Source organism: Pelophylax lessonae (assembly GCF_965119305.1).
Source record: "Pelophylax lessonae genome assembly, chromosome: 2".
NCBI classification, from domain to species: domain Eukaryota; kingdom Metazoa; phylum Chordata; class Amphibia; order Anura; family Ranidae; genus Pelophylax; species Pelophylax lessonae.
Window position 1 is genome coordinate 345,905,425 of NC_138769.1, and position 288,358 is coordinate 346,193,782.

Genomic DNA, 288,358 nt, shown 5'->3' on the forward strand with positions numbered 1-288,358 from the left:
GTCAACAGAGTACCCGTCATCAGAGTACCTGAGTACCTGTCACCTACCCATCAGAGTACCCGAGTACCTTCCACCTGCTCATCAGAGTACCTGACGCCTGAAGTACCCGAGTACTTGCTGCCTGCTCATCAGTACCCATCACTACTCATCAGTACTCATCAGTACCTATCACGTATCAGTACTGATCATCAGTACCCATCAGTACAGTATCACCTATCAGTATCAGTACTACTCATCAGTACTTATCACCTGCCTGTCACCTGCCCATCAGAGTATCCGAGTACCTGTCACCTGCCTATCGGAGTACTCGAGTACCTGCCACTTGCTCATCAGTACCAGAGTACCTGTCACCTGCCCAACAAAGTACCCGAGTACCTATCACCCTTCATACAGCCACCATGTCCAAGTCCAAAAAGGTTTATATACGTCCTCCGTTTAAACCTAAATACCGGTGTTATGGCAGCAGATAGCTGCCATAACCCTGGTATTTTTTTAAACGGTGGACGGTTGGCTTTCCGATAAGGGTGGTCCCAGCAGCGGATTCGCCGTGGGATCACCCTTCCGGGATGGCGGAAGAGGCGCCCCCCCCCCCCTCCCGCCACGTTCCGGTCCTTTTCCCCGCTTACCGGACCCGCTGGCAGCGGGGAAAACGATCCGGTCCCAGATCCTCACAGACAGGATGTCGAGTGAGGGCAAGCTTGCCCTCACTTGACTCTATGGTCTTGGAGGACCGGAGCTACGGAAAATGTTGTTGCCTAGCAACCGGTTTAAAGGTCCTTTTTTTTTTTTTTCATTTTATATAATAATTTTTTTTTTTTTTCTATCTTTTAGTGTACTTGTGAGATCTGAGGACTTTTTGACCCCAGATCTCACAAAAAAGAGGTCCTGTCGTGCCTATTTCTATTACGAGGAATGTTTACATTCCTTTTAATAGAAATAAAAATGATCAATTTTTTTTTTTTTTTAAACGGTGTAAAAATAAAAAATAATAAATAAAATAAATAGTAAAAAAAAAAAAATTAAAGCGCCCTGTCCCCGTGAGCTCGCGCGCAGAAGCGAATGCATACAGAAACCCCGCCCACATATGTAAACGGTGTTCAAACCACACATGTGAGGTATCGCCGCGATCGTTAGAGCAAGGGGAATAATTTGAGCTCTAGACCTCCTCTGTAACTCAAAGATGGCAACCTGTAGAAATTTTTAAATTGTCGCCTACGGGGATTTTTAAGTACTAAAGTTTGTCGCCATTCCGTGAGCGTGCGCAATTTTGAAACATGACATGTTGGGTATCTATTTACTCGGCGTAACATTATCTTTCACATTATGGAAAAAAATTGGGCTAACTTTACTGGTTTCTTATTTTTTAATTAAAAAAAGTGAATTTTTTCCAAAAAAATTGCGTTTGGAAGACCGCTGCGCAAATACGGTGTGATAAAAAATATTGCAATAATCTCCATTTTATTCTCTAGGGTCTCTGCTAAAAAAAATATATAATGTTTGGGGGTTCTAAGCAGTTTTCTAGCAAAACAACTGATTTTAGCTTGTAAACACCAAATGTCAAAAATAGGCCTAGGCAAGTGGCTAGGATGCATGATGGTGCGCCTTGGATGTTGGGCCCCTCTATATGGCTAGGCTGTGAAAAAGTCTCACACATGTGGTATTGCCATACTCAGGAGGAGTGGCAGAATGTATTTTGGGGTGTCATTTTTGCTGTGTACATGCTATGTGTTAGGAATATCCTATAAATTGACAACTTTGTGTAAAAAAAAAAAGTTTTCATTTTTTTCCCACATTTTCCAAAAACCTGTGGAAAAAAATGATATGTTCAAACGACCCATAATGCCTCATAGAATATACGTTGGAGTGTTTGCTTTCCAAAATGGGGTCATTTTGTGGACTTTTCCATTGTATTGGTGCTCTAGGGCCTTGAAAAGTGTGATAGGTAGTAAGAAAGTTTTATGTGTATTTATGCTCCTAGAACGCCTGAAGGTGCTTCTTGGACGTGGAGTCTCTTTTTGTGGCCAGGCTGTGTAAAAGTCTCACACATGTGGTATCGCCATACTCGGAAGGAGTAGCAGAATGTATTTTTGGGTGTAATTTTTGCTGTGTACATGCTATGTGTTAGAAATAGCTTATAAATTGACAACTTTGTGGGAAAAAAAAGAAAAAAAATTTTTTTCTTCATTTTCCCAAGAATTGTGGGAAAAAATTACAACTTCAAAAAACCCACCATGCCTCTTACTAAATACCTTGGACTGTCTACTTTACAAAAAGGGGTCATTTGGGCGGTATTTGTACTGTCCTGACATTTCAGGGCCTCAAGAAAGGAGATAGGCCGTCAGTACATCTGGTGTGATCAATTTTCAGTAATTGGTACCATAGCTTCTAGACTCAATAACTTTCACACAGACTAAATAATATACACTAATTTGGGTTAATTTTACCAGAGACATGTAGCAGTATATATTTTGGCCCAAATGTATGAAGAAAAATAATTTTTTTGCAAAATTTTATAATTGAAACTAAAAAAAAGTGTTTTTTTTTCAAAACTTTTGCTCTTTTTTTGCATATATCACGAAAAATAAAACCCCAGTTGTGATTAAATACCACCAAAAGAAAGCTCTATTTGTGTGAAAAAAATGATAAAAATTTTGTTTGGTTACAGTGTAGCATGACTGAGCAATTGTCATTCAAAGTGTGAGAGTGCTGAAAGCTGAAAATTGGTCTGGGCAGGAAGGGTGTCTAACTGCTGTGTATGGAAGTGGTTAAGGTGACCTTGGGTGTTCTGAAAGACGCCTAAAAATAAAATATATTTTTATTAAAATTATTATTACAAACAGGGAGATAGGGTTTAGGGTAGGCACCAGTTCACAAAAATTATTTTTTATGGAAGCAGACTATACATAATAATATGTAGAGTTCATATTCCCATACACACCTTCCTGGTATATAGGCACATATATACTGGGTGCTGAAGCGATCACCAGCTGGACACAGGATCTGTTACAAGTAGATACATATTCGCCAGCACACCATGGATCTTGCAAAAGCAGTCCAAAAGCTTTATTGCAAAGAGGACCACATCAAAAAACAGTGTAACGTTTTGGAGCCACGCAGGACCCCTTCGTCACATGCCTGTGATCCTCTTTGCAATAAAGCTTTTGGACTGCTTTTGCAAGATCCATTGTGTGCTGGCAAATATGTATATATATATATATATATATATATATATATATATATATATATATATATATATATATAATATGTAACTCACATATAAACATTATAAAATCATCTGAATCATACGATTCCATCCACCGGAAAACAGGTTAAAATTATAACTGAGATGTTGTATTATAACTCCCAAATAACTTTATTTTGAGGGGGTAAACTTCACACAAAGGACATGTTACAGTAGTCTCAGTAACTTGTGTTTAATTTAAACTGGCAAGGATGCATGAATAAAAAAAAAAAAAAAGGAAGAGGGGTTTACACAAGTCTACAGATGTGCTGCAAAATGAACCCCCATTTGTCATCTATTTCATTCCCTTATTCTGTAACCTTGCAGCTAAAGAAAGGAGAATGGTAAGAGTTAATAAAAAAAAAATCTTTGTTACCCTTGGAGGAGGTGGCACTTGCAGATATCTGGCTTAACTTGATGCTTTGGTCATTAAAAAAAAAAAAAAAACAATGAGAGGGAAAGTGAGAGTCAGTCTCTGCATGAAAGTGGTTGGAGCCAGAGGAGCTAACACGCTGGTTTTTTACACTGCCTGAACACTTGGTTTTGCTGATGGACTACAATGCAGACACAGCCAGACCTCTCTCTCTCTCTTTCTCTCTCTCTGAAAGCCAGTTGGAGTTATCACTAGCACAGTTATAAGAGCTGAAGTTTTACTTTTTGCTCTTTAACTACTTTGTGTCAATAAGAAGAAACAAACCCACAGTTCTGGAACCTTTTATTCTAATTATTTTATTTCCTTGCGCCGGTTGATGCTTTTTTTTTGGGAGTGATTCTCTGGAAAGGATTGCAATCGTACAGATATACATTCATTCAAATTGGAAACTCTACAGAAGGTAAGGTTAACAGTTTCTGAGTTTTCAGATTTTTTGCTGTTTACTACCTTTTCGTGTTTAAGTGAGTATTGATTTACATGTTTTGCTTTGAAAGAAAAAGTCTTGCAGTGGATGATTATAGATCAAGTCATCCAAGCTCTACAATGAAAATCATTTGTGTGCTTTCGTTTGTATATTCATAATGTATATATACAGTGATATATTATAACCTGATGGCAAAAGGAAAACAGTTTAGTTTAGCAAGAGAAACAGAAATGGTTGCATGACAGGAGATGCTGATTTACTGACAGCCAGTTTTGAAAACTCTCAGCTTAATCTCAAGCCATTTGCACAGTGCACATATACACGCATGGTGTCTGATGGGGTTTTTATAGAGCTTGTTGTAAGTGGTCAAACTAAGCAAGGAAAACATTTCTCCCAGTGTTTCATTTTTTGCTGTTCATCTTTGGATCGTTGCAAGGATTTAGTGCCAAGAAGATGCTCCGGTTATCAGATTTGGAAACAAACATTTGTGGGCGTGATTGGAATTTAAAAAAAAATAAAATAAAATATTATTTGGATTGCAGAAAAGAGTGAGAGGTCTGTTCTGTAATGAACGCATGTGTTTAGCAAAAGTAGCTTCTGAAAGGTCAAATTTACAATTTTTTTTTTTTAATTTGAAACAGACAAATTTAGATCATGGTTAGTTATGTAGAACAGAGAAATGGAAAGTTTTTTTTTTTTTTTTTTTTCAGAGAAATAATATTTCCTTGCTGGTTTTGGGGTCATGAAAGACAAACCACATGGATGTTGAAGGTTTATATGTATTTTGTGAGTTTATAGTCTTCATTGATGCCGCAGATTTTTATAACACATTGCACCATCTTTTATGCACATCTGCTGTACTTTCTTACTTCGTCAGAATCTTAAATTACTTAAAGAAGACAGTCACCCAAGAATTTTTTTTTTTTTTTGTCATCCTTTTGTTTTTTGTACAGTTATATTGATTTATGTTACTCTGATGTGAACATCCAGTACAGTTGGTGTTTCTCCATCACTCTTATGCCTCTGCAGTTGCCTGTCACTGTAATGTTCCGCATGTACTGAGTTCAATAAAGAGGCATCTGCTAAGAAGGCAGGCGGCTCCAGGATATGTAGAAAGGCGATTATCAGCAAGGGAGTTTCATTACATTGGATCTCTACTTCAGGTGTACTAGTTTAAGTACAGTGTTATACACATATTGTCCCTCTTTCTGTTATTTTCAGAATCTAGGGTTTCCATACAATGGATATTGGCCAGTAAATCAATGTGATGGCAAATATGCAATTCTGAGAATTTTTTTTGATGCATCTGTGGTAAAGGCATCCCTTCCTGACACGCCCACAGAAAAGGATTTAATATATGGTCTAACGAGTATACTAACATCTGAGCACCTTTAGCCCCTCCATAAGTCTGCAACGAGGTCCAAATTACGATTACAGTGCAATTATCACATTTCATTTCTTTGTGTACAATACAGTTTGTGAAGCAGCGGCACCTGTAACCCTAGGGGTAGTCCTGAAAGGCTCAGTGAATATTATTATCTTTTCATCTAAGACTAAGCATACCCATATAAAATGATTAACAAAAATAATACACCTGATGCAAAACACACAACAAGAAGAATATAGAGGGTATGTACTACAAAATGTACAGACTTGCTTTACATACATTGACAGGCACCAGGGGGCACTTAGCATACATCTGACATTATAAAGGAGCACATGATAAAAGGATTCTGGTGAAACACTGGTTCACAAAGCAGTGATGACTGATGCACTTTTGCTAGCTGCTATCATATGGTGATCATTTGCTAGATAACAGAGATGACAATAGAGAAACAAATTACATTGTGTCATATGTTTTGGACCTGATGCAGGACAGAGATCTAAATAATACCACAGAAAGGCTTGCTTAATGATACCTGGCAGAACTGGGCGCAGAAGAGTACTGTTCATCTATGTAAACTTTTAGTGAATTGCCTTTCTTTGTTACATATTTCCCTGATTGAGCAGCTTATCCATTTTTTCTCTTTTCTGTTGCATTGTTTAATCCAAAACCCATGTCAAAATAAACACTTTAAATTGGCAGTTGGGCTAATCGGTGTATGTATGAAATAAGGACCACTGTTCTTGTATTATGCCATTCTTATCTTCCCATTGGCCAGTAAGGCTGCATTTCATACTCTGCAGCCAACACGAAGACAAAAAGAGCAGGTAGGGTGGATCCTAGTGTAACCATGAGAGCTAAGGGTTCTTTCCTCTTATGAAGCATTTTTTGGGGTACCAGTGCAATATCTGACTTAAAGTATAACTAAATGGAACATTTTTTCTTTCGTTTTGGATAGGTTGGGGAAGGACTAGAACACATGTCCGGTTTTTTACTGCAGTCTGTGCCCCCGTTAGGGAAATGTACCCTCTTTGTTAGTCCTGTTTACCATTATCACCAAGAGTGAACATAAAATATAATCTCTTTTTTTTTAATTTCTTAAATTTTAGGTTGTCACCAGTATGGTAATGGAGGGATTTTTGTTATGTATAGAGTGTAGACGAATTAAAAGACCTCTTAAGTTTTTTTTGCTGTCTGTGCTCCCTGTTTGTCTTGATTACTGTTTTCACCCAGAGTTACCATGAAAGAAAATCCCAAACAGAGGGATTTCCTGTTTGGGCTAGGGGGCAGGATGTGAAGACAAATCTACCCAATGGGGACAGGCTTGGAAAAAAAAACCTAACAGGGGTTGTAAACCCCCCTTAGTCTATTTAAAATTAACAAAATACTTTTGCCTTTAGTTCTACTTTAAGAAAGGTGCGTGCAGGTGCCAGAATATATTTGTATTTGAGTCCTGCTGCTGCATTTAGTATAATTTTTGGGATTATTGGTATGGTTACCTAAAGGAAGTTAATGGTCAGCTCCAGCATTAACCTATACGTTAGTGTTTATATGCACACAAGATGACTTATTTTACTTTCTGGGTGAAATATCCACATTAAAATGCCAAGTTCTGCCTAGTTACCAAGACTAATAAAAAGCCACATGAGTCATACTCTTTTCAATAATGTACAATATTCATATTGTTGTGGAATCCAACAGCAAAACAGTGGAACCTGCTATACTGTCTTGCATAGGGTAATCTCACCACTGATATATTTTAGTCTTGTAAGCAATAGGATATGGTACTCAGGGTTCAAAGTTTCTATATTCCTTTTGTGTATAGCAAAGAGAAGGCAAATTTATTAAATACCTTCTTCAGCTCTATGTATACAAAGGAGCACGGGGGAGCTCATGTCCATAATGGGGATGAAATTGACACAGCCCCAAATGATTCACTATGACTCAAAACTGATATGGTCCAAAAATATTTAGACAGAATAAAGGTCAATAGGGCACCTGGACCAGATAGCATACACACATGGGTCCTAAAATAATTGAGCTCTGTCAATTTAAAGCAATTGTTTTTTAATTTGTAGGGACTCTAATGACTGGAATAGTACCGATGGATTGGGGTAAGGCCAATGTGGTGCCTATATTTAAAAAGGGGTCAAAGTCTTTACCAAGTAACTATACACCTGTTAGTTTAACTTTTAGTAGTTTTTTTAAAAGACAGCATAGATTCGTTTTTGGTAGAAATAAGCATTTTAACCGGTTGCCGACCGCAGCAAGTACATATACTGCAAGGGTCAGCCCCGGCCAGGCAAAGTGACGTATGGGTACGTCACTAGCCTGTAAGCCAATAGGGGGCGAGCGCGCGCCGCCGGAGGCGCGCTCCCGCCCCGGCTCGTTCACGGACACCTCCGTGCGTGTGACCAGCCGGTCACTCGCGATCATCCGCTGTGAAGGGAGAAAGGCAGTCAGCTAATGTAAACAAAGCCGCCTGTCATTCTTCCCTGTGTAACAGCACAGATCATACGGTCCTGCTATGTAGGACCGTTGATCTGTGCTGTTACATGTAAAGCCACATTCCTGCACAGTTAGAAACACGCCCCTAGGGACACACTTAACCCCTCCTTCCCCAATAAAGTTAACCCCTTCCCTGCCAGTGTCATTTTTACAGTAACAGTGCATATTTATAGCACTGATTACTGTAGTAATGTCACTGGTACCCCCAAAAGTGTCAAAAATGTCAGTCAAGGGTCCGATCTGTCCACCGCAATGTCGCAGTCCCGAAAAAAAAATCGCAGATCGCCGCCATTACTCGTTAAAAAAAAACAACAAAAATGACAAAAATCTTTCCCTTAGTTAGTAAACGCAATAACTTTTGTGCAAACGAATCAAAATACGCTAATTGTGATTTTTTTTACCAAACATATGTAGCAGAATACAAATTGGGCAAAAATGTTAAAAAATTTTGATTTTTACATTTTTTTTTTGGGAATTTCATAGAAAAAAATGTGAAACATATTGTTATTTTTGCAAAATTCTCGCTCTTTTTTTTTGTTTATAGCGCATGATTAAAAAATATCACAGGTGATCAAATACCACCAAAAGAAAGCTCTGGTTGTGGGAAGAAAAGGACGTCAAATTTGTTTAGGTACAGCATCGCACAACCGCGCAATTGTGCCGAATCGCAAAATAGGGCCTGGTCAGGAAGGGGGTAAAATCTTCCGGGGCTTAAGTGGTTAAGTAAAAGTCAGCATTGATTCATGAAAGAATGAAGTTGTCAGGCAAATCCGATTTCTTTTTATGAGGAGGTGAGCAAAACTTTGGACAGAGGAGTGACTGTGGATGTGGTATACTTGGATTTTGCAAAAGCATTTGACATAGTTCCCCACACATAGCTAATGTGTAAGGTAAAGTCTACAGGCTTAGAAAAATCCGTTTGTAAATGAATAGAAAACTGGCTAAAATACCATATTCAGAAAGTAGTGGTTAATTATTCATTCTCTGAATGGTTTAAGGTTATTAGTGGTGTTGTACCCCAAGGTTCAGTGTTGGGACCCTTATTTTTTAATATGTTTACAAATAATATGGGGTCTGGGATTAAAAGTACCATTTCAGTCTTTGCAGATAACACAAGGTTATGCAGTGGAATAATGTCCTTACAGGTTGTCTCCAACTTACAAGCCGACCTCAATGCACTGTTTAATTGGGCAACTACTGTAGGTACATACCGGGGGGGGGGGGGGGGGTACAACTAGGGAAATCAATGGTGGAGAAGGATCTGGACATTCTGGTAGATCATAAGCTTAATAATAGCATTTAATAACAAGCTGTGATTTCCAAAGTGAGCAAAATCACTGTTTGTATTGAAATAGGTATGGTCTGCAGAGAGAGAGAGATATTATTTTACCCCTGTGCAAATCATTAGTAAGACTTTATCTGGAATATGCAGTTCAGTTTTGGGCACCAGATCACAAAAAGGATATTGGAGAACTGGAGAAAGAGGTGAGCTTTGAGGAAAGATTAGAGGAACTTATTTGAGCAACATTTATAAATACATTAGTAGTTCATATAGTGAACTCAGTGTAAAGCTATTCACCTTAAGGTCATCAAAGAGGACAAGGGGGCGCTCTTTACGTCTGGAGGAAAATAGATTAAATCTACAAATGGCTTCTTCACAGTAAGAGCTGTGAAAATATAGAATAGAGTCCCTCAAGAGCTACTTCTGGTCAGCTAACTAGATTGTTTTTAAAAAGTCCTAAATGCACATATTATACTTGGATACAGATAATTATACAGTAAGTAAAGTTGATCTAGGGAATATCAGATTGCCTAATGGGGGATCAGGAAGGGATTTTTTTTCCCCCACTGGAGAAAATTGGATCATGCTTTATTGGGTTTTTATTGCCTTCCTCTGGATCCACTGTGTGTATATGATTGTATTTATGGAGGTTTTCTATTTATGTGTGTGTGTGTGTGTGTGTGTGTGTGTGTGTGTGTGTGTGTGTGTGTGTGTTTTTTCTATGTTGGTTGAACTGGATGGACTTGTAACTTTTTTCAACCAGATTAACTATGCAACTATCTAACCTTTTTGGATTACAGTTGATATTCACATCTTCCAGTTCTAAGTGGCATAGGTTTGCTTGAGTAAGTTCCGATATATTGTCCTCTCCTGAACACACAAATATCTAATGCCCTAATGCCCATTTAGCATGCATGAAAGTGACAAAAAGAGCACTTAAAGTGGACCTAACATCAAATACATTTTTTCATAATAATGATATGGATGCTAAGTAGCTTGTGAGCGTAACACTAAGGCCCCTTTCACACATACGGTCTGTTCAGTTCATCAGTTCAGTCACGTCAAAATGTATCAGTTTTTCGTCCGTTTTTCATCTGTTTTTTCATCCGTTTTTCATCCATTTTTCATCTGTTTTTTTCATCCGTTTTTTCCATCTGTTTTTTTTTTTTTAAGGGAAATTTCGTCCGACGACCGATCTGTCGATTTTCGGATTGTTAGTATGGTGCTTTGGACAGCCGAATCTGACTTTTCGGCTGACAAAATCCTGATGTGCAGGCTATAAAATTTTTGTCGTCCGTAATACAACGTCCGATTTTCATCTCATTAGTACAGATTTCGACTAGGCATGCTCAGAGACAAAAGAACACATACAAATCAATCCAACACATGACATCACTTCTGAAGTAGAATTCTGTCGTACGGGAAAATTCGTATGAAAAAAACCTCTTCACTTTCCACATCAGACTAGCATGCCACAAAAAACGGACGACAGATCTTTCGATAATCTGATCGTGTGTACGGGGCTTTAGACATTTGTCACCAGAACCCCCACTGGATGATTTATCCTTACCTCCTGTTCTAGAGACCACTATAAAATTTTGGTTTTCCCATCCCAATTTGTCTCCTAGCAAGGGCACAAAAGGTTTTAATCCTCCTCTATTCAACAGGCAATAATTTTCTGTTTTGACTGTCTTCAGCTGTCTATGACTTTTATTTACTTAGTTCTTCAAGGTATGACCCTTTGTAAGATTATCTCAAGTTATGGTGGGCCTCTGTCAGTATACTATAATCATATACTAAACTGTACAAGTTCTGAATGATTTATAAATAAATTGTGTAAAACAAGAATTTAAAGCCACCAATGAACTGTAATCAAGAGCAGTTAACACTAACAATGCATTTCAAAACATAAAGTTTGCTACAGTAAAAGGATACCATAAGAAAAAACTTCAAAGGCTGAAGAGTGAAAAAGAGGACAATGAATATAAAGTCCCAGGAGAGATCCTTCTGAATTTAGTACTTGGGTTTCATTTATATAGAGTTGTGTAAATCCAAAGTAATATGGGACCAATACTCACATTTGTAGGGTTGCAGGAAAGCTAAATTGGAGGGGGTCAATCAACTAGTCAGTCAGGCCTACAAGGAATATTTCTCTTTAAATGCAGATAAAATTCTCATGCTCATCGGGGTGGTTTTTCAGATAGTCCTGTACTGGGAAAGCGGTTGGTCATACAACAGAATGCACTGTCTTACACACTACTAAACCAATTTTTCTATTATGCTGCTTAGTTTTAAAATGCTATAGAGGATATGTTACTTTTTATTTTTGATTTGTTTAAAGCAGAGTAGCGTTCAGTGCAAATATTTAGAGGCAATTCAAAATGTTCACATCATGCATTTAGCCTACAGACGAGGTAGTGAAGGTTCGCTGCAGGCAATACATGGGTATATTTAAGGAAAACATCGGGGATGAAGAAAGTTTTCCAACCCATCCAGTCACTTCTCGTTCTGGCAAAGTTTGGCTGGCAGTATCTGCTGCTGACCTACAGACTTAAGCTGGATACACACTATCCAACTTTTGTGGTTAGATTTCCTTCAGATTTACCTTTTCTATGTAGTGCAAGGGCCTGCCAGATTGCATACAAATTGAAAGTGTTTAGGTTTGACCTCATATTATCTGGTTTTGGTAAATCTAAAGGGAAAAGTCTTCAGAAAATCTTATAGTGTGTATGGCCCATTAGAATCAGTCATTGAATGTCTATGGGCATCCTAATGCTGGACTTAAACAGTCACATCTGTTTTTAACCTCCCTGGCGGTATGATTATGTCAGGAATTACATACCGAAAGCGGTACAATTCTTTTCATGGAAATTTGGCGTTATGTATTATAGGCCTACAATTCTTAGTAATTACTGACTTAAACCTGACCAAAACAAGACTCTAGTAGACATCCCAGATGTGATAAATTTGAAACACAAATGCATGAATTATAATCGAATCAATAATATAATTTAATTATTTAATATATAATATATATAATAAAATTATATTATTGATTAGATTATAATTCATGCATTATATATTATATATAGATATATGTGTGTGTGCATATATATATATATATATATATATATATATATATATATATGCATATATATATATATATGCATATATATATATATATATATATATACCGGTGTATATATATATATATATATATATATATATATATATATATGCGCATATATATATGCATATATATGCATATATATATATATATATATATATATATATATATATATATATATATATATGCGCATATATATATATACATATAAAATGTGTTTTGTGTTTTGTGCAACGTTTTTTTTTTTTTTTTTTTTAATTTCCCTCCCTAGTTCCGCTCCCATGCAGCATTGCTGCTGCAGGGAACGGAACTAGGAAGTTATCACACCGACGGAGGGACGGAGGAGCGGCGGGACTCTCGGCTGGCGGTCGCAGCAATGAGAGATCATCGCTGGATCGCCAGGATAAGGTAAGAGAACACTGCTGCGCGCTCTGCACATCCACCCCGAGCGTGACTCGGGGTTACCGCTCCTGATATGAAAAATCCACCCCGAGTCACGCTCGGGATTACCGCCAAGGAGGTTAATAACTTTAGGAAATGAACTTTGCCACAAAAAAACTGTAGTTTGTTTTATATTTACCTGCCCTTTAAAGCAGAAAAATAAGAAAGAAAGAAAGAAAGAAAAAAAAAAAAAAAAAGATTCCAATCTAAACAATATATTTATTTGAGGAAAAAAAAACAACATATATGTATTTTTATTTTTTTTTAAATGGTACATCAGCCTATCATGCTCCTAACTGATTTTGGCTGTTTTTAGATTACATCTAGTGAAATGCACATTCCCTATTTAGGAGGGAAAATAAAATGATAATTTGCTGCTGGAAAGGTTTTCAAATATCTTTGAACAAGCACCTTCAGGAATTTTGAGCACTCCTTATGTCCTACTTGCTATCTACTGCTCCACCAAGATCATAGATAAGAGCTGTTTAGACCGGAAGGATCTCTTATTAAATTGGATGTACACTCAACCTTTTTTTGACTCTATGATTATAAGAGTATAGGGCTGCCATTGCTGGGCTCCCTCTGAAATGCTCGATGCCTAGCTGTATCTGACTTCATATGTTTCAGTTAGAGGTCTGGGACAAGCATTCTGTAAATGTGTGTCAGAACTACCTATCTCTACCCTGCAAGTATAGAAAAATAATTGATGTGCAATTAATGCCTTCAGTTCCTAGGCCCTGTTAGGCTTTGTCGTAGGATGACAACACTCAACATTTTTGTGGACTTAGTAGTGTCAGCCCTGCCTGGTGTCCGCTGTTAAGTTCATACACATAGGTGTTCGGTTATGTGTCCTTAATCAGATAGCAAGGAAAACTTACCACAAATGTGTGGCAGTGTTGGGTTTTAAGTCTTGGTAACTTGCTGCACATTTTCAATGGCAAGTTGTACACTTGAAGAGCACTTGAAGCAGAAGTTCTAGTTGATGCTTTTCCAATTTGTAGAAAAGTTGTGTGGCAAGTCTCTACCAAGAGCAAAGTTGCAGTGGTCAGTCTACAGCAGGAGCTCTGCAAGTCACAGTTACCCCTGTGGTGGGAGGACTATTGCACAACATAACTGAACCAGAACTTGTAGCAGACTTGCAGAATGTTTGCAAAGAAAGTTGATCTGGAGTCATGCAATGTGGCTTTGCTGCAATTGCGCAACAAACTTGTAAAGCCTGGCAAGTCTCGCAATAGCTCAGCAAGTCACTTTCAAACCTCAAGCTCAATTGCTTGCTATCTGGGTACTCATGTCTAATGAATATACACAGATTGTTACAAGTGTTAACATGCATTTTTATGTCAGAGTCAGGGCTTTAAAGTGGTAAACCCAAAACCAAAAAAGTAATATTTCGCAGCTTACCAATCGTTAGATGTGGTGGCTGCATTTATTTAACTGTTTTATGTTTTGTTTTTCTCTGTCTTCACCTGGTGATCTGACCAGTAACGCACCTCCTGTATTTTATTTTTAATATTCAAACTCTTTTTATTAGTGTAAAAGAGTACAATGAAATGAAAAAATACATTTTAGGATACATCATAGTAAACAATCAGCACTTATAGTGGAAATCAGTATTGTAAAGTATCATATTGTATATTGTCCTAGACTGCAGTGCGAGTTTATGTACAAACCAAACATAGGGCAGACATTCAAATACATAACAGCGAACAACCAGCGTGGTGTATAGCACAGTTCCTTAGCATACATGAGATGATAACAGAGGAGTTTATGTACTCAATGAGCTTCTTGTACACATTATGTTTGTAACAGCCTGTCCATGATGAGCTGTGGTGGAGCCAGTCCCTGGACATCCAGCCATCTCTGGCATACCAGAGTATATTTACTGTAGGTATTTCAGTGTCAGTAAATAAGTTGTTCAACACACCTCCTGTATTAGAGTATCAACACTCTGGAAGAAGAAGCAACAGAGACACCTTTGGACAGCAGCATTGTCAGTCTGGGGGGGGGGGGGTGTTAGATTTACTAGCAAATTTAGATACATTAACAAATAGAAGCTAAACTCCAGTTCATACTTTATAAGCAAATTAAAGCAATTGTTTTCAGTTTTTTTTTTCTTCATTTTGGGATAAATGTTTTACATAAATAAGTAACCATTGATCATTGTAAGCACCCCTGTCAGTAGAAAATGGTTTGCATCAGCCGTCCAACTGCTACATCTGCAGGACAGCTTGTTATTTTGAAGAACGACAGAATTACTGTCTGGATTATCTGGTAAACAAAATTAAAGAAAGAAAGTTTAAAAAAAGAAAACTAGTGCAGCCACCACATCTAAAAATTGGCAAGCTGAAATATAATAAATGATTGATTTTAGGTTTAATACATCTTTAAGTTCATCTGAATTTCATTCCCATGTGCAGGTACTGTTTTTTTTTTTTACAAAGACAAAGTTAAAGTGGACCTCCACCCCCTGATCTGCATACGATTTAACTAGAATTTTCAAAAGGCAGTTATCAACATCATTCTATATATACCTTTACAGGACAGGTTTCCTTTACTGTATATAAGACAAACTGTTACATCAGTTTTTGAAGAGCACCAGGTAGACGTGCCTTCATTACGATTTTTTAAGAATTTGGCTGGCTGCATTTAATTTCCCCATCACTAAAAAGTGAAAGGCATGGTCTAGTTGGAGCCTGGGCTTATGCTGTCATACACTTTTCTACAGGGTTTTGCAGAAATGTGCGACTTTCAGGATTTTTCCATTAGGTGTCTAGAGTTCAAATGAGCTTTGTCCTTATCTGCATCCCAAGTGGTTGCTACATAAGAGGACCCGGTGGAGCCTTGATGACACCTGTCAATTTACTGTAGTTTGGGTCCCATTGGAGATAATATCTGGTTTATGTACACTGTTGCTTTTAGAGTTTTGAGGACATTAATAATAGGCAACATATAACATTTTTGTTTTGGGATTTAATAACACTTTAAGGATATCTAATTCTTCCCTCATTGTAAGAGGTTAATAAGGGGTGTCCAATGTTTATGGGAATATGTTCAAAACCAAAAAACATGTAGGTTAGCTCTGATATAAACAATCATTCATTAACTCATCAGTCATACACCAGATCTAAGAAGCACTTGAATCCAAGTATTTTTATGGGCAATGAATATTTTTTAAACACATTCAATCATGGGGTCTTGTGTGATTAGAATAAGAGGTGAGCTCTTTGCGAAATGCACTCACCACATTCACTAAGCTCCAAGGCTTATTCCCTTGAAAAATATTATTTAATTTGCAAAGTTAATAACTTATTTGCTTTCAGTAAATGAATCCCAATTAATTTAAATTTTGATTTTGAACGAGAGATAAACAAATAAAACAGAGGTATAAATACAAATTGTATCACCCTGATTTAGTTGTTCTGAGTAAAGTTAATATAAACGTATGAAGTTCAAGCAGAGTATATGATAAAAAAAAATAAATGACTTCTGCAGCCAATACATGAGTTAGTTTTTTTGTTCAACCAACAGGTTGAACATACAAAACTGACTCGCTTCCCCCATCTGTAGATGACAGATGAGAGCATCCTTCCCATTGAGCTTTTGTATTCTGACAGCAGGGAGACTTCCCTGTCATCAGAATACTCTGATCAGCTGCTGGCTATACAACCGATGACAGGATGATTGTACAGAAGTCGATCTGCTCAACCGCTCTTCCCATACATAGATTAAAATTCAGCCAGTCCCAGTTGAACTGGTCGAATTTCAATTCATGTATGGTCAGCTTAAAAGTTCCCTTCAGGAAAAGTTGAATATCAGTAGAGCCACTAGATATTTATGACATTTTATGCAACAGATTACTTTTTCTGTAAAATTTTACTTGTCCCTAACTTTTCCCTCAAGAGTATTACTATTGGTCCTCTAAAAGGATCCAACCAATAGTTACATTTGGAAAGCAGATCAGGTAAATGTATTCATATTAGTCTTTATCTCTGTTTATTTTGATGCATGGTTTTCACCGAAAATAATCTCATATAGGCAAACAATTTTTTTGCAAGAATCCTTTTCTGAAAACTTCTATTGGCTCGAGATTTGTGACAACATATCAACCAAGGTAGCATATGCACTGACCTGTCAAATTGGTCCGGGGGATCCAGTTCAGACTCTAATTTAGGAATGGTCTTTCTCTTTTGCTGCACTTATGAAAACATCATTATGGCATGCTTATTTGCTATACGTGGCTTTACTGCTCACATGTCATTAATAATTAGGAGACTAATTAAAGCCCTTTTTAGTATCAAAGACCTTAAGGGTTTGGCTAACTTTCAAAATTCACTTCCTCAATAAACTGATTGGATCTAGGATGGAATGGGTCATTGGTAAGTCACTGGGTCAATGGGTCGTTGGTATGTGTTATTGGTATATCGGATATTTTCTTAGGTTCACCAGACAAAGTGCCTTCCAGGAGATTTGTTGTTAACAAAGTCTGACAGCTGATAACTAGTTGAAAGCGGATACAAATTAGCTATCATTTCAGACCCAAAGAGATCTAGGAATACAATAACAGAAAAATGATTTTTCCCATTTGCAAGCATAAAATGTAGACAACGGGGTTGATTTATTGAACGCAAACAAACTGTTCACTTTGCAAGGGAAGTTGCACATGGCAAGGGAATGTTCCCCAGAGCTTAGTAAAATTGGTGTCATTTTACTTTGCAAAATACCCAATCACATGCAAGGAATATGTTTAAAAAAAACTATTTTTGCAGAACTTTATCTCATTTACGAAGCTCTGGGCAAAAATCCCTTGCAATGTGCAACTTCCCTTGCAAAATTAATTCTGTTGGTTTTTAGTGATTCGATCCCAATGTTTTAAAGTGTAAAGACAAATCTTTTAGATTTGGGTGGATTGGAGAAGGGTTAAGGGCCATACACACTAAAAGGTTTTCTGAAGACTTTTTCCTTCAGATTTACCTTTTCTATGTAGTACAAGGGCCTGCCAGATTGCATACAAATTGAAAGAGTTTAGGTCTGACCTCATATTATCTGGTTTTGGTAAATCTAAAGGAAAAAGTCTTCAGAAAATCTTATAGTGTGTATGGCCCATTAGATTAAATTTGAGATATGTACCCCTCTAATTCTCCTGGTGACCACTATCACCAAAAAAAGAAAGTGAGAGGAAAAGCATGATTTAGGAGTTGTCAGCAGAGCAACAGGTGAAGGTAAATCATACAACAGGTACAAATGTTTTGATGACAACCACAGGTATTTCCCGAAATTTGGTGAGATTTACTCTCATTTTTGGTTACGTGTCCAAGACAGGAAGAAGTGAAAGGAAGTCTCCCCAGCAGGACAAAGGTAAAAAGTAAAATGACATAAGTTTTAACCATTAGAAATTGAGAAAAACTTTTTGGCTATACACGCACTTTAAAACTTTTTAGGACACAAATGGGCCATGAATTTTCCTCTTGAAAATCGAGAAAAGAAGCAAAGATATTTTATTTTCTACACAGATAAATAGCATTTGTGTTCTTCTTTTGCTAAATTTTACAAACCTCTAGGATTGTAATGTCCCATGCATTTATAAAACACGGATAACCAACTCTGACTGAAATACTTGTTTTATTAGTCTGGCTTAGAATGGACTGATAGAAATCCCACTCTTGTCTAAAGAAATATCTTCCACCACCACTACAGTCTGTTAAGCAGCACAGCAAATAAAGCATCTGCTAAACATAAACTGGATACATTAATCCGCACTGCAACCATTTTACTGTGTCATCCTGTTTTTCTTTCGAAATTTGAATCTGGCAAGGAGATGCATTCCTTGCACTGTTTTAAAGCGGCATTTCATGGTTGGGAATTTAAATTCTGACAGTCCTGCACTGTGTACACAGTGTTTTTGAATTTATCTCTGTGTTAAAAAAACAAGGTATAGAAAGAAGACTAAGGGCTCTTTCACACGGGCGCTCCGTATGTCCGCAAATCATCCTTTTTTTTTTGTGGATGATTTGCAGACATAATGTAAGTGAATGGCACTGCGGATGTCAGCGGAATACCATCCGCTGACATCCGATTTCCTTCCTTTCAGTTCTGTTCCATTTTTTGAAACGGAACAGAACCCTATTTTTCCTCCGTTCAAAAAACGGAAAGGAAGGAAAATCGGATGTCAGCGGTGTCATCCGCTGACATCCGCAATCCCCATAGACTTACATTAGGTCCGCATATCATCCACAAACGGATGGGATGATATGCGGACATACGGAGCGGATGACAGAAATGTCATCAGCTCCGTGAAAAAAAAAAAAAAAAGGACCGCTGCGGAGCTCTCACACGGACCGCCCGTGTGAAAGAGCCCTAAAAATATTCAATATATAGAATAAAAAGTGTTGGGATCCATATTATCAAAACAGAGCTAGGTCTTTGGTTGTTACATCGCACACAATCCCTGCTCCTTTATTTGTTTATTAAATAATAAAAAAATAATATATATAATGAATATATATTTACAGTGTATATATATATATATATATATATATATATATATATTGCATGACTCTTTATGTAGGTGATATATCACAAAAGTGAGTACACCCCTCACATTTTTTAAAATATTTTATTATATCTTTTCATGTAACAACACTGAAGAAATGACACTTTGCTACAATGTTAAGTAGTGAGTGTACAGCTTGTATAACAGTGTAAATTTGCTGTCCCCTCAAAATAACTCAACACACAGCCATTAATGTCTAAACCGCTGGCAACAAAAGTGAGTACACCCCTAAGTGAAAATGTCCAAACTGGGCCCAAAGTTAGAGCTTACAATCTAGCACTGCCTTAACCCTCTTGGGCATTGAGTTCACCAGAGCTTCACAGGTTGCCACTGGAGTCCTCTTCCTCTCCTCCATGACGACATCACTGAGCTGGTGGATGTTAGAGACTTTGCGCTTCTCCAACTTCCATTTGAGGATGCTCAATAGGGTTTAGGTCTGGAGACATGCTTGGCCAGACCATCACCTTTACCCTCAGCTTCTTTAGCAAGGCAGTAGTCGTCTTAGAGGTGTGTTTTTGGGTCGTTACCATGATAGAATACTGGATCATGCTCTGCTTCAGTATGTCACAGTACATGTTGGCATTCATGGTTCCCTCAATGAGATCAAGATAAACTTATTTTATTCGGATGGTGTCAAGCATGTGTGGTGGCAGCAACCAGGTGAGGAGTACAAAAACAAGTGTGTCTTGCCTACAGCCAAGCATGGTGGTGGGGTGTCATGGTCTGGAGCAGCATGAGTGCTTCCAGCACTGGGGAGCTACAGTTCATTAAAGTAACCATGAATGCCAACATGTACTGTGACATGAAGCAGAGCATGATCCCCTCCCTTCAGTGACTGGGCAGCAGGGCAGTATTCAAACTTGATAACGACCCCAAACACACCTCCAAGATGACCACTGCCTTGCTAAAGAAGCTGAGGGTAAAGGTGATGGACTGGCCAAGCATGTCTCCAGACCTAAACCCTATTGAGCATCTGTGGGGCATCCTCAAATGGAAGGTGGAGGAGTGCAAGGTCTCTAACATCCACCAGTTCCATGATGTCATCATGGAGGAATGGAAGAGGACTCCAGTGGCAACCTGTGAACTTCTGGTGAACTCCATGCCCAAGAGGGTTAAGGCAGTGCTGGAAAATTATAGTGGCCACGCAAAATATTGTCACTTTGGGCCCAATTTTGACATTTTTACTTAGGTGTGTACTCACTTTTGTTGCCAGCGGTTTAGACATTAATGGCTGTGTGTTGAGTTATTTTGAGAGGACAGCAAATTTACACTGTTATATAAGCTGTACAATCACTACTTTACATTGTAGCAAAGTGTCATTTCTTCAGTGTTGTCACATGAAAAGTTATAGTAAAATATTTACAACAATGTAATGGGTGTACTCACTTTTGTGAGATACTGTATGCATCTATATGGATATATATATATATATATATATATATATATATATATATATATATATATATATATATATATATATATATAATAAAATACAAGGGGAGCAGTGAGCATAAACTTATAGCTTCATATAGCTTCAAGGCCTGAACACTCATATCTCCATTTCTACTTCATGTTGAAGGTTAGTAATTAAAAAGGACAGGGGATGCCTGAATTTGCTATATTATTTTTTGATGAAACTATAAAGTGATGCTTACTGTGCTCTAACCTGTTTGTATTTTACTATTGATCATTTTGATGTTTTTTGGGTGTGGGGAAACAGGCTTGATTATATGCATAGATGACTATTTTAACTGCTGATGCTGTTCACCCTCTTAAGTTTCAAATATTTATAAGTATATACTGTATATAAAAAATCTATTTTCCTCCAAATACATGCTGTCTATGTCCTGTTGGGTTGATTTCTCTTCACATCCTGTCCCAGAGATGCAATATAAATGAATAGAGTTTTTTACAAAGTGAGAGAAAAGAGGAATTCTCCACTTAGACAACAGGTGTCCCCATTGGAAGATTTTGAATTTGCTATCATTTGTTGTATCAGTGACAGCGGACACACACGGCAATTCAAACTTTGCAGACATTCTAACACTTCCCTAATCTATCCAAAACTAAAAAATGACTATTCATACATTTTAAAGTTAACAATGTTTAGTGTATGTTAACACCAAGTTTACTATTTATAGACCATGAATTAATAAACTGAATACCAAATTCAGTTTATTAATAAAGAACATGGCCCTCATTTTCTTAGTTGTCCATCTTTTTTTTTTTTTTTTTTTGTGTCAATCTTAGCACTGTATATTTCCTTGTAGTTTAAGTCCAGGTAAAAATATGGATTTTCTGTTGGAGGTCTGGTGCATTTTACTAGAAGAAAGTTAAACAACTGTATATGGTGCTTTGGAATATAGTTTATGTTTTGTGAGTGTCTCATTTTTTTTTTCTATCTGTACACTGGTGGATATTTGCAGTATAAAAACTAGAACATATAAAGCTGCATTGTATCTAGTCTGGCTGACAGTATATCTGTCTGTCTGACTATATTCCTTACCAAATGCACATGCCTCAGCTGTTCACTAGTATTCAAAATGTTGTTGTTGACCTTGAATACCTATGTCCAGTGCACCACTAGTGCCATTAGCATTGTAGACAGGGCTGGGACAAGGGGTGTGCAGAAGGAGTGGCTGCCCTGGGCGCAATGTGTAATGTATGGATATAGGAATGGGTGCGCCGTAAGGTCCTTTTACTATAAGGCTGACAGGAGTGGTGATAGTGGCATCCCTGCTTCTGTTAGCCCAGTGCTAGAAGCTGCAAGGAGAGGAGGAGAGAGCCGGGAGGTGGTGCAGGCTGTGCTTTCTCTCTCCCTCTCACTCTCCTCCACATAAGCTCACACATAATGAAGGGGGGTGGGGCACAATTTGGCATCTTTTTCCTGGGCAATGGATGATCTTGTCCCAGCACTAAATGCGGATATCTATGTATCTGTATTTTAAATTCACACCAGTTATGTAGTGCCAAAACAATAGGGTAGAAAGCCAGGTGGAAAAAGGGTGGAAAAAGCCAGTAGAATCTGCCTTAGACGTGTTCTTTACAATTTTGCAGTATTAAATGGGGACTCTGGCAAACTTGTATCATTGATTGTATGCATCACCAATACGTTGCTTTGCACAAGCTTTCATAAATGATTCCCATCTCTCCTGGGGTGGTAGACCCATGAAGATACTGTTTTAGTTCAGCAAGTAGTCTAGAGTACATAAACCAGTCTGTGTTAATATAGATATTTTTCTAGTACTAATGTGTCAGAAACTCTGCTAAAAAACAGCATGACAGGTAATTATTTCCATGTGCCAACCGGAACACATAGCTTTACAGCGAAACTGAAAAGTCAACAAGGTATTATCATATTTTCCGGCATTATTTTGTTTCTCTATACAAGACATTTTCGTGAATATTTAATCTAAGAAAGTCTTCTCCTGTAATTTTATTAGTTATGCTACATCATTTAGTTCTGTCCATTTTGTGGTTATGAAATCTATGAAGCTACACCACATGATGACTTTAGGAATACCTTATGTAAAGTACAACTTCCTCACATCTCCCCTGAGCCATTCACTCAGATCATGACCTCTTGTTCAAACACATTTCTGGAGTCTAATTCCTCTGTCTTCTGTATGCTTTATGGGTCTCTCTTGGTATATAAATTCTAATTCTAATGTGTCTGAAATGCTGAGTCCCCAACCATTAACTAACCGCTCTCAGTACAAGCATGTCTTCTCAGTTATTCATGTGTATGAATGACTCCCTAGCTATAAATCTAACATCATATGTAACTCTTCAGCATATTTCATTTTGTGTTTCTGAATAACGTTAGAATTAGTTCTTGGCCATGCTGTTACCACTATGAAGAACAATTTAGAATAATAAAATCCAATCATTGAGACTCATTTATAAAAATTCCTTTCTATGTCACAGTGTGAGCTTCCACATAAATTCACAAATCAGCATTTGGCAGTTTATTGCAGAAACTCCAATGAAAGATGGTTTTTGGTTGGCTGCATCATATTTTCTTAATAAAGACCTTTGCGTGTTGTGAATAACTGGAACAAATAGTGAATACATCAACTAAAAGAATAAAGAGAACAAAGGTTGTGATGATTAAATGAATAAGGTGCAGATATAGGGAACACTTCAGCGTTCAATTCTTCTGACAAGTTTAAAGGAGATTTTTATTAACATGGAAAATCCCTTCAGCTTTTGAGCACTGCTGCTGGAACAGCGTTAAGATGGCATAAGTCCAGTGGGTGATGGCCCCAGCTGCAGAATATTACTTAACAGCTGAAGGGGATTTCAACTTTTTAACAATACCGGTAAATCTCTTTATCAAAGTACTACCCAGAAAGCTTACTACATGAGGACCAGAGCAACTAACTTGGAAGGAACTCTCTATAGAATACTTTGAAATGGCTCAATGTACTTATAGGTTCTTATTCATGTACATTAAAATGGTACTAAACCCAAAAACATACAATTTATATATTGATATTGCACCTTACCAGCAGATTTACACCTACTGATTTAACTATTTCCCACAACAGTTACATACAAGGAATGCTGTGAATTATAACTGTCACAGATACTAGTGTGCTTACGTTAGCTCTCAAATTAACTTTCAAGCCATCAAATGGCTGATGTCATAGCTGATCACATGTGCAGCATCATGGCAACTGCAGATTAAACAGAGGCTAAGATAGCAGCTTCCTTGGCTGTAAAGGGATAGGATGATTTAATTCCACAAATGTGATGGCTCCATTTGTTTTCATTATGAGGCTTTTTTTCTGTATTTCCACCTGGAGATCCTGCCAACAGTACACTTCCTGTCTTAGGTTGGCCTAAAATCCATGGAGGAGCAATGGAGTTAGTCATGGACAGCAGCATTGTCTGGAGAGGGTAGGGTTGGGTGGACTAGTAGATTTAGATTGACTTTACATAAGTGACTAACAAATGAATTCTTAGTTTTTAAGCAGTTCCAGAAAGGGCTCTTTCACACAGATGGCCAGGGGGTGGTAAAAACATGTGGCTGACAAACAGTTTTGCTGCCTTCCAGTCACCCACCCAAATGCTAACATTACAGCCTAACAAGGCAAAAGCAACAACCGCAGCATTTTTAACCACTTCAGCCCCGGAAGGTTTTACCCCCTTAATGACCAGGCCATTTTTTGCAATTCGGCACTGCAGTACTTTAACGGAAAAGCTGATGCTGTACTCAGATACAATTGATGTCCTTTTTTCCCACATTTAGAGCTTTCTTTTGGTGGTATTTGATCACCTCTGCGGTTTTTTGTTTTTTGTGCGCTATAAACAAAAAAAACAGTGACACTAATACAGTAATCAGTGCTAAATAATATGCACTGTTACTGTATAAATTACACTGGTAGGGAAGTGGTTAATACTGGGGGTGATCAAATGGGTAAATGTATGCCTGTATGCTTACTGACTGTGTGTGTGTGTGTGGGGGGGGGGGGGGGGGTATCTGTGACAGGCACAGAGAGATTGCAGTTTCAGATCTGTCCCGGCCTGTCTGACAGAAAATCCACCTGCTTTGTTTACATAAGCAGGCGGGTCTTCTCTAGGTTTTTTGGGACGATCGTGGGAGGCATAGGCATGCGCACAGGGTGCGCACGCCTAGCATTATCGCTCTGTTTGCCAGTGAGGAGATGGGAAAGATCTCCCTCTGACCTGCTCTGCCATAAGAGAAGTGCCACACACTTCTATTTCACTTTGCCAGCAGGGAGAGTAATGTACCGGGGCCATATACATGTAGGCAAACACATGCATGTGTATTTAAACTTTGGGGTGCACACCCTAATGCAATAGGCTGCGCACACCTATGGTGGGAGGGCAGCGCAAATCGCCACTGCTCCTCCCGCGACCTGCCTCACGCTGTGTCTAAACACTGCGAGAGCACGGTTCCGGCGGTGCGCGCGCGCCACCAAAACCACATGCACTCCAGTCACGTAGTACTACGTGACTGGATGCTGCCGAGCCGCCCTGCCACAGTAATATTACGGCCGGCGGTCGGCAAGTGGTTAACTAGGGCTGCAGAATTTGACAGTTGGAGCAAAAACGCTCAGCTTATGGTTGCAGTGTGATTTCTTACTACAAAATCTCCCTTGGGATTGAAAAAAAGTCATATGTTTTGAAGGCCTCAAAATTCCCTCCAGAATGCCAGCAAACTGTTGCTATAACGCTCTCTGAATGATAAAAGCTGACCATTTTAAGCAGAAACAAAACAAATCTGAAGATACACGTGAACTACAACCATACAACCAAAATGCCTAACTAAGTAACAAGAAACCTAACAAATTAACTGTAACCACCTCAATACCAGATGCTTTCACCCCCTTCCTGCCCAGGCCAATTTCAAGTTTTCAGAGCTGTCGCACTTTGAACGACAATTACTTAGTCATGCAACACTCTAGACAAATTACATTTTTATTTATATTTTTTATACATTTTTAAAAGATAGATAGAGCTTTCTTAGGGTTGTATTTCATCACCACTTTTTTTTTTCTTGATAAATAAACAAAAAAAGGCTGAACATTTTGAAAAAAAAAACACTTTCTTAGTTTATGATATAACATTTTTAAAATATGTAATTTTTTTTCATAAATTTTGGCAAAAATATATACTGCTACATTACTTTGGCAAAAATAACCCAATTCAGAATATAATTTAGTCTGTGTGAAAGTTATAGAGCCTACAAGCTATGGCTATTAGAGATGTCGCGAACATAAAATTTTATGTTCGCGAACGGCGAAGGCGAACTTCCGCAAATGTTCGCAAACCGGGCGAACCGCTATAGACTTCAATAGGCAGGCGAATTTTAAAACCCACAGGGACTCATTTAGGGTGATGTTCCACCCTAAATGAGTGGTGGGCAGTGGGCACAGTACAATCTGTGGACCTGACACTCGTTGCCAGGCAACTGCAATTATATTACAGAGGAAAAATTTGATGAATTTTTTATCTGCAAGGTGCTGTGCCACCCTATATATGTGGTGGGCACTGGCAGTGGGCACAGTTCAGTTAGTGGACCTGACACACACTGGCAGGCAACTGAAATTATATTAAAGGGTAAAAATTAAATGACTTTTTTATCTGCAAGGTACTGTGCCACCCGATATGAGTGGTTTGCACACAGTACAGTCTGTATATATATAGAAAAAAATAAATAAAAGCAGACTGTTGTACCAGCCCTAAAAAGGGCTCTTTTGGAATGCTGTCAGGATGCTGTCCTTACAGCAGGAGTGGACACAGAACACTGGCCTAGCTAATGATTTTCCTATTAATTCAGCAGCAGCAGCAGCACTCTCCCTGCTCTAACTAACTCTGCAGCTTCAGAATGAATCTAAGATGGATGCTGGCCTTGCTTTTTTATAGGAGGTGGGAGGGTGTGGGAGGGAGGGTATGCTGATTGGCTGGAATGTGTCTGCTGACTGTGAGGGACAGGGTCAAAGTTTGCTCAATGATGATGTATAAGGGGAGGACCGAAAGTCGCATATGTTCGCCCGCCGAGGAGAACGCGAACAAGCAATGTTCGCCAGGAACTTTTCGCCGGCGAATAGTTCGGGACATCTCTAATGGCTATGTGCTGACTGCCTATCACATTTCTTGAGGCCTGAACAGCACAAATACCACTCAAATGACCGCTTTTTGGAAATTAGACAATCCGAGGCATGGTGACTTTTTTGTAATTTGTTTATACACAATTTTATGGATTTTGAAGAAATTAAGTATTTTAGTACGATTTTTTCCCCACAAAGTTGTCATTTTAACAAGTTATGTCTCGCACACAGCATAGGCATACTTAAGAATTACACCCTAAGACACATTCTGCTATGCCTCCAGAGTATGGGGATACCACATGAGTGAGACTTTTTAACAGCCTAGCCACATAGAGGGGACCAAAATCCAAGGAGCATCTTTGGGCTTTTAAGAAGCATACATTACACATAAATTAGGCATCTAGTTTCCAGCTATCATATTTTAGGAGGACCTGGAGCACCAGGAAAGTGAAAAAACCTGCAAAATTACCCCTTTTTGGAAATCAAACACTCCAAGGTATTTTCTAAGCGGCATAACAAAGTTGTCATTTTAAAAAGTTATGTCGCACACACAGCATAGGCATACTTAAGAATTACACCACTAAAACACATTCTTTTATGCCTCCAGAGTATGGGGATACCACACGAGTGAAACTTTTTCACATCCTAGCCAAAAGGAGGGAACCAAAATCCAAGGAGCATCTTATGGCTTTTAAGAAGCATACATTACACATAAATGATATATCTAATTTCCAACTATTATATTTTAAGAGGCTCTGGAGCACCAGGACAGTGGAAAAACCTGCCAAATTACCCCTTTTTGGAAATCAAACACTCCAAGGTATTTTCTAAGTGACATAACAAGTCTTTTGAAAATATCAATTTTTTGCCACAAGTTTTTGGAAAATACAGGAAATATAATTATAATTTATTATTTTATACATTTATAACACGTCATAGGCATACTTAGAATTACACCCCAAAACACATTCTTCTACTCCTCCTGAGTATGGGGATACCACATGTGTGAGACTTTTTCACAGCCTAGCAACAGAGAGGGACCCAGGATCCAAAGAGCACCTTCAGGTTTTCTAAGGGCTTTCATTTATGCATCTAATCTCCTTCACATTTTGGAGGCCCTGGAGCACCAGGACAGTGGTAACACCCACAATATAACCAGTTTTTGAAAAGCAAACACCCCAAGGTATTTTGTAAGAGGCATGGGGATTCTTTTGAAGGCTTCTTTTTTTGCCACAAGATTTTGAAAAATGCAGAATGAAAATGAAATTACATTTTTTTTTTTTATACAAAGTTGTCAATTTATCAGGATATTTCTTACATACAGGATGGACATACTTAGAAATACAACCCAAAACACATTCTACAACTCCTTCTGAGTATGGCAATACCTCATGTGTGAGACTTTTTCAATGTCTGGACTAATTATGTACCATACTTTCTTATGTATCCTCAAAGTCAACCAATTGTATCAAAACCAATGTTCTGTAATGGTCACCTCTATATGAGTGGTCAGGGAATATAGCTATAGTGTAGCATCACCTAGCAGTTTCAGTTCCTATAAGCCAAGCAAGCCTAGTACATGGCTGCCCCCAGGAAAGCCATGTTCACTGGCCAGGAAGTAAAGGAGGCTAAAAAAAAAAGAATAAGAAAAAAGTTGCTTTGGTTCTAGGAGTGCAGTTGTCCTCAGGGGGTGGCTGGGACTTGTGTCTCGCAAGAACATAGTCAGTCAGATGTGCAGATGGTTCAGTTCAGGCGCAGGCAGAGCCATGGTCAGCATATGGGCAAAGGATAGCTCCAGGCAACAGGTAGAAATGTTGTCAATAAACAAGCAAATCAGGAACACTGATTCTATCTACGCTTGTATGGCGACAATGTGGATGGTATGGTGGTGATTAGAGTACTGTGACTGACTGCACTATTGGGGCTTGTTCACACGTGAGGTTAGGAAACGGTGGAACCTCATGGTCAAAACACAGTTTTACCACCCCTCAACTGCTACCCCCTTTAGCTGCAGAGAAAGCAGCTGGGGGTGTGCCCCTGCTTTGGCTGCAATGTTTAGCTTTGCAGCTGTGGCAGGAATTATACCCCTAAACACCCATCGATCGTGACCTATTTAACGGAATAGGTTTGCTTCTGTGGGACCCAATGAGTTAAAGCAGGTGGTGAGGAGGCGATACAATGCCCCTCGCTGCCTGTCAAATGTTCTCTGAAGAGCGATCCAAACATGTGAAAACTGTGATTGCTTGTTACAGCCCAATCACTGTACCAACAATCATTTACCTATCATGAATGGCTTTCATTCATGACAGTTAGCTTACTATTATGATGTCTTTGATTTGCTATAGCAATCACATGGTACAAGGCTTTGAATGGCCATGTACTATGTGATTACTGTGATTGATTACACAGACATCACAATAGTAAGCAAGCTGTCATGAATGAAAGTCATTCATGACAGTTTTTTTACATGTTATCATGTGATTGCTGTGATTGGTCACAGCAATCACATGACACCTACCGCTCGTAGCAGCTGGGTACCAAGCACTGTGATCACATGATTGCACCCTGCATGCGCAGGGGGGGCACATATGATGCGCGTAACTGGGAGGATCTCCCTGAATTCCCTCTAAGAACTGAAGAATCTGACAATACAGGAGGTGGGAAGTAGATATACAGTATGTACAATATACATATACAAGATAAGGAACACAGGTAAAAGGAAATATCAGAAATGCAAAGAAGGGGGGGATCAGCATCAGATTAAAGGCACAGGGTACAGGATGCAGGGCTAGAGCAAGATCAAAATTAGGAGCACGAACAGGATAAATGGCAACAACATAAGACTTACTGTAGATCAGCAAGCAAAATTAAAATAATAACACAAGGTGACCTAGCTACGGGAGCGCGCATGCATGTTTGCTCCCTATAGCACAAAGCTTGAAAATGGGGCACTTGAAGAAAGAAGGAGCAGGCAGCACTGGCAGGGGACCCCCAAAGGGGAGGAAAGGAACCGCTATATTGCTGCACAGAGTAGGTAAGTATAACATCCTTTTTTATTTTAAGACAAAAAATGATACCTTAAGAATCACTTTAACAGTCTTCATCTTTAATATAATATTTTAATTTGCTTGAACAGTTTATTGTCGAGCATCTATAATTTAGTAGCAACCACAGTGCTGTAGGTTGATGCTGTAGTTCATTTATTTATGATGCAGGTTTTAATTTGGAACCATAATGTCTAAAACAAAAATGTCAAATAGTTACAGGTTGAAAGCTGACATTACTCCTTCAAAGCCTGCAATATTTTTTGTAATCTTTTGATTCAATTTTGTTAAATCTTATAATAGGTAACCTGTTTAGTGAGTTTCTGACCCAAAGCAAGCATGTGCATAGGAGCTGTTCTGACACCAAGTATTTACATGCTTGTTTCAGATGTGTGACTCGCCAAGTAATCAAAGACAGATAAGGATGATGCTCTTGGAGGATGCATCTACAAAAACAAACCAGTGATGTCAGTTCCAAGCAAAAAAGCTAAATACACATATTGAAATAAATATAAGGGTTGATTTACCGGTCAAGAAGTACCACTACTTTTTATAGTACACACCGATACCAGGTACCGATAGACACTGTAACAGTTTTGTTTACACTGCGGCTGTCAGCGATGGTACAAAGCATTGAAAAGTTACTTATGAATTAAATACATTTTCAATGTGAATTGTGTAAATATATGTTAAAGATGTAAATATTTTAACAAACAAAGCTTTTAATCACTAATAGTTTTTAAAATAGAAGTGGCCGAAAAAAAAATCTGCAGGAAAATAATAATTAAATTAAGGAGAATAAGGAGTTAATTAAGGATGATTAGAGTAAATTAGGGGTTAATAAGGGGTTAAATAGGGTAACATTTAATAAAAAAATAATAATCAACATTGGCTTTTTAATTGACAGGTTGCTTAAAACTGAAATGGAAGTTTATAATTTTGATCTGTAGATGAATAATCAAAAAGATACAAAAAGAAACAATGTTTCTTTTTATCTTTCTGCTTCAGCAACTTTTTTTTTTTTTGACTGCTCCAATTTCCGGGACTTAGCGTACACTTTAACCACTTTAGCCCCTGAGGATTTGGCTGCTCAAAGACCAGGCCCTATTTTGAGATTCGGCACTGTGTTATTTTAACGGACAATTGCGCGTTCGTGCAACACTGTACCCAAACAAAATTGATGTACTTTTTTCCCACAAATAGAGCTTTCTTTTGGTGGTATTTGATCACCTGTGTTATTTTTATTTTTTGCGCTATAAACAAAAAAAGAGCGACAATTTTGAAAAAATAACAATATTTTTCACATTCTTTTATATGAAATCTTAAAAAAAATGTAAATATCAAATTTTTTTAACATTTTAGGCCAATTTGTTTTCTGCTACATATTTTTGGTAAAAAAAATCGCAATAAGCGTATTTTGATTTGTTTGCGCAAAAGGTATTGCGTTTACTAACTACGGGAAAGATTTATGTCATTTTTATTGTTTTTTTTAAACTAGTAATGGCGGCGATCTGCGTTTTTTTTTTGTGGGACTGTGACATTGCGGCGGACGGATCGGACATTTTTTACACTTTTGGGGGTACCAGTGACATTACTACAGTAATTAGTGTTGAGCGAACACGGACTGTATTATTCGTGTTCGTACCGAATAATTGGATTTTTTGTACCCGAACACGGACACGGACACTTTACTGTATGTTCGGGTAAAAATCCGTGTTCGGTCGTTTTATTTCCGGGTTTTGCATGCTTTGGCGCTCTTTTCATGGCGGGCTTTCAACAGCCAATCAACAATCGTTTAACTGGTGTGCCTTAAGCCATCCCAGCCATGCCTGCAAATGTCTCAGTAGCTGTGATTGGCCGTCTGAAGCATGTGACCAAGTCTTTATAAGTTCGAGGCAGCCGCAGCGGCGTCATTATGCTGCTTAGATTCAGGGACAGAGCACACATCAACGTGCTGGCTGCTGATTAGGGAAAGATAGGCAGGAAAAAACCATTTGTGTCCGGATAGAATTGAGGGACAGGTCGGAGTGTTTAGGCAGGGCGAGTTGTAGGCATTTTAGGGATAGAGTCTGCTGAATTATAGGGTCAGTGTCTTCTACAAACTACAATCGATATTGCTGTGTGGGGGGTGGGGTGAATCTGCACTCAATCCTGATCTACGATCCCTTCTCAATCCTGTTAGGGACAGAGTCTGCTGAATTTTAGGGAAACTGTGTTCTACAAACTACAATCGATATTGCTGTGTGGTGTGGGATTGGAGATAGGCAGGTGTCAGTGATCCACATCCATTTTTCTGTGTGTGAGCTGCAGTGAACACAATCTTTTTGGGCTGCAGTGAACACAATCTTTTTGGGCTGCAGTGAACACAATCTTTTTGGGCTGCAGTGAACACAATCTTTTTGGGCTGCAGTGAACACAATCTTTTTGGGCTGCAGTGAACACAATCTTTTTGGGGTGCAGTGAACAAAATCTTTTTGGGGTGCAGTGAACACAATCCTTTTTGGTGTGCAGTGAACACAATCTTTGTGGGGTGCAGTGAACAAAATCCTTTGTGGGGTGCAGTGAACACAATCTTTTTGGGGTGCAGTGAACAAAATCCTTTTTGGGGTGCAGTGAACAACATCCTTTTTGGGGTGCAGTGAACACAATCTTTTTGGGGTGCAGTGAACAAAATCCTTTGTGGGGTGCAGTGAACACAATCTTTTTGGGGTGGAGTGAACAACATCCTTTTTGGGGTGCAGTGAACAAAATCCTTTTTGGGGTGCAGTGAACAAAATCATTTTTGGGGTGCAGTGAACACAATCTTTTTGGGGTGCAGTGAACACAATCTTTGTGGGGTGCAGTGAACACAATCTTTTTGGGGTGGAGTGAACAACATCCTTTTTGGGGTGCAGTGAACAACATCCTTTTTGGGGTGCAGTGAACACAATCTTTTTGGGGTGCAGTGAACACAATCTTTGTGGGGTACAGTGAACAGAATCTTTGTGGGGTGCAGTGAACACAATCTTTGGGGGGTACAGTGAACACAATCTTTGTGAGGTGCAGTGAACACAATCTTTGTGGGGTGCAGTGAACACAATCATTGTGGGGTGCAGTGAACTCAATCTTTGTGGGGTACAGTGAACACAATCTCATACTTCTGAAGGTTTGAGGGTGCTGCCTGTTCCATACTCCCCCTACTCCTCATCTAGCCTTTTAGGGGTACAAACAATAGTAATTGGGGCCTAGTGTGGTTGTGTACGTGTGATATACATACACTTTTTTGGGATCATATTTTCTATTCCGCTATTTAATCAAAAACCTTTGGGGATCAGTTAAATTGGGGGATAGTCTGTGTTGGTACGTGTGAGAGAGATCCACCTTTCCAAGTTGTTGGGGTTCATCTCATACTTCTGAAGGTTTGAGGGTGCTGCCTGTTCCATACTCCCCCTACTCCTAGCCTTTTAGGGGTACAAACAATAGTAATTGGGGCCTAGTGTGGTTGTGTACGTGTGATATACATACACTTTTTTGGGATCATATTTTCTATTCCGCTATTTAATCAAAAACCTTTGGGGATCAGTTAAATTGGGGGATAGTCTGTGTTGGTACGTGTGAGAGAGATCCACCTTTCCAAGTTGTTGGGGTTCATCTCATACTTCTGAAGGTTTGAGGGTGCTGCCTGTTCCATACTCCCCCTACTCCTAGCCTTTTAGGGGTACAAACAATAGTAATTGGGGCCTAGTGTGGTTGTGTACGTGTGATATACATACACTTTTTTGGGATCATATTTTCTATTCCGCTATTTAATCAAAAACCTTTGGGGATCAGTTAAATTGGGGGATAGTCTGTGTCGGTACGTGTGAGAGAGATCCACCTTTCCAAGTTGTTGGGGTTCATCTCATACTTCTGAAGGTTTGAGGGTGCTGCCTGTTCCATACCCCCCCTACTCCTCATCTAGCCTTTTAGGGGTACAAACAATAGTAATTGGGGCCTAGTGTGGTTGTGTACGTGTGATATACATACACTTTTTTTGGATCATATTTTCTATTCCGCTATTTAATCAAAAACCTTTGGGGATCAGTTAAATTGGGGGATAGTCTGTGTCGGTACGTGTGAGAGAGATCCACCTTTCCAAGTTGTTGGGGTTCATCTCATACTTCTGAAGGTTTGAGGGTGCTGCCTGTTCCATACCCCCCCTACTCCTCATCTAGCCTTTTAGGGGTACAAACAATAGTAATTGGGGCCTAGTGTGGTTGTGTACGTGCGAGATACATACACTTTTTTTGATCATATTTCCTATTCCGCTATTCAATAAAAACCTTTGAGGATCAATTGAATTGCGGGATAGTCTGTGTCGGTACGTGTGAGAGAGATCCACCTTTCCAAGTTGTTGGGGTTCATCTCATACTTCTGAAGGTTTGAGGGTGCTGCCTGTTCCATACTCCCCCTACTCCTCATCTAGCCTTTTAGGGGTACAAACAATAGTAATTGGGGCCCAGTGTGGTTGTGTACGTGTGATATACATACACTTTTTTTGGATCATATTTTCTATTCCGCTATTTAATTTAACTGGGCCTCCATGCGAGACCTGTGTGCCTTGTTGCGCTGTTTTGAGTACTCCACCAACATGGCCAGTGGCAATGACGCCGTTCTCAGCTTAACTATCCCACTTCTATGCCTCCTTGAAAAAACAATTCGGGCGATGATGGAAGAGGATGTGGCACAGGATGAGGAGGAGGAGGAGGATGAAGAGGTAACATTTCCAAGGCTTTCAGGGCAGTCATTCGCAAGGGGCTCCGAGGGTGGGTTCCTGCACACGCAAACGCCAGGGACGCAATTGTCCAGCAGGGGCACAGTTCTGGAGGATGAGGAGGATGAGGAGGAGGAGGAGCTGGAGGAGGAGATGGAACCATGTTCACAGCAGGGTGGCACCCAGGCCAGCTCATGGCCATCACTGGTGCGTGGCTGGGGGGATACAGAGGACACGGACGATACACCTCCCACAGAGGACAGCCTTTCGTTGCCTCTGGGCAGCCTGGCACACATGAGCGATTACATGCTGCAGTGTCTCCACAACGACCGCCGAGTTGCCCACATTCTAACTTGTGCTGATTACTGGGTGGCCACGCTGCTGGATCCCCGTTACAAGGACAACGTACCGTCCTTAATTCACTCACTGGAGCGCGATCGCAAGATGCGCGAGTACAAGCGCACGCTGGTAGACGCCATGCTGCTGGCATTCCCATCTGACAGCGGGGCCACAGTGGAAGCACAAGGCAGAGGAGGAGGAGGAGGAGGTCGCCAACGCAACCAGGGCACCGCCAGCACCTCAGAAGGCAGGGTTAGCATGGCCGAAATGTGGAAAAGCTTTGTCAGCACGCCACAACAAACAGCAGCACCAGCAGCTCAGATGGAACGTCTTAGCAGGAGGCAGCATTTTACCAACATGGTGGAGCAGTATGTGTGCACACGCCTACATGTAGTGAATGACGGGTCTGCCCCCTTCAACTTCTGGGTCTCCAAATTGGGCACATGGCTTGAGCTTGCCCTTTACGCCTTGGAGGTGCTGGCGTGCCCTGCAGCCAGTGTATTATCTGAACGGGTATTTAGCACGGCTGGGGGCGTTATAACAGACAAGCGCAGCCGCCTGTCCAGAGACAATGTGGACAAGCTCACGTTCATTAAAATGAACCAGGCATGGATCCCACGGGACTTTTCCGTACCTTATGCAGAATAGCAATGGATACCGACCTTACCCACCCATTGTTCCATTTTTGCTCTTTCTCACTCTTTTGGGGTGTACCCTCATTTAAAATTTTTGAAAAGAAGCAGTGTTGGCTACCTCGTCCTCCTCCTCAGGGCCAGATTAATGTAGGGGCTATTGGAGCTGCAGCTCCAGGCCCCTACCTTTTATATAGGCCCCGGGTTGGCCATATTCACTGTTACCACTCTTCTGTCACTTGTAAACACAGAAGTCTGGCTTCTATGCTCGCTTCCCCAGGCAGCACCCTCAGAACCTCCCCACACAGCGTGAAGGCCGGACAAGGAGGGACAGTTGGCGATGCATGGATGTGTTTATGGGCTTCAGAGACAGCATCCCATGTTGAATTAGGCATGCATGGCTGCACCCTTCCTCCTCTGGGTGCATGGCAAGGCACGGCCCTTAAGGCCCTTCAAAATCCTCAGCACCAAGCCCATGATGCTGTTAATCCGGCCCTGGTCCTCCTCCACCGCCGCTTCCACCTACACCGCCCATAGGTGTGCGCAGCCTATTGCATTAAGGTGTGCACCCCAAAGTTGAAATACACATGCATGTGTTTGCCAGCAGGGAGAGTAATGTATCGGGGCCATGTACCTGTAGGCAAGGAGAAATAGAGCAGAGCAGGTCCCAGGGAGATCTTTCCCATCTCCTCACTGGCAATGCTATGTGCCCTAGGTGATTAGGGTGTGCCCAGGCACACCCAGCACACCCTGTGCGCACGCCTATGTCACCGCCACATCCACCACCACCTCAACCTCCCTCCTACTCCATATGGGCCTCGTCCTTCAGAGATGAAGAAGAACATTGTTTTATTTTTCTGGTTTTTTTTTGTTGTTTTAAGTTATTTCCCTATCCACATTTGTTTGCAGAGCACTTGCCATGCTCTTAATTACGTTTTGCTGCCATTTGCAGCACTCTAGCCCTTTCCTTTGGTGTTTTAGAGCCATTTTAGTGCCTTAAAGTTCGGGTCCCCATTGACTTCAATGGGGTTCGGTGTCCGGGAAAAGTTCGGTAAAAGTCCGGGACACGGACCCGGACTTTTTTTTAAAGTTCGGCCGAACCCGTCGAACACGGACATCTAGGTGTTCGCTCAACCCTAACAGTAATCAGTGCTATAAATATGCACTGTTACTGTAAAAATTACACTGGCAGGGAAGGGGTTAACTGTATTGGTGATCAAGGGGTTAAATGTTACCCTAGGGGCGTGATTCTAACTTTCAAGGGGCGTGGCTTCTTAGATCATCACAGAACCATGCGATCCTATATAGAAGGTCACATAGCCTCTGTGATCATCTAAGGGAGAATAACAGACGGCTGTGTTTACATCAGCCGTCTGTCTTTCTCTCTCAGCTGCGGGAGATCGCGAGTGGCCGGCGGCCATCAGAGCCACCGGTCACACGCACTGGCTCCCCAGCTGACGAGCAGGGGCTGGAGCGTGCCGCCGGTGGTGCACGCTCGCCCCCTAGAGTCTCATGAGCGAGCGATGTTATAATACGTCGATTTGCCCAGGAGCGGCTGCCTGCCCCAGTAAAACTGCGGTGGGCGGTCGTTATGTGGTTAACCGTCAACAGGGGAACCCCACTGACAGCTGAATGAGTAATCGGTCAGTAAGACGGCCCTGCTTCTTAATAACTGATAATTGCAGGATTTTTTATTTTGAATTTTTTTTACGCTTCAGCTGTCAGTGGGGGAATCCAACTGGCAGCTGAAAGAACAGAGCCTGAAAGTATTAGTTTCAGATATTGGAGCAGTTGTGCAAATTCTTAGTATCGGGACAGACACCGATACTACGAAATCGGTGCAACCGTACTGCCAAGTATTCCTGTCCAAACATTTCTGAGATTTACACAGCACTGGACAGTATGAAAGCAACGACAGACTAATGAGCTCCCGCTCCCTACACAGCTCAGCGCACCAGTGAGCCAGTGGAAGACAGATGCAGCATCGGACCGATGCTGCATTCACCTAGGTAAGTATGATTTTGAAAAAAAAGCTAAAACCCCATACAGTGAAACCTTGGTTTGAGAGTAACTTGGTTTGAGAGCGCTTTGCAAGACAAGCAAATTTTTAAAATAAATTTTGACTTGATATACAAGCGATGTCTTGATATACAAGTAGCGTCATGTCACAACTGGGTATAAAAGAGAAGAGAGGCGCATCTAAGTGTAGCAATATGGTTACATTTAATGAAGGTTCAATATTTAGCAACTCACATGGTTGATGATTAAAACAGGCACATCTAAGTATGCAGGCATCCAGGGTAAAGCTGTCCACATAGACCATCCTCCGCACTGCCATCTTCATCACACGTTTCCACACTGCGCTCCACGAGCGATTCAAAGTCTCGCTTTCAGATCACTCTACTGCAGGGTAGTCTTCCCAATCACAATTGCAGACTGACATCGGTGAGAGCCAGTGGTTCAGAAGATGGTCTATCTGGACAGCTTTACCCCAGATGCCTGCATACTTAGATGTGCCTCTTTAATCATCAACCATGTGAGTTGCTAAATGTTGTACCTTCATTAAATGTCCCCATACTGCTACACTTAGAGGCGACTCTCTTCTCTTTTATACTCTGTAGCTCCTGCTGGATTTTGCTTCTAATCCCCTTGTGGAGGCGCCATTTGTGGATGGACATTTTATGATGACACAACCTATCACATTGCTATAATCTTTGTATATAGACTATAAACTGAAGGACTTATGAATAAATGGTTGTGGAACGAATCATCTGAGTTTCCATTATTTCTTATGGGAAAATTTGCTTTGATATAAGAGTGCTTCGGATTACAAGCATGCTTCCGGAACGAATTATGCTCGCAATCCAAGGTTTTACTGTACTTCTCTTTAATACACATTATAGGTCCACTTTCACTGTACCTAAATTGGTGCTTTGTGTTACAGGTAAGGAAATTGTAACCTAATAAATTAAAAAAATGTGTTTTTTTAGAAATCAGTAAATCTAGTTTGGAACAATGTGTGATGTCATTCGCAGTTAAGATTATTGCTTTAAAGGTGAATACACAAATTAAAGACATCTGTGCATTCAGATGTCTTTCATCATTCCCTGTCACAGAATGAGACAGCTTTCTCATAGCTGACAACATTTTAAAATGGTTTCCAGTGACTATTACTGTATCTCCTGAAGAACTGTACCTAAGTCGGTCACTCATATACCATAGGTCTGTACAGTGCACAGAACCATCAGTACATATTGGAAACATTGAATTATATAATACATAGATATTTTACTTTAGATATGTAATGTTCCTCAAAAAATAATTTATCTTCAAAATATTAAACAAGGGCAACCCTCTGCATGGACTAGTCTCAGAACCTAATATGACTATTGTCCCAGGTAATCAAGAACAGTTGGCAGGTACAGTATGTGTATTTTAACAAGGTATGTGTATTTACCAGTAAGGCACAATAGGCTTGCCACACATGATCAATGTGCTTTATTACACATAAAGAATATTCAAAGATAGTTTAGAATCAGTAATACAATGCACAAGATAATGTTCTGTGTAAAAGATGTGAGCCAAAGATTATGTATCTAGAGGCTCCAGTGATAGAAATCCAGCACTGATTATGTGGCCCAATATTTACTGACAATCACTCTCAGCAAAGTTATTTAAGCAAAGGGGTCATAGAAATCCCTGGTGCTCATTCTGATCAGTACAAAGTGCACATGGCATGGGGTTATTAGGAAACAGATAATCCTTCTTAAAAACATTAGTACTTTCATCACCATTAAATGCTGCTCATGCTTACTACTTTTAATCTAGTTTCTGTACACTGTACACTTGTAATTTTAATATGAAACATGGTATACTATATTGAACATTCATTTATTCATACAAAACAAAACATTATTCATTCCTGTGAAAGTTCTGTCCACCACTATTCTAAATGTAAATGTATTAATTTACTACCAAAGCATTTCTTATTCTTATTTGTAGCTCAAGTGATCTACACACCCTTTCCAGATCATATGGCATTTACACTTCTTTGGTTTTAGTTTTCACAAATGCAGTTAGTAGTACTTTTACAAAAAGGAAAAAAATGGTAGTGACTCCCCTTCACTACTCTTGTAAAAATACCTACTACTATAGACCTCAGATACATTAATGTAGCGCTGACCCCTTAAATGACCCACTGTTTTGGTCCCAAGGTTATTTCCCCAATAAATGCTCGAGTCTAGCAGCTATGCACACAGACACACAGTCACACTTCCATCTCAATAATCAGACAAGGGGTATTCTTTTTGATGCTTTATTGAAAAACTTGAACTTGGATGGGTGCAGAAAATAGGGAAAAGTAGCCAAACCCACAGCCCGTGAAACTCAGAGTAGACCAAAGTAATCACAAGCAGCTCCACTGATTACAGAAGAGCTAAGAACTGAATCTACCTAGCCTTGCACCTATCAAGGAGGGTGCTACATTAACTTTATTGTTAACTTTATAATGCTACTTAGCAGACCACTCCCCCGTTAATCCCCATATTAACGAGTAATGCCGGTGCTACAGGCAGAGGTTATGCCTGGTAAATGTAGATTTTCTAAAACTGGTGCACACTGTGCATAGTAACCAATCAGGTTCTAGGTTTTATTGCCAAAGCTTAATTGCACAAGCCTAAAGCAGATGTTTTGGAACTACATTTCCCATGATGCTCAACTACACTGCAGACTGCATGAGCATCATGAGAAATGTAGTTCAGAAACATCTGGGGTGCCAAGGTTCGCCATCACTGGCCTAGGCTAATGACATCCTGCACAGTTCTCTCACTCTCGTGAGAGTTTGCCAGCAAGGGAGGGAGGGATGAGTCAAAGGAAAGCCAATGAGAGCTGAAGAGCTGGAGAGGACTGGATGAGGGCAGAGATAACAGGAGACTACAGAGATCCATGAGTATTCATTAAGAAAGAAGAAATGTTCAGGTAAGCAGTGGTGTGAGTGTGTCTGTCTGTATATATGTGTGTGTGTGTGTGTGTCTGTATGTATATATATATATATATATATATATATATATATATATATATATATATACATACAGACACCAGACACACACACACACTCATATATACTGTGAGTGTGTCTGTCTGTATATATGTGTGTGTGTTTGTCTATATGTGTGTATATATATATATATATATATATATATATATATACATATAAAATAATATGCAAAGTGGTTTTAGGGAAGCTTCAGAATGGCAAAGATGTTTTTATTACCAATTATGTGAGGAGACTGCAGTTCCTCTTTAAGTTAGAAGCTGATTGATTATTATGCATAGCTGCACCAGGATCTGTGTGCACCAGTTTTAGTAAATCCCCTCCCACAGTATGGCAATGCTTTAGTGCAGACTTTCTCAACCCTTTTAACCCAGAGGAACCCTTGAAATGATTTTCTGGTTTAATGGAACCCCTGCTAAAATGAATTTTTAAGAGTCAAGAGGAGGAATGGTCCTAAGACCAGTGCCTGGTACAACATAGTAGTGCTATACTGCCAAGTGGTCTTGGACCTGGAACTATGTTGAGCACATCAGATGAGAGGTCATACAGCCAAAGTTCAAATAATCTCTAGCACCCTATGGAGAAATCTTAGGATTCCATGGAACCCTGGTTGAGAATGGCTGCTGTAAATCTTGATTGGCTCAGAAGACTGCCTCCTCCACTCTAAGGGTTGTTCTGATGAGCAGGAGGTTACAGGAGTTTTACGTACTTTTTCTAGCCTTTAGCTGGACTAAATAGTGCTTTTTTGGTTTACATGTCTGGTGTTCAGCTTTAGCTGGTCCACTCTTTGCAATTTCATAGACTGCATTGGCTTACATAATTTCTGCTTTAAGAGAGCAGTGCAAAAAAGCTAAATGAACCTTCCCGTATTCCGTTTAATTGTCACCATAGGGCCTGTTAGCTCCAGTATTTTATCTGTAGCTTTAGCATCATGTACAGGAAACCACTCTAAGTCAGCCATGAACTGTGGGATACAGCAGTGTTGATTTTGTAGTGGTCCGATTAGCCGTGTAAGACATTTAAGTCTCATTTTACACACTATAGCTTTCCAATTGGCCAGACTAAAAGGCACAGTCAACTAATGCATTCCTGCCAGTCCATAGAGAACACTACAAACTGAATCTGTTCAGTCATAAAACGACTCTGTTTATATCTAATTTATCACTGCCAGTGCCTCATAGGAGTGATTAGGTTCATCTGGCTTTAACCCATACATCTAAAGTGTCTTTATTTTGGAAGGATTGAACCTTTTTTTTCATTCAAAACGTCCTTTCTTTGCTTGCCAAATCGACTGTCTTCAGAATGAAACAGCCATGGTCTGCATGGTTATGATAGCTGGTTTATAAACTCAATTACAATGGCTCTTTTCCTAAGCAAAGGGCCGGCTGGTTTTGCCCTGGGAACAGATTGTATGGTCCAAATTGCTACAGCTATATTTTAACAGTATAAAAGAAAACATTAAAAGGATCATATGGGCCCAGTTTATAAAAGGGAAACCATTTTACACCGGATGCCACAGTATTGTACCACATCTTAGCCAGCATTTTATATCCCATTAATAGAAAACAGGCCACAGTGTAGAGCCAGCCTTCAGTATCCCAAGCTTAACGCTGCAGAGAGAGGACTGTGATTGAAGAAGACTGCCACATGCCTTTTACAGGTTTCCCCTTCTTGGCTTTTTCTTTTTTTTTTTTTTAATTGGAATGGTGCTGGGTTGTAATTTTATTCATTTGTTTAGGACTTTTTTTTCATTTCCATTTTTTTTTTAGAGCAAATCAACATTTCATATTTACTATTTTCAACATGGAGGTAGAGCTTTGTGTTTCTTTGTGTATGTTTACTTACACAAAATGTTACTGGAAATAGCCTGTTGTATAGCTGAAGCTCAGATTACACACAAAGCTGCATGATTCAAAGGAGATTTTCATTCCACACACACGCACACCAATTCAACTCTGGCCTCATTCACACAGGCACACCTCTGCATACACCTTTGTAAAGGGCTGTCTTTGTCCACACTGGATGAACAGGTGTTTCCTGCCTCTGGTGTGCATGCGGTACAATTCATGTTTATTGGGTTGCAGCAGCTGCATGGACACAGTTGCTGGTCCCAATTGGCAGCCATGCGGGCGTGTCTGCCACTGTGTCTAAATGAGGGTGTCTGTCTACATGAACACTGTCTGCCCGTGTGCAGAGAGGGAGGGGGTAAGGAGGACAGGAGAGGAGGACACACACACAGGCTTATATAGAAACATAGTTGTACACAGCTGAGGCTCTCAATCACTTGCTGTGTGCTGGAGGGGGGGCAGGGCAATCAGCTGTGATTCTGTCTTACCTATTAGTAGTGAGTCATGCAGATAGAAGAGCAAAAAGGTACCAGAGAGAAATTACACTTAGTGCTTTGGATTAAGGCAAGTACACTCTATAGAGGGATATGCATTGTTCATCTTTCATTTCAGAGGTTTACAAACACGTTAAAGTTTTGTGTATTGAGCCCATTCTCAGCTAACCATCCAATTAAGTGAAAATGTTAAATTTTGAATAAAAACTGTTTGTACTTAACCTTAAGCTCTCTAAAGCTTTAAATATAAAAAAAAATAATAATACATTGTTAAATTACATGCTTTGCACCAGAAACTTAGATAAAATGTTATTAATGGTCTCATTAAAACAGTTGCACTTTGTATCCACAGTAAAGCTAAATAACGAACACTGGTCATACTAGAGAATGGTTTAAATATGTATTTTTGTGTTTAGAACACAAAGAAAACAAAATCATTTTTGCAAGACATTTAAAAAAAAAAAATAGGCAAAAGAAGTCTTTCTTGTCCCGAGAACAACATGAAAAAAAAAAAAAAAGAACAAAAAATGATATGTGTTACTTCAGAATCACAAGTAATGACACAATTTTGCTAAATCAGTGAGGTGCTAGCTGAAAAAGTGGTCTGGTCTGTAAGAGATATGCAGGTGTGGGAGCTGAATGAGTATATTGCATAGTGGGCATTAGTGGCTCCTTAAAACTCAATGCAATGTCTAGGTTAACAACCCATTAAACCGTATGTTTTGATATATTTTACTATTAACATAGGCTTATATTTTTGGAACTGACAAATATTACATTACAGGGAGTAGAAAGATTTTTTTTTTTGCTGAACCATGCCATTACATTAATTGAAATACTAATGTACAAAGAGCCATCTTACATAATTAAACTTTGCTAATAGAGAATTCTATTCTAGAAAGATATACAGAATTTTCTATTTGTCACATCATACCTTTACATTGGTAAAGACAATGCTGTAAAAAAAACAAAAAAACAAAAACATTTTATATAACTAAACTTTTCTAACAGAAAAGAAAATGTTCTATCAAATCCAATCAGTTTGCAGCAAATGTATTTGGATACAACAGATTTTAGCAGAACAAGAAAACTCAGGCCTCAGTTCATAGCCTTGGGTTATTGTGAAGAAGAAAAAAAATGAAAGATCTTCAAAACAGTGAGACAGATTTGGGTTGAAGTCAAACATCTGTAAAGTTGGGAAGGTATCTTGAGCTTGCAATGAAGCCAGGTATGTAAACATTGGTACGGTTAGAATCACGCATTGCTACAGCCATGCAAATCTAATTATACACGAAATTGCTTTCCAATAGATTGTACGAATCAGGAGGTAATGTAAGTTAATGTAAGAAAGTTAATGTTTTAGGGAGAATGATGCAGTCATAACGTAGTACTTTGGAAGAAATAAAGCATGCATTACAACATATAACCTAGGTCAGTGACGGCGAACCTTGGCACCCCAGATGTTTTGGAACTACATTTCACATGATGCTCAACTACACTGCAGAGTGCATGAGCATCGTAGGAAATGTAGCTTCCAAACATCTGGGGTGCCAAGGTTCACTATTACTGACCTAGGTACTAATTTGCATTCCTTTACCCAATGATTCTGTGCCCACCTTTCCCACTATATCATGCTAATTAAAAGCAAAGTTTATGCATTACATATTACCTTGAATTGGAAAAGCTGACTTGGTTCAGGCCTGCTTAGCTATGACAGCTACAAAGGAGGTGGTCTTACACAGGAGCCAAGATTAAAATATGTACATGGAAAATAGAGATTCAGATGGGAAAAAAAACGTGCATTTTTTAGACAGAAAGAGTTTAAAATATTTCACAACTACAACAAAAGAAATATTATGTGTACAGTCTAGATAACAGTGAATATTAGAGTAATTTTTAATAGTACAACGCATAAGGTATTGCCACAACCAATTATGCCCCTAAAATCTACATACATATTTTTACAATTTCCAGATTCACTCATTGACACTTTCTTGAACATTTCATTTTCATGAGAAATAGCAGGACCCAATTGCTGAAGGACTGCTACCACACTGTAAATGATGAGGTCTGATACTTGAAGTGAGTTAATCTCAAGTGTATTGACTTTCGTCATCTGCTGGAAGAACATAGCACAAGATCAGACTCAGACTTCTATGTATCCAACAGATCTAGATTCTAACGCTAACACAGAACTAAGCCAGATGTTTCTGTGCTAGCAACGGCTGGGATAATTGATTAATGAAGTGTTAATTACACTGATCCTAAAACTTTGAGTTGCTCTCATTAAAATATATGTAAACAAAGCTTATGATGTTTAAAGAGAAACTATAATATATTTGAGCGACTACAAATTTTGACTTATTACCGAAGCAATAACCTGAAAGCCATTTTTGTGGTGATTTTTACAATTTGCATTCTTTCTGTTCCATATTTCTTGATTGTAATTGATACAAAGAACAATGGAATCACCGTGTAATGACTATCGGCAAAAATTACTTTCAAACAACTGCTAAAATGATGTTATAGCTATACTGCTTATTAGCATAAATGGTTATCATTCTTAATATGCTATGCCTAGCATTGCATAGAAAAACAGTAGCTGCAATTATAAATCAGACTTTCTGCAGCATCAGAATAGAGCTTTTCCTCCTGTTTGTTTTTCTTGCCTGCCATCCAGCTAGAGGCAACCATTCTGAATATGTGTGGTAGAATTAGATCAACTTCTGTTGGTTACTACACTGAAACGAGGCAACAATATTACACTCCATTGACATAAATTAGGAGACTTTCAAAGGATTACTGATTTGGCACTATGTCCATGAATATATCCACTGCAATAATAAATATATAAATTTCCCATTTACCATGGCAGACTGGTAAAAGGTCAAACAGGATATGTTCTTTGGTAGAAAAGATGGTAATTGCCTGGTAGGCATAGATTGCACTTAAAGCAGAACTAAACCCTCCTATCCTTTACAACCAAGTAGGTGCCCATCTTAGCCTCTGTTGGATCTACAGTTGCTTTGGTGCTGCATGTAATCAGCACTGACACCAGCAATTCGATGGCTTAACAGTTCAGTTGAGAGCACAAGCAATTATACTGAACAAAATTATAGACGCAACACTTGTTTTTGTCCCCATTTTTCATGAGCTGAACTCAAAGATATAAGAAAACCGGGATTCATCCATGAAGAGAACACCTCTCCAAAGTGCCAGATGCCATCAAATGTGAGCATTTGCCCACTCAATTTGGTTGCGACGATGAACTGTAGTCAGGTCGAGTCCCCGATGAGGACAACAAGCATGCAGATGAGCTTCCCTGAGATGGTTGCTGATAGTTTGTGCAGAAATTATTTTTATGCAAACTGATTGTTGCAGCATCTGTCCTGGTGGCTGGTCTCAGACGATCTTGGAGGTGAAGATGCTGAATGTGGAGGTTCTGGGCTGGTGTGGTTACACGTGGTCTGCGGTTGTGAGGCCGGTTGGATGTACTGCCAAATTTTCTGAAATGCCTTTGGAGACAGCTTATGATAGAGAAATGAAAATTCAATTCACGTGCAACAGCTCTGGTGGACATTCCTGCAGTCAGCATGCCAATTGCATTCTTCCTCAAAACTTGCGACATCTGTGGCATTGATAGTGCTGTGTGATAAAACTGCACATTTTAGAGTGGCCTTTTATTGTGGCCAGCCTAAGGCACACCTGTGCAATAATCATGCTGTCTAATCAGCATCTTGATATGCCACACCTGTGAGGTGGATGGATTATCTTTGCAAAGGAGAAGTGCTCACTAACACAGATTTCTACAGATCTGTGAACAAAATTTGAGAGAATTAGGCCTTTTGTGTACATAGAAAAAGTCCTAGATCTTTGAGTTCAGCTCATGAAAAATGGGGGCAAAAACATAAGTGTTGTGTTTATAATTTTGTACAGTATGACTGTTGCGTATCATTCATGAAATGTCTTGACTGTAACTTTTTGGGGGGGGAAATAGTTAAATAGATGTATTCATTCCACTTTAAGTTTTACTTATGAAACCTCACTAAACATAGGAAATGTTTCTTGACTTTCCACTATTTAATTTTGCAAGTGGTATGTGATTCCCACCTGTGCACCATTATTGTAAATGTGGCCTTTCTTGGAAGTTTCCATATCTCCTTCATCCTGCTCCAGTCATCCCAGCATTTCAAGTTCCAGATGGGGCAGATACTCAAGGGCTGGCTTGTAGTTAAGTAAAGCTAACCTATTTTTGGCTTAGTATAAAGAAAACAGAAACGGAGCGCCTCTAAGTGCAGCATTTATTGAACATTGTATATTTTCTTGTATATTTTTGGCTTAGGACTGATTTGGTTATCTTTTCCTTAAATATTTTTTCTGCATGTTTTGTGTTTATAGAGAAATAAGATATGGGAATCAAGAAAGTCAGAAACTGCGTATGGCAACTACTTGAGGTTGCAAATGATATCACCTGGGATGTATTTCAGTTATCTTGAAAACCTGGCCTGTTAGTGGGCCCTGTAGGCCAGGGTTGAGGACCACTGCCTTAATCTGTACCAGACCCTTATCCTAGATGAGGGTCTGGCATTGATGTAAATAGGCAAAGTATTCAACAGGGGTCTGGTATGCATTTTAAGGGGAAATTCCATGCAAAACTAAGAAAAAAGTGTGAGTCCCCCAAAAACTTCATACCAGACTCTTATCGGAGCATGCAGCCTGAGGGGCCAGGCGTACCACCATACCAAGCCACATGCCCTCAACATGGGAGTTACTTTGCCAGGGGTCATCTCCTGGTAGAACACATTGTCCATATATTGATGAGGACAAGTGCCTATTCCCCAGCCTGGCCCAGTGGTTGTGAGGGTCTGTGGGAAGGGGGCTTATCAAAATCTGAAGCCCCTGTTAACAATAATGGGGTCCCCAAAAAACGCCCTTTCATGTGAATGAGTAATCATTTACACAAAAAAGTAAACAGTAAATAGACACTTACACAGTTTGTGACAAGTTGACAAGTTCTCCTTTTTTCTTGTTAACTCTCATAGTGTACATATTTTGTCAACCACGTTGTCCAGCCATGTAGATCCACGTCAATCACAATGAACAATACCCAATGTCCAGTGAAAGAAAAAAAGCCTGCTGACCTACCTGCTGATCCTGTCACTCACATCTCCTGGGGACCCACTGCTAAAAGTAAGCCAAAGGACAGGGTCTCCTGGCCACGATTGACATTTGCCGCTTCCTTAGCAACCACAGACAGATAGAAAGTTGTCATATTTAGTAAAAATGCCCAAATAGCCAAAGTTTAGTTCGAACCTTCAGCTCATCCCTATAAGTGAGGAACCATCTGCAGCATTTATTAAGAAGGAAACATAAATCACAAATAAGATGTCACTAATGATTAATATTTCTTTAGGAAATTCTTTTGCAAGAATATATGTTTCTATATGTCCAAAATTTAGGCGTTATAGATACATACAAAATAAATCACCACTATGAATAAAGTGTCCAGTGCATCCTATGTGTCTTCCTATTGAATGTGCAATACTAAAAGATAATACAAATAAATAATAAATAATTGTGCTGAAAAGTGGATATAGAATAAGTGAAATTTGGTATGATGAGAAAATTAGATGAAATGTATGAATTAAAAAATAGATAAAGGGGTGGATTTGTACAGAATAAAAATAAATATATAAAAAATATAAAAATGGATCCACTTAAAGTATGACTTAAATAAAGTGCACAATAGGTAGATAAATATTATAGCAGCAATGATACAAGAATAAATAAGTCCGTTACACCTAAGAAAGAACAAATAGTCCCACAATGCAAGAAAATTCCTAAAAAACTTGGCAAAAAAAAAAACTTGGCAAAAAAAGGTGACTTGAGTGCAGGTGTTCTGATGAAATATTAAAGGTGCTCAGGTATATGGTGACCGTTCAGTGCTCCCCGCACCCCTTGGACCGCACTCACCAGAACTATGTACCCCTGCAGGGGTATCAGGCCTTGTCTATAATCCTGGATCTTCTCCACTGACCATCAAAGTGGTTGGGTGGTCCGATTATCTACCCGAATCTTGTGAACCAGGTTCCTTGATGTTAGGGTCCGAAGGTGTATCGATATATGGGGGAAGAAGGCTCACATAGAGTAGTACTGCTAAGTTTTAAAATACTTTATTGTATATAAAAATTAGGTACTCACAAAGGGAATAGAGGGTAATGGCATAGAAAGCAATAATAGCGCACTTCCGGGACGCCGTGCGTTCCACAGGGCGGATGTGCGTTCCACTTAGGCGGATGTGACGCGATGACGCTCTACGTACGTTTCGTCGTGATGACGTCTTCAGGAGTCGTGAAGCACTCCTGAAGACGTCATCACGACGAAACGTACGTAGAGCGTCATCGCGTCACATCCGCCTAAGTGGAACGCACATCCGCCCTGTGGAACGCACGGCGTCCCGGAAGTGCGCTATTATTGCTTTCTATGCCATTACCCTCTATTCCCTTTGTGAGTACCTAATTTTTATATACAATAAAGTATTTTAAAACTTAGCAGTACTACTCTATGTGAGCCTTCTTCCCCCATATATCGATACACCTTCGGACCCTAACATCAAGGAACCTGGTTCACAAGATTCGGGTAGATAATCGGACCACCCAACCACTTTGATGGTCAGTGGAGAAGATCCAGGATTATAGACAAGGCCTGATACCCCTGCAGGGGTACATAGTTCTGGTGAGTGCGGTCCAAGGGGTGCGGGGAGCACTGAACGGTCACCATATACCTGAGCACCTTTAATATTTCATCAGAACACCTGCACTCAAGTCACCTTTTTTTGCCAAGTTTTTTTTTTTTGCCAAGTTTTTTAGGAATTTTCTTGCATTGTGGGACTATTTGTTCTTTCTTAGGTGTAACGGACTTATTTATTCTTGTATCATTGCTGCTATAATATTTATCTACCTATTGTGCACTTTATTTAAGTCATACTTTAAGTGGATCCATTTTTATATTTTTTATATATTTATTTTTATTCTGTACAAATCCACCCCTTTATCTATTTTTTAATTCATACATTTCATCTAATTTTCTCATCATACCAAATTTCACTTATTCTATATCCACTTTTCAGCACAATTATTTATTATTTATTTGTATTATCTTTTAGTATTGCACATTCAATAGGAAGACACATAGGATGCACTGGACACTTTATTCATAGTGGTGATTTATTTTGTATGTATCTATAACGCCTAAATTTTGGACATATAGAAACATCAGCAGTTTTTGGCAGCGCCATACACCTTCCCCCTCCTTTCTCTTCATTCTCACTATATTCTTAGTAATATAGTATAAAGGTGGGCTGCAGCCAATACTAAATACCAGGAATCTAGAATTATCCTAAGCGCGGATTTGTTTACATTTCAAGAATATATGTTTCTCTTCCTCCATTCCAGAGAAAAATATTGCATGGTAATAATAAAATTGTAATTTATTAACTCACTTTTTGTTATTCTATTCCACTTAGCAGTCGTACCAGATATTGTACATTACCTGACCTATCCTTATCCAGAAAGAATTTCTTTAGTCTATGCATAGTCTTTTGGCCCATCTGTGCATCTATGTCCTGCTCACAGAGTGATGGGAAGATTTGTCCTCCACTAAGTTTGGCAACAGCTCCACTTTCTTCAGCTTTGCTGGGGAATAGACTAAGACCTTGTGCCAGTCCCTGTCCCTGCATTTCTGGTCTTTCCATGACTTCTTATGTGCTCTCTCCCACTAAATCTGCCTTTTCCAAGAGGGATCACTTGCATATAGGCAGGTTAAAAATGAATTTAGTTTCCAGCAGTAAACCCAGGCTGAGGAAAGGGTTAAACACTTTCAGCTTAGTTCCCGGGCTTTTTGATTATGACGGGCCCGCCTGTGTTATATAAAGAGGAGGACCACTAAGATCAGACAGTTCCTTTAGAGAGCAATTGTAGTAGGAGTCGTCTTTAGAAAGCCTCGCCGCCAGGGAGAAGATGTGAAGATACCATGGGTCGCGGACAGCATCCAATTCATGGACAATGCCTATATGGATTCTCACCTCATGGAGGTATGCCTAGGCCATCACACCATGTTAGCTAGGATTAGGGAAAATACATTGTTCATTCTGTATTATCATGCAGCATTTCAACAGTAACGTTTTGTTAACAGTTCTAAGCCTGGTCTGAAGTTATTCAAAGGAGTGCATGTTGGTTCTGGTGTATTCCAAAGAACCTGGGTCTGGAATAGCACTATAGGGAATTAAGTAACGCTGCTACAAAATGTTAACTTGGCAAACAAAGGAAAAGGAGTGTAGTTGCTATGGGTAACCATGTGAAGGAACAATCTACAGAAACCAGTCATTAAGTATGGCACTAGTAAGGTGACAGGCCCTCCAGGAGCGTGGGTGTCGGTGTTCTGGCTTCCTCCCTAGCAGTCCATCTCCCATGGTAACTGAGAGCAGACTAGCATTACAGAGATCTATGGCCTTGTCACAAGGTACGGGAAGGACAGAGTTAAGTGAGAGCATGCATGAGGTCCGTGCTAGGTGCTCGGAGTTCCGTTACTGGGAGTGGGATAACAGAGGTACGCTCAATTGATGGAGTAGGCACAGGCTCAGCACCTCCCTCTTAATGCACATACAAGTTACAGTGTGTAGTGACATGGGACAAGTCGCTTTTCAGAGAAACTCTGCACTTTATTACTACACACAGTGAAGGGTCATTTCTAAGTCGGCGAACTGCCTTAATGTTTGACTCTTCACAAGATTTCAGTCTCTGCCTGGTCCCGGGAATTAATGAGCATGCTTCACGAGAGTGTTATCCCATGTGCATGTGCGTGGTAGACCTCACACACATGTATGATCACTTGAAGCTAAGTAGATCCAGTATTACTGCCACAGAACATATGTATAGCCCATGAATCACAAAGGGGTGAATTTACTAAAACCGGTGCTTACAAAGTCTGATGCAACTTTGCATAGAAACCAATCAGCTTCCGTGTTTTATTGTCAAAGTTTAAATTAACTAGCTGAAGTTAGAAGCTGATTGGCTACCATACACAGCTGCACTAGATTCCAATGGCTCCAGTTTTAGTAAATTAGCCCCACAGCAACAGCTTTATCTGCAGTTTTACCCAGTGGTAATTTGCTTTGTAACAGTTTTTTTTTTTTTAGAACGCTACCATATGAGAACAATTTAATTTACCCCTGGTGCCTGAGGCAGAGGTCCATAGTTTGCAGAAGAATGAAATTAAGCCTCGTATCTGGGACACTGGTTCTGTTGGCAGATTACTACTCCCGGATTTTCTTATCATGTTCTATCTCTAAGAGGGAAAGTAAAATAAATGTTTTCCAAAAGTAACAGGCAAGACCATACTAAGGTTCTAACCCTCGCTACTCCCTTATGTTTTAGTTGGAATGTTATTTTACACTAATACAGCAATCATGGAAACAAGCCTCAGATCCCATGTTTGTCATTTGTCTATGAAAAAACACATGACTTGCTGGACCCAAACAGCATGGCTTTACTAATCATGTTAGGCTAATCAAACTGATTTTTTTTTCTTATATTACAAATGTTTTGGGCCAGGATGGTGCTGTGGACATAGCCTATATCAATAATGATCTAAAATAAAAGTTGAACAAGCTAGGGCTTAACCTTTGGGTGGTTCAGTGGATATGCAGTTGGTGGTTGTAAATTAAGTTAATTCGGAACAGAGACCAGCTCCTAGTGTTGCACCACAAGGCTCTGTAACAGGTCCTGTTCTATTTAATACATTTGTAAGTGCTATAACTATAGGTTTGGTGGGTAAGGTATGTCTTTTTGCTGATGAGACAAAGGCGTGCAACAGGGTTGATATTTCTGAATGTGTGTGTAACATGTTACAGGATTCGGCATTGTCAGAAGATTGATCAATGCAATGAAAATTGCCGATCAATGTTTATAAATGTAAAATAATACACTTAGGGAAAAAATCCCCTGCTAGAGTACAAAATTGTATGTACAGTGATGGCTGGAACTACAGAAGAAAGAGATTGGGGGTTCTTATCTCAGATGATTGCAAAATGAGCAAAGAGTGTGACCAAGGTGTGGAAAATGTCAGATTACTGTGGTATTGAGTCCTTGTAGAACGCCAACTCCGAGTTCCCTAGGGAGCAGAGTCTAAGCCCCAGCCTGTTTCTTCACCAAGGCCCCCGATGGTGGGGATGGACTTGCAACAAGCTGGAACCAGGTCACAACCCGTAGGTATCCCCAGATGATGATGTTGAGACCACTCATGTATGCAGAGTCCAGATGGTCGGAGACAGAAAAAGGAATTGAGCTGAGATCAAGGCAAGCGGCATTCAAGCAAAAATGGTAGACAAATCTGGGGTCAGTACAATGATTACAAGTAATACTAGGCAAACAGGAGCTCAGAGAACTAAGAAGGTGCCCAGGCAACACGGGCTACACTGAGCATGTCTTATATAGGGAAGCAAACTGGGAGCATATGCTATAAATATGGCTATGAATATGGCCAAAATGCATAAGCTGTTTTATCCTGTAGCCAAAAGGTTGGACACCCAAGGTTTAAAACATAAATCTATACTCTTGTTTATATGTAAATAGCCTTTTTATGTTGATTTCTGCAACCTGATATGGGCTAAAATGTCTACACCACCCACATTCCAATGCTTACTGGAAATTAAATAAATATGCCACAGTAAGTAAATTCTGGTTTACTGCTAGTGAACCAGATTATGATATCACTACTGGCTAAATATAGCTAAGAGTGCAATGTCTCATAGACTGGCCCTAGCAGATCTACCTATCATATTCCTAATCATACTAATTTATACTTGGGAATACATGAAAACTTACATGCTGAAGTTCCCTAAGCCTTTATCCCAGAACATGCTGGAAAAAATGTAAGGAAATCTTTACAATTAGTCTGACCCCCTCTGGCAACATTGATCTCCATACATCCCTGTAATCTAGCAAGTGATTTAAACCAGACTGGACTGGGTAATGTTACTAAAAAGGAAGTCTTTATTTGAAACTTCTAGGCAATCAAGTTATTTCTTGTTGACTTTGCTGTTACATTAAACTCTTTACTGTTCGTGCTGTACTTTAACTTTGGTAAAAACGGCTGATAGCTGTCGCTACCATAATATCATTGTAATTTTGTTCATCGAACTCTTTGAATGCTAAGTGAAAGAACCAATAAGAAAATCAATTTCATGCAACACTATGTTTAAATGAAGAAGTCCATTTGGAACCACTAGTTTCCATTATTGCTTTTTGCCCTAGTAGTCTTCTTGTTTGAGCATATTCTTCCTATTCTTCCAGTAGCACTGTGTCTGCTTTGACTGCCTTGGTTGTATGAGAATGCCGCTGCATTGCAATACAGTGGCTGGTGTGCGGTGCAGCCCGGCCAAACCAGCGCAGAGTTGATGTGATACCAGCGCATCAAACTGTTCCTTTTTTTTTTTTAAACAAACTTTTTTGAAATGTCACAGTGACATTTCATTGAGTTCTATCAACTGGCGTACGGTGACTTGCGTTGCACTGGAAATAAGTACTGCTCGCAGTACTTTTTCAGTCCACACCACCACAACGCAGTGGTGTGAATCAGTTACTCCAATGAGAAGACATTATGCCTTGCCTAGCTGAGTCAGAAACAGATCTTTCCAATCAACATGGAACATAACCTTTGCTGATTGCACATTTCTAGGTCTGGCTACAGAGGGGGCATGTCTGACTCCTGCAATTAGACCGCTGCTTCCATACAGACACCAAGGGCCCCACTACGCAGGTGCTGCCAGAAGATAGGCTTTTCTACTCAGGCCAGTGCTGCTTTAGAAAGAAAAAAAAAAGACTGGTGGAAGGCAGTAGGAAATGTAGGAAATGTGACAGAATCTGGACATACCTGACTTTATGTTGTGGTCCTCCAACTTTCCCCTACATCACTTCTGTGTCTTGGAGTGATAATGAGCCAGCAGATGGAACCAATTAAAATAATTAGCTAAAAAAGAACTATCTTTTAGGCTAGGTTCACACTGAAGGCGGTTTTGAAATTTCAAACTGGCATTTCAGTGTGGGTTCAGGGGTGATTTGAAAGACATTATGTGAGGGTTCATGCACAGATGTCTATTGAAATGTCTATTGAGATGACATGTCAAAATGGCCCAATGTAAATAAGGGCTTAAGCAACTGTTAATGTCCCACTAGCATCTTAACCACCTCCCGCCTGCGCTATAGCCGAAAGACTGCTACAGCGCGGGCTCTAATTTACGGGAGGCCGTCTTTATACGGCCTCCCAGTAACAGGCTCCTTGCGCGCTCCCTTGGACACAGCCAATCACAGATCGTGGTGAATGGCCAATCATAGCGGCCATTTGCCACGTGATCGGAACATCCAATGAGAGATGATCTCAAATGTAAACATATGAGATCATCTCTCATTGCCAGCTCTCCTTCCTCACACAGAGACTGCGTGTGAGGAAGAGGTGAGCAGATCAGCGGTTAGGGAACACAGAGAAATTTAATCAGGGCACTGATTACCAGTGCCCTGATTACACAAGAGGAAATAAAATGCCATAACTGCCCACCATCAGTGCATACAGTGCCCGCCATCAGTGCCCCCATCAGTGCCCACAATCAGTGCCCATAGTGCTGCCAGTCAGTGCCCATCAGTGCCTGCTCATCTAGGCACTGATGGGCACTGACTAGCAGCACTATGGGCACTGAGTGTGGGCACTGATGGTGCTGCCCATCAGTGCTCATCAGTGCCACCCATCAGTGTCCATCAGTGCCACCCATCAGTGTCCATCAGTGCCGCCTCTCAGTGCCCATCAGTGCCGCCCGTCAGTGCCGCCCGTCAGTGCCACCTCTCAGTGCCCAGCAGTGCCACCTCTCAGTGCCCATCAGTGCCGCCTCTCAGTGCCCATCAGTGCCGCCTATCAGTGCTCATCAGTGCCGCCTATCAGTGCCACCTATCAGTGCTTATCAGTGCGGCATATTAGTACCTCCTCATCAGTGCCACCTCATCAGTGCCCATAAGTGCCACCTCATCAGTGCCCATAAGTGCCACCTCATCAGTGCCCATCAGTGTAGCCTATCAGTTCCCATCAGTGCCGCCTCATCAGCGCACATCAGTGAGGGAGAAAAATGTATTTATTTTCAAAATTTATTCACAGAAAATAAGAAAAACTTTTTTTTTTGAAATTTTCTGTCTTTTTTCTTTTTTTTTTTTGTAAGAAATAAAAAACCCAGAGGTGATTAAATACCACCAAAAGAAAGCTCTATTTGTGTGAAAAAAATGATAAAAATTTCATATGGGTGCAGTGTAGCATGACGGCGCAATTGTCATTCAAAGCGTGACAGCGCTGAAAGCTGAAAATTGGCCTGGGCAGGAAGGGGGTGAAAGTGCCCTGTAGGCAAGTGGTTAAATAAAAACTGGAATTTCCCACCATCTGCACCAGCAGTAGCTGGCTGGATTTAGTATATAAAAGCTGCATCTAACATCAGATTACTTTGTTAGCAATGGTAAATATGCTAAAGCCTCGTACACACTACTTGTTTTGGTTTTTCATAAGCAGCGCTCAATTGAACCCTCAAAGGATCAAGATCTCATAAATAAAAATGCTTTGTATAAAAAGACAATTCATATAAATAGTTCATGAAGTTCATAAAAATTATGATTTTTATCAAAATAATGTCCATGAATCCCAGATGTGCCAGATGATTAATCAACCAAATTACTCATCGACCAAAGCCGATTCGTCCATTCACCACACCAGTGTGATTAACCATTGGAAAATAACTCACCAGAGGTATGATACACAAAGGCCTCAATAAATATCTAGCAGCCCAGCTCTTAAAAGATGAAATACATCCGGACCCACTTTAAAACTCCATAGGAGATCATTTTCAGTCATGACCCTTTAAAAGAAGCCTGCCGAATGGCTGGCTTCTGTTGAACTGGCTGCTGTACACACGGGCCGAAATTTCTATTGAACCGGCCAATGCTGTTATTGAATTCAACCCATTTGTACTAGGCCTAAAGCGTAACTCCCCTTTTGTTGCAAAAAAACATTCCCCTCTGGGTGATCTAATCTATGTACATTGCAAGGATTATAACAAACATTGTTGCAGATTCCTACCTTTTGTTATTCTGAAGAAATCATTGTTTGTTCTTCTGTGCCTCTGTGCTGATTGGGTCTAATGGGAGTGTTTTTTTTTATAATTATCCATGAACTGTGCCGCTGCAGAGCACTAATGAGGAAATCTGCTGGACCTGCATCCCTTTAGATGTGTTCCTATTGGGAGTAGCTCACCAAAAATGACATTTTTGTTGCATGGGATTCCTAAAATCTGAACAGACTTCTGGGAAAATCAGTCACACAAGCAGGAAATGATGTCTCTGGGGTGTGGTCAGTATACATTCTGTGTACAGAACAGCTCCAGGTAGCCATATTGTATTGCATTTTCAGAAAATGACAGCGGCTGCAGATTGAAAAATAAAGGTCATTTTTAATACCATTCAAATGCAATATGTCGCAATTGTATACGCTATCTAGTTTTTTTCTTTATTTGCTATTTTTTTCCCCATGAAAGTAGAGTTACCCTTTATCTATGCAGTCATGTATGCCTAAGCAACATCAATACAGAACCAGACTTTTAATATAATTTTTTTGTGTAGTTGTACCTCTTTTAGAATATGCAGAAGCTCCTCTATCCCTCAGTGTTGCTTTCAATACTCCACTATGGTGCTAGTTGATACATGCTAGGTACCTCTGTATTAGTTGAAAAAAAAAAACCTGACCCAGATTTGGACTGGATGCAGAAATGTGAATGCACCCTTATAAACATTTAGCATACAATCTGTAGCACGCATTACATCCTTCACTGAATAGTTATTTCACTCATTTAGGCAAAGAAGTTGGCTTATCAACAGCACCTAACAATATGTCTGTTATACACCCCATTCATCACTACCCTTATGGGTGCCACATGACTGCATTTTGCCGTACAAACATTTGGCCAAAAGTGAACATTCCAGTTGTGTGACAGCTCAGCAGACTGCCATAACAAGTTAGAACAAATACAAAATCACATAATGGCCACATACATGTGCAGATGTCGTCATCCATTGCTCTCTTTTATATGAGGAAATACATAAACAGTCTTGCAATGATTGATTTCTGATTCACTATGATTCTTTTTCACTGTGCTCGGACGGATCACCCCGACTTTAAATATCAGAGGGTGTGCGGTAACCCTTTTGACAGCCAAATGCTGCTGAAATTTAACTGGTAATGGTTTTGCTCCATCTATGCTTATAATTTTGTTGAGAAATACACTCCGGGAAATCTGGCCTGCAGACTTTAAAATCATATTTTAAATGTCAGCTGCAATCTATTCTGTGGTATCTCCTCCACTAAGCTCTGCAGATCTGTTAATGCTTGCAGATATGTTAATAGTGATCCACAGACATCCTAACATACTGCTACTACCCTGTGCAGATTACGTTAAGTCCTCTAGAATAATGTCATCCAGATCACTTCGTTTTGCAGGAGTTTCCTTCTTATACACTATATTACCAAAGGTATTGGGATGCCTGCCTTCACACGCACATGAACTTTAATTATTCTTGTTTTAGTCCGTAGGGTTCAATATTGAGTTGGCCCACCCTTTGTAGATATAACAGTTTCAACTCATCTGGAAAGGCTGCCCACAAGGTTTAGGAGTGTGTCTATGGGAATGTTTGACCATTCTTCCAGAAGCACATTTGTGAGGTCAGGCACTGATGTCGGACGAGAAGGCCTGACTCACAGTCTTCGTTATAATTCATCCTAAAGGTGTTCTATCGGGTTGAGGTCAGGACTCTATGCAGGCCAGTCAAGTTCCTCCATCCCAAACTTGTTCATTCATGTCTTCATGGACCTTGCTTTGTGTACTGGTGCACAGTCATTGTTGGAAAAGGAAGGTGCCATCCCCAAACTGTTCCCACAAAGTTGGGAGCATGAAATTGTCCAAAATGTGTTGGTATGCTGATGCCTTAACAGTTCCCTTCACTGGAACTAAGGGGCCAGGCCCAACCCCTGAAAAACAACCCTACACCATAATTCTCCCTCCACCAAATAATGTGGACCTGTGCACAAAGCAAGGTCCAAAGACCTTGAGGTGGTGGAACTTGACCGGCCTGCACAGAATCCAGACCTCAACCCAATAGAACACCTTTGGGATGAATTAGAGCAGGGACTGCGAGCCAAGCCTTTTCGTTCACATCAGTGCCTAACCTCACAAATGCACTTCTGTAAGAATGGTCAAACATTCCCATAGACACACTCCTAAACCTTGTCGGCAGCCTTCCCAGAAGAGTTGAAGCTGTTATAGCTGCAAAGGGTGGGCCAACTCAAAATTGAACCCTATGAACTAAGACTGGGATACCATTAAAGTTCATGTGTATGTAAAGGCAGGCATTCCAATGCTTTTGGTAATATAGTATCTTCATAGTATAAAGCATCACAAGCACATGTAAGCCATATTGATGCCATTTGCATGCTGAAAATTTTTTTGACACAATCTAATTTTTTGTTGCTCATCACAGTGTTATTGGTTTTAATGTTTGCACAAAATGAACTCAACCCTCTTCTGGTTTCTTAGTAAGAGACAGAAAGTTTCATGTTTAACACATTAACCTCAGGAAACATCAGGACTTGTCTTGACATTATGTCAAGACATTATGTATGTGTCAAGCAGTCTCTTCTTCCTTCTCATTCTTCTTCCATCACCCACATCTGGATCTTGTCTTCCCCTGCTCACTAATCTTGAATAACCCCGTTTACATTACAGAATACCTTTATATGTTCTCAGCTCTGCAGCACCAGCATATCAGTGTTGAATGTAAAAACATCTCGAATGCCAGAACTGTGTATTTCACAAGCTTGTAACAGAATGTGGGGCAATAATATCTGTTTTGTATTATTTCAGCTCAGTACTCTTGTACGTCTGACATTTCTAAAGGCAAAAGAGCACGTGGCTTTAAATCCAGATGGGTTATGAATGCCACTCATACTAAAAGTGTCCATGCATCTAAAAAAAAGAAAAAGGGTTAGTAGCATATTTGTGCCGGAATCTATGGAATAGTTTATGTCTGAAAATCAATAATACACATCAAGATATATTTTATCATGTTAATAGCTTTTATGCTTAAGCATTTCTAAGTTGTTTATATGTTGCTTTATTTGGAACTGAATTAGGATTTACTTGGCACCACCATCGGCAGTGCGGGACAGGATGTTTAATGTTAGTTACCTTGGTTGTGGCTGTCACCAGCTCCCCCAAATATTCAATGCACCTTGTTTTAAAAAGATATTTATTTATTGCTGAAACTAACTTGTCTTTAGCTATCTTTTGTATTGAAACATGGGGCATTTGGCTTGTGGTTGTGGTGCAGCCTATTTGACTTCAATGACTTCAGTCAGTGCAGCCTGTCAAACTCAGAGTTACATTTTCTATGGCAGGAAAGCAAAGCATTGCAGGCGTGGCATGTGTACAATCCCCTCCAGATGCAAAACCGCTAGTAGGTGGCTGGTTGGGGGGGGGGGGCATTAGTAAAAATGCAGATCAAAAACCTGTTTTTACTGTCTCCTGCCCAACCCTATGAAAGAGCCCTTAAAGTGATATTAAAGTCTTGTTTTTTTAATATATATATATATATATATATATATATATATATATATATATATATATATATATATGTATATATATATATATATATATATATATATATATATATATATATATATAAAAATAACAAACATGTCATACTTACCTCCTCTGTGCAGTTGGATTTGCTCAGAGCTCAGATCCTCCTTTTCTCGGGTCCCTCGTCGGCACTCCTGGCCCCTCACTCCTGCCCAGTGCTCCCACAGCAAGCAGCTTGCTATGGGGGCACCCAAGCTGGGCCTCTGCTCTGTGTGTCTATTCAGACATGGACCCACAGCTTGGCCCCACCCTCTCTCTCTCCTCATGGGCTCGCTGACTTTAATTGACAGCAGCGGGAGCCAATGTCTTAGCCAATCAGGAGGGAGATTCCCGGACAGCCGAGGCTCTCAGGCAACATCACTGGATCAAGATGGGGCTCAGGTAGGTATTAGGGGGGACTGAGGGGGGCTGCTGCATGCAGAAGGTTTTTTTATTGTTTTATCTTTTTTATCTAATGCATTAAGATAAAAAAAATGTTCTGCCTGTAGAACCAATTTAAGGAGGATTTGGTTACTTCCAGACATACCTGGTATAAATATATTTATTGCTATGTACTGTATATCTCAGGATGGGAGCTCTGTTAGAGTAAGGGACCACAGCTTACATTAAAAACCCTGAAGCAATAGTGTGACATATTTATGTAAAAGTATGCAACTAAAACCTATGTTTTTGAAACAACTTGTTGAAGGAGTGCTGACTATTTTTTTTTTAATTTTGAATCAACCAGCACCACCCCTGGCTGTGAACCCTTCTATACTAACTGTGGGCAATAGTGCAGGTCAGGATGTTGAATGTTGAAGGTTTTGATGCTGCTTGTATAGCCACTGGAAAGAATTCACCTCTTTGGTGATCACTGAGACAGGAAAGTTTGAAAAAATCACAATTGTCAAATTGTCATGGCAATAGGGGGTGAGGGTAAATCCAATGGAGAAAACTGTAGAATGGACATTTGTCTAACAGCGTTTTTTTCCTACCTTTGGGGTAACGTCTACCCACTTCCTGTATTATTTTCATTCGGAAGCTAACCCTAGGGGGGCAAAGAAGGGAAACAAAAAAAAACTCTATCCGTTTCTCCACTTTATGACCAAAAAGGACATTTGCCTGGAAATACATTTTTATATGTTCAATGGAAATACAACTACAATCAGCAGTCCCTCAAATCTTTATTAAGAAAACAGAAGCAGAAGAAGTGGGCTCATCTGTATAGGTGTAGAAATAAACATGACAACAGCTAGAAGGGATTTTTTGGACTAATATATTACTGTAAGAGTTAGCGATTTCATGTGTCAACATCAGTCTGCTAGAAATTCACCAGATAAGGGTTGGTGTAATACTTGCATGAAACCAAGTTTTCGGAAACATGGTTTGGTTACTATGGAAACATCAAATGATTTGTTTGTATGTTTAATTCTTTCACTTAGTTTATCTTTAGAAAAATGTGTTTGATTTATCCAACTGAAAATATGAAAAATATTGTAAAAGCTGCATAGTAATCAGAGTGCAGCGCATGGAATGAAGAAAATCCAAATCTGCAAATGGATAGAAAGCTAGATGATAAAAAAAGTCTGTCAAGTATGCTGCTGCTTTAAAAGAAAAGTTTATACATTAGTGTAAACTCAAAACAAACTCAATGGTACATTTTTGTTTTAGCTATATATTCTATCATTCTTCATCTTCAGCAGTCTGAAACCTCTTTCTGTAAGCTTGGCCCCCTATGTCATTCATCCAGACTGAACCTGCTAGTGACAAGCTGTACTTACTAGTCATTTAAAACCATGGATATGGACCATGGCACTGGAGTTATATGTAGACATCAGAAAACTAGTGTATAATACAGCCAATGTCACCCCCATGACTAAGCTCTGAAAAGTGGAGCGAAACGTGTTGGGGGCGGGACCTGGCTGAGGTTGCCACTTACCATTGTACGTTGGGATGATATGGATGTGTGGTCACAGGGATACCTTCCTTCACACTGAGCGGGGATTGGCTCCATCTCAATCAGCACTCTTAGTTGTGGACATCAAGGATTAGTACCCCCTCCATAGAGCGGCACACGGTACAAAGCTGTACTTACTAGTAGTTTCAAACCATGGATATGGGCCATGGCACTAAGGTTATATGTAGACATTAGAAAGCTAGTGTATATTACAGCTAATCAGAGCTGCATAATTTGCAGTCCTAAGCAAAAAATGAGTACCACAGGTTTTATCGGCTTGCTTTCAAGGCTGTAGCGACCCAGGCACATTCAAACACTTTTGGGGACACAAAGCCATTTGCTTCTGGATACAAGTTTATTAATATACTACATACGGTCCTAAAGAAAAACATCATTCATAACCCCTGAGAAGGCTTTTACATAGGCCTGATACCAGCCAAGTTTGAAAGAAAACGAATGGAGTTTGTTTTTTTTGCAGCCAGGCAGACTTTGGTTAAGGCATGGAAACAATCCTCTATTAACCCTATTAAGATTATAATATATTATTATACCATATAAAACGACACTTACACTAAGTGTTTCAAAATCTGGACCCCCTGGTTGGATTATAACAGTCAACTGAACTTGGATCGTTCTCCTTTATCCCAGAAAAATCTTACCTATACTTCCTTACTCGGGCATGGAAATTTGCCCAATACTCGCAGAACCTCTTTCCCCGTCTTCCTTACCTCTACCATCACTTCCTTTCTTGATTGATACCTTATGTATTGACGCTCTCCTCCTCTCTCTCTCTCTCTCTCTCTCTCTCTCTTTCTCTCTCATTTTCTGCTTCTTATTCCTTTCACTTTCTTTTTATCACCTTCTCTGGCCATACCTTTACACATAACCTACGATAGCCTACTGACCAACTCTTCTTCCCCTAGCCATTAACAAGCTAATAGATTGCTTCAAGAGAGTTCCCCACTTCAGGGTATGCTTGCCCCTTTTAGTCAGTTTTCCAATAGTCCACAGTTAATTGTGGGAACCTGTCCCTCATTCCTAGGTGTGTGCCCTGAGTTCTGAAGCCACAAATCACCCGCTTACAGTTTCTGGCTCGGCCACTTTTCAAAGCTCAGATTTGGTGTCAGTAAGAGCCCAAATGTGGAAGTCAGCCTTAAAAGTCAGCAGCAGAAGGGGCCCCTTGCTTTTCTCTGAAACTCCAGTGTCTCTCATTGGCTCTTCAACCAATGGTGCCCAGCAGCAGCAGTCATTGAAGCAAAGCAGCAACCTTCAAACTATAGTAGCATCAGCAGCAGAGGGAGCTACCAAGCAGACTCCAGCAGAAAAAAAAACATTATATGTCAGTTATTAAGGCTCGGTTCACACTGATGCGATGCGGGAAGGCTGCGAATTCGCAGCCTGTTCCCGCATCGCACACGCACCCCCGGCAGTTCACACTGCCATATGCGATCTGCTGGGGGTGTCAATGTAATCTTAACGACACCCCCAGTTTGATCGCATATCGCAGTGCGATCGTGCAGTTCACACAGGATCGGATCGCACAAGTGTGAACCGCTGTGCGATCCGATCCTGATGCGGCAGCAAAAATGCCTCCTGTGCGTGTTTGCTGCGGGTGCGATGCGAATTTAGCCATACAAACTGTATGGCTAAACTCGCACCGCACAGCTGATCGCATGTCATGTCGGAGCAGTGCGCTCCGACATGACATGCGAACCCCGCACACGCAGTAGTGTGAACCGGGGCTTAGTCCCCTACTGGGCACCAGTGGCCCATCATGCACCCTGCTGAGCACTAATCCCACCATTAAGCACCAGTGCCCTCCTTGACCCCCATTATTCACCAATGATGTCCCCAACAAATTACCAATGCTATCCCCCCACTGATTACCAATGTCCCTTTGCCCCCCACTGAGCACCACTTATCCCTTGCTCCCCACTGAACACCAGTGTTCTCCCTTTATCCCTATTATGCACTAATGTCCTGCCTTTACCGAACAAACACCATATTTTTCCCCACATTGTAACCACAGATGGTAAGGCACTTTTTACTCCCAATAACCACAGATGACGAACATTTTTTTCTTCTGATGAAAACAGACTCATGTTTTATTTTTGAAACATGTTACATGTTTCCATAATCAACAGCATATCTTCATGCTTATAGAAAAGTCTGTTGAAGTGTTTTTTGGGGTCTTGACTATGTTGGAACTATTAATGCTATTTAATGAGAATGCTGGAGCATTATTCACATGGAGAGCTTTGCCTTACTATCAAAAAAGTTTAAAAGAAGAATTCCAGGCATGGTATATTGTTACATAGTTACATTGGTCCAGCTTGGAACTATGTACAGTTGGTATAGAAAAGAACCACCCCCTTTAATATAATCACATTTTGTTGCTTTGCAGACTAAAATGTATTTTTGGCCTCAACACCAAACAATATGTCTGGTGGAAATCCAATACAGCTCACCATCCAAATAACATCGTTCCTACAGTAAAACATGGAGGAAGCAATATCCAGGTATGGGGGTGTTTCTCTGCAGCAGGGACTGGAGCACTTATCAGGATAGGAGAAAAAATAGATGGGGCAAAATACCATCAAATTCTTGAGGAAAATCTGCTGTCCTCTGCCAGAAAGTTGTCAATGAGAAGAAGGTTTACCTTCCGACATGACAATGACCCAAAGCACACAGCAAAAATGACCACACAGTGGTTGAAGGAGAAAAAGGTGAATGTCCTTGCATGGCCTGGTTAGAACCCAGACCTAAACCACATTGAAAATCTGTGGAATGACTTGAAGACTACAGTCCACAAACAGTCACCATCAAATTTAACTGAACTTGGACAGTTCTGCAAAGATTGAGCAAATATTTCAAAGTCTACATGTACAAAGTTAGTAGAGACATATTCCAACAGACTAATGGCTGTAATTAATGCAAAAGGTGGTTCAACAAAATACTGACACAAGGGGGTTGATCCTTTTTCCAACTCAGTAATTCTGTTCTTGATTTTTTTTTTTCTGACATGTTGGCGTTATACCTTTCACTTGGATGTTATAAGTGGCACTAGTAAATACAGCCGGATAAAACAAAAACTGTATCTGTCTTGATTTCAAGCTGCAATGCAACAAAATTTGATTATTTTAAAGAGAGGGATTCTTTTCTATACCCACTGTATATACCATAGTTACATTGGTCAATTGGTACCAGGGCAGCCAGCCTGATGTATTATGAACACATTTGGATTTCCTGAATGAATGCAAAGCATTCTCTGTTTGGATGAGGTGGTGTGGTGATGTCACACTCTCCAACTCATCCAATCAAAGAATGCTTTGCATTGATTCTGAAAATGCAAAGCATTCTCTGATTAGCACCCCTGCCATGCAACCGACCGCCTATATTTGCAATACATCATGCTGGCTGCTCATAGGACCCGGAGCAAATGGAGATTACTGACGTAATGGTGTCTGCTTCATTGATTTCCTGTTTCAAGGGTCATCGGCCAGATATGGTATATACATAGTTACAGTGGTCCAAGCTGGACCAAAGTAACTATGTAAAATGTACCATGCCTGGAATTCTTCTTCAAAATACTGATAAGGTCAGTGCTGAAGTTTAAATTGTTACTGTCCACTTGCACACACTGCTCCAATCAACAGCAATCTAGCTCCTGAGCTGGCTGTTGATTGAGGCAATGTGAACGGGGGCATGTCAGACCTCTGAAGACCCAAACAACGGCTTGTGTGTGACTCTCCAAGGGCAGCGGTATGACTCTCCAAGGAGCTGCCAGCACAGGATATAAAACCCTAGATGCAACATTTAGAAACAAAAAAATCAAAAGGAGCAGTGTATTTACATAGTTACATAGTAGGTAAGGTTGAATAAAGACAAAAGTCCATCCAGTTCAACCTGTGTTAGTGTACGAGTGTTAGAGTCGATAATAATTTCCCATATCCCTGTATATTGTGTATTAGTACTGTATATACAGCCTGCTTGCATTACAGTAATAAAGAGAATTAAACTAGGCTTTAGTGTTAATGCTATACAAGTATTAATAAGCTTATGACAAGTATGAATCATAACCTAACTCAAGCCAAATTTCTTTAAGATTTGGGTGGATTTTTTATTGGTGTTTAAGCACGTATTAGGGAGATTTCCCTTTTACTCCCTTGGCTTGTGACTGTTTACTATAGGTCTAGGAAATTATATTAAATCGCCCAACTGAGACCAGATCCAGCACTGAAACACAAAAAACACATTTTATTAGCACAGATGATAACAGTTAGAACTTCTCTGAGGTTTTTATTGCTGTCTGTATCTTTCTGTACCAGTGACCCCTTTCCCCTTTGTTTCATTGTGTCACAGGTATAAAAATTGAGATGAAATCCCTTATGGAGTCATAAACAGGAATAGCAACCTAACAGAACAGATAACCCCCTCCCCGCACTATTCAGAACTACAAAAACAGTTTTGGCTTGAGTTGGGCATTAAGTATTCTGTCATTCATAACAAATGCTTCCTATAAAGAACCAAACTACATTAGATGAGTTTGCATTAACTTGTATGTTTGGTAATAACTGTCAGCTGTTTCTTTTTTGTCTTTTTTTGGCTGTTTATTTGTGTTTGTCTATTGAAATTAATGTCTGATGAAAATCAACAAAAAGACAGAATAAAGAAAATTATGCAATCAGAAAACATCAGCAAAAATGTGTTTTATGTGTTTTACGATAAAAGCAGTAGAAAAGATTATGTAGATGAAAATTCATAGTTTCTGGTTTATTGTACATGTATGATTATGTATATATAATACACTTACGTAAAAGTAGGCGGGCAACAGCAGTTCTAGTAAGCATGTAACCTACTGACCCTATGTAAACTAGAGTTTGCTCACATACAATGTAAACATAAATAATATAGTGGCAAAAAGTCCCTGTGTAGTACCCCAAGTGTCCAAGGCTGAACAAAAAAAAAAAATTGGCCAGTTTTCAGTTGTCTCTACACTATGGGAGGAGCAACAGAGGCACCTTTGGACAGCAACATTGATGTCAATCTGGGAAGAGTGTAGTGTAATGGAGAATCTGACATCTGATATTGAGCAAGACAAGAATGCCATGTCTGAGCAATATGTAACAGTGAAAGTTTCCATTGACCCAAGTCAATTAAATTTGGTGGAACAAAATTGATGTACATGGTCGATAGATGGTGTAACGGATCAACTGGCACCCCGACCTGGTACCTCCGTTGACTGATGCTCCTAGTGCTTCCTGAGGGCTTCAAGCACTCTACCAGACACCATAACCCCCTCAGACGCCACAAACCGCTGCAGCTTGGTTGGGGTCTCACCGTGTCTTACCCACCCTGGACCTACGACAAGGCTCCAGGTTCCCGTGGGTGACCCTCTCTTTCCCCAGAGAGTGAAGCAGGAACAAGCTCTTACGCAAGCTCTTACAAGAGCTTAGTGATTATCCAAGGGAGTATGAAGAGCATAGCAATCCCTTGTAGCAGCTTCCCCCAATGAGAGACAGGACTCTAGATTGAGGGTGAAGTAAGACTCAAACTTTAATGGTACAGCTGCTCTTTTTTACAGTTTTCCCCCACAAGTTTACCCCCCAGGTAGACCTTGTTGGGGACAGGACATGACATTCACAATCCAATGAAAACAGAGTTTTACACTCCCATTGGTGTACACAATCCCTTCCCTCTGGCTGATTACAGTATCATATGCAGATGAAAGTGTATACAGGAACAGAATTAACCTAAACAAATTATCTAGCCATCTGGACAGAACAATGTGAGGTCATTAACATTTAACAATGGGACAGACACAATTCACATTCCATTTTAATATACATACAATAGGGAAGTCTGCCAATGACAGTCTGTGTGTCTTTCTCACAGACAAGCACACAGAATACACTTTATCTAGGAGTCAGACTTCATGGCAATGGTCTATAACAGTCTAAGCCTCCCTGTGTAAAGTAGAATTAAATCTTCATGTTTCTATATGAAGATATTGCTGACAAATATTATTGCCCCATCTAAAGCAATTCAAACCATTAAGTATATGTTTTTCACTTCCAGTGACGGTGAATACCGTCACAGATGGCATTTTCATATCTTGTGAATCAAACTACATGTACATAAACATGTCCCATAAAAAGTGAAAAAGACATAAATTAACTCTTTACAACTGTATTTTTTTCACCACAACTGATTAATTTAAGTTGATCCAAATTATCAGTTGCATATTGCTTGGCTGTGCTATTTTTGTCTATTGTTGATTCTGATTTAATCATGTTGTCGAAAAAAACATCAATCATTCAGTTTTTTTGCACCATGTAAAGCCACCATTAGATTTGATAGGACTTACATGGTAACAAACAAATAAAAGCCCAACTGTAGCAAACACATTATAAGCAGTTACAGAAACGGTTTTCTTTCTTTTTGGGATAAAGGTTTTACACAAATAAATAAAAACTAACTATTGAAAGCACCCCTGTCAATGTTGAGTGGTTTGTCCCAACCCTCTAACTGCCACTTTTGCTGGACAGCGTCATCTGTTAAAAGAAGGTTGGAAAATATCAAACTTACTGGCTGGATCAACAGGTGAAAATAAAAGGAGAGAAATCTAAAAAAGTAATGCAAAAAAAAAAAATGCATTTACATCCAAGAATTTAAAAGCTGCAATACAATACTTCTTTTTTTTTTTTTTTTGTGCAGATACACTTCAAATAAGCAAATCACTTCTACAAAATGTCTGCTTTATAGGGCTGCCACGGAAGTTCAAATATACTGTAGAAAAAAAAAGAAAAAAAAACGACAAGACATATATATGACTTTTATGCAGCCACCTTCTTAGCAAACACAAAATGTTTTATTACAAAATTAAAAAGACACAAAGCAAAACATATTAAAATCAAGGTATACCTTGAAATATCCTTTAAATATAGAAATATATGATTGCATCCTAAAGTATAAATACAGGTATGTATGTAAACTAAAGGCCCGTACACACGATACGAAAATCGAAAGGGAAACTTCATCCAACGAACGATCTGCCGATTTTCGGATTGTTAGTATAGTGCTTTCGACAGCCAATTACGGATTTTCGGATGACAAAAACTGGATGTGCAGGCTATAAAATTTTTATTGTACGTCAATACAACGTCCGATTTTCGTTTAATTAGTATAGTTTTCGTCTGAAAAAAAATCTTAAGAGCAAGACTAGGCATGCTCAGTGACGAAAGAACACATACAAAACAATCCAACACATGACATCACTTCTGAAGTTGAATTCTGTCGTACGGGAAAATTCGTATGAAAATAGCCTCTTCAGTTTCGACATGAGACTAGAATGCAACAAAAAACGGGCGACAGATCGTTCGATAATCTGATCGTGTGTACGGGGCATTACTTATAAAGGACATATAAAACATATTACACAGAGACAATAAGAATGTATTAGCCATATAGGAATAGTGGTAGTATACTCTCAAAATGACAAAAGTCCCCTAGTTGCTTCTGAAAGTGGAATGGTGAATACTTGAGTGAGTAAAACAGCTATAGAACATTCAAACATTGGTATACTAGGTAATCCTCTTCATTCAAAAGGACAATATAACTATGAATCTTCCAAAGCAAGTTAAGGTGGACCAAGATGACACATGTGCTCTTAACTGGCACAATCTTCTAAACATAACCCTTGCATTTATGTGCTCAAGTCAGCACACTAGGGTGATATAGCAGATCTTTAGATGCTGTATAGATGTTATCCAAGAAATGTAAACATTCCAAGTGTAAAAGAAGTCTTATGATGGATTTAGCCTGTATTCTGTGGAAAAAAGAAATGTGCACACATAGACTTCCACAGGGACCACTGAAACCACATATATGTAGTAGAGTGTTCAGGTGGATTTAGCCTTTGATAGAGAATGTGGATATTGCACTACCTCCGTAGTGCTGCTGGAAAGGAGGGGTCCTTTGTTCTTTGTTTCAACCTACTTAAGAACCTCTGGCCCTCTGACACACCAGGTTGAGTGTACAAATAAACAATATCACAGGAAATCACTGAAAGTCATACTTATTACCCAATAGTAGTGCTATAACAAAGAAAACAGGCCCCAAACCAGGTAGTAAAGGCAAACTTAATATACTGTATTTTCACTCAATATAGTTGATAACTAGACAAGCATAAAATGGATTAACAATAGTAACAACACAATTTAGCATACAACGTGATTAAAGTAAGGATTTGGCATAAGATGACATCTGGTATCCAGATCAGCATAACCAGTAACAAGGCCATCTTAAGTGCAGCAGTGAGCAGCAGTAAAGTTTAATCTACAGAGTGCTGGAACTATACTGCCAGAGTGCATTTATGGTGGAAATGCTAGTCCTAGCACAGTACAAAAGGAAAGGTGAATGATAGGGAAGGGGTAGGGGCTTGCAGAATAATTATTACAGAAGAACATACTCCTTTGAGATGTTCTTCTGTTGGCTATCATTGGGGCCCTTTTAAAGCATCTTTGCACTTAACGACAGTTCCAGTTAACCGGCATGCAGTATAGGTACAGTATAGATACCGTATAGTTTCAGTAAAGGTGCAAGGTAGATGTGATTCAGATGCGGTAAAGGTACAGTATAATGTGTTATAGTGCCTCACTTTAAAAATAATTCCTCTCATTACTTCCAGTTTTGGCTATGGAAATCTGGCCAATGGGACATAGATGTCAAAAAAACTGTCAAGCGTTTCTCAAAGTCCCCGATTCTCCCGATCGCCCTGCCTCCGAAGCTTAGCCTCGATTTGCAAACTCGGTACCCCTACACGTGGAAAACACATAGCATACCGTACTTGGGAATTCACCTAACTCCCAAATCCTCCCAATTGGCTGAAGCTAACTTTCCCCCCTTAGTCACCAGAATTTCTAATGAATGCCTCTGCATAACCAAAACTGAACTTACGTGGTCTGGCCACTTTGCATCGTTTAAGATGATCCTTTTTTATGTATTTAGGACTCTTACAGTTCCTATCCCCCGTAAATTCGTTCTACAACTCCAGTCTGCTCTTAAGGGTCTGGTGTGGAGAGGCAAATGACCAAGAAGTAAACATGCTCTTTTGGTCAGGCACTGGTCCGCGGGGGGAATGGGCATGGTAGATGTCAGAGATTATTTGCTTGCCTCGCAACTGGCTCAACTGCGCTCGTGGGTATCACTATCACACACGACCGCCTGGAGCGCCATGGAGGCGGAATTCTGCGCTCCCTTACCCCTACGGTCGGCGCTATTGGCAGATATCTGGCGTCCCTTCTCCTTGAAGGACCTACCACTACCAATTTCGGTACGGGCTTCTCTCCAAGCATGGAGAGAGTTTGCCTCTCTCGCACTGGCACCCTCAATGAAGGTTAAGGTTCCTATACCTCTCCATGTTCTGGAACTGGTGATTCCTCACATATCCACCAGAAGCTGGACCATGAAAGGTCTAGCTACTATTGACGACTTGCTGCTTAAGGATTCTCTTAAACCATTCCCCCGGTTGCAGATGGAATATGGGCTTCCCCCGAGTGATCTATTTCTCTATATGCGCATATCCCATTTCCTCCGATTCTTACCCTCCCCACATATACATCTTCCCTCCTCAGGTTGGATATTCCTCATAGGCTCCTCGCGGGCAACTAAAGGTACTTCCCTTTTTTACAATTGTCTTCAACAGAAAATGGTATTTGTTAAGACACCCCCGCTGATCAAGTGGGAAGCGGATCTGGAGGAGACGTATACAGAGGAACAATGGCGAAATGCTCTCAGATCCATCAGATCCGCTTCCTCGTGTGTGAACCATTGGGAACTATCCCAGAAAATCAACTTACGTTGGTATCTCACCCCTTATAGACTATCAAAATTTATGCCAGACTACTCGCCCTTATGCTGGAGGGGTTGTGGAGAAGTAGCCCACCTTACACATGTATTTTGGTCTTGTAAAAATTTGACCAGCTTCTGGAATAAGTTATTCTCTATCATCTCGGAAGTGACAGGCGTCCTCACCAGACCCTCCCCAGCATTGGCCATCCTCAATGTAGGTATTGAGCGCTTCCCAAAAGACTGTTGGAGCGCGGTGTCTCATATCCTCTTAGCTGCTAGTAACTCTATAGCCCGACAATGGAAAGAGGTTGGAACACCAGAGGTGTCTACGGTACTGGACCTGGTTAGGACTAACCAGGCATACGAATGCATTTTAGCATGAAGGGCAGGTAGAGGTAAAGAATTTGATACAAACTGGAAATTGTGGCATCAATGGGACTCTGCTGTTTAAGTTAAGGAATTGTGGCCCCCTCTGAGTTGACCTACCCCTAACCCCCCCCCCCCTTCCCCCTCCCGTACCAATGTTACCGTTCTACTTCTTACTGTTCATACCAACGGTAGTTCTGCAGATGAAGTGAGATTAATGATGTATTCTGCCTTGGAGTGTTGCACCCACCTCCCGAGTTGCTACTCTAGAATGTCGCCCTCTTGAATTCCTACTCCCTATGCTTATCCTCCCCCCTGCTCCCTTCTGCCCTCGTCTCCCCCCCCCCACCCCCCCCCCTTATCTAACCAACCCATTCCCTTCTCCTCTTGCTTCCCTCTTCTTCTCTTCTCTTCCTTCCTCTTATCTGCATCTGATTTTCCTCCCCCCTCCCTTCCCCCCTAGCTGTGCCCTCCCTCCCCCCCCCTCATTCATCCCCCTCTTCCCCCCCCCTACCCCTCATCCCTGCCTCTTCCTCTTCTACTTCTTCTGCCCCTCATCCTCTTCCTCCTCTCCTCCTCCCCCCCATATCTCCCCTCCTCCTCTCCTCCTTCCCTCTTTCCTTTCTTCTCCATCCCTTCATTCCCATAGATATATGCGGAGTGGGGCAAATATGGGTGAAACTTATACATCTGCTTATGACACACTCCTGAGTATCTATGCACTTTGTTCATGATAGTAATATATACTATGTCACCGTTGTTTTTGTCATTGCTATTTGTGCTCTTTACTATGTACTCTGTATTTGGATGTTACTGTTCTATGGTTCTTGCAAAACTTCAATAAAAACTTAATGAAAAAAAAAAAAAAAAAAAACTGTCAAGCGTTATAACATCCCTTACTGTATCTAAAATGAAAAAAAAAAGTTTTGACTATAGTCATACTTTAAAGTAGTTTTAAACCTCATACTTGAAAAATTAACAAAGCATATCCCTCTATAGTGTGTCTTAACCTGAATCCAAAGCACCACGTCGGGTTTCTCTCTTATCTCTCCTTTCTCTGCTACCTTCATGACTCATTTCCAATAGATTAAGCTGACACCACAGCCTCCTGGGAGACACTCCCTCACCAGCACACAGCAGATAACTCATACCCTCAGTTCTATGTTTCTCTGAGCCTGTGTAAGGGGGGGGGGGGGTGTCACTTTCCCCCAGTCAGGTCATAGATTGCTCTCAGTTCTGTGCTTTAGCTCTGCAACTGCAGTGTGTGATATCAGATCCCCACCCCCTGCTTTCTGCTGCTGTGAAAAATAATTTCATCTGTGTGCTGTAGAAGGCTGAACAAGACAGATGGCTGTAGATAAACATGTACAATTTACGTAGGAGGATTTGTTTAATCTCTGTGTATCACATAAGCCTAGTCACTTCACTGGGTATGCATAAAGGTTTACAACCACTTGAACATATTGATGACATAGAAAAAAATGCAAAAAAAAGTGGTTGTAAACCCTTATATATACCCAGTGAAGTGACTAGTCTAAGGTGATACACAGAGATACACAGCCATCTCTCCTGTACATTGGTTAAAATTCCAGGATTTATGCAGCTTGTCTGAGCTTCCAGAAAACAGGAGAGGGGAGCTAAAGTTACACTCTTTAGAGCTCAGTGAGAGCTGATTGGAGGGAAGGGCACGGCATACAGCACACTAGGCTGGGAATGACACCACTTGCCGACTGCCGTACAACTATTTACGTCGGCAGTCAGCCCCTCACAGGCAGAGTGACGTAGATCTACATCGCTAGCCTGTGAGGGTCTAGGGAGCGAGGGCGCGCTCCCGGAGGCGCGCTCCCGCGTGGTCACGGACCCCCCCGCGCGTGTGACCGGCGGACCCGATGTCCGCCGGTCACTCTGCGATCGTCGCTGCAGAGGGAGAAAGTCAGGCGGCTAGTGTAAACAAGCCGCCTGTCATTCTCCCCTGTGTAGAAACTGTGATCACACGGTTCTACTATGTAGGACCGTTGATCACTGTTTCTACAGCTCAAGCCACAGCCAATCACAGTTAGAATCACGCCCCTAGGGACACACACAGCCCCTCCCTCTCAAATAAAGTTAACCCCTTCACTACCAGTGTCATTTTGCAGTAACAGTGCATATGTATAGCACTGATTACTGCAGTAATGTCACTGGTAACCCCAAAAGTGTCAAAAATGGCAGTCCGCCGCAATGTCACAGTACCGCAAAAAAAATCGCAGATCGCCGTCATTACGCGTTAAAAAAAACAACAAAAATGACAAAAGTCTTTCCCTTTATTAGTAAACGCGATAACTTTTGTGCAAACCAATCAAAATACGCTCTTTGCTTTTTTTTTTTACCAAACATATGTAGCATAAAACAAATTGGCCAAAAATGTTAAAAATTTTTGATTTTTACATTTTTTTGGAGGGGAATTTCATATAAAAAAAATGTGAAAAATATTGCTATTTTTGCAAAGTTGACGCTCTTTTTTTGTTTATAGCGCATGATCAAAAAATCGCACATGTGATCAAATACCACCAAAAGAAAGCTCTGTTTGTGGGAAAAAAAGGACGTCAAATTCATTTAGGTACAGCGTTGCACGACCGCGCAATTGTCCGTTAAAGTCACGCAGTGCCGAATTGCAAAATAGGCCCTGGTCAGGAAGGGGGTAAAATCTTCCGGGGCTTAAGTGGTTAAAGGATATTTTGATGCAATCCAACTGACAAGAGGAGCTGGAAAGATCCCTACTCTCTAGGAGCTGGTTGTGGCTTGATTTCATTAGATTTCTGGTGAGTGTATATGTTGGTGGAGGCTCACTGAAGTTGATTTTGTCTACATGACATCGGGTGAAGTATACTGGTGGTGTAAGGCTGTTCATTTAAATATCTCTGGTGAGTACATGATTAAACTGAGTTAAGCAACTGAAAGATCATTTTTTGCACAAAGTGGAGACCCATTCTATGTTATGAACTGTGTTCACATCACATTTTTGGGACTGTATTATACATTTTTGATTTTTAAAATTACCTAATGGAAAAAATCCCTTATTTGTGCTTCACTAACTTGTGTTTGTTTTTTATAGAGGGAGTTGTATAGTCACTATTTTTGTGCTAGCAGCTGTATATCTTTTACCGTTAATTTTCTATATACGTATATTTTATATTTTTTTGAATGAGGCAGCAGGCAGAAATTACTCTAAGGGGTTAGTTTACTAAAAGAGTGCAAAATGTAGTGCAGCTGTGCATGGTATCCAATCAACTTCTAACTTCAGATTGTTCAATTAATGCCTGCCTTTCACACAGGCAGACCGTTCAGATCGACTGTCCGTTTTTCAGGCGGATCTAAACGGATGCCCCATGCATCTCTATGGGGCATCGGATGTCAGCGGAGACATGTCCGATCCAATCCGTCAAATCTGGACGGATGGAAACCCTATTTTCCATCCGTCCAATGGATCGGATTGGATGAGATCGGATGAGAACGGACAGACGATCCGTTCTCATCCGATTCCCCCATAGAGAACAGTGGGGAACTGACAGCTGTGTCTCCGCACATAGTGCGGAGACACAGCTGCCATCCGCCTGCTCAGCGGGGGATTGGTGGATCGATTGACGGACTCCTATGTGGGAGAGAGGCCTCAGGGATGAGCGAACGGTTTGGCCTGAGCATGAGTTTGGGCCGAAAATTGACTGTTTGCCTGTTCGACCAACACCTGAATTATCGGGGTGTTCGACCGTTAGTTCGGCCTTCCGAATGACCACAATGCACTGTGGCACCACACAGTGCATTGGAAGCCCTGATTGGCTGAAGCAATGAAAGCTTTGCCCATTCAGGGTACAGAGCACTGTCAGAGCCATGATTGGAGAAAGTAATGATGACTCTATCCAATAATGGCTCATTGCTCTTAGTCTCATCCCACACTATTAAATTTTTCTTTCAATAGCGGCCATTTGTAGTGTGATATCGGTGTGGAGAGAGATAGAACAGGGCTCTGTTCAGTGCTACTAGAGAGTTAGAGTGCTATAGTATTCTATTCTGATTCTATTGTAGAATATCAGTTTAGTGTGAATCTAGTGATAGTTCAGTCAGTGTGAGTGTAGTGACCTGACCATTCATTTTTTCTTTAGTGTCAATTTGTTTTGTCAAGGCAGGTTTACTGCCTTATAGTTCAGTGAGTTAGTGCATGTTTAACAAAGTATATTTATATGCGTTACTGCACGTTTAACACAGTATATTTCAGTGCGGCTACTGCACATTTAATGCAGCATATTTCTGTGCATTAGTGTACGTTTAACACAGTATATTTCAGTACGTTACTGCACATTTAACGCAGTATATTTCTGTGCGTTATTGCATGTTTAACACAGTATATTTCAGTGCGTTACTGCACATTTAACACAGTATATTTCTGTGCATTAGTGCACGTTTAATGCAGTATATTTCTGTGCGTTAGTGCACATTTAACACAGTATATTTCTGTGTGCGTTATTGCACATTGAACGCAGTATATTTCTGTGTGTTATTGCACATTTAATGCAATATATTTCTTTGCGTTATTGCACTTTGAACGCAGTATATTTCTGTGCGTTATTGCACGTTTAATGCAGTATATTTCAGTGCATTACGTGCCGTTTAACGCAGTATATTTCTATGCATCAGTGCACATTTAATGCAGCATATTTCTGAGCGTTACTGCACAATTAATGCAGTATAATTCAGTGCATTACATGCCGTTTAACACAGTATATTTCTGTGTGTTAGTGCATTATTAATGCAGTATATTTCAGTGCATTATGTGCCGTTTAGCGTAGTATATTTCTACGCGTTAGTGCACATTATATTTCTGTGTGTTAGTGCTGTTTTACTGCATTATATTGTAGTGTGTTGGTGAAGTCAGTCTGTGTAGTGAGTATTCAGGTTAAAGTGCACCAAACACCCCTTTCCATTGATTAATCAGTACCTTAACGTCTGCCGCAGTTTTACATCGGTACTTTGACATTTAATACCGGGGTTATTTTCCTACTCGGCCGGCGATCCTCTTTCACATAAAAGTAGTTCCAGTGGCAGATTCGCCGTGGGATAATTTTTATGGGTGGTGGGAGAGGTGCCCACCCCCCTCCCACCGCTTCCCAGTCATTTTCCCAGCATACTGGAGCCATCGGTAGCGGGGAAATTGACCAGATCCGTCCATGTCCCAGGCAGGAAGTCGAGTGAGGATAAGATAGCCCCCATTTGACTCTATGGCCCTGGAGGACCAAAGCGACGTCATACGTCACTTCCTCCCAACAGACTTAAAGGGCACATTTTTTTTCTTGCTGAAAAGAAATTACATTTTTTTTTTTTTTTTTTTTTGCTTTTAAGGGTAGATGTGAGATCTGAGGTCTTTTTGACCCCAGAACTCACATTAAAAAGGACCTACCCTGCTTATTTCTATTACAAGGGATGTTTACATTCCTTGTAATAGGAATAAAAGTGATCAAAAAAACATTTTTTTTAAAGGGACAGTGTAAAAATAAAAAATAAAAGGTAAACAAAATAGGAGAAAAGCGCGCGCGCAGAAGCGAACGTATACGCAAGTCACGTCCACATATGTAAACGGTGTTCAAACCACACATGTGAGGAATCGCTGCAATCGTTAGAGTGAGAGCAATAATTCTTGCCCTAGACCTCCTCTGTAACTCTAAACTGGTAACCTGTAGAAATGTTTAAAACATCGCCTATGGAGATTTTGAAGTACCGATATGTGTCGCCATTCCACGAGCGTGCACAATTTTGAAGCATGGCATGTTGGGTATCTATTTACTTGATGTAACATCATCTTTCAAGTTGTAGAAAAAAATGTGGCTTACTTTACTGTTTTCTTATTTTTTAATTTAAAAAAGTATATTTTTTTCCAAAAAAATTGTGTTTATAAGACTGCTGTACAAATACGGTGTGTGACATTAAGTATTGCAACGATCTCCATTTTATTCTCTAGGGCATCTACTAAAAAAAAAATTATGAAGTTTGGGGGTTCTAAGTAATTTTCTAGCAAAAAATACTGATTTTAACTTGTAAACAGCAAGTGTCAGAAATAGGCCTGGTCCTTAAGTGGTTAAAGTGCATCCACGTACATATATCAACATCTTTATTACAGTTTGATAATAAGCACCTTCTTATCAGGTCTGGGAGGCCAACAAGGAGAGCAGATGTTCCCAAGGTACTGTGAGGTAGCCAGCATCTTGTGTGTCCACAGGCAAAGGTGGACGTGGTCAGTCTTCAGGCAGGGCATCATTTCCTTTGTTTCTTGATGTTGCCCATGCTATCCAGCCACAGCATGCAGAGGAGGTAGTGGACTGGCTTACTAAACCATCCTCATCCTCCTTATCCTCCGTCACCCAAGCAGAGACTAGTGCGCAGTCCACTGCAGCTGCCAGAGTAGCGAAATCATCTGCCTCCTTGTCCACAGCTTTTCCTGCCATAGCCCCAGCATCAGGCATGGAGAAGTCAGCTGAGTTATTTGAACACAGCATCAGCCACTTGCTGCTTGATGATGCACAGCTATTATTTGATTCTAATGTTTGTTCTTACATTGAGCCTACAGAGAGGGGAGAACACTGGTACACAAATTGTCAGTCATGTTCCCCCAGCCACGACGTATTGCCAAGTTGACTCCAGTGATAATGAGGATGGGGGAGATGATGATTATGAGGTCACTGACGCAACTTTGGTGCCGGATAGAGCAAAGGAGGAAAGTAAGGGTGAAGCACAACCCCAATGAGGCAGCCATCATGGAAGAGTAGAGAGCAGCCACCCTATTCCATCACATTGTGGAGCTGTTATCTCCTGACACCCTTCCCACAGCTCAGCTGTCTGGGCCTTTTTTAGCATATGTGCAGCCAGTCGCACTTCTGCAGTTTGCAAACTTTGTCTCTATGCTCATGCTTGACACAGTATTTACCCTCCCACCACTCGGCCCATTGGCAAGAGCACCTGGAAGCCACACAAGAGGGATGCAATTCTGTTCCTCCCCCTTACTCACATCAGTCTACCTCCAGTATACCTCATGACCTCTCAGCAGCCACCACTGACAGGGATGATGGTATAGCGCAGGGTGTCCCAGGTCCTTGCATCACATCTGTAAGTAGCACACCACCACCTGTAGAATATAGCAAATTTATCGGCCCATCCACTGCATCGTAAAAAAAAATACATGCCCAGCATCTAAAGATAAGTTTGTCAAAGCTGCTGGCTTTACAACTTCTGCCTTTCCATCTGGTGGATTCTGCCCCCTTCCATGAATTTGCAGAATGTGCAACAATGGCAGGTTCCCAGTCGGTATTTCTTTTTATGTAAGGCTATTCCAGCTCTGTACCATCACGTGGAAGGCAATGTTGTGGCATCGTTGGGCAAGGCAGTCAGCTGCAAAGTCCACATGGTCCAGCATGCATGATCAGAGATGTTATAATTTATTCAAAGCACACTGGGTAACTCTGCTTGCAATTTGGAAGAATGCAGCACAGGGCTCCATGCTGCAGCTTGTTGTGCCGCCACATCTCCATACAGCTAGTGGTGATGATGCAAGATTTGTCAGCTCTACCCCTCCTCCTCCTCCTCCATGCCCTCCTCTGCTGAATTGTCCTACAAACCACAGGTACCCCCTAAGTGTTCTAGGGTCTAAAAGGTGCCATGCAGTGCTTCAGTCAGGCTAAAAGGTGCCATGCAGTGCTTCAGTTGGTGTGTCTAGGGGAAAGGAACATCACCACAGCAGAGATTCTGGCAGCTCTGAGGTGGCAGGCCCAGAGGTGGTTCACACCACACCAGCTGGAGCCAGGAATGGTGGTGTGCGATAATGGCACAAATCTCCTTTCCGCCCTTGGACAAGGAAAGTTGACGCATGTGCCATGCTGGGCACATGTCCCCAATTTGGTCATGCAGCATTTCCTAAATAGGTACCCAGGGTTGGAAGATCTGCTAAAGCAGACCAGAATAGTCTGTAGCCATTTTAGGCGGTCATACACAGCCAGTGCTCAGTTGACTGAAATTCAGCGGGAATTGCACCTGCCCGTAAACCGCCTGATTTGTGACATGCCCACCAGGTGGAACTCGACTTTGGCAATGCTGCATTAGCTGAACATGCAGCATTGGGCCATCAATGAGTACCTGTGTGAGGATGGCATGACAGCCTCAGGCCAGCTCGGCTTTTTTTCCCCACCCCAATGGCTGATGATAAAGGATGCATTTATACTGTCACCATTTGAGGATGCCACAAGAATGGTGAGTCGTGACAATGCATGCGCCAGTGACACAATCCCTGTTGTGTCTCTGCTGGAGCAGACTCTGCGTGGCATTATGGACAGGGCACTCGAGGCAGAGCAGCGAGAGCAAAAGGAGGACTTCCTTTCCTCTCAAGGCCCACTTTATGCAGACACCATTCTCCCTGCTCCACAGAATTCACTAGAGGAAAGGAAGGAGGAGGAGGATTCTGGCAGTTTTGAAGGCATTGAAGCAGAGGAAGACCTACGTCAATCCTCAACAGCTGGTATTCCATCCCCAGAACCCTTGGGAGTAGTATGTGGCTGGGAGGAGGCAGTTCCAGAAACTGTAATCCTCAGTGACCCCAAGGAGTCTGCTTTTCATGCCTCTGCAAACTTGCAGTGCATGGGCTCGCTCATGCTTCAAAGCATGTAAAAGGACCCAAGAATACGTGGCAGCAAGCACAAGGATTGGTTGGCAACCCTCCTTGACCACCATTGCAAGGGAAAAGTCTCAGAGCTCATCCCGTCCCCACAGAGGGTGCAGAAGATTAAATCTCTTGAGGACACCTTATAGAGGAGTTTATCTAATGATTTTACTTACTCTAGTAGATTACAGTGTCATGAAAAACATTGTTTTGAGTCTTCTGTTGGTCAAGAGAGGAACAGTGGAGAAGGGGGCCACCTAAGTGATGCATTTCACAATGTTTTTAGTGCTCTCCGCCCAAGGGCTCTCAGCTCCCACATCCCATCGGCAATGTCTGCATCATATGGTGGATAATTATCTAGGGGCGAAAACAGAGATGGAGAGCGTTCGGCCCATCCCTAGTTTCTATGCACAGCTGCACCAGATTTTTCACTCTCCAGTTTTAGTAAATCAACCCGTTAGGGGTCTGGATTGAGACAACTATGCTTTGTTTATATTTCATGCCTGAGGTTTACAACCACTTTAAGTTTAGGTGAGATTGCAAACTGCTGCAAATAGTGTTTGCCCATATATTTATTAATGATAAAGCTGGAATCTAATGCTGAACAGAGATGGGAGGCATTGTAACCCAAATGAGTGGGCACCATTACCAAGGTAGAAATACTATATGTAGGATATGTAGTTTGGGCACATCATTTATTCTGGGAAAGCATTACAGCCACTGACACTACTCTGACTCCGGATGTGTATGTAGAGATTTACCAATGCCAATTACAACTGATTCATTCATGGGAAGATTTCTTCAAGTAATTTATTCAGTGCTACAGTCTGTACTTTACCAGCACCTGACAGAGGCTGTTTTCAAGGTCTTACATCTTATCCTCAGATAAACTCAGCCAAAGTTCCAATCCAGAGTGTGAGTGTTTAAATATGTCTGCTGATAGTAAACAGTGTGAGAATACAGAGGGTTCCTTCTAGCTCCCAGAGAACAATGCTTTTAGCTAACAATGTTCAGAGCTTTGGAGCAACCAGAGATGAGCAGTGGGTAGAACTACAGGGAAATTCTAGGGGCTGGTGAACTCATTTGGTTGTAATTTTCCCTTCACAGACAAACTAACTTAAATTCTTTCCATGTGGTCTCTCACACTTTTAACACTGCTGTGTATATTTGGGATGCTGAAATGTGAGCACAATGAATTGCTTAAGCAGCCTTCTTAAACAGAATAAGCAAATGTGTACATGAAAGGAAATACTGATTATATAGAGGGTACAGTAGATTGATTGCACATTTAAATGTGTGTGCCATCTCAATATTTGTGATATTTCTAGGACAGGGTAACTTAAAGGCCAAGTCCATCTTATCAGTGGTGGCTTTTAGCGGGTGAAATAATCCACTATTCAAGTGATGAGATTGGTCTGTCATAGTTCTTGGTTCTGTAGCTTACTAAGGAGCTGCATTCTATGTGGCATAAAAATATACAGTGGAATGGATGAGCATGAATTCCTTGCTAAGGACCTAATTCACTATAGCACCTAGTCGGCAAATGGGTGAACAAATGGTCACAAGCGACTAAAATTTATAGAAAACTACTAAAACTAGTCAGAAACGGTATTCACTATAGCATGCAGTGAATATTTATTCACAAAATCAAATTCACTACAGGTCACATAAATCAGTGACCGTCTAAATCAGTAGTCAAGCTAGAAGCAGGTGAATTGCACATGGAAATAATGTTTAGAGCTTAATCTCATAGATTAAATGGTTTCTAAACATGTGGCATATTGTTTGGAGATGATCTGCTTTTACATTTCTTGAAATATTGTTGTGAAAGCAGGAATATGCTTGAAAGTCTCAGAAGAGATAAATTCACCCTGTTTTTAGAACTCTGTACTGACGCAACTGAGCATGCCCAAACTAGAAAACTAGTCACAAACCTACTCTCATTTAGTTTTAGCCCTGTGCTATAGTGAATTCTGAAATATGTGAATGCCTAACAAGTGTGAATTTGTGAGAGCTAGCAAACTATATACTATTTATTTATAAATGCAAGTGTCAACCATTGATTCTCATTGTATAACTGTTAATTCCACAAAAACATACATTTACATTTTGAGATTAATTCTTTAATTCCTAAAATAAATTTGTCATTGCTGGGTTTTTATGTTGCTTCCTATTCATTTTTTTTAAACAATGCTAGTAATGAGTAATGTTTTCCTGTTTTCGAAACAGATATTATTCTCTCTCTCTCTCTCTCTCTCTCTCTCTCTCTCTCTCTCTCTCTCTCTACATGAGACAACCGCCAAACCAGGAATGGTTCTACAGGTGGAGGCCATTGACATTTTTTCCCTACTAATCTTTTCTGACTGTTTTTCATTAGTTTTGCATTTGGCTAGGGTCAGTGTCACTACTGGTAGCATGCGGCGATACCTGGACCCTATAGAGGTTGCACAGGCAGTCCAACTCCTCCAGGATGGCACATCAATACATGCCATGTCCAGAAGGTTTGCTGTGTCTCCCAGCACAGTCTCAAGAGCATGGAGGTGATTCTAGGAGACAGGCAGTTACACTAGGAGAGCTGTAAAGAGCTGTAGAAGTTCCTTAACCCACCAGCAGGACCGGTATCTGCACCTTTGTGCAATGAGGAACAGGATGAGCACTACCAGAGCCCTACAAAATGACCTCCAGCAGGCCCCTGCTGTGAATGTCTCTGAGCAAACAATCAGAAACAGACTTCATGAGGGTGGCCTGAGGGCCTGACATCCTCTAGTGGGCCCTGTGCTCACTGCCCGACACCGTGGAGCTCGATTGGCATTTGCCATTGAACACCAGAAATGGCAGGTCAGCCACTGGTGCCCTGTGCTTTTCACAGATGAGAGCAGGTTCACCCTGAGCACATGTGACAGACGTGAAAGGGTCTAGAGAAGCCATGGAGAACATTATGCTGCCTGTAACAGGCATATCCATAGAGGGATGCACAGACCTCTACAGGTTAGACAATGGCACCCTGACTGCCATTAGGTATTAGGATGAAATCCTTGGACCCATTGTCAGACCCTACGCTGGTGCAGTGGGTCCTGGGTTCCTCCTGGTGTGCGACAATGCCCAGCCTCATGTGACGAGAGTATGCAGCCATTTAGTGGACGATGAAGGAATTTATATCATTGAAAACCCCCCCACACTCGCTTGGCCTAAATCCAATAGAACACCGCACATTATGTTTTGGTCCATCTGACACCGCCAGTTTGCACCTTAGTGTGTTCAGGAGCTCATTTATGCCTTGGTCCAGATCTGGGAGGAAATACCCCAGGACACCGTCCATTGTCTCATTAAGAGCATGTGCTGACATTGTCAGCCATGCACACAAGCACATGGGGGCCATACAAACTACTGGGTACCATTTTGAGTTTCTGCAATTTTAGCAAAATGGACTAGTCTGCCTCATAATTTTTTCACTTTGATTTTCAGGGTGTCTTTGAATTCAGCCCTCTGTAGATTGATCATTTTCATTTCCATCAAACGATGTGGCATCCTTTGATTTCTAACACCTTATCCAGTCCATATCAGTATAGATATCCAGCATGATATTTTCCCCCATTGAGATCTGATGTGTTTTCAAAGTGTTTCTTAATTTTTTTTTGGAGCAATGTACTGTGTATATATATATATATATATACATTGTTAACATATTTGAGATAGATAGATAGATAGATAGATAGATAGATAGATAGATAGATAGATAGATAGATAGATAGATAGATAGATAGATAGATAGATAGATAGATAGATAGATAGATAGATAGATAGATAGATAGATAGATAGATAGATAGATAGATAGATAGATAGATAGATAGATAGATAGATAGATAGATAGATAGATATTCTATATGCATTCACTGCAGTATATATATTTGTGTATATACTGCCATGTGCATTGTGTATGCCTAGGGACTTTGCAAATTGTGAAATATCTTTTTTTACACTGAGCATGCTCAGCCACTTTGCCATTTGAGCCATATCTCTGGTTAAACTGAGCATGCTCAGAGACTTAGCTGTTTGACATCTGATAAGTAAATGGTAGATAATGCACTTGTTGCTCTCCATCTCACATAAATCTAAACCAAAACCCCCACAGCTGTCTTCACAAACCAAACACATTATCATTTCTGATGAAAATTTAAAATGAGTAACAATTTTGTGTGTTGTTTAGTATTTCCAAATGATCATCTATTTCACCACAAAAATGTAATATGTGTACCAACATCATTAATCCAAATCAAAATGTCATTACCAATCAAAATATGCTTATCGCAATTTTTTTACCAAAAATATGTAGTAGAAAACAAATTGGCCTAAAATGTTAAAAAATGTTGATTTTTACATTTTTTTTTTTTGGGAATGTTATACAGCAGAATGTGCAAAATATAGTTTTTTTTTTTTTCTTTTCCAAATTGTCGCTCTTTTTTGTTTATAGCGCAAAAATTAAAAATTGCACAGGTGATCAAATACCACCAAAAGAAAGCTCAATTTGCTGGGACGTCAATTTTATTTGGGTACAGCTTTGCATGACCGCGCAATTGTCCGTTAAAATAACGCAGTCCCGAATCGCAAAATAGGGCTTGGTCAGGAAGGGGGTCAAATCTTCCGGTCTTAAAGGGGTTAAAATATTCCTTTAATTTTTTATTTTTTTGAGCAGTGTATATATATATTTTTTTTTTCTTAGATTAATCTGCTTTCTATTTTCTATATTCTGTCTTTGCTATATGCTGTAAGTCCCTTCATTTTCCTCTATTATCACTTTCCACTCAATTCTATCCTTACTTCACACCACCTATCCTCAAAAATATAAGTGCATAGTGATCTCCCCAGAAAATGCACTTACAGTGCAATGTGCTCAAAACATGTTTCACCAGCATGGTTTTATTAGTGGATAAAGAGCTTTGGTAAGTCTCAGTGTGACAAAGTGGCAGAAAATTTTCAAAACATGCTGGAAACACATTGCGCTGTAAAAAAAATTTCTGGGGAAAGCACTATGTAGGTACAGTTTTAGTGATGGGTGGCATAACATGGGAATAGGAGAGAGAGAGAGGAAAGTGAAAACAAAGGAAAAGGAGGGGACCCTGTAAAGAAAGGACAGAGAGTAGAGAATAATGTATCCTAAGAGATGGCAGATCAGTCAAAGAGACAAAAGGTACTAATTAAAGAGTCAGTAAGAAAGAGGAGAATATATAGGTCACCCTAGACACACATAATATAACTTTCCTGGAAAGAAAAAAGTGGTACTAGAGATAGCACTTAGATTTCTATGTTGCAATTGTCACATATTTTCACATCATTTTTGGAGTTATATCCAACAGAAAGCATAATTAATTTTAATTAATTCATTTTACCATTAAAGATTGATTTATACAACAATAAAGAAAGGTTTGAGTATGCGGGAGTTATATCCTACATCAAGTACATAACATGCATGAGAACATACAGCTGTGTTAAAAGTAATAGCAGTGTTTTAAAAAAGTGAGTAAAGCTCAAAATCCTTATACAGTAAAAGCTTTTATTTCCTTGCATTATATGCAAATACATTGGGAACACTGCACAGTCTATTCCAAATCAAAACATGAATAAAAATGTTTCCAATTGTTAATACTTTACAAAAAGTGAAGAAAAAGGAATATTAGACTTTTCCAAAAAAATAGCAGTGTCTGAATTTTTCTTTAAAAACTCAAACATGTACTGTATAAACTGAAAAATGCTTGAATATTTAGCTTTCCTATGAATCACTGAACTAATATTTAGTTGTATAACCACTGTTTCAAGGGCATTTCCTCTTTTACCTCTTCAAGTATTTTGATGTATTCAAACTGATCCATAACCCCTGGTATGCGATAAATAGGCCCAACACCATAGTAAAAGATACATATTCATATCATGATGCTTGCACCTTCATACTTTACTGTTTTCACATTGTACTGTGGCTTGCATTCAGTGTTTGAGGTAGTCTGACCAACTTTCTGCAGCCTCTAGACCCAAAAAGAACAATCTTGCTTTTATTAGTCCACAAAATGTGTTCTTTGGCAAACTGTAACCTCTTCAGCACGTGTCATTTTTTTCCAACAATGGGAGTTTGCGTGGGCTTCTTGCCGATAGCTTGGCTTCACCTAGGCGTCTTTTAAATGTTACAGTATTCACAGGTAACTTTAGACCTTCTTTGATCACCCTGGAGCTGATCATTGGCTGAATCTTTGACATTTTGGCTCTTCTGCAATCCATTCGAATGGTAGTTTTCTGTTTTCTTCCACATCTTTCTGGTTTGGTTGCCATTTTAGAGCATTTGAGATCATTTTAGCTTAGCATCAGTTTTGTTATATCTTTATATGTTTTCCCCTCTGCAATCAACTTTTTAATCTAAGTACAGTGTTCTTCTGAAAAATGTCTGGAACAACCCATTTTACTTAGATTTTCAGAGAGAAATGAAACTATACCCAGCATGTACAACATTTGCTGCCTTAATCCTTTAATAAGGGCCACCTTTTTGACACCTGTTTTTTCACAGACTGGATGATCTCACTATTGGAACTCCACACTTCTATTATTTTGAACTCGCCCCTTTCAATTAATGATTCATTTACACAGAATCAGCAGCATGCATGTCATGACTGTTGGGTCTGTTGGTTTTCTACTACTCTACTACACCTACTTCTAAATTATTTGCCATGTATAAATATAATTTATACCAAAAACAGTAATTGATCTGGTTTCTGATGTTGGACTGCTAATATTTTGAACAAAACTGTAAGTGCATCATTTTCCTCCTTCTTTTAATGAATTAATTTTTCCATGAAATATTGATTTATACAACACTAAAGACAGAATTGTGTGTGTAATAGATTGTTTTTATGATAAGTGAATACATGGGCTTGGGAAGAGTGTAATTTTATGGGTAAAGAAGTGGTTAAAGGCAGAAGGCCAAAGGTGGTTGTCTAGAGAAACATTTTCCAAATTTACCAGATCGGGAGGAGTGTTTCGGAAGCATTTTTATGAAGCAGTATCAGGCAGTGTTTTAGGTATAATAGTAATAATAGTTGGAGACCTCTGTTAAAATGCTCATATTTAGCATTTGACCATAGAGAATAATGAGTCGGTTCTACATCTGAGGTATGGAAGAAAAATGATTTTATTGGGCATTTTGCTCTAAAAAGTTAAATGGCAAAAAAAAAATGTTGATAAAGCTAAGGTTGTTTGTATAGGTCATGCTGGAATCAACCTATATAAAAAAACTTTTCAGAACAAGGGCTACACTGTGTATTTTACATATATTTGCTGTCTCAAAAAATCCCCATCAGAGTTCCCCTTCTTCAGGGTCCTACCAGAGTCCCCTTCAGAATCCCCCCATACATCAGGGTCCACGTCAGGGTGGTCCCTTAGATCAGGTTCCCCAATGAGAGTCCCTCTTTATATCAGGGTTCCCATCATCAGAGTCCCCCTTACACCAGAGTCCACTTCAGGTAGTCCCTTACATCAGGTTTTCCTTCAGAGTCCTCCCTAATATCAGTGTCCCCATCAAAGTCCCTCCTTACATCAAAAGTGGTGACCATAAGCAGCCTATGCTTACCTTAATTCTCAATCAGTGCACATTGAGGATAGGCCGCTGACCTTAGTTGGGGGCTGGATAAAATCTGGTATTGGACCAGAAGTGGCAAGCGGCTTGTAGTCTGGAGAACCCTGCCATATACTTTACATGGAATACAGCTGGGGAAAACAGACCTAGACAAGATCCTAGTAATACTGGCTTTTAGCTTAATTGAATGTCAAACATCAACTACAAAAGAAGTCTTGAAAATAATTTTCACCACTAAATCATACTACTGAAAAAAAACAAAATGAGTGTATATACAGTGGGTACGGAAAGTTTTCAGACCCCCTTACATTTTTCACTCTTTGTTATATTGCAGCCATTTGCTAAAATCATTTAAGTTCATTCTTCTTCCTCATGAATGTACACATAGCACCCCATACTGACAGAAAAACACAGAATTGTTGACATTGTTGCAGATTTATTAAAAAAGAAAAACTGAAATATCACATGGTCCTAAGTATTCAGACCCTTTGCTGTGACACTCATATATTTAACTCAGGTGCTTTCCATTTCTTCTGATCATCCTTGAGATGGTTCTACACCTTCATTTGAGTCCAGCTGTGTTTGATTATACTGATTGGACTTGATTAGGAAAGCCACACACCTGTCTATATAAGACCTTCCAGATCACAATGCATGTCAGAGCAAATGAGAATCATGAGGTCAAAGGAACTGCCTGAAGAGCTCAGAGACAGAATTGTGGCAAGGCACAGATCTGGCCAAGGTTACAAAAAGATTTCTGCTGCACTTAAGGTTCCTAAGAGCACAGTGGCCTCCATAATCCTCAAATGAAAGACGTTTGGGACGACCAGAACCCTTCCTAGAGCTGGCCGTCTGGCCAAACTGAGCTATCGGGGGAGAAGAGCCTTGGTGAGAGAGGTAAAGAAGAACCCAAAGATCACTGTGGCTGAGCTCCAGAGATGCAGTCAGGAGATGGGAGAAAGTTGTAGAAAGTCAACCATCACTGCAGCCCTCCACCAGTCGGGGCTTTATGGCAGAGTGGCCCGACGGAAGCCTCTCCTCAGTGTAAGACACATGAAAGCCCACATGGAGTTTGCTAAAAAACACCCGAAGGACTCCAAGATGGTGAGAAATAAGATTCTCTGGTCTGATGAGACCAAAATAGAACTTTTTGGCCTTAATTCTAAGCGGTATGTGTGGAGAAAACCAGGCACTGCTCATCACCTGTCCAATACAGTCCCAACAATGAAGCATGGTGGTGGCAGCATCATGCTGTGGGGGTGTTTTTCAGCTGCAGGGACAGGACGACTGGTTGCAATCGAGGGAAAGATGAATGCGGCCAAGTACAGGGATACCCTGGACAAAAACCTTCTCCAGAGTGCTCTGGACCTCAGACTGGGCCGAAGGTTTACCTTCCAACAAGACAATGACCCTAAGCACACAGCTAAAATAACGAAGGAGTGGCTTCACAACAACTCCGTGACTGTTCTTGAATGGCCCAGCCAGAGCCCTGACTTAAACCCAATTGAGCATCTCTGGAGAGACCTAAAAAAGGCTGTCCACCAACGTTTACCATCCAACCTGACAGAACTGGAGAGGATCTGCAAGGAGGAATGGCAGAGGATCCCCAAATCCAGGTGTGAAAGACTTGTTGCATCTTTCCCAAAAAGACTCCTGGCTGTATTAGATCAAAAGGGGGCTTCTACTAAATACTGAGCAAAGGGTCTGAATACTTAGGACCATGTGATATTTCAGTTTTTCTTTTTTAATAAATCTGCAACAATGTCAACAATTCTGTGTTTTTCTGTCAGTATGGGGTGCTATGTGTACATTCATGAGGAAGAAGAATGAACTTAAATGATTTTAGCAAATGGCTGCAATATAACAAAGAGTGAAAAATTTAAGGGGGTCTGAATACTTTCCGTACCCACTGTATAAATAAGGTTACAAAATACAAGAGTAATGCAGTATGAAATAATACCTTTTTCTTGTACTAACCTACCACTTAAAAAGACAAGCTTTCAAGAGTTTTCCTTTCTTCCTCTGTTATTGCTTCAGACCTGAGAAAGAGGAAAACTCTTAAAAGCTTTTCTTTATAGTTTAACCACTTTACCACCGGAGGATTTTGCTGTCTTCCGTCCAGACCACTTTTTGTGCTTCGGCACTGTGCGACTTTAACTGACAATTGTGCGGTCATGCAATGTGGTACCCAAACGAAATTTACGTCCTTTTTTTCCCACAAACAGAGCTTTCTTTTGGTGGTATTTGATCACCTCTGCGCTTTTTATTTTTTGCGATATTAATAAAAAAGAGCGAAAATTTTGCAAAAAAAATGACATTTTCAACTTTGTCTTTTAAAAAATATCCAATATACTCAATTTATGTCATTTTTTTTGGCCAAAATATATTTAGCTACATGTCTTTGACAAAAAAAAATTCAATGAGCGTATTTTTATTGGTTTGCGCAAAAGTTATAGCGTCTACAAACTATGGTGTAAATACTGAAATTTTACGCAGCTTTTATTTCTGACTGCCTATCTCAATTCATGAAGTGCTAAAATGGCAGGGCAGTACAAGACCCCCCCAAATTACCACTTTTTGGAAAGTAGACATCCTAAGGAATGTTCTGAGAGGCATGTTGAGCTCATTGAATATTTAATTTTTTTGTCACAGGTGTTTGAAAAATGAATAAAAAAAAAAATATTTTTTTTTTAACACAAAGTTGTCACTAAAAGATAAATTTCTCACACATGCCATGGGTATATGTGTAATTACACCCCAAAATATATTTTGCTGCTTCTCCTGAGTACAGGGATACCACATATGTGAGACTTTTTGGGAGCCTAGCTGTGTACGGGACCCCGAAAATCAATCTCCATCTTTAGGTTTTCTAATGGCGTAAATTTTTGATTTTACTCCTCACTACCCAACACTGTGACAGGGAAGTGAAGGGGTTAAACTGGGGGGGATCAAGGGGTTAAACCTTTATAGAGGATAGATGGCGGGTGGCCTAAACCTATTTGGGCCTAGCGCAAGCGCAAATTAGGGTCACCAGTGACACTAAATACAGTGATCAGTAGTTATCTGATATACTGTATATATTAGTGCACTGTTTTATATGGAGTGAAGGGGTTAACTGGGGAAGATCAAGTGGTTAAAAGTTTATTAGGGAATAGGTGGCGGGTGCCCTAACCCTATATGGGCTTAGCGCAAGCGCAAATTAGGGTCACTAGTGACACTAAATACAGTGATCAGTATTTACCTATATACTGTATTTAGTGCACAGAGTAATAGGTAGTGAAGGGGTTAACTGGGGCTGATCAAGGGGTAAAAACTTTATTAGGGGATAGGTGGCGGGTACCCTAACCCTATTTGGGCCTAACGCAGGCGCAAACTACGCTCACAAGTGACACTTATACAGTGATCAGTAAAATATCTGTATACCACTGTATATAGTGTTCACTGTGAGGGGTTTGGGGGTGATCAGGGGGTGATCAGAGGTGATGAAGGGGTTAAATGTGCCTATGTGAGGTGTGTCAGTGTAGTGTTGGTGGAAACTCACGTTTTTGGTGTGTCTCTGTCTCTCTCCTGGAACCGAAAGGACTTCAGGAGGGACAGTGACATCACTTTCCCTGTCTGTGTTTACATTACACAGACAGGGGACAGATTGCCATTGGTGGGGACCGATCTACAGACACTGACCAAAAATCACTGGTCAGTATCTGGTGATTGATCGGTTCCCTACCGAATGCCATCGGTATCGGGACCCGCGGCGCGCGGGAGCGCGCTCTGGAGCCGCGATCGCGCATGACGTTAATACTACGTGGCTGAGCGGTATCGTGCCGCACTGCCGCAGTAGTATTACCGCGCGCGGTCCTAAAGTGGTTAAAGCAATTTCAGAAAACAGATTACACAGTAATAACCCCTACTATTGGTTCCAGTTTATGCAGTAATAACATCTAGTATTGGTGCCAGTTTACACAGTAATAGTCCCTAGTATTTGGTGCCAGTTTATACAGCAATAGCCCCTAGTATTGGGGCCAGTTAATGCAGTAATAGCCCCTAGTATTAGTGCCTGTTTAGGCAGTAATAACCCCTAGTATTGGTGCCAGTTTACACAGTAATAGCCCCTAGCAATGGTGCCAGTTTATGCAGCAATAACACTTACTATTGGTGCAAGTTTATGCAGTAATAGCCCCTAGTAATGGTGCCAGTTTATGCAGTAAAAGCCCCTAGTATCTGTGCCATTTTATGCAGTAACAGCCCCTAGTATTGGTGCCAGTTTACACAGTAATAGTCCCTAGTATTTGGTGCCAGTTTATACAGCAATAGCCCCTAGTATTGGGGCCAGTTAATGCAGTAATAGCCCCTAGTATTAGTGTCTGTTTAGGCAGTAATAACCCCTAGTATTGGTGCCAGTTTACACAGTAATAGCCTCTAGCAATGGTGCCAGTTTATGCAGCAATAACACTTACTATTGGTGCAAGTTTATGCAGTAATAGCCCCTAGTAATGGTGCCAGTTTATGCAGTAAAAGCCCCTAGTATTGGTGCCAGTTTTTGCAGTAATAGCCCCTAATATTGGTGTCAGTTTAGGCAGTAAGAGCCCCTACTATTGGTGCAGGTTTACTCAGTAATAGCCCCTAGTAATGGTGGCAGTTTATGCAGTAAAAACTCCTAGTATTGGTGCCAGTTTATGCAGTACTAACCCCTAGTATTGGTGCCAGTTTATGCAGTAATAGCTCCTAGTATTGGTGCTAGTTTACACAGTAATAACCCCTAGTATTGGTGCCATTTCAAACAGTAATAAAGAATAGTATTGGTGCCAGTTTACACAGTAATAACCCCTAGCATTGGTGCCAGTTTATGCAGTAATAACCCCTAGTATTGGTGCCAGTTTACGCAGTAATAAAACCTAGTATTGGTGCCAGTTTACGCAGTAATAAAGCCTAGTATTGGTGCCAGCTTATGCAGTAATAAAGTTTAGTATCAATGCCAGTTTATGCAGTAATAGAGCCTAGTATTGGTGCCAGTTTATGCAGTAATATAGCCTAGTATTGGTGCCAGTTTACACAGTAATAAAGCCTAGTATTGATGCCAATTTATGCAGTAACAAAGCCCAATATTTGTGCCAGTTTACGCAGTAATAAAGCCTAATATTGGTGCAGTTTATGCAGTAATATAGCCTAGTATTGATGCCATGCTCTCAGCACAGAGAAGATAGGGAAGAATAGTGAGACCTGCCAACCACAGTGATGAAAGTGTTAAGGCCAGCCATGACAGTTGCGGTGGCCATATCACTTTTATCAACTTCATGGGAGATCTTTATGATTTGCCTGTGGGTCTCCTAATGTGCTAGCATACCTCTCCATCTGGGGCTTCTTCCATCCGCAGCACACCATGATGAAACTAAGGTGAAGGCTGCTACAGTACACCTCTCCATCCGGAACTAATGCCCCTACAGTAGGGGTGCCCAACTTTTGAGGAGAGAGGGTCACTTTAGCGACTTGGTAACCAGTTGCGGGCCACAATGAGCGGAGCGGGCAAATGTATCCACTCAGCATATGCAGAGCAGACACAGCCCGCACCACTCTATAGGCCCTCTGATTCAATCCGCCAAGGCAGAAGGAGACAGATCCCCTTCTGTTTTTTAAATGGATCAGATTGAAGATAGGCGGGTGTAAATGGACACAAGTCAGTTTACATCTGCCGCTTTATAAAGGTGAATGGATGGTTCATATGGGTCCACTTGAAAACAGACAGGTGGACCTGATCGGACTGATCGTGTGTTTTTCAACTGACCTCAATCTTCACTTCTTAGGAATCCTGCAGGTATCGCTGGCTGCTGCTGTCCCACAGGATATGACTGGTGGCTGCTGCTGGCTGTCCTCCAGGGCTAGTACTGCTGGTGGGTACTGCTGGCTGGTTGTCACTTACCTGGTCAGTGAGCCTGACATACAGCTCCGGCCCGAGGGCCACTGATAGGGAGACAGCAGCCACAGGAGCACAGTGCCGTAGGAGTGCCTGTAATCAGTCCAGTAGTCTGGGCAGCAGCAGTCAGCAAGTAGATCTGGCAGCAAACAGACTGGTAGTAGAAGAGCTGGCACAGACCTTGGCAGACTGTAGAAAGCAGCTGGAAGCAGGATTTTCTGAGCTGACAGTTGTAGCTGGCCGGATGAGCAGGATGCAGGGTGAGACAAGCCGGGTTGGTAATGGTCAGGCAGATTAGACATAGATGGCAAACAGCAGGATGGTCGGGTCACAAGCCAAGTCAGTACCAGGAGAACAGTTAAGGAGAATCAGGAGGCAGAATCAAAATCAAGTAGACAAGCCGGTCAGAATATGAAGCAGACAATCACAGGTTAGGGATATACGGGATCAAGATCAGAGGTCACATGGAATCAGGAACAACACACAGAAGCTGCAGACCAAAAAGCAATGAGTCCATACAGAAGGCCTGTTTAAATAGCCCGCCTGGTGCCAGCATTAGTGATGGGTGCGTGCTTTGATGTGCGAGTGCACATGCACCAATGTTCGAGTGCGCATGTGCACACCTGTGTTTGCTTCCTAACCCAAGAGCATGAACATCTGCCTGGCCAATTGCTGGTCAGCACATGCATATATGCACGCGCCGTGGAACTTCATCTACTCTATGGACCTGACTTCTCTGACACTGGTACTGCTGGCAGGTATTGCTGGCTGGTACTGCTGGCAGGTACTGCTGTTGGGTACTGCTGGCGGGTACTGCTGGCGGATACTGCTGGCAGGTACTGCTGACTGGTACTGCTGGTGGGTACTGTCTGCTGGTGGGTACTCCTGGCTGGTACTGCTGGTGGGTACTTCTGGCTGGTACTGCTGGTGGGTACTGTCTGCGGTGGGTACTCCTGGCTGGTACTGCTGGTGGGTACTGCTGTTGGGTACTGCTGGCTGGTACTGCTGGTGGGTACTCATATTTTAGGAGCCCCAAATTTTGACCAGTGCAGGGGTAGGACTTTGGCTACCTACCCCCCAACCCCCACCCCAAATTTGGGGTCTCTGTGACCCCCAGGTCGCCGAACTAGGACCCTTGAAGCTCAATCGTTTTTTTTTTATGTTCATGACACACCTGCCTCCCCTGACTGCATGTCCTTGTCCTGCTGGATCAAGTGAGAACTCAGGTAAGTATTTAGGAGGCGAGGGGGCGATGCTGCTACTGGCACATTTTCTATCGTAATGCAGGGAATACATTACTATAAAATATGTGATGCCTTTACAATCACTTTAGAAAAAAAAATGATCAGGAGCATACTGTTTTGTGAGTGGATTCAAGAGAGATGAGAGACACAAGGCAACTGTTTTGTTACACTGGAAATAAAAGTGTCACATAAGAAAGCATGACCAGCAGCAAGCTGATTGTTTAATGTATCCAAGTAGAATAACTGAAACTGTGCAGATAGAAAAAAGCAGGTTTTCTACAATACAAAATATAAATACACTATAGTATATGAGCTTTTCCATTCTGACATTCACCAAACATTCACTGCAGGTGAATTTTGTTTGTGCTTGTGTTTTAAATGAAAGTCACATTAAAAAGTAAGCTTAGTGTACCCGAGGGAGCTGTTCTGGAGCAAAATCCATCACTTACTGCCAGAAATGCTTATGATCATCAAGCAGCTCCTCAGAGCTCAAGTCTTGGACAAATTTACAGCTATGGCACCACATATTAAAAATAAACACAGGCCTAAATGTGGAGACACAAAACAGAATGAACAATGTCAAATGTTGACAGAAGGCACAAAGAGTTATCTTCCAAAATATCTAGAGCTTCATCCATTTTATGCATTTAAGAGGAAACACAGGGGGAGTCGGGACCTTAAATGAGGTTACAAAGGTTTTTGTATCTCCGTCCCTAATATAAACATGAAAAAAGGGGGAGTTTTTTGGGACTTTGAATGAGGCGTGTGATTAGAATGACCATAAACTATACAAAAGAGTATATGTGCATACACATCCAAACAAAAAACATGAATTGTACACATGTAAATTGATTTATTTGTATGCACGGTTGTAATATAATCAAGACATGCCATACAATGAATCCCAATGAACAGAGCATAACAAAGAGTATACGAGTACATGTCAAAATGAGTATAAAATCAATTATAAAAACATTGTGTAACAAGGTAGTACATAATCCATAGAAATTGCATCATATATGCTCTACGCGTTTCGTGTATGTAACACTTCCTCAGGAGCTGGTGCAAATGGTTAACTATAAAAAAAGGAAATAACATGAAATCACAATGCATATAACAGTATAAACGCCCATTAGAAAAAAGTATTTTTGGTGTATAGAGTTGCTTACAATTAAATTGCAGCTATTGCCTCAAGAGACTCGCCATGGAAGGTCCTCTATACTGTTCGCCCCGGGAGCTGAGGGAGCAATACCAGGCGCGCATGGGGGTGAACAATGGAAATGCAGTAAAGGAATCTTGGTAGTTGGAGAGATAATAAGCTTCTCAATAGTTCGTCCAATATGATATCTAAGATTGGGTTAAATGTGTATATTATAATAAAATATATATTATATTGTAAATAGTAATATAGTAACCAATTATTGAGTTGAGAAGATTGATAAGCTCCCAAAGCCAAGAAGAGAGGCAGAGTAGCGAAACCACCATAGAGTACCCCCAAAGTGTATACATATTGAGAGTGTCAGTAGAGGTGTAGGAAAAACAAGATTAAGATTGAATAATAGTGAACGTAGGGTGGATATAGAGCATCACCAGTATGGTATAAAGTGAAAGGTATGAAACCGGTTGAGTGAAATAAGATACAATAAGATGATAGTAAGAACAGCGTGGAGAAACAAACCACTATTCCAGAAAGTAAAAGGGCGTGAAAGAATAAAAATGTAAATGAGGTGACAAGGATACCAAAGTATTTACCAAGTGTAGATAGGTGCCTCACCAGTATGGCATAAAGTGAAAGGTATGAAACCGGGTGAGTGAAATAAGATACAATGAGATAATGGTAAGAACAGCGTGGAGAAACAAACCACTATTCCAGAAAGTAAAAGGGCGTGAAAGAATAAAAATGTGAATGAGGTGACAAGGATACCAAAGTATTTACCAAGTGTAGATAGGTGCCTTCAAAAGATGATCCAATAGAGAAATGAAAATGTTCCACCCAAACGCACATCGGGAGAGCTCCCAGCATCACGCAGCCACTCCAGAGGTGAAGCACCGGCGACTGCTAGCAACATGCCGGGCAGAAGTCGGCGCCTCGTGGAGAAACGTAGATGGTGAGTCTGCATGCCGGTCGGACGGCCAACAAATGGCGTCTTAACCCAACACAGAAGGAGCGTGACGCCGATGCGCCGTGGCCAGACCCGCCCCCACGTCTGCATCACAAGGATGAAGGAGGAAGGGGAGGGAGGCAGGAGCGCATTGCAGCTCCCGGAGCAGATAGGGAGGAGAGGAACAACAACCAATTGGCAAGTACCGAGGGAAAAAAGGATGTCAATATGCTCTAAACAGGACCTATGTCAAAACTGTCATGGTATATATAGTTGTATGGATTACAGTAGTAATATTGTGGTTGCCGACCCCTTAGTGGATAGGGCCAGCCTATATTACTATTTAATATATATAATATATATTAACTATATAATATAATATACAGTATATTTTATTATAATATACACATTTAACCCAATCTTAGATATCATATTGGACGAACTATTGAGATGCTTATTATCCCTCCAACTACCAAGATTCCTTTACTGCATTTCCATTTTTCACCCCCATGCGCTCCTGGTATTGCTCCCTCAGCTCCCGGGGCGGACGGTATAGAGGACCTTCCATGGCGAGTCCCTTGAGGCAATAGCTTCAATTTAATTATAAGCAACTCTATACACCAAAAATACTTTTTTCTAATGGGCGTTTATACTGTTATATGCATTGTGATTTCATGTTATTTCCTTTTTTATAGTTAACCATTTGCACCAGCTCCTGAGGAAGTGTTACATACACGAAACGCATAGAGAATATATTATGCAATTTCTATGGATTATGTACTACCTTGTTACACAATGTTTTTATAATTGATTTTATACTCATTTTGACATGTACTCGTATACTCTTCGATATGCTCTGTTCATTGGGATTCATTGTATAGCATGCACTGTCTTGATTATATTACAACCATGCATACAAATAAATCAATTTGCATGTGTACCATTCATGTTTTTTGTTTGGATGTGTATGCACATATACTCTTTTGTATAGTTTATGGTCATTCTAATCACACGCCTAATTCACAGTCCCAAAAAAAAACCCCTTTTTTTATGCATTTAAGGGGGTCATTTTTTTAATGAAGTGAAGGATGGAAAGAAGAAGAAGAAAGAGAGGTGCCAGGAGGTGGAAAAGTTGCTATCAGGGGTAATAGTTAAATGGATATAAAATATAAGAATTGATCCATGGTGGGTGTTTGATAATTCTCTGTGACCTAAGCCTTATTAATTTTAAAATAAGGGTTCTTCTCAGTCACAAATCCTCCAATTGCACTAAAAGCCCTCTCTGGCATGACATTTTCAGCAGGGCAGACCATTAAGTTCAGTACATATCAGCTCACCTCCAGCCAGTAGTACATCCCCAATACCAGTAGTCCATTTTTTTTTTTTGCAGCCTTGTCGTCCTAATCTGCGTTTTCTTGACCAGGGCAGGCTTGGCCCTACAGGCAAAAAATGATCCAAATTAAAAAATAGGCATTATTAGAATGTAAATTAGTAATAAAATAAAAAATTATGTTGGCAGGTGGAAATGTGTTAATGTGGACTACCCAGGATATAAACTTGAGAAAAAAGTGTTGTTTTTACCATCTTGTATGAAAAGAGTTAAAGGGCCAAGCAGCATTAATAGGCTTGTATTTAGATGCTGAGTGTTGGGATGGATTCGGGATATTTTTTGCTGTCACTCCAGGGACTGGACGATGGGAAACCTGCAGTGGAAAAGTTATTACTGGAGACAGTAGGGTGTGGGGTATGATGTTGAGTAGAACATGTATCAATACAAACTTTTGACTAAAAATTTGAGCGATTTTGATGATGCTTAAAGTGAAACAATAAAAAAGAAAAATGCCTTTAAATATAGTGCCTGGGGGGTCCCCTTAGTCTGTCTGTAAAGTGGTGCAGCAGTACCACGTATAGAACCTGTTGAAGCAAAACTTAAATATATAAAGAAAAAAAAATTACATTTAAATTGATTTTCCCGGCTGCAAACAATCTTGAAACAAAAAACATTGCCGGCAATACAAAAATGTAAAAAAAAAAACGGCATGGGGCCCCTCCTAATCCATACAAGGTCCTTAGATCTGGTATGGATTTTAAGGGGAACCCAACGCCAAATATTTAAATAAAAATGGCGTGGGTGTCCCCCCAAAGTCCATACCTTACCCTTATCCGAGCATGCAGCCTGGCAGGCCAGGAAAGGAGGGGGTGAGCAGGCGTCCCCCCCTTCTGAACCATACCAGGCCACATGCCCTCAACATGGGGGGATTGCTGTATTTTGATGGGGACAAGGGCCTCTTCCCCACAACCCTGGGCGGTGGTTGTGGGGGTTTTAAGGGCAGGGGCCTTATCAGAATCTGGAAACCCCCTTTAACAAGGGGCTCCCAGATCACGGGCTGCCCTATGTGAACACACAGTTTTTGACAATTAGTTTATTAAAAAACGAAAAAACCATGTCCCCCCCATGTAGATCTATCGTCAATCATGGTGCCCGCTGTACCGCCGGACTAATAAAAAAAAAAATAAGCTCAGTGCACAACAAAGGCTACCACCGTCTGCCTGTTCCACAGTGTGATAGCTTTTAAATAGGTAAGAGGCGGGACCACCAGGGGAGATCCCCCTGGTGGTTCCGCCCCCTTGTGACGTCACTGACCCAGCATGCACCAGTTGGTGGCATCACATGGGGCGGTGCCACCAGGTGATGTCGCCAGGTGGCCCCGCCCCCTACCTATTTAAGAACAGAGCAGGCAGATGGTGGTAGATGGGCGGAGCTTTTTTATATTCTTTTTCAGGTCCGCCAGTGTGGCGGGCATCATGATTGACGATGCATCTACATCGGGGGATATGTTTATTTTTTCATTTTTAATAAAGGAATTATCAAAAACTATGTTTGTGTTTTTATTTCTTTTTGACACTTTTTTTGTAGTATGTACCCCATACCAATTCACATAGACGGGGGGGGCAAGATCTAGGGGCCCCCTTGTTGAAGGGGGCTTCCAGATTCCAATACACCCCTTGCCCACATACCCCAACAACCACCGCCCATGGTTGTGGAAATGAGGCCCTTGGGGACAAGGTGCTTTGAGTTTGGGGGGCAGAGTCCCCTGCCTCAAAGCAACCACTCCATATTGAGGGCATGTGGCCTGGTATCATTCAGGAGGGGGGAACTCGTTCGCCCCCCCTTTCCTGGCCTGCCAGGCTGCATGCTCAGATAATGGCCTGGTATGGATTGGGGGGGACCCCCATGCCGTTTTCTTCACATTGTTGTATTGCCAGCAATGTTTTTGTTTACATTTCAACTCTCAAAGGGGGAAGCCCAATGACAGCTGATGACTCATCCATTTTTAAGGACGCTGTGGCCGGCTTCCTGGCCTGTTCCTTAACAAACAGCTATTCACTGTGCCCTGATGGTGCAAAACCTTGTACCTGGCCAGCGGTCAGGTGCATTCTTTCAGCCAATCAGGGCTTAGAATGGTTTGCGCAGACGTTATCGCGTCTACAAACTAGGGGAAAGATTTATGTCATTTTTTATTTTTATTTTTTTTTACTAGTAATGGCGACGTTGCGGCGGACAGATCGGACACCTAACTGACATTTTTGACACTTTTGTGGGGACCAGTGACATTGCTACAGTAATCAGTGCTAAAAATATGCACTGTTACTGTACTAATGACACTGGCAGGGAAGGGGTTAACACCAGGGGCAATCAAAGGGTTAAATGTGTCCCTAGGGGGTTTTCTAACTGTGTGGGGGATTGACTTGCTGGATGAACATAGAGACCTCTGCTCCTAAATAGGAGGAACACAGGATCCCTGTGCTCATCACTGAGAGAACAACAGTCTGTCATGTTTACATTGGCAGACCGCCATTCCGTCTCCATGGGGAGCGATCGCGGGTGCCCGACGGACATCAGGTCCATCGGACCCACTGATTGGCTCCCGCTGTTGCCAATCAACATACGCTCATCCCTACTAGCTGTCTTACGAACCGACGTACAGGTACGTCGTTTCGTGGGACAGAGCCGACCTGCTGCTGTATAAGTACGCGGCTGGTCGGCAAGTGATTAATTATAGTATTTTGGGGCAACTACTCTTGCCAGTCAAGTCATCTGGTTTTTTTTTTAACTGATATCAATCAAATACAATTAAATTGGCAGGCATTGTTATCTGTTATTCCTAATGGAAAAATAGGCTGCCAAAGTACACTGTTACCAAAAGTGTCCCATAAGACCATGCTTTTTCCAAGCTACAACATACAGCTTTAAGGCATTTCTCAAGCCTGGTATTTGAAGGATCTATGTATTTTCCTTGTCACCCTCTAAGGCATTTGGACAGGACCATGTCCCCACTGCAATAATTTTTTGTTTTTTAAAAGGGTAAGCATTCAAACAAGCCCCCATGGCAGTGCCCAACTTTTCATGCCTTTTTTTTTTCAATAGCAGTTTGCCTATTAGCCTTAGAATGGCCAGAATAATACAGTATGAACAGAATTTCTAATATACTTCACTGGGATTTGCTGCCAAGTTCAAGTGTCATGAATTTTATTAAACAGGATTTAATGAACCCTCTGCAAAATGTACCCAGGCATATTTCCCCATTCTTAGCTGGGAGTGACAAATTGAAAATCCTTGGGGTCTGTGTTCCACAGTAGCGTATTATTGAGAAAGTGTTTTACTTAAATGCAACTGGTTTTACTCAGCGCCTGGTTAGTGACAACAGAAAATCATTCTGCTCGGATAGCTGTTTAGTTGCATGTATAACTTTATATTACTTGGGCAGGCAGAGATAAATTGAATGTCTTAGTTTCTGGGCCTGCACGATAGGCAGCAGTAGAATAAACAAGGTCTTTGATTACACAATGTGTATATAGAAACTCTGCAATGAGGCTTTCAGTTCTATGAAAATAGCATTAGAGCGTTCCATGTAATAAGTTGATGAATTTTATTTTTAGAGTATAATCAAACAACGCATGCACAGATAATATCCTAAATAATTATGTGGCCGGAAAGGCAATATGCTATCCAAAAACATTCACTTTTTCTGCCACTAATAGGAATAACAATATTTATCTTTGAAATTGGACAGCACACATAGCAGAACACCAACATTGTAAAAGAAATCAGTTGCCTAAATGGGACATTTTTAGCTCCTTCAGCTCATAATTTGTAGCTCTGGATCCTGGGTTTATATCCCATCAAAAGCAATATCTGTGAGGAAATTATGTTTTTACTATGTCTGCATGCATTTCTTCGGGTTTCCTGCCACAGACCAACTGGTAGGTCACTAACCTCCCTCCAAAATTGTCACTATTGTCTGCATGATTTCTAGGGACATTGGATGGTAAGTTCTTTAGATAATAAGGAGTAGTGAGTGGTTCTAAGCATTCTGTAAAAGACTATATATTATGTTGGTGCTACATTAATAGAAAAAATAATTCAGAATTCACCACTGCTACCCACTGGTAATGTTGACCTCAGACAGAATAAATCTGACTATATTCTCAAGTCACTCAAATCATTACTTATACAATATGCAATAAATTACATACTGTGCATAAATTGCATTTTAAACAAAAAAATTCCCATGGCTATGAGTACCTTACAAGACTAAAGCTGGCCATAGATGGATTGATATATTGAGTAGTCCTTGCTGAACTGGCAAAATTTTTGATCCATCTATGGCTGTTCCTACTATAGAGAAGTCAATCCAATGATTGGCTTCTCTTGAACGGGAATGATGGAAATTATTCTTCAATCAGCACTTCCACCACCTCATATGTGTGGATGGAGAAATCTGTTTGATTTTTTTCATTAGACCACTGGCTGGTTAAAGATCCATCTATCTATCCATTTATGGCCAGCTTAACTTGGTTCTTTTTAGTACATTTCATATCACCTATAATAATAGTTATGCATAGGCCTAATCCAATTCTGCTGCATAGAGGCCTTTTTCTGTGTAGTTCTAATTAGAACTAAGATGTAGTGGTCACATTACTTGTATGTTTTTTTGCTGTATTTCCTTGCAATCCTATCAGTAATACACTTCCAGTCCTAGGGTGATAATGCTCAATAGTTGTACTGTATCTATGGATAAGCAGAGTTGTCACCTTAAGCTGGTCTTCTGATTTGGGCTACAAGCAGCTCCCCTTCTCCTCATTTTATAGTTCACAGCAGATAGCTTGAAAATCTGATATCCTTGTTTGAGATTTCAGTTCAGTGTACAGAAAGTTATGAAGACACTGGATTTCTGGAGAGATTAACATGAATTTCTCTGTACTAAAAAAATTATAGAGCTTGAAAAAAGAAAACAAATCAACTGCATCTATAAACTGTTAAGCTGATAAATATTACATATGTTCTTGGATTTAGATATCCTATACTAAACCCATCGTTTGAGGATATAAATTGGTTGAAAGTATGTGTAAAAGCAAGCACATTTTCCCACAATTCAGCTGAACTCCAAGCAAACTTGAAAAAATGCATTCACTGTATGTGCAAAAGATTAGTAATTCAGTGCTTCATGTACACTTGGCTTTTGTGTTTTTGCCTAAAACACTGTGGGATTAATTTACTCAGGACTTTTTTTCAGCGGGAACGTGGGGGACGCAGCTCCGGTACCTCCAGCACTGAATGTATGTAACGGCAAGGGGTGCTGGGGTGCGCTGAAGGATTTATTGATGCTGGCTGCTGGGGGATCTATTGTTGGTGGAGGGGATCTATTTTTGCATGGTGGTCTATTTTAATAGCAAAGTCTATTGTTGCTGGGGGATCTATTGTTGTTGGGGGTCAAATGTTTCTGGGAGGGATTTACTGTTGAGGGGGGTTTATTGTTGCTGGCTGCTTGGAGATCTGTTGTTGCTTCTGAGAGTATTTTGTTGCTTGGGGGGGGGGGGGTCTATTGTTGCTGGGGGGTCTATTGCTACTGGCTGCAGGGATCCTTAACAAATTCAATACAAATTACTTAGCACCATAAAAAAATACTTGACTCTGGGACGATACTGAGATGTGGGTAGGAGGTGGAACCAAGGGACAGTGCTCGAAGTTAGATAGGGGGAGTTCCTTCACCTATTCCCTGAGAAAAAAAGCCCTGAATTTACTAAAAATAAAGAGTTCACTTTGCAGTGAAATTTTCCCTTAGCTTAGTGAATGAGGTGAAGTTCTGCTGTCTTCCATCATCCAATCATGTGCAAGCAAAACTACTTTTTATTTTCATTGCACGTGATTGGGTAAATTTTCACCATATTCATTAAGCTAAAGGATAATTTCCTTGCAAAGTATACAGCCTATTTGCCTTTAGTAAATCAATCCATTTCACTTTAATGTTTGATATTTTAACCACATCACCACCACATATAATTGGATATATTTTTTGACACAATTAATATAATTGTATACAATTATTATTTAGATAGTTGATGCAATTTTTAACCACTTTACCGCTGCTCACTAGAGCTCTACTGCGGCAAAGAGGCTCGATAACGTCTGGCGACGTAGACCTACGTCGCCAGAAATTCCCCTCGCTCCCGCTGTATTCAGTCACAGCGGGAGTCGGGCCAGGGTAGGAGCAACGGCGATCGCTGCTGCTCTTCCCCGATCGTCGGGGAATCGAGTCTGGAGATCCGCCCGCTTGTGTAAACAAAGCGGGCGGAGCTCCTAAGTGACAGGCAGTGTCAGATTGCAGGGTTCAGCATAGCTGAACCTGCGATCTGTCCCTTTGTCACTCAGTCACCTCCCCCCACACATGTCAGTAAGCACCAGGCATACATTAACCCCTCCCTCTCCAATAAAATTAACCCCTTCCCTGCCAGTATCATTTTTACAGTAACAGTGCATATTTATAGCACTGATTACTGTAGTAATGTCACTGGTACCCCCAAAAGTGTCAAAAATGTCAGTCAAGGGTCCAATCTATCTGCCGCAAATGTCGCAGTCCCGCAAAAAAAATTGCAGATCGCCGCCATTACTCGTTAAAAAAAAAAACACCAAAAACGAAAGAAATCTTTCCCTTAGTTAGTAAATGCAATAACTTTTGCGCAAACCAATCAAAATACGCTTATTGTGTTTTTTTTTACCAAAAATATGTAGCAGAAAACAAATTGGCCTAAAATGATAAAAAATGTAGATTTTTACATTTTTTTTTGGGGGGGGGGGGGATTTCATATAAAAGAATGTGAAAAATATTGTTATTTTTTTAAAATTGTCGCTATTTTTTTGTTTACAGCGCAAAAAGTAAAAATCGCACAGGTGATCAAATACCACCAAAAGAAAGCTCTATTTGTGGGGAAAAAAAGGCGTAAAATTTTGTTTGGGTACGGCGTTGCATGACCGCGCAATTGTCAGTTAAATTCGCACGTGCCGAATCGCAAAAAGTGGCGCAGACGTAAGACAGCAAAATCCTCCGGTGGTAAAGTGGTTAAATATATTACAATTTTAAAGGGCTTGAAAAATTCAGCATGGAAATACTTCTAGGGGACACAGACTACTTGTATAGTTCGTTTATACAGTACCGTATTTGATATGATATCTAAGATCTATCTAACAGTCCTAGTTCTAGAAAAATACTTTTTTTCAAATTGTAAATGCACCTCTTTAAATTTAGGTTTACATAATTGTCTTGAGCTTGCCTATTCATTATTAAGCTTACAGCTATGCAGTAGAAAAGTTTATTTAATGTCCTAAATAGACTATTTTTGCCACCTCTGCGCTTATACCTTTGAAACCCACTAAAGGTTTTAAATCATCACTATTAATATTACAAAATTTTAGGATCCTATTAGCAGAGATATTTCAAATTTGCCCCTATCAGATTTTCTGCAGATACCATTTGCGTTTCCATCTGCTAAAGGTGAATCGATAAAGGGATTCTTTGGGTCCCTTAGTTACCAGTTCACTTTCAATTTCCTAATGCTGTCCTGAATCTCCTTTCCTCTGCCTACGAAGGCTAATCTCTACATGCCCAGCAAGTTAACCAAATAAGCCCAACTAAGGGGAATGACGTAAAGATAATTGGGTTAATTATTAAAGGCAAATAGGCTGTACACTTTGCAAGGAAAATTGTCCTAGAGCTTATTGAATGAGGTGAAGCTCTGCTGCCTTCCATCGTACAATAACGAGCAAGCAACAATGTTAATTTTTTAATTTCCTTGCAAATAATTTGTTATTTCTTGCAAAGTGCAGCTTCATAACATTGACTAAGCTCTGGGGTAATTTCACTTGCAAAGTGTAACTTTTCCTTCAAAGAGAACAGCTTGTTTGCTTTTAGTAAACCCAATGTGTTCCAAACAAGTGTGTGCTCCCAATTGAATTAGTTGTTCACCACAATGAAAGTGAACTGATAAGGGTTTCAAAATGAATACTGTATCACGGTTAACATTGGAGTCCACTTGCTTGAGTGCATCAATTCACCCGCAAGGTGTACAGAGAATATCTGCTATTCATGAAGGCCACTTACGCTCATTTCCAGTTCCAGCAAATCGGTCTGTTGATCACTAAATATAAAAATTAGCTGTTGGGCTGAAGAACAAATTTCAGATATCCAAAACCCCCCACAGTAAAATATTTTTGGAAAATGTGTACGAAAAAATGCTATATGGATTTGCTTTAAACAATTGTAACTTATAGAAAAAATACTAAAATAAAAGTTATTTACCAGGGGGGAAAGATTTCTTAATTTTTTTAGGGCACACTTATAAAAGACTGATGGTTTGTTTTTCCATGAATATTATACTAGTAGTGGAGATGCTATTCTGCTGGTTATTTTTATTCTCAATAAATATTATGATGATGATGGTTATATTTTCTTGATATGATAAATATCCTGGTGGTGAAGGAAGCTGGGTGGTTGATTATTTTCTTTTACTGTTTATGGTCTGGGAAAAGGGTGTACAAATGCTTTAATTAAAGTTCTTGGAACACTACTGGATTGTTTTTCTTTATACAGTATGTTCCTCACTTTCTGTTCTTACTGTCATTGCATTGATGCAGAAGTGAATATATTTGTAACAGTTTATTATGAAATAAATATTCTGGTGTGTGGTAACCAATGCCGGGACAAGATCATCCAGTGCCCAGGGAAAAGATGCCAAACTGAAACCCCCTCCCCTGTTCATGATGTGCAAGCTTAGGGGATCTTACACCCAGCAGGCACTCACTTGTTAAAATCACTGCCACTGTCACTTCTCTTGTCAGCCTTGTAAAAGAAGGAAGGTGCTCCTATCCTACAGTAAACCATTGTGCCCAGGGCAACCGCCCCTTCCCAGCCACCCCTTGTTCCAGCCCTGATAATAACCTGGTGTCCCGAAAGCACATAATATGGAACCTTTAATTATGCAGGACAAACATTATAACTTCTACACTATTGCATCACAGCATATACAGCTATTATGTGGACTCCCATGATTAACCCTATTGCAAACCTCTAAAAAAAATTGTCCATAATGTAGGATGCATTGTGCCAACCACCCACAGTACATTTATGTCATTAGCTTGATGTTTAATACTGGGGTTATGGCGGCAGCTAGCTGCCTTAACCCCAGTATCATTGTTTTCTGTGGGCAAATTGCATCTGCCAGAAGTGATCCCGGTAGCAGATTCGCCACGGGATCACTTTTAGAGGTGGCAGGAGAGGTGCCCTCCCTCCCGCTGCCTTCTGTTTATTTCCAGGCAGGAAGTTGAGTAAGGGCATGATAGCCCCCACTCGGCTCTATGCCCTCAGAGGACCGGAGCAACCTCCAACATCACTTCCGGTTCTCGGCTTGGGTTCAAAGAGATTTTTTTTTTAAGTTGAAGTGTCACAAACATTTTTTTCCTTTGCTTTCAAAGGTAAATGAGAGATCTGGGGTCTTTTTGGCCCCAGATCTCTCAAAAAAAAAAGAAGAGACCTATCATAATTATTTATATTACAAGGGATGATTGCATTCCTTTTAATAGGAATAAAAGTGATCAAAAATTAAAAAAAATAAAAAGTAAAATAAATAATAAAAAAAAAAATTAAAGCCCCCCTTCCCTTCATGCTCACGTGCAGAAGTGAACACATACGTAAGTTGTGCCCGCATATGTAAATGGTGTTCAAACCACACATGTGAGGTATCACCGTGATCGTTAGAGCAAAAGCATTATTTCTAGTGTGAAACCTTCACTGTAACTCTAAAAAGGTTACCTGTAAAAATGTTAAAAGCGTTGCCTAGGGAGATATTTCAGTACCATATTTTGTCGCCATTCCACGAGTGTGTGCAATTTTAAGGCATAACATGTTAGGTATGTATTTACTTGCCGTAACATCATCTTTCACAATATGCAAAAAAAAAAAAAAAGAGCTAACTTTACTGTTTTTTTTTTAATTCATTAAAGTGTATTTGTTTAAAAAAAAAAAGAACACTGCGCAAATACCGTGTGACATAAAATATTGCAACGATCGCCATTTTTTTTCCTCTAGGGTCTCTGCTAAAAATACATTTATACTGTGATGTTAGGGGGTTCTAAGTTATTTTGTAGCAAAAAATACAAATTTAAACTTGTAAACAAAAAGTTCCAGAAAAGGCCTGGCCAGCAAGTGGTTAAAATGACAGGCTGTTGTCTTACTAAGAGGTATACTATCCATTCAGGCTTCATAATATTTTATAAAATTCTAATTGAAGGATAACTTCATTTTAAAACAAGATAGCTATTTTATTATTTCCAGGTAAATTGACTGCTCTATAAATATAATCTCATGCATCTGTCTTTTTCCCATGGCCTGTGTCGTCACAGGTGAGTGCAAGCATAAGCAATGCTGTGGTTACATTCAGCATGTCTGCATTCTGTTCAATATAGTGTAAAGAGCTACAAGACACAGACTAGGATTTAGAACAATAAAATACATCAGGGATCCCTAGAAGGGCATGTGTATTTACATGGGATGTGCAGAGGAGAGCTTAGTCAACGTTATACAAGACTTGTGTCCCTCCGGCAGCTTGTGATCTCTTTCTTTGGGAATTACATGAGTGCAGCACATTACAGAGATACTCATTATTGACTAATGACACTACATGCATTCAATCAAGCTTAATGAGCAGATGCAGTCATGGTTGTTCTCAGTCTTGGTCTGTAGTGCAGATTAAAGATAAGATTAATGTAAAGAACACAATGTCCACACTGGTATGTGTATGTAATTTAAACTCTCAACGCACAGAAAAAAAGCCAGAGGTAAGATTTCTTAGCAAAAATGACTTTGCTTCACTGGATATATGAATAATAAAAATGGAGTTCTAATTTTTAGTAAAGTAAGCATACTAGAGGATTTTAATTTTGTAATATAGTTTCCTAAGTAACAATACAAGTCCACTTACTGATTTTATTTGGTACCTGGTATTGTTCTTTAACACAATCACCCATGGATGTAGCACTTTGCCCTCGTTCACATCGGAGCGATTTTTCATACGATTTGAGGTCAAATCGCATGACAAGTCGCAGCCTATTGCCAGTAATGGCACTGTTCTAATCAGTACAATGCCGACTTTGCGGCGCTGCACCAATTTCCAAAAGTAGTTCCTTCACTACATTTGACGAATTCGGGGGCGATTTCAATAGACATCTGTGCATGAACCCGCACAGATGTCTTTCAAATCGCCCCCGAACTCGTAATGAAATGCGAGTTTGAAATTGTGCGAGTTCAGCAGAACTTGCGCGATTTCAAACTCGCCTCCAATGTGAGCGAGAGACATCAACCACACAATGTACAAATCCCTGGTCAATGATTCTAGTTGGGCACATACTTTTACAAAGATTATACTCTTAGGAGCAAATGTCTACCATCTAAACCGAGTCTTCTCCAGTATCAGATTCCAAAACTGCAACAGATCTGGTATTGCAAAGTAAAGCCTCGTACACACGCGTCGAAAATCGGCAGGGAATTTTCGTCCGATGACCGATCTGCTGATTTTCGGCTTGTTAGTATGATGCTTCCGACAACCGACTTTTCAGCCGAAAAAAATCTGGTGTGCAGGCTATAAAATTTTTGTCTGCCGTCAAAACACGGCCGATTTTCGTGCAGTCAGTACAGATTTCAACAGGGAAAAATCTAATGAGCAAGACTGGGCATGCTCAGTGAAGAAAGAACACAAAGAAAGCAAACCAACACATGACATAACTTCTGAAGTAGAATTTTGTTGGGCGAGAAAATTCGTGGGCAGTCTAGGCACATTCCAACCAACAAAAGACCACTCTGGACAAAAGACGGGCGATCGGTCGGCCGATAATCGTTGCGTGTGTACTAGGCTTAAGAAAGAATCCCACAAGTTCCCCACTTCGTGTGTTATACAGGTGCATCTCATAAAATTATAATATCACCAAAAAGTTAATTTATTTCAGTAATTAAATTCTAAAAGTCAAACTCATATACAGTATCTCACAAAAGTGAGTACATCCCTCACATTTTTAAAAATATTTTATTATATCTTTTCATGTGACAACACTGAAGAAATTACACTTTGCTACAATTTAAAGTGGTGAGTGTACAGCTTGTATAACAATGTAAACTTGCTGTCCACTCAAAATAATTCAACACACAGCCATTCATGTCTAAACCACTGGCAACAAAAGGGAGTACACTCATAAGTTAAAATGTCCAAATTGGGCCCAAACTCAAAGTGTCAATATTTTGTGTGGCCACCATTATTTTTCAACACTGCCTTAACCCTCTTAGGCACAGAGTTCCCCGAGCTTCACAGGTTGCCACTGGAGTCCTCTTCCACTCCTCCATGATGACATCACGGTGCTGGTGGATGTTAGACACCTTGCGCTCCTCCACCTTCCGTTTGAGGATGTCTCACAGATGCTCAATAGGGTTTAGGTCTGGAGACATGCTTGGCCAGTCCATAACCTATACCCTCAGCTTCATTAGCAAGGCAGTGGTCGTCTTGGAGGTGTGTTTGGGTCATTGTCATGTTGGAATACTGCCCTGCAGCCCAGTCTCCGAAAGGAGGGGATCATGCTCTGCTTCAGTATGTCACAGTACATCTTAGCATTCATGGTTCCCCCAATGAACTGTAGCTGCCCAGTGCCGGCAGCACTCATGCAGCTCCAGACCATGACACTCCCACCACCATGCTTGACTGTAGGCAAGACACACTTGTCTTTGTACTCCTCACCTGGTTGCCGACACACATGCTTGACACCATCTGAACCAAATACGTTTATCTTGGTCTCATCAGACCACAGGACATGGTTCCAGTAATCCATGTCCTTAGTCTGCTTGTCTTCAGCAAACTGTTTGCAGGCTTTCTTGTGCATCATCCTTAGAAAAGGCTTCCTTCTGGTACGACGGTCATGCAGACCAATTTGATGCAGTGTGCGGCGTATGGTCTGAGCACTGACAGGCTGACCCCCCACCCCTTCAACCTCTGCAGCAATGCTGGCAGCACTCAAATGTCTATTTCCCAAAGACAACCTCTGGATATGATGCTGAGCATGTGCATTCAACTTTTTTGGTTGACCATGGCGTGGCCTCTTCTGAGTGGAACCAGTTCTGTTACGCCGCTGTTTGCTCTTAGCCTCCGTGCTGCAGCTCAATTTCAGAGTCTTGGCAATCTTCTTATAGTCTAGGCCATATTAATGTAGAGCAGCAATTCTTTTTTCACATCCTCAGAGAGTTCATTGCCTTGGGGTGACATGTTGAACTTCCAGTGGCCAGTATGAGAGCGTGAGAGCGATAACACCAAATTTAACACACCTGCTCCCCATTCACACCTGAGACCTTGTAACACAAATGAGTCACATGACACCGGGGAGGAAAAATGGCTGATTGGGCCCAATTTGGACATTTTCACTTAGGGGTGTACTCACTTTTGTTGCCAGCGGTTTAGACATTAGTGGCTGTATGTTGAGTTATTTTGAGGGGACAGCAATTTTACACTGTTATACAAGCTGTACACTGACTACTTTACATTGTAGCAAGGTGTAATTTCTTCAGTGTTGTCACATAAAGAGTTTTAGTAAAATATTTACAAAAATGTGAGGGGTGTACTCACTTTTGTGAGATTCTGTATTCTATATAGATGTGTTACAAAACGAGTGATATTTTTCATGCATTTCTTTCTTTTATTTTTGATGATTATGGCTTACAGCAAGTGACAACCCAGAATTCAGTATCTCAGAAAACTAGAAATTTTCATAAGACAAAAAAAAAAGGATTTTTAATACAGAAACGTTGGCTTACTAAAAGTATGTCCATGTACAGTATAGTATGCACTCAATTCTTAATCCACAGTCTGTGAGGATTTGGGGAGCCATGTCATCTTCTGGTTTTGGTCCACTGTTTTATCAAGTCCAAAGTCAGTGTAGCCCTCTACCAGGAAATTCTAGAGCACTTCATGCTTCCCTCTGCTGACCAACTTTATGGATATGCTGATTCCATTTTACAGCAGAACTTGGCAGTTGGCACCTGCCCACACTGCCAAAAGTACCAATACCTGGTTTAATGACAATGGTATCACTGTGCTTGTTTGGTCTGCAAACTTACCTGACCTAAGCCCCATAGAGAGTCTGTGGGGCATTGTTAGAGGGAAGATGAGACCAGACCAAAAAATGCAGATGAGCTGAAAGCCACTATCAAAGAAACCTGGGCTTCCATAACACCTCAGCAGCCTCCATGCCACGCTGTATTGATGCAGTAATTCTTGCAAAAAAAGCCCCAACCAAGTACCAAGTGCATACTATACTGTACATGGACATAGTTTTCTGTAAGCCAACATATCTGTATTAGAAATCCTTTTTTTATTGGTTTTATGTAATATTCTATATTTCTGAGATACTGAGTATTTGGGTTTTCACTAGTTGTAAACCATAATCCTCAAAATTAAAAGAAAGAAGTGCTTGATTATCACCCTGTGTGTAATGCATCAATGAAAAATATATATGTTTCACTTTTTGAATTGAATTACTGAAGTAAATTACCTTTTTGATGATACTCTAATTTTATGAGATGCACCTGTGTGCATTTTATAAGCAGCATAGTATGTGCTCTCCTACTGTGAGCTCTTGTTAGGCATTTGAGCTTTTATGAATCAGGGTTACTGAAGTCAAGACACTTGCTAGTCCATTTTTAACAAATCCTTTCCAAAACATTTAATTGTTCTTGCAGAACACCAGCATTGTTATGACATCTTAGTCAAACAAGTTAGGCTTCCCGTCTGCCAAGACGCTAAGATCATATTCCTATTCCTATATAATCACTCACTGGGCTTGGTTTAGCTCTTAGGATGGTACTTTAAATAAAACAAATGGACTAAGAATAGGTTTTAACTTTGGTGGATGAACTTACCACACACTAAAATCTATTTGAGGTCATATTTATGTAAAAATGGTTTAACTATTAATGTGTAAAAGTCTGTGGTGTGACCTCAGTGTGGAAAGTTCATTTTTTAGAAAAATGGAAATACTAACACTAATTAAAGGAAATTCCAATTTAAAAATACATAGTTTGCAAAATCTGCATATTTATTGCCTGTGTGTAAAGGGTATTTACTGTAAATGTAAATTTACATTACATATGAAGATTTAATATAAGATTAGCAACTTGGTAGTGAACTTGCTAGATGTAAAACATAACGGATATTATACAGTAAGCAAATATTCTACAAATTTCACAAATGTGTAATATTTATCATTTTAACCACTTCAATACCTGGCACTTTTACCACCTTCCTGACAATGCCAATATTCAGCTTTCAGCGCAGTCATAGTTACATAGTTACATAGTTACATAGTGAGGTTGAAAAAGACATCAGTCCATCCAGTTCAACCTATGATGTGTGTGTGTGTTTGCTTTTAACCGTACATTGTATACCCCTGTATGTTGTGGTCTTTAAGGTGTCCATCTAATAGTTTTTTGAAACTATCAATGCTCCCTGCTGATACGACTGCTTGTGGAAGAGAATTCCACATCCTTACCGCTCTTACAGTGAAGAACCCCTTACGCACTTTAAGGTTAAACAACCTTTCCTCTAGTTTTAGTGAGTGGCCACGTGTCTTATTGTATCTCCTTTCTCTGAATAGTTTGTTCCTTATGCTCGGGTCACCAGTACAGTATTTGTACATTGATATCATATCCCCCCTCAATCGTCTCTTCTCCAGAGAGAATAAGTTCAGTGCTTGTAGTCTTTCCTCATAGCTGATGTCCTCCATTCCCCTAATTATTTTTGTTGCCCTTCTCTGGACTTTCTCCAGTTCCAGCACATCCTTCCTGAGGACCGGTGCCCAGAACTGGACAGCATACTCCAGATGTGGCCGGACCAAAATCTTGTAGAGTGGGAGAATAATCTCTTTATTTTTGGAGGGATTCCCCTTTTTTATACATCCCAGTATTCTGTTGGCTTTGCTTGCGGCGGCTTGGCATTGCATGCCACTGCCAAGCTTGTTGTCTACCAGTACCCCCAGGTCCTTTTCCATCCTAGACTCACCCAGAGGTTCCCCCCCTAGTGAGTAGCTTGCTTTCTGGTTTCTGGCCCCCAAGTGCATTACTTTACATTTTTCAACATTAAATCTCATCTGCCATGTAGTTGCCCACCCTGTTATTTTGTTCAGGTCCGCTTGTAAGGTTTCCACATCCTGCATAGAAGATATTGGCAAGCCTAGTTTAGTATCATCTGCAAATACTGAGATTGTACTCGATATCCCCTCCTCTAAATCATTTATGAATAAATTAAACAGGATTGGTCCCAGGACAGAACCCTGGGGGGCCCCACTTTCCACACCCGCCCAATCCGAGTACTCCCCATTAATCACCACCCTCTGTACTCTCCCCTGGAGCCAGTTCTCTATCCAGGTACTCACCTTATGGTCCATACCTACCTTCCTTAGTTTGTACAGTAAGCGTTTGTGGGGAACGGTGTCAAAGGCCTTTGCAAAGTCCAGATACACCACATCCACAGGCTTTCCTTTATCTAGGTGGCAGCTCACTTCATCGTAGCAGGTTAATAGATTGGTTTGGCACGAACGATTTTTCATGAATCCATGCTGATTACTACTTATAATACCGTTTTCATTACTAAAGTCTTGTATGTGGTCCCTTAACATCCCCTCCAAAATTTTGCAGACTACTGATGTTAGGCTGACCGGCCTATAGTTACCCGGGATATATCTCGGCCCCTTTTTAAATATTGGTACCACGTTGGCTTTTTTCCAATCAGCTGGCACCATACCCGTCTGTAAACTATCCTTAAAGATCAAGAATAATGGTCTGGCAATCACCTGGCTGAGCTCATTAAGAACCCTCGGGTGCAAGCCATCCGGTCCCGGGGATTTATTTATGTTAAGTTTCTCTAGTTTAGCTCTAAGTCTATCTTCTGTTAGCCATGGCGGCACTTCGTGAGGTGTGTTGTTTAGTTCGGCCTTACAAGCTGGGTTCGTGTAGCCCCCCGATTCTTTTGTGAAGATAAGACTGAAGAGAAGAAATTATTTAACACTTCCGCCTTTTCTGTGTCCTCAGTGGCCATATTTCCTTTATCATCTTTTATGGGGCCAATGTGTTCTGGCCTCGCTTTCCTACTGTTTATATACTTAAAGAACTTCTTGGGGAACTTCTTTTTACTCTCCTCCGCTATATGTCTCTCGTTTTCTATTTTAGCCGCCCTGATTTCATCTTTACATTTCTTATTACACTCTTTGTAATGCTTAAATGCTGCCAATGACCGCCCAGTCTTTTATTTTTTGAAGGCATTTTCTTTAGCACTAATATACATTTTTATGTTGGAGTTTAGCCACCCAGGGTTTAGTTTTGCTCTTTTAAATTTATTTCCCTTTGGAATGCACTGGCCAATCCCCTTGTTAAGTCACACTTTGAATAACAATTGCACGGTTATGCAACACTACTCATATGATTTTTTTGTCATTTTTTCACACAAATAGGGCTTTATTTTGGTGGTATTTAATCACTGCTGGGTTTTTTTATTTTTTGCTAAATAAATAAAAAAAAGACAGAAAATTTTAAAAAAATGTCTCTGTTTCTGTTATAAAATTCTGCAAATAAATAATATTTCTTCATAAATTTAGGCCAAAATGTATTCTGCTACATTTTTTGGTGAAAATAACCCAAATCAGAGTCTATAAGCTATGGTATATGCAGTATCTAAAAATCGATCAATCCTGATTGCCATCTAATTTCTTGAGGCCTGAAAACACCAGGACAGTAAAAATATACCCCCAAATTACCCCTTTTTGGAAAGTAGACAGTCCAAGGTATTAAGTAAGGGGCATGGTGGGTTTTTTGAAGTTGGAAATGTTCATCACAATTTTTTGAAAAATTAAAAAATTAAAAAAAAAAAAGGTTTCACAATTTCATATTGTCACCAGTGCACTATAGAGTTATCATATAACAGATGTGGCGGTGATCCTGGACATTGACTGGTGACAGTATATGAAAGAAAATGTTTTAGTTTTTTTTCCTTTTTTATTACATTTTTTTATTAACTATTTTTTTAACACACTTTGATTAGAGAAATACAGAGTTATCATAGTAACACTGTACTACTCTGGGGAAGTGATCAGGATTTTTTCTTTTACACATTATGTTTGTTTATACCAGTGAATTAGTATTGGTATAAGCAACTATTTTTTACTGAATGGATCTGATTTATTCAGTGTGTTTTGTTGTGATTAGCTGTAATTAGCCACAGCTAATCACATGGTACAGATGGGCTGTAATTGGCCCTGTCTGCACCATGTGATCACTGTAACCAATCATAACTAGCAACACAATTGTACAAAATAGATGGCATGTGATCTGATGTGAGTGGTCACAACGGTCACATGGTACCAGCAGTGGGCCCGTACACTGATCAGTCATCAGCTGTGTCCAACTATGGCAACCACAAGCATCAACAAAAGTCCCACTCAACCATCATTTTGCTATAGGCCAGGCGGTAAGGTGTTAAAGCCTAACTAAGGCCAAAGAGGTTTATTTAATTTTGGATGAACTGAGGTATAGAAACCAATCAGCTTCCAGGTTTTATTGTCAAAGCCTAATTGAACAAGATGAAGTTAGAAGCTAAATGGCTACCACACACAGCTGCACTGGATTTTACACGTTCCAGTGTTAGTAAATCAACCCCTGTATGTATTTCTAAAAGAAAAAAAATGCTATATGGTGTGGAGGATGATAGAAAGCTAGGCATGTCCTATTTTTTTCAAAGGTTTATTAAATCTACAAAAAACAATATAGTAAAAAGAAAAAAGCAGGAAAAAAATGTAAAATACCTACTTGACACTATATCCACCTAAAGCATGCATCAGCATTATGGATTTGTGTCCAAAAGAGACTGTCTCTTTGCTCCTGGAGACAAATCATATATATACATATATATATATATATATATATATATATATATATATAGGGCTTTGTGGTCATTTTACATAATGTAAATGTCTCACTTTCAAGCATACTATTTTTTGGGGGATTTAATAAAAGTTTGCACAAACTAGAGACCTTAAAATGGAGTGATATCCTAAAGTTCCAGCCTTCATGTTATTATTACATTTTTTTTTTTTTTTTTTTTTCAACAAACCAGACTTTTCCAAATGTTACATATAATTGATTGAATCATTAAAAATACCCTGCAATTACCAAATATAAAGCAAAACATCTTCCCTAGCTTGCCACCTTTGCAGGATCCCACAAGACTTCCTTTCCCGGACTTTCTCCAACATCTGTATTTGCAGAAGCTTAACCATGCCTCCCTGTCCCTGTGTGAAAGTACTTGGACATGGTAGCTGAATGATCAGACACTGACCACAGTCATATTATTATTATTATACAGGATTTATATAACGCCAACAGTTTGGAAGGGTCTTCCTTCCTGTACTAAAGAAGTCATGGTTTATCAGAAGTCTCTTGAACAATGTGGGCACACTTGACACCTGCTGATGGGAACCTCTGACGTGACCTTCTTGTCGTTCTTTGCTTTCTCTTTTCCCCCATTGCCTCCTACTATTTTGGAGGTTCCTTTTACCCACCTTTCACCCCTTCTGTCCTATTTATCTTGTTCTACTTTCTAGACTCCCATTGATGTACCCCTATGCTTTAATAACATTTTGATACATGCTAAAGAGATGCTGGCTATGCTGTCATCCTCCCCGTGGCACAGTTTTCTCCCAGATGGGGTGCCTGGATAGGATGGGCATCGCTACTACGATCAAATTGTATTTCATTACGGATGCTTCATTTCTACTGTGTGACTGTTCGTTGATGTATGCGTACCTCAAACCTTATGCTGCTTATCATTCAGTTACATGGACTATGTTATTGTTCTTCTCCTTATCTCATTGTTTGTTCTTATGTAAACACAATAAAAATTATTGCAAGAACAATGTGGGCAATGTGGGACTTTAGGTGCGACACCAGAAGGTATGCCCAGCGTCTCCATCCCTGTATCAGAAAAAACGAATTGAAAGGGATTAAGAGAGGTGCATTGAAGCCAGCCAGCCCCCAGTCTGATGTATTCACCCTCCAGTCTGCCACCAACCAAGTAGACCTGTCTCATGATATAAATAAAGAACAGGGGTTTAGTTGAAAAACACATGTGTAAGCTGCAGGGCCACTACACGGCACCCTGTTTTACCTGCAGTCCTAACACTTTTAATTTGAGTGTCTCCACACTGGGAGCACATGGCTGCTAATGGAAGGATAGGAGGCAGGTGGGAGGGAGCAGCCCAAACCTCCCCCAACCCACCCCCATCCATGACTGGTCTAGTATCTCAAAACTCTAATAGCAATGTTCTTGCGATGGTACAAACTGAAAACGACCAGCTGAGAAGCATACACCTCCAACCCCTTGGCGGATGCAGTGTAAAACACAGATTGGGACTTTATATGAGGCAATTGGCCTGTATAGCACAGTGCCTCCATCCCTAATTTAATAAAATATTTGGGACTTTACATGAGACAAGCAGGTCATGCTATGGTCTCCATCCCTGTATATGAAAATACTGGGGTCAAATGCATGTCAACTAAACCCCTGTTCTTTATTTATATCATGAGACAGGTCTACTTGGTTGGTGGCAGACTGGAGGGTGAGTACATCAGACTGGGGGCTGGCTGGCTTCCATGCACCTCTCTTAATCCTTTTCAATTAGTTTTATCAGAAGTCTCTTGGAGCACTTAGAAGAACACACCTGAGAAATAAGGATACCCTCTGGCAGCTCTTGGTGATTAGTATTTAAGAAGGTACTTAACTAACCATATTTGTTAAAAACATAGATTTCCCTTAAAACTGTCCTTGCCCTAGAGTAAGGGTAGAAAAAGGAAGTTGCTGCACACCAAAATGATCACTATTATCTGCATTTTTTGTAAAGGAAAGCAACATGCATGACATATCTCTATGGTAAAACCTATTGGGTGAAACCTGGCTATAGAGAGGAAAAGCTTGGAGTGGAGAATTTTTGTGTTCTTTGCCCCAGAAGCGTTTGCAATTTACCCACTTGCCGATAAGCGACGTACCCGTATATTGATTAACTTTCGGTATTATCCCGGTATCATTTTTAGAGCGAGTGGTCAGCTCACTTGTAATAGCAATCAGAGCAGTTGACTAGCCACTCAATTGCTATTACAGGCAGCCTTCCACAGCTCTCTCAGTCTATCCAATCCCACCGTGAGAACTGAGCGACCAGCCAGCGCGTCAGCCGGCTGGCCAGACAGCCATGCAAAGTCGGGATCAGCTTTGATCAGCTGTTCGTAATAATAAACCTAAAGCATTGATATGACTTCACAACAATTGGGGCCATATTTTAAAAATCTAAGCATTCCAAAAACACAGCTCTTGGTACTTTGAATGCTTTTAAGTGCAGAGAATAGATTTGGGGTCTTATAGACCCCAGATCTCTCCATTAAGAGTACCTGTCACATGCATATTGCTGAAAGCGATCAAAAAAAAAAAAAATTTAAAGCAAGTGTAAAAAAAAAAATAATAATTAAAAAAAAATGTAAGCGCCCTCGTCCTCCCATGCTCTTTTGCAAAGGTGAACTTACACGTCAGTCACGCACGCACGCACGCATGCACGCAAACAGCGATCGCCCCATACATGTGAAGTATCATCTATTTACTTTGTGTAAAATCATATTTTATATTTTACAAAAAATATTGAGGTATGTATTGTGATTTTTTTGGATTAAATTTCAAAAATGTGTTTTTCTTCCCAAAAATTTGCATTTAAAAAAACCACAGCACAAATCCCATGTGACATAAAAAATTGCAAAGCCCACCATTTTATTTTCTAGGACCTCTGCTTTAAAAAGAAAAATAATAATAATAATATTTGGTGGTTCTAAGTAATATTCTTGCAAAAAATACTGATTGTTACATGTGAACAAAAAGTGCCAGAAAAGGCCTGGACTGGAGGTGGTTATCGCCCCATACCACAGTTATCACATATCACACATACAAGATGGTTAGTTCTGAAAGCAAGCTATTAAACTAGCTAGCTAATATGTTTTTAGATTAAGGAAAATAAAGCATGAGGAAAAACCTGTTGACCCAGAGAACTTACAAACCAGAGGAAGAAAAAACATTTTGACATTAGTTATTCTTTAATTGCATTCCTATTTATTTATTTATTTGATAAATAGTTTTCATAATCTTGATCAGTTCTTAGCAAAATCTTGAGCAGTGTTTTTTCACTGATTTTATGGTTGCGGTTTTTATGATTTATAGAGTGTGTTCTTCCTAAACACTATGGTTTTTTGAACAGATGTGTCTTTTCTGCAGTCCAAGTGAAATAAACGTTCATATTTTACACTTCCCTCGTAGTGACATAGAAACTTGTCCCTGAAAAGTCAGCAAAGCTTTCTGCGGGATTACATCATGGTTTAGATCATGTTAGTGAATGCTCTTTGCAGACCATTATATATTTTCATATTAATAATTATTTTTTTTTTGCCTATAAAAGATAATGATATGTTGTATTTGTATCTGCATTTCAGAACATTTAAAATACCTTATGAAATAAAAAGGAGAGCAGTTCATCAGTACACATTAATGCAAGATGAATGTTTACATAACTTAAAAAAAAATAAAATGTATGAAAAACAAATTAATCTATAGGGCATATTATTGTATTTTGAAAATATGTTATTATATTTAGCGAACCCTAATATATCGATGGTAAAAATAACATTGACAGAAGATTTCCAATCATTTCAAAAGCAAGATTTGATGCAATTCGTGAGGACATCTATTTTGTACCGATATCTTCCCCACTTAACATATCCTGTTTAACAGCACATTCAATAATTTCCTCTTTTTACCTAGCTACTACTGAAGAGGTTACCAAACTTTTTTCCCATGGCCACCTAACCAATTGTCCCCTGGATCCTGTTCCCTCGCAACTACTATGTTCCCCCTCTTCTTCTATCCTACTCTCTTACTCACACCTTCAATCTTCCCCTCTAAAGCATTCCATGCAACTCCCAAACTCCAACAGCCCTCAATGGACCCCACCAACCTAAACAACTTAAGACTCCTCTCCTTGCTCCCATTTACCTCAAAACTTTTAGAAAGCTTAGTCTTCAACCATTTGAGCTTCTATCTCACTGGGAACAACCTTCTTTACCCCTTACAATCTGGCTTTCACTCTCAGCACTCCACTAAAACTGCCCTACTAAAACTCACTAACAATTTACTAACTGCTAAAACCAACAGCCACTACTTCATGCTCTTACTATTAGACCTTTCTACAGCCTTAGATACTGTTGACCACCTGCTCATCCTCAATAAACTACACTCCCCTGGCTTACAAGATTCTGCTCTTTCCTGGTTCTCCTCCTACTTATATCAGTTCTCCTTCAGTGTTACCTATAACTCTGTCTCCTCCTCTCCACCTCATCTTTCTGTAGGGTTCCCCCTAGGCTCTGTTCTTGGAAACCAAAATGAAACAAATCACCGCTCTGTTCTTGGACTCCTTCTCTTCTCTATCTACCACTCCTCTCTTGATCACTTGATAATCTCCCACGGCTTCCACTACAATCTCTACGCTATTGACACTCAAATCTGTGTCTCTGCTCCTCACTTCACTCATCATCATCAAACCACTTCCTCACACAAAATCTTTCTAAAACCAGGCTTGTAATATTCCCACCTAATGACCTCCCCACTGACATTTCCATAAAGATCAAAAATACAACTATCAGTCTCTCCCCTCACGTCAGGGTGCTAGGGGTAATCCTAGACTCTCCTTTCAGCCCCAATTTCAATCGCTGTCAAAATCTTGTAGACTTCACCTTCATAACAGCTTTAAAATTTGCCCCTTTTTAACTAATGAAACCACCAAGCTACTCATTCACTCCCTTGTTATCTCTCACTTTAACTATTGCAACTACCTTCTCATAGGCCTACCTCTAAGCAGGCTATCCCCCCTTCAATCTGTCATAAATGCTGCTGTCAGACTCCTCTATCTTACCAACCACTGAGTGTCTGCCTCCTCTGGCTTCCGATTACCCAGTGTAATTCAAAATACTAACAACGACATACAAAGCCATTCATAACTCTGTCCCAAGCTACATCACCAATCATGTTTTAAACTATCATCCAAACTGCCCCCCCCCCCCCATCCTCCCAATACCTCCTTTTCCCTAGTTCTCTTGTCTCTTCCTCATATGCTCATCTCCAGTACTTCTCCAGAGCCTCTCCCATCCTCTGGAAGTCTCTACATCAATCTGTCCAGCTATCTCCTACTGTGGCTACCTTTAGGCCATCCCTGAAAACACATCTCTTCAAGGAAGCCTATTCCGTCTCTCCTAATTCTTTTGCATTTAAAAGTAATAATATTGCAATAATAATAATCATAAATTGTGTAGTTAGAAATAGAAATGCTAATATGAATTGTTTTCCTAATGATAATAATACGAATAATAATAATATGTTTTGTTTAATAATATATTTTTTATATAATTTTTGTCTTCAGTGAAGATTTCTCTGCCGAGTTTTCGTTGATGTCTTTGTCCCTGCTTTACAGAGACTTCCCCACACTTCCTGTGTGGTTACCAGGACAGAAATTGGCAGAAAATCCACCCCAATGGGGGCAAAACATTGAAAGGACCTTTTTATTTTTAAAAGATTTTTCAAGATTGTGTGACAAATAGATTTTAGTTGCTGTCAGTGTCCCTGTTTTGCACCAACTCCTGTGTGACTATTGGAATTTTCAGTAGGGACACAGACAGCAATACAAATCTGACATTCTTAATTCTATCCAACCAAAAAATAATTTTGTCTGAAGCTTCAATTGAACGTAGAAATTCAGGAAAATTGCTAAATACACACATATTTACAATACAGATATGCATAATGGTGCTTGTATATGACAGTTTTTCTTGTGATGCTTGTTCCCGGTGTTCCGTGAGAATTACCTACCCGTGAGAAAAACCTACCCTCGTCACTTCCGGTGCACGGCAGTGTGTGTAATGCGGCGGTTACATTAAAACAGCTGTGCTGCAATGTGAGTCATCTCCGCTCCTACCCCTGTCACTTCCCTGATCTGGGCTAGTAAATATAAAAGCGGCGGCGGGTGTATGAAAAGATAAATCACGGAGCCTAGAGCCGCTTTTATATTTACTAGCCAAGATCAGGGTAGTGACAGGGACAGGAGCGGAGATGACTTATATTGCAGCACAGCTGTTTTAATGTAACCGCCGCGTGGGTAGGTTTTTTTCACGGCCACCGTGATCATTTCATACTAGTGCGCATGCGCACTAGTCAGCTCCTCAGCTGTTCCATTAGGTATCCGGGGCTGTGAGCATGCTCACTGCTGCACTGCTCAGCTGTTCCTGGCAGGAAGTGACGAGGGTAGGTTTTTCTCAAGGGGTAGGTTATTCTCACGGAACACCGGTTAAGATGATACTGTTCTGCTAGTCTCTGGGTCACCTTATTTCTTCCTGGATCAGATGTCTGGTCAGTGGACAAAGTCAATGACACTATTTCAAAGTTTTATGTCAAAGGTGTGGCTATGTAGTGTGGAAATGTACATAAATCATTGTTAGTAAGTAAAAGTGTAAAAACCATTGATTTCCACTTACAGTGAATATATGATCATAATGGTGCAGATATAAACAACATTTTTTTTTAATCTGAGTTCTTCAAAGGAAGAGAACCTGTGGCCAAATCTGTATTAATTCAGCGTGCCTTTACTGATTCCTGTGTGCCTTCTTATGTAAGAGTTGTGTCCTGGCGCTCAAAAAGCAGGACTTCCTTCTGTTCTGTTCTTCTTTTATTCATGTTGGTAACAAGCTGTGAAAGACAGTTTTATTGGCGTACAGTTAGATGTGGAAAGTGAAGGAGCAGACTAACTATGAGGGACCCTGTTTCCTATAATAAAGTCCCACCTTATTCTACCAAGGAAATATTTGTATCAAAAAAACATGTCTGTCAACCTTGAGGAAAGGCAAAACCGAGATGGCTATAAGAGGGGAGGGGGGGCCAAGGGGATTTTTATGGTACCGTAAATAACGAAGGTAAATTTTAATAAAATAATTTGTCTTTTATTGAACACAATACATGATTAACAAAAAATACATATATATTTAAGTCATGATGACATTGACACAATAGTGCATAGATAATATGATCTATAAAGAACAAGAGGTAGATGATTACAACATGGTCCAGCCCAACATGTTTCGCAGTTTTAATACTGCTTCTTCAGGAGCATGGATCTTAAAGAGGACCACCTCCTCCTATGAACACAAATAATCATTATATACATTATAACAGTGACATTATATCATAACTGGTAAGGGGTATTTTGCTTGACAACAGAAAGGTCAACCCGAGAAGAACCGTTCCACTACATGAGGGGTGCACCACACCAAAGGCCTCCCGGGGATGAATGTGGGAACAGGACCAGTAGTGTATATGTACATGTATATTATAGATGTACAGGTGAAGGGCATAGATTAGAAGAAGGAGAGGGAGACATAACCACCAACCACCAAGGTATTCCAATTGTCACCAAGTGAAGGATAGAAAACTATACATACCAAGAGTTCTTAAATAGAAGCAATGAATTCTATGACATGTCACTGTTATACATGTCATATACATGTCATGTAATGTGTTCAATAAAAGACAAATTATTTTATTAAAATTTACCTTCATTCTTTACGGTACCATAAAAATCCCCTGAAATGTCAGCTTTTTAGAGGGCTGCAGAGGCACATTAGAGAGGCAAGCAGCAAAAAAAAAGGCAATACACTCATCTAAGTCCCCGTTCACACTGGGGCGACCTGTGAGGCGACCTGGTCGCCTCACAGGTCGCCATAGGTCGCCTTCCATAGAGAAGCTGTAGACCTGTTCTAATAGGAGCGACACAAGTCGCTCCGACTTAGAAAAAGGGTCCGGAGCTTCTTTGGGGCGACCCGGAGCGACCGTCATAGACTTCAATGTTATGAAGTCCGTGCCGGCCGCTCCGAGGTCGCGGCGCGCTGCTCGCACCGCGACCTCGGAGGTCGCCCCGGGAAGTCGGATCGCCCCAGTGTGAACGGGGCCTAAGGGTACTGCACAAGCATCAATGTCCACAACTTCCTACCACTGATCCCATTAGAGTTCCTTGGGCTTCTATTTATAATGAATTCCTCATCAGCTACACCAGCTGGCTAGCAACTATTAGTCATAAACATTTATACGTTTAAAATGATCAAACTCATAGGTGTGCGTAGCCCATTGCATTAGGGTGTACACCCTAAAGCTCAAACACACATGACTTTCTGTGCAGCCTCAGCTGCACTGGACAGTGAATGAATGGGAAGTGCTCTGTGCTAAGTGGCTTGCTGTTCATTCACACACTGAAGCATAGTAAACACAGTTTATTATGCTTTAGTTATGAATGAACACAGTGAGTGTGTTCACTGTGTTCATTTAGAAAAGGAGGGGGAGGTAAATGACATATTTACCAGCCCCTTCCCCCGCTCTCTGTTCTGAAACAACTCTCTCACCCCAGCAGCCCAGGGGGTTAGGAGAGGAGGGAAACCAGCAGCACTGGAAAAGGTGCAACATGGGGGAGGGGGGGGCCTGGGCAGTAGGGGGAATCCGCACATAGTGATTAGGGTGTGCCCAGGCACCCCTGGCACACCCCCTGCACATGCCTATGATCCACCTAAAAATTCTGGTCTCTGACTTGCCTGCAGCAATAATATATTCAGATCTAACATTGCTATTTAGCAAGTACCTTCCAAATAAAGTTTAACTATATCTGAAAACACGACTTTGTTTGGATTTGATGGCAAACAAATGCTGGTCAAAGCACCAGATGTTTTGCTGTAGTCCACGATGCTGCAGCTGTCATAGTCAATTGCGTGAACGTCTTTTAATATATTTATAGGAATGGAAGAAGGTCAGAGATTAGAACCAGCTAGGTGTCCAAATGTTAGCATAAAATTGTCGGTCGTTAAGTCATTTCTTGGAGTGCCGCATGTTAAGATGTTTCCTGGAATTGATTGTGCGGCTGTTCCAGACCTTGTGCTCTCCTGCTGAGAATGGTTTCCTTCTGATTACACTGGATGGAAATCAAGGCACAACAAGGAATACAATACAAAAGTGATGTTAGTTTATAGCAGCCAAAAACTTTGTTGCAGAGAGTAACTTTATATCGATGCATGCTACAAAGGAAGTGACAACTGAATATAATACAATATATAACATACAGTAGAAAGATTGGACATATGTCTAATACAAAATTATCGTGAATGTTAACCTACTGTTTGATCCACAAGCGCATGGTTAACATTTTGTTGACAACAGTAGTGACATTATTTTAGGTGCAGTTATTAAAAAAAACAACTGCAAGCTGATCTGCTGTATAAGGTTCAAAAAGTATTTGATAGCGCATATTAGCCAATGCTTAAATAAATAATGACGTTGAACAGTCAGTGAAAACACAAATTAGCTGAGTTAAGTTAGAAATCATGCCTGACTGGACCAAACTCTACTTTGGAAGGATTCCACCCATAATTATCACAATAAACAATCTGTTCAACAATTATAACCTAGCAAATCTGGTCATTTTATCTAGTATGTTCAAGGCACTTTTTCACAAGTGAGGCTATACAAATGAATGTTGCTTTATATTTATCAACATACAACTATTGTTTATGGCACACAGTGCAAGGACTTCAGATTGACCCAGTTTCAGTCTCTTGCAGTTCCCTTTACAGCAGAGCTCAGACTAGGATAAGTTTTGGAAGCACAAAGCACCAGTCAGACAGACCACACCATACCCCCGCCCAGACCACACCAGCCCGCACACCATACCCCCTCCCCTGGGTCGCCGGCTCACTCACCATTTGGAGGGCAGGCAGACAGCGGCGGCGGCAGCGGCTTCCCCTCAGTCTCCTGCGTTTTCTCCCTCCTCCTACTGCTCCTTGACCAATGGCATGGCTTCTCCTTTTGGCCAATCGGGAAACAGGTCTCAGGAAATCGGCCAGGAGGAGGATTCGTGTGAAATAGCGAGCCCACCCTTTTTTGAAAGCCTATTAGAGCCTCTGGCTCTAATCATGTGCTTCAAAAAAAAAAAAAAACCCTTTCGGAATCCATGCGTCCGGCGCCCTGCATGTAGATTAGGGGGCTGGGGCTGTATAAAAAGAGATATGCTGATAAAAAGAAAAAGCTGTGTGACAGATATATGAGCTTGTCAGCCTGCTCTTCTCCTTTCACTGACTATTCACAGGACAGGGGAGGAACAAAAGCTTTTACTTTACTGTAGGGAAGAAAAAATAGGTCTTCTGACCTAAAGTCAGGTCCATAAATATTGGGCCATCGACACAATTCTAATCATTATGGCTCTATACACCAGCACAATGGATTTGAAATGAAACAAACAAGATGTGATTTAACTGCAGACTTTAAGCTTTAATTTGAGGGTATTTACATCCAAATCAGGTGAACGGTGTAGGAATTACAACAGTTTGTATATGTGCCTCCCACTTTTTAAGGGACCAAAAGTAATGGGACAGATTAACAATCATAAATCAAACTTTCACTTTTTCATACTTGGTTGCAAGTCCTTTGCAGTCAATTACAGCCTGAAGTCTGGAACACATAGACATCACCAGACGCTGGGTTTCATCCTTGGTGATGCTCTGCCAGGCCTCTACTGCAACTGTCTTCAGTTCCTGCTTGTTCTTGGGGCATTTTCCCTTCAGTTTTGTCTTCAGCAAGTGAAATGCATGCTCAATCGGATTCAGGTCAGGTGATTGACTTGGCCCTTGCCAACATTCCACTTCTTTCCCTTAAAAAACTCTTTGGTTGCTTTCGCAGTATGCTTCGGACATTGTCCATCTGCACTGCGATGCGCCGTCAAATGAGTTATGAAGCATTTGGCTGAATATGAGCAGATAATATTGCCTGAAACTCTTCAGAATTCATCCTGCTACTTTTTGTCAGCAGTCACATCATCAATAAATACAAGAGAACCAGTTCCATTGGCAGCCATACATGCCCAAGCCATGACACTACCACCACCACAAATCTAACAGAAAATTGTACAAGATAATTAAACATGTATGACCAGCCTAACACTAAATATGCTCTCTGCCACATACAAAACCTAATCTATCTAACCCTGTAAAGCAAAAATTGCTGTACTTACTTATTCTGCAGCCGATCCGGTCCAGTCTCCAGCAGCAGAAGCTGTGTGCAGAAGAGGACCGACAATGGCTGTGAAATGGCTGGGAAGTTGTGTCATCCATAGACTTAGTATGGGGCTTCCGTTGTCAGATGCCTCTTCTGCACCTGCCTACACACTGAAGCCGCCGCTGACAGCTGATGCTAGGACCGGACCGGATCGGCTATAGAATAGGTAAGTACAGTGATTTTTGCTTTACAGGTTTAGATAGATTAGGTTTAGAATGTGGCACAGAGCAGGTTTAGCATTACTTAGCTTTTGCCTGGACTTCTACTTTAAATAATTATTAAAAATGTAGCTGCTACGTTATATGGCAAATAGGCTGTTAAATTTGCAAAGAGAATTTTCCCCAGAGCTTAGTGAATGTGTTGAAATTTCACATTGCAAAAAAGACCCAATCGCATGCAAGGAAAATAAGAGAACTGCATGTTTGCTTGCACATGATTGAATGATAAAAAGCAGCATAGCCTCGCCTCATTCACTAAACTCTGATGAAAATTCCATTTTAAAGTGCAACTTCCCTTGCAGAGTGAACGGTTTACTTGTTTTTAATAAATCAACCCCAATTAATCAAATCAATTCACCTAGGTAAGAATAAAGTAATAATTAAAGCAACATTAAATGTTTGTTTTGCACAGAGCAACCCCAATCCCACTTTTCTGGGGTCTCCCGCTAGTGCTTCAGGCCCCTCCTCTTCAGTGAGTGCCCCCTCGGCCCAGCCCTTAACTCCCTCATCACAGCGGGAGCCAATGGCTGCCGCTGCTATCAATTTTCCCAAAGAGGAGGGAGACAGCTCTTGTGCACATTGCTGGATTGTATCGGGCTCAGGTAAGAATAATGGAGGGATGGGGGGCTCCTGCAGAACAGGAGGTTTTTTACCTTAATGCATAGAATGCATTAAAGTATAAAACATTGAGGCTTTAGAACCACTTTAAAACATGACTAGTTGGTTACTTGAAGATGAGCACCGTGAACATGTGGTCTAACTTACAATTGGATGTATACTGGTGACAGGTACAAGTGTAAATAAAGCTTTAACATGGGGGCCAAAAAGGTGTGATTGTCCCAATATGTATGTTGCAACACACCCTACAAAAGAAAGGGGTCATAAAGAGAAATACTGTACTTAAAACACAAAGTGGTAAGCCTTTTTTAATTTACAATTGACACATATATATAGAATTCAATACAAATGGAAACTCAGCCAGCAAATATTTACTGAACAGGGTAAAAGTTTACTTTACATGCTCTCAAATTGGCCACATCCTACATCACTAACACTCAATAAAACAAACGCAAATGTGTGTTTCATCCACATTATTATTATAATTATTGTTATTATACTCGATTTATATAGCGCCAACAGTTTGCACAGCCCTTTAAAATATAAAGGGGGACAGACAATAGAGCAACAATTCAATACAAGAAAAAGTGTGTGTGTGTGTGTGTGTGTGTGTGTAAAGGTGTCTAAATTGTCCCAGCCTATTCTTCTATCAAGTACTTTGATAAATGAAATGATATACAGTCAAAAATAAATCTGCATGTGTGGTCATCATACAAAACTATGTACAGCAATCTGTTCCGTCACATCGTGGCTTAGTGGTGATCGCTAGATTCCTGTTTTCACTTTATTATCAAAAAATTCCTAGGAAAAGTAAGCTACATGATGTCACGCAATCAAGTTAGTGGTCTGTGGAAATCTCATATCTGGTTGACACCCATCAATGCCACCCACTTTACACAGAGAGGTGCCCATTGCCATAGGCTTGTTATTTACAACAACAGGACCCCCATCCTGGGACCCCTAAAATGAAGATTTTTTATATGGCAACTAGCCAAGATGCTGAAATTATTCTGCATATGCTTACGTCTGACTATTAACCTCCCTGGCGGTATGATTCTTTCGGATTTTAGGTGCTGAAAGCGGTACAATTATTTTGCATGTAATTCTTAAGAATGAGCAGCCCAAACCAACTATTTACATATGATTTTTTTTTACTGTGCATTCTTCTTTATAACATCTCGGGTATGGTAAAGTTTGAAACACAAAATCATAAATTATAATATAATAAATAGCTATAAATAAGTTAAAGTATGTAGGTATATATATATACATATACAGTATATATATATATATATATGTGTGTGTGTGTGTATATACAGTATATATATATATATATATATATATATATATATATATATATATATATACACATAAAAAGTACCGTAAAACTGCAAGAAAGGGCACTGGGGGGCAAACGAATGTGAATTAATTTTATTTTGTACTGCATCAGTGTGTTTGGTGTGTTTTACTTTTGAATTTGCCGCCGGTTCCACCCCCCTGCGAACGTCACGTCGCAGGAGACGGAAGCCGGGGCACACAGAGCTTCGGGAGGAAGATCCGCCGCCGCACACCACCGGGATACATCGCTGGATCACGGTGACAAAGGTAAGTAACCCCTCTACCAGGATCCAGCGATCTTCCAGAGTGTGGCTCGGGGTTACCACTTTTGGCCCTGAAATTTAACCCCAAGCCACACTCTGGAATACCGCTAGGAAGGTTAAACATTTGATTAATATAATATTTAATTGTTTAAAAAATCCTATTCTGGTATTGCAGTGAATAACTCCAGTTTCCTCCCACACTCCAAAGACATGCTTGTAGGTTAATTGGCTCCTGTCTAAAATGGCCCTACTATGTGTGAGTTAGGGATCTTAGATTGTAAGCTCCTTGAGGGTAGGGACTGATGTGAATGTAAAATGTAAATGTAAAGAGTTGCGTAAATTGACAGCGCTATATAAGTACCTGAAATTAATAAATATATGAAAATTGTGTAAACACATTAAATATGGTGCAGCCATGTTGTAGAGATTTTATAAAAGTAATTAATTAATTAATTTAGCAAGTGCAGTATTATTCTATAGATATCATGTAATTTATGGGGGTTTAAACTTATTTTTGGATGTGTTAAAATTTTGAAAAATAATTTATTCTTCACACATGGTTCCATATGCGGAAAGCCTCTTCAGATTAGGATAGAGGATGCCATTGTTTAAAATTTTGAAAAATAATTTATTCTTCACACATGGTTCCATATGTGGAAAGCCTCTTCAGATTAGGATAGAGGATGCCATTGTTTAAAATTTTGAAAAATAATTTATTCTTCACACATGGTTCCATATGTGGAAAGCCTCTTCAGATTAGGATAGAGGATGCCATTGTTGATCCCTCCCTTCTACAAATACAAATTGCCTGGCAGTCCTGGAAGCCACCACATTTATCTCAGTTCAGGCTCTCTTTAAGCTTAAAGTGTCATTAAACCCACATCATAAAAAACTATCAATAAATGCTGCATTACATGTTGTTCATACTCACTCAGTCACTATGGGATTTGTTTTCTGCAAAAAAAAAAAAAAATGGTTTATCCTGCTTTTCTCTATCTCCCCCTTCTTGCCATGATCCCATTGCAGTTGAGATTTTGCAGAGCAGTGTTGGCAGTTCTGCACATGTTCAGTTTTTAGTGAGTTTCTACACTGAACTTTTTCTCCCTATCACATCTGAGCAGCCCATGTGACTATAAAGTCACACATGTGGGCCTAAATACAGTGGTAAATGACAGTCCACTCCCTCCCTCCTCCTCCTCCATGTCCCACTAACCAACTAAAGACACTGGGGGTGGGATGTTACATCTTGATTGATGGAGGCTTCACCTCCCTGTTATTGTAAGACACAGGCTGGAGGGGCGTGACAGCCTGTGATGGGCTGAAATCCACCCGCACCATGGTATTGCCAAAAAATAATAAAGATTTGATTTCAAATATATATTTGTATGACTATTTAAAAAAAAAAAAAAGTTTGTTGATATTAAATATTTATTTTTAATCTGTATTCAAAAGGCTGCTGGTAGCAGAGGACTGGAAGCATCTCCTGCCACTGTTTTCCCTGAAGACAGGCTGGGAAAGATCTGCGTCATGTGACAGCTGTATATTGATTAGGAAAAAAGATACTTAGATTTTTTTTTTATTAAAATAATTACAGTGCCATCATCCACATACAGAAAAAGAAGGGACAATGTAAATTAAACAGTGCATGTTTAATATCACTTTAAGTATGAGAAATTATTTTACACATTGCTCGCTTTTCTAAATGACTTTTGAATTGCTACTAGCCAGTTAGGAATGCAGCGTTCCCCTCTCTGACAGAAGAGGATATTGGACATGATAGTCAACAGTCATGCTGTCATATTTTAACCATATGTAAAACATTAAAGAACTATAATTTGCAACTAGCCTAGCAGCCTAAGGAGGAGGTCAAAGGTAAGCACACAGTAGCATGTCTGACAATTAAAGTTAAATGTTCGTGAACACTTTGTCTACAGTTCAAGAGTAATTACCAACTCTGCTTTATATTCACTTGTAACAATTTCCCATTAAAGCTGAACTAGCAAATTTGAAAAAATACAGTGGCTTGGTTTTTATAATGGAGCCTGCTGTGACACAGGGTCTGCCTAGGAACTGAGCCGGGGGTCATAGAATGCAAGGCCTTGCTGTGTGAAGGACGGTGGTGGCTGCCCTGTGTCTTCAGGCAGATCATAGATGTGAAAAGTATTAATAGAACGTGAAGATGTGAGACAGGCTAGTGGAGTTAAGCAAATATTTGGTGTTGCTTTCTCAAGGTAGGTAGAAACAGACCAAACCATGGGCTGCAGGTGAAATAAAGCGGTCCTTTGTGAGTGTGTGTCCGGCCCGCCCTGGTGGTAAGTGGCCTTTCGGCTTGTAAAATATTAACACCTACATGATGTAAGTGATTGATATGTACAATTTAGATTGGCTTGCAGTGTCCCCAGGGGCGAAACACCTTAACCTCCCTACATGCATGTATGGGGTGCAGCCCTTTCTGCAGAATCTACTTCTGTGTGAACACTGAGACCAGCACTTATTTCATGCAGAGTTTGTATTGTTGGGTAAATGTAGACCTAACTGTGCAGAACTTTCCCCTATAAACACTGAGTCCAGGATAGAGGGGTTATCACTGTGCACACACTGACAGTAGACATCCACTGAGTGCATCACTTTCTGTACATTGACTTACAGGTCCCCTGCTTAACTACTTCTGGACCGGAAGGTTTTCCTCCTTAATGACCAGGCCATTTTTTGCGATATGGCACTTTATTACTTTAACTGACAATTGTGCAGTTGTGCAACGCTGTACCCAGATAAAATAATGTCCTTTTTTCTCACAAATAGAGCTTTCTTTTGGTGGTATTTGATCAACTCTATGATTTTTATTGTTTTCACTATAAACAAAAAAATAGCGCAAATTCTGGGAAAAAAAAACAATATTTTTTACCTTCTGCTAAAAAAAAAAAAATTAATTTTTTTTTTAATTTTTAGTAATTTTAGTCCAATATGTATCCTGCTACATATTTTTGGTAAAAAAAAATCCCAATAAGTATATATTGATTGGTTTGCACAAAAGTTATCGTGTCTACAAACTAGGGGAAAGAGTTATGTCATTTTTATTTATTTTTTATTTTTTTAATAGTAATGGTGGCGATCAGCGATTTTTAGCGGGACTGCGACATTGCGGTGGAAAGATCGGATACCTAACTGACACTTTTGACACTTTTGGGGGGACCAGTGACATTACTACAGTAATCAGTGCTAAAAATATGCACTGTTACTTTACTAATGACACTGGCAGGGAAGGGGTTAACACCAGGGACGATCAAAGTATTAAATGTGTGCCTAGGGGATGCTTTCTAACTGTGTGGGGGGTGAGCTCACTGGATGAATACAGAGACATGTGTTCATAAATAGGAGGAACATAGGATTCCTGTGTCCATCACTGACAGAACAGCGATCTGCCGTGTTTACATCGGCAGACTGTCGTTCTGTCTCCATGGGGAGCGATCGCGGGTGCCCAGCGGACATCATGGCCGCCGGACCCGCTGATTGACTCACCTCTAGCCAGTCGGTGCGTGCGTGCGCGCGCCCACACTAACTGCTACATGAAGCGACGTACATGTCACCCCCTTGAAGTATTAAAAGTTTGTAATCACGTCTCCCTTTTCCCTTGTTTCCTCCAGACTGTACATATTAACCACTTTAGCCCTGGAGGATTTTGCATTTTTTTTATATGAAATTCTTAAAAAAAAATGTAAAAATCAAAATTATTTAACATTTAAGGCCAATTTGTTTTCTGCTACATATTTTTGGTAAAAAAAATTGCGATAAGATACGGGAAAGATTTATGTCATTTTTATTGTTCTTTTTTTTAACTAGTAATGGCGGCGATCTGATAATTTTTTTGATGGACTGCGACATTGCAGCGGATAGATCGAACCCCTGACTGACATTTTGACACTTTTGGGGGTACCAGTGACATTACTACAGTAATCAGTGCTAAAAAATATGCACTATGGCCATCGGAGCCGCTGGTCACATGCGCTGGCTCCCCAGGAAACGAGCAGGGGCGGGAGCACGCCCCCTACAGGCTTGTGAGCGAGCGACGTAGGTCTACGTGGCTTTGCCTGTAAGTGGCAGAGTGCCGCAGTAAATCCTCGTGAGCCGCTCGTAAAGTGGTTAAGCTTGTGAAGTCTTTCCTGATATGTTTTATCCTTAGACCTTTCACAGTTTTTGTTGCTTGTCTCTGGACTCTTCTTATCAATATCTTTTTGCAAGTGAGTTCTCCAGAACTGGACACAGTAATTTAAATTAGGTCTCATTAAAGATATATATAGGGGTATCAGGACCTCCTTTCTCCTGCTGGTTATCCCTCTAGTGATGCATACTAGAATTCTATTTGCTTTTCCCACCGCATAGCCATACTGTGCAGGCAGCACAGTGCATATCTGGGCCTATGGTTTTCCACCATGGATGTACATCACTGTATGACTGTGTACAGACTACCTTTATGAGACCACAATGGAAGATATAGGGAACACTTTGTATTGGCTGATTTATTTGTGCAAAGGAGTCAAAGCTAGAGGCAGGGTTCTAGCATCCAGTGGGCAGCGGGACATAGCCTGGATCTGCAGGTTGCTGGGAATTTCCTAAAATCCTGGGACAGTCCAATGGAATCCAAGATGACTAGAAGGTATGCAAAAGATCCTACATCATTCAGGGTTGTCTTTACTCACCTAATGTGACAAGTGCGGCTTAGATATAATTATTATTATTATACAGGATTTATATAGCACTGACAGTTTACGCAGCGATTTACAATGGAGGGTAGACAGTACAAATACAATACACTTCAATAAAGTAGAAATCAGAGGGCCCTGCTCGTTAGAGCTTAATATAATATCATGATAAAAGTATATAATAAATAACATTCCCAAGGCTGTCATTTTAATGAATTTTTATGACATACTGTATACATTTTGACAATCTCTCCAGTATGATTTGTTGTAACGCTCTTTATATTTTGTGATGGAAAATCTTGTCTTTCGAATGTTTGTTAATTTTCTTCTTTTCCTTATCTGCAAATACAAACTCCGGTGTTGTTGAGATAAATTTATACCTGTTCAGCACATTTTTAAAAATTTAATGTTAAACAACAGGCAAGTCTTTGAAGCAAAAGCCTTTACACCTCGACTTACTCCTAAAAACTGTGATAAATATAATAGTCCCCAGATCACACTTGCCTCCACTTTGAGTCCCTGTTCACACTGGGGCGACCTGTGAGGCGACCTGGTCGCCTCACAGGTCGCCGTAGGTCGCCTTCCATAGGGAAGCTGCGGACCCGTTCTAATAGGAGCGACACAAGTCGCTCCGACTTAGAAAAAGGGTCCGGAGCTTCTTTGGGGCGACCCGGAGCGACCGTCATAGACTTCAATGTTATGAAGTCCGTGCCGGCCGCTCCGAGGTCGCGGGGCGTCGCGGAGGTCGCCCCGGGAAGTAGCGTCGCTGCTATGTGAACGGGGCCTAAATCTCTGTCACTGATACTGTTGTTGTGTTTTTTTTTGGAATTCAGAGGTTGAGGTTTCTGCTGTACTGCACATGTGCTGGCTCCGTACTCTGAAGCATGTCTACAGGACAGCACATGGATCTTTATGCATTACAGAGTGCACTTATCTTTCAATGCTATCAAAAACTGTTAAGTGCAGTTCCAGGCCATTTCTCTCTGTTTTGGATAGAATAAAAAAGAAAAGAGTTAGAAACTTTGTCAGGTTTAGTTCTGTCAGTTTACTGCTTTCATTTCCTGTCATGGTGACAAAACAAAAAGTTCAAGGAAATTATGAATAATATCATTATGCAGGATGTATATAGAGGCAAAAGTGCAGCACTTTACAAAATAAAGGGAGACAATACAGTTACAATGCAATTTTAAAGGGGGTTAGGAGGGCCCTGTTTACGAGAGCTTATAATCTTCCTCAAAAGTAAAGAAAACTTCCTACCTTGGACAGCTGTCACCGGGACTGGTGTCTTCATTAGCAGTGTTGCCCCTAGGCTCCCTGTGCAGTAATAATCTGTCAATGCTGGTGAAGCACCCCTCTGACCCCTGGAGCACCTTCAAAGGCAGGGGTGTGCCATCATTTCACCCCAGGGCTGAGTCTATGGCTAAAATAGGGGACTAAAAGAACATCGGCACCAGTCACTTTCTGTCTTTTTAGACGTTTTATTGATCATTACACAAGGAGATGAGGGTTAGGGATTCCAGATACCAAAGCAGATCACTTACAGACCTCTCCAAATCCATGTCCAGCTTCACAGTGTCAGAACCTTTAAGCCTACGAGGCAACACTGTAGACAGTACCCTGGCTATTTCACAGACTATCCTCTCTCTTGCTGGTTCCAGTACCTTCAGTACTGTTTCCTAGGCATCGGTGCCTGCCTCTTCTCCAAGATTTACAATGCCTTACAAGAAACCAGCTTTCATCCTGGCTTTCTCCAGCAAGGTCTTTCTTCTGAGTCTTGATCTTGGCACTGCTTCCCCCATCAACAGGCAGGACAGTTCCAGAACAACTTCAAGCCTGTTTCCACATCTAGATCACACTCAGAGTCGGTTTACACTGGGGCGACACGACTCCTTACTACTTCGGGAGGCGACTTGTCAGTCCCGTGCACCACGACTTCGAATCGACTTGCAGGGACTTCACATAATGGAAGTCTATGCAAGTCGCTCCGAGGTCGCCCCGAAATAGTACAGGACCCTTTTTCTAAGTCGGAGCGACTTGTGTCGCTCCTAATAGAACAGGTCCTGTAGTGGTCAATGGACCGCGAGGGAGCGCGACTTGTCAGGCTGACAAGTCGCCTGACAAGTCGCGCTAATGTGAACCGACTCTCAAGCTATAGGCCTAACAAGATAGATCAGTCTAGCAGCAGCCTCCCTAGGCATCAGCCGGGGAGAAGAGAGAAATCACAAGGCTTGCCCCAAATATTTAGATCTTCCACCAGCATGCACCATTGGCCATGTCCCCCTACTGGGTTGGCTAGGGGAAATAAAAAAATGCACTTAATCTTCTTGTGTAATCTCATACTATTGCCAATGTTTCCAGTGACAACTATTGGCAATAGTGAGAAATCACTGCTTTGCTGAATTTAGGGTAAAACCAAGCAATGAACTAAATTACAAATCAGTCTGGGGTGAGTACCTCTCAGCATGACTAAATTTAGGTCGTAATCCCTTTCCAAGACAGGGTGCTACACTGGGATTCCCTTTAATTTCCAAAAGTCCTAATTTTCCCCTCATAGAGTCACTGGAAAAAATACCCAGCAGAGGTTGTAACTTTCCCTAACTTTATGTAGAAATTAAGAAAAGTCCCAAAAGTCCCAGAGTTTAAATGAAAGCAGCTTATATCTAAAATTATCCCAGCTGTAAGGCGTTCCTTTTATAACTCCTGGCCTGCTTCCCACCATTGCCAATACCTGCAGATGCATTTATCATATATAGAAATCATTAAATCTCCTCAATGAAAACGAGCAGCGGATTTGATAAACTGATGGAGATTGAAACTATTGTCGTCATGATCTTGTCACTGGAATTCCCTTAGCATAATAAAAAAGGAAGTAAACAGACCTTTAGCACATTCCAGGAGATCAAAAATAATAGAATTCTGTCTATTAATAAGTAAAAGACTGGAACGCACACAAAGAGGCTGAAACATGAAGTGAGACATTTAGTAAAAGTTTCTCAATTTTAAAAATTTGTATCAACTAACAAGTTAAGTTGGATACAGTTCTTTCAAATGTTATCCAATACCTGTTGGATAAATACCTGTCTAAATTTGAACTATGTTTAAAAGCCTTTGATTTTGGACTGAGTTGGTAAGCTATAGAACTTCTGTCAGGAGCACGAGACCAAAACTGGATAATCCACATTATCCAAAATAGTCCAAGATCATTTTAATTGTTAAAAAGTCCAACTTTTTTTCTGTATTGAGTTCTAATGAAGAGGAGTGGTGTTGCCCCTAAAAATTTGTTGGCTGCTTTTTTATGGCTTTCTACCAGCGATTAAAATTATCCTGGACTCTTTTATTTAGTTTTTATCCAATTTTGGTCTAGCACTCCTTTCTCTATTCCTATGGTTTGAAGTACTGTTGGGTGCCCATCAAAAGAAGCCTTGCTGTGTGGGAGTGTCATGCCAGAACTATTGAGTTTGTTTGAATTTTCGCTCATCTGGCCATACTTATAAATCCAAAAGTTCAAAAGTGCCTCTTTGAGTATGTTGTTCTGAGGATTCAAAAGCTGTCTGTGTTCCGTTTGTGACTTCTCTCCTATTCCTGTTCTGACACCTGTCACAGGGACAAATACAATTCTGGCAATGGTTCAAAAGATTTCCTCACTCTTCTAAAAAAACATTTTTTTATTGTTGTTTGTGTCTGGTGGGTGGGGGTGTTCCCATCACTTTTTGTTTAGCCTGGCACATATCAAATGAAATAGAAGTGGGTGAATTTAAACTCCCCTCCTGGCCCAAATTTGGAAATAGGCATCAATAAAATGCTCAAAGAGGTGCCATCCCTTCCTTTTATCCAAAAGTAAGAAAGGCAAGGGCTAGATTTGGATTTGAGAAGCGTGGGAAAAAAACACCCCGCTATGTTATTAATTTGTAGTAATTAATAAAGCGATTGTGAAGGTAAAAATTAAAACAAATTTAAAAAATAACAAACATCTCTATATTTACCCCTTTTTGCACTCCTGGCCCCTCCTCTCTGTCTAGTGCCCCCGCGGGAAACTGCTTCCCATGGGGGCACTCATGCATGCTCACTCCCAAACCCTATTAATTGACACAGACGGCGGGACTTGGCTCAGCCCCCTCATCACTGGCTTTGTTTGACAACACTGGGAGCCAATGGCTCCCGGTGCCCCAGTAAACCCAGCGAGACCTGGAAGTGAGGGGAGAAAAGAGATGCGGTTATATTCAGTTTAGTTATAGCACCAAGGAACTACTAATCAACTACAGGCACTATTCACTAGATTCAGATTGGCCAGTTTCCTGCTGGTGTAAAAGAAAAGGACCTTCTTAAAAAAATATATTCACCTCTAGTGTACCAAGAGCTGTTACTCCTTCCCTCCTTATCTAGGATCAGGATGCATGCCAAAAAAACTACACCAGTTCTTTGCTGTAACAAAAACCTTCATCCAGGTTTAAAAGTAAGATTTGTTTTTACTCAACAGGTTTCTACCATAAAATGAATATACGTCATACAGATTTACCATAGAATTTAACAATGGGAATAATTTATTATAAAAAAAAAAAAAAAAAAAAAAACCCATGCAATTATATGGTTAAAATTACTGAGCAGTGTTTGTCATCTGAAAAAAAACAGGCTCTGGTAAGAAGTTATGACTGTACACTCATGTAACTGAGAAGTCACATGGAATGACTTACCAGAGAGGTCTTCAGCCAAACCCAGACATTTCAAGGCAAAAATGATATTTCGTAGGTTCATACGGATGGGTTTAATCATTCACTTACTTCCAAGACTTCTTGGTGACACCATTGGCTATATCTTTTTGCAGAAGTTTCTAGTTCTGCAAGTGACCACCATAGAAATGTATCTCTGCTACATGTGTTACTGTGCTGTGGCTGATAAATTAAGCTTTTTTATGGACCATAAGGTGCTAAACGATCTGCCTATTCATTTTTAACCCCCAATGCAGGTCACCACTGTACCCTATGAAAGTTCTTACACAAATACCTGCTAACTGTCTTCCCTCATATTATTGGGCTTGGCTTATTAGGTTGCTTAAAAAGTGTTATCACTAGGGAGTCAAGGTGGTTCAAACTTAGTCTTCTCATACGCCATAAGAAAGAGCATTTTTGGAGGGTCCCATGGCATTATTTAGGAGGAAGGGGGAGGGGCGATTGATCTAGCACCTTATTAAGATTTACTATGTAAATAATGATATTGCCCCCACTCTCTGTGGGCAAGTGATGGTTCAAGAAGGTATACTGTAGTTCAGTAGTCTGTAATATGTCACATGAGCTAGAGTCATATCACATAGGCCGGTATAAAGCAGGGCAGATATGTTCAAGAACCCCCATTGGCACTTGTGGTTAGTGCCAACATTCCTAGAGCACTCAACTCTAAACTCTTTGGTGATTGGTCTCTACGTGATAGTTGAAGCCAGCAAAACTTTCCTATTGGTTCTCTTTAGTTCACTAATGACATCACAGGTAACGTGACAGATGCAGTGAACACATAGGAAAGTACTCCTGCTACAAGGTAATCACTCCAATGTATCTCCCAGTTTAGGTTCTGCTGGAACAGTCCTATTGGAATATATACTGGTGTCTTGACTCCCCTCCAACACTAAAGTCCACACATCTGCCACCATACCTCTCAACAGTCCCAGACACTGCAGAACTGTTCCTGGATTTTTAAAACATCCCAATGACACAACAGATTTTGGCTGTGTCCTACTGTCAGCCGGGTGTTGAAAAGCCAGAAACATTAATAGCACCTCCCCCTTCCCCCACATCTTCTCTTCTGTGCCCCAGGTCCCAAAGTCATGACTATCCACCATTTATTTTTTAAGCATAAGCTATACTTTAAAACTGACAGATATAATTTTCTACCTCTGTCTGACAACTGATAACATATTCCTATCTCTCTAAAAAAACACATGACTAAGGCACCCCAGATGTAATCCTCAACCTCATATAACCTCTAACCAACCCCACCCCTTTTACCCCAACTACCTGCACAAAAAATACAAAAACACAATTGTTGGAGTAAAATTGGCTATAACGGCCATCTATTAAACCATTAACAAAATATAACAAAATTCATTAAGAGCCGGTTCACATTAGCCCGACTTGTCAGGCGACTTGTCAGCCTGACAAGTCGCGCTCCCTCGCGGTCCATTGACCACTACAGGACCCGTTGTAATAGGAGCGACACAAGACTTGCATAGACTTATAATCTGCACGTGTGTATGGGGCATAAGGCTGGCCATACATGTTCAACTTTTGTTGTACAATTTTCTGGTAGATCTACCACAAACCACATAATGTGAGGTCAAAGCTAAACAACACATTCACTTGTATCCAATTAGGCAGGCCTTCGTACTACATACTTGAAGGTAAATTTCAAGAAAATCTGACAGAAAACTGAAAGAAAATTGTATCATGTATGGCCAGCCTAACTCTTCCTGATTATATTTTATTTTTTTTTGCCTCGGGCTATACTGGAATCACGCAGCATTGATCTACAAATATATGGATATAGTAAAACAACACAAAGCATTTTAATTAGCAGTTTACACATTGGAAAATGTTGTTTTTTTTTTTTACTTTTACAGCACACCTTCACAGGTACCTATCATGTGTTAATCAACTGGTACGCTTGTCCATATCCGCCTGTATACTCTTCAGCAGTACTGAAGTATTTGTACAGCTGCTGTAGAGCCAGTATACTATATACCTCTAAACTTACCGTGTATGTAAACCCTAACAATGAACTTCCCTTATTTGCTCCCTTTTGGTGTGTTACTTATATCAATGAAAGCGTTTGGTAATATCTGTTCAACAAATGCAAACGAAAAAAGAAAGCTGTTTACCCAGAAATCTTGTGAGCTGATGACCTCGTGTACTCTCTTTCTCTGGACTGTTATCAGTTATCACTGTTCCCTACTACCTCTGTGGACTATAAAACACCTTCTCCTGTATGGAGAAGAGGGGGAGGTGTTATGTGGTCCTAGCATACTCCCTGTTTCAGGGTGACAATGCTGCTCATTATGGTTGTCACTATCAGAAAGTGTGTTAATGGCAGAATTGCCAGGTTAAAATGAAGCAAAAAAGCTTGAAAAAAGAAAACGAATGCAGCCACCACATCTAAGGACGTGTAAGCTGCAATACTATCAATTTTTCATCTTGGGTTTATACACTTTAAAAAATGATTGCCTATTAAGAGCTGTAGGAAGCGAGTAAATAAAAAAACTCCAATATAGAGTCTTTACATTTTATTCTCAAGAAATATGATAATTGGTAATTCAACCTACTTAGCCAAACCTAAAATGTCAGATTTTGGGTGGATTCATTCTTTAATAGAAAAATAGAATATATATATATATATATATATATATATATATATATATATATATATATATATATATATATATAATAGATTAATAGAAAATAAAAAAAAAACTATCTTCAGTGACTGTATACAGTACACACAAACAAACCTTGAAAGCTAACTCCAGGTTTAAAATGATCAAACACTTTAGTAACAAACTATTTTCTCTTTTTTATAGGTGGCTCAAGAAGACCACATAGGCTTCAATCCATGTAGCAAATTTTGTGTTAACTCCAATGGAACTGAGTGGAAGCCCAGGATGTCAGAAGAAAAACATCTATTTTATACAACTGATATGGTTTGCAGAGATGAACCAGGCAAGTACAGACTTGCATCTGTAATCAGCACTCACTGAACGAAGGATAAGAGTGGCACAGAGTCCCTCCAATCAGCCGGCTGTGCATGTACTCAGTGCTGGAGAGTTACTATGCAGTTTGGACTATTTACTGTGCTTGTCTTGGTCTTGATGGATATTTCAGACAGCAGCAAGCTTGTGAAGGGGAGGAGACACAGGAGAAGTAAGTACTACTCTTTACATTACAAAACCTGCGTCTCTCTGTTTATGATAAATGAAAGCCAGTTGGTTAAAAATAACAGAAACAACATTTTCGAATCAAATTTTGTATTGTCTTGTCTCACGCTTAATTCTGAAAATGATTTAGCAGGCTATTATTCAGTTAATTTTAATATATGGCTTTATAGCGATTTATTATATGACTTTTTTTTATAAGGAACTAATAAAGCTTATATATGCTGTATAATATATATATATATATATATATATATATATATATATATATATATATATACACACACACACACACACACACACACTCATCGGCCACTTTATTAGGTACACCTTGCTAGTACCAGGTTGGACCCCCTTTTGCCTTCAGAACTGCCTTCATTCTTCGTGGCATAGATTCAATAAGGTGTTGGAAACATTCCTCAGAGATTTTGGTCCATATTGACATGATAGTATCACGCAGTTGCTGCAGATTTGTTGGCTGTACATCCATGATGCAAATCTTCCGTTCCACCACATCCCAAAGCTGCTCTATTGGATTGAGATCTGGTGACTGTGAAGGCCATTGGAGTACAGTGACCTCATTGTCATGTTCAAGAAACAGTGGTGAGATGATTTGAGCTTTGTGACATGGTGCATTATCCTGCTGGAAGTAGCCATCAGAAGATGTTATAAGTAGTCACAGTAGTCATAAAGGGATGGACATGGTCAGCAAAAAATACTCCAGGTAAGCCATGGAGTTTAAATGATGCTCAGTTGGTACTAAAGTGCGCCAAGAAAATATCCCCCACACCATTACACCACCAGCCTGAACCATTGATACAAGACAGGATGGATCCACATTTTCATGTTGTTTATGCCAAATTCTGACCTGCTCCTGTCAATCTCACAACATATGTGTATGTTATTTGTTGTTTGTACCCGTAGTACAGCCCAGAAACAATAGTGCGCATTTTGCTTTTTTAAATTCTACCTAAAACACACTGACACTGATACTGATTTAAAAAAAAAAAATCCTGTCCAAAAAAAAATACTGACCCTGACTTTTGACCTTGACCTTTGACCCTAACCTTGACCCAAACACTAACCCTGACACTGACCTAGATCAAGCTTTGATCTAGGTATTTTTTTTTATTTTTATTTTTTTCTATCTCTGCAAGGACAGGGAGTGATGCAATGTTTCTCTCTCGTCCATTTGCAGTGACAAAACAAGAGTGCAGGCTTCACAGTGACTGATTACTGTGATAGCCAATCAGAGGCTATCAAAGTGATCAGGTGACCCGCAATGGCTTCCAGGACATATATATAATATTGTCAAAAGTATCGGGATGCCTGCCTTTACACGCACATGAACTATAACGGCATCCCAATCCTAGTCTGTAGGGTTCAATACTGAGTTGGCCCACCCTTTGCAGCTATAACAGCTTCAACTCTTCTTGGAAGGCTGTCCACAAGGTTTAGGAGTGTGTCTATGGGAATGTTTGACCATTCTTCCAGAAGCGCATTTGTGAAGTCAGGCACTGGTGTTTGATGAGAAGGCCTGGCTCTCAGTCTCTGCTCGAATTCATCCCAAAGGTGTTCTATCACATTAGGGTCAGGACTCTGTGCAGGGAAGTCAAGTTCCTCCACCCCAAACTCCCTAATCCATGTCTTTATGGACCTTGCTTTGTGCACTGGTCCAAATCATTTGGTGGAGGGGGTATTATGGTGTGAGGTTGTTTTTCCGGGGTTGGGCTTGGCCCCTTAGTTCCAGTAAAGGGAACTCTTAAAGCGTCAGCATACCAAGTCATTTTGGACAATTTCATGCTCCCAACTGTGGGAACAGTTTGGGGATGGCCCCTTTTTGTTCAATCATGACTGCGCACCAGTGCAAAAAGCAAGGTCCATAAAGACATGGATGAGCGAGTTTGGGCTGGAGGAACTTGACTGGCGTGCAGCTTTGGGATGAATTGGAGCGGAAACTGCGAGCCAGGCCTTCTCATCCAACATCAATGCCTGACCTCACAAATGCACTTCTGGAAGAATGGTCAAACCTTCCCATAGACACCCTCCTAAACCTTGTGGACAGCCTTCCCAGAAAAGTTAAAACTGTTAGAGCTACAAAGGGATGGCCAACTCAATATTGAACCCTACAGACTAAGTTTGGGAAGCCATTAAAAGGTTATGAGCATGTAAATGCCGGCTTCTCAATACTCTTGACAATATAGTGTATTCATATTTAAATTCCCTGATCCAGGGGTCCAAAGAAAAGGTCCCCACACTCAGCAGCCTCTCAGTAACCCCAAAAGTACACAGCTTATTCTCACAACCATGTCCTGCTCCACACCTCATGGGCACCAGCTGCCTGCTTCCTGCCCTTTTCAGCCCTCTCTTGCAGGTGGGTTAACCCTTTCAGGTCCAAAGTACCCATAGTCAAGGTTGTATGCTCTTTCCTACCCAAATTCTCTCTGAGCCCCGGGTATTCCTGGTCCAATATCAAGGCTTAATAATTCTGGGAAAATTGTAAATTAGATTTCCTTCTTTACTGGATCACCCCAGAACCCCTCACCCTGCAAAGATGAGAATCCCTGAGTACTCCACAAAGCTTCTTTTCATCTCCTTAAAGGGAACACAAGCCAAATTATGGGGACACATATCTCAAAGTCAGGGCTTATCCCTGGTGTCCTGTAAAATATACAGTTAGGTCCATATATATTTGGACACAGGCACAATCTTCATACTTTTAGCTCTGTATACCACCAAAATAAAATTAAAACAAAACAATCCAAATGAATTTGAAGTGCAGACTTTCAGCTTTAATAAAAGGGGTTGAACATAAATATCAAGTATAGGGTTGAGCGGACACCTAGATGTCCGTGTTCGACGGGTTCGGCCGAACTTTAAAAAAAAGTCCGGGTCCGTGTCCCGGACTTTTACCGAACTTTTCCCGGACACCGAACCCCATTGAAGTCAATGGGGACCCGAACTTTAAGGCACTAAAATGGCTCTAAAACACCAAAGGAAAGGGCTAGAGTGCTGCAAATGGCAGCAAAACGTAATTAAGAGCATGGCAAGTGCTCTGCAAACAAATGTGGATAGGGAAATAACTTAAAACAACAAAAAAAAACAGAAAAATAAAACAATGTTCTTCTTCATCTCTGAAGGACGAGGCCCATATGGAGTAGGAGGGAGGTTGAGGTGGTGGTGGATGTGGCGGTGACATAGGCGTGCGCACAGGGTGTGCTGGGTGTGCCTGGGCACACCCTAATCACCTAGGGCACATAGCATTGCCAGTGAGGAGATGGGAAAGATCTCCCTGGGACCTGCTCTGCTCTATTTCTCCTTGCCTACAGGTACATGGCCCCGATACATTACTCTCCCTGCTGGCAAACACATGCATGTGTATTTCAACTTTGGGGTGCACACCTTAATGCAATAGGCTGCGCACACCTATGGGCGGTGTAGGTGGAAGCGGCGGTGGAGGAGGACCAGGGCCGGATTAACAGCATCATGGGCTTGGTGCTGAGGATTTTGAAGGGCCTTAAGGGCCGTGCCTTGCCATGCACCCAGAGGAGGAAGGGTGCAGCCATGCATGCCTAATTCAACATGGGATGCTGTCTCTGAAGCCCATAAACACATCCATGCATCGCCAACTGTCCCTCCTTGTCCGGCCTTCACGCTGTGTGGGGAGGTTCTGAGGGTGCTGCCTGGGGAAGCGAGCATAGAAGCCAGACTTCTGTGTTTACAAGTGACAGAAGAGCGGTAACAGTGAATATGGCCAACCCGGGGCCTATATAAAAGGTAGGGGCCTGGAGCTGCAGCTCCAATAGCCCCTACATTAATCTGGCCCTGAGGAGGAGGACGAGGTAGCCAACACTGCTTCTTTTCAAAAATTTTAAATGAGGGTACACCCCAAAAGAGTGAGAAAGAGCAAAAATGGAACAATGGGTGGGTAAGGTCGGTATCCATTGCTATTCTGCATAAGGTACGGAAAAGTCCCGTGGGATCCATGCCTGGTTCATTTTAATGAACGTGAGCTTGTCCACATTGTCTCTGGACAGGCGGCTGCGCTTGTCTGTTATAACGCCCCCAGCCGTGCTAAATACCCGTTCAGATAATACACTGGCTGCAGGGCACGCCAGCACCTCCAAGGCGTAAAGGGCAAGCTCAGGCCATGTGCCCAATTTGGAGACCCAGAAGTTGAAGGGGGCAGACCCGTCATTCACTACATGTAGGCGTGTGCACACATACTGCTCCACCATGTTGGTAAAATGCTGCCTCCTGCTAAGACGTTCCATCTGAGCTGCTGGTGCTGCTGTTTGTTGTGGCGTGCTGACAAAGCTTTTCCACATTTCGGCCATGCTAACCCTGCCTTCTGAGGTGCTGGCGGTGCCCTGGTTGCGTTGGCGACCTCCTCCTCCTCCTCCTCTGCCTTGTGCTTCCACTGTGGCCCCGCTGTCAGATGGGAATGCCAGCAGCATGGCGTCTACCAGCGTGCGCTTGTACTCGCGCATCTTGCGATCGCGCTCCAGTGAGTGAATTAAGGACGGTACGTTGTCCTTGTAACGGGGATCCAGCAGCGTGGCCACCCAGTAATCAGCACAAGTTAGAATGTGGGCAACTCGGCGGTCGTTGTGGAGACACTGCAGCATGTAATCGCTCATGTGTGCCAGGCTGCCCAGAGGCAACGAAAGGCTGTCCTCTGTGGGAGGTGTATGGTCCGTGTCCTCTGTATCCCCCCAGCCACGCACCAGTGATGGCCATGAGCTGGCCTGGGTGCCACCCTGCTGTGAACATGGTTCCATCTCCTCCTCCAGCTCCTCCTCCTCCTCATCCTCCTCATCCTCCAGAACTGTGCCCCTGCTGGACAATTGCGTCCCTGGCGTTTGCGTGTGCAGGAACCCACCCTCGGAGCCCCTTGCGAATGACTGCCCTGAAAGCCTTGGAAATGTTACCTCTTCATCCTCCTCCTCCTCCTCATCCTGTGCCACATCCTCTTCCATCATCGCCCGAATTGTTTTTTCAAGGAGGCATAGAAGTGGGATAGTTAAGCTGAGAACGGCGTCATTGCCACTGGCCATGTTGGTGGAGTACTCAAAACAGCGCAACAAGGCACACAGGTCTCGCATGGAGGCCCAGTTAAATTAAATAGCGGAATAGAAAATATGATCCAAAAAAAGTGTATGTATATCACACGTACACAACCACACTAGGCCCCAATTACTATTGTTTGTACCCCTAAAAGGCTAGATGAGGAGTAGGGGGAGTATGGAACAGGCAGCACCCTCAAACCTTCAGAAGTATGAGATGAACCCCAACAACTTGGAAAGGTGGATCTCTCTCACACGTACCGACACAGACTATCCCGCAATTCAATTGATCCTCAAAGGTTTTTATTGAATAGCGGAATAGGAAATATGATCAAAAAAAGTGTATGTATCTCGCACGTACACAACCACACTAGGCCCCAATTACTATTGTTTGTACCCCTAAAAGGCTAGATGAGGAGTAGGGGGGGTATGGAACAGGCAGCACCCTCAAACCTTCAGAAGTATGAGATGAACCCCAACAACTTGGAAAGGTGGATCTCTCTCACACGTACCGACACAGACTATCCCGCAATTCAATTGATCCTCAAAGGTTTTTATTGAATAGCGGAATAGGAAATATGATCAAAAAAAGTGTATGTATCTCGCACGTACACAACCACACTAGGCCCCAATTACTATTGTTTGTACCCCTAAAAGGCTAGATGAGGAGTAGGGGGGGTATGGAACAGGCAGCACCCTCAAACCTTCAGAAGTATGAGATGAACCCCAACAACTTGGAAAGGTGGATCTCTCTCACACGTACCGACACAGACTATCCCGCAATTCAATTGATCCTCAAAGGTTTTTATTGAATAGCGGAATAGGAAATATGATCAAAAAAAGTGTATGTATCTCGCACGTACACAACCACACTAGGCCCCAATTACTATTGTTTGTACCCCTAAAAGGCTAGATGAGGAGTAGGGGGGGTATGGAACAGGCAGCACCCTCAAACCTTCAGAAGTATGAGATGAACCCCAACAACTTGGAAAGGTGGATCTCTCTCACACGTACCAACACAGACTATCCCCCAATTTAACTGATCCCCAGAGGTTTTTGATTAAATAGCGGAATAGAAAATATGATCCCAAAAAAGTGTATGTATATCACACGTACACAACCACACTAGGCCCCAATTACTATTGTTTGTACCCCTAAAAGGCTAGGAGTAGGGGGAGTATGGAACAGGCAGCACCCTCAAACCTTCAGAAGTATGAGATGAACCCCAACAACTTGGAAAGGTGGATCTCTCTCACACGTACCAACACAGACTATCCCCCAATTTAACTGATCCCCAAAGGTTTTTGATTAAATAGCGGAATAGAAAATATGATCCCAAAAAAGTGTATGTATATCACACGTACACAACCACACTAGGCCCCAATTACTATTGTTTGTACCCCTAAAAGGCTAGGAGTAGGGGGAGTATGGAACAGGCAGCACCCTCAAACCTTCAGAAGTATGAGATGAACCCCAACAACTTGGAAAGGTGGATCTCTCTCACACGTACCAACACAGACTATCCCCCAATTTAACTGATCCCCAGAGGTTTTTGATTAAATAGCGGAATAGAAAATATGATCCCAAAAAAGTGTATGTATATCACACGTACACAACCACACTAGGCCCCAATTACTATTGTTTGTACCCCTAAAAGGCTAGGAGTAGGGGGAGTATGGAACAGGCAGCACCCTCAAACCTTCAGAAGTATGAGATGAACCCCAACAACTTGGAAAGGTGGATCTCTCTCACACGTACCAACACAGACTATCCCCCAATTTAACTGATCCCCAAAGGTTTTTGATTAAATAGCGGAATAGAAAATATGATCCCAAAAAAGTGTATGTATATCACACGTACACAACCACACTAGGCCCCAATTACTATTGTTTGTACCCCTAAAAGGCTAGGAGTAGGGGGAGTATGGAACAGGCAGCACCCTCAAACCTTCAGAAGTATGAGATGAACCCCAACAACTTGGAAAGGTGGATCTCTCTCACACGTACCAACACAGACTATCCCCCAATTTAACTGATCCCCAAAGGTTTTTGATTAAATAGCGGAATAGAAAATATGATCCCAAAAAAGTGTATGTATATCACACGTACACAACCACACTAGGCCCCAATTACTATTGTTTGTACCCCTAAAAGGCTAGATGAGGAGTAGGGGGGGTATGGAACAGGCAGCACCCTCAAACCTTCAGAAGTATGAGATGAACCCCAACAACTTGGAAAGGTGGATCTCTCTCACACGTACCAACACAGACTATCCCCCAATTTAACTGATCCCCAAAGGTTTTTGATTAAATAGCGGAATAGAAAATATGATCCAAAAAAAGTGTATGTATATCACACGTACACAACCACACTAGGCCCCAATTACTATTGTTTGTACCCCTAAAAGGCTAGATGAGGAGTAGGGGGGGTATGGAACAGGCAGCACCCTCAAACCTTCAGAAGTATGAGATGAACCCCAACAACTTGGAAAGGTGGATCTCTCTCACACGTACCAACACAGACTATCCCCCAATTTAACTGATCCCCAAAGGTTTTTGATTAAATAGCGGAATAGAAAATATGATCCAAAAAAAGTGTATGTATATCACACGTACACAACCACACTAGGCCCCAATTACTATTGTTTGTACCCCTAAAAGGCTAGATGAGGAGTAGGGGGGGTATGGAACAGGCAGCACCCTCAAACCTTCAGAAGTATGAGATGAACCCCAACAACTTGGAAAGGTGGATCTCTCTCACACGTACCAACACAGACTATCCCCCAATTTAACTGATCCCCAAAGGTTTTTGATTAAATAGCGGAATAGAAAATATGATCCAAAAAAAGTGTATGTATATCACACGTACACAACCACACTAGGCCCCAATTACTATTGTTTGTACCCCTAAAAGGCTAGGAGTAGGGGGAGTATGGAACAGGCAGCACCCTCAAACCTTCAGAAGTATGAGATGAACCCCCAACAACTTGGAAAGGTGGATCTCTCTCACACGTACCAACACAGACTATCCCCCAATTTAACTGATCCCCAAAGGTTTTTGATTAAATAGCGGAATAGAAAATATGATCCAAAAAAAGTGTATGTATATCACACGTACACAACCACACTAGGCCCCAATTACTATTGTTTGTACCCCTAAAAGGCTAGATGAGGAGTAGGGGGAGTATGGAACAGGCAGCACCCTCAAATCTTCAGAAGTATGAGATTGTGTTCACTGTACCCCACAAAGATTGAGTTCACTGCACCCCACAATGATTGTGTTCACTGCACCCCACAAAGATTGTGTTCACTGCACCTCACAAAGATTGTGTTCACTGTACCCCCCAAAGATTGTGTTCACTGCACCCCACAAAGATTCTGTTCACTGTACCCCACAAAGATTGTGTTCACTGCACCCTAAAAGGATGTTGTTCACTGCACCCCACAAAGATTGTGTTCACTGCACCCTAAAAGGATGTTGTTCACTGCACCCCAAAAAGATTGTGTTCACTGTACCCCCCCAAAGATTGTGTTCACTGCACCCCACAAAGATTGTGTTCACTGCACCCCAAAAAGATTGTGTTCACTGTACCCCCCAAAGATTGTGTTCACTGCACCCCAAAAAGATTGTGTTCACTGTACCCCCCAAAGATTGTGTTCACTGCACCCCACAAAGATTCTGTTCACTGTACCCCACAAAGATTGTGTTCACTGCACCCCAAAAAGATTGTGTTCACTGTACCCCCCCAAAGATTGTGTTCACTGCACCCCACAAAGATTCTGTTCACTGCACCCCACAAAGGATTTTGTTCACTGCACCCCAAAAAGATTGTGTTCACTGCACCCCAAAAAGGATTTTGATCACTGCACCCCAAAAAGGATGTTGTTCACTGCACCCCAAAAATGATTTTGTTCACTCCACCCCAAAAAGATTGTGTTCACTGCACCCCACAAAGATTGTGTTCACTGCACCCCAAAAAGATTGTGTTCACTGTACCCCCCAAAGATTGTGTTCACTGCACCCCACAAAGATTCTGTTCACTGTACCCCACAAAGATTGTGTTCACTGCACCCCAAAAAGATTGTGTTCACTGCACCCCAAAAAGGATGTTGTTCACTGCACCCCAAAAAGGATGTTGTTCACTCCACCCCAAAAAGATTGTGTTCACTGCACCCCACAAAGATTGTGTTCACTGCACCCCAAAAAGATTGTGTTCACTGCACCCCAAAAATGATTTTGTTCACTGCACCCCAAAAAGGATTTTGTTCACTGCACCCCAAAAAGGATGTTGTTCACTCCACCCCAAAAAGATTGTGTTCACTGCACCCCAAAAAGATTGTGTTCACTGCACCCCACAAAGGATTTTGTTCACTGCACCCCAAAAAGATTGTGTTCACTGCACCCCAAAAAGGATGTTGTTCACTGCACCCCAAAAAGGATTTTGTTCACTGCACCCCAAAAAGATTGTGTTCACTGCACCCCACAAAGGATTTTGTTCACTGCACCCCACAAAGATTGTGTTCACTGCACACCAAAAAGGATTGTGTTCACTGCACCCCAAAAAGATTTTGTTCACTGCACCCCAAAAAGATTGTGTTCACTGCAGCCCAAAAAGATTGTGTTCACTGCAGCCCAAAAAGATTGTGTTCACTGCAGCCCAAAAAGATTGTGTTCACTGCAGCTCACACACAGAAAAATGGATGTGGATCACTGACACCTGCCTATCTCCAATCCCACACCACACAGCAATATCGATTGTAGTTTGTAGAACACAGTTTCCCTAAAATTCAGCAGACTCTGTCCCTAACAGGATTGAGAAGAGATCGTAGATCAGGATTGAGTGCAGATTCACCCCACCCCCCACACAGCAATATCGATTGTAGTTTGTAGAAGACACTGACCCTATAATTCAGCAGACTCTATCCCTAAAATGCCTACAACTCGCCCTGCCTAAACACTCCGACCTGTCCCTCAATTCTATCCGGACACAAATGGTTTTTTCCTGCCTATCTTTCCCTAATCAGCAGCCAGCACATTGATGTGTGCTCTGTCCCTTAGCTAAGCAGCAGAATGACGCTGCTGCGGCGGCTGCCTCGAACTTATAAAGACTTGGTCACATGCTTCAGACGGCCAATCACAGCTACTAAGACATTTGCAGGCATGGCTGGGATGGCTTAAGGCACACCAGTTAAACGATTGTTGATTGGCTGTTGAAAGCCCGCCATGAAAAGAGCGCCAAAGCATGCAAAACCCGGAAATAAAACGACCGAACACGGATTTTTACCCGAACATACAGTAAAGTGTCCGTGTCCGTGTTCGGGTAAAAAAAATCCAATTATTCGGTACGAACACGAATAATACAGTCCGTGTTCGCTCAACACTACAAATTTAGGAACTGTAACTATTTTTATACACAGTCCCCCCATTTTCAGGGGCTCAAATGTAATTGGACAAATAAATATAATCGTAAATAAAATGTTAATTTTTAATATTTTGTTGAGAATCCTTTACTGGCAAAGACAGCCTGAAGTCTGGAACCTATGGTCATTACCAAAGACTGGGTTTCCTCCTTCCTGATGCTTTGCCAGGCTCTAACTGCAGTTGTCTTCAGTTATTTTTTGTTTGTGGCTTTGATCTTTCTGCCTTCAGCAAGTGAAATGCATGCTCAATTGGGTTGAAATCAGGTGATTTCTTTGTGTCAGAGATTCAGTCCCTTTCTCAGCAGCCTCAGCTGCACTGAAGATGAATGAACAGGAGACAGAGACTCCTGTTCATTCATAAACTGAAGCAGAGTAAACATAGTTTACTCTGCTCAGTTATCAGAGGACCAAGGAGCGATCAGTAGCTATCGCTCACTGTGTCCAAATTAGAACAGGAAGGGGCTGATAAATGACATATTTACCGGCCCCTTCCTCCACTCTTCATCCTGACTCCATCCTGGCACCTGGCCTCCCTCCTCTCCCGCCAGCTGCAGGGGACGATGGGGGGGGGGGGTGGGGGGTGGTTGAGGAGGACACAGAGAAGGGCCAGAGAAGGAGGGGGCGGGAGGAGGACATGGTGGCCAGAGGAGGAGGAGGACACGGCGGCCAGAGGAGGACACAGGGGACAGTCAGGCATGATCAGTGCAGCCGTGGGGACAGCTGTGATCACCGATCTCCCTGTATGACTTTTCAGCTGACAGCCATGGGAGGGAGAGGAGGAGAAGCGGTTGTCAGCTGAAAGGTCACAGCCATGGGAGGAAGAGGAGGAGAACCGGTTGTCAGCTGAAAGGTCATACAGGGAGATCGGTGGTAGCAACTGTCACACATTATCCCTGACTGTCAACCGGAAGATCATGCATGGGTGCAGGGTGGGTCCCCGTGGACGCTCCCCCCTCGGGGGCCCGTGTTCAGTGAACACCCTGCACACATGGATGATACGCTGCTGATTTATGAACAGTGTCCCCTTAGGGACAAAACAAGAAAAATTCACAATAAAAAAGTATCCACCAATGAGAACATATTAGAACAGTTTTCCAAGGCTCCAGTCAGGTGGATGAAAAACTCACCAGAGATCCTGGCTGCTCAATGAAGTGCAGCAATGCAGCAAACACACATAGATTATGTTGAATCCCAATATGGCTGGATGGAACTAATATCTCAATGCACCAATGCCAGGTTTCCAGAATCTAATATTTGCTCATTAGTGGACACTTTTTTGATTGCAGATTTTTCTTGTTTTGCCCCTGAGGGGACACTATTCATAAATCCTAATATTTGGAAATTTTCACATAATTTATGTTACATCCCATTTTTTTGGAATGTAGTATGAGATGTTATTTAGCGCTGCATTGTTTTATCATTACGATCTCAAGGATTTGGTATATTGCCTTTCTTTATTGTCTTTCTTCTTCACCTTTACACTATTGTGGTTTTAGCGCTGACTATTTGTTTGCATTACTTTCTTATTTTTAGGATTTGGTAGCAGCCAATATTTGACCCTGGTGCATATATCTAACACACTTTCCAGTCTAAATCCACGTATATTTTCTGCAGTACATATATATACATTAGATGTCCATGGGATGATGGGATATGATCAACTTAGTGTTGAGTTGTTCACCAGTCAACACAACACGCAAGTCAACACAGAGGACAAGGGGGCACTCTTTATGTCTAGAGGAAAACAGATTTCGTTTTCAAATACGGAAAGGTTTCTTCACCGTAAGAGCTGTGAAAATGTGGAATAGACTCCCTCCAGAGGTGGTTCTGGCCAGCTCAGTAGATTGCTTTAAAAAAGGCCTGGATTCTTTCCTAGGTGTACATAAAATAACTGGGTACTAATATTTATAGGTAAAGTTGATCCAGAGAATATCCGATTGCCTCTCGGGGATCATAAAGGAATTTGTTTCCCATGCTGTAGCAAATTGGATTATGCTTTGCTGGGGTTTTTTTGCCTTCCTCTGGATCAACTGCGGATATAGGATTGTGTATATGGGATTGTATGCTTGGGTTTTCTTTACTGTTTTTTGTTTTTTATTGGTTGACACATTGGGCTTGTGTCTTTTTTCAACCTTAATAACTATGCAACTATTGTAACTATGTCCAGACGTTGTTATATGCACTAGTATGTTTTTTTTTTGTGAACTAAGCACTGTGTGTCTTTATTATTGAGACATTTTTTGATAATTGTTATTACTCTTTTTGATACTATATAACTTAAATTAATGAATAAAGTACATCATTTTAAGCCTCGTTTTCCATTTTTGCAACCTCTCTTGACTCAGTCCCAGGGCTGTACGCTGTAGGCTAGGGTGCTTCTTTTTTATGCTAAAGCTGAACTAAACCCTCCTATCCTTTACAGCCTAGTTAGCCACTGTTTTAGACCCTATTTGTTATGCAGTTGCCACGGTGCTTCAAATGTGATTATCTAAAACATTTGATGGCTTGATTTGATGGCTGTGAGCAGAAGAAACTGTGACAGCTATCTTTTGAGGCATGCCCTGAATTCAAGGCTACATTCACACCGGCGATTAGGGCCAGTGCAAATAGTAGCAGCAGTCATTTTTTTTTATTATACAGGATTTATATAGCGCCAACAGTTTGCGCAGCGCTTTACAATGTGGGGGAAGACAATACAGTTACAGTACAATTCAATACAGGAGGAATCAGAGGGCCCTGCTCGTTAGAGCTTACAATCTAGAAGGGAGGGTCAGGTGAAACAAAAGGCAGTAACCGAGGGAGATGGGCAGATGGATAAAATGGAGGTAGAGTTGTTAGGTGTGGGTAGGATAGGCTTCACTGAAGAGGAGGGTTTTCAGAGATCGCCTAAAAGCTAATAGAGTAGGAAATAATCGGACAGATAAGGGTAAGGAGTTCCATAGGATTGGAGAGGCTCTGGTAAAGTCCTGGAGGCGAGCATGGGAGGAGGTGACAAGGGAGCTAGAGAGCAGGAGATTTTGAGAGGAACGAAGAGAGCGATTAGGTTGGTATTTTGAGACTAGGCTAGTGATGTAGTTGGGGGCTAAGCTGTGGATGGCTTTGTAAGATGTTGTTAGTATTTTGAATTTGATTCCTTGGGTGAGCGGAAGCCAGTGGAGGGCTTGACAGAGAGGAGCGGCGGACACTGAGTGATTGGTAAGATGGATGAGTCTGGCGGCAGCATTCATGATGGATTGAAGGGGGGATAGCCTGTGTAGAGGTAAGCCAATGAGAAGGGAATTGCAGTAATCGAGGCGCGAGATGACCAGGGAGTGAACTAGGAGCTTTGTTGTGTCTTTGGTTAGAAAGGGGCGTATTTTGGAGATGTTGCGGAGGTTAAGGCGGCAAGATTTGGACAGCGATTGGATGTGGGGCTTGAAGGAGAGTTCAGAGTCCAGGACAACACCTAGGACCTTGGCATGCGGGGAAGGGCTGATAGTAATTCCATCGATATTGACAGAGAAATCAGGGGAAGGGGCACATGGTGGAGGAAAAATGATTAGCTCGGTTTTGGATGGATTGAGTTTGAGGAAGTGGTGTGACATCCAGACCGATATATCACATAGTAAATTAGTGATACGTGCGGAGACTGAGGGAGAGAGCTGAGGGGTGGATAGATAGATTTTGGTATCGTCAGCGTAGAGATGGTATTGGAAGCTGTGGGAGGCTATCAGCTGACCCAGGGAGGAGGTGTAGATTGAAAATAGGAGGGGTCCAAGAACAGAGCCTTGGGGGACCCCAACAGAGAAGGGAAGAGGAGAGGAGGAAGTGGAATTGTAAGTAAAGCTAAGTTTATTGAGGAGGAGGGGATGGTCAACCATATCAAAGGCAGCGGAGAGGTCCAGGAGGAGGAGTACAGAATAGTGTCAATTGGTTTTGGCCGTTAGTAGATAGTTTGTCAGTTTTAGGAGAGCAGTTTCAGTGGAGTGTTGAGGCCGAAATCCAGACTGAAGGGGATCAAGGAGGCTATTCTCTGCAAGGTGGTCGCACAGTCGGTTGTAGACCAGACGTTCAAGGAGTTTGGATAAAAAAGGGATCAAGGAAATAGTGCGTAGATTGTTAAGATCGGTTGGGTCCAGTGAGGGCTTTTTAAGTATGGGGCTGACTAGTGCATGTTTTAGAGAGTTGGGGAAGATGCCAGAAGAGAGGGAGAGATTGAAGATGTGTGTTAGAGAGCGTAGAATAGGGCCAGAGGGTGAACAAAGCATTTGCGAGGGAACAGGATCCAGAGGGCAGGTGGTTAAGTGGACATTAGCAAGTAGTTTAGCAACCTCATCTATAGTGGTGGGGTTGAATGAGGGAAGTAGTGATCGCACCTGTGGGCATGAGGCGTAAAGGATGGAAGGTATCTGAACGGTAATGATCTCCTTACGGATTGTATCAATCTTTTGTTTGAAGTGGTTGGCAATCTCCTGGGCAGTGAGTGAATCAGTGGGTGGAGGCAGTGGAGGACAGAGTAGAGAATTAAAGGTAGGCAGATTTCTGCTATGGCTCTCAGCGACTAGGTGAGGCCACCGACTCTGTTCACTATAATGACAGGTCACCAGTAGCCACACTTTGTGTGTGTTCATCTGCAATCACCACAGGTAATCACTGGCTGTGCAGAGAGCCGCAAGTTGCTGTGGCCCCTGGCGACCTGTTATTGTAGTGAATGGAGTCGACGCAGCAGGTACTGCCATTACAATTTGCACCAGGCTTAATCACAAGTGTGAATGTATTAGTGTAGCAGTTTTGTGTCTAGGTGTTGGGCTACTAATTCAGTAGTTCACATCATTTTTTGATTGCTGTATTTATATTTATAATTTGAGGCCATATTCATATTACACATAGCCTTTTTATTTGTTATGATCAATCCAGGGAGATTGTAGCTCTGTAAGCCGAACAACCTCCTGGTGTAAGAATTTTTTTGTTGTTTTTGGCACCAGTGTGAATGTAGCCTAAAGCCTCGTACACACGCAATGAATTTCCGCCGACCGGTCGTCCGTCTTTTGTCCAGAGTCGTGTCTGTTGGTTGGAATGTGCTCTAGACTGCACACGAATTTTCCCACACGACAGAATTCTACTTCAGAAGTGAAGTCATGTGTTGGATTGCTTTCTATGTGTTCTTTCATCTCTGAGCATGCCTAGTCTTGCTCATAAGATTTTTCCCCATCGAAATCTGTACTGACTGCACGAGAATCGGACGTGTTCTGACAGAGGACAAACATTTTATAGCCTGCACACCAGGATTTTTTCGGCCGAAAAGTCGGAGTCGGTTGTCGAGACCACCATACTAACAAGCTGAAAATCGGCAGATCGGTCGTCGGACGAAAATTCCCGGCCAAATTTCCACTCGTGTGTACGGGCCTTAAGGCTACGTTCACATCTAGGCGTTGCTACTTCTACGGGTGTTTTACAAGCATTTTACAGGCTTTTTTTTGGACTTTTCACAGGCGTTTTTTGCAGCATTTTTGTGCAGGTGTTTTTAGGTGACCAATGAAAAATTAAAAAAGCCTGTAATCTGCAAAAAAAAGCGCTCATGTACTTTTTTGGGCGACGAGCGTTTTGCTTAAGGTGACGGAACACTCAGATGTGAACAGGAGCCATTGAAATTAATGGGATTTGTCTTGTTGGGCGTTTTTAGAGCTGAGGCTTAGAGCAGAAAATCACCCAAAAATGCCTAGATGTGAACTGAGTCTAAACGTTTTGGGAAACAGTTAAAGTGATTGTAAACGTTCACCTTGTGAAACAACCCATTCAGTTTAAAATAGAAATGTAAGGCAAAAAATATATATAAAAAAACGTTATAAATACCTTTTTTCCCTTTTTATATGTGATTACATTTCCTCTGTTCTCATCTGCACAAGAGCTGGGGGGGGGGGGGGGGGCGGGAAGCAGCAGCACACTGAGCTTCCCAATGAATGGATGGCTGTGCGGCAGCAGTGTGTCAGGACAAGTCTGACCATCGGAGGAGAGCACACTGTGTTCCCAGCACAGCTAGAGAACTGACCACGATGTTTTCTCCTGCTTAGTGTGGTCAGTTTTTTTAAAGGAAAGTAGAGGGACTGACAGGAACACCAGGGATTTCACATAAAGGAAACAATACAAAGAGAACTGGATACTTTTTCATACATACAAGTACATGGTACAGCAGGCACGTGTCAGAAATATGAGGTGTTTGGGTAACAAACGCTTTAAATCAATAGGTTTAAGGTCCCGTTCACACTTGTGTGACTTGTCCTGTGACATGGGACTGAAAGGTCGCATGATTTCCAATGATTACCGTTCATATCTGAACAACTTCAAGTCGCAACTACTTCAAAGTAATCCCCGCACTACTTTGGGCCGATTTTAATCCATTTTGAGGTTCATAGACATAGGCCATACTTTAACCATTTGCCGCCCGCCGTCATATAACGGCGGAGCGGTGCGACTATTGTTCTGGGCCGCCGTCATATGACGGTGGCCCATTCAGGCAGGGCAGGCGCGCGATCATGTGCGCGCCGCCCTGCACTGCCGGTGTCGGCGTGTCCCCGGACACAGCCATCACCGGCAGGGGGGAAACAGCCAATGGGCATGGCTGTATCCCACGTGATCGGCTGTGATCTAATCACACAGCCGATCACAATAGAGGAGTGCAGGAGAAGACCGCGCATGCCGGTGGCTCTGTGTTCCCTAGAAACACAGCTAGTCACCGGCAGTAGTAAACAGTCACTGACAGTGACTGTTTACTATGTGATTGGCTGTGAATCCATTCACAGCCGATCACAAAATGTAAACACAGAGCAGTAACTCACAGTTGCTAGCTCTTCTCCCCTCACACACAGTTTCCAGTGTGAGGAGAACAGAGCCAGAAACAGTGAGTTACTGCTCTGTGTACCTGTAAAAGTAAATGCACAAAAATAAACTTATCCCCACACAGACCTCTCCCCCCCCCCCCCAATTGCACCTGTCACCCAACAGTCACCTCATCAGTGCCCAGAAATTGCCACCCATAAGGCTACGTTCACATGTGAGCGTAGCGATCGCAGGCAGAATCACCGCGATTCCGCCCGCGATCCGGAAATCATTGCAAATCGCGGGACACCTGTGCATTGCCCGTGATTTGCAATAGCACCCCAAAAGCTGTGCAATGTTGCCGCCATTTCCGCCTGCCGAATCGTGGTAACATCGCGCAAACATCGCATGACGCCCAAAAAAGGTACAAGAGCTTCTTTGGGGCATCATGCGATGTTTGCGCGATGTTACCGCGATTCGGCAGGCGGAAATCGCGGCAACATCGCACAGCGTTTGGGGTGCAACGCACAGGCGCCCCACGATTTACAATGATTTCCGGATCGCGGGCAGAATCGCGGTGATTCTGCCCATGATCGCTACGCTGACATGTGAACATAGCCTAAAGTTCACCGGTCACCAGAGACTGCCATCAGTACCGCTGTGCACCATCGTCCGTCACCTGTCACCCATCAGTGACCATCGCCCATCACCCCATCAATCAACGTCACCTGTCACCCCATCAGTCATCGTCACCTGTCACCCCATCAGTGATCATCATCTGTCACCCCATCAATCATCGTCACTTGTCACCCCATCAGTCATCGTCCTCTGTCACCCCATCAGTCATCGTCCTCTGTCACCCCAGCAGTCATCGTCCTCTGTCACCCCATCAGTCATCGTCACCTGTCACCCCATCAGTCCTCGTCACCTGTCAACCCATCAGTCATCGTCACCTGTCAACCCATCAGTCATCGTCACCTGTCACCCCATCAGTCATCATCATCTGTCAACCCATCAGTCATTGTCATCTGTCACCCCATCAGTGATCGTCATCTGTCATCACATCAGTGACCGTCACCTGTCACCCCATCAGTCATCGTCACCTGTCACCCCATCAGTGACCATCACCTGCCACCTATCAGTCACCTGCCACCCATCAGTGATCATCCGCAGTCACCCGTCGCACAGCCCATCACAGCCAGCATGTCAAAAAGGATGTACAGCAGCGAGGAGGCCCTTCAGGTCCTCTCCATGACTGATGAGAGCACCGGGGAGCTGTCATCAGTATCCGAATCCAATTCCGAATCCAATTCGGAATTTGAAATCACTAATGGTAGCGGATCGGAGATGGACTCGGACTATTCCTGTACACTTTCCTTTATAGAATGTATTTTGGGGTGCAATTTTTGCTATATACATGCAACCACTTACCGACCGCCTAACGACTATATACGTCGGCCATTTAAAGCTAAATACTGAGGTTATGGCAGCAGATAGCCCCCATAACCCCAGTATTTTTTTTAAACGGCGGGCGGTCGGCTTTCAGATAAGGGTGGTCCCAGTGGCGGATTCACCGCAAAATTACCCTTATGGTGCAGGGGAAGAGGTGCCCCCCTCCCGCTGCGTCCCAGACGTTTTCCGGCAGCGGGGAAAACTATCCGGTCCCGGATCCTCAGAGACAGGAAGTCGAGTGAGGGCAAGATGGCCCTCACTCGACTATATGGTCTTGGAGGTTCGGAGCTACGTCAAAAGTCGTTGCCTAGCAACCGGTTTAAAGGGCCGCTTTTTTTTTTTTTTTCAACAATTTTTTTTTTTTCTTTTAGTGTAGTTGTGAGGTGTGAGGTCTTTTTGACCCCAGATCTCACAATAAAGAGGACCTGTCATGCCTATTTCTATTACAAGGGATGTTTACATTCCTTGTAATAGGAATAAAAATGAGCAAAACATTTTTTTTTTTAAAAACTGTGTAAAAATAAAAAATTAATAAATAAAATAAATAGGAAAAAAAAAATTAAAGCGCCCTGTCCCCGTTGTGGCTAGGCTGTGAAAAAGTCTCACACTTGTGGTATTGCTATATTCAGAAGGAGTAGTAGAATGTGTTTTGGGGTGTAGTTGCAAGTATACATATGCTGTGTGAGAGAAATAACCTGTTAATACGTCAATTTGAAAAAAAAAAAAAAAAAAAAAATCTTCATATTGCAAAGAATTGTGGGAAAAAAATTACAACTTCAAAAAACTCACCATGCCCCTTATTAAATACCTTGGAATGTCTACTTTCCAAAAAGGGGTAATTTGGGGGGTATTTGTACTTTTCTGACATTTTAGTGTCTCAAGAAATGAGATAGGCCTTCAGTACATCAGGTGTGGTCAAGTGTGATCAATTTTCAATGATTAGCACCATAACTTGTGGACTCTAAAACTTTCACAAAGACCAAATAATATATACTTATTTGGGTTATTTTTACCAAAGATAAGTAGCAATATAAATTTTGGCCTAAATTTGTGAAGAAAAATTACTAATTTGCTAAATTTTATGACAGAAACAAAGAAAAGTGTGTTTTTTCACAATATTTTCAGTCTTTTTTTATTTATAACACAAAAGATAAAAAACCCAGTAGTGATTAAATACCATCAAAAGAAAGCTCTATTTGTGTGAAGAAAAGGACACACATTTTTTATGGGTACAGTGTTGCATGACTGAGTAATTGTCATTCAAAGTGTGAGAGCGCTGAAAGCTGAAAATCGGTCTGGGCAGGAAGGGGGTGAAAGTGCACTGTAGGCAAGCGGTTAAGTCCAATCAAAATCATGACAAAAAAATCGCAGTAAAGTCGCGCAACTTTTTGGTCGCATAGGTGTGAAAGGGACCTTAGTGATACATATTTTAAGACACAGCTCTGTCATTTATAAATGTGCATTTTTTAAATTAGTGGTATGGCCATGGTAAGCCCCTTGAAAACCATTTTATTAGAAAAATATAATATGAATATAATACTGTTTATTTCTTGTTTTTTTTTTTTTTTTTCCACATTGTTTCATTGTTATTCATGAAACTAATAATCAAGAAAATTTAATTTAAACAAATCAGTTTAGCAATAAACAACAGCAAAGTTGACAGTAAAGTCCATTCTGTAGCCTTGTTATTGACAATAGCAAAATATATACCAACCGACGAGAATGACTGCCCTGTTCATTGCCCTGTAATGATATTGCTGGGATTGCTGCCCGCTTGGCTCATTGGTTGTATATTTTGCAAACTCTGGATGCTGGCATGTGCCTGATGCTGTGTAATCTGCAGGAAGTGCTTGTCTAAGGGATGCGATGAAGTGAGCATTACCCTGGAATTATCCAGCTATTTGTCGGGCTACTCATCAGATTAGAAAGGGAAACGCAAACAGACTAACTAAGCCCACTAAAAAAAAAAAAAAAAATGTTTTTTCCACTTTTTTCTTTAAATATAATGTCTCTTTTGTTGGTTGTTTAATTTGGATCTGCTTTTAGCTAAAACTTTAAAATGAGGTCATTTGTTTTTATTTTTGTCTAAATCTAACTCTTGATTTATAGCAGTTTTCTATATGCAAATTGTAATGGTCCAGTAGCTACATGCAATGGTCCAGTAGCTACATTTTAGTGTATCTAAAAATGAGCAATAATTTAATTCCAGTTATAGCTGAACTCCAAGCTGATTGAAAAAAAAAAAATACACAGCTATTTATTTATTAAACGGTTAAAATGTATCTAAAGCCAACAATTTTTTAGTTTTGGGTGATTTTGGGAAGAGTTAGATCCCCTTTCAGGTTTTTACACACAGAGCTATATTAACCAGAACAATTAACCACTTCTGCTTCTGAAGATTTACCCCCCCCCCCCCCCTTTCATGACCAGGCCATTTTTTACGATCTGGCACTGCATTCATTTAACTGCACGCTGTACCCAAATAAAATGTATGTCCTTTTTCCCACAAATAGAGCTTTCTTTTGGTGGTATTTGATCATCTCTGCAGTTTTTATTTTTTGCACTACAAACGAAAAAAGACCAACAATTTTGAAAGAAAAAAAAAAACAGTATTTTTTATTTCTGCTATAAAACATATCCAGTAAAAAAAAATGTAAAAAATCTAATTTCATCATCAATTTAGGCCAATATGTATTCTGCTACATATATTTGGTAAAAAAAAATCCCAATAAGCGTATATTGATTGGTTTGTGCAAAAGTTATAGTGTCTACAAACTAAGGGATATATTTATTTACCGTATTTATTTATTTTATTTTTTACTAGTATTGGTGAGATCAGCAACATATAGTGGGAGTGCGATATTGCGGCAGACACATCTGATACTAACTGACCCCTTTCACACTTTTATGGGAACCAGTGACACCAATATTGTGATCAGTGCTAAAAATATGCACTGTCACTGTACTAATGACACTGGCTGGGAAGGGGTAACATCAGGGCAGAATAAAGGGTTAACTGTGTTCCTTGCCAGTGTTTTTGCACAGTGTGGGAGGTGCTTTTACTAGGGGAAGGCATGGATCCATGTCCCTGCTTTGCCGGAACACAGGATTTATGCCTTCCCTACTGACAGAACAGTAATCTGCCTTGTTTACATAGTTTGCTGCTGTTCTGCCTGTGTACCAAATGATCGACAGGTGCCAGCGGTGGGCAATATGCGCACACTGCCCGGAAGTGTGGGATCACGTATATATATATATATATATATATATATATATATATATATATATATATATACGTGATCCTGAGCACAGCTGCCACCCTGTAGCAGTAAAACTACCATAGAGCGGTCAGCAAGTGGTTAATGTATATCTAAAACCAAAACTTTTTTAGTTTTGGGTAAAGTTGGGAAGAGTTAGGTTCTCTTTCATGTTTATATTGTTGTCTCTGTTCCTACTGGGGAGATTCACACTTTCTCTTTGCCCTGGTGATATAATTTCAAGAGAGGGAAAATCAATAATTTTGAGTTAACACTAGAACAGAAATAGAGGGTCAACAAGGACACTTGCTCCAATGGCAGCGGTCTCTAAGGGGATTTTATTTACTTTTGAGAGATTTCATCTTGATTAATTTAGGTACTGTGACCATCCAGCACTCCATGTGTGTGCTTCCATCAGTATACAGCTTCCTCCAGTCTGGACATAGGAACCAGATATTATAGCGGACCATTCAAGACTAGCAGACAAATGACTTGTATGAGAACTGGAACCATTTTATTGAAAACTCACACAGAATTTATAGTACACCAGGTCAGTTTAGAGCCTGATCACATTACCGTATGCAAAGGAAACTGTATACAGGAATATAATTAACATAATTAAGGAACAACCAACATATACTATAAACATTAAAGAGGAAGTAAAGCTTCCTCTGTAACTTGTACCTAAAGGTAAGCCTATAATAAATAAGGCTTAACTATAGGTACTGTCAATATCTCCTAAAAATGTACCGTTTAGGAGATATTTACCTTACATGCAGACAGTGACATCAATGGCGCATGCGCTCTGAAGGAATGACCACCCGTGCCGTTCAGAGCCTTGTGCTGTGAACAGTGGCTCCTGTGCACATGCACGTTATTGACATCATTGTGGCTCCAGCCAATCAGATGGCCAGAGGACGTGAACCCGGAAGGAAGATGGGTTAACATGTCAGCCGTGTAAGTGTTGTGTGGGCGGCGAACTTGTGAGGGCTTCGCTTTAAGGTAAGTATTTCATAATGAGCTAGTATGCGATGCATACTAGCTCATTATGCCTTTGCCTTTCATGTTTTTATTTTTTTAATGCTTCCTAGGAGGCATACATTTGTGTATTCTGTCCACTAGACAAGTCATTAGAAAACAAATCATGTCCAAGCAGTCTTAGGCCTCTTTCACACGGGCGTTCCATATGTCCGTATATCACCCCATCCGTTCGCGGGTGATATACGGACATAATGCATGTCAATGGGATTGCGGATGTCAGCGGATGACCATCCGCTGACATCCGATTTTCTTCCTTTCAGTTCTGTTCGGTTTTTTGGAACGGAACAGAACCCTATTTTTCTTCCGTTTAAAAAACGGAAAGGACGCAAAATCGGATGTCAGCAGTGTCCTCCGCTGACATCCGCAATCACATAGACATACATTATGTCTGTATATCATCCGCAAACGGATGGGATGATATGCGGACATACGGACCAGATGACACAAGAAGTGTCATCCGTGTCTGTAAAAAAAAAAAGTAACTGTACGAACTACAAAAAAGGAGCACCCGTGTGAAAGAGGCCTAAATTACATTAACATCTGCTGTGAGTCTTACAGTGCAAAGCAGTCATTTTTGGTGATGGGGCAGCTAGGCCCTAAACATGGAAGCCGTGCCTAAATTTCCAGAGTCTGTATGTTTTGGGGAGACATGAACTTGATATCATCAACAAGACCACTCCAAGGGTCTCCCAGGCACCCACCTCCCAAAGAGTAGTGTCCCCTTGAAAATCAGGGCCATAGTCAGTAGGCAAGAGGCTAGCCTGTGGTCCCCTCCAAAAGCCTCTGCCCCAGGTGAGTCTGTCACAGGTACCTCTTTAAACCCCTGTACAGAAGCACTAAGACCGGAAGAGGAAGGGGTGGCACTTAAAGCCAGTCAAGGGTGCTTCATTCTCATGTGTGGAAGAAAACGTGATAATAGGAGGAGAGAGAAAAGGAAAGACCTTCTCAGTCTGTTGCTGCTCCTTTACTGTCCAATTGCAGCCTGAGGACCGAGAGGTGACCAGATTTTGTGTTTAACTTCAGTTGGAAGAAAAGTCAGGACACCTAGTTACAGTGCTATCTGGCAGGGTGCGTACAATTTAAGACTGGCTGAACAGAAATACAGAAACAAATTCTTTGGCAGATAAAATGGCTTTCACATATGTATTTCAATGCTGTTCATCTAGAGTTTAACATTAAGCTCCTATAACAGCATACCAATTAGCAGAGAATTTTTACATGAATAGTTGCCGATGATGGTGATGTACATGATTTAAGACAATAAAGAAAAGAAAATGTACATCAAATCTTATTGCAGGATAAAAAAAAGAAAAACCTAATTGGACTGCTACGGCTGAGACTAGATATATGATTGGATAAAGTTTAAGAGATGCAGTCCTATTCCTTTATATTCATGACTTAGCCAACCACACTAGACAAGCAATAAAATATATAAACATAAAGCCAAAACCTTATGATTTTGATGATGAGGTAGGAGTGACATTCAACACGATTTCCAGATCAAACAATCTCTTTTGCCAAGAAATGTAGAGAGCTTATCTGAAGATATATCAAAGAGAGATTTTACATCAATAACATATCAGAGACATTCCAACATGCACCAATGTATATTGTTGCAATATTTATCAAAGACTGTGTAGAGTTAACTTACATATGTATTGAACCATGTGCCTACCAAAAAATGTAATCCATGTCTGGTTTCCATTCGGAGGAAGATAATAAGGGTCTACAAAAAATTAGGTCTAACGCCATCAAGACTGACCAATACACTTAAAGTGTCTAAAAATGTAATATGGTATGGATAAGTATTACATGCTATGAAGTGTAAAACGTGAAAAAATCGGCGCCTCTTCTCTAGTTCACAGGTTTACAAAACAGCAGCTGTCCCTTAAAAGTGAACTGTTCACCTACAAAAACTGAATAAGAGTAAAGGAACGGTGCTACTAGGTGTGAATGATAACCTTGACAAAATAGAAAAATCTATAAAAAAAATATACATAAAATATCTTAAAGACACACATACATAAGTCCATATATAATGTAGAATAATCAATCATGTGTCTTCCAATCACCGTGCCTCAGAACAGATAATGTGCTCTCATGAATTCATTTCAGTAGTGCTTCACCGTGAGGGAAAACATTCTCACTCACCAGCTCCTGAAGGCCATAAAAGGCCTCTCTTGTTTTTTTTTTTTTTTAAAGAGGAGTTCCAGCCCGTTTTGTGTTTATTAAATGTCAGCAGCTAAAAAAAGTGTAGCTGCTGACTTTTAATAAACACACACTCACACACACTCACCTGTCCCGTGATCCAGCGATGCGGCCGCCTGAAGCCTCGCTCCTCTACCTCTCTCCTCTTGGTGGCCCCGGCATCTGTAGTGTGGGCATCCAGCTGTGACAGCTTGCCGCTTCACAGCCGGGTGGGCACAGCACATGCGCAAGCCACGCTGCGTGTTGTGAATGGCCGGGCAATCTTCTGGGACCTCTGATGTGTCACAGAAGATTTCAGGGAGGGAGGGGGAGAGGAGAACTTCCACTCGAGCCACCTAGGCAGGAAATGGGAGCGGGTAACTATCAAAACTAGGTACCAGCTCCTACCCAAAAAAATTACATGCCATTTGGCATGTCAGGGTGTCAGGAGCACTTAAAGCTGAAGTTCCACTTTTGGGTGGAACTCCGCTTTAAATACTCCAGAGATATCTCCTTTCCTTGCTCTCCCAGAACTTTGGGATTAGTTGGATCTCTCATCTGCTAGCAGTTCCAGTTATAAATAAAAATGTGTTTATTTCCATTTATAGCATCTATATTGAGACTTCTCATTTCAATTTATTTTTATTTATTTATTTCAGGTTCTTATGTAGCGCTGTCAATTTATGCAGCGCTATACATATACATTGCACATTCACATCAGTCCCTACCCTCAAGGAGCTTACAATCGAAGGTCCCTAACTCACATTCATACATACATAGTAGGGCCAATTTTATACAGGATCCAAATAACCTACCAGCATATCTTTCATGCACAAATATATACTTGTTATATAGTTTTCAAGGGCACCAAGACTGACCCATGCACTCAAAGAAGTATATAAATACAATGAAATAGAGAAGTTGGGGCTTTAGGTTGGTGCAAAAACAAACAAAAAAAGGAGTATAATTGTGTTATATATCCTCTCCTAGGCTTGTTGTGGTCTGCTACTTTCCCCTATGATTGCTGATGTCCCTCCACAGGCAGGAGCTGAAAAAAGCCCAAGTCTTCTCTTTAAAACCTCTTTTCATCTTAGTCTGCTTGTATAAGCATTAACTTTTACCATATGATTCTCTCCAAGGGACCTGCGATATGTAAGCATTGATATTGATATTTCTTGTTTTGATTTCTGTTTAACCACTTCAGCCCCGAAAGGTTTTACCCCCTTAATGACCAGGCCATTTTTTGTGATTCGGCACTGTGTTGCTTTAACTGAAAATAGCGCAGTCGTGCGACACCGTACCCAAATACAATTGTTTCCCACAAATAGAGCTTTCTTTTGGTGGTACTTGATCTCCTCTGCGGTTTTATGTTTTTGCGCTATAAACAAAAAAGAGCGTCAATTTTGAAAAAACACCAATATTTTCTACTTTCTGCTATATAACATTCCCAATAAAAAAAAAATTAAAAAAACAAATGTTTTAATCAGTTTAGGCCAATTTGTATTCTGCTACATATTTTTGGTAAAAAAAATCCCAAAAAGCGTATTTTAATTTGTTTGCGCAAAAGTTCTACAAACTACGGGATAGATTTATGGACTTTTATTTTTATTTTTTTATTAGTAATGGCAGCAATCAGCGATTTTTATAGGGACTGCGACATTGCAGCGGACAAAAATGACACTTTTTGGGGACCAGTGACATTAATACAGTGATCAGTGCTAAATAATATGCACTGTTACTGTATAAATGACACTGGCAGGGAAAGGGTTAATACTGGGGCGATCAATGGGTTAAATGTGTTCCCTAGATGTGCTTACTAACTGTGGGGGGGTGGATTGAACAGAGTCAGAAAGAGATCGGTGATTTAGCTTAGCTGAATCACACAAACTTTCCCTGCCTCTCTGACAGGAGAGCCGTCCTACATTGTTTACATTCCAGACAGCTCTCTTGCCATTTTTGCCGAAGATCGCGGAAGGCCGGCGGTGATCGAGCCCGCTCCTCCTGCGGTCTACCTCCCGCTGTGTCTAATCACAGTGGGAGCGCGACTCTGGTGGCGTGCGCCACCAAAACCACATGCACATAATCACATAGATCTACATGATTATACGCAGCAGAGCCGCTCTGCCGCAGTAAATCTGCGTGGGGAGGTCGCCAAGTGGTTAAATGAGTATTGTTTTGGTGTATAACCAAAATGTCTGTATTTCTTTAAGTCTACATATGCAGTATCCAATTATCTCCTGAAGATGCTAGTATCTAATAGCAAAACATGTCAAGTTTACTGGATCAACTGCGTAGCCATATGTAAAAAGTCTTTTTATTGATGTTTTTATAATTTTGTACCAATAAAATTCAATATTTTTACATATTTTTTTGTTTGTTTTTCCAACAACCTAAAGCCCCAACTTCTCTATTTCATCGTTCATGTTTTCATACGGGCTGTGGTGCTTAATGACCTCCAGACACTCAATCTTTCCTTGTATAAGTATATACAGTAAATAGTATATAGTGTAAGTAAATATATAAATAATTTTTCCATTAATTTAAAGTAGTTGTAAATCTCAGTCATGGAATCTGAACAAAGGACATATATATATTTATATATATATATATATATATATATATATATATATATATATATATATATATATATACTGTTTACTTATCTCCCTCCAAAGCTCTAAGTGTTGTTTCTCTCTGGTGCTTCGTTCCTGTTTTATTAGCATGAATCACTTCTGAGAAGTTGGGAGGGAGGAGGGAGAGATCTGCAAAGAGCTTGTCTATTCAGAACACAGTTCTTCTGCTGTGTGGAGGGGGGGTATGTGCCTTTCCTCCAATCAGCTCTCACACAGTGTTTCTGCAGCCTCTCCACCCTCTACTTTGTGCTGCTGACAGATAAAGAAGTATTCTAACACTTTACTGCCCTTTTAAACAAGTGTAGGAAAGTTAAGACTGCAGATTAACAAGTAAACCCTATGATGAAAGATTTGTTTCATCTCTGTGTATCATCTGAGGCTGTTCACTCCACTGGGTATATGTGAGGGTTTACAAAAGTATGAGCATTAAAGTTATGAGCATTGAGTTCACTTTTTTTTTTTCTAAAATCCAGCTCCACTATGTACCCATATTCCATTAATGTACCTCAGTTGCAGAAAAATACAAGCTTTCTTTGATTTTGAGAACAAAGCCTTACCTTAGCCCTTGCTGTATTTCTTAGAAAGCTTCATCACTTGCTGAATGCTGATATGTAGATTTGGGATAGGGAAAACACTAAGACACAGAAAGCAGTTTACCAGCTGACCTCATTCACACACACCCTTCACCCATCAACTATGTTTGCACAGCATCCCCAGCATCTCTCCACACATGCATTTGCCTGGCTTCCCCAGCATCTCTCCAGACAGGCTCAGGCCACATGCTAAACTCCCTGGGACCGCATGCAGCCCACGGGACATCCCTTATGTTGTGCAAATGCCTGCCTGAATGGAAACAGAGTGATTGGATAGATGGTGTGTCCTCCTATTATATGGTTTTGGTAAATCTAAAGGAGATTGTACAGAGATTGTACAATCAGATTGTGTAGTGTATTGCTACATTTATACACCTAAAATTACCTAGTTGCGCTTTCAGTGTCAATAATTGTAAACAGCACACAAAACACAGAAGCAAACACACATTTTGCCGCATAAAATAGCAGGATACAAATGCAGCAAAACGCACAATAAAAAACGTGCAACTCACACCATGCCAAAATGTCCAATGAGCTACTTGGAAATCAATAGGCTTCCCCATGTGTGTCATTGGAAAAACGAGCCAAAAACATGTGCTCCCACTAATCTACGTGTGAATGGAGCCTGAAAGTGAAATTGGTGCATTTACACAAGAACAATGAGGCTCCATTCACATATGTGTGTTTCTCAAATGCATGGCAAACCGCACAGAAAATGCATGCTTTGCTCTGCGTTTCATAAACGCTGCAAATGTGCATCATGTTTTGTATTGCCATTACATGTCAAAGGCTTCCTATGTGCAGCAAACGCACCCAAAAACTGTCGTTCACACCATTCTCCACTCCAAAAAAAATTCTGGAGCTTCTCTGGAGGGATTGTAGTGCATAAGGCAGCCCATTCAAGTGACTAGTAAAAATGTTTTAAAATACTAAAAAAAAAAAAACGCATGCAGGAATATGAATTTTTGCTACCTGGAGTTGTGAATGAGGCCTAGCAACTGAGTGTCCCCATCCACTCCCTCCAATGTACTCGTATAAAGATGCCCTTAAACTGTGCAATCTGACTGTACAATCTCTGTAAAATTTCCTTTAGATTTACCAGAACTATGGATCAGGATAATCCACCCTGCCAATCAATTTGATTTGTATCAAATTAGGCAGCTACTACATAGCTGATAGGAGATCTAAAGGGAATTGTAAAATCAGATTGTAAAGGAAGTGGGTTGAAGGTAGCATTCTAATGAGGGAGGTGTGAACATACCCTTTTTACCCCCTCATCTGTGATGCAACAAGGAAGTGAAGGCCTACAGGAAGTAACGGAACCTGAAAATCAGTTTAAAAATACAAATAGACTGGCACGATTTTAAACCTTGCATGGATAAGGTATGTGAGAGGAAAGCACATTGGGATTGCTGAGCCAGAAATGACATTGGAAAAAGCTTCTATTTATTATGAAAAGTGAAATTCCACCCTAAAATGTGAACTTGTTCTTAAATGTTTTATATATATGTAGCACCCTCCTAGGTAGGTGCTAGGGAGGTAAAGCCTAGTATCTACTTTTGCTTATCAGGGAAGCCTGATTATTAGTTATGCCTGTTGCATGTGTATATGTGTGATTCATCTGGGCTGAGGGAGTGTCCCCACCGTTTCCAATAGGGAGGCTGGTTGGACAGTGGAGGAAACCCAGCCAGTGACACACAGGCTTTTGTAGCTATCTCAGTGGATTGGCACAGACGAGTGGTGCATCCTGGGATAGGCTATAAAAGCCAAGGGCACATGTGGCAGGGTGTCTTTGGGCGGGAAGCCAGGTCCCAGAAGGAGGGTGACATTTGTCTCTCCTTCTACTGCTGTGGATGGTGGTCACAGACGGTCGTCCTTGTAAGCCAGGAGAATGGAGCTGAGCCAGGAGGTCCATGAGAGCTGACTAGTGGAGTTGGAGGCAGAGCAACCTTAGGAAAAACAGTGTCCATGAGTACCGGGAAGCTTGCCGGGGGTCTGCCCAGGAAGGGGACCACTCCAGTGGAGAGTCAGTGTACGGGTTGTCAGCACACACAGCAAGTGAGAAATGGGGTGCCAAGTTAGAACCCTGAAGAGTAATTCAAGCAGGAACATATGATCTATCTTCACTTCAGTGGCAGGGTGAAGCAGCGGCCTTGCCGCATTCTAAAGTCAGTTGTCCTTACCATTGTGAATAATTGTATCCCACTCATCCCTTCTCCTATCCAAGTTCTCAATAAGACCACAAAACCAACATCCCCTGGATTGATTAGTGACTGAACCAGGAACTTTCACAGAAAGTCTAATTATCAGCAGTCCTCTAGGGGGCAGTGCTATATATATTGGAATTGTAGGCCACACTCCCGCATAATCTCACTTAACTTAACTAGAATAATAACACTGACCCTAGTTTTGGCAAAGAAAAGGCCGCGGCACTCTTTATTGGTTTAAATAAATAAATTAAATCATAACAATTACTTTGAATAGTTGAATCATTCAATTCAATTGAATCATCAATTACTTGCTTGTAAAAACACTCAAACTGAAATAACTTATAATTGCTCAGTTATAAAACAACTCGAGCAACAATAAACATAAAATACCATACGAAATACAATGTCCCCCCTAGTATACTAGGGTGACCCAACCACACAAAGGTGCACGCGACAAAGGGAGGGGGGGCGGGGAACTTTCTTCTTTGTGCTCTTCGGTGCAAAAGGAAGCACCCCAGCCCAAACCAAGCTTATAAAGCCTCTGCCCCGGCTTGCTAGAACCTTCCCTGCACACCGATTGGCGGATACCTGCTGTATGCTCAGGTAAAATTAACCTCCTACTAGCCTAAACCTGTAAACCTATACCCCTATGCTTACCTGACAGAACTGCTAATGGTGGCCACAATCCCACACAAGTGGCCACATAATGTGCCCCCTTTTATATGGAATTGTAGGCCACACTCCCGCATAATCTCACTTAACTTAACTAGAATAATAACACTGACCCTAGTTTTGGCAAAGAAAAGGCCGCGGCACTCTTTATTGGTTTAAATAAATAAATTAAATCATAACAATTACTTTGAATAGTTGAATCATTCAATTCAATTGAATCATCAATTACTTGCTTGTAAAAACACTCAAACTGAAATAACTTATAATTGCTCAGTTATAAAACAACTCGAGCAACAATAAACATAAAATACCATACGAAATACAATGTCCCCACCAGCCGGGCTTGAGCAACAAGGACGGCCCTACCCCACCACCGCGGCCCTTTCAATGCTACACTGCAGCCCTAGATTTAAAATATCAATCCCCACATCCGAAAGGTGAATGCCATCCTGGCGATAGAGCCCCTGGATGCCACCCTCCAGATCCACATGCCTATAGGACAAGCCGCCAATAGACGGCATAAACTTTTCCATTGCCCTATTTACCCTTTTCCTCATCTTCTCCATGACTTTCCTCTGCGATGAGGAAAGCCAAGGAAGCCGAGGAACTATTTCAGAAAATACCACCACTGTCCCTGGAGACGAGAGGGAAAATAAATGCAAATCTCTCTTAATCTTAAATAGTAAGTCCAAAGTTTTAATATTACCAAGGTCATTACCCCCAGCGTGAATAACCACGATGGACGGAGGAGGCCAAACTTGGAACAATCTAGACAAATGAAAGTACAACTGGTGCCACTGCAAGCCTCTAATTCCTTTCCAAAATAATTTAAACTCCAGAGGTAGTGCTAAATTTGTACTGTAAATACGATGTGAAGCTCTTTTCCTCGCCCAAAAAATGAATGAGTGGCCCAAGATCCAGACTGTTCGCTGAAAACCTGAAGGATTCAAATAAACAAGTTAGTCCTTACATACACTTTAAAACATTTTGATTTCCACCTTCCCATACTTTGTATTACCCTGTCCGAAAATCCCCTTCTAGCTGCCTCTGATGCTGCCCCTATCCTGAATGAATGTGAGGAAAACCTAAAATTTTTTAAGCCCAGCCGCTCTAAGCATTTCCGTAAAACAAAATTGAATTGATATTTTGTGAGTGGAGTGGAATCCATGTGGACCAAAAAAACGCCCACCACCAACCAAATTGATTGACCATGCCCAACGGGCAAACACCCTGATTATGCTGAGCCTTAATAGTAATTGCCACACCTCTCCCCAGAGTGTCCGACTTTGAGCGACGTAACCAAATCTGGACATCTTCCCTGCCTACCACTACCTGATCATATAAAAGGCCTCCCTCAGTCTTATTTGACAAAGGTAGCAGCTCAGAGATGCGGAGCGCCTCAAAAAAGGTCAATACAAAAGCCATTCTGAACAACAGTGCTTCATAGTCAGAATTACACACTAATGAGGTCATACCGCAGATATCCCCCAATAACTCAATAGAAATAGGTCTCCTGTCATCTGTTACCGCCACCTTCCTCCTATAACCTTTCAATGCTTGCTGTACCGAAAAATAGGACGTACAAGCCGGAAAACCTTTCAGGCGGCAGAAAAAAAGAGATGCCCGCCAATGTCTTACGTAAATAACTATAAGACAGTTTCCGCTGCATCAAAGAACCCATAAACTCCAGAACCAGACATTCCTCCGGTCGACCCTCCATCTTGCCCTTTGCCTCCATGAAAGCCAATCAACTCCTCCAGGCAGCAGAATAACTCGCCCATGTTCTGGGGGCCACTGATCCCTCGATCGACCTCTAAATCCCAACAACTGTCCAAACTCGGCTCGGAATCTTGGTACCTTTTTCGTCCTCCTCCGGCAACAGCTGGCGAAAACGGTCCATCTGAAACCGAGATAGCGCATCGGCCAGATTATTCAAGACACCCGGTGTGTGTTTCGCCTTAAGCTATACATTGAGCTGTAAACACAAAAGGACAATCCTCCTGAGCACTCTAATCACACAAATGGACTTGGATGAGAGGCAGTTCACCACGAACAAGACCCCTTTGTTGACAGTTTCCACCAGAATCCTTCTATTCGCGAAACATGCACCCCACAGTTCCAACGCCACTAAGATGGGGAACAGCTCCAACAAAACCACGTTTTTTTGTCAGCTTTCCACTTTTCCATGACTCCAGCCATCCTGCACAACACCAATGCGTCTGCCATATGGCCCCAAAGCCTCTAGAGCCCGCCACATCTGTAAACAAACGAAAGTCAAGGGCAAAAATGAAATCCTCCTGAAAAAATGAACGACCATTATACACCTTGAGAAATTCCGCCCAAACAGCCAAATCCTCCAGGTCACTAGTCAATCTGATGTGGGAAAAGGGGGCCTTCAAGCCCGAAGTAGACAAGTAAAGGCGCCTTGAAAACACCCTACCCATGGGCATAATTCTGCATGCAAACGCTAACAAACCCAAGAAAGACTGCATCTCCTTCAATAGGACCTTCCTCCTCAACATAAACAACCGCACCAGAGATTTCAGCTTTGCCACCTTATCCACAGGTAAACAGAACTCCATACGATCCGTATCAATGTGAATGCCCATAAAAATTATTTTTGTAGTATTCAAGCAAGTTTTTTCCTCCGCCAGAGGAACCCCAAAATCTTCCGCCACTCCCCTAAAGATTTGCAACAAACTAAGACAATCCACAGAATCTGGTGGGCCCACGAACAAAAATCGTCCAGGTAATGCAAAACTCCCACACTACCCGACTTAGCCGCTACCACCCAGTGCAAAAAGAAGAGAACGCCTCAAAGTAGGCACATGACACAGAACATCTCATAGGGAGGCTTTTGTCAAAGAAGTACATACCTTCCAGCTTAAAGCCCAAAGAATTAAATGCCACAGGTGATATAGGCAAAAGACGAAACGCGTACTTTATGTCCGCCTTCGCTAACAATGCCCCTTGGCCAAACAGCCTTATCATAGCAATGGCTTCTTCAAACGTGGCATATGACACTGAAGACAAATCTCCATCAATGTCGTCAATCAGTGAGCTTCCTTTCGGGTAAGAGAGGTGGTGTATGACACGGAATTCATTCAGCTCTTTTTTTGGGGACCACTCCAAGCGGAGAAACACGAAAACTATCAAAAGGCGGATGCTCAAAAGGACCTGCCACCCTACCCAGCTCGATTTCCTTAAAAATCTTGTCCCTAACTACCTGTGGGAAGTTTTCCACCGACTTCAGATTGCCAACCTCTGTACATCCTTTCCCTACAAATGGGGGCAAAGGGAAACCCTTCTCAAAACCTTCAATGAGAAAACTGGCCCTCTCCCTGTTTGGGTATCTGTCCAACCACGGAAACATTCTTTCCAGCCTCACAAGCGTGCAGGCTTTTTGGAAAAAATATCCTTTGGAACTTGCCCCGACCCTACCGTAGCATTTTTTCTAAAGCACTTACTCACTGGATGTGGGCCAGAGCAAAATGAACATTCGTGCTTAGAACGGCAAGCCGCATTCCAACGACATTGACTTTCGTTGAATGCGAAACAACAACCTTTGCGATAAGCTGCATTCTGAGTGTTCACCACCGGCTGCCTAGCAGGATTCTGCCTCTGCGGGGACATCAAGTTCTGCCAAAGGCCGACATCCTTCATACCCCATCTTAAAGAGGGGTGGACTGACAGCTTCTGACGAAAAGTTTTGTCATAATAGTACCAGCCCAGCCCCCCAAAGCTCTTGTAAGCTTCCAAGATAAAATCGAGGTGCCGAAATAGGCCCCCACACCCCTCAGGGTGCTTCTCAGCCATCACCCCCGCGAATATACAAAACGCCTGCAACCAGTTATGGAATGACCTAGGGGCCCCCCTGCGCTGCTCCTCATCCTGTTTGTCGTCTCTTTTATCAGTCCTAACCGACAGCTCCTTATGAGCAGGTAACAGTGTTAACAAGTCGACAAACTCGCCCTTCCATATTTTTTCCTTAAGCCCAACACTCAAGTGGTAGCCCAGAGGTGACATCTCACATGGCATCGCGCCCTTCATACACACCTCAGGCACACCGCTACCTCCCAGCAATGGTGCATGCGCGGACAAAACATTATTTTCCTTAGATAAACTTTGACTAATATTACTATGAGCGAAATTATCACCATAAGGAATGGAGACAGTAGATACTGCAGGTGAGAAATTAAGTTCACAGCTTGGCTGCTGCTGAACAGACACAACAGGCTTAACAGGCACAGGAGAAACAGCAGGGGAGACACGAGAAAAAGATTGCACCAAAGAAGATAAAGAGTTAATTAATATAGACAGATTCTGTACATTGCACAACTCACCAGCTGCTGAGGGGAGAACAGGCTGCTACTCAGCTTCCTCCAGCAGCACACTGTCAGATGCTCCTGTTGTCTCATGCTGCGCTGTAGCCACTCCCACAGCAGGTGTTCTTGAAACTACAGGGATAATTCTCTGTGGAGATGGCAGACACCTTCTCTTCCTCTCTGGGTCCGCCTGTTAGTTTTCAGCCCGCCCTCCGCCGCCCCTTCTTGGAGACAGGGAGGCTCGTCTTCTTCTTTTAGATGCTTGGCGCATGTGCGCCTGGGACGTCTTCACCGCCATGACAACGCATGGCAGCTCTCCTGCAAGTACACACGCCGGCTTCTCAGGTGTCTTCTCTCTCTCTGCAGGCGCTTCTGCCTGTGAAGGAGCAGGGTGAACTTCAACTGCGACTTGCTCTGTAATTCCAGACATAGAGAGACAATGCCGCAGCCAGGCTTCTCCCCCCGCACTCTCTGCCTTCTCAATCAGCTGCTTCAACAAGGCCTTCATGACAGCAGGTAAGAAAAAACCTCCTGGACTACTTCTGCTGAACTTTCTTCTTTGTGCTCTTCGGTGCAAAAGGAAGCACCCCAGCCCAAACCAAGCTTATAAAGCCTCTGCCCCGGCTTGCTAGAACCTTCCCTGCACACCGATTGGCGGATACCTGCTGTATGCTCAGGTAAAATTAACCTCCTACTAGCCTAAACCTGTAAACCTATACCCCTATGCTTACCTGACAGAACTGCTAATGGTGGCCACAATCCCACACAAGTGGCCACATAATGTGCCCCCTTTTATAATATATATATATATATATATATATATATATATATATATATATATATATATATATATATATACATATATTTATATAGATCTATATATATATATATATATATTTTTTTTTTTTTTTTTATTGTTGACATGCCTAATTTTACCTCCCTTTGCCAGGATTCCCTATTCCACTGACATCCTTTTATATCAAGGTTATAATATAGGTATCCAAGATGAAATATTAAAGTAACTCAATGGGGTTGATTTACAAATACTGGAGAGTGCAAAATTATTATTATTATATTTTTTTTGTCAATGCTTAGTTGGACAAGCTGAAGTTAGAAGCTGATTGTCTACCATGCACAGCTGCACCAGATTTTGCACTCTCCAATTTCTTCCCCCTTTTGCTTGAAGGGTTCTTCTTTGGGGTCAGCTGACATCACTAATTCTGTGAGCCTTTGAATCATACCAGGTACTTTTTAATTGTTTAATAAGCCTCCACTAGGCCTTTGATATTATTTCGCTTGATATATTATTCATACCAGATCACCTTAGTGTCACCTTGTTTTAGAACACCTTGAGTAATCTTTACATATCATCTTGGAAACCTATATTACAACTGAATATACAAGCATGGCACCAGAATAAGTCCTGGCATGGGCAGGTAAAATTGGGCATAACCACAATTTTGAAAATATATAAAAAGCATTAACACTGATACTTGGGATATGTTAGATATAGATTGATTTATATTATGTAACATTTTTAGGCTCCATTGATTGCACAGAGGAGTGTTGGTGCCTTTGGAAAACTACTGTATATTACAATTGGATAAATGTGCAGAGATCTGAAATGGGTAAAGTTAGTAAAAACCACAAATATGTATATATATATATATATATATATATATATATATATATATATATATATATATATATATATATATATAATATGTATAAATATTGAGGCTGATATTCTTTATTTAATGAATACCAGTCCAACACATGTAATACTCATCAATACTTTATTACACATTTTTGTCTCCTTTGAGTATGCTGCTTAGTCTTGGTGGATTTGGAATCCTTTTTTTAGGTCCCCTATTATCGCCATCTGTATTAAAACTGTGCTTGAATACTTTATTTGTTTGACACACAGTTCAGACATATGTAGGTTAACTGTACACGTATAATACTATATATTGATGACACCCAAATCTACCCCTCAGTTCACTCCCTCAGTCTCCTCATGTATTTTCTATATCAGTCTGGATGTCACACCACTTACTCAAACTCAATCTTTCTAAAACCAAGCTCAAAATGTTTCCTCCCCCACGTGCCTTATCCCCTGATTTCTCTGTCAAGATCGATGGCACAACTATCAGCCCATCCCTGCATGCCGAGGTTCTATGTGTTTTCCCTAACTCTGATCTATCCTTTCAGCCCCACATCCAATCACTGTCCAAATTTAACCGCCTCAACCTCCGCAACATCTACAAAATACACCCCTTTCTAACCAATGACACCACAAAGCTCTTTGTTCACTCCTGGTCATCTTCCGCCTCGACTACTGCAACTTTCTTCTCGTTGGCTTACCTTTACATAGGCTATCCCCGCTTCAATCCATCATAAAGGCTCCTGCGGGGCTCATCCACCTTACCAACTGCTCCGTGTCTGCTACTCCACTCTGTCAGTCTTTCCCTTGGCTTCCGCAACCGCTCCGTGACTGCTACTCCTGTCAGTCTCTTCCTTGGCTTCCGCTCACCCAACAAATTAAATTTAAAATATTAACAATAATTTACAAAGCCATCCACAACTCTGTTCCCAGCTACATCACTAGCCTAGCCTCAAAATACCAACCAAATCATTCTCTTCATTCCTCCTAAGACCTCCTGCTCTCTACCTCCCTCGTCACCACCTCCCATACTTGCCTCTAGGACTTTTCCAGAACCTCTCCTATCTTTTGAAACTCCCTACCCCAATCTGACTGATTATCTACTACTCTGCTTGCTTTTAGAGGATTCTTTAAAACCCTCCTCTTCAGAGAAACCTATCCTGCCCACACCTAACAACTGTACTTTTATTTTCTCCATCAGCTCACCTCCCACAATTATTATCTTTTGTATCACTTGACCCTCCCTCCTAGATTGTAGGCTCTAAAGAGCAGGATCCTCTGATTCCTCATGTATTTAATTGTATTCTAACTGTCTGCCCTTATGTTGTAAAGTGCTGCGCAAACTGTTGGCGCTATATAAATCCTGAGGAATATCTGTCATATGTTATCAATGCCAAAGGTCTCTGTGATATGATATCTTCAGAACTGCTCCCGAGTCCCCACACTTTCTATTGAAGTAACTTGTTCGATCTGGAAAATGCGTCAAATGGTACCCCTACCACTTTATCAAAATCAATGGAATATGTAAAGCGCTGATTGGTGGGGTGTCAAGGGTACTGTATGTGCAAATATCTGTCCTTACAATTTACTGTTGTCTTGCAGCATTTGTGGACATGCACCAAGCCCTCTTCTTTTATGTGGTTTATATTTTTGCACTAATAAAAAAATGTCTTTCTACTTCAATGTGGTATGCGCAATATATTATTATGGCATCTGAAAAGTCCCAGAATTTATTCTCGGTGGTGTTCCTACTATGTAACTACATTTGCTGGGCCACGTGCATATTTAAGTATGTGGGGAAATAAAGGTTAATAAGTCACTTCAACATTAAATTTAGCGATAAGCTCCTTTTGGCAGAATCACCGAGAATCATCTGTAATTGTAGAAAGAGCCAGGGCACGGTGTTTTGCTGCAGGTACAACAAAGATCAATTATTTACTTCTACTGATCATATAACACGTACATGCTTTCTCTGCAAGGACATGAGCTCATCTTTTGCATCAAATATTTACAACTTGGTACGAGAGGTAGTTGTCTTTCTGTGATGTTGCTGATTGGTTACAAAAGGTTTCGTTGTCATTCAAGTGTAACAGCTTAAAAGCAGTTTAGCAGTATCCTGAAAGAAACAGGAACTGTGAAATACACAGGCATACCAGAACTTTAAAGCAGCAGTGCCATCTAGCAACATTTCAAACAAATACAGTATTACATTGAAATAAAAGAGCATTTTGTAGTTGTAGTTCTCTATGTGCAAGCAGCTATCAGATTGTACATGTATTATAGCGTTAACTTTCTAGCCATCTATCTATCTAGCTACTATATCTCATTAATTATTTAGTATAACATAGGCAAACTTTGAATGTTAGAATTTGTACATATCAGATGCCATAAGTAACCCTAATAAAAACAATTCCACACAGGGTTTTACAATAAAGGCCAAATTTACTCTGCAGCGTTATTGTCACTGTCATGCGCTGTGCGCATTTGCGGCAACATTTTTTTCACTGGGCCTTTACATTTTTTGTGAATCTCAACAAAGGAGAAATTGTTCCTGCTTGATTGCTTTTCCATTGCACACTACAACAGTGTGGTGTACTGTATCGCAGGTGGGTTGAAGTATAATGCAAAATGAAGGGCACTTCAATACATTGCACCATGCTTGGTGTGTTATCACGCATCATGGTTGCGTTTGGAAAGTGAGATAATGTGAAGAGGCCCCAAAACCAATAGGCACAAAGACATGGTGCTTTAAAAATCACTCCTAAACTCATGTTGTTGTGCTGTTTTTTTTTTTTAATTATACATTTATGGTGAGTAAGGCTGGGTTCACGCTGCTCCAACACAGAGGTTGGATAACTTCCGATCTGACTTTGCCCTGCAATTTTATGTCTGATTTCCATGAAAACAGTGATCCGACTTTGATCTGACCATACCATGCTCTTTGAGTTTAGTATGGATCTTGAGGGGGAACCCTACACCAAATTTAAAAAAATAAAAACGCGGCATTTTGAGGGGAAATCCCACATTCATTTTTCTTTTTAAAAAAAGGTATGGTCCCCCCCTCAAAATCAATACCAGATCTGAGCATGCAGTCTGGTAGGTCAGGAAAGGGGGGGGAGCAAGCCCCCCCCGCTGGACCATATTAGGCCACATGCTCTCAACATGGGGCGTTGGTGCTTTGGGGCGGGGATGCTCTGCACCCCCCACCCCAAAGCACCTTGTCCCTATGTTGATAGATGGATTGGTTGTTGATAGTCAAGGGCCTCTTCCCGACAACCCTGGGCAGTGGTTGTGGGGGTCTGCTTGCACGAGGCTTATCGGAATCAGGAAGCCCCCTTTAACAAGGGGGCCCCCAGATCCTACCTTCCAAGTGAATAAGTATGGGGAACATTGTACCCCTACCTATTCACCCCATAAGAAAGCAGTGTCATGGAAATAAAAACAAGAGATTGTTTTTAACAAGTCCTTTATTAAAAATGAAGAATGTCCTCCCTTGTAGCTCCAACCTGTATTCTTTCTTTGGTCTTCTCCCTCTGCCGCTGTCTTCTCCCTCCAGTGATGCGTTCTTCTTCTGGTCTTCTCCCTCTGCTGCTGTCTTTTTCCTCTGGTGATGTGTTCTTCCTCTGGTATTCTCTGCCGTTGCTGTCTTCTCCGCTGCTGCTGTCTTCTCTGCCGCCGACCCGGTCCTCCTCTGTGGCTAGCTCTCACCATTGTGTCATCTCCGATGTCTGCCAGTTCTTATATAGCCATTGGGGGTGGCCATCCAGTGACATCACATCACCCCCTTCTGACGTCACGTGACACAGACAGTAGGACTCTCCCTGCTCTCTCGTCACTGACCTCGGATGACAGAAGCAGGTACCAAGGCTTCCTATTTTCTGTTGTGTCAAGGGCTTTTAACTTACATGGTATGTTTTTCTACATATTTTTAGCACAGCAACATTATTCTTGAATGTTTACGCCCTACTTTGAAACACATTTGAAGACATATTGAGGTTGATTTACTAAAACTGGAGTGCAAAACCAGGTGCAACTTTACATAGAACCAATCATCTTCCAGTTTTTTTTTTTTTTTTTCAAAACTTAATTTAACAAGCTGAAGTTAGAAGCTGATTGGCTACCAGGAACAGCTGCACTAGATTTTGCACTCTTCAGTTTTAGTAAATTAACCCCATTGTGACATTACATAATTAGACATAAGTTAATCAATAAACATGTAGGAATTTGTTTGTAATATATTTTTCCAAGACTATATTTTTCCCAGAGCACATTTTATTAACCACTTCCCGACCGCCGCACGACTATCTACGTCGGCGGTCAGCCCCTCACAGGCAAACTAACGTAGGGCTACGTTGCTTGCTTGTGAGGGTCTAGGGAGCGAGCGCGCGCCCCCGGGGGCGCGCTCCCGCTCCCGCGTGGTCACGGACCCCCCCGCGCGTGTGACCAGCGGACCCGATGTCCGCCGGTCACTCGGCGATCGGCGGGGGAGAGGGAGAATGTCAGGCAGCTTGTGTAAACAAACTGCCTGTCATTCTCCTCGCTGCAAAGACACTGATAAAACGGATCTGGTATGTAGATCCGTTGATCAGTGTCCTTACAGCTAGAGCCACAGCCAATCACAGTAGAAACCACGCCCCTAGGGACACACACAGCCCCTCCCTTCCAAATAAAGTTAACCCCTTCACTACCAGTGTATTTTTACAGTAACAGTGCATATGTATAGCACTGATTACTGTAGAAATGTCACTGGTAACCCCAAAAGTGTCAAAAATGTCAGTCAAGGGTCCGATCTGTCCGCCGCAATGTCGCAGTACCGCAAAAAAAATCGCAGATCGCCGCCATTACGCGTTAAAAAAAAAAACAACAAAAATGACAAAAATCTTTCCCTTTGTTAGTAAACGCGATAACTTTTGCGCAAACCAATCAAAATACGCTTTTTGCGATTTTTTTTACCAAACATAGGTAGCATAAAACAAATTGGCCGAAAATTTTTAAAAATTTTGATTTTTACATTTTTTTTGGGGGGAATTTCATATAAAAAAATGTGAAAAATATTGCTATTTTTGCAAAATTGACGCTCTTTTTTTGTTTATAGCGCGTGATCAAAAAATCGCACAGGTGATCAAATACCACCAAAAGAAAGCTCTGTTTGTGGGAAAAAAAGGACGTCAAATTCGTTTAGGTACAGCGTCGCACGACCGCGCAATTGTGCGTTAAATTCACGCAGTGCCGAATCGCAAAATACCCCCTGGTCGGAATGGGGGTAAAATCTTCCGGGGCTTAAGTGGTTAATGTGATTTGCTCTTAGAAATAGAATCTACACGGAACAGCCTGCATGTATCTCAAACATTGGATGAGCGTCATTTTAAAAAAAAGGGAAACTAGGCATTTGCAACTGGTGAACAAGGTCAGGGGAACAGGTGATGGAGCTTGGATTATGAGTTTGTATTTCTGTTTCTCCCTGCCAAGAGACTCTATGTTTTTGAAGAATAGAACAAATGATTTTTCATTTATGAGGCTTGAGTCATCCTAAATGCCTACAAAAATACAAAATAACATTATTCCCCAAATCAGTACTAACAGGTTTAAAAATCATAATTGATATTTCCACAAATACTGTACTGTTAATCCAAAATGTAATTTACTCGTATAAGGTCTAATAAGTTAAAATTTTAAATAACTTGTTTTACTGATATTCATAAAAAGGGCCTTTATCATGGAGCACCCTCCTAGATAGGTGCTAGGTAGGCAGAGTAGTTTTGGCTCTGTCTGCTTTACAGCAGAGCATCAGGCTAAATGTATGTGCTCTCTGCTTCCCAGGGAGCAGGATTTATTAGTTAGACCTGCTCCATGTGTCCATTGTGTGATTTATCTGGGCTGAGGGAGTGTCCCCACTGCGTTTAATGGGGAGGCACGTTGGACAGAGGAGGAAACCCATCCAGAGACACACAGGCTTTGTTACTGCCCCAGGGATTGGTACAGACTGGCTGTCTTGGTGCATTATGGGGCAGGGTATATAAAGCCAAGGACACATGCGCTCAAGGTCTTTGGGCGGGAAGCCAGGTCCTAGAAGGAGGGTAACTGCTGTCTCCCCTTCTGCAGCAGTGGATGGCGGTCACAGGCAGTCGGCCTGGTGAACCAGAGGTGTGGCTGAATCCGGAGGTCCAGGAGAAGCTGACTGATGGAGTTGGGGGCATTGGTGACTCTGGAAAAAACAGTGTACGTGAGTACAGAGAACTTGCCCGGTGTCTGCCCAGGATGGGGACCACTCCAGAGAGTAGGAGTCAGTGGACGGGTGTCAGCTGCACAGAAGGAGAGAAAGAGGGTGCCAAGTTAGGCAGTGGCTGAGTGACAGACAACAGAGGGTTGTAGTCAATGGAGAACATTCAGAACAAGGTCATGTTACCAGTGGGGTACCTCAGGGATCTGTACTGGGACCAATTTTGTTTAATATCTTCATAAGTGATATTGCAAAAGGCCTCGATGGTAAGGTTTGTCTTTTTGCTGATGACACAAAGATATGTAACAGGGTTGATGTTCCTGGAGGGAAACGCCAAATGGAAAAGGATTTAGGAAAACTAGAAGAATGGTCAGAACTCTGGCAACTGAAATTTAATGTGGATAAGTGCAAGATAATGCACCTGGGGCGTAAAAACCCAAGGGCAGAATATAGAATATTTGACACAGTCCTGACCTCAGTATCTGAGGAAAGGGATTTAGGAGTAATTATTTCAGAAGACTTAAAGGTGGGAAGACAATGTAATAGAGCAGCACGAAATGCCAGCAGAATGCTTGGATGTATAGGGAGAGGTATAAGCAGTAGAAAGAGAGAAGTGCTTATGCCGCTGTACAGAACACTGGTGAGACCTCACTTGGAGTATTGTGCGCAGTACTGGAGGCCATATCTCCAGAAGGATATAGATACTCTAGAGAGAGTTCAGAGAAGAGCTACTAAACTAGTACATGGATTGCAGGAAAAAACTTACCAGGAAAGGATAAAGGACCTTAACATGTATAGCTTGGAAGAAAGAAGAGACAGAGGGGATATGATAGAAACATTTAAATACATAAAGGGAATCAACTCGGTAAAGGAGGAGAGCATATTTAAAAGAAGAAAAACTACCACAAGAGGACACAGTTTTAAATTAGAGGGGCAAAGGTTTAAAAGTAATATGAGGAAGTATTACTTTACTGAGAGAGTAGTGGATGCATGGAATAACCTTCCTGCAGAAGTGGTAGCTGCAAATACAGTGAAGGAGTTTAAGCATGCATGGGATAGGCATAAGGCTATCCTTCATACAAGATAGGGCCAGGGACTATTCATAGGATTCAGATATATTGGGCAGACTAGATGGGCCAAATGGTTCTTATCTGCCGACACATTCTATGTTTCTATGTTTCTAAGTTAGAACCCTGAAGATAATTACAAGTAGGAACACTTAAATTACTTTCATTCCAGTGGCAGCTGCACAGAGGGAGAGAAAGAGGGAGCCAAGTTAGAACCCTGAAGATAATTACAAGTAGGAACACTTAAATTACTTTCATTCCAGTGGCAGAGTGAAGCAGCGGCCTTGCCGCTTTCTCAAGTCAGATGTCCTCAATACTGTGAATAGTTACTAGTTGGAGTATCCCACTCATCCCTTCTATGCCAGTTCTAAATAAAACTACAAAACAACATCCCCTTGACTGATCATTGACTTAGCCAAGTATTTAAAGTGATAAGTTTCTGCAAGCTGTTGCTATGGGTAACCCAGGGCATCCAGAAAGTGTTTATCCAGCAGACCTCAAGGGGGCAGTGCTACAATCATATTAGAAATTTTAGGTTAATTGCTTACATTTTGGATTGACAAAAGTTTGCTCATATATGGATTCTACCAGATATCCCCTTTATTGGGTATACTAACACCCCTGATCCACAAATGCAAAGAAGGAATAGTACAAATAGACAACATGTTCACTTTTATTGGTATACCTAATAAAACCAGTTTTAAAAACATATACTTGTAAGGATTTAGGATTTATAAGTACTTTTACCTGAACCAATTATATATATAAATATGTAAATGGAAGTCCAATATACTGTAATTAAGTCGTTGTGTCTGTTTAATTCCAATGAATAATGTGCACATACAAAGCTATAATGAGGGGTGCATTTCATGAACCAAAGGAGAAAATAGAAAGTAAGTGAATAACATTATAATCTAGTTATTATAAAAAATCACTAAAGCAGTAATAAACCCAAAAACAAAAATGTTATATATTTCAGCTTACCAATCCTAAATTGTGTAAGTTGTATTTGTTTTCTTTTTAGGCTTCTTTTCCTTTATTTTTATTTGGTAATCCAGCCAGTAAGACAATTCCTGTCTAATGGCTGGAATACACGATAAGAAAATCGGACGAAAATTTCCGTTCAGCGAGCGATCGGCCGATATTCTACTCGTTAATGTCCAGCCATCAATGAGCGATATCGATATTGTGAACGAAAAATACCGTTTGAAAAACCCGAAAAATTCTGTCGTCTCGTTTGTGAAAGAACGATATTATATACATTGGTGTTGAGGTCGTTCAGTTTAACCTCATCACGCATGCCCGAAAATATTTTCCCGGAAACTGTTTCGATGGTCGGCGGGCAACAGTCGAGCGATATTCGGGCCGTGTATGTTGGCAATGTTTTCGACCGACAAATACTTTTTCAAAAGTCGGTGGTCGAATGATCGGGTGATATTCTAATCGTGTATTCACACCATAAGTGTGGCTCCACTTCATTGGAGGAGCAACAGAGACACCCTTGAACAGCAGTATTGTCAATCTGTGGAGGGGATAGAATTGAATATACTAGCAGATTTAGATGGACTTGACTAACAAATTAAAGAGGAGCCTCAGCTAACATATTTAACCCCTTGGCGCCAGCCTACGAAAATATACGGCCTCTTGGCAATTGGTCCTTAGCGCCCAGAGAGGCCGCATATTTGCCTTAATTGCTGTGTGTACACCTGTGCTGAGAGTGCGCTCCCAGTACATTTACCATCCCCTAACCAAAAGCTCCCAATCGCTTGTTGCGATCTAAAGCCTCGTTGCATCTCCCTACGTCTTTAACTTTTTAAAGCGCCAGAAGCGACTGCGGCTAAGAAGTTAAGCAGTTTTTTTTTTTCATTTTAGGATAAAGGTTTTACAAAAAAATAAACAAAAGCTAATCTTTGTAAGCACCCATGCCAATTTTAAATGGTTTGTCTCAACCCTCTAAATACCCCTTTTTAGCTGGACAGCTTAGTCTGCTAAGGGAAGTTGAAAAATAACAGGTTTACTGACCAGATCGACAGGAGAAAATAAAAGAGAAAAAGCCAAAGAAAAGGTAACTAACCACCACATACTATATACGAATTGGTAAACTGCAATGAATTAAATTTTTGATCTTGGCTTTAATACCGTTTTAAAGTCTAAGAAGGCTAAGTCTACCTTTAGGAACACGTTACGTGTTACACTTGTATTTAGAGTGTAACATTTAACATGTTCCTAAGCACCTTCATGCTCCCACCAGGGAGTACACCTCCAGGGCATTTTGTGCACAAATTTACTTTTTGTCGGAAGTTGGCCCTTTAGTATGCCACCTTCTTTGTCAAGCATCCACTTGATGGACATATGTTCTGACCAACAGTGGAATGCAATAAGTGGGAGGGGGAATAGTTCCAGGCTTTAAGGCTCACAGGCACTCTGATGGTAATAATCCAAAAGCGTTCAGTCCGAATACAATATACTAGCTTTTTGATGCCCATCAATATAAAGATAGCGTGAACACTTTTTGCAATGTAATCACTTTTGAATTACTGAATGTTTAATGTAGTGATCTATTTTCAAGTTAAAGGGATGCATAAATACAAACCTTTAACCCGTGGAGAAGATACTGAATTTAATTTATGGTATGGTGAGATCTATGTCTAAACACATCATGACAATGAAAAAAAGAGAACACTTCTTAGAAGTAGGTGTGGTTGTGGCTTGGCATATGGATTTAATGCCACCTGAAGCAGCCAATGTTTCCAGTTTGCAAAGCTATAAAGATATTTGAAAAATCCCCTTCTCTAGGAACTTACAAGCAAAGTGCCCAAGAGGTAAAAGAAGTTGGTGGGAAATCTAACCGAAAAGTATCCACCAAGAATTGAAAATGAGTAGCAAGTAAACAAAACTGTGTCTCTTGTAAGGCAAACTTTGCTTGTCTTACAAGAATGTCATCTAGATGTCAAGGCTATTTAAACCATACAACCTGGTGGCTATCACTACTAAATTCTGATACATCAGAACAACACATAAGTCACACTGCATGCTAAATTCATATTCTAGGAGACTATTAAAATCTAGAAGAACGAGTATTTACAACAAGGTAACCACAAACCACAAGTACTATAATAATGTCCAAGATCTGCTGGAATAAAAAGAGATGTAATTTGCTTTGGTTGTTTACAGGATATAACAAGCTGTTATGGGCTGAGAATATAAATAATCATACATTCTTTTCAGACAGAGGGTTATAAACACTCCTAGCATGGAAAGGGTTAGGCATTTTTGGGAAAACCATCCTCACCACAAACTCACAAGGCACTGAGCTATTTATAATGACAACAACCCTTAACACTGCTAAATATGATATCTATTGGTACTCTGAATATAATGCTTAGGGTCCAGGAACCTGGTTCATCATTCATCTGTGGTTCCGACTGAAATATTTATACATCCAAATATTTGTCATCACATACTTTATTACATAAATGTATTCACTGAATACATTTTAAAGATAACCCCCTATACATTTGACTACCCTAACATACATATAAGTTTAGTTATTGTTGAATTGTTCTGCCACTAATGTGTTACTTTTTTTAATACTTAACTGAATATTTTTTCTGAGAAAAAAGTGCCAAATGACAATGCACTGAATGGCCACAACTAATGAATGTGGTTTGCTAGAGGTTCAGTGAACCCAGCAGAAGGTCCTCTAAACTTGAATATAGTGCCAAACCCTATTGAAGTCTATAGGAGCCGAATCTTATTTGTTTATGGTCTTTTTCAATGCCCATTTACAAGCTAAAAAAAAGGCATGGGTAAATGGGCACTGTAATGATGTCGTGCCCGGAGTACCCTAAAAGCTGTCGCGAGCAACCATCTTGTCCCCACGGGCACCCATCTTGTTCAGTGACACAGCATTCCAGTTTAAGCTGTAGAAGCAGATGTGTACTCAGCAGAGATATTTCCTTCCCCCCTCTCTCTCACTCAAAGTAGCCCCCACCTTCCCTTCGGCATTAGTATGCAAGGCCTCAAAAGAGTGCCTTATATCAAAACACATCCTGGCTGGCAGGTTGTAAAGACTTATCTGCCCTTCTAGCGGGAGTTGGGTCTCCGAGAACAGCATGGGGTCTGAGCAGATGTCCAATGAAGCTGCCTTGTAAATTCCCCAAGCCAAATTGTCAATTTACATCTCACAATCCATGCTCTAGTCATACCTTTTTACCCGAACATAACACATTGACAAAAAGTAGATATTTGGATGCCACATAAAATACCAATTGAATTAAGATCAAACATGAACACCTTCATGCCTAGGAAAGACAAGCTAGCGATCAGATGCCTTACAGGTCAGAGGTTATTCCGAGATAACCCATGTTTAGTGTCTGGAGATAGTACATTCACGGCCGGACAATAAAATATCAGTTTCAAGCTTGTAACCGTTACATAATTCAAGATATTAGGAGTGGTATGACTCTGTCCACAAAAGTGCATTTGGAATAGTTATAAACCACTGGACAGCCCTGTTGCCATTCTGTTGTAATTGGTCAGGGGTGTCCATCACCGCCCCTTTTTCAGTCAGAGAAAAGGACAGGAACTGATAGAGAGCTCAGTCTTCATTCTACCATCCAAGCAATAACATCGCTTTAAGAGAAGGCCGATCGAAAGTTCAGCTTCTAAAACTAAGATAATACCAGGACTTTTTTAAATGCAAGTATATTCACTCTTTACCTTCATATTTCTAAATTGCTGTATTGTGTCTCTATTTCTTTGTAACCCATTTTTCTGTAAATATTTTTATTCGCACCAATTTTAACCTTTCTTATAATTAAACCTTATTTTGAAAAGTGTTAACTTTGTCTCTAAGCTCTTAAATGCAAATTTACCCAAAAGAACCTGTCTCCTGAAAGAGCGCTACTGTTAGGATAAATACTTCGGACATTCCTGTCTGCATGTGACAGGGCGTGTTACAGATGATTATTCTAAGGTCATAATTGATATTCCTAAAATTACGAGCGTCCGCTGGGCTAAAACGTAGCGGTGGTGGCAGAGAAAGGATTATTCTAAGGTCATAATTGATATTCCTAAAATTACGAGCGTCCGCTGGGCTAAAACGTAGCGGTGGTGGCAGAGAAAGGGTTAATCGTTTAATTAACCCGGTGACAATCGCTCTCAATCTGCTGGCATTCAGATTGTGGTCCCGCAAGTTAACCAATCTGTGTGCTGTGTGCAGCTGAGAGTGGCATTGTTACGCAAGTAACGGCAGGGTGTGGGATTGCCTGGTCTTTGGTCACGAGGTGGATGAGAAGGCCAGGGGTCTGATACCAGCCACCGTCACAGGCACTGCCATGAGGGACATGTCTTAATGCAAACAAAAATTTAAAACTAACATTCAGCAGGGAGAGGATTTTTTAATGTGGGTAAAATGGAAACAATAAAATGCACAAATGCTTAACATAACATGTTCTGGGGATGCCTTAGACCTGCACGTAAAGCAGCAGATGAAGGATGAGGTCCTTGTGCTCTCAACATGGGGTTAAAGTTTGCTGCCCCCTTGTAAGTTCCCCTTCCAATGTTGAAGGCATTTCAAAGTAACACTGAAAACACATCAGATCTCAATGAGGAAAAATATCATGCTGGATATCTATTCTGATATGGACTGGGTAATGTGTTAGGAACAAAAGGATGTCACATTGCTTGCTGGGAATGAAAACTATCAACCTACAGAGGGCTGAATTCAAAGACAGTCCAAAACCAAAGTGAAAAAATGATACAGCAGGCTAGTCCATTTTAGTTAAATTTCATTGCAGCAACTCAAAATGGTGCTCAGTAGTTTGTATGGCCCCCACGTGCTTGTATGCATGCCTGAAAACATGCTCCTAATGAGACGACAGATGGTGTCCTGGGGTATTTCCTCCCGGATCTGGACCAGGGCATCACTGAGCCCCTGAACAGATTGAGGTGCAACCTGGCGGAGTAGGATGGACCGAAACACAATGTCCCAGAGGTGTTCTATTGGATTTAGGTCAGGCGAGCGTGGGGGACATTCAATGGTATCCATTCCTTCATCCTCCAGGACCTGGGTGTATTCTCTCACCACATGAGGCCTGGGCATTGTCGTGTACCAGGAGGATCCCAGGACCCATTGCACCAGCGTAGGATCTGACAATGGGTCCAAGGATTTAATACTGATACCTACTGGCAGTCAGGGTGCAATTGTCTAGCCTGTAGAGGTCTGTGCGTCCCCCCATGGATATGCCTCCCCAGACCCTCACTGACCCACCACCAGACTGGTAATGCTGAAAGATGTCACAGGCAGCATAACATTCTCCACGGCTTCTCCAGACCCTTTCACATCTGTCACATGTGTTCAGGATGAACCTGCTCTCATCTGTGAAAAGCACAGGGCACCAGTGGCAGACCTGCCAATTCTGGTGCTCAATGGCAAATGCCAATCAAGCTCCTCGGTGCTGGGCAGTGAGCACAGGGCCCACTAGAGGACGTCATGCCCTCAAGCCACCCTCATGCAGTCTGTTTCTGATTGTTTGGTCAGAGACATTCACACCAGTGGCCTGCTGGATATCCTTTTGTAGGGCTCTGGCAGTGCTCATCCTGTTCCTCCTTGCACAAAGGAGCAGATTCCGGGCCCTTCTACAGCCCTGTTCAGCTATCCTAGAGTAACTTCCTGTCTCCTGGAATCGCCTCCATGCTCTTGGGAGACACAGCAAACTGTCTGGCAATGGCACGTATTGATGTGCCATCCTGGAGGAGTTGGACTTCTTGTGCAACCTCTATAGGATCCAGTTATTGTATCATGCTACCAGTGGTGACACTGACCCTAGCCAAATGCAAAACTAGTGAAAAACAGTAAAAAAAGATGAGTAGGGGAAAAAAATGTCAGTGGCCTCCACCTGTAAAACCATTCCTGTTTTGGAGGTCATCTCATTGTTGCCCATTTAGTGCACCTGTTATTTTCATTAACATTAAAGCAGCTGGAACTGATTAACAACCACCTCTTCTACTTAACTTACCAGATCAATATCCCAGGAGTTTACTTGATTAGATGCTATACTCTGATTAAAAAGTGTTCCTTACATTTTTTTGAGCAGTGAATAAAAATATTATTGAACACTTGACGCAGCACAGAAAATAATTATTAAGTGAATATAATTATATTTTCCATCAGGATCCACCAGGATGGATCGTTCCTTTTTTATGAAAATATTCTTTTTTTTTTTTTTCAAAACAATTTTTTTAACATATAGTACAGAAATATGTCAAGTATATTTTTATACATTCAATGTGTTGCAACAATCAGTTGGATAAATGTAATTTTCCTGCTTATGGACTACCAGTGCCCAACGTCAAGAATGGCTGTATGTATCAACTAATAATGAACATCAAATAACTTGGTAGCCCAAACCGGTAGGTAATAAAGAGGGTATTTGAAAGATAAAAAAAAAAAAGGGGGGGAGTTGGGGAAGGGCGTTATGACATAAGCACAAAATATGTTTGGTTGGGTTAGGAGGATGCTGATGCTTTTAGATTTATAGATGTTAATATAAAAGGAGGAAAAAGATAAGGGGTAAGAGATGTGTTGAAGGTAGGGAGAAAAGATGGAGAGTCCGATCTCTCCAGTGGAGGAGGGGCTGTTCTTATCTTCCTTCCTCATTGGAAGGGTGTTGCGTATAAAGCAAGCATGTCGCTCGCCCATTTGAAAGTTAAATCTGGGGGTGACAAGGCTTTTGTATCGATCAGTAGTGCGATATTGAAACCGATTACTGTGAATTTGAATGGGGAATCTTTTGATGAGTTCTTCCATATCTGTGATTGTTTGGAGACATGTGAACCATTCTGAAAGTGATGGAGTATAAGTCGTGTTCCAATGAATCGGTATACACAATTTCGCTGTATTTACCATGTGCATGGCGAGCGATTTGTGATTCTGTGCGGAAGAGACGTATGGTGAAGGAGAAACTGTTCAGGTGAGTAGTCCAAGGTATATGTTGTCACTTATGAGGTTACAGAGTGTATTCCTGACCAGAAAGGTTGAATTCGGGGACATGTTCACAAGATCATCATAATGGCACCTCCATCACCGTTGGATTAATTTTGTATAGGATAGAAGGAGTCTGTTACCATCTCAATATAAGTTTATAACTGTTTTCTTGTGTAGTTTCATTAACAGAAACTTTGTGTGTATGCATGAAAATGTGGTTTCAGTTTTCGGTAGAGAGGGTGGTGTCAGTATCCAACTCCCAGGCTGCGCAGGCCTTCCCATATTGGAGGGTCTATTTAGAAAGAAGAGGGCATGGATAGAAGCAGGGCTTTTTTTCAGCAGGCACGCGGGGGAACGCAGTTCCGGCACCTCTAGCACTGAATGTATGCCATGGCAAGGGGTGCTGGAGGGTCCACTAATGCTGGATCTATTGATGCTGGAGGGGATCTATTTTTGGATGGCAATCTATTGTTGCTGGTGGAGGATCTTTTGATACTGTGGCTTAATTGTTGCTGGAAGGGAACTACTGTTTGGGGAGGGGGTCTACTGTTTCTGGCTGCTAGACAGTCTATTGATGCTGGCTGCTGGGAGATCTTTTGCTGTTGCTGGGGGTCTATTGCTGCTGGGGGGGTATATTGCTTCTGGCTGTGGGGGATCAATTTTATTGCTTTTCTTGTTATCATAACCAAATACCATACATTCCACTACAAACTTATACTTGGCTCTATATTCTCTAAAAGGAGCTGTACTGGAAGCTGGGTAGGGGGTGGATGCAAGTGTCGGTGCTCAGAGGTGGGTAGGGGTTGAACCAAGGGTTAGTGCTCAGAGGTGGGTAGGGGTGGAACCAAGGGTTAGTGCTCGAAGGTGGGTAGGGGGCGGAGACACAAAGTAACTTAGAAAGGGGAGTTCCTGCACCTTTTCTCTAAGAAAAAAAGCCCTGGATAGAAGAAATTACATGTTGTTTGGGGTGTGTTCTTGCAACACAGGGTTTCGAATTAGGTAAGGGGACGATAAATAACATTTGTACAGTTTAAAGAGCAAAGAAAATGGCGCATCTGGAGGTTGGACCATTGTAGTAGGAGGTGTTTGGTCATTGCGAGATGAGGTCTGTTCTGTCTGAGACTGTATGGCTGCCAAAGCAATGGTGATTCTTTTATTCTTATCTAAAACCTTTTGTCCGATACAATTGATATAAAGACAGTTGTACTATTGAACGAACGTATAAAATATGTGTACACCTGGCATTAGATATTTGTGGATCAAAGCTGCAGCAGTTCTGTATTGGGAGACAATAGCCAGAGAGGGAGAGAAAAGATAGCTCTGATTTATTGAATACGCCCAATAACTTTATGCTTTCATTTGCAGTATTTCCTGAAAGTGACAAATTATTTGTTATTACATTAATTTTCCAAACGCTGTTTATTTACAGGAAGTACAGAGGTGAACCTAGGCTGTGGCAAAGGTTGTGAAGCATGTTCAGAGGTGAACGGATGTATTAAGTGCTTACCAAAGCTTTTTATACTTTTGGAAAGGAATGATATTCGACAGATTGGAGTCTGCTTGCAGTCCTGTCCCCCAGGATTTTATGGCGATCGTAGTCGCGAGATAAACAAGTGTACAAGTAAGTCTACCAACGTGTTATATATGTTCTACAAAATGGCACTGTATCATAGTTGCCAACATTTGAAAAAAAGTTTCCAGGGACACTTTGCAGCACAGCTATCAATCACTTACCACACCCACTTTCATGAAGCTCTGCCCACTCCACAAAATTAATCTCCGCCTACTTATTATCAGATTATCGGGTCTACTCAATAAAGAGACAATTACAGGAAATTGAAAAGGGAATTTCAAACTTAAGGCCAAAGTAGCAGAGTTGGAATAATTCTCCCATTCAGCTGCACTACTTCTGCCTAAAGTTTAAAATTCTCATCACAATTCCCTGCAATTCTAAAGTGTCAAATGTGCTCAGGTGTGACCATACAAAAAATGTAATATGGAAATATAAATAAAGTGCAAGGTGTAAATAAGTATGATTATACTATCTGGTATAACTAGGTTTTATTGTACTTATTTACACCTAACACTTTATTTATATTTACATATTACAATTTTTGTATGGTCACACCTGAGCACATTTCACACTTTATTCACATGTCATGTTACCTACATAAGATTGTTGCTTTCATCCTACCTACCTTCATGTCTGTGAATGTGTCTTCACTCTCCAGGGGGCCTTCCCTGCTCTGCCGAGGCACTGCCGAGAGAGAGTGCCTTTGACTTAATCACTTGCCGACCGCCGCACGACTATTTACGTCGGCGGTCAGCCCCTCACAGGCAGAGTGATGTAGTACTACGTCGCTAGCCTGTGAGGGTCTAGGGAGCGAGCGCGCGCCGCCGGAGGCGCGCTCCCGCGTGGTCACGGACCCCTCCGCGCGTGTGACCGGCGGACCCGATGTCCGCCAGTCACTCGCGATCGTCGGGTGGAGAGGGAGAAAGGCAGGCGGCTGATGTAAACAAGCCGCCTGTCATTCTCCCCTGTGTAGGAATGGTGATCATACGGTTCTACTATGTAGGACCGTTGATCACTATTCCTACACCTCAAGCCACATCCAATCACAGTTAGAAACACGCCCCTAGGGACACACATAGCCCCTCCCGCTCAAAAAAAGTTAACCCCTTCACTGCCAGTGTAATTTTACAGTAACAGTGCATATGTATAGCACTGATTACTGCAGAAATGTCACTGGTAACCCCAAAAGTGTAAAAAATGTCAGTCAAGGGTCCGATCTGTCCGCTGCAATGTCGCAGTCCCGCAAAAAAAATTGCAGATCGCCACCATTACGCGTTAAAAAAAACAACAAAAATGACAAAAATCTTTCCCTTTGTTAGTAAACGCAATAACTTTTGCGCAAACCAATCAAAATACGCTTTTTGCAATTTGTTTTACCAAACATATGGTAAAAATAAAAAATTGGCCCAAAATGTTAAAAAATTTTGATTTTTTACATTTTTACATAATTTTGACATTTGGGGGGGGAATTTCATATAAAAAAATGTGAAAAAAATTGTTATTTTTGCAAAATTTATGCTGTTTTTTTGTTTATAGCGCAAAAAGTAAAAATCGCACAGGTGATCAAATACCACCAAAAGAAAGCTCTGTTTGTGGGAAAAAAAGGACGTCAAATTCGTTTAGGTACAGCATTGCAGGACAGCGCAATTGTCCGTTAAAGTCACGCAGTGCCGAATCGCAAAATAGGCCCTGGTCAGGAAGGGGACAAAATCTTCCGGGGCTTAAGTGGTTAAAAATGGCGCCAGGAGTAACGCCGAGCTTCTACTAGCTTTCCTGAGCCCGGCAGGCATCGAAACGATGTCGGCCCGCAACTTTTTTTACGGGCAACGGCTGCCCGTAGCGGGCATTTACGGGTAGCCCGATTAACGAGCGCTTGCCGGTACAATGTAAATTACCTGGGACAGGCTCCTATTTGCCGGGACTGTCCTGGCAAAAACGGGACAGTTGGCAAGTATGCTGTATATTAGAGTAACCAGTGCTCTCTTAATGACACTATCTGAACAATCTTAGCATTCCACTATGTGATGGGAAAAGTACACTTTTTAGCACCAATGTGTTTTGGACAAGATGTCATCTCAACCACACACTGTCATTAGTCCTATAATTTCAGATAGGTAAAAGCTGACACAGCATCAATAGACATCTGCAAAAATACAAAGAAATTTACATTGCTGATAGCATCCATATTTTACCATATTTCCCTTTTGGGCTGTTAAAGTATTACTAAACCCACAACAGTAAAGTCTGTATATGCAGTAGAGCATGCTTGTTATACTCACTGGGGAACCTAAGGGGTTAATCCACTGCATTGTGTAAAAAAGCTGTTTGATCCTGACTTCTCTGTTCCTCCCCTTCTTCCACATTCCCCAAACCAATTTCTAGCAGTATAGAGCCTTGGGGGCAAGCTGCGTATGCTCAGTTTGGTGTGTATTTCTAGAGAGTTTGTTTTTTCCTGGGAGAGTGCATGTGATCAGCACAGGGCCAATCAGCACTGTCCAGACAGAGGGTCAGGGGTCCTGCAGTCTCATAGGACAATCAGGAGAGAATGAAAACACCTCCTACAAGCTTTAACCAGACACTGCTAGAAGTCACAAGACTGCTCTAACTGCTGTTGAGAAAAGATATTTAGCAGTTTATATTTACAAAAATATTGCATTTCCATATTCTTTGACTGTGGGAGACCAGATATAGTGAATGCAGGGTCCTGGGTTTAGTAACACTTTAAATATACCAGTGAAAGCATACCGGTGAAAGCATACGATATGTAAAAAAATAAATAAATAAATAAACATTTCTTGATTCTGCCAGATCCAATGAGCTTTTTATTTCTCGTGCCTCTGCTGCCCTAAAATGTAAGCCCTCTTATCAGCCCTGACCAGTTATTCTCTGTGAACCACAGAATTCCTTCAATCTTATGGAGATGAGAAGAGGGGGAGGTGTTCTAAAGTACAAATTTGGAACATGCAGCCTAGGGTTGCTCCTCCATAAATACAGTGCTCTGAATGGGTATTGTCACCCTAGGACAGAAAATATGTTCCTGGCAGGATCACCAAGTAAAAATGAAGAAGGGATAAACCCTAATTACATGTAAGGACTGACATACTGCAATATATATTTTCATTCTTGGGCTTGCGTAGACTTAATTTTTTTACTGATAATACTATATGAAGCAATCTAAGACATGCACTTTTATTAGAATTGATTGCAAAGTATAAATTACACCTTTAAAATAAAGGTTTACAATTTGTTTTTGTTTTTTTATTCTTTAGAATGTAGATTGACAAACTGTGAGACCTGTTTCAGCAGGACCTTTTGCACAAAGTGTAATGGTGGCTTTTACTTACATAAAGGAGTTTGTTACTCCACTTGTCCAGAGGGATTTATTGGAGCAAATGGTACCATGGATTGCAGCTCTGGTAAGTGTACACATAAAACTTGCGAATTGTGCATACATTTAACAAAAATCTCATCACCTTAGGATAGGATTTGCTGTATAGAAAACTGTTTTTTTTTCTTCGTTCAACCACTGGTTTGAACAAAAAAACTCACGGATTCCCGCATCCACACAAGGGATGTGGATGCAGGGATCTCCCCTGCTACGCTGTTGTACTCTGACAATGAGGACCCTCCCCTCCCAGCCTAGTTAGAATACACTGATCATCACTGCAGCCATTGGCTACAGTGGCTGATCGAATGCTGGTTTTCCAGCAGGACTGTTCAACAGAAGCCAGTCTAATGATCAGCTTCGGTTGAACAAAGAAAGCTAAACACAGATCAAAATTTGTCCGGTTCCTGCTGAACCAGATGAATATATGTATATATATATATATATATATATATATATATATATATATATATATATATATACATATATGTGTGTGTACCCAGTTTTAAAGCCTAAGGCTGGCCATACGTTAAGCAATTTTCTTTACTTCAACCATGGGTTGAAAGATTGTTATTCTAATACAGGATTTTTATAGCGCCATGATAGGGCAAACAGTACAGTTACAATACAGTTCACTACAGTAGGAATCAGAGGGCCCTGCTCTTTAGAGCTTACAATCTAAAAGATCAACACATTCAGAAATGAATAGGCTTACATTATACCGCTCTGAATTGCATAAGAATTGCGCAGGAATGCAGGCGGGTTCAGTGAGATGCATATGCAGTTCATAGTGTGAACTGAGGCTAAGGATCACCTGGAACTCAGAATTAGTGCTCTAGAGCCTGGGGAACAGACAAGTCATGTCTGTGAGAGCTGTAAGGTTGGTGGAAGCTGGAAAATTGTATGTGAAGACTGATAAGCATTAGGCTTGCCTGAGATGAACCACTTCACAGGCAAGGTCGGGGCATCCCCCAGGAGTGTTGTTTGATGGAGTTTTGCATTTTCAATGTTTCAAATATACTAAAACCACTGATCCTTCCAAACTGACTTTTAAAGATTATTTTTTGCTTTACTACATGTCCTACAGGTCAGTGACTTTTGTTTTGACATTCCTCTGCCTATTAGCTCAAACAGGACCTTATTTTTGACATTAAACTCCCATTGAATTCAATGTGATTCTGATTCAGCACTCAAACTTTATTCACGTTCAATGAACCCTGCTTAAACTGAACCCAGGTGTTTTTGGCTTGTCACTACTAATCTGATCGCCCTCCCCTTATCTGTTCCATATGCAGACATATGCATGATTGTGCATCAGTCAAACGCAAGAACAGTACTTTGGTGTGTAGGTACATTTATCTCCTAGAACTGAGATTAGCTGGGTCCCAATATACCTTTATGGCCAGTAACAATTAAAGCAATCAAAACAGTCACCAGTGTATCATGATATAATGTAAAGCCCTCGTCCTAATAAATGTGTTTTTCCAAGACAATTTACAGAAGGGGAGTGCAACCTTTTGACTTTCCTAGGCCACATTGGAAAAAGAAGAATTGTCTTCGGCCACACATAAAATACACTTACAATAAGGATAGCTGATGAGCAGAAAAAGTCGGGCAAATCACAAGTTAGCGATCACTGATATAGATAATGTACCTATCTGAGTAATAAAACTTTGTTTTTTTGTAATATTTTTTTGTTATAAAAGTAAAACAGGGCAACATAAAATGAGCGTGATATTTGACACTGTATCTGGTTCTAAGGAATGTGGTAGCAATTCTCAATGAATTCTCAGGGTTCTCATCAGATATTTTGGTTCTAATTTTGCCCTTAGTGTGCCTTATCTTTGAAAATAGTTGCTCACAAATATAGGTGTTGCCGAACATTGATGACCTGAATAAGGCGTGAATGTGAAAAGTGGGATACTTTTCTTTGGGAAGATAAAATGTATAATAGTCCAGTGCAGAAACAATGTCAAACTTTTTTTTATCCGGCTGTATGTGTTCATTAAGTGTAAACGCATTTTTACAAAAAATTCCCCAAAAAAATCAAAATTTTTAGGTAAGTTTAGGATTTTGTGTTGGGACGCATTCAAAGCTGTCAGGATGCAGGAAGCAATTGTGTAAATTAGGAAAATAAACTTTAAAAGGGAAACTCATTAGCTCTGAGTACCTGACAGAACAAGAGCGAGTAGCCATTCCAAACTGAACAGAAAATATGTGCCTATGACAAACAACTTGGCTTTGCTGGGCAGTATTGTGTAGCTTCATTCCTTTTCAACTCCTACATGGTCTGAGATAACAGGGATCAAAGGCCAGTATTCCTGTATTAACCCTGTAATTGTACCGTGGGTTAAGTTCCTTTAGTGAATGTGTGGTTCCTGAATCCCTGCTATTGTTTCAGAGATATATAATTTATTTTCTGCATTGGAAATAGGTGATAATGGATGAATGGATTATTAAAAATAATAAACTGATAATTACTGTATTTTCTGGCGTATAAGACTACTTTTGAACCTCCAAAAAATCTCCCAAAAATGGGGGGTCGTCTTATACGCCGAGTATAATATCTCTAAGGTAACCTAAGTATAAGTATTACCGGTAGATGAAAATTAGGGGGGGTCGTCTTATACGCCCAGTCGTCTTATACGCCGGAAAATACAGTATAAAGGTACCCCATATCAGATAGATTTATTTATATGGTGGAGGTGGTGTATAATGCAAGGTTTGTAGATATGCCATTCTGAAATATAATTGAAATGGAAATAATGTTTAGCAACTTCCCTTATTGTTTTTTTATGGTACAGAGGCATTCTTTGGTAGTCATGTTGGAGCTGAATAATATCTAAAATTGCTGCTCGCAGACAGCTTTTACACGAAGAAAATAGTCATCAGCCAGGGTTAGCATCTACTGCCTAGACCAGTGATGGCAAACCTTGGCACTCCAGATGTTTTGGAACTACATTTCCCATGATGCTTATGCACTCTGCAGTGTAGTTGAGCATCATGGGAAATGTAGTTCCAAAATATCTGGGGTGCCAAGGTTCGCCATCACTGGCCTAGACCAAACTTCTTCCTTTGGATATCATCAGCATGTAAATCCTGGAGTTAGATGTTCTGCTCTGTGTATACAAATGTCTTACACATATCAGGCCCCTGCTGCTACCTTTAACCTTGCCGTGTGATGACTGGGGGAAACGAGACTGAAGAAAAGCTCCCTTTTGCCTGCTGTAGGATGATGATTTTACTCTCAAATTCTGCATGTCAATCTAGGCAAGATCACTTTACTGAATTTCAAGGGCTGTTCATATTGATACAAGTTGTTTGAAGCATTATACTTTATATTTTGACATTTCAGAAATGTACCCATGCAGTCTTGTGACATTACTGATAGGTCCCCTTTAAGTTGTTATTATTATTATTATACAGGATTTATATAGCGCCAACAGTTTACGCAGCGCTTTACAACTTAAAGGGGTAGACAGTACAAATACAATACACTTTAATACAATAGGAATCTGAGGGCCCTGCTCGTTAGAGCTTACAGTCTAAGAGGGAGGGTCAGCCTTAGGCCCGATATATTGTTTTGTTGCTTTGATCTCATTACAAAGAAAAATGGCAGCTTAAAAATGTAGCAAAACATTCTTTGTGCAGTTTCGTGAGATTTGAGGTTTCCTCTGTTGTATTTCAGAACAATGTGAAATGAGCGAGTGGGGATCTTGGAGTCATTGCTCTCGTCCAGCAAAGCAGTGCTGGAAAAAAAAAGGAACACAAGTGAGAAGTCGGAAAGTTCTAAAAGCACCACTGGGGGAAGCATCCCTTTGCCCTGTCACTAAAGAAAGGAGGAAATGCATAGTGCTCCAAACCCCTTGCCCAAGAGGTTTGTATGTGATCTCACTAAAAACCAAAGTGCATATTACTTTACCTTTAAAGGTCTTCTAGTTGCTTTTTCCTGAATGTTTTTCTAGGTGACATATGGTTAAAATGGAGCTTGGATGTGTAATTGCAAAGATACGCTGGTCACAAACTGTGTAATATCCACAAGCAATTCAATCTGTTTACTGTACCACAGTTTGAAAATCTGCATAATGCATAGTAGACAATTCTTTGATTCAGAATGCTATGCTGATCAATCAGATTTTCCAGGATGCTTGAAAATCACTTGCCACAGATAATATACCATTTCTATTTCCTATCACAAAGCACATAGGCAGAAAATCAAACACTGCATAAACTGCAAGCAACAGTTACCATAATGAAGGGCTGTTTAGGGGGGGGGGCAGATTTTGTAATGTTCAATGACCTAAAGAAGTGTGGTGGTCAAATAACAAAACAAAAATATACAAGGTGTTTCAAAACTTTAGTTTTGGATAGGGTGTTGAAGGGTTGGAACCCTTGTCAGATTTGTTTTGCGGTCTGTGTCTCCATTAGAAAGATTTAGTGCCTGTATTAGTCCTGGTGACCACGGTCACAGGGACTGAAAGTGAAAGAAAATATAAAATTTGGAGTTCTTACCAGAAAAAGAAAACAGGGATACATCTTCCTACGGGGGAAGTGTTTCAGCGACAACTGGCTAAAAGAGCATTTGCTTTACTTTGGAGAAATTTCGTCATACTTCCTGTTGTGTCCAGGGGACAGGAAGTAAAGAGAAATCTCCCCAGTTGGGCATGGGTGGCAAAAAAAAAAAAAAAAAAAAACCCTGTCAAGGGTTTAAACTATTCCCTATTGTATCTAAAATAAAAAAAGTTTTGGCTTCATATATACAATACCTTAATGAAAAGCACTTTCAGAGTAATTTCTGTGCTCCTTGAAATGTTCTACTACAGGTAATACATTTTCTGTTCTGTTATTTTGCCCAAGGTGAAAGTCTTCGGGGATTATTTTAAAGGATCATTGATGTTAAGAGCTGGTGACTAGGGAGACAAGCCTTAAAGACTCATTGAGGTTTAGAGGACATCAGGGAGGTCACCAACGGCATCCAGGTGTTCACGACACCATTTCTGAATTACATGGAAATCTGTAGGAAGCAAAAAAGCTTCCTGTGTTGATCTTGCTCCTTAAAAATATTAGATCCCTGTATATCACTGAAGCATTAGTGACTAACCTTACAACTGTCCACTCATCCCTGTTAAAGAGCTTTAACTGTTACTGCACAAATTACGTAATTTGCATTTAGAGAAAACAAATTGAAGCACACAAACCATCCCACACTCTGGCTCTTGTTCACTTGATTATGCAATATTTATACATCAGCAGCCTGGAAGTATAAAACAGAGATAGACTAAATATTAAAACCTCTTGCTGTCAATTTATGCCACATCTTTGGAAAACTAAGGTCAATCTCTATTAGTAGATTATTTGATGGAACTTTGAGGAGGAACTCAAAGCTGTAATGTTGTCTCCACCTAGACTTAAAGATACTCTACCACCTAAAAAAAGTTGCTAAAAGGTATGACGTTGAACCACATAGTGGTGCCTATGCATATATGTGGAGGCTAGCTGTTTCCCACAGACATCCTTATACAATCACCATGGAATGTGTAGTTGTTGATTGTTCAGGAACAGTTTAGGAAGGGTAAAAGTTGTGGAATAATGTTTTCATAGGCTTGTTCGGTAGCTGAATAACTCTGTCTGAGTGTCTCCTTTGTCTACTGCCAAACGACCTCCTTCCAACTTGACCCCACTAAGGAGGAACGCTCTTACATCGCATAGTAAGGATCACCATGGAATGTGTAATTGTTGATTGTCCAAGAACAGCTTGCGAAGTGTAAAAGTTGTGGAACAACATGTTCATAGGCTTGTTCAGTAGCTGATTAACTTCGTCTGAAAGTCTCTCCTGTCCAGTGCCAAACTACCTCCTTCCAACTTGACCCCACTAAGGAGAAGCACTCTTACATCTCTTATTAAGGATGCAAACATTACCGTTCTGCCATCAGACTTGGAGAAATGCACCATAGTCTTGAATGCATATACAGTAAACCCCCGCTCCATCGCGGTTCAGTTTTTGCGGTCCTGGTATATTACGTTTTATTTTACTATATAAATCATTAAAAATGAAATATTTTTTGTGTTTTCCATAGCTCTTGCTATGTCTCTCAGTATCTTTTATGTGTTTAAATGAGTTTCTCTTGTTTTAAAAGTGTGTTTAAAGACCTTAAAATGCTTTTACACGTACACTGACAGTAAAAAAAACATGCCTACAATGCATTTTAGTAGGGTTTTTCTATTTCGCAGATTTTCACTTTTCTCGGCTGGGTCCGGAACCTAACCCCCGCAATGGAGGGTGGTTTACTGTAATAACCATTTTAAAATGACCACTCTTCTTAGTCATGCCATCACTTATGGGCCAAGAAAGTCCTACCAGCTGTTACAGAAAAAATCTGATAGATGGTTTACAACAGCTAGAAAAGGTAAAACAGAACGATTTTGTGAAAATTTGTGCGTCTGGAAAACCAAATCGCATCGAATGGTCACAGAAAAAATTGACTGGACTTTCTAAGGCACATCATAGAATGAATCAAGTTGACTCGTGTATAGTAAAATATAACCTTTTTATTACAAAAAATTAAAAGTTTTGGAAACAAACAATAGACATAGAGTTTTTCCTCTTCAAGAGGTAACCTTTAACATGGATATTAAAATCGCATAGCCCAAGACAATTTTTATCCAAATCGGCCAAAGGAGGGGGTGATTGGAAAAATTGTGTGGGTTATGATGCATTCATAATGCGTTCACAACAATAGTTAAACAACTATAAATTTGTATCTGATCTTTGGGTCTACGTGTTTCGCAGCGTGCTTCTTCAGGACCACGTTTTAGCATCAGATAAATCTTATGGATGTAGCTAGTGTCTCCCGGGCGGACATAGAAGATGCGATACAGGACAATCAAGGCAGAGTAGTAATCTAAATAATTTCTATGGTAAGATCTGTATTATTTTTCTTGCTGTATAGGCATATAAAAATGAATTTTTGGCAGAAATGGAATGCAGCAGAGGGTTTTACCAGGATCGATAAATCCTGGTCTTGGACAGACCTTTATATCATATCTGTGGTAACAGATATGGTGGTATTGGAACCTCCTGAATATTGCTCCTACATTCACAGGATCCAAAGGGAAGGACAGCAAAATGATGCTTGTTGGTACGGTGGTCACAAATATGACCCTTGGAAGATTTAGTTGATCGGGAGGGCCATCTCAAAGCTATAGTGGACCAGATCGAAGATAGTGTTAAGGTATCCAATCCTATTGGGCTATATGCTTAGACTGCTTTTTCCCACATTCAACCGGATGTATATATGGATATTAATATGCCCATAAGGTACGGTTAGCTGGCTGGTAAATTAGGGTCCCTGAGTGTGGAGCCGGAGGTTCTGGCCTGTGCTGCTGCTCTGCCACGAGTCCGCCGCCATATTTAATGGTTGGCGGGCTAAGTCCTTTTGTATCGCGCCCTCCATTGTTTATGTTCCTGTACATTATAGCCAATCGGCACCCGCGTGCAACACCCCAATGGACCCCAACAGGATGCGCGCCCCCCTCTCTCCGGGCGGGCACACACGCCTCAGCGGGGAGACACCACGGTGTCCCCTCGTTCTCGGGAGGGACCGGATGCGATTGGCACACTCCCTGTGTGCCAGCGCCCGATCACCTCCCTGCACTCAAAAGGATTTAGCCCGCCAACCATTCAATATGGCGGCGGACTCGTGGCAGAGCGGCAGCACAGGCCAGAACCTCCGGCTCCACACTCAGGGACCCTAATTTACCAGCCAGCTAACCGTACCTTATGGGCATATTAATATCCATATATACATCTGGTTGAATGTGGGAAAATGCAGTCTAAGCATATAGCCCAATAGGATTGGATACCTTAACACTATCTTCGATCTGGTCCACTATAGCTTTGAGATGGCCCTCCCAATCAACTAAATCTTCCAAGGGTCATATTTGTGACCACCGTACCAACAAGCATCATTTTGCTGTCCTTCCCTTTGGATCCTGTGAATGTAGGAGCAATATTCAGGAGGTTCCAATACCACCATATCTGTTACCACAGATATGATATAAAGGTCTGTCCAAGACCAGGATTTATCGATCCTGGTAAAACCCTCTGCTGCATTCCATTTCTGCCAAAAATTCATTTTTATATGCCTATACAGCAAGAAAAATAATACAGATCTTACCATAGAAATATTTTAGATCACTACTCTGCCTTGATTGTCCTTTATCGCATTTTATATGTCCGCCCGGGAGACACTAGCTACATCCATAAGATTTATCTGATGCTAAAATGTGGTCCTGAAGAAGCACACTGCGAAACGCGTAGACCCAAAGATCAGATACAAATTTATAGTTGTTTAACTATTGTTGTGAACGCATTATGAATGCATCATAACCCACACAATTTTTCCAATCACCCCCTCCTTTGGCCGATTTGGATAAAAATTGTCTTGGGCTATGCGATTTTAATATCCATGTTAAAGGTTACCTCTTGAAGAGGAAAAACTCTATGTCTATTGTTTGTTTCCAAAACTTTAAATTTTTTGTAATAAAAAGGTTATATTTTACTATACACGAGTCAACTTGATTCATTCTATGATGTGCCTTAGAAAGTCCAGTCAATTTTTTCTGTGACCATTCGATGCGATTTGGTTTTCCAGACGCACAAATTTTCACAAAATCGTTCTGTTTTAAATTTTTTGGATGATGGCACCTATTGGGTAGTTCAATTTCTCCTCTGTTCTAGAAAAGGTAAAAGTTGATTAAAAAAAAAAAAAAAGTTATTGATTGGACCAAGTACCACCATCTCTATCCTTCTGTTAAGGAATAACATTGTAACAAGTATCTGGCCAAGTATCTGGCTACCATCCCATCATTCTTAGTTTCCAACATGGTAAACCATATTCAGAATTCTAAAGAATGTGTAGGCATGATATGTGGATTGATGTTAGAACCAAAAGAGGCAAGGGTGTCATAAGATCTCATATCCCTTTTTCACTTGTATACAAACTGCAAAGGCTATTCAGTCTGAAAGGAAGCATCTGAAAAGAGATAAGACTTGACAATCAGAACTCAAATGAGACCAAATATGTTCCTAGCTGGATCTCTGTCTCAACACCACTATCATGTTGCACGTGCTTTGTCTCTTTCTTTGCCTTTAAAAATGTTGGCCCTTGCTCACTCTGTAGCTAAGAGATGCTCTGTATAGTTTGTCCCACCCTTCTTTTCTGTGTGTCTTTAGTTTCTGTTCTGTGCACATGTAATTGCTGTAGCTAGACATTCTATGATTTTTTGAACATATCTGATGTTCATCTGTGAAGATCTCTACAAGTTTTCGATTAAAGCTTGATCTGGAAGATGTCATTGGGATCAAGTCACTGTCTGTTAATTCTACTGAGACTTTAAGTTACAGCTATCTTGTCACAACTGGATCAGTTATATAGATCCTACTTGCAGTGCTTGAACTGAAGAGATAGAACAACCATTTATTACAAGTACATGGGTAACTTCCACAGATAGAAATATGGCTGTGTTGTGGGACCACTTATATCTTCCATTGTATCTTACCAATTCATGGTAGAGGCAGAGAAGATAGCCTTGAACCTTTCAGAGAAATAATACAAAGTCATTACTTCAGGTAGGTGGATAATACATGGGTCAAAATAGGAACATCCAAAATACAAGCTTTTAGAGGACACACAGGGGTGGATTTACAAAGGACAAATGGGCTGAATGTGGTGAAGTAAAAAAAAAAGAAAAATTCAGTGAACAAATATATCAAGTTTACACAAAAAAAGACACCCTCTTTGGACTGTGTGTTACATGTGAATGCATGCTTAAACTGTGAGAAACCCTGGACATACAAAGAATAGATTGCTGCTCCAGGTGAATTCGCCTACAGTAAATCTCCATACACACTTTATTCACTTGGGTGCCAGCCCAGCTCGCATGCTGTGCACTATGAAGTAAAGAAGTCCAGATGGCTGCACTCCAAAGATCAACTTTTTTATATTGATTATATTACCAAAATGACAGGTGGTACACACATTTACAGCAGGGCACAAACAGGTAGATGCATGTTTAATGCTACTGTCAGGCCTTACTCATTACCATATGAGGGGTAATGAGTAAGCATTGACAGCAGCATGAAATGCATCTACCTGTTTGTCCCCTGCTGTGAGTGTGTACCACCTGTCATTTTGGTCCTTTAACTGGCAATAAAGTGGATCTTTGGAGTGCAGTCATCCAGACTTCTTTATTTCCTGGAAATACAAACCTTATGTTGCCAGACCATGTGGCCTGGGTATGATTCTTGACACTGACTTATCAATAAGCAACAGGTATCAGCTGCTATCAAGCCCTCATTTCACTACCTACATTCTGCCATGCAGCACTTAAAATATGGAACTCATTGACATCCATTGGCTGGGAAGCACCCCTAATGTATGTTTTTAAAAGCAGACTCAAGACAGACCTATTCATCCAGGCTTGTAGCAATACCTTATATATCCTTCTCTTCAAAGACCCCAACAGAAATTTTACCAGCAGTTCCCAGGGAGAAAAGCGCTATAGAAATATTATTATTATTAGTAGTAGTAGTAGTGGTACTAATAATAGTACATGCAGTGCAGCATAGAGAAAAATGAAAGACCTGTACATCAGAATAACAAAATACCCTCTCAATAAACAAATGTCTGAAATTAGGAGGGTACATTTTACAGTCTTTCTACACTTTAATGAAAAGAAAAAATATATGGAGGACAGTGAGGTGAATATTTTGGAGAGAGAGGACAACTTGTTCACAAGAGGCGGGGAAAAAAGCCACTTACAGTATGTCAAACTAGAGGAAACATCACTGAACTGTGCGGGCCTTTGACACCATCTGTCTTCCACATATAATGCTGTTTTAAGATCTCTGCCCTGGCCTTTTGACTGCAATTCACACCTGTAGCCTTAAGCCCCATACACACGATCAGATTATCGAACGATCCGTCGTCCGTTTTTTGTGGCATGCTAGTCTGATGTGGAAAGTGAAGAGGTTATTTTCATACGAATTTTCCCGTACGACAGAATTCTACTTCAGAAGTGATGTCGTGTTGGATTGCTTTGTATGTGTTCTTTCGTCTCTGAGCATGCCTAGTCTTGCTCTTAAGATTTTTTTCCGTCGAAATCTGTACTAATGAGGCTAAAATCGGACGTTGTATTACGGACAACAAAAATTTTATAGCCTGCACATCAGGATTTTGTCAGCCGAAAAGTCGGAGTTGGCTGTCGAATGCACCATACTAACAATCCGAAAATCGGCAGATCGGTCGTCGGACAAATTTTCCCTTCAGATTTTCTTATTGTGTGTATTTAGAAATCAAGGAACCAACACCTACAAAGACTTCCTGACCCCAAAAAATTGGATTGTGTTACTAGAACAGAGTTATTCCGCAACTTTCACACCTCCCATCCTGTTTCTGGACTGGTTCACTGCAGCAGTGCACGTAGGAAAAACTGAAGTATTGAGTGGGTAGAATGTACTTTTATGTTCATTTTTCAGGAAATGTGTTTGCAGTTTAGAAAATGTTTTGGAACAGATGTCAAAGCATTTTTACTCAAATCTCAGATGTCGTCTGTTCAGTTAAAAATGTTAGTAAGCATGAAATAGATAATTGTTCACATCTATGCCTCATACAATTTGATCTTTGTTTACAATTAGGAATGTAAAGTATTTCCAGTAAAAAAAGTATTACCTTATCCCAGATTAGAAACAAAAAAAGACTTTCATTTTCTTATCCCCCCCATATGTTTGGTCTATTTAGAAACATAGCCACTGAAATTTGGGAATACTCCAGACAGCAATGCTAGCAGAGGATTTTGGCTGTGAGATTTGTTGTAGCAAACCTAATCAAAATATGTGATGGCAATGAAAGTTTCACCGCAAAGATGTGTTAGACTACCATAAAATTCTGTTAGGGCCAACAGTGATGATAAAAGTGTGGTGCCTGCAGCTGTCTGCCCTCTGCTTTGTAGGATCATGTGAATTCAGACTGTGCCACAGGCGTCTTAGTGGCTTAGCTTTCAAAAGTGGACTTCTGTTTAAGATACCTTTCTGCTCCAGGAATTTTTCTCTGGAGTGAACTTCTAGACTCTGGTTTAGTCTGATACGTATCATTTGTTAAAAGGGCATTAATTAAAAGGGGCCAGCTTACATTCTTCCTGTACAAACTTGGCTGGACCCCCGGATGCTATCTCCAAAACAAAACCTCAAGTTTTAGAGCTGCAAAACATCAACAGAGAGAGAAAAACTGCAGAAACAAATCTATCTATGATATGCCTGCTCCTTCTCAACACCCACGGTCTGTGAAGAATCCTATGCGTCTAAGCCTCAAGCATCAGTATAACTATAGACATGCTTCTTCTGAACCCATTTAAATGCATTTCTAAAGGAGAACGCTAGTCAGCAGTTTTATTAGCAATGCAGAGAACTGTAATGTCCTAATCCCAATTCCACATGTTAACATGTTTAAAATGAGAAGTACAATTTAAATATACCGTAGATCTACAAACCTGATTCCAAAAAAGTTGGGACACTGTACAAATTGTGGATAATATCAGAATGCAATGATGTGGAAGTTTCAAATTTCAATATTTTATACAGAATACAACATAGATGACATATCAAATGTTTAAACTGAGAAAATGAATCATTTTAAGGGAAAAATTAGTTGATTTTAAATTTCATGGAATCAACACATCTCAAAAAAAGTTGGGACAAGGCCATGTTTACCACTGTGTGGCATCCCCTCTTCTTTTTATAACAGTCTGCAAACGTCTGGGGACTGAGGAGACAAGTTGCTCAAATTTAGGAATAGGAATGTTGTCCCGTTCTTGTCTAATACAGGCTTCTAGTTGCTCAACTGTCTTAGGTCTTCTTTGTCACATCTTCCTCTTTATGATGCGCCAAATGTTTTCTATGGGTGAAAGATCTGGACTGTAGGCTGGCCATTTCAGTACCCGGATTCTTCTTCTACGCAGCCATGATGTTGTAATTGATGCAGTATGTGGTCTGACATTGTCATGTTGGAAAATCCAAGGTCTTCTCTGAAAAAGACGACGTCTGGATGGGAGCATATGTTGTTCTAGAACTTGGATACACCTTTCAGCATTGATGGTGCCTTTCCCGATGTGTAAGCTGCCCATGCCACACGCACTCATGCAACCCCATACCATCAGAGATGCAGGCTTCTAAACTGAGCGCTGATAACAACTTGGGTTGTCCTTGTCCTCTTTAGCCCGACATGGCGTCCCAATTTTCCAAAAAGAGCTTCAAATTTTGATTAGTCTGACCACAGAACAGTTTTACACTTTGCCACAGTCCATTTTAAATGAGCCTTGGCCAAGAGAAAACGCCTGCGCTTCTGGATCATGTTTAGATATGGCTTCTTTTTTGGCCTATAGAGATTTAGCCGGCAACAGGGAATGGCACGGCGGATTGTGTTCACCGACAATGTTTTCTGGAAGTATTCCTGAGCCCATGTTGTGATTTCCATTACAGTAGCATTCCTGTATGTGATGCAGTGCCGTCTAAGGGCCCGAAGATCACGGGCATCCAGTATGGTTTTCCAGCCTTGACCCTTACACACAGAGATTGTTCCAGATTCTTTGAATCTTTGGATGATATTATGCACTGTAAATGATGATAACTTCAAGCTCTTTGCAATTTTTCTCTGAGAAACCCCTTTCTGATATTGCTCCACTATTTTTCGCCACAGCATTGGGGGAATTTGTGATCCTCTGCCAATCTTGACTTCTGAGAGACACTGCAAGTCTGAGAGGCTCTTTTTATACCCAATCATGTTGCCAATTAACCTAACAAGTTGCAAATTGGTCTTCCAGCTGTTCCTTATATGTACATTTAACTTTCCAGCTGTTCCTTATATGTACTTATATGTACATTTAACTTTTCCAGCCTCTTATTGCTACTTGTCCCAACTTTCTTGGAATGTGTAGCTCTCATGAAATCCAAAATTAGTCAATATTTGGCAGGACATTTCAAAATGTCTCACTTTCAACATTTGATATGTTATCTATATTATATTGTGAATGAAATATAAGTTTATGAGATTTGTAATTTAGTCCATTCCTTTTTTACTCACAATTTTTACAGTGTCCCAACTTTTTTGGAATTGGGTTTGTACTGAAATGCCCTCTCGGTAGTGAGTTACAGATCAATAGACGTCTCTGACACCAAAGAGAGAGCTGCATGGATATAACACAGTGAAGTGCACTCCAATGTCTATAGAAAGATAAATCAAGGTGAAAATTGCAACTTAGGTGATTGATATTGGTTTACCAGTCACCAACAAAATATTTGATTGATTTAAAAGCCTACTAAAATATCTCCTTGCAAAAAAAAAAGAATTAAAGAGTAATTATTATTATAAATGTTTTACATTGTTCAGCCTGCCATGGGACAAAGTACATGTAGTCTTTTTATAAAGTCCCACCTACCCCTTTCCCTGCATGGCAAATCTGAAAACATCTTGTAAAGAGATGAATCCATTATAACTACAAATTGTCTTGGCTCAGAGTAGTTTCCCAAGACAAGCTTTGTCAAGAGGAATATAGAGAGATAGGGGACTAATATTAATCTTGATCTCATCAGACCACAGGACATGGTTCCAGTAATCCATGTCCTTAGTCTGCTTGTCTTCAGCAAACTGTTTGTGGGCTTTCTTGTGCATCATATTTAGAAGAGGCTTCCTTCTGGGACAACAGCCATGCAGACCAATTTGATGCAGCAATGCTGGCAGCACTTATACGTCCATTTTCCAAAGACAACCTCTAGATATGACGCAGAGCACATGCACTCAACTTCTTTGGTCGACCATGGGGAGGCCTGTTCTGAGTGAAACCTGTCCTGGTAAACAGCTGTATGGTTGCAGTTCAGTTTAAGGGTCTTGGCAATTTTCTTATAGCCAAGGCCATCTTTATGTAGAGCAACAAGTCTTTTTTTCAGATCCGTAGAGAGTTATTTGCCATGAGGTTCCATGTTAAACTTCCAGTGACCAGTATGAGAGAGTGAGAGCAATAACACCAAATTTAACACACCTGCTCCCCATTTACATCTGAGACCTTGTAACATATGACACCGGGAAGGCAAAATGGCTAATTGGGTTATTTTGAGGGGAAAGCAAATTTACACTGTTATACAAGCTGTACACTCACTACTTTACATTGTAGCAAAGTGTCAATTCTTCAGTGTTGTTACATAAAAAGATATATTAAATATTTACAAAAATGTGAGGGGTGTACTCACTTTTGTGAGATACTGTAAATGGAAGCTTCCCAGCATGTAAGGTGTTACATAAACTAGAATTTGCTGGATCTGTTTCATGGAAGGTATAAAAAGAGCCTTCTTAACTACATCCACTTACATGGGACATAAATATTAGAACTGTTATGAAACTGAATACCCATGGGGCCCCTGAGCCACTGCCATTTAAGGAACTGAAGGGAAACGTTTCCCGTAAGACTCTGGTATGGTACAGATATAATTTACCAAGTAGAATGCTCTGTGTAAAAGGAGAATAGAACTCATGCAATGGCTGTGGCTGGGTTTACATTCTGAGTTACTGTAATTTAATGTGGTAAGGTCAGCGATCACAAACACAATTTAATAAAGCCAGAATGAAGATCATTTAAGACCCACACGTTCAAAGTGCTGCAAAAGATGCTTGGTAGCCAAACAAGAGTGGGAATACCTTTAGATGTGGTTGTTATGCATCTAGCGCCATGATTGTACATGCCATGCATTGCTAACTGCTAAATATCAACATAGCGCCCTTTCAACATTTTTTGATATATACAGTATCTGACAAAAGTGAGTGCACCCTTACATTTTTGTAAATATTTTATTATATCTTTTCATGTGACAACACTGAAGAAATGACAATTTGCTATGTAAAGTAGTGAGTGTTCAAGTTGTATAACAGTGTAAATTTTCTGTCCCCTCAAAATAACTCAACACACAGCCATTGATATCTAAACCACTGGCAACAAAAGTCAGTACACCCCTAAGTTAAAATGTCCAAATTGGGCCCAATTAGCCATTTTCCCTCCCTGATGTCATGTGACTCATTAGTGTTACAAGGTCTCAGGTGTGAATGGGGAATAGGTGTGTTAAATTTGGTTTTATCGCTCTCACTCTCTCATACTGGTCATTGGAAGTTAAACATGGCACCTCATGGCAAAGAACTCTCTGAAAAAAAACAATTGTTGCTCTACATAAAGATGGCCTAGGCTATAAGAAGATTGCCAAGACCCTGAAACTGAGCTGCAGCACGGTGGCCAAGACTATACGGAAGTTTAACAGGACAGGTTCCACTCAGAATAGGCCTCGCCATGGTAGACCAATGGAGTTGAGTGCACGTGCTCAGCGTCATATCTAGAGGTTGTCTTTGGGAAATAGACGTATGAGTGCTGCCAGCATTGCTGCAGAAGTTGAAGGGGTGTGGGGTCAGCCTTTCAGTGCTCAGACCATACGCTGCACTCTGCATCAAATTGATCTGCATGGCTGTCCTCCCAGAATGAAGCCTCTTCTAAACATGATGCCTAAGTTCGCTAAAGACAAGCACACTAAGGACATGGATTACTGGAACCATGTCCTGTGGTCTGATGAGACCAAGATAAACTTATTTAGTTCAGATGGTGTCAAGCGTGTGTGGCGGCAACCAGGTAAGGAGTATAAAGACAAGTGTGTGTTGCCTGCAGTCAAGCATGGTGGTGGGAGTGTCATGGTCTGGGGCTGCATGAGTGCTGCCGGCACTGGCGAGCTACAGTTCATTGAGGAAACCATGAATGCCAACATGTACTGTGACATACTGAAGCAGAGCATGATCCCCTCCCTTATGAGACTGGGCAACAGCATAACGACTCCAAACACACCTCCAAGATGACCACTGCCTTGCTAAAGAAGCTGAGGGTAAAGGTGATAGACTGGCTAAGCATGTCTCTAGACCTAAACACTATTGGGCATCTGTGGGGCATCCTCAAACAGAAGGTGGAGGAGCGCAAGGTCTCCAACATTCACCAGCTCCGTGATGTCATCATGGAGAAGTGGAAAAGGACTTTAGTGGCAACCTGTGAAGCTCTGGTGAACTCCATGCCCAAGAGGGTTAAGGCAGTGGCAGAAAATATTGATGGCCACACAAAATATTGACACTTTGGGCTCAATTTTGACATTTTAACTTAGGGGTATACTCACTTTTGTTGCCAGCGATTTAGACATTAATGGCTGTGTGTTGAGTTATTTTGAGGGGGGGCAGAAAATTTACACTGTTAAACAAGCTGTACACTCACTACTTTACATTGAGGCAAAGTGTAATTTCTTCAGTGTTGTCACATGAAAAGATATAATAAAATATTTACAAAAATGTGAGGGCTGTACTCAATTTTTTGAGATAGTGTGTGTGTATGTATGTATATATATATATATATATATATATATATATATATATATATATATATATATATATACATCAGAACTGATTATTTTTTTAGGTTGTAAGCGCTTTTAGTCAAAGTGCTAATTTATAGGGTTATAGTACATTGTTGCAGTTCAGTTTTAATTCCATATTATGACCACACACAAGTATCTTTACATATACAAATCCTAATGCATACATATTTACTTTTTGCAGTAGCTACAGGAAAACCCAGGAAGGAAAATCAAGGAAGAGAAAAAAAGAACAGAAATCGCAACAAGGAGGAAAGTGGAAACAAAAAAAGGAAAAACCAACAACGAGTAACTTCCATGCCCATCACTCCTTCTCTCCCACCAAAGTAGCTCTAGGAACAACCACAACAAGAGATTAATGCTGCTATATATGTAAGATGCTTGCTCGAACTGGAGCACTGCTACAACTTAAGCACCTACACAATTGGCAAATGCAAAACTCCTTGATATAAAAATGAGTTTATTCTGCAATCAGGTTGAGACTATTTCACCTAGTACTTCTAATGCAGTGAAGCCATGGTGAATGAAGGAGATAACAAGAAAGAAACTGAAAAGAAGAAAAATAAATAATAGTGGGTGACTATAATAGCCACCACTCCTTTTATTCCAGCAAAGTAACTGGCACATTAGGAAAAGCCACAACAAGAGATTAATGCTGCTATGTATGTAAGATGCTTTTGAACTGGAGCACTGCTACAACTTAAACACCTACACAATCAGTGAATGCAAAACTCTTATTGGTTAAACAAAATTTTATAATGTCATGAAGTTGGAACTATCTTGCATAAGACTTTTAATGTAGTGAAGCCATGGAAAACAAAGGTACTTCATGAACAATAAAGAATAAGCATGGTATTGTAGTTATACCCAGCGTAGACACCTTTGAGGTGATGCTGAGCATATTTCAACTTCAGTAGAAGTTACAAAGGCTGGAAACGTTTTTTAGGAATGCTAACGAAATGTGGGTTTTCGTTTCGTCTAGAGAACTCCTATTGTCCCCCTCTTCCTTTAAGTCTGTGTTTTCAGATGTATGTATGACTTAATCTTTGGAGAGTATATGTTCAATTTTTGTGAAAACATGTTGGTGTCATCACCATAAAACTACTTTAAAAAACTATTTTAAGATGTAAGAAAATGAAGAAGCTTATAAAGGAGGGCAATAAAATGATGTATCACTGACAACAGGAGAGTTATAATGAACTAAAGAAGTTTTATTTTCCGATGGATTTGTAAGTGTTTTATTGTTATAAAAAAAAAAGGTAATTAAATGATAACATATGATAACTACCGTATAAGACAAAAAAAATGGCAAAGTTGAAGGCTCCCCACCGGCAGAACACAATAGCACTGCGGAAAGGATTTCCCCATCAGCACCGAGAGTGTTGATGAGGGAATCGGCACATTTTTTTTCTTTCAGCCTACGGGTTGAAGGAAAAAAAAATGTATGATGCATGACCTGCCTTAGGTAAATTATAAAGTTGATTGTATAAAGATTGTATAGTTACATAATTACATTAGATGGATTCCTATACAATGCACTGTATATTTAGCCTAGAAGAGGTTCAGCATCTTACCCAAATACAGCTTTCTCCAAAATAGCCAGCAGAGCCTGCCTAAGCAGACACTGTCATCTTGAGTGCTTAAATTCTAAGCCAGATGATTTTCTTGCTACAATATCAGGAAGCACAGAAATTTAAATTGAACCGGAGGGCTGGATAACCAGAGGCATTGTGATAATGTAGACCGCTTTTGTCACACCAGCAATCCGAGATGCACTATTGAGCAAACAAAAAAATGCATTTCCATGTGGTTCCATGGACTTCAATGGGCCAGAAAAATGCAGGTAAATGCATAAAATATTGGATATGCATCATTATTTACAATGCAGCATGCAGATGTGAACAGCTTGATTGGAAACATTGTATTTTCATGACACATGCACTTTTATGCACTGCAAAATGCACATAAAAGCGCACAAACATGAACCAGGCCTAAGACAAAGGCCAACTTGCAAAGCACTAAACTTAAATCAACCAATAAAAACTGTTTATTTTGTTATTTGATCCCACAGAAGTGAAATCTGAATGTATGCTGACAGACCAGGACTAGGACAAAAAATAGGCCCCAGGAACTTTAGACTGGGCAGCCCATGACATATTTACCGGCCCCTTGCTTACTCTCCATCTTGATGGGGGGGTGAGGGGGGCCAGGAAGGAGCATGGGGAGGGGGCCAGAGAGCATGGGGGGGCCAGGAGCATGGGGGGGCAAAGAGCACTGGGAGGGCGGAGAGCACAGGAGGGGTCGGAGAGCACTGGGGGGGTGGAGAGCACTGGGGGGCAGAGAACACTAGGGGAGGCTGAAAAGCACAGGGGGAACAGAGAGCACAAGGGGCCCAAGGAGCATGGGGGATGGAGAGTAAAGGGGGGGCTGGAAAGCAATGGGTGGCTGGAGTGCACTGGGGGGGCAAAGAGCATGAGGGGAATGGAGATCACAGAGGGGGGCCATAGAGCTCGGGGGCGGAAAGCAAAGGGGGGCATAACAAATGGGGTGGAGAGCACTGGGTGGCCAGAGAGCACAGGGGCAGAGAGCACAGGTGGGGTCAGAGAGCACTGGGTGGCTGGAGTGCACTGGGGGGGGGGCAAAGAGCATGGGGGGGAACGGAGATCACAGAGGGGGGCCAGAGAGCTCAAGGGGGGCGATAAGCATAGGGGGCATAAAAAACAGGGCGGAGCGCACTGGGTGGCCAGAGAGCACAGGGGCAGAGAGCACTTGGGGGTTGGAGAGCACTGGGGACTGGAGAGCACGGGGGGGCTGGAGAGAACAGGGGGGGTTGTTGAGCAGTGGGGGAGCCGGAGAGCATTGGAGGGTGGAGAGAACCAGGGGGGCTGCGGAACACAGGGGATGCCGGAGAGCACATGATTGAGAGAGCACTGGGGGAAGGCAGAGAGCACAGGAGGCTGGAGAGCATAGGGGGGCCTGGAGAGCACAAAGGGGAGCCTGAGAGCACAGGGGGGGCCAGAGAGCACTAGGGGGAGCATAAAAGCACAGGGGGCCAGAGAGCATGGGAGGGTCAGAGAGCACAGGGGGGCTGAAGAGCATGGGGGGCAGCAGAAAGAAGCTGGACAGGAGGAGCGGCGGGGGAAGCTGCATATAGAAGAATCAATCTCTCAATTTTCCTCTTCCAGCCTCTTAATGCCTGCGGGAGGGAGAGGAGGAGAAGCAGACTTTCAGAAGCTGCAGAAGGAAAATGGACAGATCGATTCTTCTAAATGAAGCCGCCCCTGCCGCTCCTCCTATGCAGGCACACAAGGCCACACTCACTTTCTCTCTGGTCTTCAGAAAATGCAACGGAAGTGATGTTGCAAACAAAATAGCTTATTGCGAATGCGCTATGCATTCCAACATGGCTGCTATACGTTTCAATAGGTTTCTTAATCTGATAGAACACGAAGGCGGCAGCAGAGATCTTCTTACACCCAAGCGAGTCTCAATTTCACACTTATTTTAGCAGTTGATTTTATTTACTGAAATAGACTATTTCATTACTACCGAGTGAAATAGTCTATTTCACTATATAATCAGTTTGGCGCCGAACAGTGCGGGGTGTACCAAGATGGACGTTGCCACCTTCTGGCTACAGGCTTGTCTCTGTATTTACTATAATACTAATAATACTACAATAATAAAAATGTAATACTGTATTGCATTATATAAGATGAGTTTACTGCTAACATAGGTGTGAAATGAAAGAAATGCCTGGGTGTAAGAAGAAACCTATTGGAATGCATAGCGACCATGTTGGAACGCATGGCGCATGTGCAGTAAGCATTTTTTGCTCAGAACATCACTTCCGTTACATGGGTAGCTGCATTCTTATAGAACAACTGTGTCTCCTCCAGCTCCTCTCTCTTCATGGTCACAGGTCAGACAACCTGTAGTTTCTGCCTCTGACAGCTGAACTGAACTGGCGGCTGGCCACCGAGAGGCCGGTTGAGCAGCACGGGCTCAGGGAGCAGCCCAGCTGCCTTCGGCCCCAGAAGGACATGCAGCCTAGTGGCCCCTGACCACCAGCCAAATACCCAGTGTGCCCTATGGCCAGTCCGGGCCTGGTTGCTAGACTTTACACTTTGCCATTCATTATTGCTTTTTCATTTCAATAATTTTTATTGAGTTTTGCATGAAACAAAATAAAACGGGTGAACAAAATATAACATAGCAATTCCTTGCATACATTTAGCAGAAGAGTGGTAAACGAATATTACAGAACTGTGTCTTGCATTCACATTCAGCCAAAGTATATATTATAGGATATTTATTCATGTGTTTATTGGTGTATAACAAAAAGTGATATGTGTAATCTATTATCGAGACTTCTGGGTTATCTAGCCCTCTCATGATCTCTCTAGTGGTCAGAGAGGCTCAATAACAGACAGCTCGAGAACAAATTAATCTTAAAAACATTTAACAGAGAGGTAATATGAAAGATATATCAGATGTGGCATAGGTTAAACTCTTTAACCCATGTCATCCATTTTTGTTCGAATATGTGCAAAGAGTGGTTTAGACCCGCTTTAAGTTTTTCACATGTGTAATGGATATTCATCCTATGTATAACTTCGGATATGTTTGGCGCTAACGCCTGTTTCCATTTGCTTGTTATTCTCATTCGGGCAGCCTATTAGTATATGTGAGGTCATTGTTAGATATTGTTTGGGGAAACCGTTAAGCTGCATCCAAAAAGGGCTAGCGAGTGGTGTGGTGCAGTAAATGCCCCAGTTACATGTGAGATTAGGTTAAACACTGAATTCCAAAAGCAACTCAGGGCATTGCATGCCCACTGGGTGTAATACAAGTCACCAACTTGAATACATTTGCACCAACATACAGGTGAGGTATCAGGGAACAAACATACGTTTAAGTTTGACTGGTGTCATATACCACCTGTAAACAATTTTTATAGCATTTTCCCAATGTGAAGTACAGTGGGTTGATTTTAGGGTTGTGGAAAGTGCCTTGTTCCACTCTGCAAGAGAGTATTCTATCTGTAATTCCTTTTCCCATTTAATGATTTGAGGTGGTTTGTTTTCTGAATGTTGGCAGTTCAAGTATTTATAAAATCAAGTTATGCCTTTACCTGAAGCTGTGGTGTTGTTATAGAAGGACCAAATGGCATCATTGACATTTATGTATGAGAGGGGAAAGCATCTATGGAAGTGTTTTATTTGAGCCACTTTATATAGAATCCTGTCCTGGGAGGTTTTCATCTTTTTTAGGGTTAGTTGTCCTAATTGGGATCTTGAACCAACTGAGAATGAGGGGATTGGGTATTCTTCTTCTGTTAAAGGGATGCTTATTGCTCTGGGAGAGTCATTTTTAGGTATTCTTTGGAGAGTAGAAGTCCAGGCCTCTACGGAAGCTTGGATTGTGGTGGCATTAGTAATATATATTTTCTGATGGGTGGCTTTTGCAATTAATATAGAGGGGAGGTCTCTGTTTAGTAGAATACATTTCTCAATACTGACCCAATGTTTAGTGGGGTTGAACTGAAAATTGTGTTGAATACAATGTGTATTTAAAAGGATACCTTCGTCCCAAATTAAAAAGTTGAAAATGTTTTTTTTTTTTAAATGGACAAAAGTCCAAATACAAAGGGTTATGAGGGCTAGGAGGGGACTTTAATGGTATCGTACTAACAAATTATACCACCAGTTATAAAAATTTACAAAATGTTATTATACACATATACCATAACAGAAAAATATCAACAAAAAGAACATATATGATAAAAGGATAGTGGAATGACAAGTATACAGATATTTACGTTGTTATATTTGTACCAGGTGGGCTAGTTGGCTACCACCTATACACGGCTGCCCGACATGTTTCGCTATTTGCTTCTTCAGGGGCAAACGATGAATGAAAATATCCTATATGTTCTATAATAGATATAGAATTTGCTCATTTCTAAACCAGGTCCACAGAGTAGACCACCCGTGTTAGCAACGCTGTAGTACTATGGGTGGTCTAACTATGGTTATACAAGGTAGGCAACCCCTTTTTCTCATAATAGGCCTTTTTGCAATAAATTTTTGACAGTCCTGTTTCACAATGTTGAGACCGTCTTAGGCCTCCTATGCATATCTATTATATACATACCTATATATATATTTTTTTTTTTTTTATTCATCTTATTTTTCCTGCATAGTCCAATGCATTCTTTGGATGCAGTATATATCCAGCCAGTATTAGACTCTTCCTATATCAACTCCCTCTTCAGCAAATATTATACCCTTTTATTTGGTAATGATAAGGTATGTGGGCTGGTTCCTACTACTTTTTTAGCCCTTTAATAACGTATACCGCTGTCTCCAATATTCTTTTACTTTTTCTTTATTTGGGAGTAAAAGGGTCTATTTCTACTGCTAATTTATATATATATAGCCTTTTGAGCACTTATTTTCAATCTTAAAGCACCTTACCCCCTGCACTCGTCCCGGGAGACCTTTTCTGGCTTGCATGCCTGTTCCATCAAGGCCATAGGAAGATGCTTGATTTTAGCTGAGGGTGTTGCTAACAGGGGTGGTCTACTCTGTGGAGCTGGTTTAGAAAATGTAAATATCTGTAATAACTAACAAATTCTATATCTATAATAGAACATATAGGATATTTTCATTCATCGTGTGCCCTTGAAGAAGCAAATAGCAAAACATGTCAGGCAGCCGTGTATAGGTGGTAGCCAACTAGCCCACCTGGTACAAATATAACAACGAAAATATCTGTATACTTGTCATTCCACTATCCTTTTATCATATATGTTCTTTTTGTTGATGGTTTTCTGTTATGGTATATGTGTATAATAACATTTTGTAAATTTTTATAACTTGTGGTATAATTTGTTAGTATGATACCAATAAGTCCCCTCCTAGCCCTCATAACCCTTTGTATTTGGACTTTTGTCCATTTAAAAAAAAAAACATTTTCAATGTTTAGTGGGGTTGGGTTGAAACCAGGCTTTAAGTTGTTCCAGTATAGTTGCCTTATGGTATACTTGGATATTAGGTAAGTTTACCCCACCTTGATGCTTATGTCTATAAAGGATGTTGAGAGCTATTCTTGATTTACCTAAGTTCCAGATGTATGCATTCATATATTTATTTAGAATGGAGAAGAAATATGCTGGGAGGGAGATAGGGATAGTGCGGAACAGGTAAAGTATCTTTGGGAGAGATAGCATTTTCAATGCAACAATGTGGCCTATCCATGAGGTCTCAAATTTTTCATGAGGCATTGTAAAACTCTGACATTCACAGACATGGCTAGGCATGATGGGACTTGTAGTTCCTGAACAACTGGAGGGCCATAGTTTGAAAACCCCTGTTTTATAGACTGCAACCTGGGTTTCCTTTCTCTCATTGTTGCTTGCATCAGCAACCCTCTGTAATAGACCTTGTGGGCACACCATACATTAGACACTTTTGAGTCTGGAGTTGAATTAATGCAGAAGAATTCTTCAAGATGGGCAATAAGTTTTTCTCTACAAGCATGGTATTAAACAAAGAAACATTATTGAGCCAGAGGCAAGTCAGGAGGGCTCTATGATTCTTTGTCAATGTCAGACGAATAGGAGCATGATCTGACCATGTTATCGGCATCATTTTGGCTTTAAGAACCTAAATGCAATAATGTCAGGTCTGCGGGGAAGAAGTTGATCCTAGAATATGAGCCGTGGGGCGCTGAAACTTAGGTATAGTCGTTTTCATCAGTGTGTGTACAGTGCTACTGGTCATATAGTAGGTTTCTCCTCAGCAAGTTTTGGAGTGTTTGTCTTACATGGGGTCTAGATTTTGAGATGTCTAGTTTTGGGTCTATTAAGGCGTTGAAGTCTCCCATCAACAGAAGTGAGCCCCTCCGGACTGCCTCTATTTTCTAATAGAAAGTGTTTAAGAACTTCATCTGACCAACATCAGGTGCATAGAAGTTAACAATCATATAAAGAACATTGTTAATATTGCATATTAAAATTATGTAGCGTCCTTTAGGATCGGTGTGGTCTTCTTGCATGATAAAGGCCATTGAAAAACTAATGGCTTTGAGGACTCAATTTTTCTTAACTGGGGTGTTAGGGGTAAAAACATATGGGAACAGCCAGTGGGAGCATTGTGGGGCTTTGGAGGTGCAGAAGTGAGTCTCCTGGATACAGAAGACATTGGCATGTAGTTTCATTGCTTCTTTCCATGCTGTCCTGCGCTTAAAAGGGCTGTTAAGCCCATGGGTGTTAAGAAAAACTAGAGTGATATTCATGGTGCTGGTGTATTGGTATGCAGAGGTGTAAGTTACCAGGACCTTGGAGAGTGGATGTCCGTGGGGTTATCTTGCGCAGTCTGTCAGTGAGGTCCTCAGACTTGTAGAGTAGATGCCAGATACTTTTTAAAGTTGTAGGTAGACTTTGTGGAAAGTGAGTATTCATCTGAAGAAGCAAGGAATGTCTGCAAGAGGTAAACATAGGTACTGTGTTCTAAACAATAGGTGAAAGCACAACACCAAAAAAACGCATAAACATAAAATTTTGTGAAATATCTGCACTTAAGGAAAACAAAGAAAAAGAAGAATAAAAAGAAAAAATTGTGCAGCCGCTACTTTAAGGTGAATGGGGGTCTCTTTGAGCTCTACACGGACAGCTCCCATTGTATTGTGTTGTAGGGGTGGGTTTAACAGGAAAGTCCCCAATGAGGATCTAATGGGCTGATAGCTATATCAAATGTGAGATTTACACTATGTAAAGGCGATTGATCAACGATCTGAAATATCAACACGGTGTCTTGGTGGAGAATCTTTTCCTCTTCAGTGGATAGGATCATCTGGGGTGGAAGTAGGTTCCATGTTCGGAGGAGACAGAGGCCATCGTCGAGTGTTGTGATTACATGTTGTCTGTTGCCTATAGTGATCACCAATTTGGCCGGTGGGCCTCACCTGTACATGATTTTGTGGTTCTGTAGCATTTTTGTAATAGTGACTAGTTGTCTATGTGCCATCAGGGTATGTTGGGAGAGATCTGCGAATAGTTTTATCCCTCCGTAGGGGTCTGGTATTGTTTTTTTCTTTGTCTTATTAGCAGGAGTAGGATTTCTTTCACATGAAAGAAATTAATCTAAGCTATCACATCCCTGGGGATGTGCTCTGAGAGGAATTGAGGCTTGGGCAATCTGTGGGCTTAGTCAATAATGATTTCCTATGCTGGAATCTCTGGGAGGAGGGTGGATATCATTTGGTGTATGAATCTTTTCAGATAGCACTGATTCCGCAATACTTCTGAATTTGAGGTTGTTACGTCAAGAGCGGTCCTCAAGATCTGCAATTTTCATTTTTAGTTGAGTGATGGTGTCTTTAATATCTCTGTATACGTCCACTAGATCATAATGGGCCTCTGAAAATTCTCCCATTTTGTTTTCCATTTGGTCGACCCTGTCTCCCAATTCTGCTACTTCAGTCTTTATATTTGAGACTGCTAAGATAATGTCCCTTTGCAAGATGCTGCGGAGGGCGACAAGCATGTTTTTCATTGTTGTGTCCATAATAGGTTGGCCTGTGGTAGGGAACTGTGTTATGGGATCATTAAGGTCTCCAGCTTCCTCCATGAGGTTGCCCTCCCCTGCTCCCTCATCTGTGTCCTGCAGCGCAGGGTCTAGCCGGGGCCTAGATTTCTGGAGACTCTGGGAGGGAGAGGTTTGTTTACTTGCCTGATCTGCGTGGTGAGGAGCCTGCTGCCATATCCAGCCTGTGGTTCCTGTGAGAGGGTTTGCCTTGTGGCACCGATGCTGAAGGGCTGGCGCCATTTTGAATGTGAGAGCTTCGGCCCGTGGTAAAGATATACAGTAGACTAGTTTGTGTGGTCCACTCTGGGACTTCCTTTTGCTCATCTTTCTCCTGGGTGTGTTTCCCCTTGTAGCTGTGTGCTGCATCTGGAAGCTGAAGTGTCCTGGAGATAGATCACACTGCGGCCACGTTCCAGGTTGCCGACCATGCCCCCCCATTATTGCTTATTATATTGCTTTCTGAATAAGTCTCTAATAAATTAAACATGACTCCTATAATAGAATCTGAACATTCCTGAGCCACATATGGCATAAATGCAAATTTAACTAAGATCTTTCCTATAGAAAGAGATTAGATGCCAGCTTTCATATGGCTATTACAGATAAGTGCAGCTAGGATTCTTATGGTTGAGGTGGGCAAAATCTCCAGTTTTCAGTTTTTTTACCTTGCATAAATCATCTGAGGTGTAAGGCATGTTGATCTGTTGCAAGAATTCACAATTCTTACAGAATATATATTATATCTAACAAACTGAAAGCATGGTATACCAGAGATGTCCCTATCTAGTCAATTATTATAATAACATATACAGCAAATATGCAGCATATTGCTTCAATCATATTATGTCTATGCAATCCTAGAGCTACACATGGAGGTCATGAGCCTGCCTGATCTTGTCATTATGAAAGATATTTTTATGATACCCAGTATGGTTGTAATGCCCAACCAAGAGAAACACATTAAATTCAGCACTTTACATTTTAACTGCAAAGTATAATAGTGGCAAATTTTTAACTCATAAACATGTGAGATTCCAAAAGGGTTTAATCTACATAAATGATCCACTAAGTGTCCCATGGGAAAAACACCAACCCTTCCAATTACATGCTTGGGAGATGCATTTAAGCTGTATGTGGTGTTACAGAACAGCGCGACCCTCACAGATAGCACCATTGTCCCCGTTTGCTTGACATCCCATTATTTGCATTGTTAAAAAAAAATGTAATGTTATATTATGGTTTGGCTTTACTCCCTTGGAGCCGGCACCTCCCGGAACTTTAGGGGTTTTGGAATGCCGGGAGGCGAGGACTACAATCATGTGACTGCCGTGATTGGCTGTCATGGTCATCACATGATCGGAAAGCTCACAATCGTAAACAGCAATTGGGAGCTTCCCGTTAGCCACCGGTAACTGTGCCAAAAGCGCGCGTAGCTGTATTTACACTAATGCACGCAAATATTCGGCCGCTCTGCGCCAAGGCCCACCCACCGAGAGGCGTGCGGCTGGCACCAGGGGGGTATAAAGCATCAGCAGCACCCCAATCTAGTTTGTTCAGATAACTAGGAAAAAATAGCTTTTCCGGGTTGTTGTGGATGCTACATTATTTAGCAGGCAGCCACAACAGATCTAAAAGCTGTAGGAAATTTTACTCCTCAAAAAAAATGTAGTGCATAGTTGCTGTGCTTTTTTTTGTATCACACTAACACACTGTATTCTCCTAAATGTTTAATAAAAAGTCAAAAGAGAGTGCACCAGATCACTTTAAAACCCTAACTCCATATTCCCTGAACCCCTTCTCCTATTCCTGTATTCTCAATTTTTCTAAAAAAGTCAAAATAAGAATTTTAGGTATGTGTTTAAATTGGGCAATGCTTATGGGCAGTTTCTGAGCATGTGAACAGGGAACAAATTAAGAGCTTTGCAGTGTGAGTTTTTTTCTTTAATGTGTCAGCTGCCAACAGCACTTTTGTGGTCTTCAGCCTGGTACCCAAACCAAATGCATGGGAAAACACAAGACTATTTACCAATGAAATGGACAGAAGCACCACACTCATTGTCCAGATAAGGTCCTTGGGAACCCAAGGTGAAAAAGCCAAAGGATGCCTCCTCTCTTCCATGGATGTCCCTTCATCAGTTTATGGCTTGTGCTGCACTGCACAGGCAGGTACCAGATAAAAATTTTTGCCCCGAAAGCCATGCCTACACTCTTACAGGCGGTATCTTTTTATATAAAAAATGTAGGTTACAGCACTTAAACATAAACAGCACTTAAACATAAAAATAGTGAACATATATGTGCATAAAATGCAAAATATATATAATGAACTCAGTCCATAGAAAACTGCAAAAAAGTCCATATAAAATAATCAGTGCCAGTGTGAAAATGATCAATCCTCCACCAGTGGTTCTTCACCCAAAAACAGAAATGCGCACTCACTAGACCATGTTGCTGTCTTATTAGGACAGCTAATGCGTTTTTATAGTGTAACGTCAGGTCTTGAGCCAAAAGCAAACCAGAAGAGAGGATATACACCAGAGGTAATTCCTTCAAATGCTCCAACCAGCAGGAAATTATATCAATAGGTATAAAAGAGAGAATATACTTTCCAAAGTGTAGTATTTATTAGCAAGCAACTTAAAATCAAGAAAAAAGTCAAAACATTGGTCCAAGCTTCAGAACATCACTTACATGAAAAGCCACTAGAACCCACAATAGATCTGGTGGCTAGGACCTCTGGCATGTAATACTGCTCTACGGCCGGTTCGCGTGAAGACGCTTGCTAATAAATACTACACTATGGAAAGTGTAACCTGATATTACACTATAAAAACGCATTAGCTGTCCTAATAAGACAGCAACATGGTCTGGTGAGTGCGCATTTCTGTTGTTGGGTGAAGAACCACTGGTGGAGGATTGATCATTTTCACACTGGCACTGATTATTTTATATCGACTTTTTTGCAGTTTTCTATGGACTGAGTTCATTATATATATTTTGCATTTTATGCACATATATGTTCACTATTTTTACGTTTAAGCGCTGCAACCTACATTTTTTATATGTTGTTTATGTTTGTATATTGACATTGTTTGTAAGCTGCTGATTGAGTTATTTTACTTCACTTTTATGTTTATTTGTTGTTATTTAGTATCTTTTTATGTTTTGCTATTTACTTGAAAGAATATTAGCCTTAGTTTATTGTTTTTACCAAACGGTTTTGTTCTTTTCATTGTAAAGGCCATTCCTGGCTGGACAAGCAAAGATTGCATTTAGAGACAGCAAATCTTTAAGAAAAATGTTAAAATAGAATTAGAAACCAAGCAAACTGGATAATGTAGGTAAACCACCTTAATGAGTGGAAAGGATATAATTGCTCCTACATTGAAGTAACTTGATCAGTGTATATCAGCAAAACAAATCCAGAGGAGCGTTGGGTCACACCAACATATACTAAAGCACTCTAACTAGGATCCAGCAGGAGGAGAGGAAGCAATCCAAGCTGGATATTCTGAAGTGGAAACTGGGAGATTCATAAGAAAGGAATCACAAAAACATCCTAAACTAGTGCAGAAAAGTGACCAAATTTGTAACTATGATGATACAATACATCCACCAAACTGACATAATTCTGGGCCATGGTTCTTCTTAAGAGTGGAGGAAGAGGTACTAGGAATCTTCAATAGGCTCAAAAGAACTGGGAAAATGGTGCCCAAAATTTACTCCATAGCATCACAGGACCAGGGAGAGGGAAGTCTAAGAGCTAGGCAGGGGAAACAGAATGAGCCAGCTTGGCTGTAAGAATTGTCATGGAGTCAAATGTAAACACAGATCTATCAAGTGCTCCATAGCTCCTCAACATCTTGTGGCTGTTAGCACCATGTGCAAAATTGGGAGAATCTTTCTCGTATTTCTGGCTCCTATCATTATATCATATAAATGGGGCAATGGGGCACCAGATACAGGGCCACCATATGTTGCCACATCTGTACAAAAATGCAATACTACAAGGAAAAGTGATATAAAAAGAAACAACCTAGTTATAAATGGATGAAACCTTGTTAAAAAGTGTCATGTATAAACTGTAGGAGAAAGAATGTATAAAACAGCAGGGGAAGCAAATAATAGATTATACAAAAGTATTGGCTTCTAGTTCCCCATAAACACTATGTGGAAACTATTCATGGTAAAAATCCAAAACATTTGCTGGGTGCACAAAAGTTTGACACGTTCATTGCCAACACTGTATCATGATTTCGATCCCCAATAAGCTGTTTTAGAAAATGCCATGATACTATGGTACACTTTTTTTAATAATGTTTCTTTCTCGCTCAACAAACATGGTCCTGAGGGTGTGGATCATGTAGCCTATATTATTGTTTCCATGAGAATAAGTAAGACCATAGACTACATAGACTACATTAGATGGGGAAACTTGATAAATCTTCTGTGCTCCATGAAGGCACATTTTCTAAAACGGAATTTCCCACATTTGTAAGCCCCTCGTATGTTGGAGCGAGGGACTGAAAAAGGAAGATGAAGAATCAAGAGCTTTGATTTTATTTGGGGCAATAATATTAGTGACCCCTTTTCATGGATTTATCTGGGAGCATACCACTGAGAATGGGGTCCTTCTATGAGGTTACCCCAATGCCTGTCCAGGTTACAATCAACCTTTTTTGTTGTACCAACTACAGATTCAATTTTTTTTTTTTTTTGGGGGGGGGGGGGTCATTAGGGACTGCCTCTAGCTGTATTCACATATATGTTGGGTTTATGAGATATTTATTACAAGCTGTGAAAAGCGTTGATTTATTATATCCCTTTCCTTTAAATTTATTTATGAAGTGTAATCCTGATTGCTAAAACAATTCCTATGCAATCTGCAAAAGTGACTAAAAGGAATATTGTGTATCTGTTTAGGATGATGAAAACTGCTGGCATGAATATATGAATTCTCTCCTGTAGTCTTGAATAGTGTTTTACTGAGGACATGACATGGGTCATCATGAAAGATCAACATATCAAAACATACCAACTGGTATTTCATAACTGAGTTGTATATCAAAAGAAATGGTATTGTAGTATGTGAAGAAATCAGAGATGAGAATGGTAGGACTCTTCCAAAGGATGAACATATAGTCAATCTAACAAATATAGAAGATAAGGTTTACTCCAAAGGGGTTGAAAGTCTAGATGTACAAGTCCTCCCAGTAACCCATGAAAAGGTTATCATAACTAGAAACAAACCCCGTCCACATAGCCATGCCACTGATTTGTAGACAAAAGTCATCTAGAAACTGAAAATAAGAGTTAAACCAAACTGTATACATTCTTTGGGGTTTAGATGTGTACACAAAAAAATGTTGTACTGCTTGTAGGCCCACATTGTGAGAGATAATGTACAGAATAAAAAATAATGCTTATAAGTAGAGTTGAGCGGACACCTGGATGTCCGTGTTCGTCAGGTTTGGCCGAACTTGAAAAAAAGCGGGTTTTTCCGAACTTTACCCGGACACCGAACCCCATTGAAGTCAATGGGGACCCGAACTTTCAGGCACTAAAATGGCTCTAAAAAACCAATGGAAAGGGCTAGAGTGCTGCAAATGGCAGCAAAATGTAGTTAAGAGCATGGCAAGTGCTCTTAAAAAATAGAATTCCCCTTTAAATTTGTAATTTTTAAATAGCAGATTAGAACGACACTCTGTAGTAAAATATAGCTGAACGCTGCACACAACAGACTGATAAAAATATATTTTTTTCTCCCTCCTCCTCCTCCTCCTCAGTGGGCTCAAGTGAGGGCAAAAAGATCGTTCACTGCACCACCCCCCACACAGCAAAATCGATGTAGATCGCTAACGGACGATTGTTCTGTCCTGTGTCTCCTAATCTCTCCCTGCCTACTCTCTCCAGCCTGTCCCTAAAATGCTCAAATATCGTTCCCTGCCTACACTCCGACCTGTCCCTGCATTCTTTTCGGGCACAATGTTGTTTTTCCATGTCTGTCCCTAATCAGCAGCAGCCAGCACCGTTATGTGTGCTCTCTCCCTACACTACAGCAGACTGACGCACAGCACACTGTGTCTCTAGCTTATAAAGACCTGGGTCACATGCTTCAGCTGGCCAATCACAGCCATGCCATTAGTAGGCATGGCTGTGATGGCTTCTATGGCACACCAGTTAAACGCTTGTTGATTGGCTGTTGAATTTCCACTTATTTTACAAGCCAAGTTGTTTCTCCTAATAATGCAGTAGGAAAAATAAAATCTTCATGATCATAAATCTAAGTTGTAGATCAGTGAACACGTTATGCAATCTCAATTGCGTAAATCTGTTCACTGATGTAGTTACACAAATATATTTATATACATTATGCAATACCTTTTACTTGTATTAAGTACTTTGATAACTTATTTCCTGTTGCAGTTTGCTAGATTAACATTTTTCAGTAAAATCCTATCTTTCTAGGAAATAGAAACAGACTTCAAATTGCTTACACAGCACATCTTTTAGAATCATACAGTAATGTTTAAAAACAAAAAAAACAAAAAACTTTTCATATGGATAGAGATCTTTTGGTATAATTAATGCACAGAAACAGATGGAAATTACAATGTGAAAATACATGACCATATTAGTACTATGCAATTATTCATTTAGTTCATATACAGTGGGTACGGAAAGTATTCAGACCCCCTTCAATTTTTCACTCTTTGTTATATTGCAGCCATTTGCTAAAATCATTTAGGTTCATTCTTCTTCCTCATGAATGTACACATAGCACCCCATACTGACAGAAAAACACAGAATTGTTGACATTGTTGCAGATTTATTAAAAAAGAAAAACTGAAATATCACATGGTCCTAAGTATTCAGACCCTTTGCTGTGACACTCATATATTTAACTCAGGTGCTTTCCATTTCTTCTGATCATCCTTGAGATGGTTCTACACCTTCATTTGAGTCCAGCTGTGTTTGATTATACTGATTGGACTTGATTAGGAAAGCTTCACACCTGTCTATATAAGACCTTCCAGATCACAATGCATGTCAGAGCAAATGAGAATCATGAGGTCAAAGGAACTGCCTGAAGAGCTCAGAGACAGAATTGTGGCAAGGCACAGATCTGGCCAAGGTTACAAAAAGATTTCTGCTGCACTTAAGGTTCCTAAGAGCACAATGGCCTCCATAATCCTCAAATGGAAGACGTTTGGGACGACCAGAACCCTTCCTGGAGCTGGCCGTCCGGCCAAACTGAGCTATCGGGGGAGAAGTGCCTTGGTGAGAGAGGTAAAGAAGAACCCAAAGATCACTGTGGCTGAGCTCCAGAGATGCAGTCAGGAGATGGGAGAAAGTTGTAGAAAGTCAACCATCACTGCAGCCCTCCACCAGTCGGGGCTTTATGGCAGAGTGGCCCGACGGAAGCCTCTCCTCAGTGTAAGACACATGAAAGCCCGCATGGAGTTTGCTAAAAAACACCTGAAGGACTCCAAGATGGTGAGAAATAAGATTCTCTGGTCTGATGAGACCAAAATAGAACTTTTTGGCCTTAATTCTAAGCGGTATGTGTGGAGAAAGCCAGGCACTGCTCATCACCTGTCCAATACAGTCCCAACAGTGAAGCATGGTGGTGGCAGCATCATGCTGTGGGGGTGTTTTTCAGCTGCAGGGACAGGACGACTGGATGCAATCGAGGGAAAGATGAATGCGGCCAAGTACAGGGATATCCTGGACAAAAACCTTCTCCAGAGTGCTCTGGACCTCAGACTGGGCCGAAGGTTTACCTTCCAACAAGACAATGACCCTAAGCACACAGCTAAAATAACGAAGGAGCGGCTTCACAACAACCCCGTGACTGTTCTTGAATGGCCCAGCCAGAGCCCTGACTTAAACCCAATTGAGCATCTCTGGAGAGACCTAAAAATGGCTGTCCACCAACGTTTACCATCCAACCTGACAGAACTGGAGAGGATCTGCAAGGAGGAATGGTAGAGGATCCCCAAATCCAGGTGTGAAAGACTTGTTGCATCTTTCCCAAAAAGACTCCTGGCTGTATTAGATCAAAAGGGGGCTTCTACTAAATACTGAGCAAAGGGTCTGAATACTTAGGACCATGTGATATTTCAGTTTTTCTTTTTTAATAAATCTGCAACAATGTCAACAATTCTGTGTTTTTCTGTCAGTATGGGGTGCTATGTGTACATTCATGAGGAAGAAGAATGAACCTAAATGATTTTAGCAAATGGCTGCAATATAACAAAGAGTGAAAAATTGAAGGGGGTCTGAATACTTTCCGTACCCACTGTATATTTTAATATGTTTAGTAGGTGCTACATCTTTACAGTTCTAAAGCTTAACTAAAGGTAAGATGCTATATTGAGGAAAATAAATGTGAACAGCAGAAACAGATGAAAAATGTGCAATGAAAATACATGACACTATTAGCATTATGCATTCATTCATTTAGGTGAATTATACACAAACATTTCAGTATGTTTAGTAGGCGTAACATCATTCCATTTCTGAAGGTAATCTGATGGTGCCCTACTGCCAAAGGATTTGCAGCTTTGTGATCCAGAGCTCTTTGCCAGACAGCAAACTACATATACAGGTTAGTCTGTGCCCACTATGCCCACTTTAATCTCCCCCAGGTTATTCTGTGCATCCCCCATAGGTTAATCTGTGCCCACTACAATCCCCCCTCCCCCAGGTTATTCTGTGTCCAGTACAATCCCTCCCCCCAGGTTAGTCTGTGCCCACTACAATTCCTTTGTAGTATAGTCTCTGACCACCACAATCCCTCCCCAGGTTATTCTGTGCCCACTACAACCCCTCCCCCACCCCCTCAGGCTGTGCATATTACAATTTCTTTCTCTCCCCAGGTTAATCTGTGCCCACCACACCCCCCCCCCCAGGTTAGTCACTGCCCACTACAATTTTCCCCTCAGGTTAGTCTGAACCTACTACAATTCCCCCTCGCCCAGGTCAGTCTGTGTCCACTACAATCCCCCCCCCCCCACGGGATAGTTGAAATTCCCCCCTCTAGGTTGGCATGTGCACACCACAATCCCCCCCCCCCCAACCCCCAGGTAAATTTGCGCCCACTAAAATTCCCCCTCCCAGGTAAGTCTGTATCCACTACAATCCCACCCCTCCCCCCCAGCTTTTCTGTGTCCACTACAATAACCCCCCAGGTTAGTCCCCCCCCCAGGTTAGTCTGTGCCCACTACCCCAATACAATTTCTATCCCCCTAAGTTAGTCTGTGCCCTCTACAATTCCTCCTCACTAGTTTGGCATGTGTACATCACAATCCCCCCGCCCTCCAGGTTAGTCTGTTCCCACTACAATTCCCTCTCCCAGGTTAGTCTGTGCTCACTACAATGCCCCCAGGTTAGTCTTTGCCCACCACAATTCCTCCTCCCCCAGGTTATCCTGTGCCCACTACAAATTTCCCCTGGTTAGTCTGTGTCCAAAACAATCCCCCAGGTTACTCTGGGCCCGGTACAATTTTCCCCTCCCACAGGTTAGTCTGTGCCCGCTACAATCTCCCCCAGGTTATTATGTGCCCACTACATCCCCCCCCCATTACAATTTCTCCCCCCCCCCCAAGTTAGTCTGTGCCACCCACCAATATTCCTCTCCTCCCCCCTCCCCTCCGTGGCCCCTACAAATTGACCGAGCTCACATATCACATCAGACAGACGGCAAAGGGAGATTTCCTTTGCCTTAGGCCCTGGGTGACATCAGCACCCTGCCCCCTCCAGTGATGCCAAACCCACCCCTACAGGCACCTGCAGCTCCAGTGATGGGTGGCAGTGATGGGCGTGACTGCAGCGCCTCATATGTGTATCATCTATGAATGTAGAGGGTGTGAGAATACAATTGGCCCCATCCACCTCGCTCCGGTGTCCGTCGCACACTTTGCACCAATGCATGATACACCACTGGCTTGAACTTTTGCAGCTTGGTCATGTGTTAGTAAAACTGTACATAACTGTATGGGTGAATTATACCTTTTCAGGATAGATTGGGCCTTCATTTTATAGTAAATGTCAATGGGTATTTCATCTTTTTAATTTTTTTTATATTTTTTAGGCCTCTTGCACACGGACATAATAATTTACTGATGGTATTACGCACTACAACCTCCACCCCCCCCCCCCCCAGGTTAGTCTGTGCTCACTCCAATCCACTAAAATTCCTTCCTCCACCACACAGGTTAGTCTGTGTCCACTACAATCCCCTGCAGATTAGTCTGTGCTCACTACAATCCCCCCAAATCAGTCTATGCCCATTACAATTTCTTTTTCCCCCAGGTTAGTCTATGCCCACTACAATACCTCCCCCCAGGTTAGTCTGTGCCCAATACAATTCCTCCCCCAGGTCAGTCTGTGTGAACTACAATCCCCTAGGTTAGTTTTTGCCTACCAGAATTATTCCTCCCCCAGGGTATTCTGTGCCCACTACAAATCCCCCCAGGTTAGTCTGTATCCAAAACAATTCCCCCCCCCCCCCCCTTAGGTTAGTCTGTGCCCGGTACAATTTTCCCTCCCACAGGCTAGTCTGTGCCAACTACAATCTCCCCCAGCTTATTATGTGCCCACTACGATCCCCCCAGGTTAGTCTGTGTGCTCACTACAATCCCCCCCCGGGTTAGTCTCTGACCACTACGTTCCCTCCCCGGTTAGTCTGTGGCAAGTATGATTTCCCCTCCCAGGTTAGTCTGCACCCATTACAATTTCTCCCCCCCCAGGGTTAGTTTGTGCCGCCCACCAATATTCCTCTCCTCCCCCTTCATGGCCACTACAATCCCTCCCAGGTTTGTCTTACTGACCAGGGGGGTTGTACTGGGGTACAGACTTGATTTTTCCATCTGCACAATCCACCCCCCCTAACCAAATTCACAGAGCTCACATGTCACATCAGACAGACGGCAAAGGGAGATTTCCTTTCCTTCGGGCTCTGGATGACATCAGCACCCTGCCCCTCCAGTGATGCAAAAACCACCCCTACAGGTGCCTGCAGCTTTAGTGATAGGCAGCAGTGATGGGCATGACTGCAGCACCTCAGTTGTGTATCATTTATGGATGTAGAGGGTGTGAGAGCACAGTGGGCCCCATCCACCTGGTGCCGGTGTCCGTTGCACACTTTGCACCCATGCATGATACGCCACTGGCCTGAACCTTTGCAACTTGGTCATGTAGTAATAATATAATAATACCGTACTTAACTTTATATGTGAATTATAACTATTTGTTTTGAAAGATAGATTGGGCCTTCATTTTATAGTAAATGTCAATGGGTATTTCATTATTTTTTTAAATATATTTTTTAGGCCTCCAGCACACAGAAATAATAATTTACTGACGTTATTACACACTACAACCCCCACCCCCCCAGGTTAGTCTGTGCCCACTACAATCCTTCCCCAGGTTAGTCTGTGCTCACTCCAAGCTTCCCAAAGTTAGGCTGTGCCCATTAAAATTCCTTCCTCGACCCCACAGCTTAGTCTGTGCCCACTACAATCCCCTGCTTGTTAGTCTGTGCCCACTACAATCCCCCCCCTCTCGGGTTAGCTTTTGCCCACGACAATTCCTTCCCAGATTAGTCACTGCCCACCACAATCTCTCCCAGGTTATTCTGTGCCCATTATAAGTCCCCCAGTTTAGTCTGTGTCTCAAGTTAAGCCCCGTACACACGATCAGATTATCGAGCGATCTGTCGTCCGTTTTTTGTGGCATGCTAGTCTGATGTGGAAAGTGAAGAAGTTTTTTTTCATACAAATTTTACCGTATGACAGAATTCTGCTTCAGAAGTGATGTCATGTGTTTGATTGCTTTGTATGTATTCTTTCGTCTCTGAGCATGCCTAGTCTTGCTCTTAAGATTTTTTTCTGTCGAAATCTGTACTAATGAGATGAAAATCGGACGTTGTATTACGGACAACAAAAATTTTATAGCCTGCACATCAGGATTTTGTCAGCCGAAAGGTCGTAGTCGGCTGTCGAAAGCACTATGCTAACAATCCGAAAATCGGCAGATTGGTCGTCGGGCGAAATTTCCCTTCCGAATTTCTTATCGTGTGTTTGGGGCTTTAGTTTGTGCCCGCTAGAATTCCTAGTCACCACCAGGTTAGTCTGTGCCCCCTACATTTCCTCCAACCCACCAGGTAAGCAGGTGGCCACTACAATCCCCCCCCCGATTAGTCTGTGCCCACTACAATACCCCCCCCCCCCTCCCCAGGTTAGTCTTTGTCTTCCTTGTTTTCATTAGAACAAAATATTCGTATATGTGTGCACTCATGTGTCATCGACAGTATCTCACAAAAGTGAATACACACCTCACATTTTAGTAATTTTTTTATTATATCTTTTCATGTGACAACATGAAGAAATTACACTTTGCTACAATGTAAAATAGTGAGTGTACAGCTTGTATAACAGTGTTAATTTGCTGTCCCCTCAAAAAAACTCAACACACAGCCATTAATGTCAAAACCTCTGGCAACAAAAGTGAGTACAACCCTAAGTGGAAATTACAAATTGGGCTCAAGGTGTCAATATTTTGTGTGGCCACCCTTATTTTCCAGCACTGCCTTAACACTCTTGGGCATGGAGTTCACCAGAGCTTCACAGGTTGCCACTCCTCCATGATGACATCACAGAGCTGGTGGATGTTAGCGACCTTGTAATCCTCCACCTTCCATTTGAGGATGCTCAATAGGGTTTAGGTCTGGAGACATGCTTGGCCAGTTCATCACATTTACCCTCAGCTTCTTTAGCAAGGCAGTGGTCGTCTTCCTCTTGGAGGTGTGTTCAGGGTCATTACCATGTTGGAATACTGCCCTGGGGCCCAGTCTCTGAAGGTAGGGGATCATGCTCTGCTTCAGTATGTCACAGTACAGGTTGGAATTTATGGTTCCCTCAATGAACTGTAGCTCCCCAGTGCCAGCAGCACTCATGCAGCCCCAGACCATGACACTACCACCACCATGCTTGACTGTAGGCAAGACACACTTGTCTTTGTACTCCTCACCTGGTTGCCGCCACACAAGCTTGACAGCATCTGAACCAAATAAGTTTATCTTGGTCTTATCAGACCACAGGACATGGTTCCAGTAATCCGTGTCCTTAGTCTGCTTGTCTACAGCAAACTGCGGGCTTTCATGTGCATCATCTTTAGAAGAGGCTTCCTTCTGGGACGAAAGCCATGCAGACTAATTTGATGCAGTGTGCAGCGTATGGTCTGAGCACTGACAGGGTGACCCTCCACCACTTTAACCTCTGCAGCAATTCTGGCAGCACTTATACCTCTATTTCCCAAAGACGACCTCTGGATATGACGTTGAGCATGTGAACTCAACTTCATTGGTCAACCATGGCGAGGCCTGTTCCGAGTGGAACCTGTCCTGTTAAACCGCTGTATGGTCTTGGCCACTGTGCTGCAGCTCACTTTCTGGATCTTTGCAAACTTCTTATAGCCTAGACGATCTTTATGTAAAGCAACAATTCTTTTTTTCAGATCCTCAGAGAGTTCTTTGCGATGAGGTGCCATGTTGAACTTTCGGTGACCAGTATTAGAGAGTGAGAGGGATAACACCAAATTTAACACACCTGCTCCCCAATTCACACCTGAGACCTTTTAACGCTAATGAGTCACATGACACCGGGGAGGGAAAACGGCTAATTGGGCCCAACTATGACATTTTCACTTAGGGGTGTACTCTCTTTTGTTGCCAGTGGTTTAGACATTAATGGCGGTGTGTTTAGTTATTTTGAGGGGACAGCAAATTTACACTGTTATACAAGCTGTACACTCACTACTTTACATTGTAGCAAAGTGTAATTTCTTCAGTGTTGTCACATGAAAAGATATTAAAATATTTACAAAAATGTGAGGGGTGTACTCACTTTTGGGAGATACTGTATGTATATATCTTAATAAATTGTAAATTTTAAAGAAATATTGCTAGAGATGAAGTAGAAAGCACCACATCCCTTTAATTAAAGTAACTACAATGAGGGGGGGGGGGCGAAGTGGGACTTTAACGGTGCAAAATGATGGAGAAAAATCTGAATTCTCAAAAATTGTACATTTTATTACACATAGAAGGTGAGGACAAGACAATACATCAATATAAAATGATAAAATCAAGAAAATGCACTCGAAAATATCAACTCTAAATGTTTCGCCATCTTCATAATAGCTTCTTCAGGAGTTTTCATAGATATTTCTCGAGAGTGAACATTTCTAGATAACAGAAGGAAAAACATAAAAGACATGGCATGTGTATGTACATAGGGCATATCTCAATGGTCCTAAAATTGGATGCCCAAATGATTTACATATTTGAAAAACAATGATACAAGGAAAAAGTACCTCAAAATAACCTGAACCCTTTCTTATGCCGGAGGTGGAGGCAACAAAAGTGACGCCACCAGAGCGAGCACAGAGGGGGAGGGGAACCGAGACATCCAACCTCTTAAAGTTGACCCATAGAGAGGGTGACAGCCAAGCTAGGAATAATGGGTAGGAATAGTAAGAGACCAAAGCATGGAAATGCAATTCAACCAAAGATTGCTATATATCCAATTATGTGAAACTAAATATCTAGTTGAAGGATTGCTAATATATTCACCTGATTATGATGAATGTGCACTTGATTCACTGGGTACCCCAATGTCAAAACAGGGGGCAGGGAGCGAAAATAGTGTTCCCTTAATATCCCCAAATGGGAGGTATCCCTTAAAGAAAAAATAAAGTTTGTTGATTAAATAACGATGACAAACGCAATATAAGTCTGTCAAGTTTAAGGGTATACATACTTACCCTAAATTAGCAAACTGGGCACATAAATTATCATGCAGTATTCATAAGTACACCGCCATTGTAATTGAACAGATTTTCCAAAAGTGCGCTCAAATGAAGGAGACTGCACGGGAGGCAAGAGAAAAGAGAGGCATAGAAGGGCATGGTCAGCATCTAATATATCAAAAATATGGAAAGAAGCAAGGTTCAAAAGATTTCATTTACCGCAAGTGGTCTCGAAGTTCATATGTCGTTCCCCGGTGGTCTAGTGTAATACTGACCGTGCTGCGCCAGCATTTATACACCCTCTCCACTCCCTCGGCGTCTGACGTCACCGAGGGAGTGAGAGCGAGGTACGCCCAGTGGTCCAATGGAGACCGAAGAGGAAGTGCGTCATTAAGACGCGACCGCATCACATGGTTCCGCCGGAACCGGAAAGGTCGGGGATAACAACATCCGGTCCGGACATAATGTATGCAGAGGAGGTAACGGATCACAGTAGACAATCCAAAATGGATCCTAAATAGAACTGACAGCATTATAGGAAGGCAGGATTTAAACAAATACCCACAATACCTATATAATGGGGAAAATCTAAGGACACAATAGGTCACAAAGAAAAAGATTAACCCAAATCGATGTTGTGATAAAAATGAGAACTAGAGAAAAAGAAGTTTTGAGAGGCTCCATTAAAGAACACCTGGGAGTTTTGAAAGCGGTGCTGCTACTAACCAGGCTGGACCAATTTACCTGGAAAATAAATGTAGGGCACCGCGGGTGCCCATATGGGCAACAAGAACAGAGGCTGGAAACTAGGCTCGGATCCAATGTCCCCCAATACGCTCACCTGAGGGTCTGCCACTCCTAGTCACATCCACCTGACGGCAGGGGTCAGGAATAATACCCAATGGACAAACCACAAAATATCTTGTTCTTTGAGGGGTAGGTATACTACATCTGAAAAATAAACATATGATTGCTGTGAAGCCATTTTAACAAGGTGTGTACATATGCCAATATATCAAAGGCAGCAAAACGAGAAGGACTTTGTAGCAAAGGTTCAAAATCCAAAGTGCTGGCCAGCACCAGAAATACTGTGCTAGACCCGCAATAAATACAATTGACATTGCCTAGCCAAGAAAGGGCTTGAAACTAATGGATTAATTTATGCCAGGATACTGAGTAGCTGATAAATTAAATATCCACTTGGTTTCACGTTGCAATAAATTTCTATCTACACTTCCACCTCGTTCATTGAGTGGGATGTGTTCCAAAGCAAAAAAGGTCATCATCCTATCGTCGAAGCCATGGTATAAACCCATATGTCGACTAATGGGACTTTCAAACTTTTTGTTCTTGACAAGTTTAACATGGTCACGAATTCGATTGAAAAAGGGCCTTTTTGTTTTGCCTATATAGAAGGCTTTACAACTGCAATGCATTATATAGACAATTCCCACTGTTTGACAGTTTGCATAAAAATTCAGTCTATATAATTTTCCATTAGGAAGGATAATTTCACTCAAATTAGGCAGATATCTGCAGAAGTTGCATTTTCTGCAGGAATATGTGCCTGTAGGTGTTTTTTTACATTTGATTGAAGGAGCATAATGACTATGAACCAATTGATCCCTTAACGAGCGAGACCTTTTAAAAGTTATCTGGGGGCGGGCATCAATAAATCTAGATACCTTTTCATCTGCCTCTAAGAGGTACCAAAACTTCTTGAGAATTGACCGTACTTGGTCATGTTTACCAGAGTATCGTGTAATTAAGCATACCCCATTAGTGTTGGTTTTATTCTTTTTCTTTTTGCCAAAAATCAAATCAGTTCTGTTCCATTTTTTTGCTCTATGATAAGATTTTTTCAAACACGCCCTACTGTAACCTCTACCTAGAAGTCTCTTCTGTAAATTTTTGGCTTCTCTCTCGAAATCTTCAGATTTCGTGCAATTACGCCGTAATCTTGGGTACTGGCTATATGGTATACTAGATACCAGAGGTTGGGGGTGGGAGCTATCTGCCCTCAGTATAGTATTGCCTGCAGTGGTTTTACGAAAGAGGGTGGAACCCAAAATGCCATCTTCATCTACATAAATGGAAATATCCAAAAAGTCCAAGGACTTTTGGCTATAAGTATAGGTGAATTTGAGATTGAAGTCATTGACTTTCAACACCTCAAAAAATCTCAATAACATGTTTAGAGAGCCTGTCCAAATCATAAAAATGTCATCAATAAATCTTCTCCATAGGAGTATACAAGATAAAAAGGACTCCAGGTCATCCCTGGAGAAAAGATCACGCTCCCATCCCCCCAGGTGCAGGTTGGCATAAGAGGGGGCACACTTGGTCCCCATAGCCACCCCCTGCACCTGGAGGTAATGGGAACCATTGAACAGAAAGACATTGTTTGAGGGCCCTTTAGGGTCTTGAGGCTACATCATATATAATATGAAGCAAATTATAGTTATTCCTATAAGGTGGTTGAATTGGGTTTATTTGTATACTAATATTAGAAACCCCCTTTTTCGTTATCCTTTTTTTCTCCCCCCCCCCCCCCCCGACAGGCCAGGTAGACCCAACGGCTCTCCCCTTTCCTCTATTTTATTCTTTTTTTGGGTAGACCTTGCTGATCCTACTGAAAAATACTTTTGCTGGTTTCTTATTGTAACTAATCAACTGGTACCCTGACCGGGTACCTCCGTTGACGGATGCTCCTAGTGCTTTCCGAGGGCTCCAAGCACTCCACCAGACACCGTAACCACTTCAGAGCCCACGAACTGCCGCAGCTTAGTTAGGGTCTCGCCGTCTCCTACCCACCCTGGACCTACGACAAGGCTCCAGGCTCCCGTGGGTGAACCTCTCTTTCCCCAGAGAGTGCAGCAGAACAAGCTCTTACACAAGCTCTTAAAAGAGCTCAGTGATTATCCAAGGGAGTATGAAGGAAATAGCAATACCTTGTAGCCGATTCCCCCAATAAGAGACAGGACTCTAGATTGAGGGTGAACTAACTCAAACTTTATTGGTACAGCTGCTCTTTTATACAGTTTTCCCCCACAAAGTTACCGCCCAGATGGACCTTGTTAAGGAAAGGCCCTGAAATTCATAATAAAATGAAAACAGAGTTTTACACTCTCATACAGTGTACACAAAGATATACAATGTGGGACAATCCCCCCTTCCCGCTTAGCAGTCAGTCCACATACACATATACATCCCATAATAAGTTTCTCTTAAGGCAAACAGAACAATGTGAGGTCATTAACATTTAACAATGAGACAGGGGCAATCCACATTTCCTTCCCAATACACAAACAATAGGGAAGTCTGCCAATGACAGTCTGTGTGTCTCTCTCACAGACAAGCATGGAATACACTGTGTAAGGTGGTATTAAATCTTCATATTTATATATGAAGATATTGCTAACAAGTATTGAAGCAATCCAAACCATTAATTATCTGTCTTTCACTCATAGTGATGATTAGTACCATCACACTTATCTCCACTATATCCTCTGATGTTTGAGGTGGGACTTGCCCCTGAGGCTACGTCAAAGCTGTACCTGACAAATATCTGAAACTGACAGCATATGACAATTTGATATATATATTTTATTTTTTTTTGAAGCAAGAGTTATCATTTTTTTCACTACTACATTGACCTGTATGTTTAGCTAATTTGTATATATTATACTATCATGATGTTGTCTCTTTTTATTTTATATGTGTAATTAAAAAAAAATCTACACTTTAGGGTTTATATGCTTTCCTGGAAGCATATTCCTTTGCTCCTAGTGTATGGCCCCCTTTTGCTAAAACAGCCCTGACCCATTGAGGCATGGACATCAAAGTAACATTCACATGAATGGCAGGACCCAAGGTTTCCCAGCAGAACATTGCCCAAAGCATCACACTGCCTCTCCCGACTTGCCTTCTTATACCGCATCCTGGTGCCATCTCTTCCCCAGGTGACACACATGTACCCACCCATCCACATGATGTACAAGAAAAGGTGATTCATCAGACCAGGCCACCTTCATCCATTGCTCCGTAGTCCAGTTCTGATGTTAATGTGACCATTGTAGAAGCTTTTGGCTGTGGACATCGGTCACCATGGGCTTCACAGCCCCATACACAACAAACTGCAATGCCAATTTTTTCTGCTTTCACCACAACAACTTCATGGACAACTTGTTCACTTGCTGCTTAATATACCCCACCAACTTTCAGATGACATTGTAACGAGTTACTGTATTCCCTTTACCTGTCAGTGGTCGTTGTATATTTAAATTTTGCCACATGATTACATACAAAGGGAACCTGTGAAGGCAATGTGAGGGCAAAAAAAAAAAGTGTATTAAATTGGAATTTAAATTAAAAAAAGATGCCATTTTGTACCTGTTTTAAAAGGTGCAAGTTCTTAGGCTGCCATTCTAACCCTGTCTAAATTATCGGTTTAGTTTAACCACTTTACCGCTGAGTACTGGAATAGTACTGCGGCAAAGTGGCTCGTTCCCGTCTGAAGACCTACGTCGCCAGACTCCTCCCCTGTAGGCGGCGCTCGCGCGCCGCCGGAGGCGCGCTCCCGCTGTTTTCATTCACAGCGGGAGTCGGGCCAGGGGAGGAGCAGCGGCGATCGCCGCTGCTCTGCCCCAATCGTCAGGGATCTAGTGTGGAGATCCGCCCGCCTGTGTAAACACAAGCGGGCGGATCTCCTCAGTGACAGGGAGTGACAGATCGGAGTGTTCAGCATAGCTGGACATCCGATCTGTCCCTGTCTCACACAGTCACCTCCCCCCCACAGTCACCTCCCCGCTGCAATGTCGCAGTCCCGCAAAGGAAATCGCAGATCGCCGCCATTACTCGTTAAAAAAAAAAAACAACCAAAAATGACAGAAATCTTTCCCTTTGTTAGTAAACGCAATAACTTTTGCGCAAACCAATCAAAATAAGCTTATTGCGATTTTTTTTACCAAACATGGGTAGCAGAAAACAAATTGGCCAAAAATTTAAAAAAAAAATGGTTTTTACATTTTTTTGGGGGGGAATTTCATATAAAAAAATGTGAAAAATATTGTTATTTTTTCAAAATAAACGCTCTTTTTTTGTTTATAGCGCAAAAAGTAAAAATCGCACAGGCGATCAAATACCACCAAAAGAAAGCTCTGTTTGTGGGAAAAAAAGGATGTCAATTTTGTTTGGGTATGGCGTCGCACGACCGCGCAATTGTCAGTTAAAGTCGCACAGTGCCGAATCGCAAAAAGTGGCCCAGACGTAAGACAGCAAAATGCTCTAGTGGTAAAGTGGTTAAACTACAACAGGTATATCATGCAGCCAATAAAAAGACAGTATTCTGGACCTACATGCTTGTTCTGGGTCAGTAGTTCAATAAACAGTGAAGTACCAGATGAGTGATCATTTAATTTTCTCTATGGAAAAGGGAATATTTATTTCACCAGCACACTTGCTGCATTTAAATATTGTCTAAAATGGGGACAGTAGCTGTGACAAGTCTCAATGATTCATGATCAGGACATGGAAGAGCTCAATGCATTTTCATCTATGTGTAGTTTAAATAATTCCAGGCTCCACTTGGAGATAATGTTGACTAGCGGTATGCTAATAAAATGCCAAAGTAACTACGATATCTTGTAAAATGTTTACCATGTCTTGGTTTAACTATGTTGGCACTTGTATGAGCAAAAGGACATTTTATTCTATTCTGCAATTCCAGACCATATTTTTCTGGTATCCTGAGATCTGCTATTAGGAGCACTTTTGTTATATAAACAGTTACTGTTTAATATGTTTTAGCAAGAAGAGGTTATAATTCTGCAGACAACTGACAAATGAACTACATTCCATTGAGAGGAATATGATAGCCTTTCTAATCCTGCATTCCTTCATATAGCACACAGGGCAATGGAAATGTTATATTACTATTCATCATGTATTAAAGAGTACAGCAGTAATAGGTATTATGATTAAAAAGTAAAAAGTAGTCTTGCAAAACCTTTGTAACAAATATGTGAAAGGTGAACAACACCCAAATAAAAGAATATTGTTATAAATGTAAAAACTTGGATTGGTGAAAAACAATGTTGCTAATTTTAATTTATAATTATTATATAAATTTGAATGTATTTATATTTATTAAATCACTATGATTACCCAGGAGTTAGAATTTAACTTATATTGTAGGAAAGATATATGAGGGGTAGATAAAGGACCACATACTGTACAATAATAATTCATAGAAAATGGTGTCATAACTAGTGTTGAGCGAACACGGACTGTATTATTCGTGTTCGCACCGAATAATTGGATTTTTGTTACCCGAACACGGACACGGACACTTTACTGTATATTCGGGTAAAAATCCGTGTTCGGCCGTTTTATTTTCGGGTTTTGCATGCTTTGGCGCGCTTTTCATGCTGATTTTTAGGGAAAGTGTGTTCTACAAACTACAATCGATATTGCTGTGTGGTGTGGGATAGGAGATAGGCAGGTGTCAGTGATCCACATCCATTTTGCTGTGTGTGGGCTGCAGTGAACACAATCTTTTTGGGGTGCAGTGAACACAATCTTTTTGGGGTGCAGTGAACGCAATCTTTGTGGGGTGCAGTGAACAAAATCCTTTTGGGTGCAGTGAACACAATCTTTGTGGGGTGCAGTAAACACAATCTTTGTGGGGTGCAGTGAACAAAATCCTTTTGGGGTGCAGTGAACACAATCTTTGTGGGGTGCAGTGAACACAATCTTTGTGGGGTGCAGTGAACACAATCCTTTTGGGGTGCAGTGAACACAATCTTTGTGGGGTGCAGTGAACACAATCTTTTTGGGGTACAGTGAACACAATCTTTGTGGGGTGCAGTGAACACAATCCTTTTGGGGTGCAGTGAACACAATCTTTGTGGGGTGCAGTGAACACAATCTTTTTGGGGTGCAGTGAACGAAATCCTTTTGGGGTGCAGTGAACAAAATCCTTTTGGGGTGCAGTGAACACAATCTTTGTGGGGTACAGTGAACACAATCTCATACTTCTGAAGATTTGAGGGTGCTGCCTGTTCCATACTCCTCCTACTCCTCATCCATCCTTTTAGGGGTACAAACAATAGTAATTGGGGCCTAGTGTGGTTGTGTACGTGTGAGATACATACACTTTTTTTGATCATATTTCCTATTCCGCTATTCAATAAAAACCTTTGGGGATCAATTAAATTGCGGGATAGTCTGTGTCGGTACGTGTGAGATCAACCTTTCCAAGTTTTTGGGGTTCATCTCATACTTCTGAAGATTTGAGGGTGCTGCCTGTTCCATACTCCTCCTACTCCTCATCCATCCTTTTAGGGGTACAAACAATAGTAATTGGGGCCTAGTGTGGTTGTGTACGTGTGAGATACATACACTTTTTTTGATCATATTTCCTATTCCGCTATTCAATAAAAACCTTTGGGGATCAATTAAATTGCGGTATAGTCTGTGTCGGTACGTGTGAGATCAACCTTTCCAAGTTTTTGGGGTTCATCTCATACTTCTGAAGATTTGAGGATGCTGCCTGTTCCATACTCCTCCAACTCCTCATCCATCCTTTTAGGGGTACAAACAATAGTAATTGGGTCCTAGTGTGGTTGTGTACGTGTGAGATACATACACTTTTTTTGATCATATTTCCTATTCCGCTATTCAATAAAAACCTTTGGGGATCAATTAAATTGCGGGATAGTCTGTGTCGGTATGTGTGAGATCCACCTTTCCAAGTTTTTGAGGTTCATCTCATACTTCCGAAGATTTGAGGGTGCTGCCTGTTCCATACTCCTCCTACTCCTCATCCATCCTTTTAGGGGTACAAACAATAGTAATTGGGGCCTAGTGTGGTTGTGTACGTGTGAGATACATACACTTTTTTTGATCATATTTCCTATTCCGCTATTCAATAAGAACCTTTGGGGATCAATTAAATTGCGGGATAGTCTGTGTCGGTACGTGTGAGATCAACCTTTCCAAGTTTTTGGGGTTCATCTCATACTTCTGAAGATTTGAGGGTGCTGCCTGTTCAATACTCCTCCTACTCCTCATCCTGCCTTTAGGGGTACAAACAGTAGTAATTGGGGCCTAGTGTGCTTCTGTGCGTGTGAGATACATACACTTTTTTTGATCATATTTCCTATTCCGCTATTCAATAAAAACCTTTGGGGATCAATTAAATTGCGGGATAGTCTGTGTTGGTACGTGTGAGATACACCTTTCCAATTTTTGAGGCGCATCTCATACTGCCGAGGTTTTGAGGGTGCTTCAGTCTGCCTCCTGCCTGCTCCTCCTACTCCTCTTCCTCATCCTGCCTTTAGGGTACAAAAAATTGTAATCGGCGGGGCCTAGTCTGTGTTTGTACGTGTGAGATACACCGTATTATAAAATTTTTCCTATTCCGCTATTTAATAGACACCCTTTTGGAGTGTAAAAAATTAAATTACGGCATAGTCTGTATCGGTACGTGTGAGATACACCTTTTAAATTTGTTTTGCGCATCTCCTTCCCCCGCCAAGGATTGCAGGGCGCTTCAGTTTGCCTCCTGTTCCCAACTCCTCCTACTCCTCTTCCTCATCCTCTACCGCCTCCTCATCCAGACAGCGTAACACCTTCACCACCAACTTCAGCACGGCCAGGGGGAAAACGACAGCAGGCAGTTTTACAACTTGCCTGTTTGGGGGACAAACCACACACCGCGCAGGAGTTGTGGAGGAGCATGGAACAGCAGACAAATGAGTGGTTGCTGCCAGCGAGCCTCAAGCCTGGCCTGGTGGTGTGCGATAACGGGCGAAATCTCATAGCAGCTCTGGGCCTAGCCGGTTTGACGCACTTCCCTTGCCTGGCGCATGTGCTGAATTTGGTGGTGCAGAGGTTCCTTAAAAACTACCCCGATATGTCAGAGCTGCTGCAGAAAGTGCGGGCCGCCTGTGCGCACTTTCGGCGTTCTCACCCTGCTGCTGCTCGCCTGTCAGCGCTGCAGCGTAACTTCGGCCTTCTCGCTCACCGCCTCATATGTGACGTGCCCACAAGGTGGAACTCCACCTTGCACATGCTGCAAAGACTGTGCGAGCAGCAGCAGGCCATAGTGGAGTTTCAGCTGCAGCACGCACGCGTGAGTCGCTCTGCGGAACAGCACCACTTCACCACCAATAACTGGGCCTCCATGCGAGACCTGTGTGCCTTGTTGCGCTGTTTTGAGTACTCCACCAACATGGCCAGTGGCGATGACGCCGTTCTCAGCTTAACTATGCCACTTCTATGCCTCCTTGAAAAAACAATTCGGGCGATGATGGAAGAGGATGTGGCACAGGATGAGGAGGAGGAGGAGGATGAAGAGGTAATATTTCCAAGGCTTTCAGGGCAGTCATTCGCAAGGGGCTCCGAGGGTGGGTTCCTGCACACACAAACGCCAGGGACACAATTGTCCAGCAGAGGCACAGTTCTGGAGGATGAGGAGGATGAGGAGGAGGAGGAGCTGGAGGAGGAGATGGAACCATGTTCACAGCAGGGTGGCACCCAGGCCAGCTCATGGCCATCACTGGTGCATGGCTGGGGGGATACAGAGGACACGGACGATACACCTCCCACAGAGGACAGCCTTTCGTTGCCTCTGGGCAGCCTGGCACACATGAGCGATTACATGCTGCAGTGTCTCCACAACGACCGCCGAGTTGCCCACATTCTAACTTGTGCTGATTACTGGGTGGCCACACTGCTGGATCCCCGTTACAAGGACAACGTACCGTCCTTAATTCACTCACTGGAGCGCGATCGCAAGATGCGCGAGTACAAGCACACGCTGGTAGACGCGATGCTGCTGGCATTCCCATCTGACAGCGGGGCCACAGTGGAAGCACAAGGCAGATGAGGAGGAGGTCGCCAACGCAGCCAGGGCACCGCCAGCACCTCAGAAGGCAGGGTTAGCATGGCCGAAATGTGGAAAAGCTTTGTCAGCACGCCACAACAAACAGCAGCACCAGCAGCTCAGATGGAACGTTTTAGCAGGAGGCAGCATTTTACCAACATGGTGGAGCAATATGTGTGCACACGCCTACATGTAGTGAATGACGGGTCTGCCCCCTTCAACTTCTGGGTCTCCAAATTGGGCACATGGCCTGAGCTTGCCCTTTACGCCTTGGAGGTGCTGGCGTGCCCTGCAGCCAGTGTATTATCTTAACGGGTATTTAGCACGGCTGGGGGCGTTATAACAGACAAGCGCAGCCGCCTGTCCAGAGACAATGTGGACAAGCTCACGTTCATTAAAATGAACCAGGCATGAATCCCACGGGACTTTTCCGTACCTTGTGCAGAATAGCAATGGATACCGACCTTACCCACCCATTGTTCCATTTTTGCTCTTTCTCACTCTTTTGGGGTGTACCCTCATTTAAAATTTGTGAAAAGAAGCAGTGTTGGCTACCTCGTCCTCCTCAGGGCCAGATTAACGTAGGGGCTATTGGAGCTGCAGCTCCAGGCCCCTACCTTTTATATAGGCCCCGGGTTGGCCATATTCACTGTTACCACTCTTCTGTCACTTGTAAACACAGAAGTCTGGCTTCTATGCTCGCTTCCCCAGGCAGCACCCTCAGAACCTCCCCACACAGCGCGAAGGCCGGACAAGGAGGGACAGTTGCCGATGCATGGATGTGTTTATGGGCTTCAGAGACAGCATCCCATGTTGAATTAGGCATGCATGGCTGCACCCTTCCTCCTCTGGGTGCATGCCAAGGCACGGCCCTTAAGGCCCTTCAAAATCCTCAGCACCAAGCCCATGATGCTCTTAATCCGGCCCTGGTCCTCCTCCACCGCCGCTTCCACCTACACCGCCCATAGGTGTGCGCAGCCTATTGCATTAGGGTGTGCACCCCAAAGTTTAAATACACATGCATGTGTTTGCCTACATGTACATGGCCCCGATACATTACTATCCCTGCTGGCAAAGAGAAATAGAGCAGAGCAGGTCCGAGGGAGATCTTTCCCTTCTCCTCACTGGCAAACAGAGTGATAATGCTATGTGCCCTAGGTGATTAGGGTGTGCCCAAGCACACCCGGCACACCCTGTGCGCACGCCTATGACACCGCCACATCCACCACCACCTCAACCTCCCTCCTACTCCATATGGGCCTCGTCCTTTAGAGATGAAGAACATTGTTTTATTTTTCTGTTTTTTTTTGTTGTTTTAAGTTATTTCCCTATCCACATTTGTTTGCAGAGCACTTGCCATGCTCTTAATTACGTTTTGCTGCCATTTGCAGCACTCTAGCCCTTTCCATTGGTGTTTTAGAGCCATTTTAGTGCCTGAAAGTTCGGGTCCCCATTGACTTCAATGGGGTTCGGTGTCCGGGAAAAGTTCGGCAAAAGTCCGGTACACGGACCCGGACTTTTTTTAAAAGTTCGGCCGAACCCGTCGAACACGGACATCCAGGTGTCCGCTCAACTCTAGTCATAACTAATAACAATGTGGTTTTATGAAAGGCAGAGGCAAATCTATCTTTTGAGTATATCCCTCTGTAGAGATTCCCCCTCTTTGCGGCTGCACAAGCCAGAGAGTTATACTGTGCTATATTGTGCTAAATTTCCCTGGATTGCAGTGTGGTGGGCTACATTTTTATTTTGTACATACTCCTGTGCTCACAATTCAGAGACCCTTTTTAAGACTATTTTTTTGTGTCAACTGTAGTTTCTTTTTTAGCTGTTGCGCTTACCCCCCATTGCAGTCTTTTTTTTTTTTATGTGGGCCTTTTATTTAATTTAATATTTGACCATTTTTTCATTTTTTGCTAGGTTAGTATATGGTTGGGGTTTAGTGTTTTAGGAATTATTTAATTTTATATATATATATATATATATATTGTAACAGGAAGTCAGCTAAATCTGGGAATGTAGTCACAGGAAGGAGATACATTTCCACCTGATTTAGAAAGTCCATTAATTAATTTAGGGTGTTGGCTACAGAGCTAGCCAGCAGGAAGTTGAAAGGCCTTCACCTGTTCAGAATGAGGGAGTTAAGGCTCTATAATTTGTTCAGAGAAATTCCTATTGTTTGCTGCCTCCAGAAGCTGCCTCCTGTCGCCGTGTAGGCTGGGAGAGGAGGACAGACATACGTGTACCTCCCGACGCCGTGTGGGCATGGGAGAAGGACTGCTGCCGCCTGTCGCCGTGTGGGCTGGGAGAGGGGGACAGTCGGATGTGTGCCTCCCGACAAGCTGGTGAGCATGGGAGAAGACCCCCTACAGCGATGTGAAGCTAAGGAGGGTAACCACGAGTGAAGACGTCTCAAAGGTGAGAAGACAAAGTGTTCCATGTGAAGAGTGTGAAGAGAAGTGTTCCATGTGAAGAGTGTGAAGAGTAAAGGGACCTGTTAAATGAACTATGTTCAATGTGAAGAATCTGAAGAGTAAAGGATCCTGTTATAAATGAACATGTGCTGTGTGAAAGAAAACAAAGGGACATGTTCAATGGACAATGTTTGTGCTGTGTGAAAAGCAAACAAATGGACATTTGAGTGTCTGCTGTAGGATCAGCAGTGTCGGCCCAACAGTAGGTTGGAAAGACTTCTTAGGTAGGTTCCAGCGTGAGAAGGTAGCCGCCCACAGAGGCAAGGATTTATTTTGTCTTTTATTTTATTTTGGCTGTTTTGACGCTTGCAATTGTGTGAAGTAAATTGCATGAATAAATCAGTCTTGTTTTCAACCTCTGCTCGGCTATCTCTCTGTGAAAACGCACCCCCAAAGGGGTCATCCACACCCGCCACCGAGCTAATCCCTTACATATGGTGGAGGTATGCAGTGGGCATAAGCAGAGATCCCTGCAAGGAAGTGCAAATGTTTGATGAACTTTATCTGGTGCATGAGATTGCACAATCTATGTGTGCAGGAGAGAAGATCCTGACAGAAAAAAAAAAAGTGTTTTAAAGAGACAGCGGTCTCAAAATTATTTGATGAACTTTGTTGTGTCTGGTGCAAGTGACTGCACAAACTGTGTGTGCAGGAAAAGAGATCTTGCAAGAGAGAGAAAAACTACATGTGTTAAAGAGACAGTGGTCTGAAAATTTTTTGCTGGACTGTGAAAAATTTGTTTGTGGAGTTATTGAAGATGGGGCGTTCAAAACGCCTGAAGAATGCAAAGATAGATGAAATGAGAGACCGGATTCTATGGATGGAGGGGATGTTGCCGTCTGAACCAGCCCCATCCATGCCTAAAGAGAGTCTACTAAAGAGGAAGGTTGTTGTCCCTAGCAACACTGATGAAACTGCTATGGAGACGCAGTGTGCTCAGATGAAAAGTAAACTCAAAATGGAGGAGATGCTGAAACAACGGAGCTTTGCAGCTCAACAAAAGGCTCATCAAGAGAGCATGGCAGGCTGGAAACAGAGACGCCAGCAGCCAATGGAGGCCATCGGTTTGGAGGAAACCGAGTATGTGTGCAGGGCTGAGTTGGATGCCTTGCAACGGAAAATGGAAGAAAAGGAACAAGCCGTGGAATTGCTTAAGATGGAGCATAGAAACTTGCAGGAAATGAATGAACTACTCAAGTCTCATGTGTTACAGTGGGAAGAATCCACTGCTCTTCTTTTGGTCGAGTTGCAAAAACGCAGAGAGACTATAATGGAGAAAGATACCATCCTCATGGAAAAGGAAAGTGAAATTCAGACTTTGCAGAAGCAAAGTATGGCTGATATGTTGGAGTTGCGTAATCAGCTGGAAAAAAGTCTTCAGTCTTTGGGAGCTACAAAAATAGACCTGCAGGAGTCGCAGGAACAGAATGTTGCTCTGAAAGCGACATTGTCTCTCAGCGACAAAGAGAAAAGTGAAAGAGAGGCTAAATTACTGAGTACTGTGTATGAGCTCACCACTTTGAGCAATGTGGTAGATGAATTACGTGCAGACTGTGAAAGTTGGAAAGGTGAAGCCCAACGTTTCCAGCAGCAGTTAAAGGAGAAAGAAGCCTGTGTGGCAGAATTACATTCTTATTCCCAGATGCTAGCCAATGAGGTGAAGGCTCTTATGCAGGGAAAAGGAGATTCTGAACACAAGAGAAAAAAAGTAGAGGCACAGCTTCTGGAATCGCAAGTCAAGGTGTCAGAAGGTGACCGAGTGTGTGCTAAGCTGTCAGAGAAGGCAACCCGATTGCAGGTTGAGTTGGACAGTGTCACAAATCAGCTTTCTCAAGCAGACAGCAAATCTAGAGAAATTGCGGAAGATTTTTCTATCTTGGAATCGCAGCTGCAAGACACGCAGGAACTCTTACAGGAAGAGAGGTGTCAAAGGCTGAGTTTTAGCACAAAGCTCAAACAAATGGAAGATGAGAAAAATGGCTTCCTGGAACAATTAAAAGAGGAGGCGGAAGCAAAGAAAAACCTATCAGAGCAAGTCGCAACATTGCAAGCTCAGATAGCGGATATGAAAAAACGCATGGAAGAAAGCGTTGGTTCATTACAGTGTGTTGAAGATGTGAAAAAGAAGTTTGATCAGATGCTTGGTGAAGAGAAGACTGTGTCTGCAAAATATGCAGAAGAACGCGCACGTGCAGAAACGGAGGTGCGTGATAACGAGAGCAAAGCCCTGTTCTTGGCTCGCTCTTTGGAGGAAGCTCTAGAGTGTAAGGCTGAACTAGAAAGAGTTAACCAACAGCTGTGTACAGAAATGGAAGATTTGGTCCGCTCCAAGGATGATGTTGTGAAAAGAGTTCAGGAGCTAGAAAAGTCTAAGCGAGCCTTAGAACAGCAAGTAGAAGAGATGAAGATTCCGTTGCAGGAACTGGAAGAGGAATTCCAGGCAACAGAGGATCTGTCCCAAAGAGGGGATAGTGTGCCTGATGCAGTTTTTAAAAGGATCAGTGTTTTGGGGTCTGTCCTGAGTGAGCCTCAGAAATGTGATGACACGTGGCTTGAATCACCCCTTTGGAATAAACCGTTCCTTCAAAAACTTCAAGCATTGGAAAATGTATCATTAGAGCTTCAGCAAACAAAAGAGTTGTGTAAGAAATGTGATGATTTCTCAGTTCAGGCTGAAAACCTAGTGGAGAAAACTAAAGCAAGTGATATAAATCTGGGAGAAAAAAGCAAACGCCACCTAGTGGAGAAAACTAAGGCTGTTGGTGAAAACGTGAAGCAAATGAATAAGTGCCTTTCAGGGAGTGTTTCCAAAATGGAACTGGTGAAAGACGGGTGGCAGAAGTTTGATCGTGATCTTGAGATACATTCCATGTGGAATTCAGATAGAGAAAAGGAACTAGGTGACCTTGAGCGGTCAAATAGTTCAGCAGAAAGTGCATTGAAGAAACCTGTAAAAGAATGTGTTGCAGTTCCATGCTTCTTCACTGATGCAGAGAGGAGGTCTATAATGGATACCACCCAGATCGCTGGGTTCAACTGTGTTGTTGCCTTTAACCCCTATGTTGGTGGAAGGAAAGTTGATGATGTTCTGGTTGGCTACTTCTGTGAAGAGTTTGGCAAGAAATATAAACTGAATATCAAATCAAATAGTAGGCCTTTACTGCGACTCGCTCAGGAGGGCGAAAAGTTTAAGAAGTTGATGAGTGCAAATGCTTCAGATCTGCCTATGAATATGAAATGTTTGAATGATATTGATATCTCTGGGAAAAGGAACAGGGGTCACTTTGAAGAAATGTGTGACAGCCTGTTGTCTCAATTGGAAAATCCTCTGCACAGCATCTTAGAGCAAGCAAAGCTCAAGAAGGAAGATCATTCCCTTTTACAACAAAAAGTCAATGATTGTGTACAGCTGTATGGAGAGGCAACTCAAGTCACAGAGGGATGTCAAGAGTCCCTACTTGGAACAAAGCTTAGTGAAGCAAAGGTTCTCAAAGTTTTGTGGAAAACATTTATGGATTGCAGAGAGAGGCGTCTTAAGAATGTTGAAGACATTAAGACTAGCCCAATTGAGTTGCCTATGGATCACGGTCCTCCATGGTGGATTGGACAGACGGTTATGAGGGACAAGCTGTCTGACATTTATGAGAAAGCTGTCAATGAAGATGACAGAAACGAGAAGGAGCAAAATTATGCCAAAAATGCAGTTGAAGAATGTGTATATGAGATGAGAGACAAACTGTGTGGCATTTATGAGAAATCTGTCAGTGAAGATGACAGAAACAGTTTCATCCGGAAGCTTGAGGATAATAGGAGGCTTATCAGTGAGTCAGCAGTGCCTGACACATGCGTGCCTGGAAATATGTGTCCCAACCCTAGGGTTGAAACAAGAGGGGGGGGTATGTAACAGGAAGTCAGCTAAATCTGGGAATGTAGTCACAGGAAGGAGATACATTTCCACCTGATTTAGAAAGTCCATTAATTAATTTAGGGTGTTGGCTACAGAGCTAGCCAGCAGGAAGTTGAAAGGCCTTCACCTGTTCAGAATGAGGGAGTTAAGGCTCTATAATTTGTTCAGAGAAATTCCTATTGTTTGCTGCCTCCAGAAGCTGCCTCCTGTCGCCGTGTAGGCTGGGAGAGGAGGACAGACATACGTGTACCTCCCGACGCCGTGTGGGCATGGGAGAAGGACTGCTGCCGCCTGTCGCCGTGTGGGCTGGGAGAGGGGGACAGTCGGATGTGTGCCTCCCGACAAGCTGGTGAGCATGGGAGAAGACCCCCTACAGCGATGTGAAGCTAAGGAGGGTAACCACGAGTGAAGACGTCTCAAAGGTGAGAAGACAAAGTGTTCCATGTGAAGAGTGTGAAGAGAAGTGTTCCATGTGAAGAGTGTGAAGAGTAAAGGGACCTGTTAAATGAACTATGTTCAATGTGAAGAATCTGAAGAGTAAAGGATCCTGTTATAAATGAACATGTGCTGTGTGAAAGAAAACAAAGGGACATGTTCAATGGACAATGTTTGTGCTGTGTGAAAAGCAAACAAATGGACATTTGAGTGTCTGCTGTAGGATCAGCAGTGTCGGCCCAACAGTAGGTTGGAAAGACTTCTTAGGTAGGTTCCAGCGTGAGAAGGTAGCCGCCCACAGAGGCAAGGATTTATTTTGTCTTTTATTTTATTTTGGCTGTTTTGACGCTTGCAATTGTGTGAAGTAAATTGCATGAATAAATCAGTCTTGTTTTCAACCTCTGCTCGGCTATCTCTCTGTGAAAACGCACCCCCAAAGGGGTCATCCACACCCGCCACCGAGCTAATCCCTTACAATATATATATATATATATATATATATATGTATATATATATACATAAACATATATATATATATATATATATATATATATATATAATAAATAAATATATATATATATATATATATATATATTTGCTAGAGCTTTTTTTTTTTTATTTGGAATCCAGAGCATACACTTGCGGCTGGCACAGGTAAAGCTTTTCTTTGTTTGCAGCACTTCACCACATATTTGGGCAGTAAAGTAGTTTGGACCAAAGCGCCACACATTTCTTTCCCCTATTGTAATTTCTCCCATTAAATTCAGGTACTAATGAAGAAAGAAATATTTAAGAGGTGCTGAGACTTTGAGGCGAGTTCATGCAAAGTAGTGAGAGGGCAAAAACATTCAGAGAGCTCACTGGCTCAGGTTAGGCTGCTTACAACCGACAAGGCTACCCTCCAGTGGGTACTCCAGCATTTTACCAGCAAAAAATATGCACTAATGTAAGGAAGAACAGACCAAAGGATAAAAGAGTCTAAATTATTTTAATCATTTATACAAAAAAACAGCCAACTGAAGCCCTGATGAAGGGGCAGTTTTCTCTGACCCCTGTGGCAGAGCGTTGCCATGCCAGGGGTTAAAAAATGAACGTGACCCAGAATTCTCAACCAGGCAGGTTGAGAGGCTCCAAGGAGCTTGTAACATGAAGAGGAAACTGGCTTTTCAGTTTCCGCAGTGTTTTAAAAAGTACAGTTTGGGACCTGGAGCTTGGAGATTTCTAAGTGATCCGGGTGGGATGAAATCTCCAATCCTGGGTCCAGATATTCAGAACAGCCAGCATAATAATTGGTCAGGTGTGTGCTGGGCTTTTAGTAATAACTCTGACCATGGTTCTGGGCTCCGCCTTGGCAGACAGGAGGTCTAGACCAGGAGTCAGGAGGGCTCCACGTGGGAGTCAGTGCAGCACGAGGCTGTGATCCGTATGCACCCTGATGGGTGAGCGAAGTCTGTGGGAGACAGACAAGAGCCTTAAGTTTGAGGCCAGATCAGCAGCGCTGCAAGTTCAAGCCAGAGGGCTGAATGATCATTTATTTTGCTAAGGACTGAAATGCTGAAACCCCTGCGAGGGAAAACCTGTTATTTTTTCTCCTTGATGAACTTTCCCTTAATATACATGGGCGAGGGAAGCCCTTAAAAGAAAGAAAAAGCGAGTGGCGGTGTCCTTTAAATGCTCTACACCTAAAAAGAGTCTCACATCCCTTAAACATGTTGACTGTTTTTTAGTATAAATTATTATATTTATTTGAACTCTTTTACTCTTTGGTTTGGCACTTGTTCCATAAATACATGTTTTTTTTTTTTCTAATAAATTCAGGTAATCCCTATTATAAAATAGTCAGGCAGGTCTAAATTGAGAGGCTGATGTTCTTCACATAGAGCTAACAGGGGACGAGAGGAACCTACAGAACAAAACATTGATCAGGTCACACCATCTAGAGTTAGGTGCTAGAAGTAGTTGAGTAGCTGACAAAGTTTTCTTCTTCTTCCTCCTGTCAGGCACAGAGTAGCCAAAGTCTGTTACAGCTGTTATTGTGCTGTGTTCTTCCTCTTCTACCTCCTCTGCTAATCTTGCCATAGCCCCGCAAACTAGCAATAAAAAATTGGTGGGATTATTTGATCACATGATTACTGACTTGCTGCAGGGAGGAAACCTCAAACACGGAGCATCAAAAGGCAGTATTGATCCAGCAGTTGGAGTTTACTACAGCGTAGTCTCTAGCTATGCGGTGAATGATAAGGTGGCACGTCATCCATGGATTACACCAACTGGAGAGGAGAAAGGTTTTAAGTAAGATACAGAACAGTAGAAGGAAGAAATCTGTCCAGGAACAGCAGCAATTTGCAGAGGACTCGAGGGAGAAGCCACACTGGTGGCACTACCGCTGCCACTACTCTCCAGAGTCAGCCCACAGAGCTCTGCAGAGTAGGTTTTTTTTAATGTATCTGCTGCTGACAGCACCATCTTGGTAGTAAAGCATGAGGAAACACATGACTTTTCCCCACAGAGCTCATTGCGAGCCCTACCTCAATAAAACAAGTCAGCAGCTAAAGGCTGCACTGCTCCTCCTCACTTCTCCCATCTCTTCCCCTCCACACCATTCTTCTGCTGTATCTGCCACAATATCTGCAGCCTCTAGTGACAGGGAGAGAAGTCTCACAAGGAGTTTCAGAGGCTTATGAGCATGCCATTATAGGGCCATGATGAGAAGGGTCAAGCAAAGGCTTAAACCTGTGCAAAAATCTCCTACACCCATCCTACCATTTTCATCAGCATTCTTCCCGAGGCAGGTATCTCTTCCACAGCTGCTGAATCAGAAGACAAAGGGATCCCAAATTACCCTGATGCCCAGCATTTTATGTCCGCTTGGTAAACCTGCTGGCTTTGCAACTGCTCGCATTTCAGCTTATTGAATCAGCCCTCTTCTGGAAGTATACAGCACACTGTACACCACAGTGGTAAATACCCAGCCACCATTATTTTGCCCAGAAGATAATCCCTGCTTTCTAGCAGCATGTGGAATGTACAACCCCAATTCCAAAAAAAGCTGTTACACTGCGTAAAATCTACAAAATGCAATGATTTGCAATTCTCATAAACCCAGATTTTATTCACAGTAAAAAATGGAAAACATATCAAGTTTTTAAAACAAGAAAATGTACCATTTTAGGAAAATAATAAGGTCTCAAAAAAGTTGGGACAGGGCAACAAAAAGCTGGCAAAGTAAGTGGTACTAACAAGGAAGATCCGAAAGAACATTTTGCAACTATTTAATTAGGAAAAGGTCAGTAACACGATTGGATATAAAATAAAGCATCTTAGGGAGTCAGAGTGTCTCAGAAGTAAAGATAGGCAGAAGTGAAAAGCCGCGTCTAAAAATTGTCGAACAATTTCAGAATAATGTTTCTCAATGTAAAAATGCAAATGCTTTAAATATATCATCATCTACAGTACCTAATATCATTGAAAGTTTATGAGAATTTGGAGGAATATCTGTGCAAAAAACACAATATTGGATGTTCGTGATTTTATGGCCCTGCATTAAAATCAGGCATGATTCTGTGACGGACTTCACTGCATGAGCTCAGGGATACTTCCAAAAATCACTGTCTGTGAGCACAGTTTGCTGTGCCATCCAAAAATGCAAGGTAAAGCGCTATCATGCAAAAAAGAAACCATATATGAACACAAAAATGCTGCCGTCTTCACTAGGACAAAGCTCATTTAAAAGGGTCCGTTGCAAAGTGGAAAATTGTTCTGTAGTCAAGTGAATAGAAACTTTACATTTTTTTTGGCAACCATGGACACCATGACTACAAAGGAGAGGGACCTTCCAGCTTGTTAAGTTTATGAGATTTCATCTGTGATGGTATGAGGCTGCATTAGTGCGTATGGAATGGGCAGCTTGCACATCTGAAAAGGTACCATCAAAGCTAAAAAATATATTCAGGTTTTAGGTTAGCATATGCTCCTATCCAAACAATGTCTTTTTCAGGAAAGGTGTTACATATTTTAGCAGGACAATGTAAAACCGCATACTGCATACTGCATCTATGACAACAGCATGGCTTCATAGTAGAAGAGCCCAGGTGCTTAACTGGCCTTCCTGCAGTCCAGACCTTTCACCAACTGAAAACTTTTGGCGCATCTTGAAACAAAAATTATGACAAAGAAGACCCAGGACTGTTGCTAAAATTCTAAAACAAAAATGGGAAAACATTCCTCTCCCAAAACTCCAGCAACTGGCCTCCTCAGTTCCAAGACGTTGTTAAAGCGGAGTTCCACCCAAAAGTGGAACTTCTGCTTTAAATAGTCCTAACCCCCTGACATGCCGCATTTGGCATGTCATTTTTTGGGGGGGGGAGCGGGTACCTAGTTTTGACAGGTACCTGCTCCCACTTCCGCTCGGAGCGCCGCGGCACCCTGAGCGGAAGTTCTCCTCTCTCCCTCCCTCCCTGCAATCTTCCTGGACATGTCAGAGGTCCCAGAAGATTGCCGGCCAATCACGACGCATAGCGCAACTCACGCATGCGCAGTGCGTACCCGGCTGTGAAGCCGCAAACTGTCACAGCCGGGTGCCCACATCAGTGATGCCGGCGCCGCGGAGCAGAGAGGGAGAAGACGGCGCATCGCTGGACCGTGGGACAGGTGAGTGGGAGGTTAGGCTGGAACTCCGCTTTAAAGAGTGTTGTTAAAAGAAGAGGGGATGTTACACCATGATAAACATGGTCTTTTTCTAACTTTTTTAATATGTGTTGCTGCCATAAATTTCATATTTTTTTCTTAAAATGCAACATTTTCTCAGTTTAAACATTTGATATTTTTTCTATTTTTTCTGTGAATCAAATATGGGTTTATGAGATTTGCAAACCATTGCAATCTGTTTTTATGTAGATTTTATGCAGTGTCCCAACTTTTTTGGAATTGGCAGCAGGGTACACATGACCACCAACACAGAAGCAAGTCAAGCAAGCAAGGGCAGGAACACTGCATATCCTTCACAGAACATTGGGTCTATCCTGATGGCTTGAAAGTATGCAGGACAAGGAACACTGCTGAAGCTGGTGATGCCGCCACATGTGTTGTCTGATGATGACAGCAGTCACCTGTACCTCCTCCTCACTGGCCTCACCTTCCAACTTATTGGAACCAGCATGCCCCCCCAACCACCTAAGAACACCTGCAACATCTCAGCCTAATGCTTCCATGCTGTGTTGCAGCTTGTATACCTGAGAGACAGGGGTCACATTGGGCCAGAGATTCTGGCAGCTCTCTCTAGCCTGGCCATCCTTTCTTAGAGAAAATCTACACATGTACAAGTCCTCAACCTGGTGGTGCAGCTGTTCCTCATGAAGTACTCTGACTTCCAGAAGATCCTTCATCAGGCCAGGAGCTGTGACCACTTTATGTGGTCATACATGGCCAGTACTCATCTGGAGGAAACACAGCGCCAACATCAGCTGCCAGCCACTGTATCTCTGGCATCCCCATACGCTGGAACTCAACACTGGCCATCCCCATTAAAGAGGTTGTAAACCTCAGAAAAAAAACAAATAAAAAAAAAAAAAACTTGAAAGACAAAGGCATAATGAGCTAGTAGTTATAATATAATATAATATAATATAATATAATATAATATAATATAATATACACAATATAATTCAATATAATATCATTTACTGCTGTTCAGGGGCTCTGGGCTTCAGAAAAATGGCAGGTGTCAGCAAAAAGAAACAGGAGCAATGTACAGTGCAGACTAATTTTGGTAGCATAATTATTAATGTGGAATGTATGTTCCTTGCTAAAGAACATCATTTTTTATCAAGTTGGTAGGGGTAAAGTTATTACCATTATTACCCATATTCAGGGTGTAACCTGTGAAATGTTACTATAGCATTCCACGTTGTGACAGCGAGTGGCAGCATCATTCATTCACAGAGTTCTGTGAATGTGAAAACTACAAGTACTGACAACCTTTTGAGCTGTCAGGCTTGTAGTTCTCAATGAATCCGTGCACTGTTGAGCACTCTGGTAGTCCATTGATTCTTCCTGTCAGTGTGAAACTGTCTGCTCACACAATGTACAGGCAGACAGCTTAGATTGAAAGTCTGTAGGAGTCCTGCATGTCACCCGCGATCTGCTTATTGTGGGCACAATGCTTTCTAGGCTCCTAAAAAAAAATTGTAAATGCACATGTTTTTACCTGCAAAATAATGTGCATTTGTTTTTTTTTTTGTTTTTTAGTGAACTTATTCTTTAGGGCAAAAAACCTTCTGCATGTAGTTTCCCCCCAGCCCCTTCCCAAGTACATAACTGAGCCCTAACGTGATCCAGTGCTGTGCTCAAGAGCAGAGGCTCTCCCGGCTCTTTCTTTCCTCATTGGCTCAGACACAACAACAGAAGCCATTAGCTCCTGCTGCCCTCGATCACAGCCAGTGAGGATGGGACAGGGGGCCTGGCCAAGCCAAGCCAAGCTTGTAGACACATAGAGTTGGCTTGGGAGCTAGCATGCGCAAGTACCCCCATAGCAAGCCACTTGCTATGAGGGCACTCGTGGGGGGAGGACCCGGGAGCATCGGTGGGGACCTTAACCTCCCTGGCGGTATGATTATGTCAGGAATTATGTACCAAAAGCGGTACAATTTTTTTCATGGAAATTTGGCGTTATGTATTATAGGCCTACAATTGTATGTATATATATATGTGTATATTGGTATAAAAATATATATATATATATATATATATGTGTATATTGGTATATATATATATATATATATATATATATATATATATATATATATATATATATATATATATATGTGTGTGTGCATATATATATATATAATATAAATGTGTTATGTGTTTGTGTTTTGTGCAACGTTTTGAATTTCCCTCCCTAGTTCCGCTCCCATGCAGCATTGCTGCTGCAGGGAACGGAACTAGGAAGTCATCACACCGACGGACGAGCGGCGGGGATCTCGGCTGGCGGTCACAGCAATGAGAGATCATCGCTAGATCGCCAGGAGAAGGTAAGAGACAGCGCTGCGCGCTCTGCCCATCCACCCAGAGCGTGACTCGGGGATACCGATCCTAACCTAAAAAATCCACCCCGAGTCACGCTCGGGGATACCGCCAGGGAGGTTAAAAGAGGAGGATTTTGTTTTTGTGTGCAAAACCATTACACAGAGGAGGTATACCTACCTATTTATTTAAAAAAAAATAAAAGGTTATCCTTGAAAATCATGCCCACTATTACTCTGTGCCACCTAGCCACGATTAGCAGAGGTCTACTTGCTTGGAACCTGGAATTTGTCAGTATCATAAGACTGCTTTTAAAAACCTTTAAAATTTTTACTTTGCAAAGAGTAGCCAGTTAAATGCAAGGAAAATAAAAAAAAATCTGTATTTTTGTATGCATTTGATTGGATGATGGAAATTTTACTGTATTCACTAAGCTCTGGGAAAAATTCCCTCACAAACTGTAACGTCCCTTACAAAGTGAACAGTCTATTTGCCTTTAGTAAACCAATCGCCATAAATCAATCACAGGTTGCTAACACCTGTGAAGTCAGTTAATTTAGTATCCAAGTGTCAAAGGTAAGATATGATTCAGGGGTCAGTGACAATATAAGCATATGATTAAATAGGCCATCACCACAATACCATGACAAAGGTGTTTTCTATTTGTCCTTCCTGAATTCTATTTTTAAAATTAAACATTTTGAGGATTAGTTATTTCTTTGACACTTGCTAGAAGCTTACTGGTGGAGGACAATCAATGGATTGCCTATATCTTATCAAAAGACCCCTAAGTGAAAATGTTCAAATTGGGCCCAAAGTGTCAATATTTTGTGTGGCCACCATTATTTTCCAGCACTGCCTTAACCCTCTTGGACATGGAGTTCACCAGAGCTTCACAGGTTGCCACTGGAGTCCTCTTTCACTCCTCCATGATGACATCACGGAGCTGGTGGATGTTAGAGACCTTGCGCTCCTCCGCCTTCTGTTTGAGGATGCCCCACAGATATTAAATAGGGTTTAGGTCTGGAGACATGCTTGGCCAGTCCATCACCTTTACCCTCAGCTTCTTTAGCAAGCCAGTGGTCATCTTGGAGGTGTGTTTGGGGTCGTTATCATGTTGGAATACTGCCCTGTGGCCCAGTCTCTGAAGGGAGGGGATCATGCTCTGCTTCAGTATGTCACAGTACATGCTCCACATCTTGATGCTCTTTTGGTCCTTGATGAGCCGGTGGTAACTGTTTTCATGAGGTAGGGACTCTTTGGTGCTACATGTAAAAAAAAAATCTATAGTGCATTTAGACGGATTTTAAAGGCTGCACAAAACACAAGCAATATGCATATAACTATAATTTGACATAACTTGAATGTGTAATCAAAACCATAAAAACATGCTTAAAAATGCTCTCCTTCACTTTTCTTTTTTCTTCAGCACAGAAACATTTTTTTTCAGAACAGGTTGCACCATGATAGTGTTCTGTAGGTAGAAACATAGTGTTGCTGACCTCTGCTGGTAAACTAATTAACTGCACTTGGTGCCCACACAGATATGGCTATATGAAGAGCTTGGTACAAATATTTTTGTAGTTACAGTTAAAGAGGAGTTCCATCCAAAAGTGGAAATTCCACTTTAAATACTCCTGACCCCTGACATGCCACATTTGGCATGTCATATTTTTTTGGGGGGAGAAGTGGGTACCTAGATTCGACAGGTACCCATTCCCACTTCCTGCCTAGGCAGCCCGAGCGGAAGTTCTCCTCTCCCCCTCCCTCCCTGCAATCTTCTGGGACACGTCAGAGTTCCCAGAAAATTGCCCGGCCATTCACGACGTGCAGCACGACTCGCGCTTGCCCAGTGTGCATCTGGCTGTGAAGCCGCCAACTGTCACAGCAGAGTGCCAACACTTATGATTCCGCCACCGGGGAGAGGCAAGAGAGAGAAGCGAGGCTTCAGGCGGCCCCATTGCTGGATCCGTGGGACAGGTGAGTGTGTCTTTATTAAAAGTCAGAAGCTACGCTTTTTGTAGCTGCTGACTTTTAATAAACACAAAAACAATGGAACTCTACTTAAAGCAGGGATAGGCAACTTTGGCATTCCAGCCATATGGAAACTACAAATCCCATTATACCTTAGCCTCTAGGTTGAATACCTCTGCCTGTTGGAGTTTTCCAGTGCTTCATGGGACTTTTAGTTTCCCAACATCCGGCGTGCTGAAGGTTGCCTACTCCTGACTTTTAAGAGTACAGTATGTAAACCCTAACATTTAACATTGGATCTACTTTGGTTTTCTTCAATATATTTATAAAAGTGTTTTTTGTCTGTTCGATAAAAGCAGTAAAATACCCGTTGATCCTACCATTAATATCTCTGCATCTGCGGACTGGTGTAAGCTGGCATTGTCAAGCTCCCATTTACTTTTACTGCTACATGTCATGATGCATTAAACTTATGCAAAGTCATTTCCATGTTGTTTTTCGATTATTTCTAGCCTAATCCTATTGATCTAAATTATCTTGAAGTCTGTAAGCGTACTTGTTTAAACGCTTGTCGACCAGCCGGCGTAGTTTTACTGCGGCAGGTCAGCTCTGTCCCGCAAAACGATGTACCTGTACGTCACTTTGCGGGACTGCTAGCGGGTGCGCGCGCACCCCCATTGGCCACAGGGGGAGCCAATCAGTGGGTCCGGTGGCCGCAATTGCCCCCGGGCATCCGCAATCATTCCCCGTGGAGACACAATGCCGGTCTGCTGTTGTAAACACAGCAGACCACTGTTCTGTCAGTTATGAACACAGGGATCCTGTGTTCCTCTTACTTAGGAACACAGGTCTCTGTGTTCATTCAGCAAGCCCATCCCCCCACAGTTAGAAAGCACCCCCAGGGACACATTTAATCCTTTGATTGCCCCTGATGTTAACCCCTTCCCTGCCAGTGTCATTAGTACAGTAACAGTGCATATTTTTAGCACTGATTACTGTAGTAATGTCACTGGTCCCCCCAAAAGTGTCAAAAATGTCAGTTAGGGGTCCAATCTGTCCCCTGCAATGTCACAGTCCCACAAAAATTCGCTGATCCCCGCCATTACTAGTAAAAAAAAATAAAAAATAAAAATGACAGAAATCTTTCCCCTAGTTTGTAGATGCGATAACTTTTGCACAAACCAATCAATATACACTTATTGGGATTTTTTTTATACCAAAAATATGTAGCAGAATACAAATTGGCCTAAAATGATGAAAAAATTTGATTTTACATTTTTTTTATTGGGAATGTTACATAGCAGAAAGTAAAAAATATTGGGTTTTTTTTTTTCAGAATTGTCGCTCTTTTTTTGTTTATAGAGCAAAAAATTAAAATTGCACAGGTGATCAAATACCACCAAAAGAAGGCTCTATTTGTGGGAAAAAAAGGACATCAATTTTATTTGGGTACAGCTTCGCATGACCGCGCACCTGTCAGTTAAAGTAACGCAGTGCTGTATCGCAAACAAAAAATGGCCTGCTCATTAGGAGGGTAAATCCTTCTGGTCCAGAAGTGGTTAAGATCCCGACATATTTACTTCCTGGAATTTTATACCCCATATTCACTATGCAATGAGAGTAGGCATTGGTGTGTCACACATTTCACAGGACCTACCTTCAGAAATACAGAGGTGATGAGAGGAGGAATTTTAGGAGGTGGAATCAGTACAGGAATCACAGTTTGCAGGCAGCAAGGTACCATGGGATATGTAGTCCTTAGAAATTTAAAGTGAACAGCAGAGGTTAACCTGCAAAGCATGCAGGGAATCCAGGAGGTTGTGGAAAGATGACCAGCAGACAGGCATTAATCACAACACGAAAGTAAGATTATATTGGATTGTTAAATATATTGTCAAAAATATTGCTATTACAACACATGTTATAAAATGAATGTGTATTCTGTAAACATAGATCTCCTCTAATGAATACAGAGACACATTAACCATCCTAATACCACCATTATTGCAAAACATACAGAGGGTAATTGAACCCAGTTTTAAGGGCGCTTTTTATAAACAACACAGCAGAAAGCATGCATGGGTGGTCAGTGTGCACTTTAAATGCATGTGAACAAGTTGTGATTAGACAGCGCAGGCCACAAGCAAAATTCACAGTCAAAATTCACAGTCAATTAGATTGGCTCTGTCCCTCATGAACACTGGGAGCCAATCACAGTCATCACAAATATACAGTAAACAAAAAAGTCAACTCAGTGGGGTTGATTTACTAGAATTGGAGAGGGCAAAATCTGGTGCAGCTCTGCATAGAAACCAATCAGCTTCCAGGTTTTATTGTCAAACCTTGAAGGAGAAGTACAGCTAAAGCTTGTTTGGCTGTACTTTACCTGTGGATCACAGGAATGCAGTTTGTTCCGTACTCCTGTAATGTGTTTGCGCCTCCGACTCAGGACCCCTGGTAGTGCAGACAGGGGGCCCCGGAGTATAGAGTAGCATGAGCGCCTGGAGGTTTGCTTGAAACGGACGATGGCCACTGGTGATGGTCGCCAGGGAAGTCCGGTGAGCAGGGTGCTAAGCAGGCAGCAGGTGCTGGAAGCAGGAGTTCCTGGGTAACAGGAGGAGCCTGATGAGCCTACTGGGCAGGATAGACGGATCTGGGAATGACAGAAGCGTGGTAAGGCAAGCCGGGTCAGAAGCCAATCGGTAAAGTAGAACCCAGTAGGAGCAGACAGGAAGAGAAGTCACAGGACAAGCCAAGGTTGGTGCAGGCGGAGAGCAGAGAATCGTCAGGACAAGCCGGGTCTGGAACTAGGAACAAGATGCACGTAAACAGGTAAGAGGTATCCAAGGCTGAAGACAAAGCAGCACTAGAGCAGTGTAAGGGCTGGGTTTAAATAGTCCCTTTGGCGCCAATGTCTAACGCACGTTGCGCATTCGCGAACGTGCGTGCGCGGTTGCGCGAGTTCGCGCATGGGCATTGGCGATTGTCAGGTTTTTGACGGGAACACATCTTTGCACAGCAAACGTTCTCTTACAAGAAGTTCAGTTTATTGATAAAACACAGGAGGGGGAGATCACCAATGTACATACATCACCCTGGATCTGGAGTCAGGCAGGGGCATTGTCAAGTGGAAGACTGAATAGGCGATTGCCAAATGCCGCTATGTGCTGAGCGGTGGAGGTCCTTGCCGGAAGGGTGAGGATGAACCGTCAATAGTCTGCTCCGATGTGATGACGATGACCGGAAAGACGTCACTTGCCTTGCAGGAACCAGGGTGGAACGCAATCTTCCTCTGTTCCACTTGACGATGTCCCTGCCTGACTCCAGACCCAGGGTGATGTATGTACATTGGTGATCTCCCCCTCCTATGTTTTATCAATAAACTGAACTTCTTATTGGACATCTCTCTTGTATTCCCTTGGATTCTTGGATTCTGTTTGTGTTGTCCATATGCGCTGCCATTACATGTGTTTTTCCTGCTCCAGCATTCATCCCAAGCTTTACTGGCCGGCAGCATAGTGACTTCCTTGGTGGCCCACTGGCCGGATCCTATCCTTCACTCAACAGGCACCCCAGGAGTGCCTGGTTATTTGTTTGTGTTTTTCTGGAACGCTGAGAACCTGGACCAGCCGCTCCCCCTCCTTCCCCCTCCTTAGCCCGGCGCTCCAGAGAGTGAGGAGGGTCAGAGCAGGGAGCTGTGACTGACAGCCACCAGCTCTTTGCTTTGGGAGCTGCGACAACTGAGCGATTTTCAGGGATTGATCGCTTGATTCTCAATGTTACAGTGTTAATTTACAATTGGGTGACAGAGGAGGCAGCTAGATAAGGTTTTCCTGTAGATGCTCTCTGCAATATTGGGTTGGAGAGCGGGTTGATTTAAAAAATATGTCTGACCTAATCTCTGCATCTGATTGTTGTTTTCCTAGGTACCAAACATAATACATGGATTCTTTGTCTCTATTTTGTCCATTGGGCTAGAAAATGGGCTATCACAAAAATACAGCACACGCCAGCTAGACTGCAAAAAAACAAATTGTCCCTGTCTAACAATTCACGTTAAAAACAGAGGGTTTAATTGCACATATTTGGAAATATATGTGAAGTAGCATTTCATTGCCAAGGCTTTTCTGTATAATCCCATCCTAACTTATATTTTTGAGAGTCTCCAAGTTGTAGAATATATATCAGTGGCTAAATTAAGAGCAGGTTTGCCTGTAGGCAGCCCACTCCTTATAAAAGGCACAGGGACACCTTAGAAGACCAGCAAAATCACAATGGCAGCTGAAGGCATCCAATGTGTCCCCATGCCAGATCAAGCGAACAAGCTATACAAAAATGGCAAACAACCCAATTTATAAAATCGGCTAACAAGTGGACTTATATACAAGGAACTTTGCAAGTAGCCATTACTTTCTGGTTTGGGAAAAGGGGAATGTGCTGGAATGAATTAATGTTTTCTGTGTTTCGTCTGTTGCTAATCTGGCAAACCCCTTATATACTTGTTATTCATTTGGGTGGAAACGATTTGGGCAAGCATGAGACTCTGGATATTTTATTTTCTATTAAAAATGATATTTACCAGCTTGAATCATCTTCATCCAGATCTGGTGATCCTTTCTTTTTGGAAACAGTCCCTCATTTGCTCTGAATTTAATCTTCCTCATTTAAGAATTTTCAGAATTATAAAAAGACTGAATCGCTCTATTTCAAAGTTTATTTCCACAATTAACTGCATTTCTTACCGTTGATTTGGAAGAAGGTTTTCCAGGCCTTTATAGATCTGATGTTGTTCACTTTTGTGTCCTTGGCCTTGACTTTTTTAATCTTGGCCTACAATCTTCCATTGAATAAGCCAAGGTCAGAGTGGGTGCTAGTCTCAATTTTTTGGAATTTGAGAATTGTGGTTAAAAGCTTGATTCATAGTGACTTAGCTTTTGTTGTTGAGTAAAACATGGGATTGAGGCACTTAGGACTTTCATGGTACGGTATCAACCACAATACAAAAAGTTTATCCATAAGTTGACTATACCAAATACAGCTTAAAAAAATCACCTCTTTGTACATAGGGGATACATCTTAGGACAGTACATCAAAGAGAGCCCATAGGGCCATAACAGTTTGAACAAAATCACACTTCCTCAATGAGAAATTGGATAATGAGTGGGGTATTCTCCAAGGCGGGCCCCTCAATCAATAGATTTCCAATCTTATATCTTATACTCTACATGTTTCATGGGATAACTGCTTTTTATTGTTAGTGTTTTTTTTTTTTTGTTTTTTGGTGCTGACTACAATCTCTTGAATAAGGAGATGGAGCATATAATGGGATTGTGGCAGCCTAAAAAATGTATTTATTGTTTACTACATGGTGTTTTTTCTATACAATACAGAATTCTAATCTATGCACTCTGTACATCAGGCTGTATGATGCTCACTGTTGACCACTGTACTTTGTACATTGGGTTGTAGGGTACGTACTCTTGCCCCCTGTACTATGAACACTGGGCTATATGTTATTCTCTTCTTACCCATGCACTTTGGGCTGCATGTTACACAGGGTATACCCCTGCACTGTTATTTGTGTTTCACAAGACTTCTTCACTATGCGTACTGGCTTGTGGACTACAAACTTTTGACTACAGCACTCGGTACACTGGGTTTTATGGTTCACTCTGCTAACCCTTGCACTCTGTATTTTGGGCTGTATTGTTTTTACTCCTGACCAATGCACTCTGTTCACTAGGCTTTACGTTATACGCTACTGACAATTACACTGTTTGCACTGGGATATATGTTATACACTTCTGACCCCTGCACACAAGATTATGGGCTGTATGTTACATAAATGTACTAAAACTCACTAATGATTTACTAACTGCTAAAACCAATGAACACTACTCCATACTCATACTACTAGACCTCTCTGCAGCCTTTGATACTGTTGACCATCCTCCTCCTTCTCAAAAACTTCTACTCTCTTGGCCTCCAAGACTCTGCTTTTTCCTGGTTCTCCTCCTACCTATCACAGCACTCCTTCAGTGTTACCTATAACTCTGTTTCCTCCTCTCCACTTCCTCTTTCTGTAGGGGTCCCCTAAGGTTCTGTCCTCAGATCCCTCCTCTTCTCCATCTACACCTTTTTTCTTGGTCACTTGACGTCAAAATCGCTTCAAAATTGCGGCAAATTGCGACTTTTAGGTTGCACAAGTGTGAAAGGGGCCTAATTGGCAACACAGGCAGAGAGCACAGTTCACAATATTTTTTACATGATTAACAAGTATTTTTTTGAACTTACCAAGTATAACAAAACGCTCCTAATAGTGTATTTAACAGACCAAAGGGGACTAAATAAGGGAAGTTTTTGCTGCATTAGTGTCTCTCTTTTAACTGAAAAGGCCAATGCTTTAACTTAGTTCAGAGCTGGAAGTCTCCTGGGATTCACAGGATTGCTAGTCAGTGGAAAAAGTGAGAAGTAAAGCATAGTTTGGCATCTGCTAATCTGTACTAGAGCCCCAGTAAAAGAAAAGAACACGACTGTCCCAAAATACAGCTGAAATGGCAATTGTCAATAAAAACTAAAAATCAAGCTTGCAACACCGGCTTTAACAGCAGAGTGACTAATAGTTTTGAAATGTTGCCTGTTGCAAGAAGTATGCATTGGGAAATCATGCCCTTCAAATCAGCCATGCCCCTTGTTTAAAGTAGCCACACCCACTTTTTTACTGCAAAACAGCTTACTTGCTTAATCACGGGCTAAATTTTTTTTTTAACCGTGTCCCTTCAGCCCCTGTTCATATGGGCATGATCTGCAATGCGATTTGACAGGTCAAATCGCATGTCAAATGGCAGCCTATTGCTGGCAATGGGAGCATCCCAATCGCTGCAATGCTGACTTTGCGGCACCGTACTGATTTCGTAAAGTAGTTTCTGCACTACTTTTGGCGACTTCTGGGGCAGGTTCATGTACAGATGTCTTTCAAGTCGCCCCCGAAGTCGGACTAAAATGCGGCTTTGAAATCGTGTGAGTTCAGATGAAGTCACGCGATTCCAAAGCCGCGTTCAATGTGAACGAGGGCTAACCAATGTTCAGTGCTAGGTAGTAATTCCTGCACTTTGTCATGGCATGCTACATATCCCTACATTCGGCTGTCCCTCGTTTTTCAATCCTTAAAGTTAGAAGGTATGCAATTTTCACAAGAGAAAAAAAAACAAAAACTTCCTATTTTTGGTGACAGTACTTCAAAATCAAACATGGGACCGATTTTCTCAACTTTGCAAAGACTCTTATGAGATTCTAAATTTGTTGTACACAAGGAACAAACAGGATGATGGTTTTGGACGTTCCTGTCCTTTCCCAAGTTCACTGGCACACTCAAATTGTTGTTCTGTGTGTTCTGTGTGTACAGTTTATTCAAAATCCCATGAGATTAAAAAGACTTTATGCAAAAACATTTGGTGTCACATGCCTCTTTTATTTAGATTGTATATTGAGCGATGAATTGGAGCTTGCTTGATGTGTACATGGGAGATTCCAGAGTCAAAGTGTATCTAAACCCAAATCCAAAAATGTATTATGTTGCATCTTACCAGTTCAAAGATGTTCTGATTGCATTTGTTTTCTTTATTTAGGTTTTTTTATCCTGGAAATCAGGCCAGTAAAACATTTTTTGACTTCAGGTGGTTACACTCACTCCACCACTGCATCTAAGAAGGAGCAACTTACCCACCCTTAGTAAACAGCATTACAATCTTATACATAGGGCAGTAATAGGCAAGCTATAAAGAGAACGAAATTTCAGCAGGGAACGATCAAATTTCATTCCATGTATGGGCAGGCTGATTTGATTGAATTGGGCACAACCAATCTATCAAATTGTAGGAGGGGTAAACCTATGCGCTACTATTGGGTATAAGACGTACAAACGTGAGAAGGATGTAAATAAAGAATAAACTTCTTCAAGGGGTAAAAGGGGTTTGTTTTACCCCTTGAAGAAGTCACATGATTTGTGACGCAACGCATCGGGAGAAGCCGTACTGACGTCACTTCCGGTCTACGTCCGAGACCGGAAGTATCGGAGTTTACCGCATCGGCGGCTCTGTGTTTGTTCCACTTATTATTCCTTACTAAACTGTAAGTGATCTGCATTTTTTATTAAAGTTTACCCTGAATTACTACACTATGAGAGTTTCTCTCTTATGCCCCAATCGGAGTGAGTGATTGACATATCGTGGGTTAATGAGGGTATTGCCCAAAAAAGGAAAGGAGTGTATGATATACCAGTGCTGAGATTCGTATATATATATCCTGAATTACCGTGTAAGGAGATACAAGTATTACATCCGTTGGAGAAGATTAAGAGGTCCGATAAGGTGAAAGATTGTACCTAAACGCTCATTTGAGTGTAAATGGAGGTGAGCGGCCATTACACCTAATGTTGGATTGTTAGTTCACCTACTCATGCACCTAGCTGTCACTTGAAGTTTTACTTCACCTTTTTAGCCACTTGATCTTTTAAATTGGACATTTGAGCACTTTATTCACCGCAATCATCCTTTGAATTATAATATATTTTTTTATGGACTTCCCAGCACCTTATTTATTCACATTTTAGATTGGCACTTATATATACTATAATATTTGATTTAGATTATTGATTGAGACTCTTTGGATATATAGTATTCATCTTATCATTTTTCTTACTATATCTTCACATTTGGATTTGTTACTATCCTAAGAAGCTGAATCACTGCCACATTATTATATAATATTATATCACCACTTCTATACTTATTACGTTATCACTTTAATAATTATGTTCTTTTATGCATCATCTGATTGATTATTTTATTGTTTCTCCTACACTTTGGATATTTATTGTGATTTGATTGCACCAGTTTTGATACACTTCCACATAAATATTTTTAAAGGTGTTTTTACATTTTTACCTTTTAGACCCCGTTCACACTGGGGCGACCTGTCAGGCAACCTGGTTGCCTGACAGGTCACCTGCCATAGAGAAGCTGCGGACCCGTTCTAATAGGAGCGACACAAGTCGCTCCGACTTAGAAAAAGGGTCCGGAGCTTCTTTGGGGCGACCCGGAGCGACCTGCATTGACTTCAATGATATGAAGTCTGTGCCGGTCGCTCCGAGGTTCCGGTGCGAGCTGCGCACCGCGACTTGTGAGGTCGCCCCGGCAAGTAGCGTCGCCCCAGTGTGAACGTGGTCTTATACTACTCTGCGGATAATTACTGATTTGATTTTAACTCTGCATCATCTACTCCTTTTTTTCGAGTTCAATATTTATATATATTTATTGAGTGGTCCATCGCTATAAAGGATCAGAGCGCTGATTTTCTTTATTTCATAAACAATCTATCAAATTATTTTACATGCGATTACCTTCAGTGGCTCCCTGCATTCCCCACTAACCCCCACCAGCAGAACACAATAGTGCTGTGGGAGGCAGACACAAGTACCTAGTGGGGAGACAACCCGACTGGGTGCACTCACAAACTAATATTGCAACGAACAGAATAGCAGCAGGTCTCGGATGCTCAGACAGTACCTGTATAGAGGGATAGAATGAAGTTTGGCCGGTCTGCACCCAAACAGGAGAGGCTTTCAGGAAGCATAGCGTGTCCCTGATCTTTCTCTATTTTGCTATTACAGTCCGTGTCTAACGAGTGACCTGTCTTTACATTACCCACACATGGAATGCATGCTAAGTCTGGGAGCCAGGCCCTTAAATAGGCTCTGTCTGAACCAAGAAGGCTGCCAGACTCACATGGGGCAGCAGTATCCAATTAGATAACTTCCCCAGTGCCCCAGAAAACCATAGGGGAATCATGTTCCTCTTGATTTGCCCTCCAATTGTAATGCTGCTGTGGTTGAACACCACCTAAAATGGAAAAAATACACTGAACCTGCCTACAAGCTTATAAAGTATTAGATGGAGTTTGACTTCAATTTATTGGTGTGACTTCGACTTATTAGTGTATTTAATTCTGCTAAAACATTTAACGCCCCCCTTCCTTCAGAGTGGGGGCACTCTAATCAAAAAACAAACAGAGGGAGCACCAGCCTAGTGCATTATCCTCAGTGATAAGCTTTATTAGATAAAAAGAGTTATACTCACAAACAAATGCTTTATTAAAGCACATCAAACCCATACCTCTGGAATTATCAGTGTCACGTTAAAACAGATGCAATGTCCTCGATAGATAATGGCTAACGCGTTTCGAGGCTTAGTCTCTTCTTCAGAGCTCACAGGCCACGTTTGAGCCTCTCATTTATACGGCCAAATGTCTTTACCACCTAGGTGGGGTCTAATATAGCTCCTCCCCAGTGGGTGTGCATCCGCATGTTGTTAACCCCTACAGACGTGCCCAAGCAGCCCATATCCCTATTAGTTTAATTAAGGGCTCTATTGTAACAGTAATGAATAATTCTGTAAGTAATATGTATACATTTGGAATCGACTTACTCATATGTGTCCAGAGGGCTGCTCTGGTTCCCCAATGGTCACAGTTCATTTTATTAGTGTTGCTCGGGGGGGTAGGTGTAGTCTCGCAAGGGGACCTCAGGGGGTTTATTATTTATTACCCCTTTTACGAGTTTTCGTATATGCCCCCATGTTGTGCTGGGTCTCCACAGAAGGCTGGATCGCATGCCGCCACATCCCAGAAGAGCTGCCGCGTCATGCGTTCCAAGCCTCTACTTTCACTTCCACCCACTTCGCTTCCGTGTCACTAGCGGTTTGTTGTACTTCTGCCCTCCTGTGTCGTGGGCACTGAGAACAAACTGCGCCAGCATGCCCAGTGGCCACGAATCCCTCCCATCCACTCCCACCCCATCCAAGGCACGCCCACCACTCTCACAGTATGCATTGCATACTAGCACATTATGCAAGTCTTACCTTAAAACACAGCCCTCCAGCACCGCGCTGTCACTGCTGACAGGTGCTACTATCTTCCCGGTCCACATCATTGGGCTGTCTGATAGGCAATGACGTCACTCCCAGGTATGCGGGTGGGTGCCAGGGACTGCGGCACGGAGCTCTGAAGGGACAGCACTGGTATGCCATGCCTTCAGAGAGCATGCGCCAGTGACATCAGGAGTTTTGGAGAAATCTACTGTACCGACAGGTAAGCCCTATTATTGGCTTGCCTGTAGGTACAAGTGCCAAAAATGGCTTTACTTCCACTTCAAGTGACTTTGAACGAGGCATGGTTGTTGGTACCAGACGGGATGGTCTGAGTATTTCAAAAACTGCTGATCTACTGGGATTTTTGCGCACAGCCATCTCTAGAGAATGGTCCGAAAAAGAGAACATATCCACTTGTGTGGACAAAAATGCCTTTTTGATGTCAGAGGTCAGAAGAGAATTGGCAGACTGGTTTGAGATGATAGAAAGGCAACTGTAATTCAAATAATCACTCATTACAACCAAGGTATGCAGAATTTAATCTCTGAATGCACGACACATCGTACCTTGAAGCAGATGGGCTACAGCAGCAGAAGACCACAATGGGTGCCACTCCTGTCAGCTAAGAACAGAAAACTAAGCCTACAATTCGCACAGGCTCACCAAAATTGAACAACAGAGGACTGGAAAAATGTTGCCTGGTCTGATGAGTCTCGATTTCAGCTGCGACATTCAGATGGTAGGATCAGAATTTGGTGTAAACAACATGAAAGCATGGATCCATCCTGCCTTGTGCCAACAGTTCAGTCTGGTGGTGGTGTAATGGTGTGGGGGATATTTTTTTGGCACACTTTGGGCCCCTTAGCTCCCTGAGTATTGTTGCTGACCATGTCTATCCTTTTATGACTACAGTGTACCCATCTTCTTATGGGCTACTTCCAGCAGGATAATGCACCATGTCACAAAGCTCAAATCATTTCACCACTGGTTTCTTGAACAGGACAATGAGGTCACTGTACTCCAATGGTCTCCACAGTCACTAGATCCCAATCCAATAGACCACCTTTGGGATGTGATGGGATGGGAGATTCACATCATGCATGTGCAGCCGACAAATCTGCAGCAGCTGTATAATGCTATCATGTCAATATGGACTAAACTTTCTGAGGAATGTTCCAACACCTTGTTGAATCTATGCCACGAAGAATTAGGGCAGTTCTGAAAGCAAATGGGGGGGGGGGGGGGTCCAACCAAGTACTAGCAAGGTTTACCTAATAAAGTGGCCGGTGAGTGTATACATAAAGTACATTATATTACCAAAAGTATTGGGACACCTGCCTTTACACCAGGCATGTCCAACCTGCGGCCCAGAACTGCAGGCAATGCGGCCCACTGCCCCCTGACAACTTTTTTTTGCTGGGGAGGAAGGAAGTAGCGTCGGGGGCACGGCCACAGCAGCTTCCAAGTAAAGATAGGCAGAGGCTGCCTCAGAGGGGAGGGGAACATGTGCAGTGTTTGACTCCTATCACCATGACCACTTCAAATCACTGAAGTGGTCATGGTGGTTAGAGTGTTCCTTTATTATCTCTCAGAAGAAGTAAACCTCTGTATACTGATTCCATTTCATTTCATCATCCTCCTAGTTGTGTTAAATTAGTGCGGGGGGCGTGGCGGCGCAGGAAGGGCACGGCAGCGATTTATTACTTATATACCTTAACTATAGTATATATTTTATATGCGGCCCGAGAAAATTTCTCTACACTCAATGTGGCCCAGAGAAGCCAAAAGGTTGGACACCCATGCTTTACACGCACATCAACTTTAATGGCATCCCAGTCTTAGTCTGTAGGGTTCAATATTGAGTTGGCCCACCCTTTGCAGTTACAACAACTTCAACTCTTCTGGGAAGGCTGTCCACAAGGTTTAGGAGTGTCTATGGGAATGTGTGGCCATTCTTCCAGAAGCACATTGGTGAGGTCAGGCACTGATGTTGGAAAGCAGAGCAAGGTCCATAAAGACATGGATGAGCGAGTTTGTGGAGAAGGAACTTGACTGGCCTACACAGTCATGATCTCAACCCGATAGAACACCTTTGGGATGAATTAGAGTGGAGACTTTGAGCCAGGCCTTATTGTCCAACATCAGTGCCTGACCTCACAAATTCGCTTCTGGAAGAATCAAGAATTAATCATTCCCATAGACACACTCCTAAACCTTGTGGATAGCCTACCCAGAAGAGTTGAAGCAGTTAGAGCTGCAAAGGGTGGGCCAACTCAATATTGAACCCTACGGACTAAGATGCCATTAACCACTTAAGCCCCGGAAGATTTTACCCCCTTCCTGACCAGGGGGTATTTTGCGATTCGGCACTGCGTGACTTTAACGGACAATTGCGCGGTCGTGCGACGCTGTACCTAAACTAATTTGACGTCCTTTTTTTCCCACAAACAGAGCTTTCTTTTGGTGGTATTTGATCACCTGTGCAATTTTTTGATCACGCGCTATAAACAAAAAAAGAGCGTCAATTTTGCAAAAATAACAATATTTTTCACATTTTTTTATATGAAATTCCCCCAAAAAAAAAAGTAAAAATCAAAATTTTTTAAAATTTTCGGCCAATTTGTTTTATGCTACATATGTTTGGTAAAAAAAATCGCAAAAAGCGTATTTTGATTGGTTTGCGCAAAAGTTATCGCGTTTACTAACAAAGGGAAAGATTTTTGTCATTTTTGTTGTTTTTTTTTTTAACGCGTAATGGCGGCGATCTGCGATTTTTTTTGCGGTACTGCGACATTGGGGCGGACAGATCGGACCCTTGACTGACATTTGTGACACTTTTGGGGTTACCAGTGACATTTCTACAGTAATCAGTGCTATACATATGCACTGTTACTGTAAAAATACACTGGTTGTGAAGGGGTTAACTTTATTTGGGAGGGAGGGGCTGTGTGTATCCCTAGGGGCGTGCTTTCTACTGTGATTGGCTGTGGCTTGAGCTGTAAGGACACTGATCAATGGATCTACATACTAGATCCGTTTGATCAGTGTCTTTACAGCGAGGAGAATGACAGGCAGCTTGTTTACACAAGCTGCCTGACATTCTCCCTCTCCCCCGCCGATCGCCGAGTGACCGGCGGACATTGGGTCCACTGGTCACACGCGCGGGGGGGTCCGTGACCACGCGGGAGCGGGAGCGTGCCTCCGGGGGCGCGCGCTCGCTCCCTAGACCCTCACAAGCTAGTGACGTAGCCCTACGTCACTTTGCCTGTGAGGGGCTGACTGCCGACGTAGATCGGCGTTAGGCAGTCGGCAAGTGGTTAAACACTACTGCTCCGGAAAGGTTCACCCCTCTTCATGACCTGGCCATTTTTTATGATACGGCACTGCCCTTTTAACTGACAATTGTGCGCTCGTGGGACACTGTACCCGAATAAAATTGATGTCCTTTTTTCCCACAAATAGATCTTTCATTTAGTAGTATTTGATACCTCTGCGGTATTTATTTTTTGCACTATAAACAAGAAAAGACCGACAATTAACCAAAAAAAAAAAAAAAAAACAATACTTTTTACTTTCAGCAAAAAAAAAAACAAAAAAAAAAACATCCAATAAAAAAAATTTAAAAAATCTAACTTCTTCATAAATTTAGACCCGATCCACACTAGCGCGACTTGTCAGGCGACTTGTCAGCCTGACAAGTCGCGCTCCCTCGCGGTCCATTGACTGCTACAGGACCCGTTCTAATAGGAGCGACACAAGTCACTCCGACTTAGAAAAAGGGTCCTGTACTACTTCGGGGCGACCTCGGAGCGACTTGCATAGACTTCCATTATGTGAAGTCCATGCAAGTCGCTCCGAAGTCGTGGTGCATGGTAATGCACAAGTCGCCCCCGAAGTAGTACAGAGTCGTGTCGCCCCAGTGTGACCCGATCCTTAGGCCAATCTGTATTTTGCTACATGAATGCAAATAAATGTTTTATTTATATTTTAGACATTAATGGTTGCGTGTTGAGTTATTTTGAGGGGACAGCAAATTTACACTGTAAGGCCCCTTTCACACTTGTGCCACTTCAAAGTCGCACCATTTTACCGCGATTTTGATGCGAGTTTGACTGGGCTTGAATGTCTTTGGACCTCTAAAACGCATCAAAACCATGCCAAAGTAGTGCAGGGACTACTTTGAAGTCGGTGCGACTTCAAGTCGCATATATATGAATGGTACTCGTTGGAAATAATGGAGAACGACTTGTCATGCGATTTTGCAGTCCCAAATCGCATTACAAGTCGCACAAGTGTGAAAGGGGCCTTATACAAGCTGTACACTCACTACTTTATATTGTAGCAAAGTGTCATTTCTTCAGTGTTGTCACATGAAAAGATATAATAAATTATTTACAAAAATGTGAGGGGTGTACTCACTTTTGTGAGATACTGTATATATATATATATATATATATATATATATATATATATATATATATATATCTACATACCTCCCAACTTTTTGAGATGGGTATGAGGGACCCTATTATCAAAGGTATGTAGGCATAGGACACTTCCCGCCACACCCCCTTAAATGAGAATTATTAAAAAAAAAAAAGTTGGGTGAACCCACATGTGCTTTATTTTTATTTATCTATTTATTTTATATCACTACTGTTCCTTTTTTACCGGCTTTTGAAATTTACAATTGCAGCAATTTAGAACTTTTAGCCCTGGGAAAAACGTTTACGAAAGATAAATTGCGCATTTTATATACGGATATAGATATAGATGCAGGGGGTCTTCAAACTATGGCCCTCCAGTTGTTCAGGAACTACAATTCCCATCATGCCTAGTCATGTCTGTGAATGTTAGAGTTTTACAATGCCTCATGGGATGTGTAGTTCCGCAAAAGCTGGAGGGCCGTAGTTTGAGGATCCCTGGTAGAGCAAAATGAGGGACAAACGAGAAGGAAAGAGGGACATTGCTCTATTTTAAACAGTCCATGATAAAAACACATTAACTACAGTAGTATGATATATTTACAATATATTTATACAAATTGCTGCCTAAGGAAGGGAAAACTTGTCCAAATTGACAAACACTGAACAAAAATAAATAAATAAATAAAAAAACACTGCTAAGGCGTGTTCCAACTGTTCAATTGTTCCCCGTTCACATTACAGAAGGGCAACTTGCCCAAATCAAACATGGCGGCCGAAGTTTCCTGGTTATCATGTGATTACCCGGAATGCTTTGTGGTAGCTCGGTCTCTTTAGTGCGGCCTGTAAACAGCTGAGGCTGCCTCCACGTATCCGCGTGTGAATTTCCATCAGGTTCGGAGCTTTGTACCGGTGTGAGGGACCGGAGAGGACCGCCAGGATGGTGAAGCCACAGTTTAAGGGACGGAGCACCATCAACCCGTCCACCTCCAGCTCTAACCCAGGTGTGTGAGTCCAGGGGGGGGAGAGGAAACGTGTTGTGAGTGACACTGGGAGCAGGCATGGTGGGTTTAACCCTCTTCATAGGACACCTCACTATTGTCACTGAGCTCACATCCTGCTGGCCATGGTTAAAGGGGAGCAATGTATTAGTTCTAGGCACTGATATGGTGAGGGTGCCCAGAAGAAGTTGTGTTTATATGAGGAATAGGAACATGTGTGAGCTGCCCTCAGGGGGAGACATTGGTTGATTTTACATGAAAACACTTCTGGAACGATCTGGAACAAGGTTGCTCTGGATCAGACTTTTTTAACCAGGGAGCGCCTTTTGGATTCTTCAGGGGTGCCTTGGCAAAATGCCGAAAAATTGCCACAAATTGCACAAAAATGAAAAGCCTTTTTGTTACTCAAATCCAGAAGTTTTTAGTGTGCAGCATTATAACTTTGGGCACCATGCGGTAAAACGATTAGGGTCCTCCAACACAGGCTTTCCGCCCGGCAGATTCCGTTTTGCTCAGCGGGGATCGATCCACCGATCCCAGCTGATCAGGCGTATGACAGCTCTGTCTCCACTTACTTTGCAGAGACGGAGCTGTCAGATCCCCGCTCTCCTTTACGGGAGATCAAGTGAAAAAGGAATGCCTGTCTGTTTTCATCCTATCCGATCCTCCAGATGGATGGAAAATAGGGTTTCCATCCATCTGGATTTCACGGATGGGATCGGAGAGAGCAGCGGGTGTCAGCGGACATGTCACCATTGATATCCACTCCTCCATAGAGGTGCATGGAGAATCCAATCCCTGTGAACGGGCCCTTAGTTTTGTTTTTTACATTTTAGAATGGGGTGCATCAAGATTGTGCAGAATTTTTAAAGAGGAAGTAAACCCTCCTCTGACACTTTTACCTATAGCTAAGCCTATATTAAGGCTTACCTATAGGTGCTGTAAATATCTCCTAAACATGCACCGTTTAGGAGATATTTACCTTACATGCAGCCAGTGACATCACTGGCGCATGCGCTGTGAAGGAACGGCCGCTCGTGCCGTTTCTTCAGAGTCCCGTGCCGTGACTGTTGGCTCCCGCGCGTGCGCTGGAGTGACGTCACCGCGGCTCCGGCCAACCAGATGGCCGGATGCCGCGATCCTGGAAGACGGGCGACTGGACATGTCGCCCGTCATACAGGTAAGCAGGCGGCACGGCGGGGGCTCGTCGTTCTAAGGTAAGTATTTCATAATGAGCTAGTATGCGATGCATACTAGCTCATTATGTGTTTCTCTTACAGGTTGTATGGGTTTACAACCTCTTTAACCACTTTACCACTAGAGCATTTTGCTGTCTTACGTCTGGGCCACTTTTTGCGATTCGGCGCAGTACGACTTTAACTGACAATTGCGCGGTCGTGCGACGCTGTACCCAAACGAAATTGACGTCCTTTTTTTCCCCACAAACAGAGCTTTATTTTGGTGGTATTTGATCACCTGTGCGATTTTTTTACTTTTTGCGCTATAAACAAAAAAAGAGCGTTTATTTTGAAAAAATAACAATATTTTTAACATTTTTTTATATGAAATTCCCCCCAAAAAAGAT

At 41.4% G+C, this 288,358-nt stretch overlaps 2 protein-coding genes across 2 annotated transcripts in view; both read left to right on the forward strand.

Annotated features, from left to right (window-relative positions):
- The first annotated feature begins 3,735 nt into the window (after positions 1–3,735).
- On the forward strand, positions 3,736–221,536 carry RSPO1 (R-spondin 1). The gene is made up of 6 exons (XM_082245663.1): positions 3,736–4,074; positions 144,916–145,255; positions 199,286–199,477; positions 202,699–202,845; positions 206,503–206,691; positions 220,499–221,536. Exons 2-6 carry the CDS (start codon positions 145,165–145,167, stop codon positions 220,642–220,644), a joined length of 765 nt encoding a protein of 254 aa, XP_082101789.1. The 5' UTR covers positions 3,736–4,074; positions 144,916–145,164; the 3' UTR covers positions 220,645–221,536.
- A 65,044-nt stretch (positions 221,537–286,580) lies between these two features.
- The window catches only part of GNL2 (G protein nucleolar 2), a 75,444-nt gene continuing 73,666 nt past the window's right edge, over positions 286,581–288,358 (forward strand). The window contains exon 1 of the mRNA XM_082244652.1: positions 286,581–286,776. Coding sequence (XP_082100778.1) covers positions 286,713–286,776 — 64 coding nt within the window. The 5' untranslated portion in view covers positions 286,581–286,712. The remainder of the gene's footprint in view (positions 286,777–288,358) is intronic.

Coding starts and splice junctions, on each gene's coding strand:
- RSPO1 (XM_082245663.1), top strand. CDS start 145,165: ATGCAGTTTGGACTATTTACTGTGCTTGTCTTGGTCTTGATGGATATT. Junction 199,478..202,698: donor CGAGATAAACAAGTGTACAA/GTAAGTCTACCA, acceptor TTTATTCTTTAG/AATGTAGATTGACAAACTGT. Junction 202,846..206,502: donor TACCATGGATTGCAGCTCTG/GTAAGTGTACAC, acceptor GTTGTATTTCAG/AACAATGTGAAATGAGCGAG.